The sequence below is a fragment of the Ranitomeya imitator genome, chromosome 4 (genome assembly GCF_032444005.1).
Source record: "Ranitomeya imitator isolate aRanImi1 chromosome 4, aRanImi1.pri, whole genome shotgun sequence".
Taxonomy (NCBI): Eukaryota; Metazoa; Chordata; class Amphibia; order Anura; family Dendrobatidae; genus Ranitomeya; species Ranitomeya imitator.
In genome coordinates, this window is record NC_091285.1 from 3,441,874 (window position 1) to 3,730,231 (window position 288,358).

General features: G+C 51.4%; 6 protein-coding genes across 9 annotated transcripts; 4 read left to right on the forward strand and 2 right to left on the reverse strand.

Annotated features, from left to right (window-relative positions):
• The first annotated feature begins 221 nt into the window (after positions 1-221).
• Positions 222-22,824, forward strand: PYROXD1 (pyridine nucleotide-disulphide oxidoreductase domain 1). 2 transcript variants are annotated; one of them, XM_069762774.1, is made up of 12 exons: positions 222-317; positions 11,294-11,374; positions 11,454-11,573; positions 11,653-11,781; positions 11,865-11,938; positions 17,164-17,333; positions 17,409-17,485; positions 17,553-17,688; positions 18,374-18,486; positions 18,555-18,677; positions 18,757-18,894; positions 21,755-22,824. In XM_069762774.1, the coding sequence occupies exons 1-12, from the start codon at positions 243-245 to the stop codon at positions 22,001-22,003; spliced, it is 1,485 nt and encodes a 494-aa protein (XP_069618875.1). In that variant the 5' UTR covers positions 222-242; the 3' UTR covers positions 22,004-22,824. The 2 variants fall into 2 exon arrangements, with proteins under 2 accessions (XP_069618875.1, XP_069618874.1); XM_069762773.1 differs by having other exon boundaries at positions 224-317; positions 17,394-17,485.
• RECQL (RecQ like helicase) lies at positions 22,255-40,117 on the reverse strand. Of its 2 annotated transcripts, none has more exons than XM_069762771.1 (15): positions 39,991-40,117; positions 32,423-32,460; positions 30,665-30,856; positions 30,285-30,464; positions 30,072-30,178; positions 29,794-29,992; positions 29,560-29,726; positions 28,132-28,213; positions 27,913-28,061; positions 27,714-27,831; positions 27,500-27,638; positions 27,341-27,432; positions 26,329-26,548; positions 26,014-26,137; positions 22,255-22,787 (listed from the first exon to the last, which is right to left on the reverse strand). In XM_069762771.1, exons 2-15 carry the CDS (start codon positions 32,442-32,444, stop codon positions 22,605-22,607), a joined length of 1,974 nt encoding a protein of 657 aa, XP_069618872.1. In that variant the 5' UTR covers positions 32,445-32,460; positions 39,991-40,117; the 3' UTR covers positions 22,255-22,604. The 2 variants fall into 2 exon arrangements, with proteins under 2 accessions (XP_069618872.1, XP_069618873.1); XM_069762772.1 differs by having other exon boundaries at positions 22,605-22,784.
• LOC138673821 (axoneme-associated protein mst101(2)-like) lies at positions 34,562-40,206 on the forward strand. The gene is made up of 5 exons (XM_069761857.1): positions 34,562-34,861; positions 34,936-35,632; positions 36,608-37,029; positions 37,074-37,791; positions 39,047-40,206. The coding sequence occupies exons 1-5, from the start codon at positions 34,562-34,564 to the stop codon at positions 40,204-40,206; spliced, it is 3,297 nt and encodes a 1,098-aa protein (XP_069617958.1).
• Positions 40,207-40,242: 36 nt separating this feature from the next.
• On the forward strand, positions 40,243-45,983 carry GOLT1B (golgi transport 1B). Its single transcript, XM_069762776.1, has 5 exons — positions 40,243-40,400; positions 42,438-42,529; positions 42,956-43,134; positions 43,205-43,286; positions 45,601-45,983. The coding sequence occupies exons 1-5, from the start codon at positions 40,376-40,378 to the stop codon at positions 45,637-45,639; spliced, it is 417 nt and encodes a 138-aa protein (XP_069618877.1). The 5' UTR covers positions 40,243-40,375; the 3' UTR covers positions 45,640-45,983.
• A 49,461-nt stretch (positions 45,984-95,444) lies between these two features.
• On the forward strand, positions 95,445-111,251 carry SPX (spexin hormone). Its single transcript, XM_069761876.1, has 6 exons — positions 95,445-95,484; positions 103,147-103,227; positions 103,312-103,369; positions 103,686-103,748; positions 103,865-103,951; positions 110,945-111,251. The coding sequence occupies exons 1-6, from the start codon at positions 95,479-95,481 to the stop codon at positions 111,001-111,003; spliced, it is 354 nt and encodes a 117-aa protein (XP_069617977.1). The 5' UTR covers positions 95,445-95,478; the 3' UTR covers positions 111,004-111,251.
• Positions 111,252-112,435: 1,184 nt separating this feature from the next.
• On the reverse strand, positions 112,436-236,192 carry GYS2 (glycogen synthase 2). Of its 2 annotated transcripts, XM_069762777.1 has the most exons (16): positions 235,840-236,192; positions 212,608-212,789; positions 210,468-210,659; positions 209,295-209,480; positions 206,697-206,841; positions 204,745-204,862; positions 202,110-202,230; positions 201,823-201,929; positions 201,685-201,744; positions 201,530-201,608; positions 185,891-186,004; positions 185,613-185,739; positions 153,852-153,947; positions 153,603-153,766; positions 149,497-149,577; positions 112,436-112,776 (listed from the first exon to the last, which is right to left on the reverse strand). In XM_069762777.1, the coding sequence occupies exons 1-16, from the start codon at positions 235,958-235,960 to the stop codon at positions 112,555-112,557; spliced, it is 2,115 nt and encodes a 704-aa protein (XP_069618878.1). In that variant the 5' UTR covers positions 235,961-236,192; the 3' UTR covers positions 112,436-112,554. The 2 variants fall into 2 exon arrangements, with proteins under 2 accessions (XP_069618878.1, XP_069618879.1); XM_069762778.1 differs by lacking the exon at positions 149,497-149,577 and having other exon boundaries at positions 112,437-112,776.
• Between the last annotated feature and the right edge of the window lie 52,166 nt (positions 236,193-288,358).

The following is a 288,358-nucleotide window of genomic DNA, read 5'->3' on the forward strand; positions in this document are numbered from 1 at the left end:
TACAGAGATCTATCACAGGACACGCGCTATAAGGCGGTAGTGAGATCTGGTTACCATAGCAGCCGACCACTCTGCAGCGCCTCCCCCACACACCGCCGCCGCCATCTTCCCGGAGACCACAGAATCTATGTCCTCTCTCTAGTAGCTGAAACGGGTTGCCTGGGCAACCAGCGATGGTATGTGAGCCAATCAGATAACAGGGCGTCACAAAGCCCGCCCACCGACGACTTGTACCCGGAAATATGGCGTCTGCAGCGGAGAAGGGGAAGATCGTGGTGGTCGGAGGGGGAATCGCTGGGGTCACGTGTGCAGAGCAGGTGAGACCCGGGGGGCTGTAATATTCAGAGCCATGACGTCACATCTGGCATTTCTCTGTCTGGAAGATCAGAAAGATATTCCACCGCTGCCACCGATCTATCAGGGAGCGGCACTATAATCCCACCGCTGCCACCGATCTATCAGGGAGCGGCACTATAATCCCACCGCTGCCACCGATCTATCAGGGATCGGCACTATAATCCCACCGCTGCCACCGATCTATCAGGGAGCGGCACTATAATCCCACCGCTGCCACCGATCTATCAGGGAGCGGCACTATAATCCCACCGCTGCCACCGATCTATCAGGGAGCGGCACTATAATTCCACCGCTGCCACCGATCTATCAGGGAGCGGCACTATAATTCCACCGCTGCCACCGATCTATCAGGGAGCGGCACTATAATCCCACCGCTGCCACCGATCTATCAGGGAGCGGCACTATAATCCCACCGCTGCCACCGATCTATCAGGGAGCGGCACTATAATTCCACCGCTGCCACCGATCTATCAGGGAGCGGCACTATAATTCCACCGCTGCCACCGATCTATCAGGGAGCGGCACTATAATTCCACCGCTGCCACCGATCTATCAGGGAGCGGCACTATAATCCCACCGCTGCCACCGATCTATCAGGGAGCGGCACTATAATTCCACCGCTGCCACCGATCTATCAGGGAGCGGCACTATAATCCCACCGCTGCCACCGATCTATCAGGGAGCGGCACTATAATCCCACCGCTGCCACCGATCTATCAGGGAGCGGCACTATAATCCCACCGCTGCCACCGATCTATCAGGGAGCGGCACTATAATTCCACCGCTGCCACCGATCTATCAGGGAGCGGCACTATAATCCCACCGCTGCCACCGATCTATCAGGGAGCGGCACTATAATTCCACCGCTGCCACCGATCTATCAGGGAGCGGCACTATAATCCCACCGCTGCCACCGATCTATCAGGGAGCGGCACTATAATCCCACCGCTGCCACCGATCTATCAGGGAGCGGCACTATAATCCCACCGCTGCCACCGATCTATCAGGGAGCGGCACTATAATCCCACCGCTGCCACCGATCTATCAGGGAGCGGCACTATAATCCCACCGCTGCCACCGATCTATCAGGGAGCGGCACTATAATCCCACCGCTGCCACCGATCTATCAGGGAGCGGCACTATAATCCCACCGCTGCCACCGATCTATCAGGGAGCGGCACTATAATCCCACCGCTGCCAACGATCTATCAGGGAGCGGCACTATAATCCCACCGCTGCCACCGATCTATCAGGGAGCGGCACTATAATTCCACCGCTGCCACCGATCTATCAGGGAGCGGCACTATAATCCCACCGCTGCCACCGATCTATCAGGGAGCGGCACTATAATCCCACCGCTGCCACCGATCTATCAGGGAGCGGCACTATAATCCCACCGCTGCCACCGATCTATCAGGGAGCGGCACTATAATCCCACCGCTGCCACCGATCTATCAGGGAGCGGCACTATAATCCCACCGCTGCCACCGATCTATCAGGGAGCGGCACTATAATCCCACCGCTGCCACCGATCTATCAGGGAGCGGCACTATAATCCCACCGCTGCCACCGATCTATCAGGGAGCGGCACTATAATCCCACCGCTGCCACCGATCTATCAGGGAGCGGCACTATAATCCCACCGCTGCCACCGATCTGTCAGGGAGCGGCACTATAATCCCACCGCTACCACCGATCTGTCAGGGAGCGGCACTATAATCCCACCGCTACCACCGATCTATCAGGGAGCGGCACTATAATCCCACCGCTGCCACCGATCTATCAGGGAGCGGCACTATAATCCCACCGCTGCCACCGATCTATCAGGGAGCGGCACTATAATCCCACCGCTGCCACCGATCTATCAGGGAGCGGCACTATAATCCCACCGCTGCCACCGATCTATCAGGGAGCGGCACTATAATCCCACCGCTGCCACCGATCTATCAAGGATCGGCACTATAATCCCACCGCTGCCACCGATCTATCAGGGAGCGGCACTATAATTCCACCGCTGCCACCGATCTATCAGGGATCGGCACTATAATCCCACCGCTACCACCGATCTATCAGGGATCGGCACTATAATCCCACCGCTACCACCGATCTATCAGGGAGCGGCACTATAATTCCACCGCTGCCACCGATCTATCAGGGAGCGGCACTATAATCCCACCACTGCCACCGATCTATCAGGGAGCAGCACTATAATCCCACCGCTGCCACCGATCTATCAGGGAGCGGCACTATAATCCCACCGCTACCACCGATCTATCAGGGAGCGGCACTATAATTCCACCGCTGCCACCGATCTATCAGGGAGCGGCACTATAATCCCACCACTGCCACCGATCTATCAGGGAGCAGCACTATAATCCCACCGCTGCCACCGATCTATCAGGGAGCGGCACTATAATCCCACCACTGCCACCGATCTATCAGGGAGCAGCACTATAATCTCACCGCTGCCACCGATCTATCAGGGAGCAGCACTATAATCCCACCGCTGCCACCGATCATCAGTACAGTCACACACATGGCTGACGATTGATGGACGGGGCCGCGCCTGCTCTCAGGTTATTGGGTGCTGCCCAGTGACTGTACAGTATATACACCTCCGATCCCAGCACACAAGTATATAGATATATACTAGATTGTGGCCCGATTCTAACGCATCGGGTATTCTAGAATATGCATGTCCCCATAGTATATGGACAATGATGATTCCAGAATTCGTGGTAGACTGTGCCCATCGCTGATTGGTCGAGGCAACCTTTATGACATCATCGTCGCCATGGCAACCATTATGTCATCTACGTCGATACTGTGCCCGTCGCTGAATCAGAAACGTGAGATGTCTACGTCCTTTATGACATCATCGTCGCTGTGCCCGTTGCTGACCAATCAGAGAGCCGGGATTTCCAGGACAGACAGACAGACAGACAGACGGAAAAACCCTTAGGCAATTATATATATAGACTAGATTGTGGCCCGATTCTAACGCATCGGGTATTCTAGAATATGCATATCCCCGTAGTATATGGACAATGATGATTCCAGAATTCGCGGCAGACTGTGCCCGTCGCTGATTGGTCGAGGCAACCTTTATGACATCATCGTCGCCATGGCAACCATTATGACATCATCGTCGCTGTGCCGGTTGCTGATTGGTCGAGGCCTGGCGGGCCTCGACCAATCAGAGACGCGGGATTTCTACGTCGATGCTGTGCCGGTCTCTGATTGGTCGAGGCCTGGCGGCCTCGACCAATCAGAGAGCCGGGATTTCCAGGACAGACAGACAGACAGACGGAAAAACCCTTAGACAATTATATATATAGATACCCTGGTACAGTCACCGCCAGTCTCCACAATAACCAGGGACAATCTAGCTGCCACCGATCGTTTATCACAGGCCCATTGGACGCCCGTACTGGTAACGTGGGGCCTCACGAGGCTTCAGGGTGCGGTTTATAGAGTAAGAGGAGTGAAGCTGTTACATTTCTATCATTAATCCCACAATTCGGCCGAAGTGATAAATACACAAGAGATGTTAGAGGGGACGACACAACACAGTGTGTACAGGCGCATAAATAACCGGGAGAAACACAAGAAAGGCGCTAGACCTGATGTCACAGGAATGGCGCAGATCTGCAGGAGGGGGGCGCTCTGATTCGGAAAGTCCTTACAGCAGCTGTATCTCCCAGCACTGATCATGGGTGTTGTGAATTCTGTGGTCAAGCTCCCTCCTGTGGTCATGAGTGGTACTTCAGCTGGTTCTGTCTATGAGCTTCCTCTGGTGGATGTGAGTGGGGCTGCGGCTTCTAAGTTTCCTTCCACAGGTGACGAGGTTAAGTCGTTAGGTGCTGCTCTATTTAACTCCACCTAGTTCTTTGTTCCTTGCCTCCAGTCAATGTTCCAGTATTGGTCTTGCTCTCTCCTGGATCGTTCTTGTGGCCTGTCTTCACTGCATAAGCTAAGTTCTGCTTGTGTTTCTTGGTTTGCTATTTTTTCTGTCCAGCTTGCTATTTTGGTTCGTCTTGCTTGCTGGAAGCTCTGGAACGCAGAGGAAGCACCTCCGTGCCGTTAGGCGTTGCGGAGGGTCTTTTTGCGCCCTCTGCGTGGTTGTTTGTAGGTTTTTGTGCGGACCGCAAAGCTATCTTTCCTATCCTCGGTCTATTCAGTAAGTCGGGCCTCACTTTGCTAAAATCTATTTCATCTCTGTGTTTGTATTTTCATCTTAACTCACAGTCATTATATGTGGGGGGCTGCCTTTTCCTTTAGGGAATTTCTCTGAGGCAAGGTAGGCTTATTTTTCTATCTTCAGGGCTAGCTAGTTTCTCAGGCTGTGCCGAGGAGCCTAGGTCTGGTCAGGAGCGCTCCACGGCTACCTCTAGTGTAACATAGTAACATAGTAACATAGTTAGTAAGGCCGAAAAAAGACATTTGTCCATCCAGTTCAGCCTATATTCCATCATAATAAATCCCCAGATCTACGTCCTTCTACAGAACCTAATAATTGTATGATACAATATTGTTCTGCTCCAGGAAGACATCCAGGCCTCTCTTGAACCCCTCGACTGAGTTCGCCATCACCACCTCCTCAGGCAAGCAATTCCAGATTCTCACTGCCCTAACAGTAAAGAATCCTCTTCTATGTTGGTGGAAAAACCTTCTCTCCTCCAGACGCAAAGAATGCCCCCTTGTGCCCGTCACCTTCCTTGGTATAAACAGATCCTCAGCGAGATATTTGTATTGTCCCCTTATATACTTATACATGGTTATTAGATCGCCCCTCAGTCGTCTTTTTTCTAGACTAAATAATCCTAATTTCGCTAATCTATCTGGGTATTGTAGTTCTCCCATCCCCTTTATTAATTTTGTTGCCCTCCTTTGTACTCTCTCTAGTTCCATTATATCCTTCCTGAGCACCGGTGCCCAAAACTGGACACAGTACTCCATGTGCGGTCTAACTAGGGATTTGTACAGAGGCAGTATAATGCTCTCATCATGTGTATCCAGACCTCTTTTAATGCACCCCATGATCCTGTTTGCCTTGGCAGCTGCTGCCTGGCACTGGCTGCTCCAGGTAAGTTTATCATTAACTAGGATCCCCAAGTCCTTCTCCCTGTCAGATTTACCCAGTGGTTTCCCGTTCAGTGTGTAATGGTGATATTGATTCCTTCTTCCCATGTGTATAACCTTACATTTATCATTGTTAAACCTCATCTGCCACCTTTCAGCCCAAGTTTCCAACTTATCCAGATCCATCTGTAGCAGAATACTATCTTCTCTTGTATTAACTGCTTTACATAGTTTTGTATCATCTGCAAATATCGATATTTTACTGTGTAAACCTTCTACCAGATCATTAATGAATATGTTGAAGAGAACAGGTCCCAATACTGACCCCTGCGGTACCCCACTGGTCACAGCGACCCAGTTAGAGACTATACCATTTATAACCACCCTCTGCTTTCTATCACTAAGCCAGTTACTAACCCATTTACACACATTTTCCCCCAGACCAAGCATTCTCATTTTGTGTACCAACCTCTTGTGCGGCACGGTATCAAACGCTTTGGAAAAATCGAGATATACCACGTCCAATGACTCACCGTGGTCCAGTCTATAGCTTACCTCTTCATAAAAACTGATTAGATTGGTTTGACAGGAGCGATTTCTCATAAACCCATGCTGATATGGAGTTACACAGTTATTCTCTGAGATAATCCAGAATAACATCCCTCAGAAACCCTTCAAATATTTTACCAACAATAGAGGTTAGACTTACTGGCCTATAATTTCCAGGTTCACTTTTAGAGCCCTTTTTGAATATTGGCACCACATTTGCTATGCGCCAGTCCTGCGGAACAGACCCTGTCGCTATAGAGTCACTAAAAATAAGAAATAATGGTTTATCTATTACATTACTTAGTTCTCTTAGTACTCGTGGGTGTATGCCATCCGGACCCGGAGATTTATCTATTTTAATCTTATTTAGCCGGTTTCGCACCTCTTCTTGGGTTAGATTGGTGACCCTTAATATAGGGTTTTCATTGTTTCTTGGGATTTCACCTAGCATTTCATTTTCCACCGTGAATACCGTGGAGAAGAAGGTGTTTAATATGTTAGCTTTTTCCTCGTCATCTACAACCATTCTTTCCTCACTATTTTTTAAGGGGCCTACATTTTCAGTTTTTATTCTTTTACTATTGATATAGTTGAAGAACAGTTTGGGATTAGTTTTACTCTCCTTAGCAATGTGCTTCTCTGTTTCCTTTTTGGCAGCTTTAATTAGTTTTTTAGATAAAGTATTTTTCTCCCTATAGTTTTTTAGAGCTTCAATGGTGCCATCCTGCTTTAGTAGTGCAAATGCTTTATTTTTACTGTTAATTGCCTGTCTTACTTCTTTGTTTAGCCACATTGGGTTTTTCCTATTTCTAGTCCTTTTATTCCCACAAGGTATAAACCGCTTACACTGCCTATTTAGGATGTTCTTAACATTTCCCATTTATTATCTGTATTCTCATTTCTGAGGATATTGTCCCAGTCTACCAGATTAAGGGCATCTCTAAGCTGGTCAAACTTTGCCTTCCTAAAGTTCAGTGTTTTTGTGACTCCCTGACAAGTCCCCCTAGTGAAAGACAGGTGAAACTGCACAATATTGTGGTCGCTATTTCCTAGATGCCCGACCACCTGCAGATTTGTTATTCTGTCAGGTCTATTAGATAGTATTAGGTCTAAAAGTGCTGCTCCTCTGGTTGGATTCTGCACCAATTGTGAAAGATAATTTTTCTTGGTTATTAGCAGAAACCTGTTGCCTTTATGGGTTTCACAGGTTTCTGTTTCCCAGTTAATATCCGGGTAGTTAAAGTCCCCCATAACCAGGACCTCATTATGGGTTGCAGCTTCATCTATCTGCTTTAGAAGTAGACTTTCCATGGTTTCTGTTATATTTGGGGGTTTGTAACAGACCCCAATGAGAATTTTGTTACCATTTTTCCCTCCATGAATTTCGACCCATATGGACTCGACATCCTCATTCCCTTCGCTAATATCCTCCCTTAAAGTGGACTTTAGACAAGACTTTACATAGAGACAAACCCCTCCTCCTCTCCGATTTTTACGATCCTTTCTAAACAGACTGTAACCCTGTAAGTTAACTGCCCAGTCATAGCTTTCATCTAACCATGTCTCGGTTATTCCCACTATGTCAAAGTTACCTGTAGATATTTCTGCTTCTAGTTCTTCCATCTTGTTTGTCAGGCTTCTGGCGTTTGCGAGCATGCAGTTTAGAGGATTTTGTTTTGTTCCAATCTCCTCGCTGTGGATTGTTTTAGAAATGTTCTTAGCTCCCTTCTGAGTATGTTTTCCTGGATCTTCTTTGTTCGAGTCTAATGTTTTTCTTCCCGTCCCCTCTTCTTCTAGTTTAACGCCCTCCTGATGAGTGTAGCGAGTCTTCTGGCGAATGTGTGTTTCCCAGGTTTGTTGAGGTGTAGTCCGTCTCTGGCGAGGAGTCCATCATACCAGTAATTCACACCGTGGTCCAGGAATCCAAATCCTTGTTGTCTGCACCATCGTCTTAGCCAGTTGTTTGCATCAAGGATCCTGTTCCATCTCCTGGTGCCATGCCCGTCTACTGGAAGGATAGAAGAAAAAACTACCTGTGCATCCAGTTCCTTTACTTACTTCCCCAACTCTTCAAAGTCCTTGCAGATTGTCGGTAGGTCCTTCCTTGCCGTGTCATTGGTGCCAACATGTATCAGAAGAAATGGGTGGACGTCCTTGGAGCTGAAGAGCTTTGGTATCCTATCGGTCACATCCTTGATCATTGCACCTGGAAGGCAGCATACTTCTCTTGCAGTTATGTCCGGTCTGCAGATGGCTGCTTCGGTGCCTCTCAGTAGTGAGTCTCCCACCACCACCACTCTTCGTTGCTTCTTGGCTGTACTTTTTGCTGTCACTTGTTGCTGTCTGCCCTTTTCTTTTTTGCTTGCTGGTATTGCTTCATTCTTAGGTGTGCCATCTTCATCCTCTACAAAGATTTGATATCGGTTCTTCAGTTGTGTGGTTGGTGATTTCTCCATGGTCTTCTTGCTTCTTTTGGTCACATGCTTCCACTCATCTGCTTTTGGAGGTTCTCTGACACTTTTTGCACCTTCTGTGACCAGTAGAGATGCTTCTGTTCTGTCTAGAAAGTCTTCATTCTCTTTGATGAGTTTCAAAGTTGCTATTCTTTCTTCCAGACCCCGCACCTTTTCTTCTAAAAGGGCCACTAGTCTACACTTCTGACAGGTGAAATTGGATTCTTCTTCTGGTCGATCTGTGAACATGTAGCACATGCTGCAGCTCACCATGTAGGTTGTCACATCTGCCATGTTGCTCCTAGATCCTGCTGACTTGCTGTGTGTTTTCCTTCTTGTGTAATCTACTCAGCCAAGCTCTCTTGCAATAATGTCCTACAGGCGCGCGGTTTGGTGATGCTTTCGAAGCAGCTGGTCCCGGCTGTACCCAACGATCTTCTAGCTTAGGGAGACTTCGCTTCTCCCAGAAGGCACCTGGAATATGCAAATTAGCCTCCTGAAGCTTGAATCCCTGGTTTTCAGATCCAGTGTGGTGTGATAGGACTAGGGATTGCGGTCAGCAGAGTTCCCACGTCTCAGAGCTCGTCCTATGTTATTAGTAACTATCAGGTCACTTTGTGTGCTATTAACCACCAGGTCCATTGTGTTTCTGAACCACCAGTTCATAACACATGGGGTCTTTTACCAGGTACCAGCCGCTCCCACCGACCTCCCCCCGGTGACCTCAGATGGGGGCCGGTAGATGAGATGGGGGCTCAGGTGCCAAAAGTGATGAGATCCCCGATGTTAAGGATATCTGCCCCCCCAGAGGTCCCAGGCGGGAGATATTAACCCCATATTTCTATCATTGTTAGCTTTCAATACGAAACATGACATATACAACGTTATCACCCGGCCGATATTAATTCTGGGCTAATGTGCAGACCGCAGAGCAATGCAAGTGAATGTACTGCGCTCCGCACTGCGCCACCATGCCGAAAATATGTCTCCTGTATCTATAGCGCCTACACCTGTCACTACTAACCAATATTCCTCTCTGGTACGTGGCCCCACAGAGTCTGGGACATCGGCCATGTGGCTCTGAAGTCAGGAAGACCCTAATTACACAGGGACAGAAAAGTGTCAGCACATAAAGCTGCTGCTTCCTATTCATACTGAGCACATCACAAGAGGGGCCGCATCACATCACAGGAGGGGCCGCATCACAGGAGGGGCCACATCACAGGAGGGGCCGCATCACAGGAGGGGCCGCATCACATCACAGGAGGGGCCGCATCACAGGAGGGGCCGCATCACAGGAGGAGCCGCATCACAGGAGGGGCCGCATCACAGGAGGGGTCGCATCACATCACAGGAGGGGCGGCATCACAGGAGGGGCGGCATCACAGGAGGGGCTACATCACAGGAGGGGCCGCATCACATCACAGGAGGGGCCGCATCACAGGAGGGGCCGCATCACAGGAGGGGCCGCATCACAGGAGGAGCGGCATCACAGGAGGGGCGGCATCACAGGAGGGGCCACATCACAGGAGGGGCCACATCACAGGAGGGGCCGCATCACATCACAGGAGGGGCCACATCACAGGAGGGGCCGCATCACATCACAGGAGGGGTCACATCACAGGAGGGAGTCCGCATCACAGGAGGGGCCACATCACAAGAGGAGCTGCATCACAGGAGGGAGTCCGCATCACAGGAGGGGCCGCATCACAGGAGGGGCCGCATCACAGGAGGGGCCGCATCACAGGAGGGGCCGCATCACAGGAGGAAGCCACATCACAGGAGGAAGCCACATCACAGGAGGAAGCCACATCACAGGAGGGGCCGCATCACAGGAGGGGCCGCATCACAGGAGGAAGCCACATCACAGGAGGGGCCACATCACAGGAGGGGCCACATCACAGGAGGAAGCCACATCATGGGGCCGCATCACAGGAGGGGCCACATCACAGGAGGGAGTCCGCATCACAGGAGGGGCCGCATCACAGGAGGGGCCGCATCACATCACAGAAGGGGCCGCATCACAAGAGGAGCCGCATCACAGGAGGGGCCGCATCACATCACAAGAGGGGCCACATCACAGGAGGAGCCGCATCACAGGAGGGGCCGCATCACAGGAGGAAGCCACATCACAGGAGGAAGCCACATCACAGGAGGGGCCGCATCACAGGAGGGGCCGCATCACAGGAGGAAGCCACATCACAGGAGGGGCCACATCACAGGAGGGGCCACATCACAGGAGGAAGCCACATCATGGGGCCGCATCACAGGAGGGGCCACATCACAGGAGGGAGTCCGCATCACAGGAGGGGCCGCATCACAGGAGGGGCCGCATCACATCACAGAAGGGGCCGCATCACAAGAGGAGCCGCATCACAGGAGGGAGTCCGTATCACAGGAGGGGCCGCATCACAGGAAGGGCCGCATCACAGGAGGGGCCGCATCACATGACAGGAGGAGCACTCATCACAGGAGGAGCCACATCACATCACAGGAGGGGCCGCATCACAGGAAGGGCCACATCACATGAGGGAGTCCGCATCACAGGAGGAGCCGCATCACATCACAGGAGGAGCCCTCATCACAGGAGGAGCCACATCACATGAGGGAGTCCGCATCACAGGAGGGGCCGCATCACAGGAGGAGCCCTTATCACAGGAGGAGCGCTCATCACAGGAGGAGCCACATCACATCACAGGAGGGGCCGCATCACAGGAGGAGGGGGTCGTAGAATAAATGGGAGGAGGAGCGTGTCTTCCCTTCTCTCCATCCATACTCCGCGCTTCTGCTACATATCAGGGGACAGATGAGGTCGCTGTGACGTCACTGATGTGTAATTCTGCATTTTTCAGCTTTCTCTGCAGTTTCCCACTGATCTCATTTATCTTCTGACCGCGGCGCCGCTGATTAAGGCTGTGACCAATATTAGGCAGGTAAGCGGCTGGCAGTGTGCGATGGCGCCACCCAGTGTAGATGTGCGCACTCCGCTCAGCGTCCTGGTGTCCTCCTCAGGTTTCACGGGCGCTGGAGGAGTTTGATGTGGAGGAGCAGAGCAGCGGAGCCCTGCAGGCCCAGTACCCCAATATCAGAGTGCTGCACACAGCAGTGAAGGGGTTAAAGGCAGATGAGCAGGTGAATTACCAGACGGCGGGACGACTCCTCGGGGGCGGTGACGGCAGGTGATGACGCTTTTTTGTGTGATCTTCTGCAGACGCTGATCACACAGGATGGCGCCTGCTACAGCTACGAGCAGCTCTGCGTGTGCACAGGAGCGCGGCCTCGGCTCATCACGGAGGGGAATCCGTATGTTCTGGGGATCCGTGATACAGACAGCGCCCAGGTACGTGTCCTCACCCCTCCCTCCCCCGTCATTCCAGAACGTTTTCCTGATAGTCACCCTGCTGTGTTATATAAATGTTACAGACGTTCCAGCATCATCTGAGGACGGCGCGGAGAGTGCTGGTCGTGGGGAACGGCGGGATCGCCCTGGAGCTGGTGTAAGCAGGAGCAAAGCCTGCTGATACATAGTGCCAGAAGTCAGCTGTGTGCACCACTTAATGGCCGCCTGCCTTCTCTCCTCCTTCCTGAACACCGTATTTGTCTTCTCTTTTTATCTTTCCTTTCCTCCTCCTTCGTTTTCCTTCCTTGCTCCCTCCCCCTCGCGCCCTCCTTTCCTCCATCCCCCTCGCTCTTTTCCTCCTTCCTTTCCTCGTTTCTTCCTCGCTCTCTCCTTTACTCCTTCCTTCCTCTTCCTCTCTCCTTTCCTCCCTCCCCCTCTCCTTTCCTCCTCCCACCCTCTCCTTTCCTCCTCCCACCCTCTCCTTTCCTCCTCCCACCCTCTCCTTTCCTCCTCCCACCCTCTCCTTTCCTCCTCCCACCCTCTCCTTTCCTCCTCCCACCCTCTCCTTTCCTCCTCCCACCCTCTCCTTTCCTCCTCCTTCCACCCTCTCCTTTCCTCCTCCCACCCTCTCCTTTCCTCCTCCTTCCACCTTCCCTCTCCTTTCCTCCTCCTTCCACCTTCCCTCTCCTTTCCTCCTCCTTCCACCTTCCCCCCTCTCCTTTCCTCCTCCTTCCACCTTCCCCCCTCTCCTTTCCTCCTCCTTCCACCCTCCCCCCTCTCCTTTCCTCCTCCTTCCACCCTCCCCCTCTCCTTTCCTCCTCCTTCCACCCTCCCCCCTCTCCTTTCCTCCTCCTTCCACCCTCCCCCTCTCCTTTCCTCCTCCTTCCACCCTCCCCCCTCTCCTTTCCTCCTCCTTCCACCCTCCCCCTCTCCTTCTCCTTCCACCCTCCCCCCTCTCCTTTCCTCCTCCTTCCACCCTCCCCCTCACCTTTCCTCCTCCTTCCACCCTCCCCCTCACCTTTCCTCCTCCTTCCACCCTCCCCCTCGCTCTCTCCTTTCCTCCTCCTTCCACCCTCCCCCTCTCCTTTCCTCCTTCTACCCTCCCCCTCGCTCTCTCCTTTCCTCCTTCCCCCTCGCTCTCTCCTTTCCTCCTTCCACCCTCCCCCTCGCTCTCTCCTTTCCTCCTTCCACCCTCCCCCTCGCTCTCTCCTTTCCTCCTTCCACCCTCCCCCTCGCTCTCTCCTTTCCTCCTTCCACCCTCCCCCTCGCTCTCTCCTTTCCTCCTTCCACCCTCCCCCTCGCTCTCTCCTTTCCTCCTTCCACCCTCCCCCTCGCTCTCTCCTTTCCTCCTTCCACCCTCGCTCTCTCCTTTCCTCCTCCTTCCACCCTCCCCCTCGCTCTCTCCTTTCCTCCTTCCTCCCTCCCCCTCGCTCTCTCCTTTCCTCCTTCCACCCTCCCCCTCGCTCTCTCCTTTCCTCCTTCCACCCTCGCTCTCTCCTTTCCTCCTTCCACCCTCGCTCTCTCCTTTCCTCCTTCCTTCCCCTCTCCTTTCCTCCTCCCTCCCTCCTTCCACCCTCCCCCTCGCTCTCTCCTTTCCTCCTTCCTCCCTCCCCCTCGCTCTCTCCTTTCCTCCTTCCACCCTCCCCCTCGCTCTCTCCTTTCCTCCCTCCCCCTCGCTCTCCTTTCCTCCTTCCACCCTCCCCCTCGCTCTCTCCTTTCCTCCTTCCACCCTCCCCCTCGCTCTCCTTTCCTCCCTCTCCCTCTCCTTTCCTCCTTCCTCCCTCCCCCTCGTTCTCTCCTTTCCTCCTTCCTTCCCCTCGCTCTCCTTTCCTCCCTCTCGCTCTCCTTTCCTCCCTCCCCCTCGCTCTCTCCTTTCCTCCTTCCTTCCTCCCGCTCGCTCTCTCCTTTCCTCCTTCCTTCCTCTCCCTCTCCTTTCCTCCCTCCCCCTCTCCTTTCCTCCTTCCTCCCTCCCCCTCGCTCTCTCCTTTCCTCCTTCCTCCCTCCCCCTCGCTCTCTCCTTTCCTCCTTCCTCCCTCCCCCTCTCCTTTCTTCCTTCCACCCTCCCCCTCTCCTTTCCTCCTTCCACCCTCCCCCTCGCTCTCTCCTTCCACCCTCCCCCTCTCCTTTCCTCCTTCCTCCCTCCCCCTCGCTCTCTCCTTTCCTCCTTCCACCCTCCCCCTCGCTCTCTCCTTTCCTCCTTCCACCCTCGCTCTCTCCTTTCCTCCTTCCACCCTCGCTCTCTCCTTTCCTCCTTCCACCCTCGCTCTCTTTCCTCCTTCTACCCTCCCCCTCGCTCTCTCCTTTCCTCCTTCCACCCTCCCCCTCGCTCTCTCCTTTCCTCCTTCCACCCTCCCCCTCGCTCTCCTTTCCTCCCTCTCCCTCTCCTTTCCTCCTTCCTCCCTCCCCCTCGTTCTCTCCTTTCCTCCTTCCTTCCCCTCGCTCTCCTTTCCTCCCTCTCGCTCTCCTTTCCTCCCTCCCCCTCGCTCTCTCCTTTCCTCCCGCTCGCTCTCTCCTTTCCTCCTTCCTTCCTCTCCCTCTCCTTTCCTCCCTCCCCCTCTCCTTTCCTCCTTCCTCCCTCCCCCTCGCTCTCTCCTTTCCTCCTTCCTCCCTCCCCCTCGCTCTCTCCTTTCCTCCTTCCTCCCTCCCCCTCTCCTTTCTTCCTTCCACCCTCCCCCTCTCCTTTCCTCCTTCCACCCTCCCCCTCGCTCTCTCCTTCCACCCTCCCCCTCTCCTTTCCTCCTTCCTCCCTCCCCCTCGCTCTCTCCTTTCCTCCTTCCACCCTCCCCTTCGCTCTCTCCTTTCCTCCTTCCACCCTCGCTCTCTCCTTTCCTCCTTCCACCCTCGCTCTCTCCTTTCCTCCTTCCACCCTCGCTCTTTCCTCCTTCTACCCTCCCCCTCGCTCTCTCCTTTCCTCCTTCTTCCCTCCCCCTCGCTCTCTCCTTTCCTCCTTCCACCCTCGCTCTCTCCTTTCCTCCTTCCACCCTCCCTCTCTCCTTTCTTCCTTCCCTCTCTCCTTTCCTCCTTCCACCCTCGCGCTCTCCTTTCCTCCTTCTACCCTCCCCCTCTCCTTTCCTCCTTCCTCCCTCCCCCTCGCTCTCTCCTTTCCTCCTTCCTCCCTCCCCCTCGCTCTCTCCTTTCCTCCTTCCACCCTCCCCCTCGCTCTCTCCTTTCCTCCTTCCACCCTCCCTCTCTTTCCTCCTTCCTCCCTCCCCCTCGCTCTCTCCTTTCCTCCTTCCACCCTCCCCCTCGCTCTCTCCTTTCCTCCTTCCACCCTCGCTCTCTCCTTTCCTCCTCCTTCCACCCTCCCCCTCGCTCTCTCCTTTCCTCCTTCCTCCCTCCCCCTCTCCTTTCCTCCTTCCACCCTCCCCCTCGCTCTCTCCTTTCCTCCCTCCCCCTCGCTCTCTCCTTTCCTCCCTCCCCCTCGCTCTCTCCTTTCCTCCTTCCACCCTCGCTCTCTCCTTTCCTCCTTCCACCCTCGCTCTCTCCTTTCTTCCTTCCTCCCCCTCTCCTTTCCTCCTCCCCCTCGCTCTCTCCTTTCCTCCTTCCACCCTCCTCCTCGCGCTCTCCTTTCCTTCTTCCACCCTCCCCCTCGCTCTCTCCTTTCCTCCTTCCTCCCTCGCTCTCTCCTTTCCTCCTCCTTCCTCCCTCCCCCTCGCTCTCTCCTTTCCTTCTTCCACCCTCCCCCTCGCTCTCTCCTTTCCTCCTTCCTCCCCTCCCCCTCTCCTTCCTCCTTCCACCCTCCCCCTCGCTCTCTCCTTTCCTCCTCCTTCCACCCTCCCCCTCGCTCTCTCCTTTCCTCCTTCCACCCTCCCCCTCGCTCTCTCCTTTCCTCCTCCTTCCACCCTCCCCCTCGCTCTCTCCTTTCCTCCCTCCTCCTCGCTCTCTCCTTTCCTCCCTCCCCCTCGCTCTCTCCTTTCCTCCTTCCACCCTCGCTCTCTCCTTTCCTCCTTCCACCCTCGCTCTCTCCTTTCTTCCTTCCTCCCCCTCTCCTTTCCTCCTCCCTCCTTCCACCCTCCCCCTCGCGCTCTCCTTTCCTTCTTCCACCCTCCCCCTCGCTCTCTCCTTTCCTCCTTCCTCCCTCCCCCTCGCTCTCTCCTTTCCTCCTTCCTCCCTCCCCCTCGCTCTCTCCTTTCCTCCTTCCACCCTCCCCCTCGCTCTCTCCTTTCCTCCTTCCACCCTCGCTCTCTCCTTTCCTCCTCCTTCCACCCTCCCCCTCGCGCTCTCCTTTCCTTCTTCCACCCTCCCCCTCGCTCTCTCCTTTCCTCCTTCCTCCCTCCCCCTCTCCTTTCCTCCTTCCACCCTCCCCCTCGCTCTCTCCTTTCCACCCTCCCCCTCGCTCTCTCCTTTCCTCCTTCCACCCTCGCTCTCTCCTTTCTTCCTTCCTCTCCTTTCCTCCCCCTCTCCTTTCCTCCTTCCACCCTCCCTCGCTCTCTCCTTTCCTCCCTCCCCCTCGCTCTCCTTTCCTCCTTCCTCCCTCCCCCTCTCCTTTCCTCCCCCTCTCCTTTCCTCCTTCCACCCTCCCCCTCGCTCTCTCCTTTCCTCCTCCTTCCACCCTCCCCCTCGCTCTCTCCTTTCCTCCTTCCTCCCTCCCCCTCTCCTTTCCTCCTTCCACCCTCCCCCTCGCTCTCTCCTTTCCTCCCTCCCCCTCGCTCTCTCCTTTCCTCCCTCCCCCTCGCTCTCTCCTTTCCTCCTTCCACCCTCGCTCTCTCCTTTCCTCCTTCCACCCTCGCTCTCTCCTTTCTTCCTTCCTCCCCCTCTCCTTTCCTCCTCCCTCCTTCCACCCTCCCCCTCGCTCTCTCCTTTCCTCCTTCCACCCTCCCCCTCGCGCTCTCCTTTCCTTCTTCCACCCTCCCCCTCGCTCTCTCCTTTCCTCCTTCCTCCCTCCCCCTCGCTCTCTCCTTTCCTCCTTCCACCCTCCCCCTCGCTCTCTCCTTTCCTCCTTCCACCCTCGCTCTCTCCTTTCTTCCTCCTTCCACCCTCCCCCTCGCGCTCTCCTTTCCTTCTTCCACCCTCCCCCTCGCTCTCTCCTTTCCTCCTTCCTCCCTCCCCCTCTCCTTTCCTCCTTCCACCCTCCCCCTCGCTCTCTCCTTTCCACCCTCCCCCTCGCTCTCTCCTTTCTTCCTTCCTCTCCTTTCCTCCCCCTCTCCTTTCCTCCTTCCACCCTCCCTCGCTCTCTCCTTTCCTCCCTCCCCCTCGCTCTCCTTTCCTCCTTCCACCCTCCCCCTCGCTCTCTCCTTTCCTTCTTCCACCCTCCCCCTCGTTCTCTCCTTTCCTCCTTCCTTCCTCTCCTTTCCTCCTCCTTCCTTCCTCTCTCTCCTTTCCTCCTCCTTCCTTCCTCGCTCTCTCCTTTCCTCCTCCTTCCTCTCCCTCGCTGTCTCGCAGGTATGAGATGGAAGGCTGTCAGGTCATTTGGGCCATTAAGGATAAATCCATTGGGAACACATTCTTTGATGCCGGAGCCGCAGAGTTTCTCATCCCGCAGCTAAAATCTGCGAAAGCTGAACCGCCCCTGACCTGCAAAAGGACAAAGTACAGCACCGAGGGGGGCGCCGGTGAGTGCAGGGGTCCGGCAGAATTTGGAAAAGGGAAAATATGTGGTATGTAAGTGGCAGTGCTGTTGATTTCAGGGAGGACGGACAGGCGGTTCGGCAGCGCTTTGGGCCCAGACTGGCATGACGGAGTGGATCTAAGAGCTGCACAAGAGGTCGGTACCTGCACGGGGGGACGACAACCCCCAATATTCTGTCCGGTCACTGCTCCTCTCCCCACAGATCTCCCGCTGCGTCCACATAGAGACAGGGTGTGAAGTGCAGACGGTCCTTCTCCACCAGGAATTCAAGGGGTTAAATATCCCAGCACTGTCTGTGCCAGGAGGAGAGACGGAGACGGGTGCCGCCTCCGACCCAGGTAACCTGATAAGAGACTAATAGAATGATCCCCCAGTAATGGCTGATAGCAGGGAGTAATAGATTGTGGGCCCCTGTCCTCCAGTCTCCTCCCCAGTAATGGCTGATAACAGGGAGTAATAGATTGTAGTCTCCTCCCCCAGTAATGGCTGATAACAGGGAGTAATAGATTGTAGTCTCCTCCCCAGTAATGGCTGATAACAGGGAGTAATAGATTGTAGTCTCCTCCCCCAGTAATGGCTGATAACAGGGAGTAATAGATTGTAGTCTCCTCCCCAGTAATGGCTGATAACAGGGAGTAATAGATTGTAGTCTCCTCCCCAGTAATGGCTGATAACAGGGAGTAATAGATTGTAGTCTCCTCCCCCAGTAATGGCTGATAACAGGGAGTAATAGACTGTAGTCTCCTCCCCAGTAATGGCTGATAACAGGGAGTAATAGATTGTGGGCCCCTGTCCTCCAGTAATGGCTGATAACAGGGAGTAATGGCGTGTAGTCTCTAGTGTTCACGGGCTGCATTCTCGTCTCTGGTGACACCTGGTGGTGAGTCCTGGCACTGCAGACTATCTCTTAGTTACTTTGTATCTGGTCTTTGCAGGAAGTTCCGGAATGTTCGGCGTTTGCTCCCTGTTGGGGGCGCTGTGTCAGTTTACACTGCTCCTGTCATTGTTGCCTCTTTTTTGCAGATGATTGGCCGGTCTACGCTGAACTGACAAATGGTAAAATCTATGGCTGTGACTTCATCGTTAGCGCCACCGGGGTGTTCCCGAACATTGAGCCGTTCATCAGCGGAAATGACGTAATACAATAAGCGGGGGATGGGGCGATGAGCGCGGGGGATGGGATAATAATCTTTCTGTTTTGCAGTTGGATGTTGGAGAGGACGGGGGGCTGAAGGTGGACGACCACATGCGGACGACGGCGAGGAACGTGTACGCTGCGGGGGACGTGTGCAGCGCCGGATGGACGCCCAGCCCCCACTGGCAGCAGGTACAGCACCGCTGAGCAGGTGGCCGATCGTGTGACCGGACCCAGCATCAGTGATGGCTCCTGTGATTGGTTCCTGCAGATGCGGCTGTGGACTCAGGCGCGACAGATGGGCTGGTACGCAGCAAAGTGCATGTCGGCCGACCGCCGCGGCGACACCATCGACATGGACTTCTGCTTCGAGCTCTTCGCCCACGTGACAAAGTTCTTCAATTATAAGGTGTGAACAGGGCAGCGCCTGCCAGACTGCAGAGGTGTCTGACCCCCCTCCCCCCCCGCTGTGTCTGATCCCCCTCCCCCCCCGCTGTGTCTGATCCCCCTCCCCCCCCCGCTGTCTGATCCCCCTCCCCCCCGCTGTGTCTGACCCCTCTCTCCCCCCCCCCCTCGCTGTGTCTGACCCCTCTCTCCCCCCCCCCCTCGCTGTGTCTGACCCCTCTCTCCCCCCCCCCCCCCCCGCCGCTGTGTCTGACCCCTCTCTCCTCGGCCCCCCGCTGTGTCTGACCGCTCTCTCCTCTCCCCCCCCCCCCCGTGTCTGACCCCTCTCTCCTCGGCCCCCCGCTGTGTCTGACCGCTCTCTCCTCTCCCCCCCCCCCGTGTCTGACCTCTCTCTCCTCCGCCCTCTTTCTCCCCCCCGCTGTGTCTGACCCCTCTCCCCCCCCACCGCTGTCTGACCCCTCGCTGTGTCTGACCCCTCTCTCCCCCCCCCCCTCGCTGTGTCTGACCCCTCTCTCCCCCCCCCCGCCGCTGTGTCTGACCGCTCTCTCCTCCCCCCCGTGTCTGACCTCTCTCTCCTCCGCCCTCTTTCTCCCCCCCCCGCTGTGTCTGACCCCTCTCCCCCCCCACCGCTGTCTGAACCCTCTCTCCTCCCCCCCGCTGTGTCTGACCCCTCTCTCCTCCCCCCTGCTGTCTGACCCCTCCTCCCCCCCCCCCCGCTGTGTCTGACCCCTCTCTCCTCCCCCCCGCTGTCTGACCCCTCCTCCCCCCCCCCCGCTGTGTCTGACCCCTCTGCTACCCCTGACCTTTCTATCCCCCCTTCTGACCTCTTCCTCCTTCCCCTCCCCCCGCTGCCGTCTCTGACCTCCCTCCCCCTTCCCCCCCCCACTGTCTGACCTCACTGCCCTCTCCCTTCCCGTCTCTGACCTCTTCCCCATCCTTCTACTGTCTCTGACCTCTTACCCCCCCCCCACCGTCTGACCTCCCCATCTGACCTCACTGCCCTCTTCCCTCTCCCCCCTTTCTGACCTCCCCCATCCTCCCCCCTTTCGGACCTCCCTTCCCGTCTCTGACCTCCCCCCCTTTCGGACCTCCCTTCCCGTCTCTGACCTCCCTTCCCGTCTCTGACCTCCCCCATCCTGCCCCCTTTCTGACCTCCCCCATCCTCCCCGTCTCTGACCTCCCCCCTTTCTGACCTCCCTTCCCGTCTCTGACCTCCCCCCTTTCTGACCTCCCTTCCCATCTCTGACCTCCCCATCTCTGACCTCCCCCATCCTCCCCCCTTTCTGACCTCCCTTCCCGTCTCTGACCTCCCCCGTCCTCTCCCCTTTCTGACCTCCCTTCCCGTCTCTGACCTCCCCCGTCCTCCCCCCTTTCTGACCTCCCTTCCCGTCTCTATCCTCCCCCATTTCTGACCTCCCCCATCCTCCCCCCTTTGACCTCCCTTCCCGTCTCTGACTACCCCCATCCTCCCCCCTTTCTGACCTCCCTTCCCGTCTCTGACCTCCCCCGTCCTCCCCCCTTTCTGACCTCCCTCATCCTCCCCCCTTTGACCTCCCTTCCCGTCTCTGACCTCCCTTCCCGTCTCTGACCTCCCCCGTCCTCCCCCCTTTCTGACCTCCCCCATTTGACCTCCCTTCCCGTCTGACCTCCCCATCCTCCCCCCTTTCTGACCTCCCTTCCCGTCTCTAACTTCCCCCGTCCTCCCCCCTTTCTGACCTCCCTTCCCGTCTCTGACCTCCCCCATCCTCCCCCCTTTGACCTCCCTTCCCGTCTCTGACCTCCCCCATCCTCCCCCCTTTCTGACCTTCGTTCCCGTCTCTGACCTCCCCCCTTTCGGACCTCCCTTCCCGTCTCTGACCTCCCCCATCCTCCCCCCTTTCTGACCTCCCTTCCCGTCTCTTACCTCCCCCATCCTCCCCCCTTTCTGACCTCCCTTCCCGTCTCTGACCTCCCCCCTTTCTGACCTCCCTTCCCATCTCTGACCTCCCCCATCCTCCCCCCTTTCTGACCTCCGTTTCCGTCTCTGACCTTCACCATCCTCCCCCCTTTCTGACCTCCCTTCACGTCTCTGACCTCCCCCGTCCTCCCCCCTTTCTGACCTCCCTTCCCGTCTCTATCCTCCCCCATTTCTGACCTCCCCCGTCCTCCCCCCTTTCTGACCTCCCCCATCCTCCCCCCTTTGACCTCCCTTCCCGTCTCTGACTACCCCCATCCTCCCCCCTTTCTGATCTCCCTTCCCGTCTCTGACCTCCCCCGTCCTCCCCCCTTTCTGACCTCCCCCATTTGACCTCCCTTCCCGTCTGACCTCCCCATCCTCCCCCCTTTCTGACCTCCCTTCCCGTCTCTGACTTCCCCCGTCCTCCCCTTTCTGACCTCCCTTCCCGTCTCTGACCTCCCCCATCCTCCCCCCTTTCTGACCTCCCTTCCCGTCTCTGACCTCCCCCATCCTCCCCCCTTTCTGACCTCGCTTCCCATCTCTGACCTCCCCATCTCTGACCTCCCCCATCCTCCCCCCTTTCTGACCTCCGTTCCCGTCTGTGACCTCCCCCATCCTCCCCCCTTTCTGACCTCCGTTTCCGTCTCTGACCTTCACCATCCTCCCCCCTTTCTGACCTCCCTTCACGTCTCTGACCTCCCCCCTTTCTGACCTCCCTTCCCGTCTCTATCCTCCCTCATTTCTGACCTCCCCCGTCCTCCCCCCTTTCTGACCTCCCCTGTCCTCCCCCCTTTCTGACCTCCCCCCCCCCTTTCTGACCTCCGTTTCCGTCTCTGCCCTCCCCCATCCTCCCCCCTTTCTGACCTCTTCCTCCTTCCCCCGCTGCCGTCTCTGACCTCCCCCATCCTCCCACTGTCTGTCCCCGCAGGTGGTCCTGTTGGGCAGGTACAATGCGCAGGGTCTTGGCGCGGATCATGAGCTGCTGCTGCGCTGCACCAAGGGCTGGGAGTACGTGAAGGTGGTGCTGCAGAGCGGGCGGATGATGGGGGCAGTGCTCATCGGAGACACCGACCTGGAGGAGACGTTCGAGAACCTGATCTTGAACCAGATGGATCTGTCGGGGTACGGAGCGGATCTGCTGGACCCCAACATCGACATCGAGGATTACTTCGACTGACAGAGACAACGCTGCAGCGCGGAGACTGCGTGACAGTGTGCGGCAGAACAATGCTGCTCCCCGGGGTGGGAGACTGTAGAGCTGGACCCCCGTGCTCTCATCTCGGGGGCTCCCCCTCATTACTAGATACTCACACCGCTGCCTTGTGCGGGGGATAATAAACCCCCACGATCCGGACCGGCGTTAGCTGCAGTTCTCCCCGTTTTGTGTACGCAGCTGCCCTGCAAAGAGACAACGCTGTGCACCTCGTCTTACAACAGAACCATTTACTGTAAAAAAAAAAAAAGTCTCCAGAAAGTAAGTGCACCCCAAATAATGATGTCCATAAACTGCAGCCCCCGGACGTGCGCCACTGACAACAAACCTCAACATCACTACAGCACATACGAATGATGGGAGTGATCAGAGCCCGGGGGTCTCCGCACATGTGACACCATGATTTCTGGCACCGCAGGACTATTCCCAGGTCTGCAAGGTAAGGAGCATCATGTACCCCAATAATGACTGCAAGCACCGACCAGTCCTCGCTGTTATCAGTCCTCGCTGTTATCAGTCCTCGCTGTTATCAGCCGCCGACCCTCAAAGGACGAGACAAGAAGCCTCAATCAATGACAATAGACACCTCACTGCTGCTGCTGCGGCTCTTCTTAGCCCGGGGGCTGCTGGACGGGGGAGGACACCTGTGGTCACCACTTCCCTTCCCCAACTGGGCCTTTGTTGTTTTTGCTGATTTCTGCTGGGAGTTGTAGTCCTGAGACGGAGGCGATTTGAGTAACTTTATCTTCTAGGGACACAAAATACAAAAGGAATCAAATCACAAATCCTACTCTCATCATTCCGGAGCTCACAATGTATCACTACTCCCATCATCCCCGACCACAGGAGCTCACAATGTATCACTACTCCCATCATCCCCGACCACAGGCGCTCACAATGTATCACTACTCCCATCATCCCCGACCACAGGAGCTCACAATGTATCACTACTCCCATCATCCCCGACCACAGGAGCTCACAATGTATCACTACTCCCATCATCCCCGACCACAGGAGCTCACAATGTATCACTACTCCCATCATCCCCGACCACAGGAGCTCACAATGTATCACTACTCCCATCATCCCCGACCACAGGAGCTCACAATGTATCACTACTCCCATCATCCCCGACCACAGGAGCTCACAATGTATCACTACTCCCATCATCCCCGACCACAGGCGCTCACAATGTATCACTACTCCCATCATCCCCGACCACAGGAGCTCACAATGTATCACTACTCCCATCATCCCCGACCACAGGAGCTCACAATGTATCACTACTCTCATCATCCCCGACCACAGGAGCTCACAATGTATCACTACTCCCATCATCCCCGACCACAGGAGCTCACAATGTATCACTACTCTCATCATCCCCGACCACAGGAGCTCACAATGTATCACTACTCCCATCATCCCCGACCACAGGAGCTCACAATGTATCACTACTCTCATCATCCCCGACCACAGGAGCTCACAATGTATCACTACTCTCATCATTCCGGAGCTCACAATGTATCACTACTCCCATCATCCCCGACCACAGGAGCTCACAATGTATCACTACTCTCATCATCCCCGACCACAGGAGCTCACAATGTATCACTACTCTCATCATCCCCGACCACAGGAGCTCACAATGTATCACTACTCCCATCATCCCCGACCACAGGAGCTCACAATGTATCACTACTCCCATCATCCCCGACCACAGGAGCTCACAATGTATCACTACTCTCATCATCCCCGACCACAGGAGCTCACAATGTATCACTACTCCCATCATCCCCGACCACAGGAGCTCACAATGTATCACTACTCCCATCATCCCCGACCACAGGAGCTCACAATGTATCACTACTCTCATCATCCCCGACCACAGGAGCTCACAATGTATCACTACTCTCATCATCCCCGACCACAGGAGCTCACAATGTATCACTACTCCCATCATCCCCGACCACAGGAGCTCACAATGTATCACTACTCCCATCATCCCCGACCACAGGAGCTCACAATGTATCACTACTCCCATCATCCCCGACCACAGGAGCTCACAATGTATCACTACTCCCATCATCCCCGACCACAGGAGCTCACAATGTATCACTACTCCCATCATCCCCGACCACAGGAGCTCACAATGTATCACTACTCCCATCATCCCCGACCACAGGAGCTCACAATGTATCACTACTCTCATCATCCCCGACCACAGGAGCTCACAATGTATCACTACTCCCATCATCCCCGACCACAGGAGCTCACAATGTATCACTACTCTCATCATTCCGGAGCTCACAATGTATCACTACTCCCATCATCCCCGACCACAGGAGCTCACAATGTATCACTACTCCCATCATTCCGGAGCTCACAATGTATCACTACTCTCATCATTCCGCAGCTCACAATGTATCACTACTCCCATCATTCTGCAGCTCACAATGTATCACTACTCCCATCATCCCCGATCACAGGAGCTCACAATGTATCACTACTCCCATCATTCCGCAGCTCACAATGTATCACTACTCCCATCATTCCGCAGCTCACAATGTATCACTACTCCCATCATCCCCGATCACAGGAGCTCACAATGTATCACTACTCCCATCATTCTGCAGCTCACAATGTATCACTACTCCCATCATCCCCGATCACAGGAGCTCACAATGTATCACTACTCCCATCATTCCGCAGCTCACAATGTATCACTACTCCCATCATTCCGCAGCTCACAATGTATCACTACTCCCATCATTCCGCAGCTCACAATGTATCACTACTCCCATCATTCCGGAGCTCACAATGTATCACTACTCCCATCATTCCGCAGCTCACAATGTATCACTACTCCCATCATTCTGCAGCTCACAATGTATCACTACTCCCATCATCCCTGACCCCAGAGCTCACAATGTATCACTACTCCCATCATTCCGCAGCTCACAATGTATCACTACTCCCATCATTCCGGAGCTCACAATGTATCACTACTCCCATCATTCCGCAGCTCACAATGTATCACTACTCCCATCATTCCGGAGCTCACAATGTATCACTACTCCCATCATTCCGGAGCTCACAATGTATCACTACTCCCATCATTCTGCAGCTCACAATGTATCACTACTCCCATCATTCTGCAGCTCACAATGTATCACTACTCCCATCATCCCCGATCACAGGAGCTCACAATGTATCACTACTCCCATCATTCTGCAGCTCACAATGCATCACTACTCCCATCATTCCGCAGCTCACAATGTATCACTACTCCCATCATTCCGCAGCTCACAATGCATCACTACTCCCATCATCCCTGACCCCGGAGCTCACAATCTTATCTCCTATCACACAGTGTATCACTACTCCCATCATCCCTGACCCCAGAGCTCACAATCTAATCTCCTATCACACAATGTATCACTACTCCCATCATCCCCGACCCCGGAGCTCACAATCTAATCTATCACACAATGTATCACTACTCCCATCATCCCCGATCACAGGAGCTCACAATGTATCACTACTCCCATCATTCTGCAGCTCACAATGTATCACTACTCCCATCATCCCCAACCACAGGAGCTCACAATGTAATCTCACACAATGTATCACTACTCCCATCATCCCCGACCCCAGAGCTCACAATCTAATCTCCTATCACACAGTGTATCACTACTCCCATCATCCCCGACCACGGAGCTCACAATCTAATCTATCACACAATGTATCACTACTCTCATCATTCCGCAGCTCACAATGTATCACTACTCCGGAATAATGGGAGCTCACAATGTATCACTACTCCCATCATCCCCGACCCCAGAGCTCACAATGTATCACTACTCCCATCATCCCCGACCCCGGAGCTCACAATCTAATCTCCTATCACACAGTGTATCACTACTCCCATCATCCCGGAGTTGTCCGTCTAATCTTCGGCCCCCTCAGACGCTCACCTTCCTGGCGGTGGCGCTCCGCCTGTGGAGGAGGACGGGGTGCTTCTCGCTCCGCAGGGCGGAGGCTTTGGACCCCTCTTTCATGTAGGAGATGGTGGCGTACGCCGTGAAGCTGAAATCCTCCCTGAGGAGACATGGAGGCATGACTTGTGACAGCACCGCCCTCAGGCTTCTGTCGGTGCAGGGCCACATTCATAGTTTACCTCTCAAAGCTGAGGGGGCGTTACAGTGTATCCGTGCATACATCCTCTGAGGTGAAGGTATCAGAGAAGGAACAGACTTACAGGGGAGGATGGGAGTGGTAGTGGTCCTCACCTGATGTACTGCTGCAGCAGCAGGTGGATGATGACCCTCTCCAGCTGGTCGCGGGGCAGACGCGGGGGCAGCACCTGGGCCACACGCAGCTTGGTGGCTCCTCTGCCGCTCCAGGCGTCCATCAGCTTCAGTGGCGTCAGCTTCTCGTCCATCTGCTCGGCCTGCTGCAGGATCTTCACCACGTCCCTGCCGAAATCTGCCACGTCCACCGCCTCAGTGTCTGGAGACAAGCGGACAGGGGGCGCCGTCAGATGCACCTTGTGGGCGACGGACCACTCGCCCCCCCACTGCTCGGCCCTGTGCAGGGGTCGGACCACTCGCCCCCCCACTGCTCGGCCCTGTGCAGGGGTCGGACCACCCCCCCCTGCTAGGCTCCATGTGGGGGTCGGACCACTCGCTCCTCTACTGCTCGGTTCCGTGCAGAGGTCAGACCACTCAGTCCACTCGCTCCTTTACTGCTCGGTTCTGTGCAGAGGTCAGACCACTCGCCCCCCCACCCCGCTAGGCTCCATGTGGGGGTCAGACCACTCGCCAACCAAGCCCCCCCCCCCCACCCGCCGGCCCTGTGCAGGGGTCAGACCACCCGCCTCCCCCTCACACTGCTCAGCCCTGTGCAGGGGTCGGACCACTCGCGCCCTCCCCTGCTAGGCTCCATATGGGGGTCAGACCACTCGCTCCCCCACTGTTTGGCCCTGTGCAGAGGTCAGACCACTCGCCCAAACTGCTTGGCTATGTGGAGGGGTCGGACCACTCGCCCCCTCCCCCTTCCCCACTGCTCGGCCCTGTGCAGGGGTCGGACCACTCGCCCCCTCCCCCTTCCCCACTGCTCGGCCCTGTGCAGGGGTCGGACCACTCGCCCCCCCACTGCTCGGCCCTGTGCAGGGGTCGGACCACTCGCCCCACCACTGCTCGGCTCTGTGCAGGGGTCGGACCACTCGCCCCACCACTGCTCGGCTCTGTGCAGGGGTCGGACCACTCGCCCCATCACTCGGGGAGGGCCCACATCACTCACCCCATTCGCTACAGCAGTTATCACACATTTGATTGCAGTGCGTCGAGTCCCACACCTCATCGAAATGCTGAGCGATCAGGACGCGTCTGCACCTGGGGGGAAACGTTATCAGCGCGGCGACCACCCTGCGGCCCTCCATCCTCGGCTGCAGTCACTCACTTGGTCACGTCCTGGCAGTATCCCACCATCTCATAAAGCTTCTGCTGCCCCACGTTCTCCATCACCACCATGGAGCTGATCCGGAAGATATCCCCGAACCCCGAGTACAGGATGCAGTCGGCCCTCCGGTCGTCCCGCCCTGACAATACAGCGGCCGCGTGATGTCACCACCAGGCTGACAACCCTCACACGGGCCGGTTGTCAGCTTCGGTACCTGCTCGGCCGCTCTCCTGGTAATAGTTCTCCAGCGATTTGCTCATTGTGTGATGGATCACAAACCTCACGTCCGATTTATCGATCCCCATCCCAAAAGCCACGGTGGCCACCACGACCTGCAGGACACACGACAGTGGCGAGTGATGGCAGCTGCACTACAACTCCCAGCGGTCACCCAGCTCCTGCGGACGACGCACCTGGATCTTGTTTTCGGTCCACAGCGTGTGCACTTTGGTCTTGTCCCGCGGCTCCATGTTGGCGTGGTAGGTCCCGGCCCGGACCCCGAGCTTCTGCAAATTCATCGTCACTTGTTCTGCATCTTTCTGAGAAAAGCAGTAAATGATTCCTGTAAGAAGAGAAAGGGTTAAGTGAGTGGGGGCCGCAGCACAAGGTTCCCAGGGGCCCGCGCACATCACCTGATTGGCCCTTGTACCGGCCATTAATCAGCTTCACAATCTCCTCAATGAAGTCGTTGGAAGAAGAGGGTTTGGGCCGAACCTGGAAGAGAAGACGTCAGAGTCAGGGCCGAGGTCTGAGTCTGCACCACCGAGTCAGAACCCAAGCACCAGGCCCTGCGGAGGTCTCAGAAGTGCAGCCCCCCGGCTCCTGCCGCCCCCAGATCCCGGCTGTGTACCTCGTACACTGCGGAGGTCTCAGTAGTGCAGCCCCCAGCTCCTGCCGCCCCCAGATCCCGGCTGTGTACCTCGTACACTGCGGAGGTCTCAATAGTGCAGCCCCCCAGCTCCCGCCGCCCCAGAGCCCGGCTGTGTACCTCGTACACTGCGGAGGTCTCAATAGTGCAGCCCCCCAACTCCCGCCGCCCCAGAGCCCGGCTGTGTACCTCGTACACTGCGGAGGTCTCAATAGTGCAGCCCCCCAGCTCCCGCCGCCCCAGAGCCCGGCTGTGTACCTCGTACACTGCGGAGGTCTCAATAGTGCAGCCCCCCAACTCCCGCCGCCCCAGAGCCCGGCTGTGTACCTCGTACACTGCGGAGGTCTCAGTAGTGCAGCCCCCCAGCTCCCGCCGCCCCAGAGCCCGGCTGTGTACCTCGTACACTGCGGAGGTCTCAGTAGTGCAGCCCCCCAGCTCCCGCCGCCCCAGAGCCCGGCTGTGTACCTCGTACACTGCGGAGGTCTCAGTAGTGCAGCCCCCCAACTCCCGCCGCCCCAGAGCCCGGCTGTGTACCTCGTACACTGCGGAGGTCTCAGTAGTGCAGCCCCACAACTCCCGCCGCCCCAGAGCCCGGCTGTGTACCTCGTACACTGTGGAGGTCTCAGTAGTGCAGCCCCCCAACTCCCGCCGCCCCAGAGCCCGGCTGTGTACCTCGTACACTGTGGAGGTCTCAGTAGTGCAGCCCCCCAAGTCCCGCCGCCCCAGAGCCCGGCTGTGTACCTCGTACACTGTGGAGGTCTCAGTAGTGCAGCCCCCCAACTCCCGCCGCCCCAGAGCCCGGCTGTGTACCTCGTACACTGTGGAGGTCTCAGTAGTGCAGCCCCCCAACTCCCGCCGCCCCAGAGCCCGGCTGTGTACCTCGTACACTGCGGAGGTCTCAGTAGTGCAGCCCCCCAACTCCCGCCGCCCCAGAGCCCGGCTGTGTACCTCGTACACTGCGGAGGTCTCAGTAGTGCAGCTCCCCGACTCCCGCCGCCCCAGAGACCGGCTATGTACCTCGTACACGGCAGAGGTCTCAGTAGTGCAGCCCCCACAGCTCAGCTCTGTACCTCGTACACTGTGGAGGTCTCAGTAGTGCAGCCCCCCGATCCCGGCTGTATACCTCGTACACTGCGGAGGTCTCAGTAGTGCAGCCCCCCGGCTCCCGCTGCCCCCAGAGACGGCTGTGTACCTCGTAGAACAGGTTGGGTCGGTTGAAGGAGGAGGTGAATGTCAGCGGCTTCTGCACACACAGGATTTTCTGGGCGTCCTTCAGAACGTGGCTGGTGGCCGTGGCAGTCAGTCCGATTATTGGGGCGTTGGGGAACTGGCGCTTCAGGATGCCCAGAGTCTTGTAGTCTGGAGGAAGACAACCACCATCATCATCAGCACCTCCCCAATCCCCGCCCCAGGCCCATCTGCTCACCGGGTCGGAAGTCGTGGCCCCACTGGCTGCAGCAGTGGACCTCGTCGATAGCGATCCGGGCCAGCCGCCCGCCCTGATACGCCTTCTCCAGCCGCGACATGAACAGCTTGCTCTTGGCGATCTTCTCCGGGGTGACGTACAGCAGGCGCAGCTGGGAGTTACGGTCTACCATCTCCCTGTGCACCCACTTCACGTGATCCTGTGCCGCGGAGAGCAGGGTGAGACAGGGCGAGATGGGGCGAGGCCTCCCGCCAACCCACATCACCCCAGGTACACACCTTACTGCTCGCGGAGTTCACGGAGGTGGACGAGACCCCCAGACGCTCCAGGACCATGAGCTGATCCTCCATCAAGGACACCAGCGGGCAGATCACCAGGGTGAACCCTGCAAGAAAACTGGGCGACATGAGCAGCACCCGGCTCCTCGCCCTGCATACAGCCTGGGAGGCGGCGGAGCTCTGACAACCCGGTGCCGACACCCGCAGTCTCACCTTTCGAGCACATCGCTGGCAGCTGGTAACACAGACTTTTCCCTCCGCCTGTCGGCATAATCAGGAAGACGTCTTTGCCGGCCATGGTGGCGTTGATGGTCTCCAGCTGTAAGGGTCGGAAGGAGTCCAGATGGAAGCAGGTCTGCAGCATCTCCGTCACAGTCTGAGACCACAAGAAATCTGCAAGACGGGCGAAACATGAGAACCACAGCTGCAGGAAGAACTGACAACCGAGCATAGGAGGAAAGCCCCCCGACAACCAACATGGCCACCACCACACAACCCTCATAGCTGTCAGTGAACAGTGCAGCCACACAGGAGTCTGGGAAAGCTGGGCGGCCCCCACTATGCACAACATAACAGCCCCTCCAACACCGCACCTTGCCGGTTCCAGTCCTCTTCAGGACCCTCATTCTCAGCGCTGGGCCCGGCCCCCTCGGACAGCCTCTGGATGCTCTTCTTCAGAGCGCTCTTCTTCTGCAGCAGCTCCTGTTGTCGCTCCAGCAGCTCCTGGATCTGCACCTCTATGGCCTGCAGCTCCGAGCTCACATCATCCAGCTGCTCCACCAGGGCTGGGAAGGGGAGGGTGAGGTCAGCGGGCATAATCCCGAGCCGGACTCCCCTCACACAGCCACCTCCCTCCAGCCCCTGGGATTCCCCTCACACATCCAACCCCCCGGGGCTCCCCTCACACATCCGCCAGCCACACACACCAGCCCCCGGGGCTCCCCTCACACAACCACCTCCCTCCAACCCCTGGCATTCCCCTCTCACATCCACCAGCCACACACACACACCGGCCCCCGGGGCTCCCCTCACACAACCACCTCCCTCCAACCCCTGGCATTCCCCTCTCACATCCACCAGCCACACACACCGGCCCCCGGGGCTCCCCTCACACAGCCACCTCCCTCGGCCCCTGGGATTCCCCTCACACATCCAACCCCCCAGGGCTCCCCACACACACACCCGCCAGCCACACACACACACCAGCCCCCGGGGCTCCCCTCACACAACCACCTCCCTCCAACCCTGGCATTCCCCTCTCACATCCACCAGCCACACACACACACACCGGCCGCCGGGGCTCCCCTCACACAACCACCTCCCTCCAACTCCCATCACATATCCGCCGGCCCCCACACACACTGGGCCCCAGGGCTCCCCTCACACACCAGCCCCAGTGTTCTCTTCACACAACCACCTCCATCCAACCCTTGGGATTCCCCTCACAAACACACACCGACTCCCCTCACACATCCGCCTCCCTCCGGCGCCTGGGATTCCCCTCACCCCCCCCCCCCAGGGCTCCCATCACATATCCGCCGACCCCCACACACACTGGGCCCCCGGGGCTCCCCTCACACATCCGTCAGCCACACACAAACCGGCCTCCGGGGGCTCTCCTCACACAACCACCTCCCTCCAAACCCTGGCATTCCCCTCTCACATCCGCGAGCCACACACACACCGGCCCCCGGGGCTCCCCTCACACAACCACCTCCCTCCAACCCCTGGGATTCCCCTCACACACTCGCTCCCCTCACATATCCGCTGCCCCCACACACCGGCCCCTGGGTCTCCCCTCACCCATCTGTCAGCCACACACAGGCCCCCGGGGCTCGCCTCACACAACCACCTCCCTCCAACCCCTGGGATTCCCCTCACACACTCGCCCCCCCCCACACACACCGGCCCCTGGGGCTCCCCTCACACAACCGACTCCCTCCGGCCCATGGGATTCCCATCACACACCCGCCCCCCCCCCCCCCCAGCGCTCCCCTCACACATCTGCCAGCCGGCCACACACACACCAGCCCCCGGGGCTCACCTCACACATCTGCCAGTTCCCCCCAGGCCTTTCCTCACACACCCACTGCCCCCCCCCACGGGGCTCTCCTCACACACCCACTGCCCCCCCCAGAGGCTCTCCTCACACACCCACTGCCCCCCAACCCCCCTCCCCCAGAGGCTCTCCTCACACACCCACTGACCCCCCTCCGGGGCTCTCCTCACTCATCCGCCAGTTCCCCCCGGGGCTCTCCTCACCGCTGCCCCATAAGTGATGCAAGTAGGAAGCTGCAGCTTTGGGTGTGAGCAGCGGATTAAAACCAGAAGGAAGACTGATGGCTACGTACCGGGGAGGTCGCTGCTCGCCATGTCCTGCAGCCAATCACTGTGGAGGAATCAAAGAGGTCAGCAAGATGGCGGCCGAGGTCACAGACGCTTCTGTCCCCCAGGAGAGGTTCACACTGCAGCCAGCAGCGGATTGTGCGAACCACAAACACTGAAAATGGCGCCTGCACAGGACGGCCTTATACTGCGGCTGTGATCGCAGTCAGTGCATCCGTCATCAGAATCGTCTCCTATCAGATAGCAGCAGATGTGACCCAGCGCGGGCCTGTCGTTCCCCGGAGCTGACCTGTCGTCCCCCCGGAGCGGACCTGTCATCCCCCCGGAGCGGACCTGTCGTCCCCCCGGAGCGGACCTGTCGTCCCCCGGCGCGGGCCTGTCGTCCCCCCGGAGCGGGCCTGTCGTCCCCCCGGAGCGGACCTGTCGTTCTCCGGAGCGGACCTGTCGTTCTCCGGAGCGGACCTGTCGTCCCCTGGAGCGGACCTGTCTCCCCCATCCCCTCGCTACACAATCCACAGTCAGAGCTCATCGTCTCTCTGTGTAGTTACATCTTTATTATTCGACTGTCAATAAATTACTGTTTTATGCACAAATTCCCTCATGTGACGTCTGTGCAGCGGCCGGCCATCACTGATCTGCAAACAGGTCTCCTGGGATCACCGGACACAGGAATTATTAGTAGTCTTACAACACAACGCAGTCGAAGGAAACGAAGCCACAGAAATCTGCAGAGGTCGCAGGAGAAGCCGCAGGGGAAGAAGCCACAGAAATCTGCAGAGGCCGCAGGAGAAGCTGCAGGGGAAGAAGCCACAGAAATCTGCAGAGGCCGCAGGAGAAGCCGCAGGGGAAGAAGCTACAGAAATCTGCAGAGGCCGCACGAGGAGCCGCAGGGGAAGAAGCCACAGAAATCTGCTGAGGTCGCACGAGAAGCCGCAGGGGAAGAAGCCGCAGAAATCTGCAGAGGCCGCACGAGAAGTCGCAGGGGAAGAAGCCACAGAATCTGCAGAGGTCGCACGAGAAGCCGCAGGGGAAGAAGCCACAGAATCTGCAGAGGCCGCACGAGAAGCCGCAGGGGAAGAAGCTACAGAAATCTGCAGAGGCCGCAGAAGAAGCCGCAGGGGAAGAAGCCACAGAAACTGCAGAGGCCGCAGGAGAAGCCACAGAATCTGCAGAGGCCGCACGAGAAGCCGCAGGGGAAGAAGCCACAGAAACTGCAGAGGCCGCAGGAGAAGCCACAGAAATCTGCAGAGGCCGCACGAGAAGCCGCAGGGGAAGAAGCCACAGAAACTGCAGAGGCCGCAGGAGAAGCCACAGAATCTGCAGAGGCCGCACGAGAAGCCGCAGGGGAAGAAGCCACAGAATCTGCAGAGGCCGCACGAGAAGCCGCAGGGGAAGAAGCCACAGAAATCTGCAGAGGCCGCAGGAGAAGCCGCAGGGGAAGAAGCCACAGAATCTGCAGAGGCCGCACGAGAAGCCGCAGGGGAAGAAGCCACAGAAATCTGCAGAGGCCGCAGGAGAAGCCGCAGGGGAAGAAGCCACAGAATCTGCAGAGGCCGCAGGAGAAGCCGCAGGGGAAGAAGCCACAGAAATCTGCAGAGGCCGCAGGAGAAGCCGCAGGGGAAGAAGCCACAGAAATCTGCAGAGGCCGCACGAGAAGCCGCAGGGGAAGAAGCCGCAGAAATCTGCAGAGGTCGCACGAGGAGCCGCAGGGGAAGAAGCCGCAGAAATCTGCAGAGGTCGCACGAGGAGCCGCAGGGGAAGAAGCCGCAGAAATCTGCAGAGGCCGCAGGAGAAGCCACAGGGGAAGAAGCCACAGAAACTGCAGAGGCCGCAGGAGAAGCCACAGAATCTGCAGAGGCCGCACGAGAAGCCGCAGGGGAAGAAGCTACAGAAATCTGCAGAGGCCGCAGGGGAAGAAGCCACAGAATCTGCAGAGGTCGCACGAGAAGCCGCAGGGGAAGAAGCTACAGAAATCTGCAGAGGTCGCACGAGGAGCCGCAGGGGAAGAAGCCACAGAAATCTGCAGAGGCCGCACGAGAAGAAGCCACAGAATCTGCAGAGGCCGCAGGAGAAGCCGCAGGGGAAGAAGCCACAGAATCTGCAGAGGCCGCAGGAGAAGCCGCAGGGGAAGAAGCCACAGAAATATGCAGAGGCCGCACGAGAAGCCGCAGGGGAAGAAGCCACAGAATCTGCAGAGGCCGCACGAGAAGCCGCAGGGGAAGAAGCCACAGAATCTGCAGAGGCCGCACGAGAAGCCGCAGGGTAAGAAGCTACAGAAATCTGCAGAGGCCGCAGGGGAAGAAGCCACAGAAATCTGCAGAGGTCGCAGGAGAAGCCGCAGGGGAAGAAGCCACAGAAATCTGCAGAGGCCGCAGGAGAAGCCGCAGGGAAAGAAGCCGCAGAAATCTGCAGAGGCCGCAGGAGAAGCCGCAGGGGAAGAAGCCGCAGAAATCTGCAGAGGCCGCAGGAGAAGCCGCAGGGGAAGAAGCCGCAGAATCTGCAGAGGCCGCACGAGAAGCCGCAGGGGAAGAAGCCACAGAAATCTGCAGAGGCCGCAGGAGAAGCCGCAGGGGAAGAAGCCACAGAAATCTGCAAAGGCCGCACGAGAAGCCGCAGGGGAAGAAGCCACAAAATCTGCAGAGGCCGCAGGAGAAGCCGCAGGGGAAGAAGCCGCAGAAATCTGCAGAGGCCGCAGGAGAAGCCGCAGGGGAAGAAGCAGCCACAGAAATCTGTAGAGGTCGCAGGAGAAGCCGCAGGGAAAGAAGCCGCAGAATCTGCAGAGGCCGCAGGAGAAGCCGCAGGGGAAGAAGCCGCAGAATCTGCAGAGGCCGCAGGAGAAGCCGCAGGGGAAGAAGCCGCAGAAATCTGCAGAGGCCGCAGGAGAACCCGCAGGGGAAGAAGAAGCCACAGAAATCTGCAGAGGCCGCACGAGAAGCCGCAGGGGAAGAAGCCGCAGAAATCTGCAGAGGCCGCACGAGAAGCCGCAGGGGAAGAAGCCGCAGAAATCTGCAGAGGTCGCACGAGGAGCCGCAGGGGAAGAAGCCGCAGAAATCTGCAGAGGCCGCAGGAGAAGCCACAGGGGAAGAAGCCACAGAAACTGCAGAGGCCGCAGGAGAAGCCACAGAATCTGCAGAGGCCGCACGAGAAGCCGCAGGGGAAGAAGCTACAGAAATTTGCAGAGGCCGCAGGGGAAGAAGCCACAGAAATCTGCAGAGGTCGCACGAGGAGCCGCAGGGGAAGAAGCCACAGAAATCTGCAGAGGCCGCACGAGAAGCCGCAGGGGAAGAAGCCACAGAATCTGCAGAGGCCGCAGGAGAAGCCACAGGGGAAGAAGCCACAGAATCTGCAGAGGCCGCAGGAGAAGCCGCAGGGGAAGAAGCCACAGAATCTGCAGAGGCCGCAGGAGAAGCCACAGGGGAAGAAGCCACAGAATCTGCAGAGGCCGCAGGAGAAGCCGCAGGGGAAGAAGCTACAGAAATCTGCAGAGGTCGCAGGAGAAGCCGCAGGGGAAGAAGCCACAGAATCTGCAGAGGCCGCACGAGAAGCCGCAGGGGAAGAAGCTACAGAAATCTGCAGAGGCCGCAGGGGAAGAAGCCACAGAAATCTGCAGAGGCCGCACGAGAAGCCGCAGGGGAAGAAGCCACAGAAATCTGCAGAGGCCGCAGGAGAAGAAGCCACAGAATCTGCAGAGGCCGCAGGGGAAGAAGCCACAGAATCTGCAGAGGCCGCAGGAGAAGCCGCAGGGGAAGAAGCCACAGAAATCTGCAGAGGCCGCAGGAGAAGCCGCAGGGGAAGAAGCTACAGAAATCTGCAGAGGTCGCAGGAGAAGCCGCAGGGGAAGAAGCCGCAGAAATCTGCATAGGTCGCAGGAGAAGCCGCAGGGGAAGAAGCCACGGAAATCTGCAGAGGCCGCACGAGAAGCCGCAGGGGAAGAAGCTACAGAAATCTGCAGAGGTCGCACGAGGAGCCGCAGGGGAAGAAGCCACAGAAATCTGCAGAGGCCGCACGAGAAGCCGCAGGGGAAGAAGCCACAGAAATCTGCAGAGGCCGCACGAGAAGCCGCAGGGGAAGAAGCTACAGAAATCTGCAGAGGTCGCACGAGGAGCCGCAGGGGAAGAAGCCACAGAATCTGCAGAGGCCGCACGAGAAGCCGCAGGGGAAGAAGCCACAGAAATCTGCAGAGGTCGCAGGAGAAGCCGCAGGGGAAGAAGCCGCAGAAATCTGCAGAGGCCGCAGGAGAAGCCGCAGGGGAAGAAGCTACAGAAATCTGCAGAGGTCGCACGAGGAGCCGCAGGGGAAGAAGCCACAGAAATCTGCAGAGGTCGCAGGAGAAGCCGCAGGGGAAGAAGCCGCAGAAATCTGCAGAGGCCGCACGAGAAGCCGCAGGGGAAGAAGCTACAGAAATCTGCAGAGGTCGCACGAGGAGCCGCAGGGGAAGAAGCCACAGAAATCTGCAGAGGCCGCACGAGAAGCCGCAGGGGAAGAAGCTACAGAAATCTGCAGAGGTCGCAGGAGAAGCCGCAGGGGAAGAAGCCGCAGAAATCTGCATAGATCGCAGGAGAAGCCGCAGGGGAAGAAGCCACGGAAATCTGCAGAGGCCGCAGGAGAAGCCGCAGGGGAAGAAGCCACAGAAATCTGCAGAGGCCGCACGAGAAGCCGCAGGGGAAGAAGCCACAGAAATCTGCAGAGGCCGCACGAGAAGCCGCAGGGGAAGAAGCCGCAGAAATCTGCAGAGGTCGCACGAGGAGCCGCAGGGGAAGAAGCCGCAGAAATCTGCAGAGGCCGCAGGAGAAGCCGCAGGGGAAGAAGCCACAGAATCTGCAGAGGCCGCAGGAGAAGCCGCAGGGGAAGAAGCCACGGAAATCTGCAGAGGTCGCAGGAGAAGCCGCAGGGGAAGAAGCCGCAGAAATCTGCAGAGGTCGCAGGAGAAGCCGCAGGGGAAGAAGCCGCAGAATCTGCAGAGGCCGCAGGAGAAGCTGCAGGGGAAGAAGCTACAGAAATCTGCAGAGGCCGCACGAGAAGCCGCAGGGGAAGAAGCCACAGAATCTGCAGAGGTCGCAGGAGAAGCTGCAGGGGAAGAAGCTACAGAAATCTGCAGAGGCCGCAGGAGAAGCCGCAGGGGAAGAAGCCACAGAATCTGCAGAGGCCGCAGGAGAAGCCACAGGGGAAGAAGCCGCAGAAATCTGCAGAGGTCGCATGAGAAGCCGCAGGGGAAGAAGCCACAGAAATCTGCAGAGGCCGCAGGAGAAGCCGCAGGGGAAGAAGCCACAGAAATCTGCAGAGGTCGCAGGAGAAGACGCAGGGGAAGAAGCCGCAGAATCTGCAGAGGCCGCAGGAGAAGCCGCAGGGGAAGAAGCTACAGAAATCTGCAGAGGTCGCAGGAGAAGCCGCAGGGGAAGAAGCCACAGAATCTGCAGAGGCCGCACGAGAAGCCGCAGGGGAAGAAGCTACAGAAATCTGCAGAGGCCGCAGGGGAAGAAGCCACAGAAATCTGCAGAGGCCGCACGAGAAGCCGCAGGGGAAGAAGCCACAGAAATCTGCAGAGGCCGCAGGAGAAGAAGCCACAGAATCTGCAGAGGCCGCAGGGGAAGAAGCCACAGAATCTGCAGAGGCCGCAGGAGAAGCCGCAGGGGAAGAAGCCACAGAAATCTGCAGAGGCCGCAGGAGAAGCCGCAGGGGAAGAAGCTACAGAAATCTGCAGAGGTCGCAGGAGAAGCCGCAGGGGAAGAAGCCGCAGAAATCTGCATAGGTCGCAGGAGAAGCCGCAGGGGAAGAAGCCACGGAAATCTGCAGAGGCCGCACGAGAAGCCGCAGGGGAAGAAGCTACAGAAATCTGCAGAGGTCGCACGAGGAGCCGCAGGGGAAGAAGCCACAGAAATCTGCAGAGGCCGCACGAGAAGCCGCAGGGGAAGAAGCCACAGAAATCTGCAGAGGCCGCACGAGAAGCCGCAGGGGAAGAAGCTACAGAAATCTGCAGAGGTCGCACGAGGAGCCGCAGGGGAAGAAGCCACAGAATCTGCAGAGGCCGCACGAGAAGCCGCAGGGGAAGAAGCCACAGAAATCTGCAGAGGTCGCAGGAGAAGCCGCAGGGGAAGAAGCCGCAGAAATCTGCAGAGGCCGCAGGAGAAGCCGCAGGGGAAGAAGCTACAGAAATCTGCAGAGGTCGCACGAGGAGCCGCAGGGGAAGAAGCCACAGAAATCTGCAGAGGTCGCAGGAGAAGCCGCAGGGGAAGAAGCCGCAGAAATCTGCAGAGGCCGCACGAGAAGCCGCAGGGGAAGAAGCTACAGAAATCTGCAGAGGTCGCACGAGAAGCCGCAGGGGAAGAAGCCACAGAAATCTGCAGAGGCCGCACGAGAAGCCGCAGGGGAAGAAGCTACAGAAATCTGCAGAGGTCGCAGGAGAAGCCGCAGGGGAAGAAGCCGCAGAAATCTGCATAGATCGCAGGAGAAGCCGCAGGGGAAGAAGCCACGGAAATCTGCAGAGGCCGCAGGAGAAGCCGCAGGGGAAGAAGCCGCAGAAATCTGCAGAGGCCGCACGAGAAGCCGCAGGGGAAGAAGCCGCAGAAATCTGCAGAGGCCGCACGAGGAGCCGCAGGGGAAGAAGCCGCAGAAATCTGCAGAGGCCGCAGGAGAAGCCGCAGGGGAAGAAGCCACAGAATCTGCAGAGGCCGCAGGAGAAGCCGCAGGGGAAGAAGCCACGGAAATCTGCAGAGGTCGCAGGAGAAGCCGCAGGGGAAGAAGCCGCAGAAATCTGCAGAGGTCGCAGGAGAAGCCGCAGGGGAAGAAGCCGCAGAATCTGCAGAGGCCGCAGGAGAAGCTGCAGGGGAAGAAGCTACAGAATCTGCAGAGGCCGCAGGAGAAGCCGCAGGGGAAGAAGCCACAGAATCTGCAGAGGCCGCAGGAGAAGCCGCAGGGGAAGAAGCCACAGAATCTGCAGAGGTCGCAGGAGAAGCTGCAGGGGAAGAAGCTACAGAATCTGCAGAGGCCGCACGAGAAGCCGCAGGGGAAGAAGCCACAGAAACTGCAGAGGCCGCAGGAGAAGACGCAGGGGAAGAAGCCGCAGAATCTGCAGAGGCCGCAGGAGAAGCCGCAGGGGAAGAAGCCACAGAAATCTGCAGAGGTCGCAGGAGAAGACGCAGGGGAAGAAGCCACAGAAACTGCAGAGGCCGCAGGAGAAGCCGCAGGGGAAGAAGCCGCAAAAATCTGGAGAAGCCGCAGGGGAAGAAGCCACAGAAATCTGCAGAGGCCGCAGGAGAAGCCGCAGGGGAAGAAGCCGCAGAATCTGCAGAGGCCGCAGGAGAAGCCGCAGGGGAAGAAGCCACAGAAATCTGCAGAGGTCGCAGGAGAAGACGCAGGGGAAGAAGCCGCAGAATCTGCAGAGGCCGCAGGAGAAGCCGCAGGGGAAGAAGCCGCAGAAATCTGCAGAGGCCGCAGGAGAAGCCGCCGCCCCCACGACCTGTCTTCTCCGCTGTCTCGTGGCTCCGGTGGTCGCCCGGTGCACACAGACCCTGGATACGTCACCGGGTCCCGGCTGCCTGGTGACGTCATGTCCGCCGCTCCCTGCATATTCTACCTCACGATATGTCCGGGATGCGGCAGCACCGGGAAGTTTCCCGCCCTCAGGCTGCACCGAGCGTTACCGGGATCCAAATCCCCACAATCTCAGGCGGCGACATTCCTCTCAGGAAACCGACCAATCACGGAGGGCGCCTACTTTTCACGTCACGCACGCCAGCGCTCTGGATTGGTGGATCGGGCAGAGCCGCTGAGCTGTGATTGGGCCCTGTGACGCGTTCTCTTTCCCACCAATAGGAGGGGCATGTGAGGGAGAGCTGTGATTGGCTGGCGGCTCTGCGGCGCGCTGCGTGTTTCCGGAAGACGTGGCCGTCGTTTGCAGCCGGTTTTCCCCAATTATCTGACACCGAGAGCCCGTCCCGTCTGCAGCCGGCGGCGCCACCATGATCTCCCTCACCGACACCCAGAGTAAGGGCGCAGCTCCGGTACAGCGTGTGTGCAGGGATGAGGCGGCTCCACAGCTGTGTCCGGCGACTGTGTGCTGCCAAGCGTCAGCTGCTGGGGGGGAGGAGGACGGGGCGTGATGTCACCGGGGGGGAGGACGGGGCGTGATGTCACCGGGGGGGGGAGGACGGGGCGTGATGTCACCGGGGGGGGGAGGACGGGGCGTGATGTCACCGGGGGGGGGAGGACGGGGCGTGATGTCACTGGGGGGGAGGGAGGACGGGGCGTGATGTCACCGGGGCGAGGAGGGAGGACGGGGCGTGATGTCACCGGGGCGAGGAGGGAGGACGGGGCGTGATGTCACTGGGGGGGAGGGAGGACGGGGCGTGATGTCACTGGGGGGGAGGGAGGACGGGGCGTGATGTCACTGGGGGGGAGGGAGGACGGGGCGTGATGTCACTGGGGGGGAGGGAGGACGGGGCGTGATGTCACTGGGGGGGGGGGAGGACGGGGCGTGATGTCACCGGGGAAAGGAGGACGGGGCGTGACGTCACCGGGGGGGGAGGACGGGGCGTGATGTCACCGGGGGGGGGAGGACGGGGCGTGATGTCACCGGGGGGGGGAGGACGGGGCGTGATGTCACCGGGGGGGGGAGGACGGGGCGTGATGTCACCGGGGGGGGGGAGGACGGGGCGTGATGTCACCGGGGGGGAGGGAGGACGGGGCGTGATGTCACCGGGGGGGGGAGGACGGGGCGTGATGTCACCGGGGGGGGGAGGACGGGGCGTGATGTCACCGGGGGGGGGAGGACGGGGCGTGATGTCACCGGGGGGGGGAGGACGGGGCGTGATGTCACTGGGGGGGAGGGAGGACGGGGCGCGATGTCACTGGGGGGGAGGGAGGACGGGGCGCGATGTCACTGGGGGGGAGGGAGGACGGGGCGTGATGTCACTGGGGGGGAGGGAGGACGGGGCGTGATGTCACTGGGGGGGAGGGAGGACGGGGCGTGATGTCACTGGGGGGGAGGGAGGACGGGGCGTGATGTCACTGGGGGGGAGGGAGGACGGGGCGTGATGTCACCGGGGGGGAGGGAGGACGGGGCGTGATGTCACCGGGGGGGAGGGAGGACGGGGCGTGATGTCACCGGGGGGGGGAGGACGGGGCGTGATGTCACCGGGGGGGGGAGGACGGGGCGTGATGTCACCGGGGGGAGGAGGGAGGACGGGGCGTGATGTCACCGGGGGGAGGAGGGAGGACGGGGCGTGATGTCACCGGGGGGAGGAGGGAGGACGGGGCGTGATGTCACCGGGGCGAGGAGGGAGGACGGGGCGTGATGTCACCGGGGCGAGGAGGGAGGACGGGGCGTGATGTCACCGGGGGGGGAGGGAGGACGGGGCGCGATGTCACTGGGGGGGAGGGAGGACGGGGCGTGATGTCACTGGGGGGAGGGAGGACGGGGCGTGATGTCACTGGGGGGGAGGGAGGACGGGGCGTGATGTCACTGGGGGGGAGGGAGGACGGGGCGTGATGTCACCGGGGCGAGGAGGGAGGACGGGGCGTGATGTCACCGGGGCGAGGAGGGAGGACGGGGCGTGATGTCACTGGGGGGGAGGGAGGACGGGGCGTGATTTCACCGGGGCGAGGAGGGAGGACGGGGTGTGATGTCACCGGGGCGAGGAGGGAGGACGGGGCGTGATGTCACCGGGGCGAGGAGGGAGGACGGGGCGTGATGTCACCGGGGCGAGGAGGGAGGACGGGGCGTGATGTCACCGGGGCGAGGAGGGAGGACGGGGCGTGATGTCACCGGGGCGAGGAGGGAGGACGGGGCGTGATGTCACCGGGGCGAGGAGGGAGGATGGGGCGTGACAGCTGAGGGCTTGTTACAGTTGTATCCAGACTGTGCTCTGATCTCCAGACTGATACATTGTAACAATACGTGTGACGATTGGACTGGCTCATTGGCTCCTCCGCCCCCCCCCCTTCGATTGTCTGCAGCTCCCCGTGTGATTGGCGGCAGCAGTGCCTCCTGGATCCGGCTCACGATTTCCCTTTTCTCTGCAGAGATCGGGATGGGACTCACCGGCTTCGGCGTCTTCTTCCTCTTCTTCGGGATGTTACTGTTCTTCGACAAGGCGCTGCTCGCCATTGGAAATGTGAGTGCGGGGGAAGGGAGGCGTCCACATCACATGGGGCAGTGCATTGTGGGAACGTCACCATCTGGACAGTGCTGACGGCAAGGCAGAAAGCAGCCGTGACCAGCATGGCAGTGAGTGCAGCTCTGGAGGTGACCGGAGGATAAGACAAGATGTAACAGCAGAATAGTGACCGCAGCTCTGGAGGTGACCGGAGGATAAGACATGATGTAACAGGAGAATAGTGACCGCAGCTCTGGAGGTGACCGGAGGATAAGACAAGATGTAACAGCAGAATATTGAGTGCAGCTCTGGAGGTGACTGGAGAATAGGACACGATGTAACAGCAGAATACTGAGTGCAGCTCCGGAGGTGACTGGAGGATAAGACGTGATCTTGGGACCATGCGGGGGCGGTGGTATTGGGGTCTCACGCCGTCTCTTGCAGGTCCTCTTTGTGGCGGGTCTGGCGTTCGTCATCGGGCTGGAGAGGACTTTCCGTTTCTTCTTCCAGAAGCATAAAGTGAAGGCCACGGCTTTCTTCCTCGGGGGGGTGCTTGTGGTCCTGGTTGGGTGGCCCCTCATCGGGATGGTCCTGGAGATCTACGGCTTCTTCTTACTCTTCAGGTAGCGCCATGGTCTGGTGGGGGAGGGGCGGCTCGGGGGCTTCTGGATATTTACTGCTGTTCTCTTACAGGGGCTTCTTCCCGGTGGTGATCGGTTTCATACGGAGAGTTCCCGTGTTGGGATCCATCCTGAATTTACCTGGGATCAGCTCGGTGAGATCACACTCCAATGGCTGCAGTCCGGGCTGATACCATGTTGCTGACAGGCCCAGTGGCTGATAACAGAGAGCGATAGATTGTATTTACTGCACAATACTTATGAGTAGGGAGATGGGCCTATCTCCTGCATTACGGGGGCTCATGGCTTTATGATACTTGTGTACATGGAGTCCAGCCCAAGGTGCGCCGCCCCTTTAACTTCAGAAAGTCTGCACTCAGGTTCTGGAGGTTGTTGGTATGAAAGACTCCAGCAGATGGCGCCACATCAAGTCTGTGACACCTGTCTCATAGAAGCTTGAGTACCCAACAGGGAGAGCGGAGCAAGCCTTCATCTTCTGGCCCCTTCTCAGGGCTCTTATGGCCTTTTTTCTCCTCCCCATTCTGGCTCTTCCTTCTCCCTCTTCTGACCTTTTCTTATTCTCCTTCCTCTTCTGGCCCTTCCTTCTCCTCCTCCTCCTCCCTCTTCTGGCCCTCTCTTCTTCTCCTCCTCCTCCTCCTCCCTCTTCTGGCCCTCTCTTCTTCTCCTCCTCCTCCTCCTCCCTCTTCTGGCCCTTTCTTATTCTTCTTCTCCCTCTTCTGGTCCTTTCTTCTCCTCTTCCCCCTTCTGATCCTTTTTCTCCACCTCCTCCCCCTTCTGGCCCTTTTTCTCCACCTCCTCCCCCTTCTGGCCCTTTTTCTCCTCCCCCCTCTTCTGACCTTTTCGTCTTTTGCTCCTCCCTCTTCTGGCCCTTTCTTCTCCTTCTGGCCCTTCTCTTCCCCCTACTGATCCTTTTTCTCCATCTCCTCCCCATTCTGGCCCTTTTTCTCCTCCCCATTCTGGCCATTTCTTCTCTTCCTCCTCCTCCTCTCTCTTCTGGCCCTTTCTTCTTCCTCCTCCCCCTTCTGGCCTCCCCATTCTGGCCCTTTTTCTCCTCCTCTTCCCCATTCTGGCCCTTTCTTCTCCTTCTGGCCCTTCCTTCTCCTCTTCCCCTTCTGATCCTTTTTCTCCACCTCCTACCCATTCTAGCCCTTCCTTTTCCTTCTCTTCCTCCCCCTTCTGGCCATTTCTTCTCCTCCTGCTCCCTCTTCTGGCCCTTTCTTCTTCTTCCTCCTCCTCCCCATTCCGGCCCTTTTTCTCCCCCCCCCCTTGCCCTTTTTTCCTCATCTCCTCCCTCTTTTCACCTTTTCTTCTCCTCCTCCCTCTGGTCGTTTTTTGTTCTTTTTTACCTCTGACATTGACAGCATAAAGAGGCAGGTTTTCTGGGTAAATGTTCCAGATTTCGTAGGTGTTTGTGACAATTTTTGACTTGTTGCGTTATGGTCATGGCTTGTGTTCGTGGCTTGAGTAGTGGGCGCGGCTTGTTTGTGGGGCTTGTTTCACTGTGGGTTCAACTTGTTGTGTTGTGGGCGTGGCTTGTTGCGGTGTGGGCTTTGCATGTTGCGTTGTGAGCGCGACTTGTTGCATTGTGGGTCCGTCTTGTTGCACCGTGGGCATGGCTTCTTGCACCATGGGAGAGGCTTGTGGGCGTGGCTTGTTGTGGGCATGGTTTGTTGCACCGTGGTCGCGGCTTGTTGCATTGTGGGTTCAACTTGTGGGCGTGGCTTTTTGTGGTGCGGCTTGTTGCACTGTGGGCATGGCTTGTTGTGTTGTGATCGTGGCTTGTTGTGGTGTGGCTTGCTGCACTGGACTTGGTTTGTTTCATTGTGGACGTGGCTTGACGTGCAGCTTGTTGCGTTGTGAGCATGGCTCGTGGTAGGTGTGGCTCGTGTTGTGGGCGCGGCTTGTTTCACTCTGGGTTCAGCTTGTTGCGTTGTGGACGTGACTCGTTGCACAGTGGACGTGGCTTGTTTAGTGGGCGTGGCTCGTTGCACTGTGGACGCACCATGTTGTGGGCGTGGCTTGAGAACATTTTTGCTGTCCTAGAATGACACTTCATTGGTTACTCCGCCCCTGTGTCTATTAGAATGTTGTAGGCCAATGTGTGGTGTGACAATGATGAGGGTAGTAGTCCCACAGCTTGGCTCCTCCCCCATGACTATCCAGACAGTTGGGAATATTGGGGTCCTCCAGAGACCATGGAATTTACAAAGAAACCTATTTTTTTTTCTCTCCGTTATTAAAGCCGCCATAGAGCGACGCGGAGCTGAGCGCTGGTCAGTACCCACTTCCGTCATTACTCTGCATGGGGGCTGCGTACCAGTCAATCACCAGCTGACCGAGGCTCCAGCGAGGAGGCGCCTGTCTCTGGCCGGGGCCAGGTCGCGCCAATTCCTAGCGCCGTTTCTAAATCCGCAGCCGCTCTGATCCGCTTCTTCTCTTTTGTTGCAGCTCGTGGATAAAGCCGGAGAGAGTAACAACATGGTGTAAGCGGGGGCGGAGCCTGGCTGGGGGCGGAGCCTGTTACGCTCACACTGAGCCTTGTCTGGACTTTTCCTCCTTGTGTCCAGTGGGCGGAGCCGCAAACCTCCTCGCACTTCACGGACAAAACTTTATTTACAAGACGCAGTTTTATTTCTGAGGTCGGCGGCTCCTTGAGCGGAGGACGGAAGGAGGAGGTTTTATTTATAGAGCGCGGAGACGCTGCGACACTCCGGAGACCGCTGCTGCCGAGACTTTCCGGGAAACGCCGCGCGGGACAAAGCGAACGCAGGATTTATACCGAACTCAGAAAAGGGTCATGACTGCGCGAATAAACCCACTTTGTAAATATGGCCCAACTTTGATGTGTGGGGGTGGGACGGCTCGGCTGAGGGTGGTAGTACAAGGCCGGAGCCAGGGGTCAGTACTGAACACAGCGCTCCGCAGACCCAGTGTTATGTTTCCACTGTCCGGATTCCTTCAGTATTTTCTGCAGATTAGACGCTGCGTACATCCGCAGCATCCAGATGTTACAGCATAGTGTAGGAGATTTTATGAAATCCCGTTGTCACGGTTCACAGGGAGGATATCTTTATCATCCCCACCACTCACACCAATATGTCATGAACCGGGGTTGTTTGGTTGCCCCAGTTCTTTCTGAAGGGGATTTATGTATATCCCAGTTCCGGTTTGTAACTTGCAGCTCTCTGGCGCCCCTCTTACCCTCAGGTCAGACAGGGTACTACACCTAGTATAATTAGTCACCAGAAAGGCTGTCTTACTATGTACTGGCTAATGGACACCCTGCAGCGAGGGCGATAAAACTACACCCACACAGGCGGGAACAATAATTATCAACGCCATCCGTCGCTACCAGTTTTCCCAACGGCTCAGGACACTTTTCGCTGCCACCAGCTCCGATTTCTTAATTATTAAAGGGTCCAGAGCCAACCCAATTAGTAGCGTAATTCACTTCAGAGGACGTGACCATACGTTACAGAGCAAGGAGAGACAAAGCTAGTAATTTTATATATTTTACTCCAAAATATGTAGGCAGTGTTTACACAAGGGTAAAAAGATATTATAAAAGAAAACAAGTATCGTATGTACAGACAATTACAAAAATAACAAGGATTAAAGGTGAAAATGAACTTACAGTTCTTTCATATCATTCAGTGGTTCGCCATGTGGTGGCGGGGGAGGGGACTTCCCCCGACCCAAATTAGTAGCGTAATGAAAGGGACTCTGTCACCTGAATTTGGAGGGAACAATCTTCAGCCATAGGGGCGGGGTTTGATTCACCCTTTCCTTACCCGCTGGCTGCATGCTGGCTGCAATATTGGATTGAAGTTCATTCTCTGTCCTCCGTAGTACATGCCTGCACAAGGCAATCTTGCCTTGCACAGGAGTGTACTATGGAGGACAGAGAATGAACTTCAATCCAATATTGCAGCCAGCGGGTAAGGAAAGGGTGAATCAAACACCCGAAAACCCCGCCCCTATGGCTGAAGATTGTTCCCTCCAAATTCAGGTGACAGGGTCCCTTTAACTTCAGAGAAATTAGGATTTTAGAACAAGGAAAACGTAGCTAGTAAATATATTTTACTCCAAAAAGAATTAGGCAGTGTTTATAAAAGGTATTAAAAAAAAAACGGACTAAAACAGAAATTAACACACATGTGGCTTAGTGTTATGTTTGCTAATGACAGGTGTTATGAAGGCAATCCAGAAACACAGTGTGCTTAGCGATCAGAGCGCACACAGTGATCTGACAAATACCCAAAAATACAAGAACGAGCTCTGAGACGTGGAAACTCTGTAGACTGCTCACCTGATCCTATCCTAAACACAACTAAAAGCGGCTGTGGATTGCGCCTAACAACTACCTAGGCAACTCGGCACAGCCTAAGAAACTAGCTAGCCTGAAGATAGAAAAATAGGCCTGACTTGCCCCAGAGAAATTCCCCAAAGGAAAAGGCAGCCCCCCACATATAATGACTGTGAGTAAGATGAAAAGACAAAACGTAGGGATGAAATAGATTCAGCAAAGTGGGGCCCGATATTCTAGGACAGAGCGAGGACAGTAAAGCGAACTTTGCAGTCTACAAAAAACCCTAAAGCAAAACCACGCAAAGGGGGCAAAAAAAAACCCACCGTGCCGAACTAACGGCACGGCGGTACACCCTTTGCGTCTCAGAGCTTCCAGCAAAACAAAAGACAAGCTGGACAGAAAAAAAGCAACAAAAAAGCAAAAAGCACTTAGCTATACAGAGCAGCAGGTCACAGGAACAATCAGGAGAAGCTCAGATCCAACACTGAAACATTGACAAGGAGCAAGGATAGCAGCATCAGGCGGAGTTAAGTAATGAAGCAGTTAACGAGCTCACCAGAACACCTGAGGGAGGAAGCTCAGAAGCTGCAGTACCACTTGTGACCACAGGAGTGAATTCAGCCACAGAATTCACAACAGTACCCCCCCCTTGAGGAGGGGTCACCGAACCCTCACCAGAGCCCCCAGGCCGACCAGGATGAGCCGCATGAAAGGCACGAACAAGATCGGAAGCATGAACATCAGAGTCAAAAACCCAGGAATTATCTTCCTGAGCATAACCCTTCCATTTAACCAGATACTGGAGTTTCCGTCTAGAAACACGAGAATCCAAAATCTTCTCCACAATATACTCCAATTCCCCCTCCACCAAAACCGGGGCAGGAGGCTCAACAGATGGAACCATAGGTGCCACGTATCTCCGCAACAACGACCTATGGAATACATTATGTATGGAAAAGGAGTCTGGGAGGGTCAAACGAAAAGACACAGGATTGAGAACCTCAGAAATCCTATACGGACCAATAAAACGAGGTTTAAATTTAGGAGAGGAAACCTTCATAGGAATATGATGAGAAGATAACCAAACCAGATCCCCAACACGAAGTCGGGGACCCACACGGCGTCTGAGATTAGCGAAAAGTTGAGCCTTCTCCTGGGACAAGGTCAAATTGTCCACTACCTGAGTCCAGATCTGCTGCAACCTATCCACCACAGAATCCACACCAGGACAGTCCGAAGACTCAACCTGTCCTGAAGAGAAACGAGGATGGAACCCAGAATTGCAAAAAAATGGAGAAACCAAGGTAGCCGAGCTGGCCCGATTATTAAGGGCGAACTCAGCCAACGGCAAAAAGGACACCCAATCATCCTGGTCTACAGAAACAAAACATCTCAGATATTTTTCCAAGGTCTGATTGGTTCGTTCGGTCTGGCCATTAGTCTGAGGATGGAAAGCCGAGGAAAAGGATAGGTCAATGCCCATCCTACCACAAAAGGCTCGCCAAAACCTTGAAACAAACTGGGAACCTCTGTCAGAAACAATATTCTCAGGAATGCCATGCAAACGAACCACATGCTGGAAGAACAAAGGCACCAAATCAGAGGAGGAAGGCAATTTAGCCAAGGGCACCAGATGGACCATTTTAGAAAAGCGATCACAGACCACCCAAATGACTGACATCTTTTGAGAAACGGGAAGGTCAGAAATGAAATCCATCGAAATATGTGTCCAAGGCCTCTTTGGGACCGGCAAGGGCAAAAGCAACCCACTGGCACGAGAACAGCAGGGCTTAGCCCTAGCACAAATCCCACAGGACTGCACAAAAGCACGTACATCCCGTGACAGAGATGGCCACCAGAAGGATCTAGCCACTAACTCTCTGGTACCAAAGATTCCAGGATGACCAGCCAACACCGAACAATGAAGTTCAGAGATAAGTTTATTAGTCCACCTATCAGAGACGAACAGTTTCTCTGCTGGACAACGATCAGGTTTATTCGCCTGAAATTTTTGCAGCACCCGCCGCAAATCAGGGGAGATGGCAGACACAATGACTCCTTCCTTGAGGATATCCGCCGGCTCAGATGAACCCGGAGAGTCGGGCACAAAACTCCTAGACAGAGCATCCGCCTTCACATTTTTAGAGCCCGGAAGGTACGAAATCACAAAGTCGAAGCGGGCAAAAAATAACGACCAACGGGCCTGTGTAGGATTCAAGCGCTTGGCAGACTCGAGATAAGTCAAGTTCTTATGATCAGTCAATACCACCACGCGATGCTTAGCTCCTTCAAGCCAATGACGCCACTCCTCGAATGCCCACTTCATGGCCAGCAACTCTCGATTGCCCACATCATAATTACGCTCAGCGGGCGAAAACTTCCTGGAAAAGAAAGCGCATGGTTTCATCACTGAGCAATCAGAACCTCTCTGCGACAAAACAGCCCCTGCTCCAATCTCAGAAGCATCAACCTCGACCTGGAACGGAAGAGAAACATCTGGCTGACACAACACAGGGGCAGAACAAAAACGACGCTTCAACTCCTGAAAAGCTTCCACAGCAGCAGAAGACCAATTAACCAAATCAGCACCCTTCTTGGTCAAATCGGTCAATGGTTTAGCAATACTAGAAAAATTGCAGATGAAGCGACGATAAAAATTAGCAAAGCCCAGGAACTTTTGCAGACTTTTCAGAGATGTCGGCTGAATCCAATCCTGGATGGCTTGGACCTTAACTGGATCCATCTCGATAGTAGAAGGGGAAAAGATGAACCCCAAAAATGAAACCTTCTGCACACCAAAGAGACACTTTGATCCCTTCACAAACAAAGAGTTAGCACGCAGGACCTGAAAAACCATTCTGACCTGCTTCACATGAGACTCCCAATCATCTGAGAAGATCAAAATGTCATCCAAGTAAACAATCAGGAATTTATCCAGATACTCACGGAAGATGTCATGCATAAAAGACTGAAACACAGATGGAGCATTGGCAAGTCCGAACGGCATCACCAGATACTCAAAATGACCCTCGGGCGTATTGAATGCAGTTTTCCATTCATCTCCTTGCCTGATTCTCACCAGATTATACGCACCACGAAGATCTATCTTAGTGAACCAACTAGCCCCCTTAATCCGAGCAAACAAGTCAGATAACAATGGCAAGGGATACTGAAATTTAACAGTGATCTTATTAAGAAGGCGGTAATCAATACACGGTCTCAGCGAACCATCCTTCTTGGCTACAAAGAAGAACCCTGCTCCCAGTGGTGATGACGATGGGCGAATATGTCCCTTCTCCAGGGATTCCTTCACATAACTGCGCATAGCGGCGTGCTCAGGTACGGACAAATTAAATAATCGACCTTTAGGGAATTTACTACCAGGAATCAAATTGATAGCACAATCACAATCCCTATGCGGAGGTAGAGCATCGGACTTGGGCTCTTCAAATACATCCTGATAATCAGACAAGAACTCTGGGACCTCAGAAGGGGTGGATGACGAAATCGACAAAAATGGAACATCACCATGTACCCCCTGACAACCCCAGCTGGATACCGACATGGAATTCCAATCCAATACTGGATTATGGGTTTGTAGCCATGGCAACCCCAACACGACCATATCATGCAAATTATGCAACACCAGAAAGCGAATAACCTCCTGATGTGCAGGAGCCATGCACATGGTCAGCTGGGCCCAGTATTGAGGTTTATTCTTGGCCAAAGGTGTAGCATCAATTCCTCTCAATGGAATAGGACACTGCAAGGGCTCCAAGAAAAACCCACAACGTTTAGCATATTCCAAATCCATCAGATTCAGGGCAGCGCCCGAATCCACAAACGCCATGACAGAAAACGACGACAAAGAGCATATCAAGGTAATGGACAGAAGGAATTTGGACTGTACAGTACCAATGACGGCAGACCTAGCGGACCGCTTAGTGCGCTTAGGACAATCAGAAATAGCATGAGTGGAATCACCACAGTAGAAACACAGCCCATTCAGACGTCTGTATTCCTGCCGTTCAACTCTAGTCATAGTCCTATCGCACTGCATAGGCTCAGGTTTAACCTCAGGCAGTACCGCCAAATGGTGCACAGATTTACGCTCGCGCAAGCGTCGACCGATCTGAATGGCCAAAGACAAAGACTCATTCAAACCAGCAGGCATAGGAAATCCCACCATGACATCCTTAAGAGCCTCAGAGAGACCCTTTCTGAACAAAGCTGCCAGCGCAGATTCATTCCACTGAGTGAGTACTGACCATTTCCTAAATTTCTGACAATATACTTCTATATCATCCTGACCCTGGCACAAAGCCAGCAAATTTTTCTCAGCCTGATCCACTGAATTAGGCTCATCATAGTAACATAGTAACATAGTTAGTAAGGCCGAAAAAAGACATTTGTCCATCCAGTTCAGCCTATATTCCATCATAATAAATACCCAGATCTACGTCCTTCTACAGAACCTAATAATTGTATGATACAATATTGTTCTGCTCCAGGAAGACATCCAGGCCTCTCTTGAACCCCTCGACTGAGTTCGCCATCACCACCTCCTCAGGCAAGCAATTCCAGATTCTCACTGCCCTAACAGTAAAGAATCCTCTTCTATGTTGGTGGAAAAACCTTCTCTCCTCCAGACGCAAAGAATGCCCCCTTGTGCCCGTCACCTTCCTTGGTATAAACAGATCCTCAGCGAGATATTTGTATTGTCCCCTTATATACTTATACATGGTTATTAGATCGCCCCTCAGTCGTCTTTTTTCTAGACTAAATAATCCTAATTTCGCTAATCTATCTGGGTATTGTAGTTCTCCCATCCCCTTTATTAATTTTGTTGCCCTCCTTTGTACTCTCTCTAGTTCCATTATATCCTTCCTGAGCACCGGTGCCCAAAACTGGACACAGTACTCCATGTGCGGTCTAACTAGGGATTTGTACAGAGGCAGTATAATGCTCTCATCATGTGTATCCAGACCTCTTTTAATGCACCCCATGATCCTGTTTGCCTTGGCAGCTGCTGCCTGGCACTGGCTGCTCCAGGTAAGTTTATCATTAACTAGGATCCCCAAGTCCTTCTCCCTGTCAGATTTACCCAGTGGTTTCCCATTCAGTGTGTAATGGTGATATTGATTCCTTCTTCCCATGTGTATAACCTTACATTTATCATTGTTAAACCTCATCTGCCACCTTTCAGCCCAAGTTTCCAACTTATCCAGATCCATCTGTAGCAGAATACTATCTTCTCTTGTATTAACTGCTTTACATAGTTTTGTATCATCTGCAAATATCGATATTTTACTGTGTAAACCTTCTACCAGATCATTAATGAATATGTTGAAGAGAACAGGTCCCAATACTGACCCCTGCGGTACCCCACTGGTCACAGCGACCCAGTTAGAGACTATACCATTTATAACCACCCTCTGCTTTCTATCACTAAGCCAGTTACTAACCCATTTACACACATTTTCCCCCAGACCAAGCATTCTCATTTTGTGTACCAACCTCTTGTGCGGCACGGTATCAAACGCTTTGGAAAAATCGAGATATACCACGTCCAATGACTCACCGTGGTCCAGTCTATAGCTTACCTCTTCATAAAAACTGATTAGATTGGTTTGACAGAAGCGATTTCTCATAAACCCATGCTGATATGGAGTTAAACAGTTATTCTCATTGAGATAATCCAGAATAACATCCCTCAGAAACCCTTCAAATATTTTACCAACAATAGAGGTTAGACTTACTGGCCTATAATTTCCAGGTTCACTTTTAGAGCCCTTTTTGAATATTGGCACCACATTTGCTATGCGCCAGTCCTGCGGAACAGACCCTGTCGCTATAGAGTCACTAAAAATAAGAAATAATGATTTATCTATTACATTACTTAGTTCTCTTAGTACTCGTGGGTGTATGCCATCCAGACCCGGAGATTTATCTATTTTAATCTTATTTAGCCGGTTTCGCACCTCTTCTTGGGTTAGATTGGTGACCCTTAATATAGGGTTTTCATTGTTTCTTGGGATTTCACCTAGCATTTCATTTTCCACCGTGAATACCGTGGAGAAGAAGGTGTTTAATATGTTAGCTTTTTCCTCGTCATCTACAACCATTCTTTCCTCACTATTTTTTAAGGGGCCTACATTTTCAGTTTTTATTCTTTTACTATTGATATAGTTGAAGAACAGTTTGGGATTAGTTTTACTCTCCTTAGCAATGTGCTTCTCTGTTTCCTTTTTGGCAGCTTTAATTAGTTTTTTAGATAAAGTATTTTTCTCCCTATAGTTTTTTAGAGCTTCAATGGTGCCATCCTGCTTTAGTAGTGCAAATGCTTTCTTTTTACTGTTAATTGCCTGTCTTACTTCTTTGTTTAGCCACATTGGGTTTTTCCTATTTCTAGTCCTTTTATTCCCACAAGGTATAAACCGCTTACACTGCCTATTTAGGATGTTCTTAAACATTTCCCATTTATTATCTGTATTCTCATTTCTGAGGATATTGTCCCAGTCTACCAGATTAAGGGCATCTCTAAGCTGTTCAAACTTTGCCTTCCTAAAGTTCAATGTTTTTGTGACTCCCTGACAAGTCCCCCTAGTGAAAGACAGGTGAAACTGCACAATATTGTGGTCGCTATTTCCTAAATGCCCGACCACCTGCAGATTTGTTATTCTGTCAGGTCTATTAGATAGTATTAGGTCTAAAAGTGCTGCTCCTCTGGTTGGATTCTGCACCAATTGTGAAAGATAATTTTTCTTGGTTATTAGCAGAAACCTGTTGCCTTTATGGGTTTCACAGGTTTCTGTTTCCCAGTTAATATCCGGGTAGTTAAAGTCCCCCATAACCAGGACCTCATTATGGGTTGCAGCTTCATCTATCTGCTTTAGAAGTAGACTTTCCATGGTTTCTGTTATATTTGGGGGTTTGTAACAGACCCCAATGAGAATTTTGTTACCATTTTTCCCTCCATGAATTTGGACCCATATGGACTCGACATCCTCATTTCCTTCGCTAATATCCTCCCTTAAAGTGGACTTTAGACAAGACTTTACATAGAGACAAACCCCTCCTCCTCTCCGATTTTTACGATCCTTTCTAAACAGACTGTAACCCTGTAAGTTAACTGCCCAGTCATAGCTTTCATCTAACCATGTCTCGGTTATTCCCACTATGTCAAAGTTACCTGTAGATATTTCTGCTTCTAGTTCTTCCATCTTGTTTGTCAGGCTTCTGGCGTTTGCGAGCATGCAGTTTAGAGGATTTTGTTTTGTTCCAATCTCCTCGCTGTGGATTGTTTTAGAAATGTTCTTACCTCCCTTCTGAGTATGTTTTCCTGGGTCGTCTTTGTTCGAGTCTAATGTTTTTCTTCCCATCCCCTCTTCTTCTAGTTTAACGCCCTCCTGATGAGTGTAGCGAGTCTTCTGGCGAATGTGTGTTTCCCAGGTTTGTTGAGGTGTAGTCCGTCTCTGGCGAGGAGTCCATCATACCAATAATTCACACCGTGGTCCAGGAATCCAAATCCTTGTTGTCTGCACCATCGTCTTAGCCAGTTGTTTGCATCAAGGATCCTGTTCCATCCACTGGTGCCATGCCCGTCTACTGGAAGGATAGAAGAAAAAACTACCTGTGCATCCAGTTCCTTTACTTTCTTCCCCAACTCTTCAAAGTCCTTGCAGATTGTCGGTAGGTCCTTCCTTGCCGTGTCATTGGTGCCAACATGTATCAGAAGAAATGGGTGGACGTCCTTGGAGCTGAAGAGCTTTGGTATCCTATCGGTCACATCCTTGATCATCGCACCTGGAAGGCAGCATACTTCTCTTGCAGTTATGTCCGGTCTGCAGATGGCTGCTTCGGTGCCTCTCAGTAGTGAGTCTCCCACCACCACCACTCTTCGTTGCTTCTTGGCTGTACTTTTTGCTGTCACTTGTTGCTGTGTGCCCTTTTCTTTTTTGCTTGCTGGTATTGCTTCATTCTTAGGTGTGCCATCTTCATCCTCTACAAAGATTTGATATCGGTTCTTCAGTTGTGTGGTTGGTGATTTCTCCATGGTCTTCTTGCTTCTTTTGGTCACATGCTTCCACTCATCTGCTTTTGGAGGTTCTCTGACACTTTTTGCACCTTCTGTGACCAGTAGAGATGCTTCTGTTCTGTCTAGAAAGTCTTCATTCTCTTTGATGAGTTTCAAAGTTGCTATTCTTTCTTCCAGACCCCGCACCTTTTCTTCTAAAAGGGCCACTAGTCTACACTTCTGACAGGTGAAATTGGATTCTTCTTCTGGTCGATCTGTGAACATGTAGCACATGCTGCAGCTCACCATGTAGGTTGTCACATCTGCCATGTTGCTCCTAGATCCTGCTGACTTGCTGTGTGTTTTCCTTCTTGTGTAATCTACTCAGCCAAGCTCTCTTGCAATAATGTCCTACAGGCGCGCGGTTTGGTGATGCTTTCGAAGCAGCTGGTCCCGGCTGTACCCAACGATCTTCTAGCTTAGGGAGACTTCGCTTCTCCCAGAAGGCACCTGGAATATGCAAATTAGCCTCCTGAAGCTTGAATCCCTGGTTTGGTGATGCTTTCGAAGCAGCTGGTCCCGGCTGTACCCAACGATCTTCTAGCTTAGGGAGACTTCGCTTCTCCCAGAAGGCACCTGGAATATGCAAATTAGCCTCCTGAAGCTTGAATCCCTGGTTTGGTGATGCTTTCCAAGCAGCTGGTCCCGGCTGTACCCAACGATCTTCTAGCTTAGGGAGACTTCGCTTCTCCCAGAAGGCACCTGGAATATGCAAATTAGCCTCCTGAAGCTTGAATCCCTGGTTTGGTGATGCTTTCGAAGCAGCTGGTCCCGGCTGTACCCAACGATCTTCTAGCTTAGGGAGACTTCGCTTCTCCCAGAAGGCACCTGGAATATGCAAATTAGCCTCCTGAAGCTTGAATCCCTGGTTTGGTGATGCTTTCGAAGCAGCTGGTCCCGGCTGTACCCAACGATCTTCTAGCTTAGGGAGACTTCGCTTCTCCCAGAAGGCACCTGGAATATGCAAATTAGCCTCCTGAAGCTTGAATCCCTGGTTTGGTGATGCTTTCGAAGCAGCTGGTCCCGGCTGTACCCAACGATCTTCTAGCTTAGGGAGACTTTGCTTCTCCCAGAAGGCACCTGGAATATGCAAATTAGCCTCCTGAAGCTTGAATCCCTGGTTTGGTGATGCTTTCGAAGCATCTGGTCCCGGCTGTACCCAACGATCTTCTAGCTTAGGGAGACTTCGCTTCTCCCAGAAGGCACCTGGAATATGCAAATTAGCCTCCTGAAGCTTGAATCCCTGGTTTGGTGATGCTTTCGAAGCAGCTGGTCCCGGCTGTACCCAACGATCTTCTAGCTTAGGGAGACTTCGCTTCTCCCAGAAGGCACCTGGAATATGCAAATTAGCCTCCTGAAGCTTGAATCCCTGGTTTGGTGATGCTTTCGAAGCAGCTGGTCCCGGCTGTACCCAACGATCTTCTAGCTTAGGGAGACTTTGCTTCTCCCAGAAGGCACCTGGAATATGCAAATTAGCCTCCTGAAGCTTGAATCCCTGGTTTGGTGATGCTTTCGAAGCAGCTGGTCCCGGCTGTACCCAACGATCTTCTAGCTTAGGGAGACTTCGCTTCTCCCAGAAGGCACCTGGAATATGCAAATTAGCCTCCTGAAGCTTGAATCCCTGGTTGAATCCCATCGTACAGCAATCCGAGCGCCAGGAAAAACGCATCGACACTACTCAATGCAGGGTCTCCTGGCGCAAGAGAAAATGCCCAGTCTTGAGGGTCGCCGCGCAAAAAAGAAATAATAATCAAAACCTGTTGAATAGGATTACCAGAAGAATGAGGTTTCAAGGCCAGAAATAGCTTACAATTATTTTTGAAACTTAGAAACTTAGTTCTATCTCCAAAAAACAAATCAGGAATAGGAATTCTTGGTTCTAACATAGATTTCTGATCAATAGTATCTTGAATTTTTTGTACATTTATAACGAGATTATCCATTGAAGAGCACAGACCCTGAATATCCATGTCCACACCTGTGTCCAGAATCACCCAAATGTCTAGGGGAAAAAAAAAAAGTGAACACAGAGCAGAAAAAAAAAAAATGATGTCAGAACTTTTTCTTTCCCTCTATTGAGAATCATTAGTTAGGCTCCTTGTACTGTTATGTTTGCTAATGACAGGTGTTATGAAGGCAATCCAGAAACACAGTGTGCTTAGCGATCAGAGCGCACACAGTGATCTGACAAATACCCAAAAATACAAGAACGAGCTCTGAGACGTGGAAACTCTGTACACTGCACACCTGATCCTATCCTAAACACAACTAAAAGCGGCTGTGGATTGCGCCTAACAACTACCTAGGCAACTCGGCACAGCCTAAGAAACTAGCTAGCCTGAAGATAGAAAAATAGGCCTGACTTGCCCCAGAGAAATTCCCCAAAGGAAAAGGCAGCCCCCCACATATAATGACTGTGAGTAAGATGAAAAGACAAAACGTAGGGATGAAATAGATTCAGCAAAGTGGGGCCCGATATTCTAGGACAGAGCGAGGACAGTAAAGCGAACTTTGCAGTCTACAAAAAACCCTAAAGCAAAACCACGCAAAGGGGGCAAAAAAAACCCACCGTGCCGAACTAACGGCACGGCGGTACACCCTTTGCGTCTCAGAGCTTCCAGCAAAACAAAAGACAAGCTGGACAGAAAAAAATCAACAAAAAAGCAAAAAGCACTTAGCTATACAGAGCAGCAGGTCACAGGAACAATCAGGAGAAGCTCAGATCCAACACTGAAACATTGACAAGGAGCAAGGATAGCAGCATCAGGCAGAGTTAAGTAATGAAGCAGTTAACGAGCTCACCAGAACACCTGAGGGAGGAAGCTCAGAAGCTGCAGTACCACTTGTGACCACAGGAGTGAATTCAGCCACAGAATTCACAACAGCTTAGATCCATATATCCCAATTCATCAGGGGGTCTTGAGGTAGTGATGTCCCAGGCAAGAGTGAAGGCTGGGTTCAGTACAGGAATTTATACTGCTGGGCTTGAGACATCCGTAAAGGGGCTGGTTTACCTCCCCTTCCCCCCCCCCCCCAGCTGCCAGGGTGCTCATTTTGGTAAGAGACTTCTAACACTCATAAATGGGCTCGATAACCTAGCAGAGTCCCAGCACACACATCATTCATCTTATGTTGAAACTAGCTTTCTAATGAATCTAGACTTGGGCTAGCTAGTCCACTCTGTTTAGGAGAAATCCATTTCTCTGGTTCTCTTGTTGGTGTGAGACTCCAGCAAGAGGCCCTGTTGTGAAGCTATATTAAATCACATTCTGAATATGCAAACGTCATTTTTCTATCATTGGTCCCGCGATATTCCCTTTTTACTATTTCCCATATCTACAAAGGAAAGCACATATTTCTTTTGGATGAGGTCAGCTCTGGGCTAATTAACATTCCGACGGGAGGGGGAAGAGAGCAGAGAGGTGTTTCAAGGCTCCCCGCTGGGTTTGTTACACAGGAATTGTGCCTAGGCAAGCAAATGCAATGGGAAGAGGAAAGGGGGTCGGAGCCCACAGCATGTGTGATAACGGGAAAATGAAAAATCCTACTCCATTTTATACATTCACGTGACACCTTTGCCCAAAACTAAGGGTCCCCCCCCCAGATGACATCATGGGTTTGGCAGAGCTATGGACTGCACTCCCCTTTTCACAAGGACTGAAACCTTATTAATTCCATTACTCTTGTTGGAAGCTTTGTCGAGTGACGGCGGGACCATCATCATTCTGGTTTTGAAATTCGTTGTCTATTAAGTCTAAACATGGAATGGAAGTATGACTTGGTTAAGCAGAAATCCATTTCTGTGATTGTGCTGGTTCTGGAACCTAGAAAACTCACTGGCTGGTAGTTCTACCGAGGCACATGCCAAAGATGTCTTTGTCCCACTTCTATCATTAATCGCTGCAATGATATTTGTTTGTAAGGACAAAGAAACCGTGGTTTTTCCATGTGCTTCTGCTTTGTACTTTCAGTTTAGGGCCATAAACTCAGAGAGGGCTGCTGGCATGCTGGTCTCACGTTACAGCTGTATAGCAGGGGAGAGTGAAATCGCACACAGGCACATGCAGGCAGAGGAAACTGCAGCTGAGAGCTCTGTGTGTGTAATTGAAATAATAAGAAATTCTTCATTTTTCCTGACACCCATCTCCACTTTGCGTGCAGGGACGCATCCGGTGGCCCTGCGTAACCGGACATGCGGCGTGTCTTTCCAGACTGCATCATGTCTATTTATTTTGCGGAGAATCTTCGTCTCCGCAAGATAAATAACACAGTCTATGAATACGATGCCGTGATTCTGCATGTGTTCTATGAACACATCTGTACAACAGGGGGCGGCGCTTTGGGCTGAGCGGGGTGTCAAGAAATAGGAAGAATTTCTTATTACTTTAAGTACACATACAGAGCTCTCAGCTGCAGTTTCCTCTGACTGCATGTGCCTGTATATGATTTCACCTTTCCCCCTACCTCCCCCCTGCTATACAGCTGTAATGTGAGACCAGCGTGCCAGCAACCTTCACTGAGCAGTTTATGGCTTTAAGCTGGGAACGGCAGCCATAGTACAATGTGCTCTTTTGTTCCTGTAGAGACTAGTAAGGCATAACTCAACACCAATTAGTGACAGAGATATGAAAGTTATATATTTCGTATGTGTGACAGTAGGGCTACATGCTGATGAGTTTTCTGAGCACAGCGCCTCGCAGGGACCGAGAGACGGATTGCAGTTTAAGAGGGTCATGTATCTACCTCGTGTTTACACTTAAAGGAACCCCCATGACGTGGGGAGCATCATGATCATTGTTGTCTTTCTACGAGGTTCATACGCCAAGATATACGGGATGATGGTTTTTCACATAACAAAGAGGAGTGCAGTCCATAGCTCTGCCAACCCCATGAGGTCATTCAGGGGGGGAGATCTCTAGTTTTGGGCAAAGGTATAAAACTCGGAGGCCCAGACAAGGGGGTGTCTTTTGCCGGGGAATTCAGCTACGACAGGCTGTGCAATCTGACCTGAAGATTTTTGGTAATGTCCCCTCCTCCGCTACCACACAGCGTACCATTGAATGATAAGAAAGAACCATAAGTCGATTTTCACCGTTAATTCTTTTTTTATTTGTAATTGTTTGTACATACGATACTTGTCTTCTTTTATAATATCTTTTTACCCTTTTTTAAACACTGCCTACCTTTTTGGAGTAAAATATATAAAATTACTAGCTTCGCTTTTCCTTGCTCCATAACGTACTGTCACGTCCTCTGAAGTGAATTACGCCACTAATCTGGGTTGGCTACGGACCTGTTATTTATTAAGGAATCGGAGCTGGTGGCAGCGGATTTGTCCTGTGCCTTCGGGAGACCTTGTAGCGATGGACTGTCTTGATAATTATTGTTCCTGCCTGAGTGGGAGTAGTTATATCGCTCTCGCTACAACGTGCCCAATAGCCAGTACATAGCAGGCAGCCTTTCTGACGTCAAATTATCCTAGGTGCAGTACCCTGACTGACCTGAGGGTACTGGGGGCGCCACAGAGCTGCAAGTTCCAAATCGGAAGTGGGATATAGATAAATCCACTTCAAAAAGAACCAGGGGCAACAAAACAACCCTGGATCATGACATATTAGTGTGAGCGGTGGGGATGATAAAGGTATCCTCCCTGTTATCCGTGACACCGGGTATCTGCTGTGTCCAAAGCAACGGGATTCCTGACGGTGGAGACATATCCTTAAGTGTCCTGAACATACCTCCAGTCACAGTCAGAGCTGCAGGCATAGCGCTGACTGCAGCTCTGGAGAAAACGTCTGGTGTAAGAGCAGAATAGTGACTTCAGCTCTGGAGGTGACTGGAGTATAAGACATGATGTAACAGCAGAATAGTGACTGCAGCTCTGGAGGATAAGACATGATGTAACAGCAGAATAGAGAGTGCTGCTCTGGAGGATAAGACACAATGTAACAGCAGAATTGAGAGTGCTGCTCTGGAGGATAAGACACAATGTAACAGCAGAATAGTGACTGCAGCTCTGGAGGATAAGACATGATGTAACAGCAGAATAGTGACTGCAGCTCTGGAGGATAAGACATGATGTAACAGCAGAATAGAGAGTGTAGCTCTGGAGGTGACTGGAGGATAAGACCTGATGTAACAGCAGAATAGAGAGTGCTGCTCTGGAGGATAAGACATGATGGATCTCAGGATCTGCATAAAAAAAAAATGTGAAGGAAGCCACTACAGCAAAAGATAAACTTTTCACAAATCATCCTATTGTCTGACTGCAGGGGGCGCTAATGCTGCACACATTATACTATGGACAGACACTTATGATGTGTAGCTCCGCTGATTCCTGGTTCTCCACATGAGAGAAGGCGACATATAAGATACACGTATAGGTTACAGTGACAGCTGGATACAGAGGGGCCCGACTGTCACGATATTGTATGAAATGTAATATGATTTTGTAGCTTTGCCTGTTAGCACCATACTGTGGTCTAAAAACTGTGGCACATGGACTGGGGACCCAGTTTGACCAGTGGACCCAAGGACTGTCAGTGACCACCGAAAGCAGCACAGATTGCCGATGCCTATGAGGCCAACCGTAGATCGGAAGTGCGGAAGCGTCACCACCAGCTGGAGAGGGGGTAAGCCTGCAACCAACGCCAGTACCCCTGCCAGCCAGCACACCAGAGGTCCTGTCCCTGTGGCCAACAGCACCAGACCTACCACCGAACCTCCCCAGTGTTACTTCTGCAATCGGCCTGGTCATATCAGTACCTACTGCCCAGCCAAGCAGAAGAACCCCCCAGCCAAGGCCCCAGGGCCTAATGCAGCAGTTCTTTTGGTGGGTGGTGTGGTTGGGAGGATGTGTGACAACGTACAGCACGTCACTGTGGGAGGCCATGTTGCTACAGGCCTCAAGGACACCGGGGCTGAACGAACCCTCATCCGACCCAAACTGGCGGCCCCTGAAGAAATCATTCCGGGGAAAACCCTAACTGTCACTGGGATTGGGGGCATCAGCTGTCCCTTACCGATGGCCCGGGTTTATATTGATTGGGGTGCCGGGAGCGGGGTGAAGGAAGTGGGGCTGTCTGATAATTTGCCCACTGATGTTTTGTTGGGGAACTGATTTGGGGAGGATGGTTGCATACTACGTCCCTGACACCCCTCCCCAATCTACTAATAAGGGTAAAGTTAACCCTGATGATGATGATGATGGGAAATCGCATGTGTTACCTGACCATGTTTTATCTTGTAATGATGCATCTATTAACCATTTTTTCCCTAGGATTGATGGTGAAAATGTTGTACCTGTGCCAGCTGAACCTGATAATGATTTTTCTGTGAAGGTTAATGTGTCCATAGGTACAGGCGTGCCCAGCCACGTCGCTCTGCGGAGTGAGACGGCTGAGGAACCCCTAACAGGGGCAAGTGTCGGTGCTACAGGAAATGGGGAGATGCATGGGAACCGTGAGGAAGGTGACGCCATGAAAGTGACCAGTGCCACCGAGGAAGGTAACTGGCCCATAAGTAGCACTGCCCCTGGAGTGTTGGGGGTGGATGGGGAGGTAGAGCCCATAGCAGCGCCGGCTGATGGGCCTGTAGAAACCCCCGGGGAGACAGCCTACGTAGCTGCTGTCACCCGCAGTCAGAGTGCCCGGAACGCAGATAACTGTCTGCCTTCCGGACCCTCCTCAGTCATCACTGTGACTGAACCAGAGGTGGACCCAGAGCAGGTCCAAGAGGGTTCCCGTGGGGAAGGGACCCTGACGTCGCTTCTGGCTTCCCCTAGCCAGGAGTTTCAGGCCGCTCTGCACACAGATGCGAGCCTGGAGAATTTGAGACAGCTCGCCGGGACGCGCTTCTCCGTGACTGATAAGGAGAAGGTGTTCTGGGAACGAGGAAGGTTGTACCGGGAGACAGTACCCGGAGAATCACAAAAGGAGTGGTTGAGGGAAAGACAGCTGGTCGTCCCGCAGCAATTCCGGGGTGAGTTGTTGCGGATTGCCCATGAGATCCCGCTAGCCGGAAACTTGGGGATCAACAAAACTAAGGCCCGGCTGTCTCAACACTTCTATTGGCCTAAGATGGGGACAGATGTGTCAAACTACTGCCGCTCCTGTATCACCTGTCAAAGAGTGGGGAAGGTGGGGCCTGCTCTTAAGGCTCCCCTGATCCCTTTGCCAGTGATAGAGGAGCCTTTCCAGAGGATCGCGGTGGACATTGTGGGCCCGCTGGCCGTCCCCAGCAGCTCTGGAAAGCAATATATCCTTACTGTGGTAGACTATGCTACCCGGTACCCAGAGGCAGTAGCTCTGTCGTCAACTAGGGCAGATAAGGTGGCGGATGCCCTGTTGGCCATCTTTTCACGTGTAGGGTTTCCCAGGGAGATGCTTACTGATCAAGGGACTCAATTTATGTCTCGCCTAATGGAGGCTCTCTGTAAGAGAATGCAGGTGAAGCACCTGGTATCGAGTGCGTATCACCCACAGACCAATGGCTTGTGTGAACGCTTCAATGGTACCCTCAAACAGATGCTACGCATGCTGATTGAGACCCAAGAGCGCGACTGGGAGCGGTACCTCCCACACCTGCTATTCGCTTACCGAGAGGTTCCGCAGGCCTCGACTGGGTTCTCCCCCTTGGGTTGGTAAGGGAATCCTGGGAAGAGGAACCGAACACTTCTGAAGTGTCCATAGTGGAGTATGTCATGCTCTTCCGTGACAAGATGCAGACCTTGACGCAGTTTGTGCATGACAACATGATGCAGAAGCACTGGTACGACCAGAACGCCCGGGAGCGGACCTACCACGTGGGTCAAAAGGTGTGGGTGCTGGTCCCCGTGCCAACGGATAAGTTTCAGGCAGCCTGGGAGGGCCCGTATGTCGTCCACCAACAGCTCAACCCGGTCACGTACGTGGTCACGCTTGACAACGCTCGGGGTAGACGAAAGGCCTTTCACGTCAACATGATGAAGGCTCATCACGAACGTGAACCTTTCGTCCTACCGGTCTGCCGCTTACCCGAAGACGGGGAGGAAGACACCCTCCTGGACATGCTGGCCCAAGCCAAGGCCGGTGGGTCCATCGAGGACGTGGAGGTAAGCGCCTCGTTAACTGAACCCCAGCGGTCGCAGTTGCGGACCAAGTTGGATCCCTACCGGGCCTTTTTCTCCAACCGACCTGGGAGGACTGAGTTAGCAGTCCACAAGGTGGACACCGGGAATCATGCCCCACTACGGCGAACACCTTATCAAATCTCCGACCAGATGCAGCAGATTATGCGCGAGGAGATCGCTGAGATGTTACAGCTGGGGGTGATTCGACGGTCAAAGAGTGCGTGGGCCGCACCTGTAGTTCTCGTGCCCAAGAAGGATCGGACCACCCGATTCTGCGTGGACTACAGGGGGCTCAACGCCTTCACAGCCTCTGACGCGCACCCAATGCTGCGCATCGAGGAGCTGCTTGAGAGGTTAGCTAGTGCAAACTACCTGACCATAATGGATCTGAGTCGAGGATGCTGGCAGATTCCCCTGAGTCCCGAGGCGCGGGAGAAGTCCACCTTTATCACACCCTTCGGACTTTACGAGTCCACAGTCATGCCCTGCGGCATGAAGAATTCCCCTGCCACTTTCCAGCGGATGGTCAACCACCTGCTTCAGGGACTGGAGAAGTACGCGGTGGCGTACTTGGATGACATTGCCATATTCAGTTCCACCTGGGAGGAACACCTGCAGCATCTCAAGGAGGTGCTCTGGCAAATTCACCGAGCCGGACTGACCATCAAGCCGGGAAAGTGCCAGATGGGCATGAGTGAGGTCCACTACCTGGGACACCGGGTAGGCAGGGGCACCCTAAAGCCAGAGCCTGAGAAAGTGGGAGCAATCGTGAACTGGCCCACCCCCAGGACCAAGAAACAGGTGATGTCCTTCCTGGGCACTGCAGGGTACTATAGGCGCTTCGTACAGCACTATAGTAGCCTGGCAAAACCTTTGACGGACCTCACCAGGAAGAAGCTACCCCAAATCGGCAACTGGACCGACGGCTGTGAGGGGGCCTTCCAGGCGTTGAAAACAGCACTGTGTAATGCCCCTGGGTTGAAAGCAGTCGACCGTTCTTGGTACAGACTGACGCCAGTGAGTTTGGCCTCGGTGCTGTGCTCAGCCAGGTTGACTCGGAGGACCAAGAGCACCCCATGTTATACCTGAGACAGAAACTTCTGCCGAGGGAAGTGGCCTACTCCACCGTCGAGAAGGAGTGCCTGGCCATAGTCTGGGCCCTGCAGCGCTTGCAGCCCTACTTGTACGGTTGCACCTTCACTGTGGTGACCGACCACAACCCTCTGCGCTGACTAAACGCCATGTGTGGAACCAACGGCAGGTTACTACGCTGGATCCTTGCTCTTCAACAGTTTGACTTCACCATTGAACACAAAACAGGCAGGGAGCATGGCAATGCAGATGGACTGTCCCGCCAGGGTGAACCTACTGAGGTGCACATGGAGGCATACCGAGGGGTTCTGCCTCCGTAGCGCAGACCAAAAGGAGGTGTCATGATATTGTATGAAATGTAATATGATTTTGTAGCTTTGTCTGTTAGCACCATACTGTGGGCTAAACCCCCCCCCCCTTCTCTGTGTGTTTCTGTTTGCAGAGATGTGTATGTGTAGATCCCAAACCCCTCATGCCCCTCCCAGAAGAATTTTTATTGCACTTGGAGCTGTAAGCCGATCTCCCTACACTGCTCACTCTCCCTCCTCCCACCTAGAATCAGCTAGAACTGGTATAGAATTCCTCTAAAGACAGGAAGTCCTTTGTTCTATTATCATAAGATATTGGGCCAATGATTTAGGCTAGGAAAATAATAAGTCCATTTTGCGGATCTCCATCGGCGGATCTGTCAGCCACTGTAAGCACGAGCCTCTAATTCCAACAGGTAAAAAGTACGGATTTCTCCAGAACTGTGTGTCCCAACTAGGACAAATTTGGTCTCATTAGAACGCCAATTTTAAAATAAGATGAATGCTGGGTATGTTATGATATTGACATGCTCTGGAGCGGAGATACGAGCATTATAAAAATTTGTGTTTAACTTGGTAAATCTGAGGAGAGAGGAGGGTCCGAGGAAACCAGCCCTGTTAGTAATGTCACAGGGCTGCAGGCTATAAGTTTCATGCAAGGCACCCAGCAGTGAGTCTTACCTGAGGAGCTGTTCCTATCCAGACCTCCTGATGCCCTGGGACATTTGGGGTTCCGCCTACCAGCATGATTTTGCCTGAAATGACCTGAGAACATGTGAGTTTTACCTTTTCTCATTTAATCCCGTTATTTTATAATTGCCTTTTACATATTTTCAGTTGTCTCTTATTGTAACATCCTTGTACTAATTTTGATAAAACTCTGCTTAATCTTTCGGAGTAAAATATTCATATTACTAGTTTTCGTTCTTCCTGCTCTAAAACGTACCCTAAGTCTTCTAAAGGGAAATACGCTACTGTTTTGGGTCAGCTTCGGACCTGTTTAATCGAAGCTGGTGGCAGCATACCTTGTTCTGTGCCTTTGGGAGTCATTGTAGCGACTGCGGCGTTGATAATTGTTGTTCCTGCCTGAGCGGGAGTAGTTATCGCCTCGCTGCAGCGTGCCCAATAGCCAGTACATAGCAAGCAGCCTTTCTGGCGACTAATTACCCAGGGTGCAGTACCTAATCTGACCTGAGGGTAAGGGGGGCGCCAGAGAGCTGCAAGTTCAAGCAGAACTGTAAAGCGGGATATACATAAATCCCTGCATTTCGTGTTATATTGCTGAGCAGTGGGATACCTAAAATAAGTCCCTGCTGTAAACTGATAGGCCAATAGCCTTGTGGTTGTTTTCATCACATTGCTAGCAGTGGAGGGATAACTAAGATAAGCCCCCCTGCACATGTGATAGCCGTCTGTTGGCCTAAAGTCACCCCGGTCCGTGACGTAGGGGTGACGGTCACGTTGTGAATCGTGACACTGACCCCTGCCAGATTACGGGGTAAAGGGGACAAAGGATGGGGAGCTGCTGCTGCTTCGGTGGTGAGGATACAGCTCTGATGGTGAGGATACAGCTCTGGTGATGGTGAGGATACAGCTCTGGTGATGGTGAGGATATAGCTCTGGTGGGGTGAGGATACAGCTCTGGTGATGGTGAGGATACAGCTGTGGTGGTGATGAGGATAGAGTTCTGGTGGTGATGAGGATAGAGTTCTGGTGGTGGTGAGGATACAGCTCTGGTGATGGTGATGATACAGCTCTGGTGATGGTGAGGATACAGCTCTGGTGGTGGTGAGGATACAGCTCTGGTGATGGTGATGATACAGCTCTGGTGATGGTGAGGATACAGCTCTGGTGGGGTGAGAATACAGCTCTGGTGATGGTGAGGATACAGCTCTGGTGGGGTGAGAATACAGCTCTGATGGGGTGAGAATACAGCTCTGGTGGTGGTGATACAGCTCTGGTGGGGTGAGGATACAGCTCTGGTGGTGGTGAGGATACAGCTCTGGTGGTGGTGAGAATACAGCTCTGGTGGTGGTGAGGATACAGCTCTGGTGATGATACAGCTCTGGTGGGGTGAGGATACAGCTCTGGTGGTGGTGAGGATACAGCTCTGGTGGTGGTGAGGATACAGCTCTGGTGGTGGTGAGAATACAGCTCTGGTGGGGTGAGGATACAGCTCTGGTGATGATACAGCTCTGGTGGGGTGAGGATACAGCTCTGGTGGTGGTGAGGATACAGCTCTGGTGGTGGTGAGGATACAGCTCTGGTGATGGTGAGGATACAGCTCTGGTGGTGGTGAGGATACAGCTCTGGTGATGGTGAGGATACAGCTCTGGTGATGGTGAGGATACAGCTCTGGTGATGGTGAGGATACAGCTCTGGTGGTGGTGAGAATACAGCTCTGGTGGTGGTGAGAATACAGCTCTGGTGGTGGTGAGGATACAGCTCTGGTGAGGATACAGCTCTGGTGGTAGTGAGGATACAGCTCTGGTGGTGGTGAGGATACAGCTCTGGTGAGGATACAGCTCTGGTGGTAGTGAGGATACAGCTCTGGTGGTGGTGAGAATACAGCTCTGGTGGTGGTGAGGATACAGCTCTGGTGAGGATACAGCTCTGGTGATGGTGGGGATACAGCTCTGGTGGGGTGAGGATACAGCTCTTGTGGTGGTGAGGATACAGCTCTGGTGGTGGTGAGAATACAGGTCTGGTGGTGGTGAGAATACAGCTCTGGTGGTGGTGAGAATACAGCTCTGGTGATGATACAGCTCTGGTGGTAGTGAGGATACAGCTCTGGTGATGGTGAGGATACAGCTCTGGTGGGGTGAGGATACAGCTCTGGTGGGGTGAGGATACAGCTCTGGTGGGGTGAGAATACAGCTCTGGTGGTAGTGAGGATACAGCTCTGGTGATGATACAGCTCTGGTGGTGGTGAGGCTACAGTTCTGGTGGGGTGAGGATACAGCTCTGGTGATGATACAGCTCTGGTGGGGTGAGGATACAGCTCTGGTGATGGTGAGGATACAGCTCTGGTGGGGTGAGAATACAGCTCTGATGGGGTGAGGATACAGCTCTGGTGGTGGTGAGAATACAGCTCTTGTGGGGTGAGGATACAGCTCTGGTGGTGGTGAGGATACAGCTCTGGTGGTGGTGAGAATACAGCTCTGGTGGTGGTGAGGATACAGCTCTGGTGATGATACAGCTCTGGTGGTAGTGAGGATACAGCTCTGGTGGGGTGAGGATACAGCTCTGGTGGTGGTGAGAATACAGCTCTGGTGGTAGTAAGGATACAGCTCTGGTGGTGGTGAGGATACAGCTCTGGTGATGATACAGCTCTGGTGGTAGTGAGGATACAGCTCTGGTGGTAGTGAGGATACAGCTCTGGTGGTGGTGAGAATACAGCTCTGGTGGGGTGAGGATACAGCTCTGGTGAGGATACAGCTCTGGTGATGGTGGGGATACAGCTCTGGTGGGGTGAGGATACAGCTCTTGTGGTGGTGAGAATACAGCTCTGGTGGTGGTGAGAATACAGCTCTGGTGGTGGTGAGAATACAGCTCTGGTGGGGTGAGGATACAGGTCTGGTGGTAGTGAGGATACAGCTCTGGTGAGGATACAGCTCTGGTGATGATACAGCTCTGGTGGTAGTGAGGATACAGCTCTGGTGGGGTGAGGATACAGCTCTTGTGGGGTGAGGATACAGCTCTGGTGGTAGTGAGGATACAGCTCTGGTGATGGTGATGATACAGCTCTGGTGATGATACAGCTCTGGTGGTAGTGAGGATACAGCTCTTGTGGGGTGAGGATACAGCTCTGGTGATGGTGAGGATACAGCTCTTGTGGTGGTGAGGATACAGCTCTGGTGGTGGTGAGAATACAGGTCTGGTGGTAGTGAGGATACAGCTCTGGTGATGATACAGCTCTGGTGATGATACAGCTCTGGTGATGATACAGCTCTGGTGGTAGTGAGGATACAGCTCTGGTGGTAGTGAGGATACAGCTCTTGTGGGGTGAGGATACAGCTCTGGTGGTGGTGAGAATACAGCTCTTGTGGGGTGAGGATACAGCTCTGGTGGTGGTGAGAATACAGCTCTGGTGATGATACAGCTCTGGTGGTAGTGAGGATACAGCTCTGGTGGTAGTGAAGATACAGCTCTGGTGATGGTGATGATACAGCTTTGGTGGGGTGAGAATACAGCTCTGGTGATGGTGAGGATACAGCTCTGGTGATGGTGAGGATACAGCTCTGGTGGGGTGAGGATACAGCTCTGGTGATGATACAGCTCTGGTGGTAGTGAGGATACAGCTCTGGTGATGGTGAGGATACAGCTCTGGTGGGGTGAGGATACAGCTCTGGTGGGGTGAGGATACAGCTCTGGTGGTGGTGAGGATACAGCTCTGGTGGTGGTGAGGATACAGCTCTGGTGGGGTGAGAATACAGCTCTGGTGGTAGTGAGGCTACAGCTCTGGTGGGATGAGGATACAGCTCTGGTGAGGATACAGCTCTGGTGGTGGTGAGAATACAGGTCTGGTGGTAGTGAGGATACAGCTCTGGTGATGATACAGCTCTGGTGGTAGTGAGGATACAGCTCTGGTGGGGTGAGGATACAGCTCTGGTGGTGGTGAGAATACAGCTCTGGTGGTGGTGAGGATACAGCTCTGGTGGGGTGATGATACAGCTCTGGTGGTAGTGAGGATACAGCTCTGGTGGGGTGAGGATACAGCTCTTGTGGGGTGAGGATACAGCTCTGGTGGTGGTGAGAATACAGCTCTGGTGGTAGTGAGGATACAGCTCTGGTGGGGTGAGGATACAGCTCTGGTGGTGGTGAGAATACAGGTCTGGTGGTAGTGAGGATACAGCTCTGGTGATGATACAGCTCTGGTGGTAGTGAGGATACAGCTCTGGTGGGGTGAGGATACAGCTCTGGTGGTGGTGAGAATACAGCTCTGGTGGTAGTGAGGATACAGCTCTGGTGGGGTGAGGATACAGCTCTGGTGGTGGTGAGAATACAGGTCTGGTGGTAGTGAGGATACAGCTCAGGTGATGATACAGCTCTGGTGGTAGTGAGGATACAGCTCTGGTGATGATACAGCTCTGGTGGTAGTGAGGATACAGCTCTGGTGGTAGTGAGGATACAGCTCTGGTGGGGTGAGGATACAGCTCTTGTGGGGTGAGGATACAGCTCTGGTGGTAGTGAGGATACAGCTCTGGTGGGGTGAGGATACAGCTCTGATGGGGTGAGGATACAGCTCTGGTGGTGGTGAGAATACAGCTCTGGTGGTAGTGAGGATACAGCTCTGGTGGGGTGAGGATACAGCTCTGGTGGCGGGGAGGCGGCTGCTCCAGTGGTGGGGAGGCTGCAGCTCTGGTGGTGGGGAAGCAGTAGCGGGATCATTGCAGGCTGTGGTTAGATGGCCACTCCGATGGTGGGCAGGCGGCAGTTTCGGTGGCGGGGAGGCAGCAGCGTCATTGTAGGCTGTTCTGAAGAGATGGGTTTTCAGGTTCAGTCTAAAGGTTCTGAGAGGTCGGGGGCTATTTGGGAGAAATCTTGGATGCCATTTGGTGAGGAATGTATGAGTGTGCAGGAGGGAAGGTGTTGGGTGGACCGGAGATTACGAGGTGAGAGATTGGTTCAGAGACATGAGGAGGAGACGGATTATGGACGGCTTTGTAGGTCGGTGTTAGTAGCTTGCGGTGGATACTTTGGGGCATTGGGAGACAATGAAGGGATTTACAGAGGAGGAGAAAGGTGGATTGGTCGGGCAGCAGAGTTAAAGACTAGTGATGAGCGAGTGTACTCGTTGCTTGGGTTTTCCCTGGCAAGATCGGGTGGTCTCCAAGTATTTGTGACAGCTCGGAGTTTTAGTTTTCCTTGCCGCAGCTGCATGATTTACAGCTGCTAGCCAGCCTGAGTACATGTGAGGGTTCCCTGGTTGCTAGGGAATCCCCACATGTAATCAAGCTGTCTAGTAGCTGCAAATCATGCAGCTGCGGCAAGGAAAACTAAAACTCCGAGCTGTCACAAATACTCTGAGACCACCCGAGCGTGCTCGGCGACCACCCGAGCAATGAGTATACTCGTTCATCACTATTAAGGATGCTTTGGAGAGGTGCGAGAGTTTAAGCAGTAAATCCACAAAGGCAGGAGTAGCAGTAGTCCAGACGGGAGATGATGAGGGCGCTAACATTTTAGTTTAGTGAGTGTTGAGGAAAGGACGGATTCTGGAAATATTTTTGAGTTAGAGGTGACACGAGGTGGTCAGGACTCAGATATGTGGTGTAAAGGACCAGGCAGAGTCCATGGTTACCCCGAGGCAGTGGACTTCTGGTACTGTGAAGAGTGTGGTGTCATTAATAGTTAGATCGGGTAGGGGAATTGGGTGAGATGGAGGAAAAATTAGGAGGTCCGTTTTGTCCACGTTGAGCTTTTGTAAGCGAGAGAAGAAGGAGGACATGATTGATGCAGTTCGGAATTCTGGACAGTAGAGAGGTGACGTCTGGGCCAGAGAGGTAGATCAGAATGTCATCAGCATAGAGATGGTACTGGAAGCCATTGGACTTTGAGTTGTCCCAGGGCAAGAGTTTAGATGGAGGAGAGTAGGGGTCCCAGGACAGAGCCTTGAGGGACACCAACAGAGAGCGGGATGAGGAGGTAGTGTGGGAGATGCTAAATGTGCCATTGGAGAGAGGTATGAGGAGACCCAGGAGAGGACGAGGTCTGTGATACCGAGGAGACAAAGGATCTGCACTAAGACAAGGAGCACAGGTCGGTCTAGAAGGAGGAGTATAGAGAATTGTCTGTTAGCTTTGACTGTAAATCGTTAGTAATTTTAATTGGGGAGTTTCGGTGGAGCGATGAGGACAGGAGCCGGACTGTAGATCGTCAAAGAGTGAGTTAGATGAGAGATAGAAGGAAAGTTCAGCATGGACACGCTGTTCCAGGAGTTAGGCCGGCATCACACTGGTGACTTAAACGGACGACTGCAATGCGATAAAAAATCGCATTGCACTCGGACCAATGTTAAACTAGGGCAGCTCCCAGCAGCCGATATTTTTTTTTTGTCGGCTGTTTTCCTCGGTCTGAGACAATCGTAGCATGCTCATTCGCACCCATATAAACCTATGAGTGCGAATGAGACAATGCACATCACTCAGATATCATCCGAGTACTGTGCCCTAAATGGAGGAGATGGAGAAATTAGTTTCTCCGCCGCCTCCGCAGCTGTGCTCCGATCCGCTCTGTGCGAGAGGCTCGGAGCACAGACGTATGACACTCGGCTCCCGCTCGCAGCAGAGCAGGTGTCAAGGGTCATTAGCATATCCCATCGGATGATCTCACATCGGATGCAACACGCTAGTGTGACGCCGGCCTTAGAAGGTGAGCGGGAGCAGTGATATTGGGTGATGGGTGGATGTAGAGGTCGAGGGATGGTTTCTTCAGGATAGTTGTGATCGTGGCAGTGTTACGCCTGAGACTTGCACGTTTTCTATGCGCCACCCCACTCACCACGTGTTTCGCTCGACTTCACCCAGCACCTGACCATGGCTCTGACCTGCTTTATGTGGTTTGAGAGTCATAGTGGAGCACGGCCGAACTCTGCAGGGATTTGTATCCATTTTGTGCTGCAGAGATCGGCTTCCCCAGCCTATCCTGTGCCAGCAGGTGATCTATCGGGCGACTCCACCCTCCATTCCTCGCCTGAACTTAGGTTCCTAGTAGCCCTGTCTCTAGCTCCTGTATTGGCGTATTCCTGCTTAGTCTCGCCTGTTTCTGCCTTCTTGTTTACCCTGATCCATCTGCTCCTGACCTCGGCTACTAACTCTGAACCTCTGCTGCCTGCCCCGACCTCAGAACATCTGACCTCGCTTTAGTTTTGCCCGTACCCGAGTTTCTGACCCGATCCTGAGTACTCCCTGGTGTCTATCGGCGGCCCAGTCTATCCTCATTATACAAGGCTTTAGTGAATAGCCGGTAGACACATAGTCACGCCCCTCTAGGGTTAGCCTGGCCCGTGGCACAGTGGGTCTACACCCACCAGTGTTACAGTAAGTTTAGGCCATGGACCCCACTGACAAATTGGGAACCAGAGACCCCCAGTACAAGTGCTGTTCGAGGAGCTCCGTTTTCGATGAGCACATCAAGACCAGTTGATGCAGACTATCAATGTGGTTGCAAGTCAGTTGCAGGATCTGACCGCTGTCACAATAATATAATTATGACCCTTCTGAGTATACTTCTAGAACGTTCCATGGCTTTACAGACACACGCTGTGGGCTTTCTGACACCCCCCTTCTCTTCCTCCCAACTGCCTGTGGGTGAATGCACTTCTCTGCCAGCCAGCTCTGTGTAATCATATACTCCTTCCCCCCTCCCTCAGGAATGTTACTTAGCAGAGCTCAGCTCTTTTTTTTTTTTTTTGCAGCCATGCGCTTTCTGATTTGTATGAGTTTTTCATGATGAATTCGACCCCAGGTGGTGATAGAGATATAAAAGTTACATATTCCGAATGTCCACCGTTAGATGTATGACCCACTGAAATCTCTCGGATCCAAACCCAAAAGAATTCAAGGAGCGGATTACTCCATAAGCAGGGCATGCATCCACTTCGTGTTTATACTTAAATGAACCCCCATGTCATGCTGAGCATTATGATTTCTTCTGTGAGGTTCACCCTAAGAGAAATGGGTAATAACAGGATTTCATATCTTTCAGAAAGGGGAGTATTTGGCCACCCAGTGAGGTCAGCACAGGAGGAGTGCCTTGGTTTTGGGCACAGGTATAAGATAGTGGAAGCTCATTTTGCACTAGTCTTTGTCCAGGGAGCTACCTGGGAGACGCTCCATGATGCATTTTGATGTATCGCCCCTCCCCGGTACCGCATGGTCTGTGTTGGTCTGCTATGAAATGACTTAAGCAACTGTGTTTTTCTTCTGGTAATCCCTTTCTATTTTGTAATTGTCTGTATACACAATGGTCTCATTTTATATACTTTTGTAAACACAGCCTAATATTTTTTGGAGTAAAAGTTATATTATTTGCTAGCGTTGTTTTCCTTGCTCTAAAACTTACCCTAAAGCCTCTGACCTAAGCCATTGCTACTAATTAGGTTGGCTCCTTACCTGTTATTAAATGAGAAACAGGAGCTGGTGGCAGCTGACGTGTCCTGACTGAGCTTTTGAGGGAAACGGGCAGCGACAGACGGCGATGATGATAATTTTTCCCGCCTGAGCGGGAGTAGTTATATCGCCCTTGCTGCCATGTGACCATTAGCCAGTACATAGCAGGCAGCCTTTCTGGTGACTAATTATCCTAGGTGCAGTTCCCTGTCTGACCTGAGGCTAAGGGGGCACCAGAGAACTGCAAGTTCCAAACCAGAAGTGGGATATAAATAAATCCCCTTCAGAAAAGAACCAGGGCAACCAAACAACCCCTGTTCATGACATATTGGTGTCAGCAATAGGATGATAAAATATCCCCCCCCGATTCATGACAACCACCATATTGTCCTTCATGTCCCCCAACCTCTGCTAGCACTGAACATCCTCCTACAGGACAGACTGCCTACGTGGGAACCGCCAGTGGCTCCAGTTTCTAGCGGAACAGCTAAGCTTCAACTTCCGCTGCCATTACAGTCTCCCTCACAATGGAAATCCTCTTTGCTGGGGTCTTTTGCTGGAAAAGAAGTTTGAATCTGGACCTTCATGCATTTTAATTATGGTTCCTCACTGCACCATATGTTATTTACCCACTTCACCATGTCCATTGTGCAGTTCTACGTATCAGAGACTTAGACTGTCAGCTCTTTTTCCTTTTGCTATTCTGTGAGAGGAGGGTGGGGGATGAATGCCACTCAATAGTGGCCGTAGGGATCTTAATATTTTATATGATAGTGAGGTTGGGGGTGGGGTCAAGTCGGATTTGGAGAGGAGATGCGGAAGCTCTCCAGTGATGGTGGGGATGAAGCTTATTATTATAGCGCCATTTATTCCATGGGGCTTTACATGTGAGGAGGGGTATGCATAATAAAAGTACAGTAATCCTAAACCATACAAGTCACGACTGGTAAAGGAGGAGAGAGGACCCTGCCTGTGAGGGCTCACAGTCTACAGGGGATGGGTGAGGATACAGGAGGAGAGAGGACCCTGCCTGTGAGGGCTCACAATCTACAAGGGATGGGTGAGGATACAGGAGGAGAGAGGACCCTGCCCGCGAGGGCTCACAATCTACAAGGGATGGGTGAGGACACAGGAGGAGAGAGGACCCTGCCTGTGAGGGCTCACAATCTACAAGGGATGGGTGAGGACACAGGAGGAGAGAGGACCCTGCCTGTGAGGGCTCACAATCTACAAGGGATGGGTGAGGATACAGGAGGAGAGAGGACCCTGCCCGCGAGGGCTCACAATCTACAAGGGATGGGTGAGGACACAGGAGGAGAGAGGACCCTGCCTGTGAGGGCTCACAATCTACAAGGGATGGGTGAGGATACAGGAGGAGAGAGGACCCTGCCTGTGAGGGCTCACAATCTACAAGGGATGGGTGAGGATACAGGAGGAGAGAGGACCCTGCCCGCGAGGGCTCACAATCTACAAGGGATGGGTGAGGACACAGGAGGAGAGAGGACCCTGCCTGTGAGGGCTCACAATCTACAAGGGATGGGTGAGGACACAGGAGGAGAGAGGACCCTGCCCGCGAGGGCTCACAATCCACAAGGGATGGGTGAGGACACAGGAGGAGAGAGGACCCTGCCCGCGAGGGCTCACAATCTACAGGGGATGGGTGAGGATACAGGAGGAGAGAGGACCCTGCCCACGAGGGCTCACAATCTACAGGGGATGGGTGAGGATACAGGAGGAGAGAGGACCCTGCCCGCGAGGGCTCACAATCTACAAGGGATGGGTAAGAATACAGTAGGAGAGAGGACCCTGCCCACGAGGGCTCACAATCTACAGGGGATGGGTGAGGACACAGGAGGAGAGAGGACCCTGCCCGCGAGGGCTCACAATCTACAAGGGATGGGTGAGGATACAGGAGGAGAGAGGACCCTGCCCGCGAGGGCTCACAATCTACAAGGGATGGTGAGGATACAGGAGGAGAGAGGACCCTGCCTGTGAGGGCTCACAATCTACAAGGGATGGGTGAGGATACAGGAGGAGAGAGGACGCTGCCCGCGAGGGCTCACAATCTACAAGGGATGGTGAGGACACAGGAGGAGAGAGGACCCTGCCCGCGAGGGCTCACAATCTACAGGGGATGGGTGAGGACACAGGAGGAGAGAGGACCCTGCCTGTGAGGGCTCACAATCTAAAAGAGATGGGTGAGGATACAGGAGGAGAGAGGACCCTGCCCGCGAGGGCTCACAATCTACAAGGGATGGGTGAGAATACAGGAGGAGAGAGGACCCTGCCCGCGAGGGCTCACAATCTACAGGGGATGGGTGAGGACACAGGAGGAGAGAGGACCCTGCCTGTGAGGGCTCACAATCTAAAAGAGATGGGTGAGGATACAGGAGGAGAGAGGACCCTGCCCGCGAGGGTCACAATCTACAAGGGATGGGTGAGGATACAGGAGGAAAGAGGACCCTGCCCGCGAGGGCTCACAATCTACAAGGGATGGGTGAGGATACAGGAGGAGAGAGGACCCTGCCCGCGAGGGCTCACAATCTACAAGGGATGGGTGAGGATACAGGAGGAGAGAGGACCCTGCCCGCGAGGGCTCACAATCTACAAGGGATGGGTGAGGATACAGGAGGAGAGAGGACCCTGCCCGTGAGGGCTCACAATCTACAAGGGATGGGTGAGGATACAGGAGGAGAGAGGACCCTGCCTGTGAGGGCTCACAGTCTACAGGGGATGGGTGAGGACACAGGAGGAGAGAGGACCCTGCCCGCGAGGGCTCACAATCTACAGGGGATGGGTGAGGATACAGGAGGAGAGAGGACCCTGCCCACGAGGGCTCACAATCTACAGGGGATGGGTGAGGATACAGGAGGAGAGAGGACCCTGCCCGCGAGGGCTCACAATCTACAAGGGATGGGTAAGAATACAGTAGGAGAGAGGACCCTGCCCACGAGGGCTCACAATCTACAGGGGATGGGTGAGGACACAGGAGGAGAGAGGACCCTGCCCGCGAGGGTCACAATCTACAAGGGATGGGTGAGGATACAGGAGGAAAGAGGACCCTGCCCGCGAGGGCTCACAATCTACAAGGGATGGGTGAGGATACAGGAGGAGAGAGGACCCTGCCCGCGAGGGCTCACAATCTACAAGGGATGGGTGAGGATACAGGAGGAGAGAGGACCCTGCCCGCGAGGGCTCACAATCTACAAGGGATGGGTGAGGATACAGGAGGAGAGAGGACCCTGCCCGTGAGGGCTCACAATCTACAAGGGATGGGTGAGGATACAGGAGGAGAGAGGACCCTGCCTTTGAGGGCTCACAGTCTACAGGGGATGGGTGAGGACACAGGAGGAGAGAGGACCCTGCCCGCGAGGGCTCACAATCTACAGGGGATGGGTGAGGATACAGGAGGAGAGAGGACCCTGCCCACGAGGGCTCACAATCTACAGGGGATGGGTGAGGATACAGGAGGAGAGAGGACCCTGCCCGCGAGGGCTCACAATCTACAAGGGATGGGTAAGAATACAGTAGGAGAGAGGACCCTGCCCACGAGGGCTCACAATCTACAGGGGATGGGTGAGGACACAGGAGGAGAGAGGACCCTGCCCGCGAGGGCTCACAATCTACAAGGGATAGGTGAGGATACAGGAGGAGAGAGGACCCTGCCTGTGAGGGCTCACAATCTACAAGGGATGGGTGAGGATACAGGAGGAGAGAGGACCCTGCCTGTGAGGGCTCACAATCTACAAGGGATGGGTGAGGACACAGGAGGAGAGAGGACTCTGCCCGCGAGGGCTCACAATCTACAAGGGATGGCTGAGGATACAGTAGGTGAGGGCAGAACTGGTCGTGTAGCGGTTTGGTGGATCGGGGGTTACTTCAAGTTATGGGGGATGGGCAGAGGTCTGTTATATGGGGGTTATGGTGGCCGGGCAGTAAAGATTTGTCTTGTTTGGTTGATCTTAATTTTTAAATGTGCGGTGTAGTCTTCTGCAGAGATGAGGGTGTTTGGAGGGGACAGTGAAGGGCAGAAGAGGAAGGTAAAAGTGTTGCATAACTGAGGCTGTGGCACAGAGAAGATGCGAGGGTTGTGCAGTAGACCTGTTAAGCAAAGGTGACAGACAACTTGAATGTGGAAGTTGCTTATTTGAATGTGGCGATGTCTTCTTGTGTGTTTTCTCTCAGTGCCGCTCCACAACCCTGAACTCTCGCCAAAGCTTTTTAGTGCAGTTACTGTGCCAGGGCTGTCTATTGTTTGGTCACACTCTGCCATGCACGAATGGGGCAACCTAGTCAATATCCGATGCCAGTGCAATGTTGTAGAAAATGGTGGCACTGTGTCATGGAGTCAAGATAAAGAGGACAGTGGTAGAAGTGTGTGTGTGTGTCTAGATGTGCGAGGTTTCTGCGGGGTCCGCTAGTTGCCAGACATGGGTGACAGGTGAGGAGGACAGGGATGGATGCAGGCGTTTAAAACAAGAAGACCCACTCCTCTTCTATGGGTGAGGACTGTGGGTGAAGGGAAGCCCACCGTAACAGCACAGCAGGTGAGGCCGTGTCAGAGGGCATTAGTCATATTTTGGTGAGACCCTGGAAGATAAAGCGGTCTTGGATGAGGTGGAGCTTAATAAAGATGCAACGGGAGTTCCAAAGCTCCAGAAAACTGAGCAGCCTAGTGGGATTTACAGTGCAAATAGTGTGGTATCTTCAAGTAGGTGGGCAGTGATAGGAAGGAGTAGTATTGGGGGTGTCAGCTGTGGAGAAAGTGGTAGAGGAGGTGATAAGAGAGAGGGGGAGAGGAAGTGAGGAGAGGAGAGGAGAAAAGAAAGGGAGAGGCGATGAGAAAAGAGAGGGAGAGGAAATGAGAAAAGAGAGGGAGGGGAGATGAGAAAAAAGAGGGAGAGGAAATGAGAAAAGAGAGGGAGGGGAGATGAGAAAAGAGGGAGGGGAGATGAGAAAAGGAGAGGGAGAGATGAGAAAAGGAGAGAGGGAGGGGAGAAGAGAAAAGGAGAGAGGGAGATGAGAAAAGGAGAGGGGGAGGGGAGAAGAGAAAAGGAGAGAGGGGGAGAGAAAAGGAGAGGGGGAGATGAGAAAAGGAGAGAGGGAGGGGAGAAGAGAAAAGGAGAGAGGGGGAGAGAAAAGGAGAGGGGGAGAAGAGAAAAGGAGAGAGGGGGAGAGAAAAGGAGAGAGGGGGAGAGAAAAGGAGAGAGGAAAGAGAGATGAGGAAAGAGGGAGGGGAGATGAGAAAAGGAGGGAGAAAGGAGGTATGAAAAGTAGATGAGGAGGTGTGAAAAAGGAGGGAGAGGAGACCTGAAAAGGAGGAAGAGGTGTGATAGAGATGGAGAGGAGATGTGAAAAGAGAGAGGGAGGGGCTTTGAGGAAAGAGAGGGAGAGGAGGTGTGAAAAGGAGAGAAGGAGGAGAGATGAAAAAAGAGGGAGAGGAGGTGAAAAGGGTTGAGAGGGAGGAGAGATGAGAGGGAGGAGAGATGAGAAAAAAGAGGGAGGGGAGATGAGGAAAGAGAGGGAGGAGAGACGAGAAAAGGAGAGAGTGAGGGGAGATGAGAAAAGGAGAGATGGCATGAAAACTAGAGGAGGAGATGAGAAAAGGTGGGAGAGATGTGAAAAAAGGGAGATGAGAAAAGGAGGAAGAAAGGGGAGGCGTGAAAAGAGGGGTGAGGAGGTGTGAAAAAGGTGGTAGTGGAGGCGCGAAAAAGGTGGTAGAGGAGGAGTAAAAAGGAAGGAGAAGTGTGATAGAGATGGAGGTGAGAAAAGAGAGGGGGATGAGAATAGTGCGAGGGAGGGGAGATGAGAAAAGAGAGGGAGAGGATGTGTGAAAAGGAGAGGAGGAGATGAGAAAAGGTGGGAGAGGTGTGGAAAAAGATAGGGAGGGGAGAGAGGAGGTGTCAAAAAGGAGGGATAGGAGTAATGAAAAAGGAGGGAGAGAAGGCGTGAAAAAGGAGGAAGAGGAGACGTGAAAAAGGAGGGAGAGAAGGCGTGAAAAAGGAAGTAGAGGAGACATGAAAAAAGGTGGTAGAGGAGGCATGAAAAAGGAAATAGAGGAGGTGTGAAAAGGAGTGAGAGGTGTGATAGAGATGGAGGGACGGTATGAAAAAAGAGGGAGAGGAGATGAGAAAAGAGAGAGAGGCATGAAATGGAGGGAGAGTTGTGATAGAGACAGAGGGTAGGTGTGAAAAGAGGGAGGGGAGATGAGAAAAGGTGGGAGAAAGAGGTGAAAAAGGAGAGAGGAAGAATTAAAAGAAGGTAGAAGAGGCGTGAAAAAGAGGGAGAGGTGTGATGGAGACAGAGGAGGTATGAAAGAGAGAGTAAGTTTGAGAGGGAGAGCAGGTAAAAAAAGGAGAGGGAGGTGTGGGAGAGTGGTGGTGTGAGAAGGAGAGAGGAGTGAAAAGGGGGGGAGTGAAAAGGAGGGAGAGGAGGCATAAAAAGGAGGTAGAGGAGGTGAGAAAAAGAGAGGGGGAGAGGAGGCGTGAAAAGGAGAGGGAGAGTGAAGGCGTGGAAAGGAGAGGGGTAGAAGACAGATTTTATCATGCATCTCTGTATACAGGGAGCTCCCCCTAGTGGTGACTGCAGACAGGATCTTATCATGTATCTCTGTATACAGGGAGCTCCCCCTAGTGGTGACTGCAGACAGGATCTTATCATGTATCTCTGTATACAGGGAGCTCCCCCTAGTGGTGGCTGCAGACAGGATCTTATCATGTATCTCTGTATACAGGGAGCTCCCCCTAGTGGTGACTGCAGACAGGATCTTATCATGTATCTCTGTATACAGGGAGCTCCCCCTAGTGGTGACTGCAGACAGGATTATATCATGTATCTCTGTATACAGGGAGCTCCCCCTAGTGGTGGCTGCAGACAGGATCTTATCATGTATCTCTGTATACAGGAAGCTCCCCCTAGTGGTGGCTGCAGACAGGATCTTATGAATCTCTGTATACAGGGAGCTCCCCCTAGTGGTGACTGCAGACAGAATCTTATCATGTATCTCTGTATACAGGGAGCTCCCCCTAGTGGTGGCTGCAGACAGGATCTTATCATGTATCTCTGTATACAGGGAGCTCCCCCTAGTGGTGGCTGCAGACAGAATCTTATCATGTATCTGTATACAGGGAGCTCCCCCTAGTGGTGACTGCAGACAGGATCTTATCATGTATCTCTGTATACAGGGAGCTCCCCCTAGTGGTGGCTGCAGACAGGATCTTATCATGTATCTCTGTATACAGGGAGCTCCCCCTAGTGGTGGCTGCAGACAGGATCTTATCATGTATCTCTGTATACAGGGAGCTCCCCCTAGTGGTGGCTGCAGACAGGATCTTATCATGTATCTCTGTATACAGGGAGCGTATCATGTATCTCTGTGTACAGGGAGCTCCCCCTAGTGGTGACTGCAGACAGGATCTTATCATGTGTCTCTGTATACAGGGAGCTCCCCCTAGGGAAAACTGCAGACAGGATCTTATCATGTATCTCTGTATACAGGGAGCTCCCCCTAGTGGTGACAGCAGACAGGATCTTATCATGTATCTCTGTATACAGGGAGCTCCCCCTAGTGGTGGCAGCAGACAGGATCTTATCATGTATCTCTGTATACAGGGAGCTCCCCCTAGTGGTGGCTGCAGACAGGATCTTATCATGTATCTCTGTATACAGGGAGCGTATCATGTATCTCTGTGTACAGGGAGCTCCCCCTAGTGGTGACTGCAGACAGGATCTTATCATGTGTCTCTGTATACAGGGAGCTCCCCCTAGGGAAAACTGCAGACAGGATCTTATCATGTATCTCTGTATACAGGGAGCTCCCCCTAGTGGTGACAGCAGACAGGATCTTATCATGTATCTCTGTATACAGGGAGCTCCCCCTAGTGGTGACTGCAGACAGAATGTTATAATGTATCTCTGTATACATGGAGCCCCCCCTAGTGGTGGCTGCAGACAGGATCTTATCATGTATCTCTGTATACAGGGAGCTCCCCCTCGTGGTGGCAGCAGACAGGATCTTATCATGTATCTCTGTATACAGGGAGCTCCCCCTAGTGGTGGCTGCAGACAGGATCTTATCATGTGTCTCTGTATACAGGGAGCTCCTTCTAGTGGTGGCTGCAGACAGGATCTTATCATGTATCTCTGGATACAGGGGGCTCCTCCTAGTGGTGGCTGCAGACAGGATCTTATCATGTGTCTCTGTATACAGGGAGCTCCCCCTAGTGGTGGCTGCAGACAGGATCTTATCATGTATCTCTGGATACAGGGGGCTCCTCCTAGTGGTGACTGCAGACAGGATCTTATCATGTATCTCTGTATACAGGGAGCTCCCCCTAGTGGTGTCTGCAGACAGGATCTTTTCATGTATCTCTGTATACAGGGAGCTCCCCCTAGTGGTGACTGCAGACAGGATCTTATCATGTGTCTCTGTATACAGGGAGCTCCTTCTAGTGGTGGCTGCAGACAGGATCTTATCATGTATCTCTGGATACAGGGGGCTCCTCCTAGTGGTGACTGCAGACAGGATCTTATCATGTATCTCTGTATACAGGGAGCTCCCCCTAGTGGTGACTGCAGACAGGATCTTATCATGTGTCTCTGTATACAGGGAGCTCCTTCTAGTGGTGGCTGCAGACAGGATCTTATCATGTGTCTCTGTATACAGGGAGCTCCTTCTAGTGGTGGCTGCAGACAGGATCTAATCATGTATCTCTGTATACAGGGAGCTCCCCCTAGTGGTGTCTGCAGACAGGATCTTATCATGTATCTCTGGATACAGGGGGCTCCTCCTAGTGGTGACTGCAGACAGGATCTTATCATGTATCTCTGTATACAGGGAGCTCCCCCTAGTGGTGTCTGCAGACAGGATCTTTTCATGTATCTCTGTATACAGGGAGCTCCCCCTAGTGGTGACTGCAGACAGGATCTTATCATGTGTCTCTGTATACAGGGAGCTCCTTCTAGTGGTGGCTGCAGACAGGATCTTATCATGTATCTCTGGATACAGGGGGCTCCTCCTAGTGGTGACTGCAGACAGGATCTTATCATGTATCTCTGTATACAGGGAGCTCCCCCTAGTGGTGTCTGCAGACAGGATCTTATCATGTATCTCTGTATACAGGGAGCTCCCCCTAGTGGTGACTGCAGACAGGATCTTATCATGTATCTCTGTATACAGGGAGCTCCCCCTAGTGGTGGCTGCAGACAGGATTATATCATGTATCTCTGTATACAGGGAGCTCCCCCTAGTGGTGGCTGCAGACAGGATCTTATCATGTATCTCTGTATACAGGGAGCTCCCCCTAGTGGTGGCTGCAGACAGTATCTTATGTATCTCTGTATACAGGGAGCTCCCCCTAGTGGTGACTGCAGACAGAATCTTATCATATATCTCTGTATACAGGGAGCTCCCCCTAGTGGTGACTGCAGACAGAATCTTATCATGTATCTCTGTATACAGGAAGCTCCCCCTAGTGGTGGCTGCAGACAGGATCTTATCATGTATCTCTGTATACAGGGAGCTCCCCCTAGTGGTGGCTGCAGACAGGATCTTATCATGTATCTGTATACAGGGAGCTCCCCCTAGTGATGGCTGCAGACAGGATCTTATCATGTATCTCTGTATACAGGGAGCTCCCCCTAGTGGTGACTGCAGACAGGATCTCATCATGTATCTGTATACAGGGAGCTCCCCCTAGTGGTGACTGCAGACAGGATCTTATCATGTATCTCTGTATACAGGGAGCTCCCCCTAGTGATGGCTGCAGACAGGATCTTATCATGTATCTCTGTATACAGGGAGCTCCCCCTAGTGGTGTCTGCAGACAGGATCTTATCATGTATCTCTGTATACAGGGAGCTCCCCCTAGTGGTGTCTGCAGACAGGATCTTATCATGTATCTCTGTATACAGGGAGCTCCCCCTAGTGATGGCTGCAGACAGGATCTTATCATGTATCTGTATACAGGGAGCTCCCCCTAGTGATGGCTGCAGACAGAATCTTATCATGTGTCTCTGTATACAGGGAGCTCCCTCTAGTGGTGGCTGCAGACAGGATCTTATCATGTATCTGTATACAGGGAGCTCCCCCTAGTGGTGGCAGCAGACAGGATCTTATCATGTATCTCTGGATACAGGGGGCTCCTCCTAGTGGTGACTGCAAACAGGATCTTATCATGTATCTCTGTATACAGGGAGCTCCCCCTAGTGGTGGCTGCAGACAGGATCTTATCATGTATCTCTGTATACAGGGAGCTCCTCCTAGTGGTGACTGCAGACAGGATCTTATCATGTATCTCTGTATACAGGGAGCTTCCCCTAGTGGTGACTGCAGACAGGACCTTATCATGTATCTCTGTATATAGGGAGCTCCCCCTAGTGGTGGCTGCAGACAGGATCTTATCATGTATCTCTGTATACAGGGAGCTTCCCCTAGTGGTGACTGCAGACAGGACCTTATCATGTATCTCTGTATACAGGGAGCTCCCCCTAGTGGTGGCTGCAGACAGGATATTATCATGTATCTCTGTATATAGGGAGCTCCCCCTAGTGGTGACTGCAGACAGGATCTTATCATGTATCTCTGTATACAGGGAGCTCCCCCTAGTGGTGGCTGCAGACAGGATCTTATGTATCTCTGTATACAGGGAGCTCCCCCTAGTGGTGACTGCAGACAGAATCTTATCATATATCTCTGTATACAGGGAGCTCCCTCTAGTGGTGGCTGCAGACAGGATCTTATCATGTATCTGTATACAGGGAGCTCCCCCTAGTGATGGCTGCAGACAGGATCTTATCATGTATCTCTGCATACAGGGAGCTCCCCCTAGTGGTGGCTGCAGACAGGATCTTATCATGTATCTCTGTATACAGGGAGCTCCCCCTAGTGGTGGCTGCAGACAGGATCTTATCATGTATCTGTATACAGGGAGCTCCCCCTAGTGATGGCTGCAGACAGGATCTTATCATGTATCTCTGTATACAGGGAGCTCCCCCTAGTGGTGGCTGCAGACAGGATCTTATCATGTATCTCTGTATACAGGGAGCTCCCCCTAGTGGTGTCTGCAGACAGGATCTTATCATGTATCTCTGTATACAGAGAGCTCCCCCTAGTGGTGACTGCAGACAGGATCTTATCATGTATCTCTGTATACAGGGAGCTCCCCCTAGTGGTGTCTGCAGACAGGATCTTATCATGTATCTCTGTATACAGGGAGCTCCCCCTAGTGGTGACTGCAGACAGGATCTTATCATGTATCTCTGTATACAGGGAGCTCCCCCTAGTGGTGGCTGCAGACAGGATCTTATCATGTATCTCTGTATACAGGGAGCTCCCCCTAGTGGTGGCTGCAGACAGGATCTTATCATGTATCTCTGTATACAGGGAGCTCCCCCTAGTGGTGGCTGCAGACAGGATCTTATCATGTATCTGTATACAGGGAGCTCCCCCTAGTGGTGGCTGGAGACAGGATCTTATCATGTATCTCTATATACAGGGAGCTCCCCCTAGTGGTGACTGCAGACAGGATCTTATCATGTATCTCTGTATACAGGGAGCTCCCCCTAGTGGTGACTGCAGACAGGATCTTATCATGTATCTCTGTATACAGGGAGCTCCCCCTAGTGGTGTCTGCAGACAGGATCTTATCATGTATCTCTGTATACAGGGAGCTCCCCATAGTGATGGCTGCAGACAGGATCTTATCATGTATCTCTGTATACAGGGAGCTCCCCCTAGTGGTGGCTGCAGACAGGATCTTATCATGTATCTCTGTATACAGGGAGCTCCCCCTAGTGGTGTCTGCAGACAGGATCTTATCATGTATCTCTGTATACAGGGAGCTCCCCCTAGTGATGGCTGCAGACAGAATCTTATCATGTGTCTCTGTATACAGGGAGCTCCCTCTAGTGGTGGCTGCAGACAGGATCTTATCATGTATCTGTATACAGGGAGCTCCCGCTAGTGGTGGCTGCAGACAGGATCTTATCATGTATCTCTGTATACAGGGAGCTCCCTCTAGTGGTGGCTGCAGACAGGATCTTATCATGTATCTCTGTATACAGGGAGCTCCCCCTAGTGGTGGCTGCAGACAGGATCTTATCATGTATCTCTGTATACAGGGAGCTCCCCCTAGTGATGGCTGCAGACAGGATCTTATCATGTATCTCTGTATACAGGGAGCTCCCCCTAGTGGTGGCTGCAGACAGGATCTTATCATGTATCTCTGTACACAGGGAGCTCCCCCTAGTGGTGACTGCAGACAGGATCTTATCATGTATCTCTGAATACAGGGAGCTCCCCCTAGTGGTGGCTGCAGACAGGATCTTATCATGTATCTCTGTATACAGGGAGCTCCCCCTAGTGGTGGCTGCAGACAGGATCTTATCATGTATCTCTGTATACAGGGAGCTCTCCCTAGTGGTGGCTGCAGACAGGATCTTATCATGTATCTCTGTATACAGGAAACTCCCCCTAGTGGTAACTGCAGACAAGTTGTTGTATCCCTGAGGTTTGGTGCTCTGTGTCAGATCCTCGTTGATCCGATATAATTATATATTAGTTTGGGATGTGTCACTTTATAATGACCGGATAATTGGACATTGATTTTTTTGCAGTTTTCTTTGCAGAGTAATAAATATCAGATATTTATAATTGATTGGACAGATGTGATCTTTTGTAGAGTCTGTCAGGATCTGTCAGCCTCAGGTTTTCTGTTAATTGTGTAGATGTGAACGTGACATAAATCCGTGTGTCCGTTGTTGCATGGAGGAGAAGCCATACGAGATTGCGATGCGGATATGGTGTGACTTGCGACCGTTACCTGGGACTTGAGGACTGTGTCACCGGTGACTATGGTACCTGGGCCTCGCAGTCTCTGTGTTGCCGGCGACTGTGGTACCTGGGACTTGTGGACTGTTGTGTCACCAGCCACCGTGGTACCTGGGACTCGCAGTCTGTATGTCCCCGGCGGCTGGGGTACCTGGGACTTGTGGTCTGTGTGTCAGCGGTGACTGTGGTACCAGGGACTTTTGGACTGTGTGTCACTGACGACCGTGTACCTGGGGCTCACGGTCTGTGTCACCTGTGACCGTGGTTCCTGGGACTTGTGGACTGTGTGTCACCGGTGACCATGGTACTTGGGACTTGTGGACTGTGTGTTACCGACCACCGTGTACCTTTGACTCGCGGTCTGTGTATCACTGCTGACCGTATACCTGGGACTTGTGGACTGTTTGTCACCGGTGACCGTGGTACCTGGGACTTGTGGACTGTTTGTCACCGGTGACCGTGGTACCTGGGACTTGTGGACTGTGTGTTACCGGTGATCGTGTATCTGGGACTCGCGGTCTGTCACTGGTGGCCATGGTACCTGTGACTCGCAGTCTGTGTATCACCGGTGACTGTGGGACCTGGGACTCACGGTCTGTGTCACTGTGAGGAAAATCTGTAATATAAGTTAGTTTCTCTGTCAGCACATATTTGGTGGGCGTTGACCCCCCTTCACTCTGTGTTTAGCTGAGGGATTTTTGCACTTCTAACCAAGGTCCTGAAAAACACATGGCAGCTGTAACAAACCAGCCCTATGGCAGACACTGGGTAACCTGAAGCTTGTGTGTGAGCAGGGTGTGGCTTTAAACTGCAGGTGACCAATCCTATAAAACAAAATCCCATATAAATATCAATGGGACCAAGAAGAGATCCCACAATAAAGGTATAAAATCATATTTTATTATAAATAAATATAAAAATAAAACAGTTGATGGATACAAAACAATACCGTACAAAGGGACGCCACAAAGACCAAAATGAGTATAGGTTTATATATGTGTTGATACACCAACCATCTGCAAATACCTGTCACTTGAAGGGACGCCTAGGAGAAGCTCTGTGGCAGGTAATGTATACCCGGTTTTTATCTTATCCCCACGTATTCATTGAGGCGGCTGTGACCTATGTATTGGCCCATTGTTTATGGCGTATATTAATTGGGGTGGTTACACATTGAGGTAGGATCCTTATCCTATAGGATTTTAGGTATTGATCCACACTTGTTGCCCATCTTCTTGAAACTGTGAGTAGGTTTTGTGTCAGCATTCCCTATTGACATAGGATTATTGTGTCAGCCACTAGCAGGTATTTGCAGATGGTTGGTGTATCAACACATATATAAACTGTCACGATTCCCCTGACCGCTGTCACCACTGGGTCAGGATTCACACCGTGACCGTCACCCCTACGTCACGGATCAGGGTGACTTTAGGCCAACAGACGGCTATCACATGTGCAGGGGGGCTTATCTTAGTTATCCCTCCACTGCTAACAATGTGATGAAAAACCACACACAAGGCTATTGACCTCTTAGTTTACAGCAGGGGCTTATTCTAGGTATCCCACTGCTTTTCTATATACCACGAACTGCAGGGATTTATGTATATCCCGCTTACAGTTCCACTTAACACTTGCAGCTCTCTGGCGCCCCCTTTCTCTCAGGTCAGATTAGGTACTGCACCCTGGGTAATTAGTCGCCAGAAAGGCTGCCTGCTATGTACTGGCTATTGGGCACGCTGCAGCGACGCGATAACTACTCCCACTCAGGCAGGAACAATAATTATTAAAGCCGCAGCCGCTACCACATAACCCAAAAGTCTGCACACTATCGGTATCACTGCCACCAGCTTCGATTAAACGGGTCCGAAGCTAACCCAACACAACAGTAACAGTAGCGTATTTCACTTCAGAAGACTGGGTAAGTGTAGAGCATGGAGAACTGAACTAACATATAATAGTATGTCCCCTTAAAAATAATTAGGCCGTGCTTTATCAAAAATAGTTTATAAAGATGTTACAAATGAGACAATTGCAAATATGTACATGGGTAATTATAACATAAAGGGAATAAATGAGAAAAGATAACACTCACATATTAAAAGCATTGCAGGCATCCAGGCTAGTGCAGTTTCCATACATCCCAGTCCATGGGATGTACTCAGCTCTTCCAGGACAATAGGACAAAGCCGTCCAGAAGGAGAAATCAGCAAAAAGTGACTCCTCAGAGCCTGCCAGACACTTAAAACATTAAGGCTGTGACATCACAGAAAGGCTGGCTTATCCAGACCCTCCTCTCTCTACATTCTGCCTAAACTTTAAACTATTCTCTCTAATTTCTATAACTTCACTACAAAACATGACAGAGTCATACCAAACCCATAATTCATCTCGGATTAACGTGAGCATTCTAATGAGATCAAATATGTCCTATCTGGGATACATATTTACAGAGAAAACCCTACTTCTTTACCAGATGGAGTTAGAAACCCGAGATTCATGGGATGTGTAAATACACCGAGTGAGAATAAAAATATATATTTTCGTATTTCTAGCTTAAATCGTTTGCCTAATATCTAACAAAAACTAAACAAAGAATCTTTCCTGAATCTTGGAGCCACTTTTCCAGTTTGAACTAGAGAATGTGGGAGGGGTGAGGGACTTTCCTCTGAGCCTGGAATTTACGACCCCAGAGCAATAAAACCTCTCTTCCCCCATACTCTCAGAGAAGGAAAGCCAGGAATTTGCAGCTACAAACTGTTGCTCCAAGAAGGGGGGCTTAGCCCACACAGGCTAGAGAACTACTTATGATATTTCATACCATATCGTGACACCTCCCCCTTTTGGTGTGCGCTAGGGAGGCAGTACCCCACGGTATGCCTCCATGGGCACCTCAGTAGGTTCACCCTGGCGGGAGAGTCCATCTGCATTCCCATGCTCTTTGCCCGTTTTATGTTCAATGGTGAAGTCAAACTGCTGACGGGCAAGGCTCCAGCGTAGCAACCTGCCGTTGGTTCCACACATGGCGTTTAGCCAGCGAAGAGGGTTGTGGTCGGTCACCACAGTGAAAGTGTGACCATACAAGTAGGGCTGCAAGCGCTGCAGGGCCCAGACTATGGCCAGGCACTCCTTCTCAATTGTGGAGTAGGCCACTTCCCTCGGCAAAAGTTTCCAGCTCAGGTATAACACGGGGTGCTCTTGGTCCTCCGAGTCAACCTGGCTGAGCACAGCACCAAGGCCAAACTCGCTGGCGTCGGTCTGCACCAAGAACGGTCGACTGCTGTCGACTGCTTTCAACACAGGGGCGTTGCACAGTGCGGTTTTCAACGCCTGGAAGGCCCCCTCACAGCCATCTGTCCAGTTGACAATGTGAGGTAGCTTCTTCCTGGTGAGGTCCGTCAAAGGTTTTGCCAGGCTACTATAGTGCTTTACGAAGCGCCTATAGTACCCTGCAGTGCCCAAGAAGGACATCACCTGTTTCTTGGTCACGGGAGTGGGCCAGTTCACGATCACTCCCACTTTGTCAGGCTCTGGCTTCAGGGTGTTCCCGCCTACCCGGTGCCCCAGGTAGTGAACCTCCCTCATGCCCATCTGACACTTTCCCGGCTTGATAGTCAGTCCTGCTTGGTGAATTCGCCTGAGCACCTCCTCGAGATGCTGCAGGTGTTCCTTCCAGGAGGGACTGAAGATGGCAATGTCATCCAAGTACGCCACGGCGTACGTCTCCAGTCCCTGAAGCAGGAGGTTGACCATCCGCTGGAAAGTGGCAGGGGCATTCTTCATGCCGAAGGGCATGACCGTGGACTCGTACAGTCCAAAGGGTGTGATAAAGGCGGACTTTTCCTGCGCCTCGGGGCTCAGGGGAATCTGCCAGTATCCTCGACTCAGATCCATTATTGTTAGGTAATCTGCGCCAGCTAACTTCTCAAGCAGCTCCTCCATGCGCGGCATTGGGTGCGCATCCGAGGCTGTGATGGCAGTCTTCTGAAGTGAAATACGCTACTGTTACTGTTGTGTTGGGTTAGCTTCGGACCCGTTTAATCGAAGCTGGTGGCAGTGATACCGATAGTGTGCAGACTTTTGGGTTATGTGGTAGCGGCTGCGGCTTTAATAATTATTGTTCCTGCCTGAGTGGGAGTAGTTATCGCGTCGCTGCAGCGTGCCCAATAGCCAGTACATAGCAGGCAGCCTTTCTGGCGACTAATTACCCAGGGTGCAGTACCTAATCTGACCTGAGACTAAGGGGGCGCCAGAGAGCTGCAAGTGTTAAGTGGAACTGTAAGCGGGATATACATAAATCCCTGCAGTTCGTGGTATATAGAAAAGCAGTGGGATACCTAGAATAAGCCCCTGCTGTAAACTAAGAGGTCAATAGCCTTGTGTGTGGTTTTTCATCACATTGTTAGCAGTGGAGGGATAACTAAGATAAGCCCCCCTGCACATGTGATAGCCGTCTGTTGGCCTAAAGTCACCCTGATCCGTGACGTAGGGGTGACGGTCACGGTGTGAATCCTGACCCAGTGGTGACAGCGGTCAGGGGAATCGTGACAATTGGTGGCAGCGGTGGGATAACTACTCCCACTCAGGCAGGAACAATAATTATTAAAGCCGCAGCCGCTACCACATAACCCAAAAGTCTGCACACTATCGGTATCACTGCCACCAGCTTCGATTAAACGGGTCCGAAGCTAACCCAACACAACAGTAACAGTAGCGTATTTCACTTCAGAAGACTGGGTAAGTGTAGAGCATGGAGAACTGAACTAACATATAATAGTATGTCCCCTTAAAAATAATTAGGCCGTGCTTTATCAAAAATAGTTTATAAAGATGTTACAAATGAGACAATTGCAAATATGTACATGGGTAATTATAACATAAAGGGAATAAATGAGAAAAGATAACACTCACATATTAAAAGCATTGCAGGCATCCAGGCTAGTGCAGTTTCCATACATCCCAGTCCATGGGATGTACTCAGCTCTTCCAGGACAATAGGACAAAGCCGTCCAGAAGGAGAAATCAGCAAAAAGTGACTCCTCAGAGCCTGCCAGACACTTAAAACATTAAGGCTGTGACATCACAGAAAGGCTGGCTTATCCAGACCCTCCTCTCTCTACATTCTGCCTACACTTTAAACTATTCTCTCTAATTTCTATAACTTCACTACAAAACATGACAGAGTCATACCAAACCCATAATTCATCTCGGATTAACGTGAGCATTCTAATGAGATCAAATATGTCCTATCTGGGATACATATTTACAGAGAAAACCCTACTTCTTTACCAGATGGAGTTAGAAACCCGAGATTCATGGGATGTGTAAATACACCGAGTGAGAATAAAAATATATATTTTCGTATTTCTAGCTTAAATCGTTTGCCTAATATCTAACAAAAACTAAACAAAGAATCTTTCCTGAATCTTGGAGCCACTTTTCCAGTTTGAACTAGAGAATGTGGGAGGGGTGAGGGACTTTCCTCTGAGCCTGGAATTTACGACCCCAGAGCAATAAAACCTCTCTTCCCCCATACTCTCAGAGAAGGAAAGCCAGGAATTTGCAGCTACAAACTGTTGCTCCAAGAAGGGGGGCTTAGCCCACACAGGCTAGAGAACTACTTATGATATTTCATACCATATCGTGACATAAACCTATACTCATTTTGGTCTTTGTGGCGTCCCTTTGTACGGTATTGTTTTGTATCCATCAACTGTTTTGTTTTTATATTTATTTATAATAAAATATGATTTTATACCTTTATTGTGGGATCTCTTCTTGGTCCCATTGATATTTATATGGGGTTTTGTGTTATAGCATTTGTGAAGTGCCCTATGCTCCTTCTGGACATTTAAGTGATTATCAGGTGACCAATCCTGCAAAGCCACCTGTGGTCCCTCCCTTCGCAGTCAGGAATTTATTTGTCCCCAGGGTCTGAGAACGTAAAGATCTCTGACCTCATTGAATATCATTAACCAGCCCTTTTGTGAGGTCACGAGGCTGGGGTTTAAAAGTCTCTACTCTCAACCCAGCCTTCAGTCCAAGTTTGGTCTGAGTTTTTTGCCTGAGGAGCTGTACTATGCATTGAGATATTTGCGAGCACTGCCTATCAGCATGGTTTTGCCTGAAATGACCTGAGAACATGTGAGTTTTACCTTTTCTCATTTAATCCCTTTATTTTATAATTACTTTGTACATATTTCAATTGTCTCATATTGTAACATCTTTTATACCTTTTTATAAACACTGCCTTAAATCTTTTATGGAGTATAATATTTAAAATACTAGATTCATTCTTCTGCCCTAAAACGTACCCTAAGTCTTCTGTTTTGGGTTAGCTTCGGACCCGTTTAAGCATACCGTGTGCTGTGCCTTTGGGAGTCGTTGTAGCGACTGTGGCGTTGATAATTATTGTTCCTGCCTGAGTGGGAGTAGTTATATCGCCTCGCTGCAGCGTGCCCAATAGTCAGTACATAGCAGGCAGCCTTTCTGGCGACCAATTACCCTAGGTGCAGTACCTAATCTGACCTGAGAGTAAGGGGGGCGCCAGAGAGCTGCAAGTTTTCAAGCGGAACTGTAAGCGGGATATACATAAATCCCTGCAGTTCGTGGTATATTGAAGAGCAGTGGGATACCTAGAATAAGCCCCTGCGGTAAACTAAGAGGTCAATAGCCTTGTGTGTATGTTTTCATCACATTGTGGAGTGGAGGGATAACTAAGATAAGCCCCCCTGCACATGTGATAGCCGTCTGTTGGCCTAAAGTCACCCCGATCCATGACGTAGGGGTGACGGTCATGGTGTGAATCGTGACAGTCACCGGTGACCGTGGTACCTGGGACTTGTGGACTGTGTCACCGGTGACCGTGGTACCTGGGAGTCGCGGTCTGTGTGTTGTCGGTGACTGTGATACCTGGGACTTGCGGTCTGTGTGTCACCGCTGATTGTACCTGGGACTCGCGGTCTGTGTGTCACCGCTGACCGTGGTACCTGGGACTCGCAGTCTGTGTGTCACCGCTGACTGTGTACCTGGGACTCGCGGTCTGTGTCACCGCTGACTGTGTACCTGGGACTCGCGGTCTGTGTCACCGCTGACTGTGTACCTGGGACTTGCGGTCCGTTGTCGGTGACAGGTGCCCGGCTTCTCGTCTGCTCGTCTGCTCGCGGGTGTGCACTGTGCAGTGTAGAGTTGTGCGGACTCCTCGTCTCTGCTCATCACCGTGACATCTTGATGGACAGCCGCTGACCACCTCCATTACCGCCATCACCTTTGCCTTCCAGCGGTGGATATTGATCCTGCGCTCGCTGACAGTTTGATCTCTTCAGAACATGAAGGTTTCTCCTGTTGCAGCGCGGTGTGATCCCCGGAGGAGGCGCCGTCCCTGCGTCCATCACTGGCACTGACCTGATCAGTCTTCGCCCCCTCCTTCATGGCATTTATAACCCCGACCCGGGAGCGGAGTCACCAGAACGAGCGGCCGCGGCCAGGAAGGATGAAGGTGAGTGTCACCCCAGAGTCCGCGCCACCTGCACACACGCACCGCCACCCATAGTCTTCTGAAACAGGGCGCAGAATGCAGAGGACAGACCCCCGGAGGAAAGACCCCCGGAGGACAGACCGCGGAGGACAGACCCCCGGAGAATGATTTATTGTGACCTTTTATTATTTCTCAGTTTCTCACTCACTCGGCAATGTCTCACTTAACAAAAGTTTTATCCAGACAGGAAAGAGAAGCAGAAGGAGAAATCATCATCATCATCCCCTTCATAATCATCCCCATCATCCTCCTCATGCCACATCATTCCCCATCATTCTCTTCATCCTGCATCATCATCCTCCATTATTCTGATCATCCCCATCATTCTAATCATCCCTATCACCATCCCCCATCATTCTCATCACCCCTCATCATCCTTCTCTTCCCCATCATGTAGGTGTCGTTGCTTTTCATGGTTGCAGTGACTTCATAGTTCTGCATGGGAACTGTATACAGAAAACGGGAGCACTTCTATCATTAGAGGTTTCTAAATTTGCTCCACATTTTCTGTTTGATAAATTGGGAAAATGCAGAAACCCGTGGAGGTGACCAGACCCTGCCGTGTGCTAGTCACCTACTGGGAGTGGTAGTTACTGGCCGGAGGGGAAATTATTATAGCGCCATTTATTCCATGTGAATAGGGGTGTAGATAATGAGACCCTGGTGCGGGAGGAGCGCGGACCCTGCCGGGGGCTCAGGCTGCAGGGAATGAGATTCATCTCCTGTCAATCACTAAGTAGATAGATTGGTTAACCCCTCGTCTTCTGTTCCTCCCTTTCACTATACTTCATAATTATGGAAAGAACCCAGACAAAAAGACATAGAGCAGACAGCCTGAGCTGACTGATAACAGAGAGCAGTAGACTCCTAGAATGTTAGAGTTGGAATAGACCCCCAGGGTCCTCGTGTCCAGCCCTCTGCTCAATGCAGGAGTCACTAAACCATCTCAGACAGATGTCTGTCCAGCCTCTGTGTGAAGACTTCCATTGACGGAGAACTCACCACCTCTCATGGCCGCCTGTTCTGATCACTGGCTCGCTCTTCTTACCTGCATCTCAAAAACATTTCTAGAATTCTCCATTTTCTTACTTTCGACTCTGCAGAACCTCTTACTGTTTCACTTATTCATTCTCGTCTGGACTATTGTATCTCTCTACTAATAGGCCTCCCTCTTACCAAACTCTCCCCGCTCCAATCTGTCATGAGTGCTGCAGCCAGGATCATATTCCATCCTCACCAATCGTTACACCGATGCCTCTACCCTGTGCCAGTCATTACACTGGTTACCCATCCACTACTGAATCCAGTACAAAACTACTACCCTCATCCAAAAAGCACTCCATGGCTCAGCACCACCCTACATCTACTCTCTGGTCTCAGCCTACCACCCTACCCGTGCTCTCCATGGCTCAGCACCACCGTACATCTCCTCCCTGGTCTCAGTCTACCACCCTACCTGTGCTCTCCATGGCTCAGCACCACCCTACATCTCCTCCCTGGTCTCAGTCTACCACCCTACCAGTGCTCTCCATGGCTCAGCACCACCCTACATCTACTCTCTGGTCTCAGTCTACCACCCTACCTGTGCTCTCCATGGCTCAGCACCACCCTACATCTACTCTCTGGTCTCAGTCTACCACCCTACCAGTGCTCTCCATCGCTAAGCACCACCCTACATCTCCCTGGTCTCAGTCTACCTCGCTACCCCTGCTCTCCATGGCTCAGCACCGCCCTACATCTCCTCCCTGGTCTCAGCCTACCACCCTACCCGTGCTATCCATGGCTCAGCACCACCCTACATCTCCTCCCTGGTCTCAGTCTACCACCCTACCCGTGCTCTCCATGGCTCAGCACCACCCTACATCTCCTCCCTGGTCTCAGCCTACCACCCTACCTGTGCTCTCCATGGCTCAGTACCACCCTACATCTCCTCCCTGGTCTCAGGCCTACCACCCTACCCGTGCTCTCCATCGCACAGCACAACCCTACATCTCCCTGGTCTCAGCCTACCACCCTACCCGTGCTCTCCATGGCTCAGCAACACCCTACATCTCCTCCCTGGTCTCAGTTTACCACCCTACCCGTGCCCTCCATGGCTCAGCACCACCCTACATCTCCACCCTGGTCTCAGTCTACCACCCTACCCGTGCTCTCCGTGGCTCAGCACCACCCTACATCTCCCTGGTCTCAGTCTACCACCCTACCCGTGCTCTCCCTGGCTCAGCACAACCCTACATCTCCCTGGTCTCAGCCTACCACCCTACCCGTGCTCTCCATGGCTCAGCAACACCCTACATCTCCTCCCTAGTCTCAGTTTACCACCCTACCCGTGCCCTCCATGGCTCAGCACCACCCTACATCTCCTCCCTGGTCTCAGTCTACCACCCTACCCGTGCCCTCCATGGCTCAGCACCACCATACATCTCCTCTCTGGTCTCAGGCCTACCACCCTACCCGTGCTCTCCATCGCACAGCACAACCCTACATCTCCTCCCTGGTCTCAGCCTACCACCCTACCCGTGCCCTCCATGGCTCAGCAACACCCTACATCTCCTCCCTGGTCTCAGTTTACCACCCTACCCGTGCCCTCCATGGCTCAGCACCACCCTACATCTCCTCCCTGGTCTCAGTCTACCACCCTACTCGTGCTCTCCATGGCTCAGCACCACCCTACATCTCCCTGGTCTCAGTTTACCACCCTACCCGTGCCCTCCATGGCTCAGCACCACCCTACTTCTCCTCCCTGGTCTCAGTTTACCACCCTACCCGTGCCCTCCATGGCTCAGCACCACCCTATATCTCCTCCCTGGTCTCAGTCTACCACCCTACCCGTGCTCTTAATGGCTCAGCACCACCCTACATCTCCCTGGTCTCAGCCTACCACCCTACCCATGCTCTCCATGGCTCAGCACCACCCTACATCTCCTCCCTGGTCTCAGCCTACCACCCTACCCGTGTTCTCCATCGCACAGCACAACCCTACATCTCCTCCCTGGTCTCAGCCTACCACCCTACCCGTGCTCTCCATGGCTCAGCAGCATCCTACATCTCCTCCCTGGTCTCAGTTTACCACCCTACCCGTGCCCTCCATGGCTCAGCACCACCCTACATCTCCTCCCTGGTCTCAGCCTACCACCCTACCCGTGCTCTCCATGGCTCAGCACCACCCTACATCTCCCTGGTCTCAGTCTACCACCCTACCCGTGCCCTCCATGGCTCAGCACCACCATACATCTCCTCTCTGGTCTCAGCCTACCACCCTACCTGTGCCCTCCATGGCTCAGCACCACCCTACATCTCCTCCCTGGTCTCAGCCTACCACCCTACCCGTGTTCTCCATTGCTCAGCACCACCCTACATCTCCTCCCTGGTCTGTCTACCACCCTACCCGTGCTCTCCATGGCTCAGCCCCACCCTACATCTCCTCCCTGGTCTCAGTCTACCACTCTACCCGTGCCCTCCATGGCTCAGCACCACCATACATCTCCTCTCTGGTCTCAGGCCTACCACCCTATCCGTGCTCTCCATGGCTCAGCACCACCCTACATCTCCTCCCTGGTCTCAGCCTACCACCCTACCCGTGCTCTCCATGGCTCAGCACCACCCTACATCTCCTCCCTGGTCTCAGCCTACCACCCTACCCGTGCTCTCCATGGCTCAGCACCACCCTACATCTCCTCCCTGGTCTCAGCCTACCACCCTACCCGTGCTCTCCATGGCTCAGCACCACCCTACATCTCCTCCCTGGTCTCAGCCTACCACCCTACCCGTGCTCTCCATGGCTCAGTACCACCCTACATCTCCTCCCTGGTCTCAGCCTACCACCCTACCCGTGCTCTCCATGGCTCAGTACCACCCTACATCTCCTCCCTGGTCTCAGTCTACCACCCTACCCGTGCCCTCCATGGCTCAGCACCACCATACATCTTTCTGGTCTCAGGCCTACCACCCTACCCGTGCTCTCCATGGCTCAGCACCACCCTACATCTCCTCCCTGGTCTCAGCCTACCACCCTACCCGTGCTCTCCATGGCTCAGCACCACCCTACATCTCCTCCCTGGTCTCAGTCTACCACCCTACCCGTGCTCTTAATGGCTCAGCACCACCCTACATCTCTCTGGTCTCAGCCTACCATCCTACCCATGCTCTCCATGGCTCAGCACCACCCTACATCTCCTCCCTGGTCTCAGTCTACCACCCTACCCGTGCTCTCCATGGCTCAGCAACACCCTACATCTCCTCCCTGGTCTCAGTTTACCACCCTACCCGTGCCCTCCATGGCTCAGCACCACCCTATATCTCCTCCCTGGTCTCAGTCTACCACCCTACCCGTGCTCTTAATGGCTCAGCACCACCCTACATCTCCCTGGTCTCAGCCTACCACCCTACCCATGCTCTCCATGGCTCAGCACCACCCTACATCTCCTCCCTGGTCTCAGCCTACCACCCTACCCGTGTTCTCCATCGCACAGCACAACCCTACATCTCCTCCCTGGTCTCAGCCTACCACCCTACCCGTGCTCTCCATGGCTCAGCAGCATCCTACATCTCCTCCCTGGTCTCAGTTTACCACCCTACCCGTGCCCTCCATGGCTCAGCACCACCCTACATCTCCTCCCTGGTCTCAGTCTACCACCCTACCCGTGCTCTCCATGGCTCAGCACCACCCTACATCTCCCTGGTCTCAGTTTACCACCCTACCCGTGCCCTCCATGGCTCAGCACCACCCTACATCTCCTCCCTGGTCTCAGCCTACCACCCTACCCGTGTTCTCCATGGCTCAGCACCACCCTACATCTCCACCCTGGTCTCAGTCTACCACCCTACCCGTGCTCTCCATGGCTCAGCACCACCCTACATCTCCTCCCTGGTCTCAGTTTACCACCCTACCCGTGCCCTCCATGGCTCAGCACCACCCTACATCTCCTCCCTGGTCTCAGTCTACCACTCTACCCGTGCTCTCCATGGCTCACCACCACCTTACATCTCCTCCCTGGTCTCAGCCTACCACCCTACCCGTGCTCTCCATGGCTCAGCACCACCCTACATCTCCCTGGTCTCAGTCTACCACCCTAACCGTGCTCTCCATGGCTCAGCACCACCCTACATCTCCTCCCTGGTCTCAGTCTACCACCCTACCCGTGCTCTCCATGGCTCAGCCCCACCCTACATATCCTCCCTGGTCTCAGTCTACCACCCTACCCGTGCTCTCCATGGCTCAGCACCACCCTACATCTCCTCCCTGTTCTCAGCCTACCACCCTACCCGTGCTCTCCATGGCTCAGCACCACCCTACATCTCCTCCCTGGTCTCAGTCTACCACCCTACCCGTGCCCTCCATGGCTCAGCACCACCATACATCTCCTCTCTGGTCTCAGCCTACCACCCTACCCCTGCTCTCCATGGCTCAGCACCACCCTACATCTCCCTGGTCTCAGTCTACCACCCTACCCGTGCCCTCCATGGCTCAGCACCACCATACATCTCCTCTCTGGTCTCAGGCCTACCACCCTACCCGTGCTCTCCATCGCACAGCACAACCCTACATCTCCCTGGTCTCAGCCTACCACCCTACCCGTGCTCTCCATGGCTCAGCACCACCCTACATCTCCACCCTGGTCTCAGTTTACCACCCTACCCGTGCTCTCCATGGCTCAGCACCACCCTACATCTCCTCCCTGGTCTCAGTTTACCACCCTACCCGTGCCCTCCATGGCTCAGCACCACCCTACATCTCCACCCTGGTCTCAGTCTACCACTCTACCCGTGCTCTCCGTGGCTCAGCACCACCCTACATCTCCCTGGTCTCAGCCTACCACCCTACCCGTGCCCTCCATGGCTCAGCACCACCCTACATCTCCTTCCTGGTCTCAATCTACCACCCTACCCGTGCCCTCCATGGCTCAGCACCACCATACATCTCCTCTCTGGTCTCAGGCTTACCACCCTACCCGTGCTCTCCATCGCACAGCACAACCCTACATCTCCTCCCTGGTCTCAGCCTACCACCCTACCCGTGCCCTCCATGGCTCAGCAACACCCTACATCTCCTCCCTGGTCTCAGTTTACCACCCTACCCGTGCCCTCCATGGCTCAGCACCACCCTACATCTCCCTGGTCTCAGTTTACCACCCTACCCGTGCCCTCCATGGCTCAGCACCACCCTACATCTCCTCCCTGGTCTCAGCCTACCACCCTACCCGTGTTCTCCATGGCTCAGCACCACCCTACATCTCCTACCTGGTCTGTCTACCACCTTACCCGTGCTCTCCATGGCTCAGCACCACCCTACATCTCCTCCCTGGTCTCAGTCTACCACCCTACCCGTGCTCTCCATGGCTCAGCACCACCCTACATCTCCTCCCTGGTCTCAGCCTACCACCCTACCCGTGCCCTCCATGGCTCAGCACCACCCTACATCTCCTCCCTGGTCTCAGCCTACCACCCTACCCGTGCTCTCCATGGCTCAGCCCCACCCTACATCTCCTCCCTGGTCTCAGTCTACCACTCTACCCGTGCTCTCCATGGCTCAGCACCACCCTACATACACTCTCTGGTCTCAGTTTACCACCCTACCCGTGCTCTCCATGGCTCAGCACCACCCTACATCTCCTCCCTGGTCTCAGCCTACCACCCTACCCGTGCTCTCCATGGCTCAGCCCCACCCTACATCTCCTACCTGGTCTGTCTACCACCCTACCCGTGCTCTCCATGGCTCAGCCCCACCCTACATCTCCTCCCTGGTCTCAGTATACCACCCTACCCGTGCCCTCCATGGCTCAGCACCACCCTACATCTCCTCCCTGGTCTCAGCCTACCAACCTACCCGTGCTCTCCATGGCTCAGCCCCACCCTACATCTCCTCCCTGGTCTCAGTCTACCACCCTACCCGTGCTCTCCATGGCTCAGCCCCACCCTACATCTCCTCCCTGGTCTCAGTATACCACCCTACCCGTGCCCTCCATGGCTCAGCACCACCCTACATCTCCTCCCTGGTCTCAGCCTATCACCCTACCCGTGTTTCCATGTGTAGTTGAGAATAATGATGCTCCCTCTGTGACAGACCCTCAGATATTTGTAGACAGCTATTAAGTCTCCTCTTCGTCTTCTTTTTTGCAACTATACATTCTCAGATCCTGTAACCGTTCCTTGTAGGACATACTGTGCAGTCCGCTCACCGTCCTGGTCGCTCCTCTCTGAACTTGCTCCAGATTCTCAATGTCTTTTTTTATAATGTGGAGCCCAGAACTGGACCCAGTATTACAGATGAGGCCTGACCAAGGAGGAGAATAACTGCACGTGATCTAGACTCTATGCTTCTCGTAATACATCCTACAACTGTATTTGCCTTTTTTGCTGCTGCATCACACTGCTGACTCCTGTGCAGTCTGTGATCTATTAGTATACCCAAGGCTTTTTCACACGTGCTGTTGCTTAGTTCTATTCCTCCCATTCTGGAGACTGTAGTTTCCACCAGTAATGGCTGATAGCAGGGAGTAATAGATTGTAGTGTCCCGTCCTACAGTCTCCTCCCCCAGTATTGGCCGATAACAGGGAGTAATAGAGATTAGCCTGTGAGTCCTGTGCTCAGGGATGATGGGAGTGATACTTCTTGTCTTCCAGGACTCTGCTCCGGTTGCCGCCTGCACTCTGATCTTGCTGATGAGCAGCTCCGTCTTCCCCGGCTCCGGGGGTATCCCGCAGGTAGGATGCCGCCACTCTCGTCCTCCGCTGCCCTCTCTCTGCTGCTTCTTAATCTCTTCTCATCTTTCTCTTTTCTGCGACAAGACTCATTTCCAGAGACGAAATTGGACCCCGCAGGCGATGCTGTACCTGAAGGGGGCACGTGAGTGACGCAGCCACCAATCACCAGCAGACAGGAGATAGATAACAGGGGCCCCGGGCCCCTCAGGGAGACAGTGATGTGTGGGGAGTAGAGCAGGTGCACGGATGGTATGCAGCCGTAATCATCACCACCATCCTGAACACCGCCATATAGCGTCACACAGATCCCCTTCCCCTAACACCGCCATATAGCGTCACACAGATGCCCTAACACCGCCATATAGCATCACACAGTGCTGGCTTATATCTATCTGTAATTGACCTATTTGCACTATATGGGTGCATTATTTTATCGTTCTCCTCTCTGTTTCCCGCAGAAGGTCGGCGCTTCATCTCGGATGAGAGTCAGAGGAAGGACCTGTACGATCGGCTGCAGCTCGGTAATGTCCACCCTCCTCTGATATTGGCGGATGTTCAGCATTAGATGGCGACATTCATGGATGATTTTTATTCCAGATTCTCAGCACATTTAATTCATATACTAAATTGTTTCCAGAGACCCGGAGCCAAAACACCAACCCCATCACCATCTCCGAGGCAGCCGCCATGTTCCTCAGCTCCCTGCAGAAAGCTCAGGAGGAAGGTATAGAGACCTCTGCCACCTGTCATATCATTACTAAAAGTGATGGGGCGGGGGTCCGATAGAAGGGGGATAGGGGGCAGGATGTCCACTATCACAGGACCCAGGTTTACACCCTCTGTTATACCCCAGAGCTGCACTCACTATTCTGCTGGTGCAGTCACTGTGCACATACATTACATTACTGATCCTGAGTTACATTCTGTATTATACTCCAGAGCTGCACTCACTATTCTGCTGGTGGAGTCACTGTGTACATACATTACTGATCCTGAGTTACCTCCTGTATTATACTCCAGAGCTGCACTCACTATTCTGCTGGTGCAGTCACTGTGTACATACATTACATTACTGATCCTGAGTTACCTCCTGTATTATACTCCAGAGCTGCACTCACTATTCTGCTGGTGCAATCACTGTGTACATACATTACATTACTGATCCTGAGTTACATCCTGTATTATACTCCAGAGCTGCACTCACTATTCTGCTGGTGCAGTCACTGTGTACATACATTACATTACTGATCCCGAGTTACATCCTCTATTATACTCCAGAGCTGCACTCACTATTCTGCTGGTGCAGTCACTGTGTACATACATTACATTACTGATACTGAGTTACATCCTGTATTATACTCCAGAGCTGCACTCACTATTCTGCTGGTGCAGTCACTGTGTACATACATTACTGATCCTGAGTTACATCCTGTATTATACCCCAGAGCTGCACTCACTATTCTGCTGGTGCAGTCACTGTGTACATACATTACTGATCCTGAGTTACATTCTGTATTATACCCCAGAGCTGCACTCACTATTCTGCTGGTGCAGTCACTGTGTACATACATTACATTACTGATCCTGAGTTACATCCTGAGTTATACTCCAGAGCTGCACTCACTATTCTGCTGGTGCAGTCACTGTGTACATATATTACATTACTGATCCTGAGTTACATCCTGTATTATACCCCAGAGCTGCACTCACTATTCTGCTGGTGCAGTCACTGTGTACATACATTACATTACTGATCCTGAGTTACATCCTGTTTTATACTCCAGAGCTGCACTCACTATTCTGCTGGTGGGATCACTGTGTACATACATTACATTACTGATCCTGAGTTACCTCCTGTATTATACCCCAGAGCTGCACTCACTATTCTGCTGGTGCAGTCACTGTTTACATACATTACATTACTGATCCTGAGTTACATCCTGTATTATACCCCAGAGCTGCACTCACTATTCTGCTGGTGCAGTCACTGTATACATGCATTACATTACTGATCCTGAGTTACCTCCTGTATTATACTCCAGAGCTGCACTCACTATTTTGCTGGTGCAGTCACTGTGTACATACATTACTGATCCTGAGTTACATCCTGTATTATACCCCAGAGCTGCACTCACTATTCTGCTGGTGCAGTCACTGTGTACATACATTACTGATCCTGAGTTACATCCTGTATTATACCCCAGAGCTGCACTCACTATTCTGCTGGTGCAGTCACTGTGTACATACATTACATTACTGATCCTGAGTTACATCCTGAATTATACTCCAGAGCTGCACTCACTATTCTGCTGGTGCAGTCACTGTGTACATATATTACATTACTGATCCTGAGTTACATCCTGTATTATACCCCAGAGCTGCACTCACTATTCTGCTGGTGCAGTCACTGTGTACATACATTACTGATCCTGAGTTACATCCTGTATTATACCCCAGAGCTGCACTCACTATTCTGCTGGTGCAGTCACTGTGTACATACATTACATTACTGATCCTGAGTTACATCCTGTATTATACCCCAGAGCTGCACTCACTATTCTGCTGGTGCAGTCACTGTGTACATATATTACATTACTGATCCTGAGTTACATCCTGTATTATACTCCAGAGCTGCACTCACTATTCTGCTGGTGGGATCACTGTGTACATACATTACTGATCCTGAGTTACCTCCTGTATTATACCCCAGAGCTGCACTCACTATTCTGCTGGTGCAGTCAATGTGTACATACATTACATTACTGATCCTGAGTTACATCCTGTATTATACCCCAGAGCTGCACTCACTATTCTGCTGGTGCAGTCACTGTGTACATACATTACATTACTGATCCTGAGTTACATCCTGTATTATACCCCAGAGCTGCACTCACTATTCTGCTGGTGCAGTCACTGTGTACATATATTACATTACTGATCCTGAGTTACATCCTGTATTATACTCCAGAGCTGCACTCACTATTCTGCTGGTGGGATCACTGTGTCCATACATTACATTACTGATCCTGAGTTACCTCCTGTATTATACTCCAGAGCTGCACTCACTATTCTGCTGGTGCAGTCACTGTTTACATACATTACATTACTGATCCTGAGTTACATCCTGTATTATACCCCAGAGCTGCACTCACTATTCTGCTGGTTCAGTCACTGTGTACATATATTACATTACTGATCCTGAGTTACATCCTGTATTATACTCCAGAGCTGCACTCACTATTCTGCTGGTGCAGTCACTGTTTACATACATTACATTACTGATCCTGAGTTACATCCTGTATTATACCCCAGAGCTGCACTCACTATTCTGCTGGTGCAGTCACTGTGTACATACATTACATTACTGATCCTAAGTTACATCCTGTATTATACCCCAGAGCTGCACTCACCATTCTGCTGGTGCAGTCAATGTGTACATACATTACATTACTGATCCTGAGTTACATCCTGTATTATACCCCAGAGCTGCACTCACTATTCTGCTGGTGCAGTCACTGTGTACATACATTACATTACTGATCCTGAGTTACATCCTGTATTATACCCCAGAGCTGCACTCACTATTCTGCTGGTGCAGTCACTGTGTACATATATTACATTACTGATCCTGAGTTACATCCTGTATTATACTCCAGAGCTGCACTCACTATTCTGCTGGTGGGATCACTGTGTACATACATTACATTACTGATCCTGAGTTACCTCCTGTATTATACTCCAGAGCTGCACTCACTATTCTGCTGGTGCAGTCACTGTTTACATACATTACATTACTGATCCTGAGTTACATCCTGTATTATACCCCAGAGCTGCACTCACTATTCTGCTGGTTCAGTCACTGTGTACATATATTACATTACTGATCCTGAGTTACATCCTGTATTATACTCCAGAGCTGCACTCACTATTCTGCTGGTGCAGTCACTGTTTACATACATTACATTACTGATCCTGAGTTACATCCTGTATTATACCCCAGAGCTGCACTCACTATTCTGCTGGTGCAGTCACTGTGTACATACATTACTGATCCTGAGTTACATCCTGTATTATACCCCAGAGCTGCACTCACTATTCTGCTGGTGCAGTCACTGTGTACATACATTACATTACTGATCCTGAGTTACATCCTGTATTATACCCCAAAGCTGCACTCACTATTCTGCTGGTGCAGTCACTGTGTACATACATTACTGATCCTGAGATACATCCTGTATTATACCCCAGAGCTGCACTCACTATTCTGCTGGTGCAGTCACTGTGTACATACATTACATTACTGATCCTGAGTTACATCCTGTATTACACTCCAGAGCTGCGCTCACTATTCTGCTGGTGCAATCACTGTGTACATACATTACATTACTGATCCTGAGATACATCCTGTATTATACCCCAGAGCTGCACTCACTATTCTGCTGGTGCAGTCACTGTGTACATACATTACTGATCCTGAGTTACATCCTGTATTATACTCCAGAGCTGCACTCACTATTCTGCTGGTGCAGTCACTGTGTACATACATTACATTACTGATCCTGAGTTACCTCCTGTATTATACCCCAGAGCTGCACTCACTATTCTGCTGGTGCAGTCACTGTTTACATACATTACATTACTGATCCTGAGTTACATCCTGTATTATACCCCAGAGCTGCACTCACTATTCTGCTGGTGCAGTCACTGTATACATGCATTACATTACTGATCCTGAGTTACCTCCTGTATTATACTCCAGAGCTGCACTCACTATTTTGCTGGTGCAGTCACTGTGTACATACATTACTGATCCTGAGTTACATCCTGTATTATACCCCAGAGCTGCACTCACTATTCTGCTGGTGCAGTCACTGTGTACATACATTACTGATCCTGAGTTACATCCTGTATTATACCCCAGAGCTGCACTCACTATTCTGCTGGTGCAGTCACTGTGTACATACATTACATTACTGATCCTGAGTTACATCCTGAATTATACTCCAGAGCTGCACTCACTATTCTGCTGGTGCAGTCACGTGTACATATATTACATTACTGATCCTGAGTTACATCCTGTATTATACCCCAGAGCTGCACTCACTATTCTGCTGGTGCAGTCACTGTGTACATACATTACTGATCCTGAGTTACATCCTGTATTATACCCCAGAGCTGCACTCACTATTCTGCTGGTGCAGTCACTGTGTACATACATTACATTACTGATCCTGAGTTACATCCTGTATTATACCCCAGAGCTGCACTCACTATTCTGCTGGTGCAGTCACTGTGTACATATATTACATTACTGATCCTGAGTTACATCCTGTATTATACTCCAGAGCTACACTCACTATTCTGCTGGTGGGATCACTGTGTACATACATTACTGATCCTGAGTTACCTCCTGTATTATACCCCAGAGCTGCACTCACTATTCTGCTGGTGCAGTCAATGTGTACATACATTACATTACTGATCCTGAGTTACATCCTGTATTATACCCCAGAGCTGCACTCACTATTCTGCTGGTGCAGTCACTGTGTACATACATTACATTACTGATCCTGAGTTACATCCTGTATTATACCCCAGAGCTGCACTCACTATTCTGCTGGTGCAGTCACTGTGTACATATATTACATTACTGATCCTGAGTTACATCCTGTATTATACTCCAGAGCTGCACTCACTATTCTGCTGGTGGGATCACTGTGTACATACATTACATTACTGATCCTGAGTTACCTCCTGTATTATACTCCAGAGCTGCACTCACTATTCTGCTGGTGCAGTCACTGTTTACATACATTACATTACTGATCCTGAGTTACATCCTGTATTATACCCCAGAGCTGCACTCACTATTCTGCTGGTTCAGTCACTGTGTACATATATTACATTACTGATCCTGAGTTACATCCTGTATTATACTCCAGAGCTGCACTCACTATTCTGCTGGTGCAGTCACTGTTTACATACATTACATTACTGATCCTGAGTTACATCCTGTATTATACCCCAGAGCTGCACTCACTATTCTGCTGGTGCAGTCACTGTGTACATACATTACATTACTGATCCTAAGTTACATCCTGTATTATACCCCAGAGCTGCACTCACCATTCTGCTGGTGCAGTCAATGTGTACATACATTACATTACTGATCCTGAGTTACATCCTGTATTATACCCCAGAGCTGCACTCACTATTCTGCTGGTGCAGTCACTGTGTACATACATTACATTACTGATCCTGAGTTACATCCTGTATTATACCCCAGAGCTGCACTCACTATTCTGCTGGTGCAGTCACTGTGTACATATATTACATTACTGATCCTGAGTTACATCCTGTATTATACTCCAGAGCTGCACTCACTATTCTGCTGGTGGGATCACTGTGTACATACATTACATTACTGATCCTGAGTTACCTCCTGTATTATACCCCAGAGCTGCACTCACTATTCTGCTGGTGCAGTCACTGTGTACATACATTACTGATCCTGAGTTACATCCTGTATTATACCCCAGAGCTGCACTCACTATTCTGCTGGTGCAGTCACTGTGTACATACATTACATTACTGATCCTGAGTTACATCCTGTATTATACCCCAAAGCTGCACTCACTATTCTGCTGGTGCAGTCACTGTGTACATACATTACTGATCCTGAGATACATCCTGTATTATACCCCAGAGCTGCACTCACTATTCTGCTGGTGCAGTCACTGTGTACATACATTACATTACTGATCCTGAGTTACATCCTGTATTACACTCCAGAGCTGCGCTCACTATTCTGCTGGTGCAATCACTGTGTACATACATTACTGATCCTGAGATACATCCTGTATTATACCCCAGAGCTGCACTCACTATTCTGCTGGTGCAGTCACTGTGTACATACATTACTGATCCTGAGTTACATCCTGTATTATACTCCAGAGCTGCACTCACTATTCTGCTGGTGCAGTCACTGTGTACATACATTACATTACTGATCCTGAGTTACCTCCTGTATTATACCCCAGAGCTGCACTCACTATTCTGCTGGTGCAGTCACTGTGTACATACATTACATTACTGATCCTGAGTTACCTCCTGTATTATACCCCAGAGCTGCACTCACTATTCTGCTGGTGCAGTCACTGTGTACATACATTACATTACTGATCCTGAGTTACCTCCTGTATTATACCCCAGAGCTGCACTCACTATTCTGCTGGTGCAGTCACTGTGTATATACATTACAGTGCTGATCCTGAGTTACATCCTGTATTATACTCCAGAGCTGCACTCACTATTCTGCTGGTGTAGTCACTGTGTACATACATTATATTAGTGATCCTGAGTTACATCCTGTATTATACTCCAGAGCTGCACTCAATATTCTGCTGGTGCAGTCACTGTGTACATACATTACTGATCCTGAGTTACCTCCTGTATTATACTCCAGAGCTGCACTCACTATTCTGCTGGTGCAGTCACTGTGTACATACATTACATTACTGATCCTGAGTTACATCCTGTATTATACCCCAGAGCTGCACTCACTATTCTGCTGGTGCAGTCACTGTGTACATACATTACTGAGCCTGTATTATACTGCAGAGCTGCGCTCACTATTCTGCCGCTTTTTGGACAGACTGAGTAATAACAGTTGAGGATTATGTATCTGGCAGTGATTCTTGCCCTTGCTTCTCTACAGCTGATGATGGCGCTATGGAGCAGGCGGGGTACCTTCCGGACCCGTTATTCAGCTGGTGATCCCTCCGGAGTTTCCGTGTTTTATCGGTTGGATCGTGGACCTCACACGCCGGGGGCGAGGCGACATTCCCGCTCCGCTGTGATCATGTGACCAGACTCTGCCGTGTGTCCTCCTGTCTCATTGATCCTTCGCTTCATTTGTTTCCGCTGATAATTAGTAACGAGCAACAATGTAACAAGAACAATGGACGAAGTGTCAGATTTTCTATCCACGGATCTCAGACAATAAAGTTTATGTGAAATATTCAGTGACGTCCGGGGGTCTCTGAGCGTTAGTGATGTGTGACCTGTACACAGAACCCCCTCCTCTCACTGGAGACCATATCCTCTCACCCAGGGGACAGGTCAGGACCCCCTCCTCTCACCCAGGGGACAGTTCAGGACCCCCTCCTCGCTCCAGGGGACAGGTCAGGACCCCCTCCTCGCTCCAGGGGACAGGTCAGGACCCCCTCCTCTCACTCAGGGGACAGGTCAGGACCCCCTCCTCTCACCCAGGGGACAGGTCAGGACCCCCTCCTCTCACCCAGGGGACAGGTCAGGACCCCCTCCTGTCACCCAGGGGACAGGTCAGGACCTCCTCCTCGCTCCAGGGGACAGGTCAGGACCCCCTCCTCTCACCCAGGGGACAGGTCAGGACCCCCTCCTCGCTCCAAGGGACAGGTCAGGACCCCCTCCTCTCACCCATGGGACAGGTCAGGACCCCCTCCTCGCTCCAGGGAACAGGTCAGGACCCCCTCCTCGCTCCAGGGGACAGGTCAGGACCCCCTCCTCGCTCCAGGGGACAGGTCAGGACCCCCTCTTCGCTCCAGGGGACAGGTGAGGACCCCCTCCTTGCTTCTGGGGATAGGTGAGGACCCCCTCCTTGCTCTTGGGGACAACTGAGGACCCCCTCCTCGCTTCTGGGGACGGGTGAGGACCCCCTCCTCGCTGTTGGGGACTGGTCAGGACCCCCTCCTCGCTCCTGGGGATGGGTCAGGACCCCCCTCCTCATTCCTGGGGACGGGTCAGGACCCCCCTCCTCGCTCCAGGGGATGGGTCAGGACCCCTTCTTTACTCCTGGGGACAGGTCAGGACTCCTCTCTTTACTACTTGGGATGGGTCAGGACTCCTCTCTTTACTCCTGGAGATGGGTCAGGACCCCTTCTTTACTCCTGGGGACAGGTCAGGACCCCCTCTTTGCTCCAGGGGACAAGTCAGGACTCCCCTCTTTGCTCCAGGGGACAGGTCAGGACCCCCTCTTTGCTCCTGGGGATGGGTCAGGACCCCCTCTTTGCTCCTGGGGATGGGTCAGGGCCCCCTCCTCTCACTTTATGACTTGGGATCTTTGTCACTGCAGCTTTGGATGTGACTGGAGCATACAATATGGAGTCCTGTTACTTTTCTCCCCTTTGTTCTGCCAGAGCTTCTTGTATCCAGAATAACAGACACAAGATGAAAGCGAAGGTTTAACTATTTCACTACCACATATACATCAGACATGATCTGTATCCTAGAAGAGACACTATCAGCCCTGCCACAGGGGGGCAGCCTCGCTCCACAACACGGAAGACGTCAGTTTCTATATTCGCCATGTTTCTTTTTTCCACGAGACACTGGACCAAGAGCAAATGTGGACTTGATGTTCTGGCGATCCCTCTCTGCCTCCTCGTCCTCATCGTAGCGCTCATTAGCCTCCTCCTCGTCTTCATCTTCACTTTCATGTGGGCTGGAAGGCTGCGACACCGATGGGGAAGGGGGCACCGAGGATGGCCGGGGGTACCGGAATCCATCTGTCTACAAGGGACAGACAACATATTAGTTACCGGGACAGTAACCATCATATACACTAGTAATGGCTGAAAACAGTAAGTAATAGATTGTAGTCTCCGATCCTACAGTCTCCTCCCCCAGTAATGGCTGATAACCGGGAGTAATAGACTGTAGTCTCCTGTCCAACAGTCACCTCCCCCAGTAATGGTAACACTGGGACCAGGACAGAGCTTTGTGGTCCCCACTTGTAACATTCTTCCAATTGGATAAACAACCATTTAGGAGTACGCTTTGAGTGCAATCACTGAGCCAGTTATGAATCCACCTAACCGTAGCCTTGTTATTCCTATAATTGGTCATTTTCTCAGTAAGTGTAAAATAATTTATCAAATGCTTTACCTATCACATTTCCCTGATCCACCCAGTCAGTGATTCCATCATAGAAGAGAATTAGATTAGTCTGGCATGACTTATTTGCTACAAACCCATGCTGGCTCTGGTTAATTACTGTATTCTTACCCATGTTCTTACATACATGCTGTTTAATAATTTGGTCACAGACCTTTCCTGGTATAGAAAGAAGTAAGACTCACTGGCCGGTAATTTCCTGGCTACATTTTCTTTCCTTTCTTGAAGATGAGGACAACATTTGCCTTTCTCCAGTCTTCTGGGACTTCTCCTTTTCTCCAGCATTTTTTAAAGATTCTGGCTAGTGGTTCTGCAATTTCCTCTGCTAACTCTTTCAGTTCCCTAGGATCCAAGAAGTATCGTTTCTCCTTGCGGAGCGTGACATGTTAAGCATGTCGAGATGAGGAGACTTAAAGCCGCAATGCTCCTCTGGGAAATATGCAAATTGTCTCTTCAGAGAGGAAGAGTACTAGTTCCCTAGAATGTAATTCATCTGGAGCAGGAGATGTAAATTCATGTAAATTAGCTCAGCGTTCCCGTACCATCTCTCTATTCATAGATAGTGTGGATTAATAATCTTTATTCCTTTCATGTCCCCCTGAAGATCAGTTGATGTTACATTTTCTTTCTTCGAGAACACAGATGCAACACGGGAATTTAAAAGTTCAGCTTCTCGACATCATTTCTGACCACTTCACCCTTTTCATCCTGTAGAAATCCTATAGCATATTTGAATTTTCTTTTGCTTTTGACATACCCCCTAAATCCTTTTTTGTTGCTTTTGGCCTCCCTTGTGAGCCTCACTTTATTACTGGCTTTAGCTCTCCTAACTCTTGCCCTGCATTCCCTGCAGACCGCATTATATTCTTTTATAGATATGCCCCAACTTTCCATTTAATATACATTTCTTTTCCTTTTTATCAAGTGATACGTTCTATGTTTATCCACTCTGGTCTCTTTAATGCTTCAAAATTCTTCCTTCCTTTCGGGATTGTTACCGATTGTGCCATGAAAATTTCATTTAGTATAATCTCCCATCCTTCTTGGACATTTCTGTCCTCTTGAACATCCAGCTATTGGACCTTTCCTTCCCTATTTCTGAGTCCTCTTCTGATCCCTTTTTATACCCACAGATGTTCTCAAGGCCATCATCCACAGGTCAGGGGGAAGGTTGGATGAGGGTAACTCTCATTGTTTGAGTATTTAATCAATCTGTATAGTTTGTCCTTCATTGTTTTGCAGGTCAACAAGCTACATGAACTTATGCAATGGGAATCAACATATTAGAAAATATTGATTGTTCAATACCCCTGTATCCTTGTCCTCCAAAGATAGCAGCGCAAACTGTAGGAGCTGATATAATAGGTAATCAGCTACCATTCAACAGTTCAAAAACATCAATTCAAGAGTCAACGTTCAGACTCATATGAACAATAGTCTGTCTGCTGGCCTACTGAAAATGTACGTCTAATTAAGATTAAATGTTATGTCATCACACCATGTGAGAATCCCACTGCACAAACGACAGCTCATAGGTACCCAATGAATGAGTAAAATGCTGCCTATTCATCGGGTGATTGGATTGTTTATGGTGCAACTTAAATTTTTGTACTCGGCAGCACATTGCCTGGTGTAACCTGCAGATGTGCTGCTGAAAACGTGATCATTACTACTAGTGATCATTCTGTGCCCGTCATTGTTCCTCAACCGGTGTAAAGAGGCCGGGAAACAAGTGTCGAATGACTTTAATATTGTCAATCACACTCGTTTAGCGGCCTAACGTCAGCGCATGTAAACACAACTGAAATGTCTCTGTGATGGGACAGTATGTGGTCTAAATCGTCCCGGCTTGTCTGATGTACAATGAACTGAAGGAGACAATTCACATGAAGTTTACACTCCGACGCTTCTCTTTCATCTGTGTTCTGGGCCAGACTTGGCATTATGGGCCAATGGGTGTGTGAAGAATGGGAGCAAGTGGGAGACACATGGAGGAAAGGAGGGGAACACATGGAGGAAAGGCGGTGGACACATGGAGGAAAGGCGGGGAACACATGGAAGAAAGAAGGGGCATATGGAGGAAAGGTGGGGAACACATGGAAGAAAGAAGGGGCATATGGAGGAAAGGCGGGGGACACATGGAGGAAAGGCGGGGGACACATGGAAGAAAGAAGGGGCATATGGAGGAAAGGCGGGGAACACATGGAGGAAAGGCGGGGACACACGGAAGAAAGAAGGGGCATATGGAGGAAAGGTGGGGGACACATGGAAGAAAGAAGGGGCATATGGAGGAAAGGTGGGGAAAACATGGAAGAAAAAAGGGGCATATGGAGGAAAGGTGGGGAACACATGGAGGAAAGGCGGGGGACACATGGAAGAAAGAAGGGGCATATGGAGGAAAGGTGGGGAACACATGGAGGAAAGGCGGGGGACACATGGAAGAAAGAAGGGGCATATGGAGGAAAGGTGGGGAACACATGGAGGAAAGGCGGGGGACACATGGAAGAAAGAAGGGGCATATGGAGGAAAGGCGGGGGACACATGGAAGAAAGAAGGGGCATATGGAGCAAAGGCGGGGGACACATGGAGGAAAGGTGGGGAACACATGGAAGAAAGAAGGGGCATATGGAGGAAAGGTGGGGAACACATGGAGGAAAGGCGGGGGACACATGGAAGAAAGAAGGGGCATATGGAGGAAAGGTGGGGGACACATGGAAGAAAGAAGGGGCATATGGAGCAAAGGAGGGGAACACATGGAAGAAAGAAGGGGCATATGGAGGAAAGGCGGGGGACACATGGAAGAAAGAAGGGGCATATGGAGCAAAGGCAGGGGACACATGGAGGAAAGGTGGGGGACACATGGAAGAAATGTGGGGAACACATGGAGGAAAGGCGGGGGACACATGGAAGAAAGAAGGGGCATGTGGAGGAAAGGTGGGGGACACATGGAAGAAAGAAGGGGCATGTGGAGGAAAGGTGGGGGACACATGGAAGAAAGAAGGGGCATGTGGAGGAAAGGTGGGGAACACATGGAGGAAAGGCGGGGGACACATGGAAGAAAGAAGGGGCATATGGAGGAAAGGTGGGGAACACATGGAAGAAAGAAGGGGCATATGGAGGAAAGGTGGGGAACACATGGAAGAAAGAAGGGGCATATGGAGGAAAGGCGGGGGACACATGGAAGAAAGAAGGGGCATATGGAGGAAAGGCGGGGGACACATGGAAGAAAGAAGGGGCATATGGAGCAAAGGCGGGGGACACATGGAGGAAAGGTGGGGAACACATGGAAGAAAGAAGGGGCATATGGAGGAAAGGTGGGGGACACATGGAAGAAATGTGGGGAACACATGGAGGAAAGGCGGGGGACACATGGAAGAAAGAAGGGGCATGTGGAGGAAAGGTGGGGGACACATGGAAGAAAGAAGGGGCATGTGGAGGAAAGGTGGGGGACACATGGAAGAAAGAAGGGGCATGTGGAGGAAAGGTGGGGGACACATGGAAGAAAGAAGGGACACATGGAGGAAAGGTGGGGAACACATGGAAGTAAGAAGGGGCATATGGAGCAAAGGCGGGGGACACATGGAAGAAAGAAGGGGCATATGGAGCAAAGGCGGTGGACACATGGAAGAAAGGCGGGGGACACATGGAGGAAAGGTGGGGAACACATGGAAGAAAGAAGGGGCATATGGAGCAAAGGCAGTGGACACATGGAGGAAAGGTGGGGAACACATGGAAAAAAGAAGGGTCATATGGAGGAAAGGCGGGGAACACATGGAGGAAAGGTGGGGAACACACGGAAGAAAGAAGGGGCATATGGAGGAAAGGCGGGGGACACATGGAGGAAAGGTGGGGAACACATGGAGGAAAGAAGGGGCATATGGAGGAAAGGCGAGGGACACATGGAGGAGGACACATGGAGGAAAGGTGGGGAACACATGGAAGAAAGAAGGGGCATATGGAGGAAAGGCGGGGGACACATGGAAGAAAGAAGGCATATGGAGCAAAGGCGGGGGACACATGGAAGAAAGGTGGGGAACACATGGAAGAAAGAAGGGGCATATGGAGCAAAGGCGGGGACACATGGAAGAAAGAAGAGGCATATGGAGGAAAGGCGGGGAACACATGGAAGAAAGAAGGGGCATATGGAGGAAAGGCGGGGGACACATGGAGGAAAGAAGGGGCACATGGAGGAAAGGCGGGGGACACATGGAGGAAAGGCGGGGAACACATGGAAGAAAGTTGGTGCATGCAACGAAAAGGTGGGTGACCTTTGGCCAGCTCACGGCTGTCACATGTGCAGGGGGCTTATCTTAGTTATCCCATCACTGCTACAATGTGATGAAACCACAAACAAGGCTATTGACCTATCAATTTACCCCAGGGGCTTATTTTAGTTATCCCACTGCTGCTACAATATGTCTCGAACTGCAGGGATTTATGTATATCCCGCTTTCCAGTTCCGCTTCAGAACTTGCAGCTCTCTGGCACCCCCTCACCCTCAAGTCAGTCAGGGAACTACACCTAGGATAATTAGTCGCCGGACGGGCCGCTTCACTGTGAACGGGCTAGCAGGCATGCTGCAGCAAGGGAATTATAAATGCTCAGGCCGCAACCAGACAATAGCTTATAAAACCCTGTTCCTTCGCTGCCAGCTTTACCCACCTAGCCCAGAACACACTTTGCTGCCACCAGCTCAGGGTTCGAGCCAACCCAAACTAGTAGCATAATTAACTTCAGGCACGTGAAAATTCGCTATAGAACATGGAGAAGACGAACTAATAAATGTTATATTTTACTCCGAAAAGGCAGGCAGTGTTTACAAAAAGTTTATAAAGATTTTGTAATATGAGACAATTCAGATATGCACAAGCAATTAAAAAAAACAAAAACAAGGATTAAAGAAGATAAACCCTCATATGTTGCTTAGATCATTCCACACCAACCATGCTGGTGGGAGGAGCCAGACATCCCAATGCATCGGAGGGTCTTGGTGCAACAGCTTCTCCGGCAAGACTGAAGGCTAGGCTGACTGGCAGTAACTTATACTTGCAGGTTGTGAAATCACTAAAGGGGTTTGAGTTGCCATCGCCCTCCCCTTTTCTCAGAGTTACAGATTTGCTAGCAACACTTATCCTTATCATAACTTGCCTGGAGAACCTAGCAGAGTCACGGCACACGCATCAATCATCTTATGTGGAAATTAGCTTTCTAATGATAACACACTCGGACTAGCTATCCCTCACGGTTCAGGAGAAATGCATTTCTCGGGTTCCTTGGGAGCTAGAATTTAACAAGAGGCGCTGTAGCAAAGCTCCATTGAAGCACGTTTCAAATATGAAATTGTCATATTTCTATCACACACTGGCGTCGCATTACGGCTTCTGTAATATCTCCCCCCCCACCCCATACAGCAAGCACATGGATTTCAGACAAGAGACTTGTACACACTCCTTGCTAATAAACATTCCTACAGGAGGGGGGAAGAAAGGAGTGAGGAGAGGGTGTAAGGTTACAGGCAAGCCAGGGAAGGTTCCAGGTGGTGTGTCTAGGACCATGGTCACATGTGCAAAAATCCCTCAGACCATGGTATTTTTACATTATCGTGACAGGGCATATGGAGGAAAGGCGGGGAACACATGAAAGAAAGATGGCGGCATATGGACCTGTCTCTAATCTTCCCTTCATCTCTAAACTCCTCGAACGCCTGGTCCACTCCCGTCTTACCCGCTATCTCTCAGATAACTCTCTTCTCGACCCTCTTCAATCTGGTTTCCGCTCTTTACACTCTACTGAAACTGCCCTCACTAAAGTCTCTAATGACCTACTAACAGCTAAATCTAATGGTCACTACTCCATGCTAATTCTCTTGGATCTCTCTGCAGCATTTGATACTGTGGATCATCAGCTCCTCCTCACTATGCTCCGCTCCATCGGCCTCAAGGACACCGTTCTCTCCTGGTTCTCCTCCTATCTCTCTGACCGATCCTTCACTGTATGTTTCGCTGGTTCCTCCTCCTCTCACCTTCCCCTTACTGTTGGGGTTCCTCAAGGATCAGTCCTAGGCCCCCTCCTCTTCTCTTTGTATACTGCCCCTATTGGACAAACAATCAGTAGATTTGGTTTCCAGTACCATCTCTATGCTGACGACACCCAACTATACACTTCTTCTCCTGATCTCACGCCTGCCTTATTAGAAAACACCAGTGATTGTCTTACCGCTGTCTCTAGCATCATGTCCTCCCTCTATCTGAAACTGAACCTGTCAAAAACTGAACTCCTCGTGTTTTCTCCCTCTACTAACCTACCTTTGCCTGACATTGCCATCTCCGTTTGCGGTTCCACCATTACTCCAAAGCAACATGCCCGCTGCCTTGGGGTCATCCTTGATTCTGACCTTTCATTCACCCCCCACATCCGATCACTGGCTCGCTCTTCTTACCTGCATCTCAAAAACATTTCTAGAATTCGCCCTTTTCTTACTTTCGACTCTGCAAAAACTCTTACTGTTTCACTTATTCATTCTCGTCTGGACTATTGTAACTCTCTACTAATCGGCCTCCCTCTTACCAAACTCTCCCCGCTCCAATCTGTCCTGAATGCTGCTGCCAGGATCATATTCCTCACCAACCGTTACACCGATGCCTCTACCTTGTGCCAGTCATTACACTGGTTACCCATCCACTCAAGAATCCAGTACAAAACTACTACCCTCATCCACAAAGCACTCCATGGCTCAGCACCACCCTACATCTCCTCCCTGGTATCAGTCTACCACCCTACCCGTGCTCTCCGCTCCGCTGATGACCTCAGATTAGCATCCTCAATAATCAGAACCTCCCACTCCCGTCTCCAAGACTTTACACGTGCTGCGCCGATTCTTTGGAATGCACTACCTAGGATAATACGATTAATCCCCAATCCCCACAGTTTTAAGCGTGCCCTAAAAACTCATTTGTTCAGACTGGCCTACCGCCTCAATGCATTAACCTAACGATCCCTGTGTGGCCTATATTAAAAAAAAAAAAAAAATTAATTAACTGGTTCATGCAGCTTTACATGAACACCCAAGCCTTACACTATGGCTGGTCCGAATAACTATAGCAATTGTTACCATCCACCTCTCGTGTCTCCCCTTTTCCTCATAGTTTGTAAGCTTACGAGCAGGGCCCTCACTCCTCTTGGTATCTGTTTTGAACTGTATTTCTGTTATGCTGTAATGTCTATTGTATGTACAAGTCCCCTCTATAATTTGTAAAGCGCTGCGGAATATGTTGGCGCTATATAAATAAAAATTATTATTATATTATTATTATATGGAAGAAAGGTAGGGGACACATGGAGGAAAGACAGGGCATATGGAGGAAAGGTAGGGGACACATGGAGGAAAGGTAGGGGACACATGGAGGAAAGACGGGGCATATGGAGGAAAGGCGTGGAACACATGAAAGAAAGATGGGGGCATATGGAGGAAAGGCGGGGTACACATGGAGGAAAGATGGGGCATATGGAGGAAAGGTAGGGGACACATGGAGGAAAGGTAGGGGACACATGGAGGAAAGGTAGGGGACACATGGAGGAAAGGCGGGGCATATGGAGGAAAGGCGGGGAACACATGGAGGAAAGGCGGGGAACACATGGAAGAAAGACGGGGCAAATTGAGGAAAGGCGGGGAACACATGGAAGAAAGACGGGGCAAATTGAGGAAAGGCGGGGGACATATGGAGGAAAGGTGGGAAACACATGGAGGAAAGACGGGGAATATGGAGGAAAGGCGGGGAGCACATGAAAGAAAGATGGGGGCATATAGAGGAAAGGCGGGGTACACATGGAGGAAAGACGGGGCATATGGAGGAAAGGTAGGGGACACATGGAGGAAAGGTAGGGGACACATGCAGGAAAGGTAAGGGACACATGGAGGAAAGGCGTGGAACACATGAAAGAAAGATGGCGGCATATGGAAGAAAGGTAGGGGAACATGTTATGACCTGGTGGTCAGGACAATAATGGACCTGGTGGTTAAGAGCACACGGAATGACCTGATAGTTACTGATGATAAAGGACGAGCTCTGGGACGTGGGAACTCTGCTGACCGCAATCCCTAATCCTATCAAACACACTAGAAATAGCCGTGGATTGCGCCTAACGCTCCCTATGCAACTCGGCACAGCCTGAGAAACTAACTAGCCCTAAAGATAGAAAAATAAAGCCTACCTTGCCTCAGAGAAATTCCCCAAAGGAAAAGGCAGCCCCCCACATATAATGACTGTGAGTAAAGATGAAAATACAAACACAGAGATGAAATAGATTTAGCAAAGTGAGGGCCGACTTACTGAACAGACCGAGGATAGGAAAGTTTACTTTGCGGTCAGCACAAAAACCTACAAAAAGACCACGCAGAGGGCGCAAAAAGACCCTCCGCACTGACTCACGGTGCGGAGGCGCTCCCTCTGCGTCCCAGAGCTTCCAGCAAGCAAGAGAACAATAAAAATAGCAAGCTGGACAGAAAAATAGCAAACAAAAGAAATACAAGCTGGAACTTAGCTTCTGCTGGGAAGACAGGTCACAAGAACGATCCAGGAGTGAAGAAGACCAATACTGGGACATTGACAGGTGGCATGGAGCAAAGATCTAAGTGGAGTTAAATAGATCAGCCAGCTAACGAATAAACCTCGTCACCTGTGGAAGGAAACTCAAACACCCACCAGAGGAAGTCCATGGACAGAACCAGCCGAAGTACCATTCATGACCACAGGAGGGAGCCCGACAACAGAATTCACAACAGGAACATGGAAGAAAGACAGGGCATATGGAGGAAAGGTAGGGGACACATGGAGGAAAGGTAGGGGAACATGGAGGAAAGACAGGGCATATGGAGGAAAGGTAGGGGACACATGGAGGAAAGGTAGGGGAACATGGAGGAAAGACAGGGCATATGGAGGAAAGGTAGGGGACACATGGAGGAAAGGTAGGGGACACATGGAGGAAAGACAGGGCATATGGAGGAAAGGTAGGGGACACATGGAGGAAAGGTAGGGGACACATGGAGGAAAGACAGGGCATATGGAGGAAAGGTAGTGGACACATGGAGGAAAGGTAGGGGAACATGGAGGAAAGACAGGGCATATGGAGGAAAGGTAGGGGACACATGGAGGAAAGGTAGGGGACACATGGAGGAAAGACAGGGCATATGGAGGAAAGGTAGGGGACACATGGAGGAAAGGTAGGGGACACATGGAGGAAAGACAGGGCATATGGAGGAAAGGTAGGGGACACATGGAGGAAAGGTAGGGGACACATGGAGGAAAGACAGGGCATATGGAGGAAAGGTAGTGGACACATGGAGGAAAGGTAGGGGAACATGGAGGAAAGACAGGGCATATGGAGGAAAGGCGTGGAACACATGAAAGAAAGATGGCGGCATATGGAAGAAAGGTAGGGGACACATGGAGGAAAGACAGGGCATATGGAGGAAAGGTAGTGGACACATGGAGGAAAGGTAGGGAAACATGGAGGAAAGACAGGGCATATGGAGGAAAGGTAGGGGACACATGGAGGAAAGGTAGGGGACACATGGAGGAAAGACAGGGCATATGGAGGAAAGGCGTGGAACACATGAAAGAAAGATGGCGGCATATGGAAGAAAGGTAGGGGACACATGGAGGAAAGGTAGGGGACACATGGAGGAAAGACAGGGCATATGGAGGAAAGGTAGTGGACACATGGAGGAAAGGTAGGGAAACATGGAGGAAAGACAGGGCATATGGAGGAAAGGTAGGGGACACATGGAGGAAAGGTAGGGGACACATGGAGGAAAGGTAGGGGACACATGGAGGAAAGGCAGCGGACACATGGAAGAAAGGTGGGAGACATATCAAGGAAAGGCCTGAGACATTTGGAGGGACATATGGGGGACATATAGGGCGACATATGGGCGGGACAAACAGGAGACATATGGGAATACAGGCGCATGCCATGTGACCTGCGGGGACCACCGCACGTCGTGCTAGTTTCCCAGGAATTGATTTCCTCTTGTTACTTATTAAACTCTTCACATGAATAGAGACTCGGATGAGAAATTGTCTTTTCCTTCCCATGACCCGGATGATGCCTCAGACCTTCGTGTGCCTCCGGCCTCATCCTCTTTTATACGCACCCATTAGGGGCGTTCGCTCTGGAGGGGGCTCCCGGCTGATGATGGGGCTTGTACTTGCTGTCGTTTTGGGCCGGGGGGGGGCCGGTGCTGCTTCATGATGCTGCAGTTAGTGATAAATCAATGCGGATGTGAGGGGTTGTAGTAGTGACTGGGAGGGGATGATGCTGCAGCCCGGACGCCTCGTCACGGCCGCTAACAACTTCTATCATTTATTGCCGGGTTTAGGGGTGAGTTATGGCCGGTGGTCCGTGCTGCACTCAGAGCAGAGTCTATTATATTATTGATCCGATGCTATAAAATGTTATTAACTGAGAGAAGAGAAATGTGAGCACCAGAGTGCGAAGGATCCCCCACAGGATCCCAAGAGGGAAGAATCCACCAGAGCATCCGAGTGCGAAGGATCCCCCACAGGATCCCAAGAGGGAGGAATCCACCAGAGCACCTAAGTGCGAGGGATCCCCCACAGGATCCCAAGAGGGAAGAATCCACCAGAGCACCCAAGTGCAAAGGATCCCCACAAGATCCCAAGAGGGAAGGATCCACCAGAGCACCCGAGTGCGAGGGATCCCCCACAGGATCCCAAGAGGGAGGAATCCACCAGGGCACCCGAGTGCGAGGGATCCCCCACAGGATCCCAAGAGGGAGGAATCTACCAGAGCACCCGAGTGTGAGGGATCCCCCACAGGATCCCAAGAGGGAGGAATCCACCAGAGCACCAGAGTGTGAGGGATCCCTCACAGGATCCCAAAAGGGAGGAATCCACCAGAGCACCCAAGTGCGAAGGATCCCCACAGGATCCCAAGAGGGAGGAATACACCAGAGCACCCAAGTGCGAGGGATCCCCACATCATACCGAGAGAAGAGACCCCACAAGATCTCAAGAGGGATGAATCCACCAGAGCACCCGAGTGCGAGGGATCCCCCACAAGATATCAAGAAGGAGGAATCCACCAGAGCACCTGAGTGCGAGGGATACCCCACAGGATCCCAAGAGGGAGGAATCCACCAGAGCACCCAAGTGCGAGGGATCCCCCACAGGATCCCAAGAGGGAGGAATCCACCAGAGCATGAAGGATCCCTCACAGGATCCCTAGAGGGAGGAATCCACCAGAGCACCCGAGTGCGAGGGATCTCCCACAGGATCCCAAGAGGGAGGAATCCAACAGAGCACCCGAGTGTGAGGGATCCCCACATCATACCGAGAGAAGAGACCCCACAAGATCTCAAGAGGGAGGAATCCACCAGAGCACCCGAGAGCGAAGGATCTTCCACATCATCCCGAGAGAAAAGAGACCCCTCAAGATCCCAAGAGGGAGGGAGTCCACCAGAGCACCCGAGTGCGAGGGATCCCCCACAAGATATCAAGAGGGAGGAATCCACCAGAGCACCTGAGTGCGAGGGATCCCCCACAAGATATCAAGAGGGAGGAATCAACCAGAGCACCCGAGTGCGAGGGATCCCCCACAAGATCCCAAGAGGGAGGAATCCACCAGAGCACCTGAGTGCGAGGGATCTCCCATTTTATCAGAGAGAGAAGAGACTCCCAGAAGACCCGAGATGGAAGAATCCAACAGAGCACCCGAGAGTGAAGGATTAGAGATGGAGGAACTCTGTGGAGGAGGAATCCACCAGAAGACCCTAAGAGGAAGCAAACCCCCTAGAGCACCCGGGAGAGAGGAATCCCCCAAAACACCATGAGACAGAGAAAATACTCCAAATCATTACTTAGTAGACCCAAAAGTGTGAAGAGTCTCTCAGAAGACTCTGTGAGCAAGAAAACCCAAGAGCATGGAATGCCGCAGAATCCTCTCCACACAAAGGCCACAAATATATACCGGTTTCCACCCAAAAGCCACAAGTATATACCGGTCTCCACCCAAGGCCACAAGTATACATACCGGCCTCCACCAAGGGGCACAAGTATATTTAACGGCCTCCACCCAAGGGCCACGAGTAGGGTTGAGCGACCTTGACCTTTTTAGAGTCGAGCCGTGTTTCGCGAAACCCGACTATCTTAGAAGTCGAGTCGAGTGGAATCGGCCGATTATCGCGAAAAGTCGGGTATCGCCCGAAACACGAAACCCAATGCAAGTCAATGGGGGAGCATAGTCGGCAGTGAGTGGAGGCCAGGAAAACACCTAGAGTGCCCATTTTAATGGCAAAAACATCCATTCTTGTTAAAGAAGCTTGTCAATCGTAATTTACCTTATAATAATTGGAAGGCATTTGAAATTGGGGGTCATTTGGCTAAAGTTGTGGGGGGTAGGGCTGGTTCAAGTAATTAGTGGGCCCAGTAAATCTGGACCACGTCACGGCAGTGGAGCAGGGAGAGGTAAGTATTTCAACTTTGCAAGTGCTGTGATCCTGAGCAAGCAGGGGGGGCCCACTCGTTGGCATTGGCACTGGCACAGGGCCCCTCAAAGTACAGCGGTGTGTTTGCATGGCGGGGGCGCCTCCCACCGGCAGCAACACTTTTGCGTACTATGAGAGGCCCTGTGCCAGTGACATCGCCAACTAGTATTCCTCCCCCCACCTGATGAAGGAACCTGCACTTTCATCTGCACCTTCCTCTTTGTCCCCGTGTAAGGTGGTATAGTATGCGGGAAGAGGAACCTGACTTTCAGCAGGGTCACAATCTTGCAGTGTAGCGTGCACGGGGAATGTTGCGTTATGGGTCAATGTACCAGCAGACTCATCTATCACTGGCTGGGCAATGGGCAGGATGAGGAGGAAACACAGATATAGGCCCAAAGAATAAAGTGGGCTAAATGCAGTTCAAAATTGGTAACACAGGAATAACCAGGGGGCATTGCAGTGGAGGACAAGTGGAATGAGAGGCTGACACAGAGAGTAGGCCCAAATCAGTAAGTAGTCGAAATGCAGTTCAAAATTGGCAACCGTAGTAAACAGGCGGCACAGCTTTGTTCAGTGGAGGAGAACAGCAAGGAGTGGCAGACACCGATAGTAGGCCCCAACCCAACTAGTAGGCCAAATGCAGTCTAACATTAACAACTACTTAACGAGAGCCTGAAAATGGAATTTCAGGACAGGAAACCAGGAGAACAGCAAGGAGTGGCAGACATTGATAGTAGGCCCCAAACCAACTAGTACGCCAAATGCAGTTGTTCCATTTAACCACTATTTAACAAGAGCCTGAAGATAGAAGCTCAGGAAAGGCAACCTGGAGAACACCTTGGAGTGGAACACACCATCTCTCTACACCCCATACCCAATTTGTAGGCCTAATGCAGTGTAGTTTCCAAGAACTACTAAACGAGAGCCGGAAGATCGGAGCTCAGGAAAGGCAACCTGGAGAACACCTTGGAGTGGAACACACCATCTCTCTACAGTGGAACACACCATCTCTCTACACCCCATACCCAATTTGTAGGCCTAATGCAGTGTAGTTTTCAACAACTACTAAACGAGAGCATGAAGATCGAAGCATTGGCGAGGAAACCTGGGGAACACCTTGAAGTGGAACACACCATCTCTCTACACCCCATACCCAATTTGTAGGCCTAATGCAGTGTAGTTTCCAAGAACTACTAAACGAGAGCCGGAAGATCGAAGCTCAGGAAAGGCAACCTGGAGAACACCTTGGAGTGGAACACACCATCTCTCTACACCCCATACCCAATTTGTAGGCCTACTGCAGTGTAGTTTCCAACAACTACTAATGAGAGCCGGAAGATCGAAGCTCAGGAAAGGCAACCTGGAGAACACCTTGGAGTGGAACACACCATCTCTCTACACCCCATACCCAATTTGTAGGCCTAATGCAGTGTAGTTTCCAAGAACTACTAAACGAGAGCCGGAAGATCGAAGCTCAGGAAAGGCAACCTGGAGAACACCTTGGAGTGGAACACACCATCTCTCTACACCCCATACCCAATTTGTAGGCCTAATGCAGTGTAGTTTCCAAGAACTACTAAACGAGAGCCGGAAGATCGAAGCTCAGGAAAGGCAACCTGGAGAACACCTTGGAGTGGAACACACCATCTCTCTACACCCCATACCCAATTTGTAGGCCTAATGCAGCGTAGTTTCCAACAACTACTAAACGAGAGCATGAAGATCGAAGCATTGGCGAGGAAACCTGGGGAACACCTTGGAGTGGAACACACCATCTCTCTACACCCCATACCCAATTTGTAGGCCTAATGCAGTGTAGTTTCCAAGAACTACTAAACGAGAGCCGGAAGATCGAAGCTCAGGAAAGGCAACCTGGAGAACACCTTGGAGTGGAACACACCATCTCTCTACACCCCATACCCAATTTGTAGGCCTAATGCAGTGTAGTTTCCAACAACTACTAAACGAGAGCATTAAGATCGAAGCATTGGCGAGGAAACCTGGGGAACACCTTGGAGTGGAACACACCATCTCTCTACACCCCATACCCAATTTGTAGGCCTAATGCAGCGTAGTTTCCAACAACTACTAAACGAGAGCATTAAGATCGAAGCAATGGCGAGGAAACCTGGGGCACACCTTGGGGAGGCAGACACCGTTAGTAGGCCCTACCAAAGTTGTACCCCCAATGCAGTTTTAAAATTCCTAGAGGCTGAAAACAAGACTATTGACGCTCAGCTTTTTTCAAAGGAACACAGCTGAATTGAGTGGCGCAGACAGACACAGGTAGTAGGACTTAACCCAAAAATGTGGCTCACTGCAGCTTAAAAAAGTTACAGGGGTACACAAGCAGCAGTGCTCTGGGCAGTGGAGGACAATTTCAATAGTGGACCGCAGACAGACTTTGTACGCCTACTATTAAAAAAAGGATGCTCAATGCAATTAAAAATAGGTTCCAGGGGTCCACGGGCAGCAGTGGTGTGGTCAGTGGAGGAGTATTGGAAGGATGGACCGCAGACAGGCGTAGTAGGCCTAACATAACAAAATTAGGCTGTAGACACTGTAAAATTGGTTCCAGGGGTACACGGGCAGCAGTGGTGTGGTCAGCGGAGGAAAATTGGAATTAGGGACTGCAGACAGACTTTGTAGGCTGTCCCCTGTGGACCATGCATCCAAGACATTAACCCAGTGCGCCGTAATGGACACGTAACTTTTTGTGGACATGCCTACTGGTCCATGCTTCTCTTGTCAGGTGCACCTTTCTACTGTTTGATTGCCTGAGTGCTATGACAATGCAGACTTTTTCATGCCGGTGGAGGGCTGGGATAGCTTTTCTCACAAAAGAAATGTCGACTGGGTAGCTTGAACCGTTGCACAGCGTAGTTCATCTGGGCTTTCTAAATATAAAACAAAGAAAAAAAGGAGGCTACATGCACTTTCAGCTGGGTTCCAGGGGTACACGGCCAGGAGTGACCGCAAACAGGCATCGAAGGCCTAACATAATAACACATTGCTGTTGGCAATTTTAAATTGGTTCCAGGGAAATACGGGCAGCAGTGGCCTGGTCAGTGTAGTAGTAGTAGAAAGAACGGACCGCAGACAGGCATCGAAGGCCTAAAATCAAAAAATTGGGCTGGCTGTAGGCAATTTTAAATTGGTTCCAGGGGTACAGGGGCAGCAGTGGTGTGGTCAGTGGAGGCCTAGTGGAAGGAGTGACCGCAGACAGGCATCGAAGGCCTAAAATAATAACACATGGCTGTAGGCAATTTTAAATTGGTTCCAGGGGTACACGGGCAGCAGTGGTGTGGTCAGTGGAGGCCTAGTGGAAGGAGTGACCGCAGACAGGCTTCGAAGGCCTAAAATAATAACACATGGCTGTAGGCAATTTTAAATTGGTTCCAGGGGTACACGGGCAGCAGTGGTGTGGTCAGTGGAGGCCTAGTGGAAGGAGTGACCACAGACAGGCATCGAAGGCCTAAAATAATAACACATGGCTGTAGGCAATTTTAAATTGGTTCCAGGGGTACACGGGCAGCAGTGGTGTGGTCAGTGGAGGCCTAGTGGAAGGAGTGACCACAGACAGGCATCGAAGGCCTAACATAACAAAAATGTCAATACAATGGTATTGTCAGTGGCAGGCATTGAAGGATGTCAGCGCATAGACTAAACATTGGTGGAGCTGTGAGATAATTTTGCAAGTGGTAGAGCACTGTTTGAGCTGGGGGGGGGGAACTGTCTTGTGGCCGGCGGTACAGGCCCAGGGCCCCTCATATTACAACGGTGTGTCTGACGTTGGGTGCGCACCACCACCGCCAGAGACACTTTATTGTACTAGGAGGGACCCAGTGGCAGTGCCGTCGACCAAAAGCGGGCACACCCACCTCTTCAGACAAACAGCACTCTCACGGGTGCTGTCGCCAAGTGACGATACCACGGCCCCGTGTGGGGAGTTTGGCCATTTAGTGAGGTGTAAACATGTCGTATGCTGGACAATCAGGTGCAGAAAATTACGAGATTGGAAAAGGCATTCAGAATAGTCCACAGGCAAGACCTTTTCATAGGAAAGCTAGGTGTCAGCCGGGCAAGGTGGGGCAAAAGATTTCGAAATCCAGTTGTGGTTAATTTTAATGAAGGTTAGATCATCTACATTTTGGGTAGCCAGACGAGTCCTTTTTTCTGTTAGTATTGAACCTGCAGCACTGAATAGTCTTTCTGATAGGACACTAGCTGCCGGGCAAGCAAGCTCCTGCAATGCATATTCTGCCAATTCTGGCCAGGTGTCTAATTTTGATGCCCAGTAATCAAATGGGAATGACGGTTGAGGGAGAACGTCGATAAGGGATGAAAAATAGTTTGTAACCATACTGGACAAATGTTGTCTCCTGTCACTTTGAATTGATGCTGCAGTACCTGTCCTGTCTGCGGTCATAGCAAAATCACTCCACAACCTGGTCAGAAAACCCCTCTGGCCAACGCCACTTCTGATTTCTGCCCCTCTAACTCCTCTGGTCTGCTGGCCCCTGCAGCTCGTGTGAGAACGATCACGGGCGCTGTGTGCTGGGAATGCCTGAAGCAAACGGTCAACAAGAGTTGATTGTTTTGTTGCTAATATTAGTTCCAAGTTCTCATGTGGCATTATATTTTGCAATTTGCCTTTATAGCGAGGATCAAGGAGGCAGGCCAACCAGTAATCGTCATCGTTCATCATTTTAGTTATGCGTGTGTCCCTTTTGAGGATACGCAAGGCATAATCCGCCATGTGGGCCAAAGTTCCAGTTCTCAAATCTGCGGTTGTGCTTGGTTGAGGGGCAGTTTCAGGCAAATCTACGTCACTTGTGTCCCTCCAAAAACCAGAACCCGGCCTTGCCGCGCCACCAATTTCCAGTGGCCCCGGAAAAGCTTCCTCATTAAAAATATAATCATCCCCATCATCCTCCTCGTCCTCCTCCTCCTCTTCGCACGCTACCTCGTCCTGTACACTGCCCTGACCAGACAATGGCTGACTGTCATCAAGGCTTTCCTCTTCCTCAGCTGCAGACGCCTGATCCTTTATGTGCGTCAAACTTTGCATCAGCAGACGCATTAGGGGATGCTCATGCTTATTATGGCGTTGTCTGCACTAACCAGCCGTGTGCATTCCTCAAAACACTGAAGGACTTGACACATGTCTTGAATCTTCGACCACTGCACACCTGACAACTCCATGTCTGCCATCCTACTGCCTGCCCGTGTATGTGTATCCTCCCACAAAAACATAACAGCCCGCCTCTGTTCGCACAGTCTCTGAAGCATGTGCAGTGTTGAGTTCCACCTTGTTGCAACGTCTATGATTAGGCGATGCTGGGGAAGGTTCAAAGAACGCTGATAGGTCTGCATACGGCTGGAGTGTACGGGCGAACGGCGGATATGTGAGCAAAGTCCACGCACTTTGAGGAGCAGGTCGGATAACCCCGGATAACTTTTCAGGAAGCACTGCACCACCAGGTTTAAGGTGTGAGCCAGGCAAGGAATGTGTTTCAGTTGGGAAAGGGAGATGGCAGCCATGAAATTCCTTCCGTTATCACTCACTACCTTGCCTGCCTCAAGATCTACAGTGCCCAGCCACGACTGCGTTTTTCTGCAAGAACTCGGACAGAACTTCCGCGGTGTGTCTGTTGTCGCCCAAACACTTCATAGGCAATACAGCCTGCTGACGTTTGCCAGTAGCTGCCCCATAATGGGAGACCTGGTGTGCAACAGTGGCAGCTGCGGATGGAGTGGTTGTGCGACTGCGGTCTGTGGACGAGCTCTCGCTTCTGCAGGAAGAGGAGGAGGAGGGGGTGCGAACGCCTACAGCCAACTGTTTCCTAGACCGTGGGCTAGGCAGAACTGTCCCAAACTTGCTGTCCCCTGTGGACCCTGCATCCACAACATTCACCCAGTGTGCCGTGATGGACACGTAACGTCCCTGGCCATGCCTACTGGTCCATGCATCTGTTGTCAGGTGCACCTTTGTGCTCACAGATTGCCTGAGTGCATGGACGATGCGCTCTTTAACATGCTGGTGGAGGGCTGGGATGGCTTTTCTGGAAAAAAAGTGTCGACTGGGTAGCTCGTAGCGTGGTACAGCGTAGTCCATCAGGGCTTTGAAAGCTTCGCTTTCAACTAACCGGTAGGGCATCATCTCTAACGAGATTAGTCTAGCTATGTGGGCGTTCAAACTCTGTGTACGCGGATGGGAGGCTAAGTACTTCCTTTTTCTGACCATAGTCTCATGTAGGGTGAGCTGGACTGGAGAGCTGGAGATCGTGGAACTAGCGGGGGTGCCGGTGGACATGGCAGACTGAGAGACGGTGGGAGATGGTATTGTTGCCACCGGTGCCCTAGATGCAGTGTTTCCTACTACGAAACTGGTGATTCCCTGACCCTGACGGCTTTGGCCTGGCAAAGAAACCTGCACAGATACTGCAGGTGGTGCGGAAAATGGTGGCCCTACACTGCCGGAAGGGATGTTGCGTTGCTGACTAGCTTCATTGGCCGAGGGTGCTACAACCTTAAGGGACGTTTGGTAGTTAGTCCAGGCTTGCAAATGCATGGTGGTTAAATGTCTATGCATGCAACTTGTATTGAGACTTTTCAGATTCTGCCCTCTGCTTAAGGTAGTTGAACATTTTTGACAGATGACTTTGCGCTGATCAATTGGATGTTGTTTAAAAAAATGCCAGACTGCACTCTTTCTAGCATCGGATACCTTTTCAGGCATTGCAGACTGAGCTTTAACCGGATGGCCACGCTGTCCTCCACCAGGTTTTGGCTTTGCCACGCGTTTTGGGCAAGATACGGGCCCGGCAGATGGAACCTGTTGCGATGTTGATGCCTGCTGCGGCCCCTCCTCCTCCGCTTCAGAACTGCTGCCGCCTGCACCCTGTTCCCCCAATGGCTGCCAATCGGGGTCAAGAACTGGGTCATCTATTACCTCTTCTTGTAGCTCGTGTGCAACTTCGTCTGTGTCACCGTGTCGGTCAGTGGTATAGCGTTCGTGATGGGGCAACATAGTCTCATCAGGGTCTGATTCTTGATCATTACCCTGCGAGGGCAATGTTGTGGTCTGAGTCAAAGGACCAGCATAGTAGTCTGGCTGTGGCTGTGCATCAGTGCACTCCATGTCAGATTCAACTTGTAATGGGCATGGACTGTTAACTGCTTCACTTTCTAAGCCAGGGACGGTATGTGTAAAGAGCTCCATGGAGTAACCCGTTGTGTCGCCTGCTGCATTCTTCTCTGTTGTTGTTTTTGCTGAAGAGGACAAGGAAGCGACTTGTCCCTGACCGTGAACATCCACTAACGACGCGCTGCTTTGACATTTACCAGTTTCACGAGAGGAGGCAAAAGAACTAGAGGCTGAGTCAGCAAGATAAGCCAAAACTTGCTCTTGCTGCTCCGGCTTTAAAAGCGGTTTTCCTACTCCCAGAAAAGGGAGCGTTCGAGGCCTTGTGTAGCCAGACGACGAACCTGGCTCCACAGCTCCAGACTTAGGTGCAATATTTTTTTTCCCACGACCAGCTGATGCTCCACCACTACCACTACCCTCATTACCAGCTGACAATGAACGCCCCTGGCCACGACCTCTTCCACCAGACTTCCTCATTGTTTTAAAAACGTAAACAAACTAACGGTATTTGTTGCTGTCACACAAATTACACGGTGAGCTATAACTTCAGTATGATTTAGCTACCCCTTTACAGGTGAGTGAGACCACAACGAAAATCAGGCACAATGTTACACACTCTGTTGTTGGTGGCAACAAATGAGAGAGATGCCACACACGCAGGACTGTCACTGAAGCACAAATGTAAATATTAATCTCCCACTGATTTTTTTTTTTTTTTTTTTTTTCAGGGAGACTTTAGGAAAAAAAAAAAATAGAATAAAATGATTTTTTCAGGAAGAATTTAGAAACCAAATAAAATAAAATGATTTTTTCAGGGAGAATTTAGAAAACACATAAAAGAAAAAAAGGCTTTCTATGGCCCACTGAGTGAGAGATGACGCACACAGGAGTCAGGAGTGGCACACAAGCCCAGAGGCCAATATTTATCTCCCACTGATTGATTTAGTGATTTTTTCAGGTAGAATTTAGAACCCAAATCAACCAAAAACATAAATAGGCTTTCTATGGCCCACTATTTGTGAGAGAGATGGCACGCTCAGGACTGGCACACAAGCCCAGAGGCCAATATTAATCTCCCACTTTTTTTTTTTTTTTCAGGGAAAATTTATAAACCCAATAAAAAAAAAAAAATAGGCTTTCTATGGCCCACTATCTGAGAGAGAGAGATGGCACGCTTAGGACTGGCACACAAGCCCAAAGGCCAATATTAATCTCCCTTTTTTTTTCAGGGAGAATTTATAAAACCAAAAAAAAAAAAATAAATAGGCTTTCTATGGCCCACTATTTGTGAGAGAGATGGCACGCTCAGGACTGGCACACAAGCCCAGAGGCCAATGTTAATCTCCAACTTTTTTTTTTTGTTCCAGGGAAAATTTATAAACCCAATAAAAAAAAATAATAAATAGGCTTTCTATGGCCCACTATCTGAGAGAGAGAGATGGCACGCTTAGGACTGGCACACAAGCCCAAAGGCCAATATTAATCTCCCTTTTTTTTTTCAGGGAGAATTTATAAAACCAAAAAAAATAAAAATAAATAGGCTTTCTATGGCCCACTATTTGTGAGAGAGATGGCACGCTCAGGACTGGCACACAAGCCCAAAGGCCAATATTAATCTCCCACTGATTGATTTATTGATTTTTTCAGGTAGAATTTAGAACCCAAATAAAGCAAAAAAAAAAAAAAAAGGGCTTTCTATGGCCCACTGAGTGAGTGATGATGCACACAGGAGTCAGGAGTGGCACACAAGCCCTGAGGTCATTATTTTTCTCCCACTGATTGATGTAGTGATTTTTTCAGGTAGATTTTAGAACCAAAATCAAGCAAAAAAATAAATAGGCTTTCTATGGCCCACTGAGTGAGAGATGGCACAGACAGGGATGGCACTCTAGCAGAAATGCCAATCTTAATCTCCCACAAAAAAAACAAAACAAAACAGGGAGTGTCCTTCAATTACTATCTCCCTGCAGTAATCTCAGCCAGGTATGGCAGGCAGCAATAAGGAGTGGACTGATGCACAAATTAAATAAAAAGTGTGGACAAACAAACAAGATAGCTGTGCAGAAAGGAAGGAACAAGAGGATTTGTGCTTTGAAAAAAGCAGTTGGTTTGCACAGCGGCGTACACACAGCAATGCAGCTATCAGGGAGCCTTCTAGGGCAGCCCAATGAGCTACAGCGCTGAGGAAAAAAAAAATGTAGCTTCCACTGTCCCTGCACACCGAAGGTGGTGTTGGACAGTGCAAATCGCTACAGCACAAGCGGTTTGGTGGTTAATGGACCCTGCCTAACGCTATCCCTGCTTCTGACGAAGCGGCAGCAACCTCTCCCTAAGCTCAGATCAGCAGCAGTAACATGGCGGTCGGCGGGAACGCCTCTTTATAGCCCCTGTGACGCCGCGGACAGCAAGCCAATCACTGCAATGCCCTTCTCTAAGATGGTGGGGACCAGGACCTATGTCATCACGCTGCCCACACTCTGCGTTTACCTTCATTGGCTGAGAAATGGCGCTTTTCGCGTCATTGAAACGCGACTTTGGCGCGAAAGTCACGTACCGCATGGCCGACCCCGCACAGGGGTCGGATCGGGTTTCATGAAACCCGATTTTGCCAAAAGTCGGCGACTTTTGAAAATGAACGACCCGTTTCGCTCAACCCTAGCCACGAGTATATGTACCGGCCTCCACCCGAGGATGAGTATATATACCGGCTTCCACCCGAGGGCCACGAGTATACATACCGGCCTCCACCCAAGGGCCACAAGTATATATAACGGCCTCCACTCAAGGATAACGGGTATATATACCAGCTTCCACCCAAGGGCCACGAGTATATATACCAGCTTCCACCCAAGGGCCACGAGTATATATATATATACTGGCTTCCACCCAAGGGCCACGAGTATATATACCGGCCTCCACCCAAGGGCCACAAGTATATATACCGGCCTCCACCCAAGGGCCACAAGTATATATACCGGTCTCCACCCAAGGGCCACAAGTATATATAACGGCCTCCACTCAAGGATAACGGGTATATATACCAGCTTCCACCCAAGGGCCACGAGTATATATACCAGCTTCCACCCAAGGGCCACGAGTATATATATATATACTGGCTTCCACCCAAGGGCCACGAGTATATATACCGGCCTCCACCCAAGGGCCACAAGTATATATACCGGCCTCCACCCAAGGGCCACAAGTATATATAATGGCCTCCACCCAAAGATAACGAGTATATATACCAGCTTCCACCCAAGGGCCACGAGTATATATACTGGCTTCCACCCAAGGGCCACGGGTATTTATACCGGCCTCTACCCAAGGGCCACAAGTATATACCGGCCTCCACCCAAGGGCCACGAGTATATATACCGGCCTCCACCCAAGGATGAGTATATACCGGCCTCCACCCAAGGACAACGAGTATATATACCGGCTGTCACGATAATGTAAAAAAATGCCATGTTCATAGTAATTTTCTGAAGGTGCCTTGGCTCCAGACACGCTGTGGGCTCTCTGACTCCCTCTCCTCTCTGCCTGCCAGAACAGTGAAATTGTAAGCCACTCTTTTCCCCCTCCCTCAGGAATGTCTTTGTTTGCAGCTGTGAAACTGAACGTAAAGAGTAGCAGCGCATCGCAATCCCTTTGTGTAGCTGCAGTGGTCCTTTAAAGGGAAGGTGCCACCAGTTTTCTTGTAGTTTTTTTTTTTGTGAAATTAAGCTTAAAATAGTAAATAAAATGCATTAATGCAATGTTTGCACTGTTTGCAAACATTTCTATATGAAAAATATTATATACTAGCTGAAGAGTATATATTATATATAATAAATACCTGTATGTCATCTCCTCCTGTATATAGTATATACCTGTGTGTCATCTCCTCCTGTATGTAGTATATACCTGTGTGTCATCTCCTCCTGTATATAGTATATAAATCTGTGTGTAATCTCCTCCTGTATATAGTATATATCTGTGTGTCATCTCCCCTGTATATAGTATGTACCTGTGTGTCATCTCTCCTGTATATAGTATATACCTGTGTGTCATCTCCTCCTGTATATAGTATATATCTGTGTTTCATCTCCCCTGTATATAGTATGTACCTGTGTCTCATCTCTCCTGTATATAGTATGTACCTGTGTGTCATCTCTCCTGTATATAGTATATATCTGTGTCATCTCCCCTGTATATAGTATGTACCTGTGTGTCATCTCCTCCTGTATATAGTGTATACCTGTGTGTCATCTCTCCTGTATATAGTATATATCTGTGTGTCATCTCCCCTGTATATAGTATATATCTGTGTGTCATCTCCTCCTGTATATAGTATATATCTGTGTGTCATCTCCCCTGTATATAGTATATACCTGTGTGTCATCTCCTCCTGTATATAGTATATATCTGTGTGTCATCTCCCCTGTATATAGTATATATCTGTTGTGAATTCTGTGGCAGAGTTCACTCCTGTGGTCACAAGTGGTACTTCGGCTGATTCTCTCTTGGATCTTCCGTTTGTGGAGGAAAGTGGTACTGCAGCTTCTGAGTTTCCTCCCTCAGGTGATCTGGTGAGCTCGTTAGCTTCTTCTCTACTTAACTCCACCTGATGCTTTGATCTATGCTTCCTGTCTATGTTTCAGTGTGAGTCTTGTTTTTTTCCTGGATCATTCCTGTGGCCTGCTGCTCTGCAAAGCTAAGTTTTGCTTATGTTATTTTGTTGCTATTTTTCTGTCCAGCTTGCTTTATTGGTTTTTCTCGCCTGCTGGAAGCTCTGAGACGCAGAGGGACCACCTCCGTACCGTTAGTCGGTGCGGAGGGTCTTTTTGTCCCCTCTGCGTGGTTTTTTGTAGGTTTTTGTGCTGACCGCAAAGTTATCTTCCCTACCCTCGTTCTGTTCAGCTAGTCGGGCCTCACTTTGCTAAATCTGTTTCATCTCTATGTTTGTGTTTTCATCTTACTCACAGTCATTATATGTGGGGGGCTGCCTTTTCCTTTGGGGAATTTCTCTGAGGCAAGGTACATAACAGTGTACTGTTATGAAAGGCAATTCACAATCACAATGGACATGGAGGTCAGAGCACATACAGTGAACTGACAATAACCCAAAATAATAGAACGAGCTCTGAGACGTGGGAACTCTGCAGACCGCAATCCCTAAGCCTATCTAACCACACTAAAGGTAGCCGTGGAGCGCTCCTGACCAGAACCTAGGCGCCTCGTCACAGCCTGAGAAACTAGCTAATCCTGAAGATAGAAAAATAAGCCTACCTTGCCTCAGAGAAATTCCCCAAAGGAAAAGGCAGCCCCCCACATATAATGACTGTGAGTAAGATGAAAACACAAACATAGAGATGAAACAGATTTAGCAAAGTGAGGCCCGACTAGCTGAACAGAACGAGGATAGGGAAGATAACTTTGCGGTCAGCACAAAAACCTACAAAAAACCACGCAGAGGGGACAAAAAGACCCTCCGCACCGACTAACGGTATGGAGGTGGTCCCTCTGCGTCTCAGAGCTTCCAGCAGGCGAGAAAAACCAATAAAGCAAGCTGGACAGAAAAATAGCAACAAAATAACATAAGCAAAACTTAGCTTTGCAGAGCAGCAGGCCACAGGAATGATCCAGAGAAAAAACAAGTCCCACACTGAAACATAGACAGGAAGCATAGATCAAAGCATCAGGTGGAGTTAAGTAGAGAAGAAGCTAACGAGCTCACCAGATCACCTGAGGGAGGAAACTCAGAAGCTGCAGTACCACTTTCCTCCACAAACGGAAGATCCCAGAGAGAATCAGCCGAAGTACCACTTGTGACCACAGGAGTGAACTCTGCCACAGAATTCACAACATATATCTGTATGTCATCTCCCCTGTATATAGTGTATACCTGTGTGTCATCTCTCCTGTATATAGTATGTACCTGTATGTCATCTCCCCTGTATATAGAATATACCTGTGTGTCATCTCCCCTGTATATAGTATATATGTGTGTGTCATCTCCTCCTGTATATAGTATATACCTGACCTTTGTGTCATCTCCCCTGTATATAGTATATACCTGTGTGTCATCTCCCCTGTATATAGAATATACCTGTGTGCCATCTCCTCCTGTATATAGTATATACCTGTGTGTAATCTCTCCTGTATATAATATATATCTGTGTCATCTCCCCTGTATATAGTATATATCTGTGTATCTATATCTGTGTATCATCTCTCCTGTATATAGTATATACCTGTGTGTCATCTCCCCTGTATATAGTATATACTGTATCTGTGTATCATCTCTCCTGCATATAGCATATACCTGTGTGTCATCTCTCCTGTATATAGTATATATCTGTGTCATCTCCCCTGTATATAGTATATACCTGTGTGTCATCTCCTCCTGTATATAGTATATATCAGTGTGTCATCTCCTCCTGTATATAGTATGTATGTAACTGTGTGTCATCTCTCCTGTATATAGTATATATCTGTGTCATCTCCTCTGTATATAGTATGTACCTGTATGTCATCTCCCCTGTATATAGTATATACCTGTGTGTCATCTTGTCCTGTATATAGTATATTCCTGTATGTCATCTCTCCTGTATATAGTATATACCTGTGTGTCATCTCCTCCTGTATATAGTATATATCTGTGTGTCATCTCCCCTGTATATAGTATATACCTTTGTGTCATCTCTCCTGTATATAGTATGTATCTGTGTCATCTCCCCTGTATATAGTATATACCTGTGTGTCATCTCCCCTGTATATAGTATATACCTGTATGTCATCTCCCCTGTATATAGTATATACCTGTGTGTCATCTCCTCCTGCATATAGTATATACATGTATGACATCTCCCCTGTATATAGTATGTACCTGTGTGTCATCTCCTCCTGTATATAGTGTATACCTGTGTGTCATCTCTCCTGTATATAATATATACCTGTGTGTCATCTCCCCTGTATATAGTATATGTGTGCGTCATCTCCTCCTGTATATAGTATATATGTGTGTGTCATCTCCTCCTGTATATAGTATATAACAGTGTGTCATCTCGTCCCGTATATAGTATATACCTGTATGTCATCTCCTCGTGTATATAGTATATACCTGTATGTCATCTCCTCCTGTATATAGTATATACCTGTATGTCATCTACTCCTGTATATAGTATATACCTGTGTCATCTCCCCTGTATATAGTATATGTGTGTGTGTGTGTGTCATCTCTCCTGTATATAGTATATACCTGTGTGTCATCTCCTCCTGTACTGTACATAGTATATACCTGTGTGTCATCTCCTCCTTTATATAGTATATACCAGTGTGTCATCTCCTCCTGTATATAGTATATACCTGTGTGTCATCTCCTCCTGTACTGTATATAGTATATACCGGTGTGTCATCTCCCCCTGTATATAGTATATACCTGTGTGTCATCTCCTCCTGTACTGTATATAGTATATACGTGTGTGTCATCTCTCCTGTATATAGTATATATCTGTGTGTCATCTCCCCTGTATATAGTATATAACTGTATGTCATCTCATCCTGTATATATTATATACCTGTGTGTCATCTCCTCCTGTATATAGTATATACCTGTGTCATCTCCTCCTGTATATATATATACCTGTGTGTCATCTCCTGTATATAGTATATACCTGTGTGTCATCTCCACCTGTATATAGTATATACCTGTGTCATCTCCTCCTGTATATAGTATATATCTGTGTGTCATCTCCTCCTGTATATAGTATATACCTGGGTGTCATCTCCCCTGTATATAGTATATTCCTGTGTGTCATCTCCCCTGTATATAGTATATATGTGTGTGTCATCGCCTTCTGTATATAGTATATATCTGTATGTCATCTCCCCTGTATATAGTATATACATGTGTGTCATCTCCTCCTGTATATAGTATATACCTGTGTGTCATCTCCCCTGTATATAGTATATATCTGTGTCATCTCCCCTGTATATAGTATATACCTGTGTGTCATCTTCTCCTGTATATAGTATATACCTGTGTGTCATCTCCTCCTGTATATAGTATATACCTGTGTCATCTCCCCTGTATATAGTATATATGTTTGTGTCATCTCCTCCTGTATATAGTGTATACCTGTATGTCATCTCCTCCTGTATATAGTATATACCTGTGTCATCTCCCCTGTATATAGTATATACCTGTGTGTCATCTCCTACTGTATTAGACCTCGTTCACACGTCATTTGCTCAGTATTTTTACCTCAGTATTTGTAAGATAAATTGGCAGCCTGATAAATCCCCAGCCAACAGGAAGCCCTCCCCCCTGGCAGTATATATTAGCTCACACATACACATAATAGACAGGTCATGTGACTGACAGCTGCCATATTTCCTATATGGTACATTTGTTGCTCTTGTAGTTTGTCTGCTTATTAATCAGATTTTTATTTTTGAAGGCTAATACCAGACTTGTGTGTGTTTTAGGGCGAGGTTCATGTGTCAAGTTGTGTGTATTGAGTTGCGTGTGGCGACATGCATGTAGCGACTTTTGTGAGATGAGTTTTGTGTGGCGACATGCGTGTAGCAACTTTGTGTGTCGAGTTGCATGTGACAGGTTAGTGTAGCAAGTTGTGTGCAGCAAGTTTTGCGCATGGCGAGTTTTGCGCATGGCGAGTTTTATGTGTGGTGCGTTTTGAGTATGTGAAAGTTTTGTGTGAGCCTAGTTTTGCATGTGTTGCAACTTTTGTGCATGTGGCAATTTTTCCGCGTGTGCAAGTTTTGCATGTGGCGACTTTTCCATGAGGTGAGTTTTGCACGTGTGGCGAGTTTTGCGCGAGCCTAGTTTTGCGCATGGCGAGTTTTGTGCGTGGCGAGTTTTGAGGGCCATCTTTTGTGTTTCGACTTTTATGTGGCGAGGTTGGTGTATGTGTGGTGAAATGTGTGCTGAGGGTGGTATATGTGTTCAAGCACGTGGTAGTGTGTGGCGCATTTTGTGTGTGTGTTCATATCCCCGTGTGTGGTGAGTTTCCCATGTCGGGGCCCCACCTTAGCGACTGTACGGTATATACTCTTTGGCGCCATCGCTCTCACTCTTTAAGTCCCCCTTGTTCACATCTGGCAGCTGTCAATTTGCCTCCAACACTTTTCCTTTTATTATTATTATTTATTGTTATAGCGCCATTTATTCCATGGCGCTTTACATGTGATTCCTTCACTTTTTCCCCATTATGTAGATAGGGGCAAAATTGTTTGGTGAATTGGAACGTGCGGGGTTAAAATTTTGCCTCACAACATAGCCTATGACGCTCTCGGGGTCCAGACGTGTGACTGTGCAAAATTTTGTGGCTGTAGCTGCGACGGTGCAGATGCCAATCCCGGACATACATACATACACAGAACACAGTGGGCTCAGCAGCATGGTGGACTGGAGAAGGGTGAGGACATGTGGTGTGTATGGAGCAGCATTGTCTGAGGGAGCTGTCTGTGACTCATCCATCAGTAAGATGAGAAGGAGCTCCAGGTCTGCAGTGATTGGCCAGGCATTGTGGAGGGAGGGGAGAAACATTGGTATGGCTGAGAGAGACTGATGGGAGAGAGCGAGACATGTAGAATGATGAGTGAGACACATGGAGCGTGATGGGGTGAGAGATACACATGGAATAGCAGGGGTGAGACACATGGAGCGTGATGGGGAGTGAGACGTAGTATGATGAGGGACATATGGAGTGTGATAGAGAGATACACATGGAATAGCAGGGGTGAGACACTTGTGCACACGTTGCGGATTTTGATGCTTTTCCGCAGCGTTTTTGGATGCGCGGAATTGCATCCAATCCGCAGTGTAGTGCACAACCAATGTTAGTCAATGGGAAATTGAGAATTGTTGTGCACATGCTGCAGAAAAATACGTGCGGATTTGCAGGGTTTTATGTTCCACAGCATGTCAATTCTTTTTGCGGATCAGCAGCGTTTCTGCACCCATTGACTTCCATTGAGTTAGGCAAATCCGCAGCAAAGCTGAAGGTGCAAAAATCTGCGGTTTTGCTGCGGAGTTGCGTGCGATAAACGCTGCAGATAGGGAGGAGGGAGAGCGTGTGCGGAGACTGTGAGCTGTGAATATGTGCGTGTCTGTGTGTATCTGCGTGTACGTGTGTGTGCGGGAACAGGGAGCACACTGCTGGTTTATTATTTTATTTTTGTTTAGAGGAGATTGAGGGCGTCACATGGATTAGCTGAATAATAAAGATGAGAAACTGTGTTGTGTGTTATTTCATTAAAATACTTTATTCTTGATGTGTCTTTATTTAACCCCTTAATAACTATAGGATTAGTAATGGATGGGTTCTTATTGACGCCTCTCCATTACTAAGCCGGCTTGATGTCACCTTACAATACAAAGCTGACATCAACCCCACAAATATTACCCATATGACATCACTACAGGGCAGTGGGAAGAGGGAGGCTAAGTGCCGGAATTGGCGCATCTTAGAAATGCGCCATTTCAGGGTGGCTTTGAGCTGGTGTTTGTAGCCAGGGAAGAGGGGTGGGCAATATCCATGGCCCCTTCTTAGGCTATTAATATCAGCCCGCAGCTGTCTGCATAGCCTTTCCTGGTTATTTATTATAGGGGAACCCCACATCGTTTTTTGGGGGTCCCCCTATGTTAGTAGCCAGTAAAGGCTAAATATACAGCTGCGGGCTGAGATTCATAGTCTGGGAAAATCCATGGGTATTAACCCCTTCCTAGGCTACATACATTATATAGTTCTCACATAATACTGCCATATAGATCACACATAATGGCGCCATATAGTTATCACATAATACCGTCATACAGATCACACATACCCCCATAGTGTTCTCATATAATGCCGCCATATACTTCTCACATAATACCGCATATAATCACACATAATACCGTCATATAGATCACACATACCCCCATAGTGTTCTCATATAATGCCGACATATACTTCTCACATAATACCGCATATAATCACACATAATACCGTCATATAGATCACACACATCACCATTTAGATCACACATAAAACCACCATATAATTCTCACATAATAATGCCACATAGATCACACATAATCCCACAATATGGTTATCATATAATACAGTCATATATTTTTTTAATTATTCCACCATACTGATCAAACATAATACCACCATACAGATCACATATAATACCATCATATAGATCACACATAATGCCATAATACAGATCACACATAATACTTGGCGGCATCAAGTGTGGTCTATATGGCAGTACTATGTAAAAAATATATATGGCGGCATCATGTGCGATCTATATGGCAGTATTATGTAATACATATGGCGATATGTGTGGTCTTTATGTGATAAATAGATATGGCGGCATTATGTATGATCCATATGGCAGTGTGCTGGTCTATGGGGGGTCACAGAGAGAGATATATGGTGGAGGGTGCAGGGTGACAGGAGCACAGAGTATTTCAGGAGAGCAGTGTGCTAGTCTATGGGGGGAGTGTGCTCACGTGCTGACACACACGCTCACAACTGTATACTTAGCCTTTACTGGCTATTAAAATGGGGGGCCCCAAACAAAAAAAATTACAGGGGGTCCAGCGACCCAAGGGGAGAGAGACATGCAGGGGGGAGAGGAGGGATAGCGACCCAGGGGGAGAGAGACATGCAGGGGAAGAGGAGGGAGAGCGACCCAGGGGAGAGAGACATGCAGGGGGGAGAGGAGGGAGAGCGACCCAGGGGGGAGAGACATGCAGGGGGAGAGGAGGGAGAGCGACCCAGTGGGAGAGAGACATGCAGGGGGGAGAGGAAAGAGAGCGACCCAGGGGGAGAGAGACATGCGGGGGGGAGAGGAGGGAGAGCGACCCAGGGGGAGAGAGACATGCGGGGGGAGGAGGGAGAGCGACCCAGGGTGAGAGAGACATGCAGAGGGGAGAGGAGGGAGAGCGACCCAGGGGGAGAGAGACATGCAGGGGGGAGAGGAGGGAGAGCGACCCAGGGGGAGAGAGTGCAGCTTACCGGAGATCACCGGAACTGTGTGTGAGGGGGGAGGCGGAGACAGAGCAGGAGAAGAACACAGGGCAGCGTGTGAGGAGCAGAGGATGTATGCTCAGGACGCACAGTGCAGGGCCTGGAGTACACACAGAGGAGCAGGGAGGTAAATCACCCGTACTCCCCACTCTCCATCCTCCGGCTCCAGTGAGCGCTTCTGTCCTGTGATAGAGAGTAAGTGGAGCTCGGCAGAGAGCACAGCAGTGAGTTGTGCAGCCCACAGAGGCTTGCCCAGCTTACTGCTAATGCTGCTGCAATGTTAAAGATAGGGTCCGCGGCGGTCTATTATCTCCTATGTTCATGGGCTGCCGTATTCTGACACTGACAGTGCTACTGCTGTGAACACAAGATGTCAGCCCCCAGTGCCTTCTTTCTACTCATATAACAAACGAAATCTGTTTCACATGCATTCAAATCTGGGTTATAACAGCATGTTATGCTACATTACATTGATTAATTAATGATCTACGAACGCGGTACCTTCCCTTTAAGACCAAATATATCCAAACAGGATATTCACAGAAATAGGCAGTTCATATTTCTGGGTACTGCCAGGACAGGGCTCCTAACTGGTGGGTTTGGAGAGCACAGCGCTTAGCGAAAGTGAGAAACGCATTACTGCTTAACTGGGGCCCCTAGCCAAGACATGTTTCCACTTAAATTAACCTTCAGGACTTGCTGAGCATAATGCAACTTTGTCTTTATGCTACGAGGTTCATACGCCAAGATATGTGTAAAAATGGCTTTTCATACGTTAAGAAAGGGGAGTATTCAGCCTCTGAGTGAGGTCACCCCAATTGGAGTGCCTTGATTTGGGCACAGAGATAAGTGACTGAGACATCAGTCTTCACTAGTCCTTTGTCCCGGGTCTAGCTGAGAGTCGCATCTGTCATGCACTGGGATATATGCCCTTCCCCATAGCCGCATGGTCAGCCATGATATGAAAGAACCGTAAGTCGATTTTCTTCTGTTAATCCCTTTTTATTTGTAATTGTTGTAGATACAATACTTGCCTACTTTTATAATATATTTTTATACTTTTGTAAACACTGCCTACCTTTTTGGAGTTAAATATATAAAATTACTTGCTTCTTTTCTCCTTGCTCTATAACGTACTGTCATGTCCCCTGAAGTGAATTACGCTACTAATATGGGTTGGCTCTGGACTCATTATTAATTAAGAAATCGGAGCAGGTGGCAGCGAATTTGTCCTGTGCGTTTGGGAAACCTGGTAGCGACGGACGGCGTTGATAATTATTGTTCCCGCCTGAGTGGGAGAAATTATATCGCCCTCGCTGCAGTGTGCCCATTACTCACTACAAAGTAAGGCAGCCTTTCTGGTGACTAATTATCCTAGGTGCAGTACCCTGTCTGACCTGAAGGTAAGGGGGTCGCCAGAGAGCTGCAAGTTCCAAACTGGAACTGGGAAGTGGGATATAGATAAATCCCCTTCAGAAAACAACTGGGCTATAAAGACCTCCACCTGAGGGTCATGAGTATATATACCGGCCTCCACCTGAGGACAACTAGTGTATATACCTGCCTCCAACCAAGGGCCACAAGTATATATACTGGCCTCCACCCAAGGGCCATGAGTATATGTACCGGCCTCCACCCAAGGGCCACGAGTATATATACCGGCCTCCACCAAAGGGCCACGAGTATATATACTGGCTTCCACTCGAGGGCCATGAGTATATATACTGGCCTCCACCCAAGGGCCACGAGTATATATACCGGTCTCTACCCAAGGGCCACGAGTATATATACCAGTCTCCACCCAAGGGCCACGAGTATATTCACCAGCCTCCACCCGAGGGCCACGAGTATATAAACCGGCATCCACCCAAGGGCCACGAATATATACACCGGCCTCCACCATAAAGCCACGAGTATATATACTGGCTTCCACCCGAGGGCCATGAGTATATATACTGGCCTTCACCCGAAGGCCACGAGTATATATACCGGCCTCCATCCGAGGGCCACGAGTATATATACCGGCCTCCACCTGAGAGCCACGAGTATATATACTGGCCTTCACCCGAGGGCTACAAGTATATACACCGGCCTCCACCGAGGGCCACGAGTATATATACCGGCCTCCAACTGAGGGCCACAAGTATATACACCGGCCTCCACTGAGAGCCACGAGTATATATACCGGCCTCCACCTGAGAGCCATGAGTATATATACCGGCCTCCACCTGAGAGCCACGAGTATATATACTGGCCTTCACCCAAGGGCCACGAGTATATACACTGGCCTCCACCTGAGGATCACGAGTATATATACTGACCTCCACCCGAGGATCACGAGTATATACTGACCTCCACCCAATGGCCACGAGTATATATACCGGCCTCCACCGACAGCCACGAGTATATACACCGGCCTCCACCCGAGGGCCACAAGTATATATACCGGCCTCCATCAGAGGGCCATGAATATATATACCGGCCTCCACCCGAGGGCCACGAGTAAATACACCGGCCTTGACCCAAGGGCCACGAGTATATACACTGGCCTCCACCTGAGGGTCATGAGTATATATACCGGCCTCCACCTGAGGACAACTAGTGTATATACCTGCCTCCAACCAAGGGCCACAAGTATATATACTGGCCTCCACCCAAGGGCCATGAGTATATATACCGGCCTCCACCAAAGGGCCACGAGTATATAAACCGGCATCCACCCAAGGGACACGAATATATACACCGGCCTCCACCAAAAGGCCACGAGTATATATACTGGCTTCCACCCGAGGGCCATGAGTATATATACTGGCCTTCACCCGAGGGCCACGAGTATATATACCGGCCTCCATCTGAGGGCCACGAGTATATATACCGGCCTCCACCTGAGAGCCACGAGTATATATCCTGGCCTTCACCCGAGGGCCACAAGTATATACACCGGCCTCCACCGAGGGCCACGAGTATATATACCGGCCTCCACCTGAGGGCCACAAGTATATACACCGGCCTCCACTGAGAGCCACGAGTATATATACCGGCCTCCACCTGAGAGCCATGAGTATATATACCGGCCTCCACCTGAGAGCCACGAGTATATATACTGGCCTTCACCCGAGGGCCACAAGTATATACACCGGCCACCACCGAGGGCCACGAGTATATATACCGGCCACCACCTGAAGGCCACAAGTATATACACCGGCCTCTACCGAGAGCCACGAGTACATATACTGGCCTCCACCTGAGAGCCACGAGTATATATACCGGCCTCCATCAGAGGGCCATGAGTATATATACCGGCCTCCACCCGAGGGCCATGAGTAAATACACCGGCCTTGACCCAAGGGCCACGAGTATATACACTGGCCTCCACCTGAGGATCACGAGTATATATACTGACCTCCACCCGAGGATCACGAGTATATACTGACCTCCACCCAATGGCCACGAGTATATATACCGGCCTCCACCTGAGAGCCATGAGTATATATACCGGCCTCCACCTGAGAGCCACGAGTATATATACTGGCCTTCACCCGAGGGCCACAAGTATATACACCGGCCTCCACCGAGGGCCACGAGTATATATACCGGCCACCACCTGAAGGCCACAAGTATATACACCGGCCTCCACCGAGAGCCACGAGTACATATACTGGCCTCCACCTGAGAGCCACGAGTATATATACCGGCCTCCATCAGAGGGCCATGAGTATATATACCGGCCTCCACCCGAGGGCCACGAGTAAATACACCGGCCTTGACCCAAGGGCCACGAGTATATACACTGGCCTCCACCTGAGGATCACGAGTATATATACTGACCTCCACCCGAGGATCACGAGTATATACTGACCTCCACCCAATGGCCACGAGTATATATACCGGCCTCCACCGACAGCCACGAGTATATACACCGGCCTCCACCCGAGGGCCGCAAGTATATATACCGGCCTCCACCCGAGAGTCACGAGTATATATACCGGCCTCCACCCGAGGGCCACCAGTATATATATACCGGCATCCGCCCGAGGATCACGAGTATATATACTGGCCTCCACCCGAGAGCTACGAGTATATATACCGGCCTCCACCCGAGGGCCACAAGTATATACACCGGCCTCCACCCGAGGGCCACAAGTATATACACCGGCCTCCACCCGAGGGCCATAAGTATATATACCGACCTCCACCCCATTGCCACAAGTATATACACCGGCCTCCACCCAAGGGACATAAGTATATATACCGACCTCCACCCCATTGCCACAAGTATATATACCGGCCTCCACCCGAGGGCCTCGTTAGATAATAGCCTTTTCTGGGTAATATGTCATCTGATTCATTTCATTTTTCTTTTATTAAAATTGTCAGTAAATTAACAAAAAAATGTCAGAAATGCTTTACTGAAGGGCCCCAAGATTCTAACTGCCGAGGGGCCACAACGTGGACTAATCAGCACCAGCGATCCCCAATAAGAGGGAGGAGACCCATCAGGTGATGAGGATCGGACCCTATAGCTAATGCCGGCCCAGCTGTCCCCCTAACACCCTGATGGCGGACCCCAGATGTATCACCCTGGAGGTACGGCAGGAACCCAAATCCTTGGGGGATCAATGGGCATCTACGGGGGCAGAGACTCTCACCTTCGGGGGGGCGCTCGGCTCCATCTCAAACTTCTCCGGAAACATTCTGCACAAAGCTAAATGTCTGCTGTGCATATAGAACTGCGGAGGAAAGGGAGACATGAGCGCAGGAAGAGTATATATATATATATATATATATATATATATATATATATACAGGGCAGGGGAGAGGGAAGTGTGCAGTGTATATATACAGGGCAGGAGAGGGGGAACTGTGCAGTGTATATATACAGGGGACAGGTGAGGGGGAACTGTGCAGTATATATATACAGGGCAGGAGAGGGGCAACTGTGCAGTGTATATATACAGGGCAGGAGAGGGGGAACTGTGCTGTGTATATATACAGAGGACAGGGGAGGGAGAACTGTGCAGTGTATATATACAGAGGACAGGGGAGGGGGAACTGTGCAGTGTATATATACAGGACAGGGGAGGGAGAACTGTGCAGTATACATATACAGGACAGGGGAGGGGGAACTGTGCGGTGTATATATACAGGAGGAGTGGTACTGTGCAGTGTACTGTATATATACAGGGGGGGAACTGTGCAATGTATATATACAGGACAGGGGAGGGGGAACTGTGCATGGTATATATACAGGGCAGGGGAGGGGGAACTGTGCAGTGTATATATACAGGGCAGGGAAGGGGGAACTGTGCTGTGTATATATACAGAGGACAGGGGAGGGAGAACTGTGCAGTGTATTGTTATGATCCGGTGACCTTGGAGCTGCATGAGAACTTTCACTGGAGAAAGTGGCCACTATACTGACCGCAAACCTGAACTAGAAGTAGCCGTGGAGTGTACCTAACACACCTAGACACCTCGTCACAGCCGGAGGACTAAATACCCCTATAGATGGAAATAGGAATACTATCTTGCCTCAGAGCAGATCCCCAAAGGATAGACAGCCCCCCACGAATATTGGCGGTGAGTCGGAGAGGAAAAAACATACACAGGCAGAAAAACAGGATTTAGCACAGGAGGCCACACTAGCTAGATAGGACAGGATAGGACAGAGTTCTGTGCGGTCAGTATTAAAACCCTTCAAAAACATCCACAGCAGAAAATACAAAAACTTCCTACATCTAACTAAAGATGTAGGAGCGTAAATCTGCAACTCCAGTGAATCCTACAATCAGAGCAGGAATAAAACTGAAACAAGCACACAGCAGTGTGCCACACATACAAAAAAAACAAACACTTATCTTTACTGAATTTGGCAGCAAGCAGGTGAAGCCAGAAAGTGATCCATCACTTCACAGGGAACATTGACAACTGACAAGGGCTAAAGGATCCTGCACACCTAAATATCCCAGTCAGAATTGTAATCATTAGATACACCTGGCCAGGACTGCGACTCAAAGACAACTGCATTCCCACTTACAACCACCGGAGGGAACCCAAGAGCAGAATTCACAACAGTGTATATATACAGGGCAGGGGAGGGGGAACTGTGCAGTGTATATATACAGGGCAGGGGAGGGAGAACTGTGCAGTATATATATACAGGACACGGGAGGGGGAACTGTGCAGTGTATATATACAGGAGGAGTGGTACTGCATATATACAGGGGAGGGGGAACTGTGCAGTGTATATATACAGGACAGGGGACGGGGAACTGTGCAGTGTATATATACAGGACAGGGGAGGGGGAACTGTGCAGTGTATATATATAAAGGACAGGAGGAGTGGTACTGTGCAGTATATATATACAGGAGGAGTGGTACTGTGCAGTGTATATATACAGGACAGGAGGAGCGGTACTGTGCAGTGTATATATACAGGACAGGAGGAGTGGTACTGTGCAGTGTATATATACAGGGCAGGGGAGGGGGAACTGTGCAGTGTATATATACAGGACAGGAGGAGTGGTACTGTGCAGTGTATATATACAGGACAGGAGGAGCAGTACTGTGCAGTGTATATATACAGGAGGAGGGTACTGTGCAGTGTATATATACAGGGCAGGGGAGGGGCAATTGTGCAGTGTATATATACAGGGCAAGGGAGGGGGAACTGTGCAGAGTATATATACAGGGCAGGGGAGGGGGAACTGTGCAGTGTATATATACAGGGCAGGGGAGGGGGAACTGTGCAGTGTATATATACAGGAGGAGTGGTACTGTGCAGTGTATATATACAGGACAGGAGGAGTGGTACTGTGCAGTGTATATATACAGGACAGGAGGAGTGGTACTGTGCAGTGTATATATACAGGAGGAGCGGTACTGTGCAGTGTATATATACAGGAGGAGTGGTACTGTGCAGTGTATATATACAGGAGGAGCGGTACTGTGCAGTGTATATATACAGGAGGAGTGGTACTGTGCAGTGTATATACAGGACAGGAGGAGTGGTACTGTGCAGTGTATATATACAGGAGGAGCGGAACTGTGCAGTGTATATATACAGGAGGAGTGGTACTGTGCAGTGTATATATACAGGACAGGAGGAGTGGTACTGTGCAGTGTATATATACAGGGCAGGGGAGGGGGAACTGTGCAGTGTATATATACAGGACAGGAGGAGTGGTACTGTGCAGTGTATATATACAGGACAGGAGGAGTGGTACTGTGCAGTGTATATATACAGGGCAGGGGAGGGGGAACTGTGCAGTGTATATATACAGGACAGGAGGAGTGGCACTGTGCGGTGTATATACAGGAGGAGCCGCACTGTGCGGTATATACAGGAGGAGCCGCACTGTGCAGTGTATATATACAGGAGGAGCGGCAGTGTGCGGTATATACAGGAGGAGTGGTACTGTGCGGTATATACAGGAGGAGCGGCAGTGTGTGGTATATATATAGGAGGTGCGGCACTGTGCGGTATATACAGGAGGAGCGGCACTCTGCGGTATATACAGGAGGAGCGGCACTGTGCGGTATATATACAGGAGGAGCGGCAGTGTGCGGTATATACAGGAGGAGAGGTACTGTGTGGTATATATACAGGAGGAGTGGCACTCTGCGGTATATATAGGAGGAGTGGCACTGTGCGGTATATACAGGAGGAGCGGCACTCTGCGGTATATATAGGAGGAGCGGCAGTGTGCGGTATATACAGGAGGAGCGGCACTGTGCGGTATATATACAGGAGGAGCGGCACGCTGCGGTATATATAGGAGGTGCAGCACTGTGCGGTATATACAGGAGGAGCGGCACTGTGCAGTATATATATATATATAGGAGGTGCGGCACTGTGCGGTATATACAGGAGGAGCGGCACTGTGCAGTATATATATATATATAGGAGGTGCGGCACTGTGCGGTATATACAGGAGGAGCGGCACTCTGCGGTATATATAGGAGGTGCGGCACTGTGCGGTATATACAGGAGGAGCGGCACTGTGCAGCATATATATATATATATAGGAGGTGCGGCACTGTGCGGTATATACAGGAGGAGCGGCACTGTGCGGTATATATATATATAGGAGGTGCGGCACTGTGCGGTATATACAGGAGGAGCGGCACTGTGCAGTATATATATATATATAGGAGGTGCGGCACTGTGCGGTATATACAGGAGGAGCAGCACTGTGCAGTATATATATATATATAGGAGGTGCGGCACTGTGCGGTATATACAGGAGGAGCGGCACTGTGCAGTATATATATATATATAGGAGGTGCGGCACTGTGCGGTATATACAGGAGGAGCAGCACTGTGCAGTATATATATATATATATAGGAGGTGCGGCACTGTGCGGTATATACAGGAGGAGCGGCACTGTGCAGTATATATATATATATAGGAGGTGCGGCACTGTGCGGTATATACAGGAGGAGCGGCACTGTGCGGTATATATATATATAGGAGGTGCGGCACTGTGCGGTATATACAGGAGGAGCGGCACTGTGCAGTATATATATATATATAGGAGGTGCGGCACTGTGCGGTATATACAGGAGGAGCAGCACTGTGCAGTATATATATATATATAGGAGGTGCGGCACTGTGCGGTATATACAGGAGGAGCGGCACTGTGCAGTATATATATATATATAGGAGGTGCGGCACTGTGCGGTATATACAGGAGGAGCGGCACTGTGCGGTATATATATATATAGGAGGTGCGGCACTGTGCGCTGTCTTACGCGGCCCAGGTATCTCCAGTCCAGCAGGTCTGACAGCCTTTCGGTTCGGTTCCGCTGGATGATTCTTTGGCGCCGCGACTGCTGGCAGAACGAGTACAGGTACTGCGTCAGTTGGGTACAGGACTCGTCCGGAGAGCGGAACCTGCGATCCAATATGTAAATCCCTACAATAGAGGAACAATTCCATAAACCCAGAAGACGTCTCAGCCGTTCACAGCAGCACAGAGGACAGAAGCCGCGGTCACTTACCATAAGCAGCCGGATCGGCCACATGTTCCTGCATGAAGCAGCCAAATCCAGAGAGGTTGGTGCTGACGCTGGGGATCCCCATCACTGTGCACTCCGCTGGAAGGAATCAATGCAAGTCATTAGCGGGCCCCGTAATAATAACAGCGCATCCTGCAGATTGATCAGCAGCAGATTAGCCGCCTATGTCAGTCCGTCATCCGGCACCAAACCTTCCCTTCTATACGTGACTAATGAGAGCGGCAGGAGAGATGATGTATAGTACTGTATATAGCACCGTGCGACAGAGAGAATAATGACCGCCCATCACCTCCATCATCAGTATCTGGTGACCTCCCGTCCTCTCCCTCATCAGTATCTGGTGACCGCCTGTCGCCTCTGTCACGATTCACACCGTGACTGTCACCCCTACGTCACGGACCGGGGTGACTTTAGGCCAAGAGACGGCTATCACATGTGCAGGGGGGCTTATCTTAGTTATCCCTCCACTGCTACAATGTGATGGAAACACACACAAGGCTATTGACCTCTTGTGTTACAGCAGGGGCTTATTTTAGTTATCCCACTGCTCTTCAATATACCACGAACTGCAGGGATTTATGTATATCCCGCTTTACAGTTCCGCTTGATAACTTGCAGCTCTCTGGCGCCCCCTTTACCCTCTGGTCAGATTAGGTACTGCACCTAGGGTAATTAGTCACCAGAAAGGCTGCCTGCTATGTACTGGCTATTGGGCACGCTGCAGCAAGGCGATATAACTACTCCCACTCAGGCAGGAACAATAATTATCAACGCCGCCATCGCTACAACGACTCCCAAAGGCACAGAACAAGGTATGCTGCCACCAGCTTCGATTAACGTGTCCGAAGCTAACCCAAAACAGTAGCGTAATTCACTTCAGAAACTTAGGGTATGTTTTAGAGCAGGATAACGAAAACTAGTAATTATATTTTACTCCGAAAGATTAAGGCAGTGTTTATAAAAAGGTATATAAAGATGTTACAATATGAGCCAAAGTATGTCAAAGCAATTATAAAATAACGGGATTAGATGAGAAAAGGTAAAACTCACATGTTCTCAGATCATTTCAGGCAAAACCATGCTGGCAGGCAGAGCCCAGATGTCTCAGTGCATAGTACAGCTCCTCAGGCAAAACTGAAGGCTGGGTAAAGTGTAGAGACTTATAAACTGCAGCCTCATGACATCACTAAAGGGCTGGTTAATGATATGTACTGAGGTCAGAGATATTTACATTCTTAGACTCTGGAGACAAAAGAAATTCCTGACTGAGAAGGGAGGGACAACAGATGCCTTTGCAGGATTGGTCAGGGGGGATAGAGAGGGGGGTCACAGCTGCCATGTGCTTTCAGGACCATGGTCACCTGTGCAAAAATCCCTCAGCTATGGTTTTTGTATTATCGTGACACTCCATCATCAGTATCTGGTGACCGCCCGTCCTCTCCATCATCAGTATCTGGTGACCGCCCGTCGCCTCCATCATCAGAATCTGGTGACCGCCCGTCACCTCCATCACCAGTATCTGGTGACCGCCCGTCACCTCCATCATCAGTATCTGGTAACCGCCCTGTTACAGAACCCCCAGCACCAAGAATATGTTATGCTATATATATATTATGTATAATAGGTTTCATGTGAAATGCATCAGTCCACAGGCTGCATCCCTGGGCAGAGGGGACAAGATATTCTCCTTCTGACCTCCCCCACCTTTGTAATTCCCACAGTAAATACCAGCAGGCTCCGGGCCCCTGCGGCTATTGTAATGTATGTCTGGCCTGTTTTTTCTATTGGCCTGCCCTGTGTATCTGTGTTATATATTCTGTGTGTTATAAATAAAGTGTGTTCTTTTAGACTGGAAATACCTGGAGGAGCAGTCAGCTTTTATATGCTCCCATGTAATCAAGAAATTCTAGCCAGCGTCCTTCATTCAGAATCCAGCAAAAGCAGAGTGGACCTCCTGAAACACGGGGGATGCTGAAAGAGGTACTACAGCACAGTAGACCCCGCTACACTGGTGGCAGACAGCGGGATGTGATACCCATTCTACAGGAGGAAAGGAATGAATGGAAGACAACTACCAGAAGTTAAAGAGGACTACACTAAAAGATCTGGTGGAAGCCCGAGGGTTAATCGCCAGCAACAAAACAAAAGCGGATTTGATAGCAGCCATCATGGAACACGACAGTGCAGCACCCCCCAAGGTGAACGTGGAGGAGACTGAATTCCAGAGGGAGGTAAAGAACAGACTGGCGTTCTATGGCCCAAACCCTGCAGTAGAGATCATACGAGAGGTGATGGCTGATGTGCGTACTGATCTGAAGGAAGAGATGGCCGAGCGGACCAGGATAGAGCTGGCCAAGATGGAGATGGCAGAGCGGACCAAAGTGGAGCTGGCCAAGATGGAAATGGCAGAGCGGAGAGAGGAGAGTCAGCGAGCAGGGGGAGCTCTGGCCTCCGCCAAGGTACCTTCAACCGTAAGCCACAAAAAGATCCAGTATAATGCCCTCCGACAGTTGGGGGAGGCAGAGGAAGACATTGATGGCTTTCTACGGGACTTTGAGCGGCAGTGTGCCCTTTATCAAGTGAAGCCGGAGGAACGGGTTCAGATTCTGGCCAGCAAGCTGACAGGCCGGGCAGCGGACGCCTATCGCACAGTACCTGATGAGGACTGTATGGACTATGAGTGGATCAAAGAAGTGATCTTGGCCCGGGATGCGCTGACACCAGAGGCATACCGCCAAAAGTTCCGCGGATTTATAAAACGAGTAACCGAATGGTTACTGAATGGGCCTGTAAATTACGGCGGTCACTGCTACAGTGGGTACAAGGGAGCCAAGCAACCACTAAGGAGGACGTCCTCCAGCTCTTCTTGTTAGAACGATTCTTTAATGGACTAACCCCCGAGACACAGGAATGGCTTCAGGACAGATGGCCAATGACTCTTGAGGAAGCCGCTCGTCTGGCTGATGAACATCATGACGCCAGGAGGCCTCAGTTGTCCGGATCAAAGATGGTCACTAGGGGTCCGCCCATGGACCTGGAGGGCCCCAAACCACCGAAAATAGTAGGGGCACCAGCTAGAAACCCGGCCTACCACAGTTCCCCTGGGGCGCGATGCCACACCTGCCGTCAGCTGGGCCACCTGCAAAGACAATGTCCCAACCGGACTCAGCATACCCAGTGGCCAAAGGCGGGAACAGCTACCTTCCGCCGGGCCGCTGTACACTGCTACCAAGGCGAAGCTGACCCAGCATTGGGGGCTACGACTAACCAAGGGGTGGAAGAGATGGAGGAAGTGCTGCATGAAGTAGACCCCGTGCAGACAGCCTGGGCAGATAATCGACAACAGCATCGACAGGTCGCGTGGGTTAATGGGAAACGCATGCAGGGACTAAGAGATTCCGGGGCAACTTTGACCCTTGTGAAGCCTCATATCGTCCGGGACCAAGAGAAGACGGACCGGACAGTGGCAGTCTGTGTAGCAGGGGGAGCCATACATCGACTGCCCACTGCCAGGATTCACCTGAACTGGGGAGTCGGGGATGGCCTTGTTGAGGTCGGCTTGATGGAGGATTTGCCTGCAGACATCTTGCTGGGAAATGACTTGGGGCCCATGTTGTCTGCCTTCTCGGTTGCCCCTCTGGCTGAGACATATCCTGTTACCACCCGGAGACAAGCTCGAGCTGCGGAGGCGGAATCACACTCAGAGGAGGCCCAGGTAAGACATCCCAGCTCTACACATATTCCCATAGCCAGACACATTTCTTGGGCCACCCCAGATGAATTTAAGAGGGAGTTACTTGAGGATCCTTCATTGGAGGGATATCGTGGGAAGGCACAGGAGGGGAGAGGGGTACTGGAAGGGGACCAGTTTATATGGAAGCAGGGACTCCTCTACCGGATCACAGAGCAGCACCACAGAGGGATGAGCCCCACTATAAAACGACAGCTGGTAGTTCCCAAGAAGTATAGGCAGGAGTTACTGCGAATCTCTCATGACATACCCTTGGCCGGGCACTTCGGCGTCAGTCACACCAGGCATCGTCTGACACAAAACTTCTTTTGGCCGGGGGTAACCTATGATGTCCGTCAATACTGCCAGACCTGTGACAGTTGCCAGAGCATTGGCAAGAGGGGAGATCGATGCACGGCCAAATTACTCCCCCTCCCCATTGTGGAGGAACCATTTAGCCGAGTAGCGGTCGATCTGATAGGGCCGTTAGCCAAACCCAGTCCGTCAGGGAAAAGGTATATATTGACAGTGGTAGATTATGCCACACGGTATCCAGAGGCGGTTGCGTTACCTAACATACTGGCAGAGACGGTGGCGGCTGCCCTGCTCCAGGTTTTCTCACGGGTTGGATTTCCCCGGGAGATTATCTCAGTCCAGGGTACACAGTTTACAGCAGAGGTGACCAACCAACTGTGGAAGCTGTGCGGCGTAAAGTCCATTAGAAGCGCCCCGTACCACCCGCAAACCAATGGGTTGTGTGAACGCTTTAACGGGACGTTAAAACAACTCATTGGGACTTTTACCAGGACCTACAGGGACTGGGAGAAATTCTTGCCTCACCTCCTGTTTGCCTATCGAGAGGTGCCCCAAGAATCCACGGGGTTCTCCCCATTCAAACTGGTATACGGGAGACGGGTAAGGGGACCCCTAGACTTAGTGCTAGAACACTGGGAAGGGGAGGGCATCATAGAAGGAGTACCTATTGTACCCTATGTGCTGGAATTCCGGGACCGCCTACAGGAGCTGACCCAGGCTGTACGTGGGAACATGCAGGTGGCCCAGCGACGCCAGCGCGTATGGTACGATCGGAGGGCCAGAGAGCGCACCTTGGAAATAGGGCAGAAGGTCCTGGTGTTAGAGCCCAATAAGCAGAACAAGTTCCAAGCTGCATGGCAGGGGCCCTACCAGGTAGTGGGGAAAATAGCCGACAACCTATAATGTCGCCGATTGTGACGACCCCAGGGTTATCTGCATGTTCCACGTGAATATGCTGAAGCCCTATCCGGAGCGCCCTGAAGAGGTAGTGGCCATCTGTGCACCTGAAGCAGAGGATTTAGCCGGACTTCCCCTGCCTGATGTCTTAGGGGAGAGGACTCAGTCTAAAACATGGGACCAGGTACACTTGGGTGAAGACTTAGGTCCCCGGGAGAGACAGCAGGCGGAGGAGTTGTTGAGGCAGCGACAGAGGATGTTTTCGGGGAAACCCGAGTACACTCACCTGGCACAACACAAGGTTGAGACCCAGGATCAGACCCCCCTGCGACAACCCCCCTTCCGCGTCCCTGAGTCTGTACGAGAAGGGATGCGACAAGAGATACAAGAGATGTTGCGTTTAGGGGTCATTGAAGAGTCAGATAGTCCCTGGGCATCCCCCGTAGTGTTAGTGCCCAAGAAGGATGGGACTACACGGTTTTGTGTAGTCTATCGTAAGCTCAATGAGAAAACAGTGACGGATGCGTATCCCATGCCGCGTGTGGATGACTTGTTAGACCGGCTGGCGGGGGCAAAGTATTTGACCACCATCGATGGATGATCTATGCAAAGGCTACTGGCAGATTCCCCTTAGTCCTGACACTATTCCCAAGTCGGCATTTGTCACCCCGTTTGGCTTATTCCAGTTTCGAGTTATGCCATTCGGGATGAAGACTGCCCCGGCGAACTTCCAGAGGCTGGCTGACCGGCTTCTGGATGGTCTCCAGGACTATGCGTGTGCCTACCTGGATGACATCGCTATCTACAGCGTGACATGGGAAGAGCATCTAAATCACCTAGAGACAATATTGGACAGGATCCACAAGGCCGGAATCACCCTGAACCCAAACAAGTGTCACGTGGGCAAAGCAGAGGTTCAGTATTTAGGGCATTGGGTGGGAAGTGGGAAACAGAGACCAGAACCAGCCAAGATTGAGGCCATAGCCAAATGGCCCACCCCACGCACTAAAACCCAGGTCATGGCGTTTCTAGGGACAGCGGGGTATTACAGGAAATTCGTTCCCAATTACAGCAACGTGGCCAAGCCCCTCACTGATCTGACCCGTAAGAACCAACCCCGCCAGGTAACCTGGACCCCAGAGTGTGAGGAAGCCTTCCGCAAGCTAAAGGACGCCCTCACCAATACCCCTGTATTGGCCACACCCGATCCAACTAAACGTTTCCTGGTTCACACAGACGCTTCTATGTTTGGATTGGGGGCAGTACTAAGCCAAGTCGGGCCGGACGGCCAAGAACACCCGGTAGCTTACCTGAGTCGGAAACTACTGCCCCGTGAAGTATGGCTATGCGGCCATCGAGAAGGAGTGCCTGGCGGTAGTATGGGCACTCAAAAAGTTACAACCATATGTGTATGGACGACAGTTTTCCCTCCTAACGAACCATAATCCCCTAGTCTGGCTTAATCGGGTCTCCAGAGACAACGCCAGATTACTGCGGTGGAGTTTAGCGCTACCTCTGGACTTCACCATCCGCTACAGACCCGGCAAACAAAACGGTAATGCCAATGGACTAAGTCGACAAACGGAACTTGTACCAACCCCATAAACTTCGGTCATCCCCAAACCGATCCGTTAAGGATCAGACGTGTATGCCGATCGCGTCGCTGAAAAGGGGCGCCGTGTTACAGAACCCCCAGCACCAAGAATATGTTATGCTATATATATATTATGTATAATAGGTTCCATGTGAAATGCATCAGTCCACAGGCTGCATCCCTGGGGAGAGGGGACAAGATATTCTCCTTCTGACCTCCCCCACCTTTGTAATTCCCACAGTAAATACCAGCAGGCTTCGGCCCCCTGCGGCTATTGTAATGTATGTCTGGCCTGTTTTTTCTATTGGCCTGCCCTGTGTATCTGTGTTATATATTCTGTGTGTTGTAAATTAATTGTGTTCTTTTAGACTGGAAATACCTTGAGTAGCAGTCAGCTTTTATATGCTCCCATGTAATCAAGAAATTCTAGCCAGCGTCCTTCATTCAGAATCCAGCAAAAGCAGAGTGGACCTCCTGAAACACGGGGGGTGCTGAAAGAGGTACTCCAGCACAGTAGACCCCGTTACACACCCGTCACCTCCATCATCAGTATCTGGTAACTGCCCTTCACCTCCATCATCAGTATCTGGTGACCGCCCGTCACCTCTGTTAAGGTCCACGGGGAGGATACCCTTATCACCCCCACCACTCACACCAGTTTGTCATAAACCATGGTTGTTTGGTTGCCCCTGGCTCTTTCTGAAGGGAATTTATCCTTATCCCACTTCCCAGTTCCGGTTTGGAACTTGCAGCTCTCTGGCGCCCCCCTTACCCTCAGGTTAGAAAGGGTACTGCACCTAGCATAATTAGTCGCCAGAAAGTTTGCCTTACTTTGTACTGGGTAATGGACACACTGCAGCGAGGGCGATATAACTACCCCCATTCAGGCGGGAACAATAATTATCAACGTCGCAGGTCGCTACAAAGCCTCCCAAACGCACAGGACAAATCACGCTGCCACCAGCTCCAATTTCTTAAGTATAAAAAGATCTTATAAAGAAGACAAGTATCGTATGTACAGTACAATTACAAATAAAATGGGTTTATAGTTGAAAAAAAACACATTTCGTTCAGATCATTTCATCTCCTGGCCGACCGTGTGCTCAGGGGACACATCTGTATAGAAGGGGGGCTGTAATGGGCGCAGCTGGATGAAAGCCCCCACATGACTGCGTTGCCAAGAAGGGAGTTTTAGAGTTTTGAATAAAAAAAGGGATCTTATAGGTGATTGGTGGAAATTTTTGAATAAGGGGTGGACCTAGTGGGGAAAGGAGGCAGGGGCTGGAGAAGTGCGGGAAGGATCACTTGTGAGGTGAATCATCAGGAGAGAAGAAGTGTGCAGCTACTCACCATGGCCTCCATAGACAGCCTCGTGGAGCAGCTGCGCAGGGAATCCAGGTCCAGGAGCGATGGATGGCTGGAAGAGCAGCTCACCAGGCTGCTGGGCGACTGCGGGAGCCGGGGCAGCAGGACCAGGAGAACCCGGCCCCCAGAAAGATTGTCCCCCGACATGTCACCGCGCGGCAGGCGCAGGCCGCGGAGCCCCTCCGGGGACCCTGCGGGGGCTGCGGGACGCGGCGCGACCATCCTGCCCGTCCCCCCCTCCGGCAGGAATCCACCCGGCGGCTCTGCCGGCGCGAGGCGGCGACGTGGAGCGGCGACCAGCCAGGCACGGCCCGATGCCAGGGCCGCAGCGGAAGCCAGGGCCGCAACGGAAGTGCGGCCTAGTCCGGGAGCGAGCGGCGGTGCGGCGCCCTCTAGCGGTGCCAGAAGCAGCCGGAGCACAGCGCGGGCAGCGGCGGCAGAGTCAGGAGGAGAAGGGAGCACAGCGACGTCAGCGGTGAGGGCCGCACAGGTAGTGCGGCCTAGTCCGGGATCGAGGGGAAGTGCGGCGCCCCCCAGCGGCGCCAGGTACAGCAGACTTACAGCACAGTCAGCGGCGGCGACAACAGGAGGAGCCAGGAGTCCAGCGACGGCAGCAGTGAGGGGGAGCTATGGAGCAGCGGTGACAGCGGCGGGCTCACCTCCCCTAGGTGGGCCTGGCAGCGGCACGAGACGACCGAGTAGGGCGACGGGCAGGCTGGCATCGGTGGTTCAGCTGGGCCCGGGACGCGTTGGTCGTGGGGCAGGTGCCGGTCGGGCAAGTAGGCCAGGAGGCCGAGGTGGATTGCAAACAGCCGTCAGGTCAAGATCCGCCAGGAGGTCCAGCGACAGGAGTGTATCGCCAGTCTCGGTCCCCCCTGGTGACGTGGAGGCCAGGGGCGCGGGCCTGGGGCAATTCAGCGGCAGCGACGACCCCGGATCTGAGAGCGAACATCCAGAAGATGGCGAACAGCGGGATTCCGGAGACACGGCTGGTGGGGACACAGCACCTGCGCAGCCTCGTGAGTACATGTCTATTCCTATTTCGGTGCCGGGTACGGTGGGGTTAGTGGAGGGGGTAGGGGACGCTGGTTCTGGGCTTCCTGGCGTTAGAGAGCTTTTGGCAGGTATGTCGCATATTTTGAGGCGATTGGACGCGGGGCCAGCAAGTAATATGGGAGGGTCACCTGCTGGGGCTTGGTTGGTGGATCCTGTTAGTACAGCCGGGGGAGGGGGCTCCGGTGAATTAGTGAGGTCTGGGGCGGCCGCGTCGGCCCAGGCAGCTGGGGTGTCAGTGTCGGTTCAAACGGAGACGGGTAAGAAGGATGAGATAAAGTTGGATGATCGGGCAAAAGGGGAGGTCTTTGTGTGCTTTGAGGGTCCCCTCGGTGCCCATTTAAAGAAGGAGGTGAAGGAGAAGATCTGGAAGGATGAATTTGTTGAGATTTTCTCCCTCCTCCCTTTGGAAAAATTTAATCTGGACAAAGGGAAAAAAGATGATAGCAAAAAGGAAGAGGAGGAAAAAAGGCGTTGGCGCCTGATTCCGCAAACGTTTGTTAATTGGCAACAGGCTTTTGCTATCTTGGCCAGTGTGATAGGAGAAAAATTCCCGGAAAATTGCTCGGGTCTTTTCTGTTACTTTGATTCTATTGGTGAGGCACATCGTACGTATGGGGGCCAGGCTTGGCAGCGTTACGATGAACAATTCAGGCAGCGGAAGGCGGTTAGGCCTGAGATAAAATGGGAGCATAAGGACATTGGATTGTGGCTGAAGGTGATGGCCCCTGTGAGGTACGGGCAGTCCTTTCAAGGGGGCGCGGGGAGTAGTAGTCAGCAATCAGGACAAGGGGGAGGAGGAGGACAGGGGTATCAAGGGGCGAAGGAAAAAACGGGAACGTGCTGGCAGTTCAATGACGGCCAGTGCAAGTATGGCAATACCTGCAGGTTTAAGCACGTGTGTTCCCATTGTAGCGGAGCTTCACACGGGGCTTCAAAATGTTTCAGAAAAGCAAGGGGCAAGCCAGCAGGGGGTAGCGGTCATGGGGGTGACGCCGGTGAGGCTTCAAAAGATGGCCCCTTATCTAAGTAGATATCCGGACCGGTTGAAGGCGGTGGTGATTAGGGACGGTTTTGCTGAAGGTTTTAGGATTCCTCACCCGAATCATACGGTCCCCTTTTCTACAAAAAATCTGAGGTCAGCAAGTTTACATGCGGATGTTGTTTCGAGTAAGTTAGCAAAAGAGGTGGAGTTAGGAAGAATGGCGGGCCCGTTTAGTTCGCTGCCTATGGAAGGGGTGATCGTTTCTCCATTGGGGGTGGTGCCCAAGAAGGAGCCAAATAAGTTTCGTTTAATCCAGCACCTATCGTACCCAAAAGGTTGTTCTGTTAACGATGGCATTGCGGAGGAATTATGCTCGGTTGTATACACGTCGTTCGATGCGGCAGTGCAATGGGTTCGTATGTACGGAGCGGGGGCCTTGATGGCGAAGACAGACATCGAGTCTGCCTTTCGGCTTCTGCCGGTACATCCGGAGAGCATTCCGTTACTAGGTTGTTTTTGGAATGGAGAATTTTATTTAGACAGGTGTTTGCCGATGGGCTGTTCCATTTCTTGCTCGTTGTTTGAAACTTTCAGTACTTTTTTGGAATGGGTTGTTAGAGACGTTTCTGATGTTGCTTCGGTCATTCATTATTTGGATGACTTCATGTTTGTGGGCCCCCCGGACTCTGCGGTTTGCGGTAATTTATTGGCCACCATGGAATGGGTGTCCGGGCATTTCGGGGTCCCTTTGGCGCAGGAGAAAACAGAGGGTCCCTGTACGGTCTTAAGTTTTCTCGGGATTCTTATCGATTCTAGAAAGATGGAATGCAGGTTGCCCGACGACAAATTGTTGTTGCTGAAGCAGGAGGTGTCCAGAATCGGAAAATTGAGGAAAGTGACGTTGAAGGAGTTACAGTCGTTGCTAGGGCGCTTAAATTTTGCGTGCCGGATCATGCCTATGGGCCGGATTTTTTGCCGAAGGTTGTCCAGAGCTACGGCGGGAGTCCGTGCAGCTCATCATTTCATACGTTTGAGCCGGGAGCACAAGGACGATCTGTTGGTTTGGCAGCGTTTCTTGGAAAATTATAATGGCAGATCATTGATTCAGCAGGAGGATTTGAACGCCTTTGATTGTGAAATTTATACGGACGCAGCAGGGGGAGCCGGTTATGGCGCCTACTGTGCAGGCAAATGGAGTGTCGGAGTGTGGCCGGAAGAATGGCGGCAAAACGGGCTAACCAAAAATTTGGCATTGTTGGAGTTGTTCCCAATTGTAGTGGCAGCGTTTATTTGGGGCGAGAATTTTAAGGATCGTCGGGTACGATTCCATTGTGATAACTTGAGTGTCGTGTCAGTTATCAACAGTTTATCTTCCTCTTCTCCCCCCGTGATTAGGTTGGTTAGGGAATTGGTGTTGAGGTGTTTGGAATTGAATTCGTGGATTTCGGCGGTGCATGTACCAGGTGTCCAAAACAATATAGCTGATGCTTTATCTCGTTTTCAGTGGGACCGATTCCGGGAACTGGCGCCAGATTCGGAACCTACAGGAGCGGGATGTCCTTCGCATCTGTGGCAGATTGTTGCGGAAGGGGAGGTCGCTTGATACAGGCCTCACTGTCGAGCAGGACATGGTCGGATTATGCAGCGGCGTGGGAGATGTGGGAAGGTTGGTTGGTCCAATGCGGCCCAGTGGAATCCGACGGCGATAAGATTATGGCTCTGCTGGCTTTGATGGGTAAGGCGGCCGAATGGGGATGGTCCGTTTCGAGGTTAAACAAAGTTGTTGCGGGTCTGGCCTTTGGTTTTCGGTTGCAAGGTTCAGCTGATCTGACAAAAGATTTTTTGATAAGGCAGGCTTTGAAGGGTTTTCGGAAGGGCAATGTGTCTTTTGATAAGCGTAGGCCGATTTCTTTTGGTATGCTGGAACGGCTTGGGGAGGCTTTGGGCGGTATTTGTAGTTCGCAGTTTGAGGTTGTATTGTTTAGGTTAGCCTTCTCTTTAGCGTTCTTTGGCGCTTTGCGCCTGGGGGAGCTGGTGTCCCCAAATAAAAATAAGGTGGGTGGTCTGTTAGCGGAAGATGTTGACTTTTGGGCAGGAGGTATTGTATTTTGGATCAGGCGTTCTAAGACTGATCAGCTTGGTAGGGGTAGGCGAGTGGTGCTGGGGAGAGTTGACGGTAGCGGGATGTGCCCGCAGCACTGTTTGGAATCTTATTGGCGTCTGTCGGCACTGAGGGCAGGCCCTTTGTTACGACATCAGAACGGGGAATTTTTGTCGCGCTACCAATTTACGGCGCTGTTGAAGAGGGGTTTGGGATCGTTGGGTGTTGACCCGAAGAATTTCGGGTCGCATTCATTTCGAATTGGTGCTGCGTCCGAGGCGGATGGTCTGGGCCTAGGCGTTGATGTTATCAAAAGAATAGGCAGATGGAGTTCGGATCGATATCTGTCTTATATTAGGAATTAGGTCTGTGGGGGAGAGAGCCTTGTTATGGTGTTAATCATTGTTGTGTTTTTTCAGGTCGAACCTCCCTCCTGGCATGGATTATCGGACATTCATTTGTTCATTGGGGTGCGCTTCGTGCGGATGTCAGGCGAAATGGTAGGCAATTAGGCTTTGTAAGGGATTCGGTGGTTATTAGATGGTTGGGATTCCGGGGTATGTTATGGCGGAGTTTGTTGCCGGCAGTTGCCAACGCCGTTAGATTGGATCGACCCCCGGACATTTTGGTGGTTCACCTTGGAGGAAATGATTTGGGAGTTAGGCCAGTGAGGGAGTTGATCAGAGACATTCGTTTTGATTTTTTACGGTTGTGGGTATCTTTCCCGGGTGTTGTGACGGTGTGGTCGGACATTGTACCAAGGCGGAAGTGGCGTGATGTACGGTCCCATAGAGGGATCAATAGAGCCCGGGTGAAGCTGAATAGGGCGGTGGCAGGATTTGTGTCTCGGAACGGGGGTATTGCCGTTAGACATTTGGAGCTGGAGGATGGGATTGGCAATTATTGGAGGGATGATGGAGTGCATCTTAATGATGTTGGTATGGATTTATGGGCACTCGGGCTACAGGAAGGAGTCGAGAGAGCTTTGGTGGCGGTGGGGCACTCACGAGCCTGAGGTGGTCAGGGCTGTTCGTGTGTGGCGGGGGGTGGGGTTCTTGGAGGTGGTGATGACGTTTTTACGGGGTTGATCTGGCTTTTGTTTACGGGCTCTGGACGGGGAATTTACCTCGGGAGCTTTGGGGTTTTGGTTTGCCCGAAATGGGTTACATGGTGCCCTTGAGCTGGTGGTCACGGCTGAGGGTAAAGAAGTGTTTGGTTTTAAAGTTGGTGGTGGCTTTATGCCTATTTTTGAGCCAGATTTCTTACCCCCAAGAACCCTCCCCTCCAGGTTTTTACATATGGTATATATGTTGTTATTTATGTTATTGTTTGTTTAATAAAATGGCCGCTGTGGCCAAAATTATCCAAAGAAATTTACGTGTTGGTGTTTAATTTAAATTTACAGGAGAAGGGGAGAATGGCCCCCTGGGGATGGGGTGGGGGTCAGGAAGATTGAGTACGGGAAAGACCCTGTTTTGGCGATGCGCAGTCAAGAAGGGGGGCTGTAATGGGCGCAGCTGGATGAAAGCCCCCACATGACTGCGTTGCCAAGAAGGGAGTTTTAGAGTTTTGAATAAAAAAAGGGATCTTATAGGTGATTGGTGGAAATTTTTGAATAAGGGGTGGACCTAGTGGGGAAAGGAGGCAGGGGCTGGAGAAGTGCGGGAAGGATCACTTGTGAGGTGAATCATCAGGAGAGAAGCCCACCCTCCCTCCCTTTATTGTGGATTAGTTTAAGTGAACAGTTTGATGGAGGGGTAGCCGGGGAGTTGGGTTTTTTCTCATCTCGGTTTTTTAATCAGTTATTGCCAGAGGGGAGTTTTCGTTATCATTGTCACAGTGGCAGTTTTGGCGGGGGGTGGGGTTCTTGGAGGTGGTGATGACGTTTTTACGGGGTTGATCTGGCTTTTGTTTACGGGCTCTGGACGGGGAATTTACCTCGGGAGCTTTGGGGTTTTGGTTTGCCCGAAATGGGTTACATGGTGCCCTTGAGCTGGTGGTCACGGCTGAGGGTAAAGAAGTGTTTGGTTTTAAAGTTGGTGGTGGCTTTATGCCTATTTTTGAGCCAGATTTCTTACCCCCAAGAACCCTCCCCTCCAGGTTTTTACATATGGTATATATGTTGTTATTTATGTTATTGTTTGTTTAATAAAATGGCCGCTGTGGCCAAAATTATCCAAAGAAATTTACGTGTTGGTGTTTAATTTAAATTTACAGGAGAAGGGGAGAATGGCCCCCTGGGGATGGGGTGGGGGTCAGGAAGATTGAGTACGGGAAAGACCCTGTTTTGGCGATGCGCAGTCATGTAGACCCCAGAGAAAAGACACACAGCTCAGCAGGGTTAAGATGCCCTCTGGTCGTGACATCACTGAGTGGGCTGAGTTATGAAATCCACTCCTCTTTTCTCCTCTTTTCTCAGAGTTATGACAATCATTTTTATACATAGTTCGCTGTACGAACCTCGTATACGGACGACACAATGATCAGGAGGTGCACCACGTCGAGGGGATTCTCTTAAGTGTAAACACGGCGTAGTTACATGACCCGCTTATGGAGAAACCCGCTCCTTGCACTCGGGTTTAGCTTCTAACGATTTCAGAGAGTTATAGATCTCTCGATGGACATCCGGAATGTATAACCCTTATATCTCTAGCCCGGATCGGTGCCAATATACATAACCTTAAATGAACAATAGAGTCCCATGCTTTCTGTACCAGTTTTAGCCAGTATCAGATGGGAGGGGGAAATGAGGAGGGTAGGGAAACTTGTTTTTCGCAGCACAGAGTCATAAAAATTCTTGAAGGAGGAAAATGAGGGGTTTAGGATTCCAGCCTTCTGCTGGCAGGCACAGGAAACTGCAGCTGAGAGCTCTGTATGTGTAATTGCAGTAATCAGAACTTCTTCCTATTTCCTGACACCCTCCATCATCAGTATCTGGTGATCGCCCGTCACCTCCATCATCAGTATCTGGTGATCGCCCGTCACCTCCATCATCAGTATCTGTAGAATAGTGAGTGCAGCTCTGGAGTATAATACAGGAGGTAACTCAGGATCAGTAATGTAATGTATGTACACAGTGACTGCACTAGCAGAATAGTGAGTGCAGCTCTGGAGTATAATACAGGATGTAACTCAGGATCAGTAATGTAACGTATGTACACAGTGACTGCACCAGCAGAATAGTGAGTACAGCTCTGGGGTATAATAGAGGATGTAACTCAGGATCAGTAATGTATGTACACAGTGAGTGCACCAGCAGAATAGTGAGTGCAGCTCTGGAGTATAATACAGAATGTAACTCAGGATCAGTAATGTAATGTATGTACACACAGGGCCGTATTTGCCACTAGGCACTTGAGGGCACGTGCCTAGGGCGGCGGGATGCGGGGGGGGCGCCCTTGAGCTAGGTTTTTTCTTTTTTTTTATTTTTTTTTTTTTATAAAACTCCGGGGTCAAGTTTCCGCCCCCCCTCCTCCCTCCCTCCTTCCCGCCCCCCCCCTCCTCCCTCCTTCCCGCCCCCCCTCCCTCCCTCCCTGAAGACGTAATACTCACCTTCCTCCAGCGGTGGCTGCAACTGCGTCTCAGCGCCTGCAGCGCGTCCTGTCTTCAGCGGTCACATGGTACCGATCATTAAGGGTGATGAATATGCGCAGGGCCGTATTTGCCACTAGGCACTTGAGGGCACGTGCCTAGGGCGGCGGGATGCGGGGGGGGCGCCCTTGAGCTAGGTTTTTTCTTTTTTTTTATTTTTTTTTTTTTATAAAACTCCGGGGTCAAGTTTCCGCCCCCCCTCCTCCCTCCCTCCTTCCCGCCCCCCCCTCCTCCCTCCTTCCCGCCCCCCTCCCTCCCTCCCTGAAGACGTAATACTCACCTTCCTCCAGCGGTGGCTGCAACTGCGTCTCAGCGCCTGCAGCGCGTCCTGTCTTCAGCGGTCACATGGTACCGAACATTAAGGGTGATGAATATGCGCATATTCATCACCCTTAATTAGCGCTACCATGTGACCGCTGAAGACAGGAAGGAAGACGCTGAGATGCCAGGAAGTTCTGTGCTGCGCGCCGGTGAGAGGTAAGTATGACAGGGAAAAAAAGTGGGGTGCCGTGCACACAGGGGGGAAGGATGGGGAGCCGTGCATACAGGGGAGAAGGATGGGGAGCCATGTACACAGGGGAGAAGGATGGGGAGCCGTGCACACAGGGGGGAAGGATGGGGAGCCGTGCATACAGGGGAGAAGGATGGGGAGCCGTGCATACAGGGGAGAAGGATGGGGAGCCGTGCATACAGGGGAGAAGGAAGGGGAGCCGTGCATACAGGGGAGAAGGATGGGGAGCCGTGCATACAGGGGAGAAGGATGGGGAGCCGTGCATACAGGGGAGAAGGAAGGGGAGCCGTGCATACAGGGGAGAAGGATGGGGAGCCGTGCATACAGGGGAGAAGGATGGGGAGCCGTGCATACAGGGGAGAAGGATGGGGAGCCGTGCATACAGGGGAGAAGGATGGGGAGCCGTGCATACAGGGGAGAAGGATGGGGAGCCGTGCATACAGGGGAGAAGGAAGGGGAGCCGTGCATACAGGGGAGAAGGATGGGGAGCCGTGCATACAGGGGAGAAGGATGGGGAGCCGTGCACACAGGGGAGAAGGATGGGGAGCCGTGCATACAGGGGAGAAGGATGGGGAGCCGTGCATACAGGGGAGAAGGATGGGGAGCCGTGCATACAGGGGAGAAGGAAGGGGAGCCGTGCATACAGGGGAGAAGGATGGGGAGCCGTGCATACAGGGGAGAAGGATGGGGAGCCGTGCACACAGGGGAGAAGGATGGGGAGCCGTGCACACAGGGGAGAAGGATGGGGAGCCGTGCACACAGGGGAGAAGGATGGGGAGCCGTGCACGCAGGGGAGAAGGATGGGGAGCCGTGCACGCAGGGGAGAAGGATGGGGAGCAGTGAACGCAGGGGAGAAGGATGGGGAGCCGTGCATACAGGGGAGAAGGATGGGGAGCCGTGCACGCAGGGGAGAAGGATGGGGAGCCGTGAACGCAGGGGAGAAGGATGGGGGAGCCGTGAACGCAGGGGAGAAGGATGGGGGAGCCATGAACGCAGGGTGGGAGGATGGGGGAGCCATGAACGCAGGGGAGAAGGATGGGGGAGCCATGAACGCAGGGGAGGATGGGGAGCCATGAACGCAGAGTGGGAGGATGGGGGAGCCATGAACGCAGAGTGGGAGGATGGGGGAGCCATGAACGCAGGGGAGAAGGATGGGGGAGCCATGAACGCAGGGGAGAAGGATGGGGAGCCATGAACGCAGGGTGGGAGGATGGGGGAGCCATGAACGCAGGGTGGGAGGATGGGGGAGCCATGAACGCAGGGGAGAAGGATGGGGGAGCCATGAACGCAGGGGAGAAGGATGGGGAGCCATGAACGCAGAGTGGGAGGATGGGGGAGCCATGAACGCATGGGAGAAGGATGGGGGAGCCATGAACGCAGGGGAGAAGGATGGGGAGCCATGAACGCAGAGTGGGAGGATGGGGGAGCCATGCTTGCAGGGGAGAAGGATGGGGGAGCCATGAACGCAGGGTGGGAGGATGGGGGAGGCATGAACGCAGTGTGGGAGGATGGAGTATAAATATGGAGTATAAATACTGGGCCCTATAAGGGGGACACAGTGTGAGAGGACAGTGTGAAGAGGGGACCGGTATAGAAAGGAGAGGTCAGTGTGAAGAGCATGTACCATAAGAGGGACAGTGTGGGGGTCATACTTTGTGCAGACAATATAGTGAGGGGCAATTTTTTATTTGGGAGCATTATAATGACACTTGTATCTTTAAGGGCGTCATGTGGAGACTTTCTGCAAAAGAGCGGCGAAGATGGAAGTCTGCAGAGACGGCTGTGGATGAGAAAACTCATCATGGGATCTGGACAAGATGAAGAAAAGGAGAACGGCTCCAGAGGCGACGTCATCTATCAGGTACCTGGATGTAAATGTTATTTGTGATGCTAACTCTCATGTTTTTATATATGCTAGGAGATTTAAAGGGACACTGTCACCTGAATTTGGAGGGAACAATTTTCAGCCATAGGGGTGGGGTTTTCGGGTGTTTGATTCACCCTTTCCATACCCGCTGGCTGCATGCTGGCTGCAATATTGGATTGAAGCTCATTCTCTGTCCTCCGTAGTACATACTGTACCTGCACAATCTGCAATCTTGCCTTGTGCAGGCGTGTACTATGGAGGACAGAGAATGAGCTTCAATCCAATATTGCAGCCAGCATGCAGCCAGCGGGTAAGGAAAGGGTGAATCAAACACCCGAAAACCCCGCCCCTATGGCTGAAAATTGTTCCCTCCAAATTCAGGTGACAGAGTCCCTTTTAAAGGGGATGTCCAGGCTTGTGATGAGTCTGCAGTCATTCTTTGTGACTGCAGACTTCTGAATTCTCACAGTGCACACTGCACGCTGTCAGGATTCTCTCATGCTGGGGATTTACATTAATGCGATCATGTGCTGACTAGACATGCGTGACCTCCGTCAATGAAAATGAACTAAGCGAGGCCGGGCACATCTAGTCAGAATGTGGTCAGAAGTCTACAAATCACATACTTGTGCTGACATGACCGTCCACCGGCAAGGGAGAATCCTAAAAGTGCAGTGCATGCGTTGTGAGAATTCAGAAGCTGCGATGTCAGGATTCAGCTCTGCAAGTTCCAGTAGTCGTCACATGGACACGTCACTCATATGCGATTTTCAGACTTAGAGTATGTGTCCACGTTCAGGATTGCATCAGGATTTGGTCAGTATTTTACATCAGTATTTGTAGCCAAAACCAGGAGTGGGTGATAAATACAGAAGTGGTGCATATGTTTCTATTATAGTTTTCCTCTAAGGCTATGTGTCCACTTTCAGGATGGCCGGCGGTATCGCCGGAGCGGCTTAGCCGCTCTGCGGTAAGCCCCGCCCCCTTTCTGGGACGCGATGATGCCGGATGTGTTCACAGCACACATCCGGCATCATCGCACCCCACCATAGCGCCCTGTGCTATATCTTGCGGCGACGCAGCGTCGCCGCAAGATATACGGACATGCTGCGATCTGAAAAGACGCGCAGCATGTCCGGAGTCGCAGGGCCACCGCGTGCGTGTTACCACGCATAGTGGAGACGGGATTTCATTAAATCCCCTCCACTATGCTGTAACATCTGGACGCTGCGTGTTTGACGTTGCGGCTCTATGCAGCGTCAGACATGCAGCGTTTCCTGCACGTGGAAACAGACCCTAATTGTTCCACTCCTGGTTTTGGCTACAAATACTGATGAAAAATCCTGACCAAATCCTGATGCAATCCTGAACGTGGACACATACTCTTATGGTCCTGCGACATCGAGCTTCTCTTCTGCTTCTCTTAGTTTTTCACTGAACATTGAGAGCATTAGGGAGAGGAGCTCGTGGGCACATGACTGAGTGTGCAAATCACATATGTCCTTGGCGGAGGGGGGGCACCAAAATGAATTCTTTCCCCGGGTGCCAGAAACCCTAGATACACCTCTGCTGGTATGCTACTGCGAGCGGCGATTACCGGGTGCGGTGGAGGGAGGTCTGTGCACAGGCAGTGAGGCAGGGACTGAGGGTGTGCACAGAGAGGATGGAGACCCGGACACTGCCCGTCCCAGTCTACGCCGTAGCCTAGAGCCCTCATTATCATAGGAATATGGCAGTTAATAAATTGCTTTTCTGAAGCTTTATAGTGTAGTTTTAGGTCAGGGAGGGTTGGATAGGGATGAGCTAGCAAGGTGCAGGGACAGGTAGTGATGGCTACTTGCGAACATGTGCGGCAATTGCGGTTTTGCACTTACGATGATACATAAAACACTGCTAGTAGTGTTTTTTCTCATTGCTGCAAGTACCGCATTTGCCGGATGGCGGCAAAACCGCAAGTGCCGCACATGTCTGTAAGTCCCATAGGGAATGAATGAGGCCGAACGCAGTGTTGCCCTAAGTGATCCGTTACGCGGCAGATGCGGAAAAACTGTCGGATCTGCTGCAAAAGGCGACTTTCACATCAGCGATTTTTGCCAAAGTCACTGCCGATAGTGTTATACTCACCAAAGGGGGAGGCAGCACTAAAAGTGCCTAGGGCAGCAGAAACTCTAAATACGGCCCTGTGTACACAGTGACTGCACCAGCAGAATAGTGAGTGCAGCTCTGAGGTATAATACAGGATGTAACTCAGGATCAGTAATGTAATGTATATACACAGTGACTGCACCAGCAGAATAGTGAGTGCAGCTCTGGGGTATAATACAGGATGTAACTCAGGATCAGTAATGTAATGTATGTACACAGTGACTGCACCAGCAGAATAGTGAGTGCAGCTCTGGAGTATAATACAGGATGTAACTCAGGATCAGTAATGTAATGTATGTACACAGTGGCTGCACCAGCAGAATAGTGAGTGCAGCTCTGGGGTATAATACAGGATGTAACTCAGGATCAGTAATGTAATGTATGTACACAGTGACTGCACCAGCAGAATAGTGAGTGCAGCTCTGGAGTATAATACAGGATGTAACTCAGGATCAGTAATGTAATGTATGTACACAGTGGCTGCACCAGCAGAATAGTGAGTGCAGCTCTGGGGTATAATACAGGATGTAACTCAGGATCAGTAATGTAATGTATGTACACAGTGACTGCACCAGCAGAATAGTGAGTGCAGCTCTGGGGTATAATACAGGATGTAACTCAGGATCAGTAATGTAATATATATACACAGTGACTGCACCAGCAGAATAGTGAGTGCAGCTCTGGGGTATAATACAGGATGTAACTCAGGATCAGTAATGTAATATATATACACAGTGACTGCACCAGCAGAATAGTGAGTGCAGCTCTGGAGTATAATACAGGATGTAACTCAGGATCAGTAATGTAATATATATACACAGTGACTGCACCAGCAGAATAGTGAGTGCAGCTCTGGGGTATAATACAGGATGTAACTCAGGATCAGTAATGTAATGTATGTACACAGTGACTGCACCAGCAGAATAGTGAGTGCAGCTCTGGGGTATAATACAGGATGTAACTCAGGATCAGTAATGTAATGTATGTACACAGTGACTGCACCAGCAGAATAGTGAGTGCAGCTCTGGAGTATAATACAGGATGTAACTCAGGATCAGTAATGTAATGTATGTACACAGTGACTGCACCAGCAGAATAGTGAGTGCAGCTCTGGGGTATAATACAGGATGTAACTCAGGATCAGTAATGTAATGTATGTACACAGTGACTGCACCAGCAGAATAGTGAGTGCAGCTCTGGAGTATAATACAGGATGTAACTCAGGATCAGTAATGTAATGTGTGTACACAGTGACTGCACCAGCAGAATAGTGAGTGCAGCTCTGGGGTATAATACAGGATGTAACTCAGGATCAGTAATGTAATGTATGTACACAGTGACTGCACCAGCAGAATAGTGAGTGCAGCTCTGGAGTATAATGCAGGATGTAACTCAGGATCAGTAATGTAATGTATGTACACAGTGACTGCACCAGCAGAATAGTGAGTGCAGCTCTGGGGTATAATACAGGATGTAACTCAGGATAAGTAATGTAATGATGTACACAGTGACTGCACCAGCAGAATAGTGAGTGCAGCTCTGGAGTATAATACAGGATGTAACTCAGGATCAGTAATGTAATGTATGTACACAGTGACTGCACCAGCAGAATAGTGAGTGCAGCTCTGAGATAACTCAGGATAAGTAATGTAATGATGTACACAGTGACTGCACCAGCAGAATAGTGAGTGCAGCTCTGGAGTATAATACAGGATGTAACTCAGGATCAGTAATGTAATGTATGTACACAGTGACTGCACCAGCAGAATAGTGAGTGCAGCTCTGAGATAACTCAGGATCAGTGCAGAATTAATGATATCTCTGATTCGGACACGAGCGCTGCTCTGTAGGATGAGGTGCTGCTATGATACTGATGATTGGGGTTATAGGGCAGACCAGTAACTTTTCCTTGTTTTTATTCATGTTGATTCTGAATAATAAAGTAATCTTATGTGCTACTCAATAAGCTGCGGAGATGCTGGTGGTTGTAGTTGTCTCTGGTTATACAGTGGGGTTCCCTTCGGTAGGTCACTCTTTATTATGTGGGGTCTACGCTGCGCTCCCAGCTCCGCTCCTGCTCACTGGACATTTCTCACCGGTGACGTCTTTGATTATCATGTGGGTGTATATTAATGTCTCCGGTGAGAATGATGAGACATCGACAAAGCGATTGATCCACCCAGGTGTGACGGAACCACAGATATGAGAAGTGGCACTCGGGACCCCCACCAGCAGGATGAATATCCCCCGAACCACTACTAAAGAGGTGTATATACCCCGGACCACCGCTATCGAAGAGTATATACCCCAGACCACCGCTATCGAAGAGTATATACCCCGGACCACCGCTACCGAAGAGTATATACCCCAGACGACCGCTATCGAAGAGTACAGTATATACCCCGGACCGCCACTATAGAAGAGTATATACCCCGGACCACCGCTATCGAAGAGTATATATTAAGGACCGCCGCTATCGATGAGTATATACCCCAAACCACCACTATCGAAGAGTATATACCCCGGACCACCGCTATCGATGAGTATATACCCCAAACCACCACTATCGAAGAGTATATACCCCGGACTGCCACCATCGAAGAGTATATACCCCGGACCACCGCTATCGATGAGTATATATCCCAAACCACCACTATCAAAGAGTATATACCCCGGACCACCACTATCAAAGAGTATATACCCCGGACAGCCACTATCGAAGAGTATATATCAAGGACCGCCACTATCGATGAGTATATACCCTGGACGACCATTATCGAAGAGTATATACCCCAGATGACCACTATCGATGAGTATATACCCCAGATGACCACTATCGTTGAGTATATACCCCGGACCACCGCTATCAAAGAGTATATACCCCGGACAGCCACTATCGAAGAGTATATATCAAGGACCGCCACTATCGATGAGTATATACCCTGGACGACCATTATCGAAGAGTATATACCCCAGATGACCACTATCGATGAGTATATACCCCAGATGACCACTATCGTTGAGTATATACCCCGGACCACCGCTATCAAAGAGTATATACCCCGGACAGCCACTGTCAATGAGTATATACCCCAGGCCGCCTCTATCGAAGAGTATATACACCGGACAGCCACTATCAAAGAGTATATATCAAGGACCACCGCTATCGATGAGTATATATCAAGGACCACCACTATAGATGAGTATATATCCCGGACAGCCACTATCGATGAGTATATACCCTGGACGACCATTATCGAAGAGTATATACCCCAGATGACCACTATCGATGAGTATATACCCCAGATGACCACTATCGTTGAGTATATACCCCGGACCACCGCTATCAAAGAGTATATACCCCGGACAGCCACTGTCAATGAGTATATACCCCAGGACGCCTCTATCGAAGAGTATATACACCGGACAGCCACTATCAAAGAGTATATATCAAGGACCACCGCTATCGATGAGTATATATCAAGGACCACCACTATAGATGAGTATATATCCCGGACAGCCACTATTGATGAGTATATACCCTGGACAACCATTATCGAAGAGTATATACCCCGGACAGCCACTATCAAAGAGTATATATCAAGGACCGCCGCTATTGATGAGTATATACTCCGAACCACTGCTATCAAAGAGTATATACCCCGGACCACCACTATCGAAGAGTATACATCAAGGACCGCCGCTATCGATGAGTATATACCCCAGATGACCACTATCGTTGAGTATATATCCCGGACCACCACTGTCGATGAGTATATACCCCAGACCGCCACTATCGAAGAGTATATACCCCGGACCGCCACTATCGAAGAGTATATACCCCGGACCGCCACTATCGAAGAGTATATACCCCAGACCGCCACTATCGAAGAGTATATACCCCGGACCGCCACTATCGAAGAGTATATACCCCGGACCGCCACTATCGAAGAGTATATACCCCGGACAGCCACTATCGATTAGTATATATCAAGGACCACCGCTATCGATTAGTATATACCCCGGACCGCCACTATCGAAGAGTATATATCAAGGACCACCACTATCGTTGAGTATATATCCCGGATCGCCACTATCACAGAGTATATACTCCGGACCACCACTATTGAAGAGTATATACCCCGGACCACTGCTATCGAAGAGTATATATCAAGGACCACCACTATCGATGAGTATATACCCTGGACGACCACTATCGATGAGTATCTATCCCGGACCACCACTATCGATGAGTATATACCCCGGACCGCCATTATTGATGAGTATATACCCCAAACCACCACTATCGAAGAGTATATACCCCAGACTGCCACTATCGAAGAGTATATACCCCGGACCACCGCTATCGATGAGTATATATCCCAAACCACCACTATCGAAGAGTATATACCCCAGACTGCCACTATCGAAGAGTATATACCCCGGACCACCACTATCAAAGAGGTTTTCGGACAAGATGGAACAGGTGGCCTGCTGGCTGGAGATCACAGTAGTGATATAATATTTGAATCTGTGAAAAAAATGCTACTAAAACGTACAAAGCTCTGGTGGAACAGATTGTTCTTGGAAAAATATCTCCTGAAAAATATGATTCCCAGGGGCCTTCGTGTTCGAGTGGTGCCTACATTCCCCGTTGAGGACGGTGATTTTGTGACGAGATGGGAGGAGGCCTGTGGGGCCTGTTCAGGAACTTTTATGAAACTGCTGAACATTAAAACTATTGAGGGACTTGATAAAGAGATCGATTTGACACTATCGGAGTTACGTGGGAAATGCTCGGAGGAGCAATTCAAAAATTATGATGCACAGATTGATAAAATCATGGAGTCAACTGTTAAGAAAATTAGTGATACACAGTCTTCCAAATTTAGTCGTGATTTGAAAGACTATCAGTCCCAGAAGGTATACATGTGGAGGAAAACATCGTTACAACATCATCAGTTGTTGAGGAGTGGGTCAAATACATCTCTTTCATCATATAGCTCTCAGTCGGATAGCTCAATATCATCCGCGGTCACACGCTCGGGTACGAGCTACAATCGTACGAGGAGACAAAATTTCCACCCCTATAGGAGGTATAAGATACGGGACTTAGAAACCCCCAAGGAGGATAATAAGGTAATAAATCTGAGTAAATATCCTCTATCCCGGGCCGATTGTTCGCTTTTATGTAAGGGGCTGTCCTTTTCACCCACGGCAGGTTTAGACCGGTTTACGGTGATTAAGGATTTACATCTATTTGCCCGGTCTTTACTATTCAAACGGCACTTTTATGATAATAACATTCATGAATTGTTCCCTACAGAAAGCGAACGGTCGGCCCTGAGAATCCTGGAGGAGCTGTCTAGGGAAGAAGAAATAGAGGAAGGAGGTAGGATTCCACCAGCGATTCGCGTGCGATCCAAAAAGTTTCCCCCTCTGGCAAGTTGTAGCGCCATTGAAACTTTTGTGAAAGTGGCGAGTGAGGAATTAGTTAAGATTCCTCATACCATTAAAAACGACAACCTGACTAAACAAGAGAGACGACGGCTCAAAGAGCTTCGAGATCTCCCTGATGTTGTGATTAAGTCGGCGGACAAGGGGGGTAATATAGTGCTATGGCCTAAGACCATGTATGTTAAAGAGGCCATGCGTCAGTTACTGAATCCTATTTGCTATAAAAAACTGACCTATAACCCCTTGTCCGCCTACTGTTCGCAACTCAGGGGGATTCTCGAAAAGGGCGTGGAGGATAGAGTCATCTCTAGGGAACTGTATACAGCACTTGTGGTGGTTGAACCAACAGTGCCAACATTCTACTTACTTCCCAAGATGCATAAAGACATGGCTATACCACCGGGACGCCCTATTGTATCGGGGAATGGTAGTTATCTTGAACGATTAAATAAATGGATCGATTCGATCCTGCAACCGCTGGTGGAAGAGCTCCCCTCTTTTTTGAAAGACACGAACCAACTACTACGTAGGGTGGACGATTTATATCTGGGGGTAGGCACAGTTATGGGGACTATGGATGTGGAGTCTCTTTACACGAGTATCCGCCACTGTGATGGTTTGGCTGCAACTCGTTTCTTTTTATCCACATCCAGTTTGTCCCCTAAATTTGTTGCCTTTTTTCTGGAGGTTTTGAATTTTGCCCTGACTCATAATTTCTTTACTTTCAGGGGGTCCTTTTTCCTGCAGCTCCAGGGAACAGCCATGGGAGCGGCCTTTGCGCCCTCCTATGCTAACCTGTTCCTGGGGCTGTGGGAAAGGGACCTCCTGCAGTCAGAGGGTCTGTCATCTATGGAGCGCGTCCTCTTTTGGACGCGCTACATAGATGACATTCTTATCATCTGGCAGGGGGACAGCGAGTCTTTCTCGGAATTTGTGACCACTTTAAATAAAAACTCCTTTAACATAAGGCTGACAGCGACATGTAATAGATCAAGTATTGAGTTCCTTGATGTGACATTGCAGCGAGATGGTTCTGATACAGTGCAAACTACAATTTATCGTAAGCCATCGGCCACGAATATGCTACTTCATGCGGCCTCCTCTCATCCCGTTCATATGGTGCGTGCTGTCCCCATTGGGCAGTTTTTACGCCTACGCCGCTTATGTTCCACTGACTCCGACTTTGAGTTACAAGCGAGGGACCTCTGGACCCGGTTTAGAGAAAGGGGATATAGCAATCGGGCTATCAAAAGAGCATATTTAAGGGCAAAGCATAGCAAAAGAAATACATTGCTCTATGGTAGCCAGATTGGTGGTAGTGAATCTGAGGTGGTGAGGTTTGTGACCAACTACAACTCGAGGGCAGGCGCCATTAGATATGCACTAGAACGGGCCTGGCCGATCCTCAGAACGGATGCAACGTTGGCAAAGTTTTTGCCTACTCGACCATCCATTACATTTAGGAGGTCAAAGAACATGCGTGACCACTTAGTGCGCAGCCACTTCGTTGAAAATCCTCCTAGGACATTTCTGAATGATCCACGCTACCTACCTAGAGGCGGCTGTCGCACTTGTGGTCAATGTGTGGCATGCCGTAACATTTCCAGAGATGATACGTTTACGGACTCGTCAGGACAAAAGCATTTTAAAATCACTAAGTCTATCACTTGCACTTCTAAGAATGTGATTTATTGTGCGGTTTGCCCTTGCCCCCTAATTTATGTGGGGCTAACAACTCGACAGTTGAAAATTAGGGTGCGAGAACATGTGCTTGGAATTGAAGCAGCGGCCGGTGTGCTTGATTCAAGCACATTAAAAACGATACCTAGGCACTTTAAGTTCCATCACGGCTGCAACAGCACGGGTCTACGGGTCAAAGGGATAGACATGATTGAACCGGGAATAAGGGGGGGTAACATCTCCCAACGTTTGGCACAACTTGAGACACGTTGGATGTGGACCCTTAACACGGTCCACCCCCACGGATTAAATGAAACTATGAGTTTTGCATCTTTTCTGTGATCTCCAGCCTGGCAGGGTTTTGGGTGGTGGTGTTGCCCCGTCTCGTTGCTACTATGTTTGTTTTTAACTTTTTATTCTTTTATTTTAGATACATTAGCATCTTGGTGATGCGGCATGACTCTGTTATGGTGTCCAGTCCTCTAGGCTCTCGGTTCAGACTCTGGTAGCATCAATGAAGACTGTGATCCTATTGAAGTTGTTGCTGCACAGAAGATTGCGCAGTATCTTCTACATGTTAACATTTATGATGTCGTTTAACTCCGTGATGAAGTCATGTTTCCTCGACTCTCGTTGGATGCATATCTACGACGTATGAAGATGCTGATGTGATGGGAATCACTGTATATATATGATTATTTCAGTATCTTCGTTGTTTGGAATATGTGACATTTATGTGGTGGGGTATCTCTTTGGGGATGGTGTTTTGGGATCCTGGTAATACCCTTCTGTATTATGTATTTATAGTGTTTGGTATAGCCGGGACCCCTCTTGTCTGTATATATATATATTCCCGTTTTTCTCCTTGTATTCCCCTTTGTTCTATCTTGGGGTCTTATCTATATGCCCACCGGTAGTTATTTCGTAGATATTTCCACTAACCGCACTTTATTTCTATCAATGTTCCATTGATTGCCCTGGCGCTGCCTGTACGCATGCGCGTCATGTCCCGGCTGCCCTGGGCGGCTTGCGGCGTCTATATGCAGTGGAGGTTGCCATGGTTCTGGCGGCTCTCCTGCATGACGCCGCCGCCGCCCGGCGTCGCCGATGTCATGGCGACGCCTGCGTCACTTCCGGGCCTCGTCCCGGCAATCAAGGATTCACTGTTATTTAAACCCCATTTCCGGAGCTAGCCGACACGCCCCCTGACGAAGGAGCCTCCGCTCCGAAACGCGCGTCGGGTGCACGTGTGGGACCGGACCAGGCTGCCAATCAGTACCCCCCTTGTCACAGGTAATAGCTCCAGCCGCATAGCGGTAACTAGCCCCGGTATTTACCGGGCATCCATATGGAGAGTTCGCACGGTCTTAGGGGAGGGACATAGTTAGGTGCTACAGCCTCTATGTATATCTGGAGTGGTGTGCTTGGCTGCATACGGGTTTATCACCATTGACATTCCTGGTTGCACTGCATAGTGGCATTTATTTGTATTTAGTTATATCATGGTTGTCATCCCGTTAGGCATAGTATATCTGCATGTAGTATTATTCATGGTTATGCATGGGCACAATTTGTATCCTTAAGTAGTGTCCTCTTTGGCAGCCTTAGGTTTCTGGTCCGCATGTTTTCTAGACATAGTGGCGACTTTTTGGGGTTATCGCCACCAGTACTTCACCTGGTTCTGTTTTCTGTCCTAAGCCTATTGAGGCTTTTTTATAATTGTAATTCTGTTTGATAATAAAGATGTGTATGTATTAAATATCTCATTTTGGTCGTTTTTCATGTGGTTTCCACACTCCCTTTCTATGATATGGTATACGACTGGGTTATCTATTTATCCATTATAGGGCAATATCAATATTTATATGGACTTTAGGTCATGTTGCCATTTAATACCTTTATTTCTTCACTATCAAAGAGTATATACCCCGGACAGCCACTATCGAAGAGTATATATCAAGGACCGCCACTATCGATGAGTATATACCCTGGACGACCATTATCGAAGAGTATATACCCCAGATGACCACTATCGTTGAGTATATACCCCGGACCACCGCTATCAAAGAGTATATACCCCGGACAGCCACTGTCAATGAGTATATACCCCAGGCCGCCTCTATCGAAGAGTATATACACCGGACAGCCACTATCAAAGAGTATATATCAAGGACCGCCGCTATTGATGAGTATATACTCCGAACCGCTGCTATCGAAGAGTATATACCCCGGACCACCACTATTGAAGAGTATATATCAAGGACCGCCGCTATCGAAGAGTATATACCCCGGACCGCCACTATCGAAGAGTATATATCAAGGACCACCGCTATCGATGAGTATATACCCCGGACCGCCACTATCGAAGAGTATATATCAAGGACCACCACTATAGATGAGTATATATCCCGGATCGCCACTATCACAGAGTATATACTCCGGACCACCGCTATCAAAGAGTATATATCAAGGACCACCACTATCGATGAGTATATACCCTGGACGACCACTATAGATGAGTATATATCCCGGACCACCACTATCGAAGAGTATATACCCCGGACCACCGCTATCGATGAGTATATACCACGGACTGCCACTATAGATGAGTATATATCCCGGACCACCACTATCGATGAGTATATATCCCGGACCACCACTATCGATGAGTATATATCCCGGACCACCACTATCACAGTATATACTCCAGACCACCGCTATCGATGAGTATATATCCCGGACCACCACTATCGATGAGTATATATCCCGGACCGCCACTATCGATGAGTATATATCCCGGACCACCACTATCACAGTATATACTCCAGACCACCGCTATCGATGAGTATATATCCTGGACCACCACTATCGATGAGTATATATCCCGGACCGCCACTATCGATGAGTATATATCCCGGACCACCGCTATCGATGAGTATATATCCCGGACCACCACTATCGATGAGTATATATCCCGGACCACCACTATCGATGAGTATATATCCTGGACCACCACTATCGATGAGTAAATATCCCGGACCACCACTATCGATGAGTAAATATCCCGGACCGCCACTATCGATGAGTATATATCCCGGATCGCCACTATCACAGTATATACTCCGGACCACCACTATCGATGAGTATATATCCCGGACCGCCACTATCGATGAGTATATATCCCGGACCACCACTATCGATGAGTATATATCCCGGACCACCGCTATCGATGAGTATATACAACGGACTGCCACTATAGATGAGTATATATCCCGGACCGCCACTATCGATGAGTATATATCCCGGACCACCACTATAGATGAGTATATATCCCGGACCACCACTATCGATGAGTATATACCCCGGACCGCCATTATTGATGAGTATATACCCCGGACCACCACTATCGATGAGTATATACCACGGACCACCACTATCGATGAGTATATATCCCGGACCACCACTATCGATGAGTATATATCCCGGACCACCACTATCGATGAGTATATATCCCGGACCACCACTATCGATGAGTATATATCCCGGACCACCATTATTGATGAGTATATACCCCGGACCACCATTATTGATGAGTAAATATCCCGGATCGCCACTATCACAGTATATACCACGGACCACCACTATCGATGAGTATATATCCCGGACCACCACTATCGATGAGTATATATCCCGGACCACCACTATCGATGAGTATATATCCCGGACCACCACTATCGATGAGTATATATCCCGGACCACCACTATCGATGAGTATATATCCCGGACCACCACTATCGATGAGTATATATCCCGGACCACCATTATTGATGAGTAAATATCCCGGATCGCCACTATCACAGTATATACTCCGGACCACCACTATCGATGAGTATATATCCCGGACCACCGCTATCGATGAGTATATATCCCGGACCACCACTATCGATGAGTATATATCCCGGACCACCGCTATCGATGAGTATATATCCCGGACCACCACTATCGATGAGTATATACCCTGGACCGCCATTATTGATGAGTATATACCCCGGACCACCACTATCGATGAGTATATACCACGGACCACCACTATCGATGAGTATATATCCCGGACCACCACTATCGATGAGTATATATCCCGGACCACCAATATCGATGAGTATATACCCCGGACCGCCATTATTGATGAGTATATACCCTGGACCGCCATTATTGATGAGTATATACCCCGGACCACCACTATCGATGAGTATATACCACGGACCACCACTATCGATGAGTATATATCCCGGACCACCACTATCGATGAGTATATATCCCGGACCACCACTATCGATGAGTATATATCCCGGACCACCACTATCGATGAGTATATATCCCGGACCACCATTATTGATGAGTAAATATCCCGGTTCGCCACTATCACAGTATATACTCCGGACCACCACTCACCGGGTGTGTAGCCCCAGGGCTCATAGTATGATGGGAAGACCCCCAGGTGACAGCCTCGTACAAACTCCTCATAGTCGAGTGGAAGAAGGGGGCTGGTGGAGGACAGGAACTCTGGGTGCACGATCACCTGTGAGACATGACAGAAATCACTGCAGTGGACCCTCACGGACCCCCATCATCACACATAGGTCATGTGATCAGGAATATCAGTGTTCCAGGAGCCCCATATGAGGAGAGGATGAAACAAGTTGGGGGTCCGGCTAGATCGAGTCACCGACTTTCACTCTGTCCGTGCGGCTGTTGAAGAGGCCGATGCGTCTGACGGTGTTGAGGATGGGATCCGCGGAGTCGTCCATCATGTTGTGTGTGGTGATTGGCGGCAGAGACTGGCGCTAAACAGGGAGAAAAAGGCAAGTGTGAACGAGCGCCAAAAATACTGCAATATGGAGTGCGAGAAACCGCGAACACGTGCTGCGCTACACTGCTCTGCAGGATATGTATATCACTACTAAACACAGCGCCGCGAAAAAGTCTTCACACCCCGTGAACTTTTCCACATTTTTCACGTTACAGCCACAGAGTTCTATGTATTTTATTGGGATTTTCTGTGGCACAAAGTAACAAGTATCAGTGAAGGAAATGATGCGGGGTGTACTAACTATTGTACAAATACGAATCTGAGCAAAACTACCAAGACAACACTTTGGTTTTTCTCCCATTTTTCGTGAGCTGAACTCAATGATCCAATATGATCACAATGTGTCCAGATCTGTGAGAGTGAGATCTCCTCTGCCGAGATCATCCGTCCACCTCACAGTGCGGCAGATCCAGATGCTGATCACACATGATTATTGCACAGGTGCGGCAGATGCTGATCACACACATGATTATTGCACAGGTGCGGCAGATGCTGATCACACATGATTATTGCACAGGTGTGGCAGATCCAGATGCTGATCACATATGATTATTGCACAGGTGTGGCAGATCCAGATGCTGATCACACATGATTATTGCACAGGTGTGGCAGATCCAGATGCTGATCACACATGATTATTGCACAGGTGTGGCAGATCCAGATGCTGATCAGACATGATTATTACACAGGTGCGGCAGATCCAGATGCTGATCATACACATGATTATTGCACAGGTGCGGCAGATGCTGATCACACACATGATTATTGCACAGGTGCGGCAGATGCTGATCACACATGATTATTGCACAGGTGTGGCAGATCCAGATGCTGATCACATATGATTATTGCACAGGTGTGGCAGATCCAGATGCTGATCACACACATGATTATTGCACAGGTGTGGCAGATCCAGATGCCGATTACACACATGATTATTACACAGGTGTGGCAGATCCAGATGCCGATTACACACATTATTATTGCACAGGTGTGGCAGATCCAGATGCTGATCACACACATGATTATTGCACAGGTGCGGCAGATCCAGATGCCGATTACACATGAATATTGCACAGGTGCAGCAGATCCAGATGCCGATCACACACATGATTATTGGGCAGCACGGTGGCGCAGTGGTTAGCACTACAGCCTTGCAGCGCTGGGGTCCTGGGTTCTAATCCCACCCAGGACAACATCTGCAAAGAGTTTGTATGTTCTCTCCGTGTTTGCGTGGGTTTCCTCCGGGCACTCCGGTTTCCTCCCACATTCCAAAGACATACTGATAGGAATTCTAGATTGTGAGCCCAATCGGGGACAGTGATGATAATGTGTGCAAACTGTAAAGCGCTGCGGAATATGTTAGCGCTATATAAAAATAAAGATTTATTATTATTTATTATTGCACAGGTGAGGCAGATCCAGATGCCGATTACACACGATTATTGCACAGGTGAGGCAGATCCAGATGCTGATCACACACGATTATTGCACAGGTGTGGCAGATCCAGATGCTGATCACACATGATTATTGCCCAGGTGTGGCAGATCCAGATGCCGATCACACATGATTATTACACAGGTGTGGCAGATCCAGATGCTGATCACACATGATTATTGCCCAGGTGTGGCAGATCCAGATGCTGATCACACACATGATTATTACACAGGTGAGGCAGATCCCGATGCCGATCACACACATGATTATTACACAGGTGAGGCAGATCCAGATGCTGATCACACACATGATTATTACACAGGTGCAGCAGATCCAGATGCCGATCACACACATGATTATTGCCCAGGTGTGGCAGATCCAGATGCTGATCACACACATGATTATTACACAGGTGTGGCAGATCCCGATGCCGATTACACACATGATTATTACACAGGTGTGGCAGATCCCGATGCCAATTACACACATAATTATTGCACAGGTGCGGCAGATCCAGATGCCGATCCCACACATGAATATTGCACAGGTGTGGCAGATCCAGATGCCGATTACACACATTATTATTGCACAGGTGTGGCAGATTGAGATGCCGATCACAAACATGAATATTGCACAGGTGTGGCAGATCCAGACGCCGATTGCACACATTATTATCGCACAGGTGTGGCAGATCCAGATGCCGATCACACACATGATTATTGCACAGGTGAGGCAGATCCAGATGCCGATTACACACATGATTATTGCACAGGTGTGGCAGATCCAGATGCTGATCACACACATGATTATTGCACAGGTGTGGCAGATCCAGATGCTGATCACACACACATGATTATTGCACAGGTGCAGCAGATCCAGATGACAATTACACACATGATTATTGCACAGGTGCAGCAGATCCAGATGCTGATTGCACACATGAATATTGCACAGGTGCGGCAAATCCAGATGCCAATCACACACATGATTATTGCACAGGTGAGGCAGATCCAGATGCCAATCACACACATGATTATTGCACAGGTGAGGCAGATCCAGATGCTGATCACACACATGATTATTACACAGGTGCAGCAGACCCAGATACCGATTACACACATGATTATTACACAGGTGCGGCACATCCAGATGCCGATTACACACAATTATTACACAGGTGTGGCAGATCCAGATGCCGATTGCACACATGATTATTACACAGGTGCGGCAGATCCAGATGCCGATCACACACATGATTATTGCACAGGTGCAGCAGATCCAGATGACAATTACACACATGATTATTGCACAGGTGCGGCAGATCCAGATGCCGATTACACACATGAATATTACACAGGTGTGGCAGATCCAGATGCTGATCACACACATGATTATTACACAGGTGTGGCAGATCCAGATGCCGATTACACACATGATTATTACACAGGTGTGGCAGATCCAGATGCTGATCACACACATGATTATTGCACAGGTGTGGCAGATCCAGATGCTGATCACACACATGATTATTATACAGGTGCAGCAGACCCAGATACCGATTACACACAATTATTACACAGGTGTGGCAGATCTAGATGCCGATTACACACATGATTATTGCACAGGTGTGGCAGATCCAGATGCTGATCACACACATGATTATTACGCAGGTGCGGCAGATCCAGATGCTGATTACACACGATTATTGCAGTGGTGTGGACCACACCATTGAAAACGCAGGATATGCCATCCTTCCTTAATACGAAGCCCTTAAGGGGACCATATACAATTATTTTTACACCTTCCTCTCTAAATTCTCACGACTGTCACGGTTCATGGGGAGGATACCTTTATCATCCCCACCACTCACACCAATTTGTCATGAAACAGGGTTGTTTGGTTGGCCCTGGTTCTCTCTGAAGGGGATATACCTATATCCCACTTTCCAGTTCCGGTTTAGAACTTGCAGCTCTCTGGTGCCCCCCTTACCCTCAGGTCAGACTGGGTACTGCACCTAGGATAATTAGTCGCCAGAAAGGCTGCCAACTTCGTACTGGCTAATGGGCACACTGCAGCGAGGGCGATATAATTACTCCAGCTCAAGCGGGAACAATAATTATCAACGCTGCTGTTGCTACAAAGCCTCCCAAACGTACAGGATAAATTCCACTGCCACCAGCTCCAATTTCTTAATTAGCAATGGGTCTGGAGCCCACACAAATTAGCAGCTTAATTCACTTTCAGAGGACGTGACCGTAAGTTAGAGAGCAAGGAGAGACAAAGCTAGAAATTTTATATTTTACTCCAAAAAAGGTAGGCAGTGTTTACAAAAGTATAAAAAGATATTATAAAGAAGACAAATTCAGCACAATTACAAATAAAATGGGATTAAAGTTGAAAAAACACATTTCGTTCTGATCAGTTCATCTCCTGGCTAACCATGTGCTCAGGAGACACATCTAGATGCATATCACACATTTCTAGCAGATAGACCCTGGACAAAAGACACTAGAAGACTGCTGCTTCACTCACTTATTTCCCAGCCTAAAACCAAGGTGACCTCCCTCAGGGGCTGAATCATCCCTTTTCTTAGAGTTGTGACCAACCATTTCTATACATAGCTTGCTGTATGAACCTCGTATACGAACTACACAATGAACAGGATGGGCACCACGTTGGGGAGATTATTTTAAGTGTAAACATGGCATAGTTACATGACCTGCATACAGAGAAACCCGCTCATTGCATTCATTGGGTTTAGCTCCTAGCGATTTCCGTGAGCTATAGATCTCTCGATGGATATCTGGAATATATAATCCTTATATCTCTAGCCCAGATCAGTGCCAATATACCTAGCTTTACCAGAACAAAGAATCCCATGCTTGCTGTACCAGCTTCAGCCAGTATCAGGTGGGAGGGAGGAGTGAGGAGTTTTACACAGAGTCTGATTTTCGAAGCACCAAGCCATAAACATTCCTGAAAGAGGAGGAAATGAGTTTAGAATTACACACACAGGCACAGGAAACTGCAGCTGAGAGCTCTGTGTGTGTCATTGAAGGAATCACAACTTTCCTATATCCTGACACCTCCCCCTTTTGGACTGTGCTACGGAGGCAGAGCCTTGCGGTACTTCTCCATGTGCTCTTTGGCAGGTTCGCCTCGGCAGGACAACCCATCAGCATTGCCTTGCTCTGACTTTATTGAGTTCCCGCCTAACCGGTGCCCCAGGTAGTGGACCTCTCTCATGCCCATTTGGCACTTTCCCGGCTTGATGGTCAGACCAGCTTGGTGAATTCGCTTGAGCACCTCCTGAAGATGCTGCAGGTGTTCATCCCAGGAGGAACTGAAGATGGCAATGTCATCCAAGTACGTCTCATGTCTTCTGCAGCCTCTAACAGGTTTTCCTTCAAGTTTGCCCTGTCTTTAGCTCCAACCCACTTCCCATCACCTGTGACCAGCTTCCCTGCCACTGCTAAAGAAAAGTCTCCCCACAGTATGATGCTGTTGCTACCACCATGCGTGACGGTGGGGATGGTGTTTTCAGGGTGATGTGCAGTGTTAGTTTTCCAAGACACATAGTGCCTTATATTTATCCCCAAATGTTCTCCTTCTGTCTCCTCTGAGAAGAGCCCCTTCCTCCACATACTTGCTGTGTCCCTTACATAAGACTTCTTATGGCTTCCACAATGCCTTTCTACTTGCTTCTCTTCCATGAAGGCCAGAATTGTGGAGCACACGACTAATAGTTGTCCCGTGGACAGATTCTCCCCCTGAGCTGTGGATCTCAGCAGCTCCTCCAGTGACCTTGGGCCGCTTGGCTGCTTCTCTAATTAGTGCTCTCTTTGCTTAGGATCTCAGATCAGCTGGACGGCCATGTCTTGGTAGGTTTGCAGTTGGCCATTCTCCCTCCATGTTTGGATGATGGATTGATGCTCTGTGAGATGTTCAGATCTTAGGCTATTTTCTAAAACCTAACCCTGCTTTCCTGCTCTTGCCCACTTTATCATCAACTGTTTGGTGGGTTCCTTGGTTTCCATGATGCTCTTTGATCCCTGATGTTCTCACACAAACCTTTGAGGCTTTCACAGAACAGCTGTCATTATACTGAGCAGAAATTATACCAAGGGGGACGCAGTGTACTAATGTTGTGACTTCTGGGGGTGATTGGTCACTCAGGATGTTTTTTAGGGGCATCAGACTACAGGGGACTGAATACTAATGCACCTGACAATTGTCAGATGTATATTGTTAAGTATTAAAAAATATTTAATGAAAGATTATATATACCATAAATATTTCATAGACATAACTTTATTGTTAACATATAAAAACATTTATCATGATCTCTTAAATTGTCAAAGAAATGAGTGATTCTCCTTACATTAATTCAATGATTCAAAATATATCTAAAAATGGCTCTGTGGGGAAACGGGGAGGGTTGGCGGGCGCCCCAGTCCGCTAGCTGGAACCACATGCACCAGAGATTATCACACCTAACACCCGCTCTCCCGTTAAACGTGGGCATAACACTACTCAGACAACACAGGGTGAAGGTAAAACAGTGCGGCAATACTTTATTGAACCACAAAACAGGCAGGTAACACGTAGAACAGTCCCAGCAGAGTTCCCAAGAAGGTGCACATTACAGAGTCTCACCCTTCCGCTGTCTCTCGGGATAATGGCAGATGTTATGACAAGTCTTCCAAGGTCGGCTACCTCACCTGTGAAACACACACACAGAGAGGAGGTAACGACAAGTGTAGGAAAATGACAGTCCATAGAGTCCATACAAGGTCCAATGCCAGTTGACACGAGAGTCACCACCTGGCTTATCCGAACATCTCCATGGAGCCAAGCGACCAGCAGGTCCAAAACATGGCTTTCTCCAAATGTATCCACAGTTCAGCGATGGTCAGTGGAGCAGAGCTGTATCAGTCCAACCAGAGCCGAAAACCCCTAGGTTGTTTGGAAGAGAATCATAGATCCGAGTCCCTCATGATGGTGCCATGATGAATTGGCTGCAGTACTGTACCATTGGGTGGTTTGCAGAATGTCCGACTGTGTCACTCTCTGTCCTCGTCTCGCTGTCACTGAGTCTCTTCATATCCAATGTATGTTCCATAGCAAGTATACTTTCAGTCCCACATCACAGATAAGGGAAAACAATGATGATGAGATCAAGTAGCATTGCTTGACCATTCAATCTATTTGAATAGTCTTTCCCTGTCTGCTTTCAAAGTCAACAAACTGGCTCCATAATACAATGCACAATTAGCATATCAGCAAACATCAATAGTCAAAGATAAGCACACACTATGTTATATGAAATATCAGATTACAAGTCACTATTACAGACTTACACAAACAAAAGTCTGTTTTGACCCACCAGAAATCAACACTTTAATCCAAAAGCCAACCTACAGATAAAAAGTAAATTCTTCTTGGTTTGCAAAACATAGTCGTCTGGGTAATTACGATATAATCTGGTTTCTACACATTGCTCCCCCATCTTAATTTGCCAGATGTGATAGGATTCCAATCAACCTTCTCCACTTATGGGAGCAGACCACAACATATTTTTGAGCACAGTCACAAATGTGAGAGGTCTCACCTTTGTGACACAAAACATTCTATCATCCAGTTTCCTCAGAGCTTAAATAAACTCCACACACAATTGAAGAGTAATAACTGGTATCCATTGGGTCCACGCACAGCTTCCTTTGCATTCCGTACCTCCTGGATTAAATTCCATTCAATCCATTGAAGCTGGCACATCTCCAGTAGTTTCCATTTCTTGTTGAGGTCATATATCCACTCTGGACTTCTTCCCACAGCCGAGTTGGTGGGGTTGGACATAGTAGCGTCCAAAACCTGCTGTGCATGCCTCAAAGTCACGAATCACAGGAAGGTTAACTTTATGACCCCTACCGCTCACACCAATATGTCCTGAAGCGGGGATATTTGGTTGCCCCGAATCTTTTCTGAAGGGGATTTATCTATATCCCACTTCCCAGTTCCAGTTAGGATTTTCAGCTCTCTGGCACCACCCTTACCCTCAGGTCAGTCAGGGTACTGCACATAGGATAATTAGTCGCCAAAAAGGCTGCCTGCTATGTACTGGCTAATGGGCACACTGCAGCGAGGGCGATATAACTATTCCCAGTCAGGCGGGAGCAATAATCAACGCCGTCCGTCGCTGCCTGGTTTACCAAACGCCAGGACAAATTTGCTGCCACCAGCTCCGCTTTCTTAATAATGGGTCCAGAGCCAACCCACTTAGTAGCGTAATTCACTTCAGAGGATGTGAAAGTGCGTTATAGAGCAAGGAGAAACTAAGCTACTAATTTTATATATTTTAATCCAAAAAGGAAGGCAGAGTTTACAAAAGTATAGAAAATATATTATAAAAGAAGTATCATATGTACAAACAATTACAAATAAAAAGGGATTAATGGTGAAAATCAACTTACGGTTCTTTCATATCATGGATGACCATGCGGCTCAGGGGAAGGGCATATATCCTACCTAGTGCATGACAGATGTGACTCTCAGCTAGACCCGGGACAAAAAACTCGAGAAGAGGGAGGTCTCACTCACTTACCCTTGTGCCCAGAACCCAGGTACTCCCCCTGTGATGACCTCACTCAGAGGCTGAATACTCCCCTTTCTTAAAATTATGAAAAGCCATCTATACACATTTCTCGCCATATGAACCTCATAGAAGAACGACACAATGATCATGATGCTCACCACGTCATGGGGGTTCATACACACAAGGTAGATATATGACCCACTTAAGCAGTAATGCGTTTCTCGGTCCCTGCTAGGTGCTGCGCTCAGAAAATTCCCCAGCATGTAGCCCTATTGTCACACAACCCAAATACAGGTCCTTCTCAAAAAATTAGCATATAGTGTTAAATTTCATTATTTACCATAATGTAATGATTACAATTAAACTTTCATATATTATAGATTCATTATCCACCAACTGAAATTTGTCAGGTCTTTTATTGTTTTAATACTGATGATTTTGGCATACAACTCCTGATAACCCAAAAAACCTGTCTCAATAAATTAGCATATCAAGAAAAGGTTCTCTAAACGACCTATTACCCTAATCTTCTGAATCAACTAATTAACTCTAAACACATGCAAAAGATACCTGAGGCTTTTATAAACTCCCTGCCTGGTTCATTACTCAAAACCCCCATCATGGGTAAGACTAGCGACCTGACAGATGTCAAGAAGGCCATCATTGACACCCTCAAGCAAGAGGGTAAGACCCAGAAAGAAATTTCTCAACAAATAGGCTGTTCCCAGAGTGCTGTATCAAGGCACCTCAATGGTAAGTCTGTTGGAAGGAAACAATGTGGCAGAAAACGCTGTACAACGAGAAGAGGAGACCGGACCCTGAGGAAGATTGTGGAGAAGGACCGATTCCAGACCTTGGGGAACCTGAGGAAGCAGTGGACTGAGTCTGGTGTGGAAACATCCAGAGCCACCGTGCACAGGCGTGTGCAGGAAATGGGCTACAGGTGCCGCATTCCCCAGGTAAAGCCACTTTTGAACCATAAACAGCGGCAGAGGCGCCTGACCTGGGCTACAGAGAAGCAGCACTGGACTGTTGCTAAGTGGTCCCAAGTACTTTTTTCTGATGAAAGCAAATTTTGCATGTCATTCGGAAATCAAGGTGCCAGAGTCTGGAGGAAGACTGGGGAGAAGGAAATGCCAAAATGCCTGAAGTCCAGTGTCAAGTACCCACAGTCAGTGATGGTGTGGGGTGCCATGTCAGCTGCTGGTGTTGGTCCACTGTGTTTCATCAAGGGCAGGGTCAATGCAGCTAGCTATCAGGAGATTTTGGAGCACTTCATGCTTCCATCGGCTGAAATGCTTTATGGAGATGAAGATTTCATTTTTCAGCACGACCTGGCACCTGCTCACAGAGCCAAAACCACTGGTAAATGGTTTACTGACCATGGTATTACTGTGCTCAATTGGCCGGCCAACTCTCCTGACCTGAACCCCATAGAGAATCTGTGGGATATTGTGAAGAGAAAGTTGAGAGACGCAAGACCCAACACTCTGGATGAGCTTAAGGCCGCTATTGAAGCATCCTGGGCCTCCATAACATCTCAGCAGTGTCACAGGCTGATTGCCTCCATGCCACGCCGCATTGAAGCAGTCATTTCTGCCAAAGGATTCCCGACCAAGTATTGAGGGCATAACTGAACATTATTATTTGATGGTTTTTTTGTTTGTTATTAAAAAACACTTTTATTTGATTGGATGGGTGAAATATGCTAATTTATTGAGACAGGTTTTTTGGGTTATCAGGAGTTGTATGCCAAAATCATCAGTATTAAAACAATAAAAGACCTGACACATTTCAGTTGGTGGATAATGAATCTATAATATATGAAAGTTTAATTGTAATCATTACATTATGGGAAATAATGAAATTTAACACTATATGCTAATTTTTTGAGAAGGACCTGTATATAACTTTCATATCTCTGTCACCTGAGGTAAAATTATTCCTTACTATTAAGTTTCTACCTGAACAAAAGAGCACAAGGTACTATGGCTGCCTTTCCCAGCTGAAAGCCATAAACTACTCAGTGGGGGCTGCTGCACATTGGTACAGAGTGTGTAGTGAGAAGAGTTTCCTATGCAGCTGAAGAGGGGAGTCGGAGAGCCCACAGCAGGTCGAATTTGCAGCGTGTGTCTGGAATTATGGAACCTCCTAGAAAATTACTCAGAACATGGCATTTTTTACATTATCGTGACACTCATCAATGGTCTGCTGGTCTGTCTGTATGCCTCCCTGTTTGTGGAGCCCTGGACAGAGTGTGAGTACACCAGCCCCCTGCAGCTACCCCAGTTCGGCCGGGCTGAGTAGTATCCAACTGCTGCCACCAAGTGTGGAGAAATGGGGGGGTTGGCGGGCACCCCAGTCCGCTAGTCGGAAACGCATGGACCAGAGATCGTCCCACCTAATGCCCGCTCTCCCATTAACGTGGGTATAACGCTATTCAGACAACGCAGAGTAAGGGTAAAACAATGCGGCAATACTTTATTGAACAACAAAACAGGCAGATAACATAGAACAGTCCCAGCAAAATTTCCCAAGATGGTGAAAATTACAGAATCTCACCCTTCTGCTGACTTGCCGGGATAATGGCAGATGTTACGTCAGAGCTCCCAGGGTCAGCTACCCCACCTGTGGCATGCAGAGAGAGGAGGTAACAACAAGCATAGGGAGATGACAGTCCATAGAGTCCATACAAGGTCCAAGGCCAGTTGACACGAGAATCACCCCCTGGCTTATCCAAACATCTCCATGGAGACAGGCGACCAGCGGGTCCCAATCCTGGATTTCTCCAAACATATCCATAGTTCAGTGATGGTCAGTGGAGCAGATCTGTATCCTTCCAACCGGAGCCAAAAACCCCTAGGTTGTTTCCTGTAGCATGAAAGATACGTGTCCCTCGTGATGGTGCCGTGATGAATTGGCTGCAGTCCTTTCTCTCGTCCATTAAGTGTTTTGCAGAATGCCGCTGTGTCACTCTGTGTCCTTGTCTCGCTGTCTGAGTACCCTTATACCCGAGTCATGTACCCTAGCAAGTGCCCTTTCAGTCCCGCATCACAGATAAGGGAAAATAATAGTGATGACAGAGATCAAGTAGCATTGCTTGACCAATCTATTTGCACAGTTTTTCCCTCTGCTTTTGAAGTCAACAAACTGGCTCCATAATACAATGCACAATTAGCATATCAGCAAACATCAATAGTCAAAGATAAGTGCACACTATGTTATATGAAATATCAGCTTACAAGTCACTATTAAAGACTTACACAAACAAAAGTCTGTTTTCTTGACCCACCAGAAATCAACAGTTAAATCCAAAAGCCAACCTACAGATAAAAAGTCAGTTCTTCTTAGTTTGCAAAACATAGTCATTTGGGTAATTAAGATATAATCTGGTTTCTTCACAGGCTCCAAGATGCAATAATTAATATATTGTTATAGGGGAACTTAAATCGCTGAATAGGAGGATTTGTGGGTTATGATCCACGCTGCCAGTTGAGCGCCCCCAGTAGGGCAGTAGGGTACTCGGAGCCGGGCCCTTCGGTTCTCAAGGGGGATGTCACGGTGGCTGACCCGGTCCGTGGCCCTAGGGGCGTCCATTAATAAATGGGGGGATAGGTCTTTAAAGGGATAAATGTTCGTGACGTGGTATTCGGTCAGGGTGACCGACGCTGCTTAGGGGTCCGCTGGGGTGATGTTATGGCAGCTAGATGGTATACCTTCCCACAGGTGAAGTATGTCCCCAGGGCTTCCAGAAGTGTAGATGATGGATGGGTGCAGTATGTGTTTTATGCAGTAAAACCTTTTTACTGAAGGTTCAGCATCCACAGTCCAGAGCACCAGATCACAGGGCAGGCAGAGTCCGGCCGGTCTGAAGGCAAATCCAGAGTCCCCTTATCCAGGTGGAAATCAGTAGCCTTCCTCTAGCGCCTGAGTGTTGCAGTACCTTACTGCTGAGCTTCTCGGTAAGGTCCTCACAACTGTTGTAGATGTTCTAGATGTTATGTCTCTTTCTCTCTGTCACCCTGATGGTAAGGATAGGACAAACCCGTATGACTGATGGCCTGAGGCTTTTTACAGGGACACTATCACATCCCGGCCCCCACAAGTTGCCACCGTGCCTCCTGGGTGTAGGGTCGGGCAACTAATATGGAACTAGCTGTCCTGCCAGTCTCTGGAGCCAGGCTTGGAGACGATGACTCCCTCGGTGTTCTGGCTACCGGCTTCTGCACCTCAGAAGGAGGCAGCCTTTGCAGGGCAGAACTCCTTCTGGTTTCCTCTCCTTTTGCTATGACTTCATTTCTCACTCTCAGCAACGCAATTCACTTCAATGTCTCTTTCTTTGGATGCTGCTGCATTGGTAAGCAGGCGCAGCTCCGTGGCCCTCTGTCTAGGCCTCTGACAGGATCCCACCCCTGTCAGGGACCCTCCTGTCTGCAGCTGCTAGATGTTCCTTCTTTCCCCACTGGCTGCCTGACAGGTGCTGCCTGGGTCAAGCCCAGTCAGCTTCTGACCCACTTCCTATCCAGACCACCAGTTTTACCTAATTGTGAGGAGTGCCCTACTAAATAGGAGCATGGCTCCCCCTGGTGGACTGGAGTGTGAAGTGTGGTGTATGGTTTGTGATACCTGGTAAAGTGATCTCCTTTATTGCCTTCAGACGTAATATCACTCCCCCTGGTGGAAGAATGACATTACTGCAACGACCAGGACCCTGGGGAGCTGTATCAGCTCATCCAAAACACACAAAATATACAATTGAACAGTGGTTTATTCTACGCATTTCGAGTGCTTATGACTCCTTCTTCACCAGGTGGTATTTTCCTGAAGGAGTCATATGCACTCCAAAACGCGTGGAATAAACCACTGTTCAATTGTACATTTTGTCTGTTTTGGATGAGCTGGCAGCGTGGATCATAACCCACAAATCGTCCTATTCAGAGATTTAGCTACGGTCGCGTGTCGACCGGTGGATCTGCGGCAGCCGGCACTATATGCTAATGAATCTTTTACATCAGGTGAGCAGTTACATTACTAACAAATCTTCTCTTACATTGTGAGATAAGACACTATCTGCGCTTTTTCTTTCCTACAAGGTATATTACTATAGGGGAACTTAGATATATGATAGTAGAATAGAGGGAATAGGACTTCCCTAAATACTGTAAACGCTCCCAATATTTAGATGCGGTATCACAGGGTCACCACTAATAGAGGTAGATATGTAGGAAAAAAGTGCTTAGTGCGGAAAATAGTAATTCATAAAAAGTTATTTAGATTAATAATGAAAACTATATATAACACTGTTACGTGTTACGGGACCACTCAGCACTCAGAATATGTTGAGTTATATGTATGTATAATAGGTTCCATGTGAGATGCATCAGTCCACAGGCTGCGCCCCTGGGCAGAGGGGACACAATATTCCCCTTCTGACCTCCCCCACCTTTGTAATTCCCACAGTAAATATCGGCAGGCTCCGGCCACCTGCGGCTATTGTAATGTATGTCTGGCCTGCCGCTTTTCTATTGGCCTGCCCGCTGTATCTGTGTGATATATTCTGTGTGCTGTACATAAAGGGTGTTCTTAGACTGGAAATACGTGGAGAAGCAGTGATCTTTTATATGCGCCCATGTAACCAAGCAATTCCAGCCAGCGTCCTTCATTCAGACTCCAGCCAAAGCAGAGTGGACCTCCTGAAACACGGGGTGGTACTGAAAGAGGTACCCCAGCTTGGTAGACCCCGTTACAAACACTATATGCAAGAATCCAATAAAGTGCAATAATAAGAATTAAAAAAATGACTGCAAAGTGCAAAAGGTTTGCTAGATATAATATGCTGCAAACTATGGCCTAGATAACGGTTTCCCTCATAAGCATATAATGCATGGGCCCTTCCTGATGAGTACACATAAGAGACTGTGGTTGCTAAAGATGATTCTAGTGATGTATTAATGCACTGATGGTAGATCTGCTGCTGTATTCATGTACCTGATGGTAGTTCTGGAGACGTATTCATGTACTGATGGTAGTTCTGGTGCTGTAATTATGTGCTGATGGCGCTTCTGGTGATGTATTCATGTACTGATGGTTGCTCTGGTGACCTATTCATGTACTGATGGTGGTTCTGGTGCTGTAATCATGTGCTGATGGCGCTTCTGGTGATGTATTCATGTACTGATGGTGGCTCTGGTGACCTATTCATGTACTGATGGTGATTCTGGTGCTGTAATTATGTGCTGATGATGCTTCAGGTGATGTATTCATGTACTGATGCTGCTTAAGGTGATTTATGCATGTACTTATGGAGCTTTTGCTAATGTACTCCTGTACTGATGGTGGTTCTGATGATATATTAATGTACTGATGGTGGTTCTGGTGCTGTTTTCATGTACTGATGCTGCTTCTGCTGCTGCATTTATGTACTGATAGCGGTGCAGATGATTTATTCATGTACTGATAGTGGTTCTCGTGATGTAGTCATATCCTGATGGCTGTTCTTGCTATGTATTAATATACAGATGATGGTTTTGCTGTTGTGTTCATGTAGTGATGTTTCTGGTTCTGCATTTCTGTACTGTTAGTGGGTCTGGGGATGTATTCATGTATCGATGTGGGCTCTAATGATTTACCTCGGGATAGCTGGGGCTTCTGGGGTTGTATTCATGTACTAATGGTGGTTGTGGTAATGTAATCATGTACTAAATTGTTAATTCTGGTGTAATATTCATGCACTGATGGTAGTTCTGTATTCATGTACTGATGACGGTTCCGGTGCTGTTTTCCTGTATTGATGGGGGTTCTGGTAATGCATTCATGTACTCATGGTGGTTCTGGTGTTGTATTCATGTACTATTGGAGGTTCTGGTGCTGGATTCATGTACTGATGATGGTTCTGGTGAAATATTAATGCACTAGTGGTGGTTCTGGTGTTGTATTTATGTACTGACGGTGGATCCGGAGCAATATTCATGTAATGATGGTGGTTCTGGTGATGTATTTATTTACTGATAGTGGTTCTAGTAATGTACTAATGTACAACAGATGGCGTATTCATGATGATGGTGATTCTGCTGCTATGTTAATGTACTAATAGTAATTATGGTGATTCATTTATGTACTGATTCTGGTTCTGGCAATGTATTCATGTATTGATGGTTCTGGTGTTGTATTCATGCACTAATGGGGGTTCTGGTGGTGTATCACATACTGATGTTGGTTCTGGTGAAGTATTCATGAATTGATGTTCTGGTGATGCATTGATTTAGTAATAGTGGTTCTAGTGCTGTATTCCTGTACTAATAGTGGTTCTATACACATGTGGTATAGAACTATTTTACCAGTACTATATGGCACTTTTATATGGAGTCTATTACACACATGCTGTATAGAACCATTATACGAACACTATATGGGACTTTTATTTGGTATCATCAGTAGCACCGCATTGAGCATTATACACTCCCGCCATATACCTGTGTGGAGAATATCGCCCTCTTCATGATGGTCAGATCGTCGCGGTCCAGGATCTTGCTCATGTCGGGTATTTCGCCCCTGATTAGAGAGGTAGTATAAGATAGTACGTAACACCCCGACGGGACACTCATCAGCTGGAGTTGGTGGCTCGTACCTCAGCAGCGCTTCATACAGCTTCTTCCCAAACTTCTCCTTTATGGTGTGAGCGGTGTCCCTGAAACCAACACACGGCTTATACTACGAAATAACGTACCACCCCCAACCCCGGGCCGCCGAGCAGAGACGGACTCACCACAGCTGCTTCCTCACCGCCTGACCCTTCAGCGTCTCCACATTGAAGTTATTCGTCTTAGTCGGCATAATGAAGAAGACCACGACCGTGACATCACTGCGGTGCACCTGAGCCGAGAGGAGGGTGACAATGGACAGGTGGTAGTAACCCACGCCGGGGGAGTAATCATGGGAAATGCCCATACCACAGGACTACTGCCGACAACCCGCCTGTACGAGGGCGGATAGGTTGTCAGCCCCGCCCCCTAATGTTCTCACGACGCAGTGACCATTATAAGACCCTCGTACCCGGAGCAGGAAGTTCAGTCTGGACAGAGACTCCAGGAAAATGTCGGCTCCTTTATTGGAATATTCGTAGCGTCCAGCAATGAAGAAGAACAGCGTCTTCTCCAGACTGAAGTCCAGGTGTCTGCGGGGAGACACGAAGGGTTAAAGGGAAGAAAAATCCACAACCACCATAGATCACACAGGAGAGATCCATCCGGAGAGATCCACCCAGGGCTCACGAATGCTCCTCTACACTGGAAACAAATGTGCTAAAACCTCAGCTGTGACAAGTAACCGATCAAAAGAGGAATGTCCACTTTCACTGACAGCAAGCAGACATCATTACAGAGAAGGAGTGACCGCAGCTCTGGGGGTGACTGGAGGATAAAACATGATGTAACAGCTGAATAGTGAGTGCAGCTCTGGAGGTGACTGGAGGATAAGACATTGTGTACTCGCGGGCAGGGTCCTCTCTCCTCCTGTATCCTCACCCATCCCTTGTAGATTGTGAACCTCGCAGGCAGGGTCCTCTCTCCTCCTGTATCGTCACCCATCCCTTGTAGATTGTGAGCCCTCGCGGGCAGGGTCCTCACTCCTCCTGTATCCTCACCCATCCCTTGTAGATTGTGAGCCCTCGTGGGCAGGGTCCTCTCTCCTCCTGTATCCTCACCCATCCCTTGTAGATTGTGAACCTCGCGGGCAGGGTCCTCTCTCCTCCTGTATAGTCACCCATCCCTTGTAGATTGTGAGCCCTCGTGGGCAGGGTCCTCTCTCCTCCTGTATCCTCACCCATCCCTTGTAGATTGTGAACCTCGCGGGCAGGGTCCTCTCTCCTCCTGTATCCTCACCCATCCCTTGTAGATTGTGAGCCCTCGCGGGCAGGGTCCTCTCTCCTCCTGTGTCCTCACCCATCCCTTGTAGATTGTGAGCCCTCGCGGGCAGGGTCCTCTCTCCTCCTGTATCGTCACCCATCCCTTGTAGATTGTGAGCCCTCACAGGCAGGGTCCTCTCCTCCTGTATCCTCACCCATCCCTTGTAGATTGTGAGCCCTCACAGGCAGGGTCCTCTCTCCTCCTGTATCCTCACCCATCCCTTGTAGATTGTGAGCCCTCACAGGCAGGGTCCTCTCCTCCTGTATTCTCACCCATCCCTTCTAGATTGTGAGCCCTCGCGGGCAGGGTCCTCTCTCCTCCTGTATTCTCACCCATCCTGTTATGAAAGGCAATTCAGTATCACAATGGACATGGAGGTCAGAGCACATACAGTGATCTGACAATAACCCAAAATAATAGAACGAGCTCTGAGACGTGGGAACTCTGCAGACCGCAATCCCTGATCCTCTCCAACACAACTAGAGGCAGCCGTGGATTGCGCCTAACGCTCCCTATGCAACTCGGCACAGCCTGAGAAACTAACTAGCCTGAAGATAGAAAAAATAAGCCTACCTTGCCTCAGAGAAATACCCCAAAGGAAAAGGCAGCCCCCCACATATAATGACTGTGAGTAAGATGAAAAGACAAACGTAGGGATGAAATAGATTCAGCAAAGTGAGGCCCGATATTCTAGACAGAACGAGGATAGGAAAGATAACTTTGCGGTCTACACAAAACCCTAAAGAAAACCACGCAAAGGGGCAAAAAGACCCTCCGTACCGAACTAACGGCACGGAGGTACACCCTTTGCGTCCCAGAGCTTCCAGCAAAACAAATAGACAAGCTGGACAGAAAAAATAGCAACAAATAGCAAAGAAGCACTTAGCTATGCAGAGCAGCAGGCCACAGGAATGATCCAGAGAAACACAAGTCCAACACTGGAACATTGACAGGAAGCATGAATCAAAGCATTAGGTGGGGTTAAGTAGAGAAGCACCTAACGACCTCACCAGATCACCTGAGGGAGGAAACTCAGAAGCAGCAGTACCAGTTTCCTCCACAAACGGAAGCTCCCAGAGAGAATCAGCCGAAGTACCACTTGTGACCACAGGAGGGAGCTCTGCCACAGAATTCACAACACCATCCCTTCTAGATTGTGAGCCCTCGCGGGCAGGGTCCTCTCTCCTCCTGTATCCTCACCCATCCCTTGTAGATTGTGAGCCCTCACAGGCAGGGTCCTCTCCTCCTGTATCCTCACCCATCCCTTGTAGATTGTGAGCCCTCGCGGGCAGGGTCCTCTCTCCTACTGTATCCTCTCCCATCCCTTGTAGATTGTGAGCCCTCGCGGGCAGGGTCCTCTCTCCTCCTGTATCCTCACCCATCCCTTGTAGATTGTGTGCCCTCGCGGGCAGGGTCCTCTCTCCTCCTGTATCCTCACCCATCCCTTGTAGATTGTGAGCCCTCGCGGGCAGGGTCCTCTCTCCTACTGTATCCTCTCCCATCCCTTGTAGATTGTGAGCCCTCGCGGGCAGGGTCCTCTCTCCTCCTGTATCCTCACCCATCCCTTGTAGATTGTGAGCCCTCGCGGGCAGGGTCCTCTCTCCAGTTATGACTTGTAGTGTCTAAGATTATTGTACTTGTTTTTATTATGTATACCCCTCCTCACATGTAAAGCGCCATGGAATAAATGGCGCTATAATAAATAATAATAATAACAGCAGAATAGTGAGTGCAGCTCTGGGGGTGACTGGAGCACAGCTGACTGTTCCATTCGGACCCCATACCCGTAGAAGTGTCCACGGATGAACTCCTGGATCCGGGCCTTGTACAGGGAGTGCAGGTTCTGGAATTCGTGCGTGGCGGAGAACTTCTTGATGTTGAGGCCGTTGGGGGTGATGACATCTGTGGGTGCAGAGCAGGCGGACATTGCTGCTGGCGGACATTGCTGCTGGCAGACATTGCTGCAGGCGCACATTGCTGCTGGCGCACGTTGCTGCTGGCGCACGTTGCTGCTGGCGGACATTGCTGCTGGCGGACATTGCTGCTGGCGCACATTGCTGCGGGCGAACATTGCTGCTGGCGGACATTGCTGCTGGCAGACATTGCTGCTGGCAGACATTGCTGCTGGCGCACGTAGCTGCTGGCGGACATTGCTGCTGGCGCACATTGCTGCTGGCGGACATTGCTGCTGGCGCACATTGCTTCTGGCGGATATTGCTGCTGGCGAACATTGCTGCTGGCGCACATTGCTGCTGGCGGACATTGCTGCAGGCGGACATTGCTGCAGGCGGACATTGCTGCTGGCGAACATTGCTGCTGGCGGACATTGCTGCTGGCGGACATTGCTGCTGGCGGACATTGCTGCAGGCGGACATTGCTGCAGGCGGACATTGCTGCTGGCGTACATTGCTGCTGGCGGACATTGCTGCTGGCGCACATTGCTGCTGGCGGACATTGCTGCTGGCGAACATTGCTGCTGGCGGACATTGCTGCTGGCGGACATTGCTGCTGGAGGACATTGCTGCTGGCGCACATTGCTGCTGGCGGACATTGCTGCTGGCGCACATTGCTGCTGGCGAACATTGCTGCTGGCGGACATTGCTGCTGGCAGACATTGCTGCTGGCGAACATTGCTGCTGGCGAACATTGCTGCTGGCGGACATTGCTGCTGGCGGACATTGCTGCTGGCGGACATTGCTGCTGGCGAACATTGCTGCTGCTGGCGGACATTGCTGCTGGCGCACATTGCGGCTGGCGAACATTGCGGCTGGCGGACATTGCTGCTGGCGGACATTGCTGCTGGCGCACATTGCTGCTGGCGGACATTGCTGCTGGCGCATGCTGCTGCTGGCGGACATTGCGGCTGGCGGACATTGCTGCTGGCGAACATTGCTGCTGGCGCACATTGCTGCTGGCGAACATTGCTGCTGGCGAACATTGCTGCTGGCGCATGCTGCTGCTGGCGGACATTGCTGCTGGCGCATGTTGCTGCTGGCGAACATTGCTGCTGCTGGCGAACATTGCTGCTGGCGGACATTGCTGCTGGCGCACATTGCTGCTGGCGAACATTGCTGCTGGCGAACATTGCTGCTGGGGGACATTGCTGCTGGCGCACATTGCTGCTGGCGGACATTGCTGCTGGCGCATGCTGCTGCTGGCGGACATTGCGGCTGGCGGACATTGCTGCTGGCGAACATTGCTGCTGGCGAACATTGCTGCTGGCGAACATTGCTGCTGGTGCATGCTGCTGCTGGCGAACATTGCTGCTGCTGGCGGACATTGCTGCTGGCTAACATTGCTGCTGGCGAACATTGCTGCTGGCGCATGTTGCTGCTGGCGGACATTGCTGCTGGCGCATGTTGCTGCTGGCGGACATTGCGGCTGGCGGACATTGCTGCTGGCGGACATTGCTGCTGGCGCATGCTGCTGCTGGCGAACATTGCTGCTGCTGGCGAACATTGCTGCTGCTGGCGAACATTGCTGCTGGCGGACATTGCTGCTGGCGGACATTGCTGCTGGCGAACATTGCTGCTGCTGGCGAACATTGCTGCTGCTGGCGAACATTGCTGCTGGCGGACATTGCTGCTGGCGGACATTGCTGCTGGCGGACATTGCTGCTGGCGCATGCTGCTGCTGGCGAACATTGCTGCTGCTGGCGGACATTGCTGCTGGCGGACATTGCTGCTGGCAGTGGGTGGCGCTTTGCCGTGTCACCCCCTCGCTCGCCGCCCGTTACCTGCTTTCCTCTTCAGCATGTGCTCGGCCTCGATGCCGGTGATCTGGGACACGGTGGTGAAGACGTGGGCGCAGTGTGCGGCGGCGCGCTCCATGCAGTATCGGTGGTAGATCTGTCGCTCTCCGGCTTCTTTATCGATATCAAACTAAGAGACAGAAAATGAGGCGCGAGGCAGCAGAGACTCCGACTGTCAATCACCCCGGGCTCGGGGCCGCAGCTCTCGGTTTTCTCCGCGCCGCTGACATTTGCGCTGCAGTGAGTCGCGCGCGGCTCGGATGCTCCGCTCTGCAGCCATTAGTCAGGTGACTTTCTGACAGACGGTAACATTTCTATGTTATCCGACTCCTAACGAGAGACGTCCGCAGCCGAGGAAAGGTCAGCGAGGCCCAAAGGCCATGGAGGAGGCGAGCGCTGCGGCCGGAGCTGCCCCGCCACCTGCGAAGGTCAGACGCGTCATCCCCGTACAGCCGCGCTCCGCCACACTGAGGGCAGAGCACCTAACCTTTACAGGCTGAGATCCTACAAAGGCAGCCCCTTGCCTCCGATCCTGCTCATCACCCCCGCATCCGATCCCCCACATCGTCCCCTGCCTCCGATCCCGCTCATCGCCCCCGCCTCCGATCCCCCACATCGTCCCCCGCCTCCGATCCCGCTCATCGCCTCCCACATCCGATCCCTCACATCGTCCCCCGCCTCCGATCCCGCTCATCGCCCCCACCTCCGATCCCGCTCATCGCCCCCGCCTCCGATCCTCCACATCGTCCCCCGTCTCCGATCCCACTCATCACCCTGCATCTGATCGCAATCATCGCCCACCGCATCCGGTCCCCCACATCATCCACCTCCTCCGATCCCGCTCATCGCCACCGCCTCCGATCCCCCACATCGTCCCCCGCCTCCGATCCCACTCATCACCCTGCATCCGATCCCACCCCTGCCTCCGTTCCCGCTCATCGCCCCCCGCATCCGATCCCACTCATCTTCACCCGCATCCGATCGCGCTCATCGCTCCCTGCATCCAATCCCGCTCATCGCCCCCCATGTCCAATCCCACTCATTGCCCCCCACAACCAATCCCGCTCATCCCCCCCGCATCCGATCCCACTCATCTCCCCCCGCATCCGATCCCGCTCATCACCCCCGCTTCCGATCCCACTCATATTCCCCCGCAACCAATCCCGCTCATCGCCCCCCGCATCCAATCCCGCTCATCGCACCCCGAATCCAATCGCGCTCATCACCCCCCGCATCCAATCGCGCTCATCGCCCCGCATCCGATCCCACTCATCGTCCTCCGCATCCAATCCCGCTCATCGCCCCCCGCATCCGATCCCGCTCATCGCCCCTGCATCCGATCCCGCTCATCGCCCCCCACAACCAATCCCGCTCATCACCCCCCGCATCCGATCCCGCTCATCGCCCCCCGCATCCGATCCCGCTCATCGCCCCCGCATCCAATCCCGCTCATCGCCCCCCGCATCCGATCCCGCTCATCGCCCCCCTGCATCCGATCCCGCTCATCGCCCCCCACAACCAATCCCGCTCATCGCCCCCTGCATCCGATCCCGCTCATCGCCCCCCGCATCCGATCCCGCTCATCGCCCCCCACAACCAATCCCGCTCATCGCCTCCTGCATCCGATCCCGCTCATCGCCCCCTGCATCCGATCCCGCTCATCGCCCCCTGCATCCGATCCCACTCATATTCCCCCGCAACCAATCCCGCTCATCGCCCCCCGCATCCGATCCCGCTCATCGCCCCCCGCATCCGATCCCGCTCATCGTCCCCCGCATCCGATCCCGCTCATCACCTCCCATGTCCAATCCAACTCATCACCCCCCGCATCCGATCCCACTCATCGCCCCCCGCATCCGATCCCGCTCATCACCCCCGCTTCCGATCCCACTCATATTCCCCTGCAACCAATCCCGCTCATCGCCCCCCGCATCCAAATCCCGCTCATCGCCCCCCACGTCTGATCCCTCTCATCGCCCCCCACGTCCGATCCCACTCATCGCCCCCCGCGTCCGATCCCACTCATTGCCCCCCGCGTCCGATCCCACTCATTGCCCCCCGCGTCCGATCCCACTCATTGCCCCCCGCGTCCGATCCCACTCATTGCCCCCCGCGTCCGATCCCACTCATTGCCCCCCGCGTCCGATCCCACTCATTGCCCCCCGCGTCCGATCCCACTCATTGCCCCCCGCGTCCGATCCCACTCATTGCCCCCCGCGTCCGATCCCACTCATTGCCCCCCGCGTCCGATCCCACTCATCACCGCCCGCCTCCGATCCCACTCATTGCCCCCCGCGTCCGATCCCACTCATCACCCCCATGTCTGATCCCACTCATTGCCTCTCGCATCCGATCCCTTTCATTACCCCCCGAGTCCGATCCTATGCATAGCTGGTCTGTGGTGACCCCCGTCTGAGATGAGTGGCTGCATTTGCCTTGGGTCTGTGAGGACCCCATTAGCCATCTGTCTGAGCATGCTCCGTACAGGCCCTGACACTCTGCTGCTCTCTGTTAGCTCTCAGGTTGCGCACCGAGGCCGCATCGCGGGGGCCGGAGCTGTGTCTCCCAGCATCGCCCCCTCACCTGGTCCAGTCTGTTGTAGAAGTCCACGTTGGCGGCGCACAGGTATCGCCCCAGCAGGGTGGCGTGGGTGGTGAAGATTGTAGCCACGGGCAGCTTGTGGAATCGGCATAGGATGAGCCCAGCGCCGGCCTGCCACTCGTGGAAGTGAGCGATGACGTTCGGCCGGTCCTGGAGCTGCTCGGTCAGCTGTAAGAAACAGCGCAGACGTGACCCTGGAGTGGTGGTACAGGGATGGTGGGGGTGGGGTACTGGGATGGTGGTGGTGATGGTACTGGGATGGTGGGGGTAGTGGATGGTGGGGGTGGTGGTACAATGATGGTGGTGGTACTGGAATATTGGAGGTGGTGGTACTGGTATGGTGGTGGTAGTGGATGGTGGGGGGGTGGTACAATGATGGTGGTGGTACTGGAATATTGGAGGTGGTGGTACTGGTATGGTGGGGGTAGTGGATGGTGGGGGTGGTGGTACAATGATGGTGGTGGTACTGGAATATTGGAGGTGGTGGTACTGGTATGGTGGTGGTAGTGGATGGTGGGGGGGTGGTACAATGATGGTGATGGTACTTGCATATTGGAGGTGGCGGTACTGGGATAGTGGGAGTACTGGGATGTTGGTGGTACTGGGATGTTGAGAGTGGGGGTACTGGGATGGTGGTGGTACTTGGCTATTGGAGGTGGTGGTACTGGGATGGCGGGAGTACTGGGATGTTGGTGGTACTGGGATGGTGAGAGTGGGGGTACTGGGATGGTGGTGGTACTTGGATATTGGAGGTGGTGATACTGGGATGGTGGTGGTACTTGGCTATTGGAGGTGGTGGTACTGGGATGGCGGGAGTACTGGGATGTTGGTGGTACTGGGATGGTGAGAGTGGGGGTACTGGGATGGTGGTGGTACTTGGATATTGGAGGTGGTGGTACTGGGATGGTGGTGGTACTTGGATATTGGAGGTGGTGGTACTGGGATGGTGGGAGTACTGGGATGTTGGTGGTACTGGGACATTGGAGGTGGTAGCACTGGGATGTTTCGGTGGTAGCACTGGGATCGTGGGAGTGGTAGTGCTGGGACGTTAGGGATGGTAGCACTGGGATGTTGGAGGTGGTAGCACTGGGATGTTGGGGGTAATAGCACTGGGATATTGGGGATGGTAGTACTGGAGCTGACGTCAGGACTCGCCTCTTTCAGGAACCATGCTGACAGTGACCCAAGCAGCAGCGCATCGTTGGCCTCTCGGTCGTGGTAGGGGATCCCCACGCTGCAGGCCTCCCAGAATTCTCCCTTCCACCTGTCCAGGTTCCAGGCCGCGGAGCCGATGTCAAACAGCAGGACGTACGGACTGCCCTCGATGAGCCAGCGGCCGAAGTACAGCTGCGGAGCCAATCACAGCGCGCGTCACTCTCCCAGTGCAGGGGCGTGGCTGCGGAGCTCTGCCCCCACGGGGTGACGGGGTAACTGTGGCTGCCCCCACGGGGTGACGGGGTAACTGTGGCTGCCTCCACGGGGTGACGGGGTAACTGTGGCTACCCCCACGGGGTGACGGGGTAAATAATGGCTGCCCCTGAGGGGTAATGAGGTAATTGACGGCTGCTTCCGGGGGGTGATGGGCTAACTGACTACTGCACCTGAGGGGTGATGGGGTATCTGAAGGTTGCACCTGGGGGTGATGGGGTAACTGTGCCTGCCCCGCGGGATGATGTTGTAACTGTGGCTGCCCCCAGGGTGATGGGGTAACTGACGTCTGCCCCCGCGGGCGTTGTCCTGAACGTGGGTGACACGGCGTCGTCCTGAACGTGGGTGACACGGCGTCGTCCTGAACGTGGGTGACACGGCGTCGTCCTGATCGTGGGTGACACGGCGTCGTCCTGAACGTGGGTGACACAGTGTTGTCCTGAACGTGGGTGACACGGCGTCAACCTGAACGTGGGTGACACGACGATGTCCTGAACGTGGGTGACACGGCGATGTCCTGAACGTGGGTGACACGGTGTAGTCCTGAACGTGGGTGACACGTCGTCGTCCTGAACATGGGTGACACGGCGTCGTCCTGAACGTGGGTGACACGGCAGCGTCCTGAATGTGGGTGACACGGCAGCGTCCTGAATGTGGGTGACACGGCGTCAACCTGAACGTGGGTGACACGACGATGTCCTGAACGTGGGTGACACGGCAGCGTCCTGAATGTGGGTGACACGGCGTCGTCCTGAACGTCGGTGACACGGCAGCGTCCTGAATGTGGGTGACACGGCGTCGTCCTGAACGTCGGTGACACGGCAGCGTCCTGAATGTGGGTGACACGGCGTCGTCCTGAACGTGGGTGACACGGCAGCGTCCCGAATGTGGGTGACACGACGTCGTCCTGAATGTGGGTCACACGGCGTCGTCCTGAACGTGGGTGACACGGCAGCGTCCTGAATGTGGGTGACACGGCGTCGTCCTGAACGTCGGTGACACGGCAGCGTCCTGAATGTGGGTGACACGGCAGCGTCCTGAATGTGGGTGACACGGCAGCGTCCTGAACGTCGGTGACACGACGTCGCCTTGAACGTCGGTGACACGGCAGTGTCCTGAATGTGGGTGACACGACGTCGTCTTGAACGTCGGTGACACGGCAGCGTCCTGAATGTGGGTGACACGGCAGCGTCCCGAATGTGGGTGACACGACGTCGTCCTGAATGTGGGTCACACGGCGTCGTCCTGAACGTGGGTGACACGACGATGTCCTGAACGTGGGTGACACGGCGTTGTCCTGAACGTGGGTGACACGGGAGCGTCCTGAATGTGGGTGACACGGCGTCAACCTGAACGTGGGTGACACGACGATGTCCTGAACGTGGGTGACACGGCGTTGTCCTGAACGTGGGTGACACGGGAGCGTCCTGAATGTGGGTGACACGGCGTCAACCTGAATGTGGGTGACACGATGATGTCCTGAACGTGGGTGACACGGCAGCGTCCTGAACGTGGGTGACACGGGAGCGTCCTGAATGTGGGTGACACGGCATCAACCTGAATGTGGGTGACACGATGATGTCCTGAACGTGGGTGACACGGCAGCGTCCTGAACGTGGGTGACACGGGAGCGTCCTGAATGTGGGTGACACGGCATCAACCTGAATGTGGGTGACACGACGATGTCCTGAACGTGGGTGACACGGCAGCGTCCTGAACGTCGGTGACACGGCGTCGCCCCCCACAGAGCGCACGTCTCGGCTGCGGGGGTAATTGGACGCCTGTCATCAGTAATGGGATCTGCAGCCACTAATTGATCTCCTGTAATATAAAGGTCGCGGTGTCGGTAGTAATCGCCGTGGATTACCTGACAGCCCTGAGCCTGCAGCGCGTCCACCGCCCTCCTGATAGCCGGCAGCGGGGGGTCGCAGATCTCCACCTGCGTCCTGACGTTCTGCTCGTAGTACGGACCCATCAAGAAGTAGTTGTCTCCCCACTCGTCCGCCGTGATCTTCGCCTTCGTCTGGATGACGGTGAATATTCCTCCAACTGCAAGAAAAGGAGAACAAAGAAAATGATGAGGACAAAGCAGAAAAACAGCAGCAAAAGCCCGAGGCAGCGGAAGACAACGTCCACACATGGAAGGGTTAATAGATTATCCAAGAGAGGATTCGGTGACCGCCCCTCGCCTCCATCATCAGTGTCTGGTGACCGTCCGTCCCCTCCATCGTCAGTATCTGGTGACCGCCCGTCCCCTCCATCGTCAGTATCCGGTGACCGCCCCTCGCCTCCATCATCAGAATCTGGTGACCGCCCCTCGCCTCCATCATCAGTATCTGGTAACCGCCCATCACCTCCATCATCAGTATCTGGTGACCGCCCGTCCCCTCCATCATCAGAATCTGGTGACCGCCCCTCGCCTCCATCATCAGTATCTGGTGACCGCCCGTCTCCTCCATCATCAGTGTCTGGTGACCGCCCGTCACCTCCATCATCAGTATCTGGTGACCGCCCGTCTCCTCCATCATCAGTATCTGGTGACCGCCCGTCTCCTCCATCATCAGTATCTGGTGACCGCCCGTCTCCTCCATCATCAGTATCTGGTGACCGCCCGTCACCTCCATCATCAGTATCTGGTGACCACCCCTCGCCTCCATCATCAGTATCTGGTGACCGCCCGTCTCCTCCATCATCAGTATCCGGTGACCGCCCCTCGCCTCCATCATCAGAATCTGGTGACCGCCCCTCGCCTCCATCATCAGTATCTGGTGACCGCCCGTCGCCTCCATCGTCAGTATCTGGTGACCGCCCGTCACCTCCATCATCAGTATCTGGTGACCGCCCGTCTCCTCCATCATCAGTATCTGATGACCGCCCGTCGCCTCCATCGTCAGTATCTGGTGACCGCCCGTCACCTCCATCATCAGTATCTGGTGACCGCCCGTCTCCTCCATCATCAGTATCTGGTGACCGCCCGTCACCTCCATCGTCAGTATCTGGTGACCGCCCGTCTCCTCCATCATCAGTATCTGGTGACCGCCCGTCTCCTCCATCATCAGTATCTGGTGACCGCCCCTCGCCTCCCTTGTCAGTGTCTGATTATCGCCCTTCGCCTCCATCATCAGTATCTGGTGACCGCCCCTCGCCTCCCTTGTCAGTGTCTGATTATCGCCCGTCACCTCCATCATCAGTATATGCTGAGTGCCCGTTGCCTCCATCACTTCTTCTCGTCACTTGCACAGTCAGGGATAGAGCAGGATCACCGTCGTGAGTATGAGAAGCCATTTATACCAGACAGGAGATCACGATCATCTTCATATGGAGGTGAAAACTCAATCATTAACAGAAACAGCCATGTAATTAACTGGGAGAGGAGCAGCCAAATTCCGTAAACTCTCATTAACACATTCTTTCATGGCGGCCCGCTCAGGCCTTGACCAATTGTAAAGACAAGCTTTAGGCAACTTGGCACTAGGAATAAGATCAATAGCACAATGATAGGGACGATGGGGAGGTAGTATCGCCGCCTCTTTCTCCGAGAACACATCAGTCCTTCAGGTTCCCCGAAGACCCTCCAGACTAGTGGAGCATATTTATACATTTTTTTTAGACTTTTCTTGGAACAGTTGGGACTCCATTTCACAATCTCCTTCAGACACCAAACAATAACTGGATTGTGATCTACAACCATGGAAAGCCCAACACCAATCCAGCAGGCAAATTATCCAACACAAAGCAGGAGATGGATTCAGAGTGGAGTGCCCCCACTTGAGAGTGAAATCCACCATTGCTCTATTGACCAAATTGTGAGCTAACGGTGTCTTGTCGAGAGCGATGATTTGAATGGGTCTTTCTAAACCTACTGTCCTGAGCCCTAACTTCAGAACCAGTCCCGAATCAAAGCAGCAGACCCACAGTCAATGAACGCTATTTTGATAACACTTGGTTCTCAAAGTAAATCATCATTTTTAACAGTACTTTATCAGAGGGAGGAAAATGTACCTGAGAGTCTGGGTGACCTCCTCGGTCATTACCCAGACTCGGGACGTTCTCCCGATGGTTTGATAGCTTGGAGACGAGTTGGGCAATTCTTAAGAAAATGTCCAGAGAGACCACAGTGTAGACAGAGTCTGAGATCTTGTCTACATCTTCTCTCTCATGAAGACTGGCAACTCTAACCTCCAATAGTTCCACCTCCAGTAAATGGACCTGACCTGCTAAAACTCATCCCCTGACGACCAGAGGCGCAAGGTAAAATATACCCTACATTCTTCCCTGAATAGCCTTTCTTTCCAGAAAACCTATCATTGAGGGCCATTACAGATTCAACTGTACATCTGAGGGTACTGACGTCACAGCACTGCCAGCAGTGGGGTGCTATAAGGGAGACTTCATTAATTTATTTATCTGACCCTCCAACTGATATTGTGATTACTACAGACTCTGGCAATCCTTAGCCAGATCCTGAGTCATCTGCATCAAATTTGCCACCTGGTCACAAAGCTTGTCAACATGGTCCAAACTGACGAAAAAAAAAATGTATAGACCAGACGTAATGTGACAATGAGTCACTTCTCATGGCCAAGCCGTTAGGATAGTCAGGGTGTCTGAAGTCAAAAGCCAAGCATGTACATCATAAAACAGAGAGACGAGACAAAGGTATAGTTAGGTAACAGTCCAAGGTCAAAATACAAGTAAGAGAGCGGATTAAAGCAGAAGGGGTTAAACAGACGGTCAAAACGCGGTCCAAGGTCAGGCAATGAAAGATCTATAAAAAGAACGCAAGGCACAGAGAGACAAACCACACAGTAGCTGAATGTACGTCTGGCAGAGGTCTGGGAGTAACAGCCCAGTTAAATAGCCTGGCAATCACCTGGGACAATGAACACCTGGAGACAGCCGATGCCTCCCGGTCTCAGATTGGACAGCTGAACTGTCAAAGTACTGACACCTTTAGCACATCTCTGTACCAGACTGGACGGCTGAGCTGTCAATAACTGCATCCCAGACACATTGAGGGGTGAACTGTGACAGCAAGACACAGAAGCACCGGGAGATAAGTAGTCAGAGAAACAGCCAAGGTGAGGAGGCTGAATCCAAGCACCACTGAGCAAGTCTGAGAAGTACAAGGTGTTCAGTGCTAAGAGACAAGTCCGACCACCACTGAGCAAGTCACAGAAGTACAAGGAGTCCAGTGCTAAGAGAGACGTCTGAGGTGAGGAGGACGAGCCCAACCACCACTGAGCAAGACATAGAAGTACAAGGTGTTCAGTGCTCAGGTACATGACCAAGGTGAGGAGGACGAGCCCAACCACCACTGAGCAAGACATAGAAGTACAAAGTGTTTAGTGCTCAGAGATGCTGCTGAAGTGAGGAGGTTAAGCAGGACCACTACTGAGCAAGACACAGAAGTACAAGGTGTTCAGTGCTCAGAGATACAGCTGAGGTGAGGAGGTTAAGCAGGACCACTACTGAGCAAGACACAGAAGTACAAGGTGTTCAGTGCTCAGAGATACAGCTGAGGTGAGGAGGTTGAGCCCGACCACCACTGAGCAAGACACAGAAGTACAAGGTGTTCAGGTCTCAGAGAAATGGCGAGGTGAGGAAGCTGAGCCCGACTACCACTGAGGAAGACACATAAGTACAAGGTATTTTGTGCTCAAAGACTTGGCCAATGTGAATAGGCTGAGACGGACCGCCACTGAGCAAGACACAGAAGTACAAGGTGCTTAGTGCTCACAGACATGGCTGCTGATAATCCTGCACATGGGGTGTACATATGTCATAGAAAATATTAATATCTCTAAGCCCCTGGTGAAGGGGACACTCACCTTCCTCCTCCCTCTCTTAGAATCAGATTAGTACAATGGGCATAAAGGAGCAAAAAATCTTAGTTAACATGCAAGGCTCCTTTTAGGACAAAAGACCCCAGTAGTACCAATGAGGATGTCTCTTGTGGTAGACAAAGAGTTATAGTTTGGACAGGTAATTGAGACAGGAGAGCTCTTTTCAGAGTGCTGGACAACAGTAGAGTACCTGTGTTTACACATGAATAGCAAGGTGGAAGGGTTTTTGTCTCCAGGAAATGTATTTTGAATTCAAATGACACTGTGGTTTACTGCAAGGCAAATGCTACTATAGCAAGCCCAGATGCATGTGTCCGAAAAAAATATGAATACTGGAGTTTTGCATAAATATAATAGTGATAGTACATACATTTTTAGCTTCAGGGTGAATAGGTGAAGAATATGCATATTTCTTTATAAATGCGATACCTGTTTATAAGCCCCAAATCAATATTCGCCAAATAACAAGCCCTGACTTCTGCGATCCTCTAGAGAGAAGTTATCGTATAAGTTGAGAATTTCATAAAATCCTGAGGGGCTGAGAACAGCCTGGCCCACCTGAGGTCATCAAGGTTGGGGTATGTGGGTGTAACTCAGGTGCAGATAAAAGGTCAATCCGAATTATGATCTTGGTTCATGTAGAGAGATACCCATCATAAATGCCTGAATCCCGTTTGCTGAACGTCCCCTAGCATAGTGCTTTCCTTCGGCTAAGCTGACTCATGTCTGTGAGTGACGTAGTAAGTTTCTTCTTGTTTTTTGTACTGTATAGTCTGTATTGTTTTGTCCCCTTTGTAACATCTTCTGTATATTTTTCATAAACACTGCCTCATTTTGGATAAAATATAAAATGTAATAGTTCTGTTCCTTTTGTTCTGTAACCCTGCCCCCCTGAAGCCATATCTTACCAGAACCAGGCCTCCAGTCCACCTTTATAAAACGACTGGTGATGCCAGCGAGAAGTCTTGGGTTATCGTGGAGTTTGCAGTATCCGTATCGGGGGTATATACATATATTCTCGGAGGTGTATATACCATACGCTCACTGTTAGTTTCCCGATAACCGGCCTGTTAGTGGAAACAGCTTCCATTGATCGTCTGTCAATCACGTAATCAAGGAGATCACCAAACACCACCATGAAGACCAAGGAGATCACTAAACACCACCATGAAGACCAAGGAGATCTCCAAACAACATCATAAGAACAAAGAGATCTCCAAACACCACCATGAAGATCAAGGAGATCTTCAAACAACACCATGAAGATCAAGGAGATCTCCAAACAACACCATGGAGACCAAGGAGATCTCCAAACAACACCATGAAGACCAAGGAGATCACCAAACAACACCATGAAGACCAAGGAGATCACCAAACAACACCATAAGAACAAAGATCTCCAAACACCACCATGAAGATCAAGGAGATCTCCAAACAACACCATGGAGACCAATGAGATCTCCAAACAACACCATGAAGATCAAGGAGATCTCCAAACAACACCATGGAGACCAAGGAGATCTCCAAACAACACCATGAAAACAAAGGAGATCTCCAAACACCATGAAGACCAAGGAGATCACCAAACAACACCATGAAGACTAAGGAGATCACCAAACACCACCATGAAGACCAAGGAGATCTCCAAACAACACCATAAGAACAAGGAGATCTCCAAACAACATAATGAAGGCCAAGGAGATGTCCAAACAACATAATGAAGATGAAGGAGATCTCCAAACAACACCATGAAGACCAAAAAGATCTCCAAACAACACCATGAATAGCAAGGAAATCTCCAAACAACACCGCAAGACCAAGGAGATCTCCAAACAACACCATGAGGTCTACAAACAGGAACAAGGTGGTTGAGAAGTACACGTCAAGGTTGCGTCATAAAAAAAAATCTCTGAAGATCCCCATCAAATCCATTATCATCACATGGAAAGAACATGGTACCACAACAAACCTGCCAAGAAAAGGCACCCCCCCTCCTAAACTCTCAGCTCGGGCAAGGAGGGCATTAATCAGAATGGCAGCACAAAGACCAGAGGTGACCCTGAAGGAGCTACCGAGGTCCCAAGCAGAGACTAGAGCATCTATCCATACGACCACAATAAGCCGTACACTCCATAGAGGTGGCCATTATGAAGATTGGGCAGAAAAAAAACCTTTACTTACACACAAATATTGTAAGACTCATTTTGAGTTTGCCATAAGACATGTGGGAGACTCCCCAAATATATGGAGGAAGGTGCTGCGGTCAGAGGAGCCCAACATTGAACTTTTTGGCCACCAATGTAATCGCTATGTCTTATGCCAAACCAACACAGCTCATCACCCCAAAAACAAATCCTCACTGTGAAGCATGGTGGTGGCAGCATCATGTTGTGGGGATCTTTTTCGGCAGCAGGGAGAGGTGAAATCAGTGGTGTATCTAGGGGTTGGCAGCCGGGGCATGTGCCCCGGGCGCAGCTGGCAGGGGGGCGCAGTCGGGCCGCCTAATTCGGCGGTCCGCAGTGTCTCCCCCGGCCAGGGCCGCCATCAGGGCATGACAGCCGTGACTGGCGTATGGGGCCCGGTGAGCAGAGGGGGCCCGCATCGGGCCCCGTCTCATCTGGTCACCGGGCCCCCCTGCAGGCGCTGCGGCAGCTGCACACTATTGACGTGCAGGCCCGCGCCCGCACGTCAATAGTTAACAGCCACCAGCCAGTCTGAGGCTGGCAGCTGAATCGGGCCGCAGTGCGCACTCGCCGGCGTCTGACGTCATTGTCAGCCGCCGGGCCCGGCGAGTGCGTCTGTGTGGAGCCTGGGGGGATCTTCGCCCGGCGCAGGAGCATGGCCAGGTAAGAAGTCGTGGTTTTTTTTTTTCTTTGAGAGCTGCGATCCAGGGGGGCCCGGGGGGCAGAAATGCTGGACACAGTGGGGCAGAATGCTGGACACACAGTGGGGCAGAATGCTGGACACACAGTGGGGCAGAATGCTGGACACACAGTGGGGCAGAATGCTGGACACACAGTGGGGCAGAATGCTGGACACACAGTGGGGCAGAATGCTGGACACACAGTGGGGCAGAAATGCTGGACATTGGGGCAGAATGCTGGACACAGTGACAGGGGCAGAAATGCTGGACACAGTGGGGCAGAATGCTGGACACAGTGACAGGGGCAGAATGCTGGACACAGGGGCAGAATGCTGGACACAGGGGCAGAATGCTGGACACAGTGGGGCAGAATGCTGGACACAGTGGGGCAGAAATGCTGGACACAGTGACAGGGGCAGAATGCTGGACACAGGGGCAGAATGCTGGACACAGTGGGGCAGAAATGCTGGACACAGTGGGGCAGAAATGCTGGACACAGGGGCAGACTGTGAGACCCAGGGGCAGAATGCTGGACATTGGGGCAGAATGCGAGACACGGGGCAGAATGGAGATACGGGGCATGATTGGAGACACGGGGCAGGATGAAAGACATGGGGGCATGACTGGAGACAGATGGGGCAGAATGGAGACACGGGGCATGATTGGAGACAAGTGTCAGGATTGCAGACATGGGGGCATGGTTGGAGACATAGGGGGCAGAATGGAGACATGGGGCATGATTGGAGACACTGGGGGCAGAATTGGAGACAGGATGGAGAGATCACATGGGGCGATCATATGGGGCAGGATGGGGAGATCATATGGGGCAGAATGGATACTCATGAGGGCAGGATGGGAGAACATCTGGCTGACGCCAGGAATGAGACACACGGGGCCAGGCTGGGGGATATTATTAATATCATAGGGGCTAATTTAGGGATATTATTACTGCAGTGATGTATTTATTTTATTTTTTGAGTATACTGTTTTAAATGGGGGGCGGTCCTGTTACTGTATAGAGTGATACTATGTCGCCTTCTTCATGTGGTGTAATGTAGAAGTTGTGAAAAATTAAGTAATGTGTTCTGCAAGCGGAGCTCGAGATAACTGTGTTATTTCCTGCAGAGAGAAGTCCTGGCTGGATGAAATGATGGCGGTCTGTGCTGGATGAAAGATGAAGGACTTCACCTAGAGACGTCACTGGTGAGTCAGTGTGTTACCTATACACTGACACTATACACTGTATACAGAGCTCCTGTGTATAATTTCACTAGTGATCTCTGTATTATCTGTACACAGACACTGCATACTAAGTACAGATCTCCTGTGCATAATGGGACTGATGGTGATAGTATTGTGGGTTGTTTTTTTTATTACTGATCAGTATTGTAGTATTCAGTCACTATGTGGTGGTAATATGTGGTCTGGTTATGGTGTTGTGGTATTTGTTCCTTGTATGTGATATTATTCGATCACTGTGGTGGTAATATGTGGTCTGGTCATGGTGTTGTGGTATTTGTTCCTTGTATGTGATATTATTCGATCACTGTGGTGGTAATATGTCATCTGGTCATGGTGTTGTGGTATTTGTTCCTTCTATGTGATATTATTGGTCATTTTAAAAATTGAAAAATAAATAAAAATATACCTAAATTGTATTGCATATTTTAACAAATATTTAATAGGTTACAGTAGAGTAGGGCCCGGCCAAAAGTGTCTACCGTGTTATGGTGGCGGCTTAAAAAATCTTTTGGCCAAAACAAAAGCTGCCGGCTATATGTGTGATCTGGTGATGGGAACTGTCAATGTGTGATTGGTGAGAAGTGGAGTTTTTCCAAGAGAGAGCGGTGGGACTGTGGACAGTTCGAGGGGTGGAGGCGGGGCTGGGGTGGAGCCTGGGCGGAGTCTCAAGGGGGCCCCGAAAATTTTGCCAGTATGGGGCCCCAAAATTTCTAGTGGCAGCCCTGCCCCCGGCGGCAGCATTCTGCCGCCCCCGGTCTGGGAGTCGGCTGTTCTCTGTGCCAACTGTCAAGCTGACAGCCGGCACAGAGAAGCTGCAGAGCGCCGACTCCCAACGTGTGCAGAGGTGGAGGGGGGGCCCTACAGAGTGGCTGCGGCGGGCAGGGAGAAATCCCTGCAGTTCTGCTGCCCAGCGATCGGTCTTCCTGCTTCCTCTCACAGAGACGCGCCGCTGGACGACGTCATCATTCAGCGGCCGGCTGTGTCAGAGGAAGGCGATGAGATGCTGCGGCAGAGAGCGCGAGGAGAGGTGAGAGGTGTATGTGAATGTGTGTATGTGAATGTGTGTATGTATGTGAATGTGTGTGTATGTGAATGTGTGTGTATGTTAATGTGTGTGTGTGTATGTGAATATGTGTGTGTGTGTGGGGGGGGGGGGAGGAGAGGGCAATAATGGGGCTGACGGGGAGAGCAATGATGGGGATGTGGGGGACGAGAGGGCAATGATGGGGCTGATGGAGAGAGCAATGATGGGGATGGTGGGGGAGGAGAGGGCAATGATGGGGCTGACGGGGAGAGCAATGATGGGGATGGTGGGGGAGGAGAGGGCAATGATGGGGCTGACGGGGAGAGCAATGATGGGGATGGTGGGGGAGGAGATGGCAATCATGGGACTGACGGGGAGAGCAATGATGGGGATGGTGGGGGACGAGAGGGCAATGATGGGGCTGACGGGGAGAGCAATGATGGGGATGGTGGGGGAGGAGAGGGCAATGATGGGGCTGACGGGGAGAGCAATGATGGGGATGGTGGGGGAGGAGATGGCAATCATGGGACTGACGGGGGCATATGTCCTTGGGGGGGGGGCGCCGAAATGAATTTTTGCCCCGGGTGCCAGAAACCGTAGATACACCTCTGGATAAAATGGTTCGAGATGGATGGTGGGAAATACAGGGATATTCTTGAGCAAAACCTGTCTCAGTCTGTCAGTGATTTCAGACTGGGACGGAGGTTCACCTTCCAACAAGACAACGACCCAAAGACTACTGCTAAAGCAGCACTGAGTGGTGTAAGGGGAAACATGGAAATGTTCTTGAGCGGCCGAGTCACAGCCCAGACCTTCATTCACTGGATGAAGATTGCAGTTCACCAGAGGAAATATCTAACCTGAAGGAGCTGGAGTTTTGACTTGAGGAATGAGAAAATATCCCCAGTGGTCAGATGTGGAAAAGCTCACAGAGACTTTTGAAAAGAGACTGCAGCTATAATTGCTGCAAAAGGAGACTCTACAAAGTACTGACTTTATGGGTGTGAATAGTTATGCACACTGAAGGTTTCAGTTATTTTGTCCTGTTTTTTGCTTTCTTTACAATAAAAAGACAAATGTTTTCGGTTGTCTGCATGTCCTGTACATGAACTGATGGAAACCCTGAAAACAACGGGAAAATTTCAGGCTGTGAAATATCAAAACACAAAAAATATCAAGGGGTGAATACTTTCTCAAGCCCCATACATGATCCTGCACACGGGGAGGAGGTCGGCTCATGTCGCTGGTCGTATAGATAGGGGTCCGCTGTGATTGGTGGGACGTATTATTTATAAAGGTCGCGGTGATTTTCTTTCCTCGGTGCTCCAGCAGTTGTAGGTTGTCAGACCTGATCTTCCTCAGGTTGTCAGGTGCTGAGTGGTGTACGGTGTTCATTTTAGGACATGGACACAAATCAAAGTCAAACATCAGAAATACTCTGTCTGATACCTCATTGTGATACTTGAGTCTGATACCTGACTTTCACACATGGTCACAAATCAAAGTCAAACATCAGAAGTAATATCAGAAATACTCTGTCTGATACCTCATTCTGATACTTGATTCTGATACCTGACTTTCACATATCAAAGTCACAAATCAAAGTCAAACATCAGAAATACTCTGTCTGATACCTCATTCTGATACTTGGCTCTGATACTTGACTCTGATACTTGACTTTGATACCTGACTGATACTTGACTCTGATACTTGACTTTGATACCTGACTCTGATACTTGACTTTGATACCTGACTCTGATACTTGACTTTGATACCTGACTGATACTTGACTCTGATACTTGACTTTGATACCTGACTCTGATACTTGACTCCGATACCTGAGTCTGATACTTGATTCTGATACATGAAATTAGTAAAATTTGTAAAATTAGCTAAAATTAGTACCTGGGATCACTTGAGCTTGTGGTGCAATGGTAATGCCGACGGCTGTAGCCTCTAGACGCAGGATCCATTTTTTTTTCCGCTGATCCTTTTTTTTTTCTGCCGGATCGGTTTTATTTTTCTGCCGGCTCCGTTTTTGTCGGCCGGATCCGTTTTTTTTCCGCCAGATCCGTTTTCTTCTGCAGGATCCGTTTTTTTTCCTCAGGATCCGTTTTTTTTCCGGATCCGTTTTTGTCCTCCGGATCAGTTTTTGTCTGCCGGCTCCGTTTTTTTTCTGCCTGATCCGTTTTTTTACGCCGGATCCTTTTTTTTACGCCGGATCCGTGTTTTTTTTACACCGGATCCGTTTTTTTTTACACCGGATCCATTTTTTTTTGCCAGATCCGTTTTTTTTTTGCCGGATCCGTTTTTTTTACGCCAGATCCGATTTTTTCTGCCGTATCCGATTTTTTTCGCCGGATCCATTTTTTTTTTACGCCGGATTCGTTTTTTTGCCGGATCCGTTTTTTTTACGCCGGATCCGTTTTTCTTCCGCCGGATCCGTTTTTTTCGCCGGATCCGGGTTTTTTACGCCGAATCTCTTTTTTTTGCGCCGGATCCGTTTTTTTCTGCCGGATCTGTTTTTTAACGCCATATCCATTTTTTTACGCCGGATCCGTTTTTTTAACGCCGGATCCGTTTTTTTTACACCGGATCCATATTTTTTCACCAGATCCGGTCTTTTTTGCCGGATCCGTTTTTTTTAGCCGGATTCGTTTTTTTTACGCCGAATCCGTTTTTTCGCCGGATCCGGGTTTTTTTTACGCCGAATTTTTTTTTTTTCCGGATCCGTTTTTTTTTTTTTTACGCCTGATCCGTTTATTTTTACGCCGGATCCATTTTTTTTTTCACCGGATCCGTTTTTCTTCTGCCGGCGGAAAAAACGGATCCGGCGTAAAAAAAAATTTTTTTTTACGCCGGATCCGTTTTTTTCACGCCGGATCCGTTTTTTTTACGCCGGCAAAAGAAAAACGGATCCGGCGTAAAAAAACGGATCCGGCGCAAAAATGAACTGATCAGGCGTAAACAAAAACCGATCCGGAAGAAAAAAAATGGATCAGGCGAAAAAAACGGATTCGGCGTAAAAAAAATGGATCAGGCGAAAAAACGGATCCAGCGAAAAAAAAAATCCGGTGAAAACAAACGGATCCGGCGTAAAAAAAAAAAACGGATCCGGCGTAAAAAAATGGATATGGCGTAAAAAAACAGATCCGGCAGAAAAAAAGGATCCGGCGAAAAAAAACGGATTTGGTGTAAAAAAAAAAAAAAAACGGATCCAGCATAAAAAAATGGATATGGCGTAAAAAAACAGATCCGGCAGAAAAAAAGGATCCGGCGAAAAAAAACGGATTCGGCGTAAAAAAACGGATCCGGCGAAGAAAACGGATCCGGCGGAAGAAAAACGGATCCGGCAAAGAAAACGGATTAGGCGGAAGAAAAACAGATCCGGCAGAAAAAAACGAATCAGGCAAAAAAAGCGGATCCGGCGTAAAAAAAAAAACGGATCCTGCCAAAAAAAACAACGAATCCGGCGTAAAAAAACAGATCCGACGTAAAAAAAAATTGGATCCGGCATAAAAAAACGGATTCGGCAGAAAAATAAAACCGATCCGGCGGAAAAAAAATGGATCCTGCGTCTAGATACTACAGCCGTCGGCCTTACCATTGCACCACAAGCTCAAGTGATCCCAGGTAGTAATTTTAGCTAATTTTACTAATTTTACTAATTTCATGTATCAGGGTCAAGTATCAGAGTCAGGTATCAGAGTCAGGTATCAGAGTCAGGTATCAGAGTCAGGTATCAGAGTCAGGTATCAGAGTCAGGTATCAGAGTCAGGTATCAGAGTCAGGTATCAGAGTCAGGTATCAGAGTCAGGTATCAGAGTCAGGTATCAGAGTCAAGTATCAGACTCAGGTATCAGACTCAGGTATCAGACTCAAGTATCACAATGAGGTATCAGACAGAGTATTTCTGATGTTTGACTTTGATTTGTGACCATGTCCTAAAATGAACACCGTACAGGTGCTGAGTGGTGACTTAATCTTGGGATTTACGTAGAAGCTTCCTCAGCATTTGTCTCCGTACAGAGAAGAAACCATGAGAGGATTTACAGTTCCTAGAAGAGCGGGGGGAGGGCAGGGACCGCCATGGAGAAAAGGCAATACTTCCATGATACAAAGTAACAAGTAACACTGACATGTAAAGGAAATGATACGGGGTGCACTAATTATTTTACATAAACCTTTTTCAGTGCTAGAAAATGTCCTGAAAAAAATGAAGAGATCCATAAGAATGTAAGAGTATATCATCTTTATTCAAAACTAGCCGAAGAGCCCGGCGTTGCCTGAGCAGTAAATATCTTCCCATCACACCTCTCATTTTCTCCCTCACACCTCTCATTTTCCCCCTCACTCTCATTTTCTCCCTCACACCTCTCATTTTCCCCCTCACACCTCTCATTTTCCCCCTCACACCTCTCAGTTTCCCCCTCACACCTCTCATTTTCCCCCTCACACCTCTCATTTTCCCCCTCACTTCTCTCATTTTCCCCCTCACACCTCTCATTCCCCCCTAACACTTGTCATTTCGACCTCACATCTGTCATTTTCCGATGACTGCACTATTTTCCCTCACTCCTCTCATTTTCACCTCACACCCCTCATTTTCACCTCACACCTCATTTTCCCCTCAGTATATACAGGTTTGTCATCTCCCTTATTTATAGTATACACCTGTATGTCATCTCCTGTATATAGTATATTCCTGTGTGTCATCTCCCCTGTACATAGTATATACCTGTATGTCATCTCCTCCTGTATATTGTATATACATTTGTGTCATCTCCTCCTGTATATAGTATATATCTGTGTGTCATCTCCTCCTGTATATAGTATATGTGTGTCATCTCCCCTGTATATAGTATGTACCTGTGTGTCATCTCCTCCTGTATATAGTATATATCTGTGTGTCATCTCCTCCTGTATATAGTATGTGTGTGTCATCTCCCCTGTATATAGTATATACCTGTGTGTCATCTCCTCCTGTATATAGTATATATCTGTGTGTTATCTAGTCCTGTATATAGTATATACGTGTGTCATCTCCTCCTGTATATAGTATATATCTGTGTGTCATCTCCTCCTGTATATAGTATATATGTGTGTGTCATCTCCCCTGTATATAGTATATACCTGTGTGTCATCTCCTCCTGTACATAGCATACTGGGAAGTGGGATATAGATAAATCCCCTTCAGAAGGAACCAGAGGCAACCAAACAACCCCGGTTTGTGACAAATTGGTGTGAGTAGTGGGGATGATAAAGGTATCCTCCCCATGATCCGTGACAGATTGGTGGGATCCCGGTGGGATCCGTGACACATGGGCAGAATTGAGAGACCATGCGGCAGTATGGAGAGATTGCGGCGAGCATAGCAGGAAGGCACAGAACCACAGGTTGTGGTGAGCAGAGCAGAGAGGCACAGAGCCACAGGTTGCATCAGGCAGAGCCAAGCAGCAAAGTGAGCTTCAGAGCAGAACAGAGCAGAGCTGCGGGATAGAGGCGAGCAGAGCAGGAAGGCACAGAACCACAGGTTGTGGTGAGAAGAGCAGAATGGAATGGACACAAGGGTACGCACAGCTGAGAGCGAAAGACAAACAGACAAGGAGACAACAGGGACAGATATAGATCAGAGTACATACAGGATCAGGAACGGGCCACTGGGTGGCGAAACAAGAGACACCAGTTTAGGCCAGGGTACAAAGCCCCACTGGGTGGCTGAGACAGAACAGGACCTGGCAGCTCGGTAGCAAGACACTAACTGAGGGAGAAAGTTGCTCAGGCCTCCTCCAATGGATGGGGATGCCTTAAGAATCAGAGGCCCCTTGACAATTGGCCGGGGACACCTTAAGAAGGTGCACAGTCTCAATAAGAATCAGGAATTGCCAGTGCCGCCCCCCCCTATGCACACAGCCAGGAAGCTTGCACAGAGCAGGCACAAGACATGAGGCACACAGAATGGAATTGGCAGAAGAAAGAACTCACAGCATGGCCCGGAGTAGTGAGTAAGTTGATGTGTAAGGCAGGTGGGGACAGGAGGTCAGGCAGTGATGCCAGCAGGGTTGTAACATAAAGTCACTGGTAGTGTTGAGCGATACCGTCCGATATTTGAAAGTATCGGTATCGGATGGTATCGGCCGATATCCGAAAAATATCGGATATCGCCGATACCGATATCCGATACCAATACAAGTCAATGGGACACAAATATCGGAAGGTATCCGTAATGGTTCCCAGGGTCTGAAGGAGAGGAAACTCTCCTTCAGGCCCTGGGATCCATATTAATGTGTAAAATAAAGAATAAAAATAAAAAATATTGATATACTTACCTGTTGTGAATTCTGTTGTCGGGTTCCCTCCTGTGGTCATGAATGGTACTTCGGCTGGTTCTGTCCATGGACTTCCTCTGGTGGGTGTTTCTGAGTTTCCTTTCACAGGTGACGAGGTTAATTCGTTAGCTGGCTGCTCTATTTAACTCCACTTAGATCTTTGCTCCATGCCACCTGTCAATGTTCCAGTATTGGTCTAGTTCACTCCTGGATCGTTCTTGTGACCTGTCTTCCCAGCAGAAGCTAAGTTCCAGCTTGTATTTCTTTGGTTTGCTATTTTTCTGTCCAGCTTGCTATTTAATTTGTTGTCTTGCTTGCTGGAAGCTCTGGGACGCAGAGGGAGCGCCTCCGCACCGTGAGTCGGTGCGGAGGGTCTTTTTGCGCCCTCTGCGTGGTCTTTTTGTAGGTTTTTGTGCTGACCGCAAAGTAACCTTTCCTATCCTCGGTCTGTTCAGTAAGTCGGGCCTCACTTTGCTTAATCTATTTAATCTCTGTGTTTGTATTTTCATCTTTACTCACAGTCATTATATGTGGGGGGCTGCCTTTTCCTTTGGGGAATTTCTCTGAGGCAAGGTAGGCTTTATTTTTCTATCTTCAGGGCTAGCTAGTTTCTTAGGCTGTGCCGAGTTGCATAGGGAGCGTTAGGCGCAATCCACGGCTATTTCTAGTGTGGTTGATAGGTTTAGGGATTGCGGTCAGCAGAGTTCCCACGTCCCAGAGCTCGTCCTTTATTATCAGTAACTATCAGGTCATTCCGTGTGCTCTTAACCACCAGGTCCATTATTGTCCTGACCACCAGGTCATAACACTTACCCTCGGACGGGCCCTGGTTGTCACCGCTGCAATCGCCATGCTTTTCTTCCTAAGAATGAGCGCTTTAATGACCTTCGATGATGTCGCAGCTTGTGATTGGTCGCTGAGCGGTCATGTGACCGCTCACGCGACCAATCACAAGCCGCGACGTCATCGAAGGTCCTTAACGCGCTCATTCATAGGAAGGATAATATGGCGATTGCAGCGGTGACAACCAGGGCCCGTCCGAGGGTAAGTATATCAATATTTTTTATTTTTATTCTTTATTTTACACATTAATCTAAATCCTGATACCGATTCCCGATATCACAAAAATATTGGAACTCGGTATCAGAATTCCGATACCGCAAATATCGGCCGATACCCGATACTTGCGGTATCGGAATGCTCAACACTAGTCACTGGTGATCACTGTATTACCTGTACCCTATGCACTGTATGCAGCGCTCCTGTGTACAATGTCACTGGTGATCACTGTATTACCTGTACACTGACACTATATACAGAGCTCCTGTGTATAATGTCACTGGTGATCGCTGTACTACCTGTACATTATACACTATATACAGAGCTCCTGTATATAATGTCACTGGTGATCACTGTATTACATGGACACTGACTATAAACAGAGCTCCTGTGTATAATGTCACCGGTGATCACTGTATTATCTGTAAACTGACACTATATACAGAGCTCCTGTGTATAATGTCATTGGTGATCACTGTATTACCTTTACACAGACACTATATAAAGAGCTCCTGTGTATAATGTCACTGGTGATCGCTGTATTACCTGTACACTGACACTATATACAGAGCTCCTGTGCATAATGTCAGCGGTGATCACTGTATTACCTGTACACTGACACTATATACAGAGCTCCTGTGTATAATGTCACTGGTGATCACTGTATTACATGGACACTGACACTATAAACAGAGCTCCTGTGTATAATGTCACTGGTGATTCCTGCATTACCTGTACACTGACACTATATAAAGAGCTCCTGTGTATAATGTCACTGGTGATCACTGTATTACCTTTACACAGACACTATATAAAGAGCTCCTGTGTATAATGTCGCTGGTGATCACTGTATTACCTTTACACAGACACTATACACAGAGCTCCCTGTCCACTGAGAGATCTATACTCCACTAAAATATCTAGGATTAAAACCCAACAAAATTCAAGGAACGGATTTCTCTGTAAGCAGGTCATGTATCCACTTCGTGTTTATACTTAAATGAACCCCTCATGTCATGCTTAGCATAATGATAATGGTGTCATTCTTCTATGAGGTTCATACGCTGAGATATGTTTACAGATGGTTTTTCATATCTTTCAGAAAGGGTCAGAAAGGGGAGTATTCAGCCACCCAGTGAGGTAACCACAGGGGGGAGTGCCTTGTTTTTGGGCACAGGTATAAGACAGGGAGACCTCATTTTGCACTATTCTTTGTCCAGGGAACTAGCTGAGAGACGCTGTGTGATGCATTTTGATGTATTGCCCCTCCCTCGCACCGCATGGTCTACTATAAAAGGACATAAGCAACTGTAAGTTTATTTTCATCTTTAATCCCTTTTATTTTGTAATTGTCTGTACATACGATACTTGTATCCTTTTCTAATATCTTTTTATACTTTTGTAAACACTGCCTACCTTTTGGAGTAAAATATATACTCGCTTCGTTTCTCCTTGCCCTATAACGTACTTTCACGTCCTCTGAAGTAAATTACGCTATTAATTGGGTTGGCTTCTGACCCGTTATTAATTAAGAAATAGGAGCTGGTGGCAGCGAAAGTGTCCTGAACCTTTGGGAAAACTGGTAGCAACGAATAGCGTTGATAATTATTGTTCCTGCCTGAGTGGGAGTATTTATATCGCCCTCGCTGCAGCGTGCCCATTACCCAGTACATAACAAGGCAGCCTTTCTGGCGACTAATTCTTAAGTGCAGTTCCCTGTCTGACCTGAGGGTAAGGGGGGCGCCAGAGAGCTGAAAGTTCCAAACCCGAACTGGGAAGTGGGATATAAATAAATCTCCTTCAGAAAACAACCGGGGGCAACCAAAAAACCCCGGTTCATGACAAAGATGTGAACCTTCTTCAAGCAATTAATGTGCATGTGACAAGTTTATAAAGGGTGTACATGATTACAGTATGTAACAATAATTACAGAAGAAAGAGCATGTTTGTCTATAAAAAATGAGAATAGGATCCCTGTATTAGTGTTGTACCCTAGGATATTTGGGATTCAGATACATGCCTGTTGCGGGGTTTGTGTCTCCCCCATTTTCATGTGGTGAGTCGCGAGCCCCAGCTAATGGGGGTGTTCTCACTTCTATTGGGTTATATCCTCAGCCATGTACATAGTTAATAAATGCGCGATCCGATATTTGCACGGAGCTTTCTGACTCTGTGACATGCGCACGTCACCCTAATCCTTGGCCCACTGCTAAGATGGCGGAGTGGTTGTAGAGGTGTCATCTGCGCAGGCGTGGGATGACATATTCGCCCAGTTCTCAGATCCTTCTTCCTGCGCACTGAGTAGTACAGGCGCCGATCGGCTCGGGGGTCCTCATGTAGTGAATGGGGTCAGCCATGGAGATGATTAATACAGAATCCAGCTGATATCTGCACCGTATGAGATGTCGTCTGTGTGGATTACATCTTTCATGTCAGTTTTTATGAATAGACTTGTTCTTATGTAATTATTGTTATACTGTAATCATGTGCACCCTTTATATGTATACACATCTTTATGTGCCCACTCTTCCCAGTCCCACAAGCCCGCTGTCTTGGGGTAATCCTTGACACTGATCTCTCCTCCAAACCGCATATCCAAGCCCTTTCCACTTCCTGTCGACTTCAACTCAAAAATATTTCACGAATCCGTTCATTCCTCAACCAAGAATCTGCAAAAACCCTAGTCCATTCCCCCATCACCTCCCGCCTCGACTACTGTAACCTCCTGCTCTGTGGCCTCCCCTCGAACACTCTGGCACCCCTCCAATCTATTCTAAACTCTGCTGCCCGACTAATCCACCTGTCCCCCCGCTATTCCCCGGCCTCTTCCCTCTGTCAATCCCTTCACTGGCTCCCCATTGCCCAGAGACTCCAGTACAAAACCCTTACCATGACGTACAAAGCCATCCACAACCTGTCTCCTCCATACATCTGTGACCTCGTCTCCCGGTACTTACCTACCCGCAACCTCCGATCCTCACAAGATCTCCTTCTCTACTCCCCTCTTATCTCCTCTTCCCACAACCGCATCCAAGACTTCTCTCATGTATCACCCCTACTCTGGAATTCTCTACCACAACACATCAGACTCTCACCTACCATCGAAACCTTCAAAAAGAACCTGAAGACCCACCTCTTCCGACAAGCCTACAACCTGCAGTAACCACCGATCGACCAAACCGCTGCACGACCAGCTGTACCCTCACCTACTGTATCCTCGCCCATCCCTTGTAGATTGTGAGCCTTCACGGGCAGGGTCCTCTCTCCTCCTGTATCCTCACCCATCCCTTGTAGATTGTGAGCCCTCGCGGGCAGGGTCCTCTCTCCTCCTGTGTCCTCACCCATCCCTTGTAGATTGTGAGCCTCGCGGGCAGGGTCCTCTCTCCTCCTGTATCCTCACCCATCCCTTGTAGATTGTCAGCCCTCGCGGGCAGGGTCCTCTCTCCTCCTGTATCCTCACCCATCCCTTGTAGATTGTGAGCCCTCGCGGGCAGGGTCCTCTCTCCTCCTGTATTCTCATCCATCCCTTGTAGATTGTGAGCCCTCGCGGGCAGGGTCCTCTCTCCCCCTGTATCCTCACCCATCCCTTGTAGATTGTGAGCCCTCGCGGGCAGGGTCCTCTCTCCTCCTGTATTCTCACCCATCCCTTGTAGATTGTGAGCCCTCGCGGGCAGGGACCTCTCTCCTCCTGTATTCTCACCCATCCCTTGTAGATTGTGAGCCCTCGCGGGCAGGGTCCTCTCTCCTCCTGTATCCTCACCCATCCCTTGTAGATTGTGAGCCCTCGCGGGCAGGGTCCTCTCTCCTCCTGTATCCTCACCCATCCCTTGTAGACTGTGAGCCCTCGCGGGCAGGGTCCTCTCTCCTCCTGTATCCTCACCCATCCCTTGTAGACTGTGAGCCCTCGCGGCAGGGTCCTCTCTCCTCCTGTAACCTCACCCATCCCTTGTAGATTGTGTGAGCCTTCGCGGGCAGGGTCCTCTCTCCTCCTGTACCCTCACCCATCCTTTGTAGATTGTGAGCCCTCACGGGCAGGGTCCTCTCTCCTCCTGTATCCTCACCCATCCTTTGTAGATTGTGAGCCCTCGCGGGCAGGGTCCTCTCTCCTCCTGTATCCTCACCCATCCCTTGTAGACTGTGAGCCCTCGCGGGCAGGGTCCTCTCTCCTCCTGTATCCTCACCCATCCCTTGTAGACTGTGAGCCCTCGCGGGCAGGGTCCTCTCTCCTCCTGTATCCTCACCCATCCCTTGTAGACTGTGAGCCCTCGCAGGCAGGGTCCTCTCTCCTCCTGTAACCTCACCCATCCCTTGTAGATTGTGTGAGCCTTCGCGGGCAGGGTCCTCTCTCCTCCTGTACCCTCACCCATCTTTGTAGATTGTGAGCCCTCACGGGCAGGGTCCTCTCTCCTCCTGTATCCTCACCCATCCTTTGTAGATTGTGAGCCCTCACGGGCAGGGTCCTCTCTCCTCCTGTATCCTCACCCATCCCCTGTAGATTGTGAGCCCTCACGGGCAGGGTCCTCTCTCCTCCTGTATCCTCACCCATCCCTTGTAGATTGTGAGCCCTCGCGGGCAGGGTCCTCTCTCCTCCTGTATTCTCACCCATCCCTTGTAGATTGTGAGTCCTCGCGGGCAGGGTCCTCTCTCCTCCTGTATCCTCACCCATCCCTTGTAGACTGTGAGCCCTCGTGGGCAGGGTCCTCTCTCCTCCTGTATCCTCACCCATCCCTTGTAGATTGTGAGCCCTCGCGGGCAGGGTCCTCTCTCCTCCTGTATCCTCACCCATCCCTTGTAGATTGTGAGCCCTCGCGGGCAGGGTCCTCTCTCCTCCTGTATCCTCACCCATCCCTTGTAGACTGTGAGCCCTCGCGGGCAGGGTCCTCTCTCCTCCTGTATCCTCACCCATCCTTTGTAGATTGTGAGCCCTCACGGGCAGGGTCCTCTCTCCTCCTGTATCCTCACCCATCCCTTGTAGGCTGTGAGCCCTCGCGGGCAGGGTCCTCTCTCCTCCTGTATCCTCACCCATCCTTTGTAGATTGTGAGCCCTCACGGGCAGGGTCCTCTCTCCTCCTGTATCCTCACCCATCCCTTGTAGGCTGTGAGCCCTCGCGGGCAGGGTCCTCTCTCCTCCTGTATCCTCACCCATCCTTTGTAGATTGTGAGCCCTCGTGGGCAGGGTCCTCTCTCCTCCTGTATCCTCACCCATCCCTTGTAGATTGTGAGCCCTCGCGGGCAGGGTCCTCTCTCCTCCTGTATCCTCACCCATCCCTTGTAGATTGTGAGCCCTCGCGGGCAGGGTCCTCTCTCCTCCTGTATCCTCACCCATCCCTTGTAGACTGTGAGCCCTCGCGGGCAGGGTCCTCTCTCCTCCTGTATCCTCACCCATCCTTTGTAGATTGTGAGCCCTCACGGGCAGGGTCCTCTCTCCTCCTGTATCCTCACCCAGCCCTTGTAGACTGTGAGCCCTCGCGGGCAGGGTCCTCTCTCCTCCTGTATTCTCACCCATCCCTTGTAGATTGTGAGTCCTCGCGGGCAGGGTCCTCTCTCCTCCTGTATCCTCACCCATCCCTTGTAGACTGTGAGCCCTCGTGGGCAGGGTCCTCTCTCCTCCTGTATCCTCACCCATCCCTTGTAGACTGTGAGCCCTCGCGGGCAGGGTCCTCTCTCCTCCTGTACCAGTTGTGACTTGTATTGTTCAAGATTATTGTACCTGTTTTTATTATGTATACCCCTCCTCACATGTAAAGCATCATGGAATAAATGGCGCTATAACAATAAATAATAATAATAGATAATAGATAGACGATAGATAGATAAATGATAGATAATAGATACATGATACATAGATAATAGATAAATAATAGATAATAGATAGATAATTCACTGATAATAGATAATAGATAGATAATAAATAAATAATAGATAATAAATACTAGATAGATATTAGATAATAAATACTAGATAATCTATTGATCGCCCCAATTAGTAAAGGTCTTGTATTTTCCTCACCCCCTCCTGTGTATTGAGGCTGTAGCACAGAGACCCCATTATTGTCCGTGGCCCACCCCGATACGTCCGGTGTGGCGGCTGATTTATACTTGGTGCTCAATCGCCCTCTTGTGTCAGCGAGCAGACATGACACTGGTGTTCGGACAATATTTGCATTGTATTTCTGGGAGCTTTCATGAGCCGCAGATACGATACGTGACGTCGCTCCGCCGCTCTCTGCTCCATCAGGCCGGTGACGTCAGCAGTCTGAGCACCGCTCTGTGACGTCATCAATACCAGATCATTATTGTGCTTCTCCCTGAGAACAATCAGTCGTTTATATCTGGAACCGAAGCTATTTGTTCTTCTCAGTAAGTAGATGTGGTGAGCGGCCCCATCGGCCCCCGGCCCCCTCGGCCCGGGCCCCTCTGTCGCCTCCTCTGCTTTTATCTATCATGTCAATATCACATTGATCAATCATTAACAGGAGGAGACAGCGCAGCCATCACAGGAGGAGGATGAGGGTTGTAATCCAGACTGCGCCATCCTATAGCGTGATGACCCTCAGACGGCCGGACCCCGGAGCTGACAATCCAACGTGCGGCGTCTATGTCCAACCATGTCTACTCCCCAACAATGCAGGGAGGATGAAGGCTATTACTCCCTGTTATCATCCATTACTGTGCAGCACAGGTGTAGAGTCCCCCTCCCTGACCCCCATCATCGCTCCTTTGTTGGGGTCACTTACCTTTGTTGGTGACCTCCCAGGAAATCTCGAAGAGCAAGAGGTCATCTATGGGGAGATCCTCCTCGTCCCACTGAGGGAGACCATTGAGGGAGGTGACGGACAGGGACCTGCTGAGCGGCATGGCGGCCTGGAGGTGCAGAGCAGACGGAGCCGGGTCCTCGGACTCTCTAAGACATAAGAGATTGAGGAGACTTTCCTTCCAGGATAATCCGAAGCTTAGAGCTGACACCAAGCATTACACACACGAGCAAATCCCCCATAGACCTGTAAGTGGACAGATCCCCCCGCAAGCTGATCAGAGGTCGCTGCGCAGTCAGCAGCCAAATCCTCCCCTGGACCCCGGCCAAGCACACAAACCTTGAAATGTATGAACCCGACCAGCGTCCGATGACCTGGGGCCATCAGTAACCAAAGGCAAAAACCAGCGGTCAGGTACTAGCAATACTAAGTAACAGAGTATAAAGTGCCAAAGTACAGAAGCCGGGCAATAATAGAGGGAAAGGAAAAATAATATTATACAGAGCCTGTCTGCAGCCACCACTAGGGGGAGCTCCCTGTATACAGAGATACATGATAAGATTCTGTCTGCAGCCACCACTAGGGGGAGCTCCCTGTATACAGAGATACATGATAAGATCCTGTCTGCAGTCACCACTAGGGGGAGCTCCCTGTATACAGAGATACATGATAAGATCCTGTCTGCAGTCACCACTAGGGGGAGCTCCCTGTATACAGAGATACATGATAAGATCATGTCTGCAGTCACCACTAGAGGGAGCTCCCTGTATACAGAAATACATGATAAGATCCTGTCTGCAGCCACCACTAGGGGGAGCTCACTGTATACAGAGATACATGATAAGATCCTGTCTGCAGTCACCACTAGGGGGAGCTCCCTGTATACAGAGATACATGATAAGATTCTGTCTGCAGCCACCACTAGGGGGAGCTCCCTGTATACAGAGATACATGATAAGATCCTGTCTGCAGTCACCACTAGGGGGAGCTCCCTGTATACAGAGATACATGATAAGATCCTGTCTGCAGTCACCACTAGGGGGAGCTCCCTGTATACAGAGATACATGATAAGATCATGTCTGCAGTCACCACTAGAGGGAGCTCCCTGTATACAGAGATACATGATAAGATCCTGTCTGCAGCCACCACTAGGGGGAGCTCCCTGTATACAGAGATACATGATAAGATCCTGTCTGCAGCCACCACTAGGGGGAGCTCCCTGTATACAGAGATACATGATAAGATCCTGTCTGCAGCCACCACTAGGGGGAGCTCCCTGTATACAGAGATACATGATAAGATCCTGTCTGCAGCCACCACTAGGGGGAGCTCCCTATATACAGAGATACATGATAAGATCCTGTCTGCAGTCACCACTAGGGGGAGCTCCCTGTATACAGAGATACATGATAAGATCCTGTCTGCAGTCACCACTAGGGGGAGATCCCTGTATACAGAGATACATGATAAGATCCTGTCTGCAGCCACCACTAGGGGGAGCTCCCTGTATACAGAGATACATGATAATATCCTGTCTGCAGCCACCACTAGGGGGAGCTCCTTGTATACAGAGATACATGATAAGATCCTGTCTGCAGCCACCACTAGGGGGAGCTCCCTGTATACAGAGATACATGATAAGATCCTGTCTGCAGCCACCACTAGGGGGAGCTCCCTATATACAGAGATATATGATAAGATCCTGTCTGCAGCCACCACTAGGGGGAGCTCCCTGTATCCAGAGATACATGATAAGATCCTGTCTGCAGCCACCACTAGGGGGAGCTCCCTGTATACAGAGATACATGATAAGATCCTGTCTGCAGCCACCACTAGGGGGAGCTCCCTATATACAGAGATATATGATAAGATCCTGTCTGCAGTCACCACTAGGGGGAGCTCCCTGTATGCAGAGATACATGATAATATCCTGTCTGCAGCCACCACTAGGGGGAGCTCCCTGTATACAGAGATACATGATAAGATCCTGTCTGCAGCCACCACTAGGGGGAGCTCCCTATATACAGAGATATATGATAAGATCCTGTCTGCAGTCACCACTAGGGGGAGCTCCCTGTATGCAGAGATACATGATAATATCCTGTCTGCAGTCACCACTAGGGGGAGCTCCCTGTATACAGAGATACATGATAATATCCTGTCTGCAGCCACCACTAGGGGGAGCTCCTTGTATACAGAGATACATGATAAGATCCTGTCTGCAGCCACCACTAGGGGGAGCTCCCTGTATACAGAGATACATGATAAGATCCTGTCTGCAGCCACCACTAGGGGGAGCTCCCTATATACAGAGATATATGATAAGATCCTGTCTGCAGCCACCACTAGGGGGAGCCCCCTGTATCCAGAGATACATGATAAGATCCTGTCTGCAGCCACCACTAGGGGGAGCTCCCTGTATACAGAGATACATGATAAGATCCTGTCTGCAGCCACCACTAGGGGGAGCTCCCTATATACAGAGATATATGATAAGATCCTGTCTGCAGTCACCACTAGGGGGAGCTCCCTGTATGCAGAGATACATGATAAGATCCTGTCTGCAGTCACCACTAGGGGGAGCTCCCTGTATACAGAGATACATGATAAGATCCTGTCTGCAGTCTCCACTAGGGGGAGCTCCCTGTATACAGAGATACATGATAAGATCCTGTCTGCAGTCACCACTAGGGGGAGCTCCCTGTATACAGATACATGATAAGATCCTGTCTGCAGCCACCACTAGGGGGAGCTCCCTGTATAGAGAGATACATGCGCAGGATTGGCGCATAGCAAATGTGGTGCCAATATTCAAAAAGGGCTCTAAAAGTGAACCTGGAAATTATAGGCCAGTAAGTCTAACCTCTATTGTTGGTAAAATATTTGAAGGGTTTCTGAGGGATGTTATTCTGGATTATCTCAATGAGAATAACTGTTTAACTCCATATCAGCATGGGTTTATGAGAAATCGCTCCTGTCAAACCAATCTAATCAGTTTTTATGAAGAGGTAAGCTATAGGCTGGACCACGGTGAGTCATTGGACGTGGTATATCTCGATTTTTCCAAAGCGTTTGATACCGTGCCGCACAAGAGGTTGGTACACAAAATGAGAATGCTTGGTCTGGGGGAAAATGTGTGTAAATGGGTTAGTAACTGGCTTAGTGATAGAAAGCAGAGGGTGGTTATAAATGGTAAAGTCTCTAACTGGGTCGCTGTGACCAGTGGGGTACCGCAGGGGTCAGTATTGGGACCTGTTCTCTTCAACATATTCATTAATGATCTGGTAGAAGGTTTACACAGTAAAATATCGATATTTGCAGATGATACAAAACTATGTAAAGCAGTTAATACAAGAGAAGATAGTATTCTGCTACAGATGGATCTGGATAAGTTGGAAACTTGGGCTGAAAGGTGGCAGATGAGGTTTAACAATGATAAATGTAAGGTTATACACATGGGAAGAAGGAATCAATATCACCATTACACACTGAACGGGAAACCACTGGGTAAATCTGACAGGGAGAAGGACTTGGGGATCCTAGTTAATGATAAACTTACCTGGAGCAGCCAGTGCCAGGCAGCAGCTGCCAAGGCAAACAGGATCATGGGGTGCATTAAAAGAGGTCTGGATACACATGATGAGAGCATTATACTGCCTCTGTACAAATCCCTAGTTAGACCGCACATGGAGTACTGTGTCCAGTTTTGGGCACCGGTGCTCAGGAAGGATATAATGGAACTAGAGAGAGTACAAAGGAGGGCAACAAAATTAATAAAGGGGATGGGAGAACTACAATACCCAGATAGATTAGCGAAATTAGGATTATTTAGTCTAGAAAAAAGACGACTGAGGGGCGATTTAATAACCATGTATAAGTATATAAGGGGACAATACAAATATCTCGCTGAGGATCTGTTTATACCAAGGAAGGTGACGGGCACAAGGGGGCATTCTTTGCGTCTGGAGGAGAGAAGGTTTTTCCACCAACATAGAAGAGGATTCTTTACTGTTAGGGCAGTGAGAATCTGGAATTGCTTGCCTGAGGAGGTGGTGATGGCGAACTCAGTCGAGGGGTTCAAGAGAGGCCTGGATGTCTTCCTGGAGCAGAACAATATTGTATCATACAATTATTAGGTTCTGTAGAAGGACCTAGATCTGGGTATTTATTATGATGGAATATAGGCTGAACTGGATGGACAAATGTCTTTTTTCGGCCTTACTAACTATGTTACTATGTATGATAAGATCCTGTCTGCAGCCACCACTAGGGGGAGCTCCCTGTACACAGAGATACATGATAATATCCTGTCTGCAGTCACCACTAGGGGGAGCTCCCTGTATACAGAGATACATGATAAGATCCTGTCTGCAGCCACCACTAGGGGGAGCTCCCTGTATACAGAGATACATGATAAGATCTTGTCTGCAGCCACCACTAGGGGGAGCTCCCTGTATACAGAGATACATGATAAGATCCTGTCTGCAGCCACCACTAGGGGGAGCTCCCTGTATACAGAGATACATGATAAGATCCTGTCTGCAGCCACCACTAGGGGGAGCTCACTGTATACAGAGATACATGATAAGATCCTGTCTGCAGCCACCACTAGGGGGAGCTCCCTGTACACAGAGATACATGATAACATCCTGTCTGCAGCCACCACTAGGGGGAGCTCCCTGTATACAGAGATACATGATAATATCCTGTCTGCAGCCACCACTAGGGGGAGCTCCCTGTACACAGAGATACATGATAACATCCTGTCTGCAGTCACCACTAGGGGGAGCTCCCTGTACACAGAGATACATGATAACATCCTGTCTGCAGCCACCACTAGGGGGAGCTCCCTGTATACAGAGATACATGATAAGATCCTGTCTGCAGCCACCACTAGGGGAAGCTCCCTGTACACAGAGATACATGATAACATCCTGTCTGCAGTCACCACTAGGGGGAGCTCTCTGTATACAGAGATACATGATAAGATCCTGTCTGCAGCCACCACTAGGGGGAGCTCCCTGTATACAGAGATACATGATAAGATCCTGTCTGCAGCCACCACTAGGGGGAGCTCCCTGTATACAGAGATACATGATAAGATCCTGTCTGCAGCCACCACTAGGGGGAGCTCCCTGTACACTGAGATACATGATAATATACTGTCTGCAGTCACCACTAAGGGGAGCTCCCTGTATACAGAGATACATGATAAGATCCTGTCTGCAGCCACCACTAGGGGGAGCTCCATGTATACAGATACATGATAAGATCCTGTCTGCAGCCACCACTAGGGGGAGCTCCCTGTACACTGAGATACATGATAATATCCTGTCTGCAGTCACCACTAGGGGGAGCTCCCTGTATACAGAGATACATGATAAGATCCTGTCTGCAGACACCACTAGGGGGAGCTCCCTGTATACAGAGATACATGATAAGATCCTGTCTGCAGACACCACTAGGGGGAGCTCCCAGCATACAGAGATACATAAGATCCTGTCTGCAGCCACCACTAGGGGGAGCTCCATGTATACAGATACATGATAAGATCCTGTCTGCAGACACCACTAGGGGGAGCTCCCTGTACACTGAGATACATGATAATATCCTGTCTGCAGTCACCACTAGGGGGAGCCCCCTGTATACAGAGATAAATGATAAGATCCTGTCTGCAGACACCACTAGGGGGAGCTCCCTGTATACAGAGATACATGATAAGATCCTGTCTGCAGCCACCACTAGTGGGAGCTCCATGTATACAGATACATGATAAGATCCTGTCTGCAGCCACCACTAGGGGGAGCTCCCTGTACACTGAGATACATGATAATATCCTGTCTGCAGTCACCACTAGGGGGAGCTCCCTGTATACAGAGATACATGATAAGATCCTGTCTGCAGACACCACTAGGGGGAGCTCCCTGTATACAGAGATACATGATAAGATCCTGTATGCAGCCACCACTAGGAGGAGCTCCCTGTATACAGAGATACATGATAAGATCCTGTCTGCAGTCACCACTAGGGGGAGCTCCCTGTACACAGAGATACATGATAAGATCCTGTCTGCAGTCACCACTAGGGGGAGCTCCCTGTATACAGAGATACATGATAAGATCCTGTCTGCAGTCACCACTAGGGGGAGCTCCCTGTATACAGAGATACATGATAAGATCCTGTCTGCAGCCACCACTAGGGGAGCTCCCTGAATACAGAGATACATGATAAGATCCTGTCTGCTGCCACCACTAGGGGGAGCTCCCTGTATACAGAGATACATGATAAGATCCTGTCTGCAGCCACCACTAGGGGGAGCTCCATGTATACAGATACATGATAAGATCCTGTCTGCAGACACCACTAGGGGGAGCTCCCTGTATACAGAGATACATGATAAGATCCTGTCTGCAGCCACCACTAGGGGGAGCTCCCTGTATACAGAGATACAGGATAAGATCCTGTCTGCAGCCACCACTAGGGGGAGCTCCCTGTATACAGAGATACATGATAAGATCCTGTCTGCAGTCACCACTAGGGGGAGCTCCCTGTATACAGAGATACATGATAAGATCCTGTCTGCAGCCACCACTAGGGGGAGCTTCCTGTATACAGAGATACAGGATAAGATCCTGTCTGCAGCCACCACTAGGGGGAGCTCCCTGTATACAGAGATACAGGATAAGATCCTGTCTGCAGCCACCACTAGGGGGAGCTCCCTGTATACAGAGATACATGATAAGATCCTGTCTGCAGCCACCACTAGGGGGAGCTCCCTGTATACAGAGATACATGATAAGATCCTGTCTGCAGTCACCACTAGGGGAAGCTCCCTGTATACAGAGATACATGATAAGATCCTGTCTGCAGACACCACTAGGGGGAGCTCCCTGTATACAGAGATACATGATAAGATCCTGTCTGCAGCCACCACTAGGGGGAGCTCCCTGTATACAGAGATACAGGATAAGATCCTGTCTGCAGCCACCACTAGGGGGAGCTCCCTGTATACAGAGATACATGATAAGATCCTGTCTGCAGTCACCACTAGGGGGAGCTCCCTGTATACAGAGATACATGATAAGATCCTGTCTGCAGCCACCACTAGGGGGAGCTCCCTGTATACAGAGATACATGATAAGATCCTGTCTGCTGCCACCACTAGGGGGAGCTCCCTGTATACAGAGATACATGATAAGATCCTGTCTGCAGCCACCACTAGGGGGAGCTCCCTGTACACTGAGATACATGATAATATACTGTCTGCAGCCACCACTAGGGGGAGCTCCCTGTATACAGAGATACATGATAACATCCTGTCTGCAGTCACCACTAGGGGGAGTTCTCTGTATACAGAGATACATGATAAGATCCTGTCTGCAGCCACCACTAGGGGGAGCTCCATGTATACAGAGATACATGATAAGATCCTGTCTGCAGCCACCACTAGGGGGAGCTCCCTCTATACAGAGATACATGATAAGATCCTGTCTGCAGCCACCACTAGTGGGAGCTCCATGTATACAGATACATGATAAGATCCTGTCTGCAGACACCACTAGGGGGAGCTCCCTGTATACAGAGATACATGATAAGATCCTGTCTGCAGCCACCACTAGGGGGAGCTCCCTGTACACAGAGATACATGATAAGATCCTGTCTGCAGTCACCACTAGGGGGAGCTCCCTGTATACAGAGATACATGATAACATCCTGTCTGCAGACACCACTAGGGGGAGCTCTCTGTATACAGAGATACATGATAAGATCCTGTCTGCAGCCACCACTAGGGGGAGCTCCATGTATACAGATACATGATAAGATCCTGTCTGCAGACACCGCTAGGGGGAGCTCCCTGTATACAGAGATACATGATAAGATCCTGTCTGCAGCCACCACTAGGGGGAGCTCCATGTATACAGATACATGATAAGATCCTGTCTGCAGTCACCACTAGGGGGAGCTCCCTGTATACAAAGATACATGATAAGATCCTGTCTGCAGCCACCACTAGGGGGAGCTCTCTGTATACAGAGATACATGATAAGATCCTGTCTGCAGCCACCACTAGGGGGAGCTCCCTGTGTACAGAGATACATGATAAGATCCTGTCTGCAGCCACCACTAGGGGGAGCTCCCTGTGTACAGAGATACATGATAAGATCCTGTCTCCAGCCACCACTAGGGGGAGCTCCCTGTATACAGAGATACATGATAAGATCCTGTCTGTAGTCACCACTAGGGGGAGCTCCCTGTATACAGAGATACATGATAAGATCCTGTCTGCAGCCACCACTAGGGGGAGCTCCCTGTATACAGAGATACATGATAAGATCCTGTCTGCAGCCACCACTACGGGGAGCTCCCTGTATGCAGAGATACAGTACATGATAAGAACCTGTCTGCAGCCACCACTAGGGGGAGCTCCCTGTATACAGAGATAGATGATAAGATCCTGTCTGCAGCCACCACTAGGGGGAGCTCCCTGTATGCAGAGATACATGATAAGATCCTGTCTGCAGCCACCACTAGGGGGAGCTCCCTGTATACAGAGATACATGATAAGATCCTGTCTGTAGTCACCACTAGGGGGAGCTCCCTGTATACAGAGATACATGATAAGATCCTGTCTGCAGTCACCACTAGGGGGAGCTCCCTGTATACAGAGATACATGATAAGATCCTGTCTGCAGCCACCACTAGGGGGAGCTCCCTGTATGCAGAGATACATGATAAGATCCTGTCTGCAGCCACCACTAGGGGGAGCTCCCTGTATGCAGAGGTACATGATAAGATCCTGTCTGCAGCCACCACTAGGGGGAGCTCCCTGTATACAGAGATACATGATAAGACCCTGTCTGCAGTCACCACTAGGGGGAGCTCCCTGTATACACAGATACATGATAAGACCCTGTCTGCAGTCACCACTAGGGGGAGCTCCCTGTATACACAGATACATGATAAGATCCTGTCTGCAGCCACCACTAGGGGGAGCTCCCTGTATGCAGAGATACAGTACATGATAAGAACCTGTCTGCAGCCACCACTAGGGGGAGCTCCCTGTATGCAAAGATACATGATAAGATCCTGTCTGCAGCCACCACTAGGGGGAGCTCCCTGTATACAGAGAAACATGATAAGATCCTGTCTGCAGCCACCACTAGGGGGAGCTCCCTGTACAGAGATACATGATAAGATCCTGTCTGCAGTCACCACTAGGGGGAGCTCCCTGTATACAGAGATACATGATAAGATCCTGTCTGCAGTCACCACTAGGGGGAGCTCCCTATATACAGAGATACATGATAAGATCCTGTCTGCAGCCACCACTAGGGGGAGTTCCCTATATACAGAGATACATGATAAGATCCTGTCTGCAGCCACCACTAGGGGGAGCTCCCTGTATACAGAGATACATGATAAGATCCTGCCTGCAGCCACCACTAGGGGGAGCTCCCTGTATACAGAGATACATGATAAGATCCTGTCTGCAGCCACCACTAGGGGGAGTTCCCTATATACAGAGATACATGATAAGATCCTGTCTGCAGCCACCACTAGGGGGAGTTCCCTATATACAGAGATACATGATAAGATCCTGTCTGCAGCCACCACTAGGGGGAGCTCCCTGTATACAGAGATACATGATAAGATCCTGTCTGCAGCCACCACTAGGGGGAGTTCCCTATATACAGAGATACATGATAAGATCCTGTCTGCAGCCACCACTAGGGGGAGTTCCCTATATACAGAGATACATGATAAGATCCTGTCTGCAGCCACCACTAGGGGGAGCTCCCTGTATACAGAGATACATGATAAGATCCTGTCTGCAGCCACCACTAGGGGGAGCTCCATGTATACAGAGATACATGATAAGATCCTGCCTGCAGCCACCACTAGGGGGAGCTCCCTGTATACAGAGATACATGATAAGATCCTGTCTGCAGCCACCACTAAGGGGGAGCTCCCTGTATACAGAGATACATGATAAGATCCTGTCTGCAGTCACCACTAGGGGGAGCTCCCTTTATACAGAGATACATGATAAGATCCTGTCTGCAGTCACCACTAGGGGGAGCTCCCTGTATACAGAGATACATGATAAGATCCTGTCTGCAGTCACCACTAGGGGGAGCTCCCTGTGTACAGAGATACATGATAAGATCCTGTCTGCAGTCACCACTAGGGGGAGCTCCCTGTATACAGAGATACATGATAAGATCCTGTCTGCAGTTACCACTAGGGGGAGCTTCCTGTATACAGAGATACATGATAAGATCCTGTCTGCAGCCACCACTAGGGGGAGCTTCCTGTATACAGAGATACATGATAAGATTCTGTCTGCAGCCACCACTAGGGGGAGCTCCCTGTATACAGAGATGCATGATAAGATCCTGTCTGCAGTCACCACTAGGGGGAGCTCCCTGTATGCAGAAATACATGATAAGATCCTGTCTGCAGCCACCACTAGGGGGAGCTCCCTGTATGCAGAGATACATGATAAGATCCTGTCTGCAGCCACCACTAGGGGGAGCTCCCTGTATACAGAGATACATGATAAGATCCTGCCTGCAGCCACCACTAGGGGGAGCTCCTTGTATACAGAGATACATGATAAGATCCTGTCTGCAGTCACCACTAGGGGGAGCTCCCTGTATATAGAGATACATGATAAGATCCTGCCTGCAGCCACCACTAGGGGGAGCTCCCTGTATGCAGAGATACATGATAAGATCCTGTCTGCAGCCACCACTAGGGGGAGCTCCCTGTATACAGAGATACATGATAAGATCCTGCCTGCAGCCACCACTAGGGGGAGCTCCCTGTATACAGAGATACATGATAAGATCCTGTCTGCAGTCACCACTAGGGGGAGCTCCCTGTATACAGAGATACATGATAAGATCCTGTCTGCAGTCACCACTAGGGGGAGCTCCCTGTATACGGAGATACATGATAAGATCCTGTCTGCAGCCACCACTAGGGGAGCTCCCTGTATACAGAGACACATGATAAGTTCCTGTCTGCAGTCACCACTAGGGGGAGCTCCCTGTGTACAGAGATACATGATAAGATCCTGTCTGCAGTCACCACTAGGGGGAGCTCCCTGTATACAGAGATACATGATAAGATCCTGTCTGCAGTTACCACTAGGGGGAGCTCCCTGTATACAGATACATGATAAGATCCTGTCTGCAGCCACAACTAGGGGGAGCTCCCTGTATACAGATACATGATAAGATCCTGTCTGCAGTCACCACTAGGTGGAGCTCCCTGTATACAGAGATACATGATAAGATCCTGTCTGCAGCCACCACTAGGGGGAGCTCCCTGTATACAGAGATACATGATAAGATCCTGTCTGCAGCCACCACTAGGGGGAGCTCCCTGTATACAGAGATACATGATAAGATCCTGCCTGCAGCCACCACTAGGGGGAGCTCCCTGTATACAGAGATATATGATAAGATCCTGTCTGCAGTTACCACTAGGGGGAGCTCCCTGTATACAGAGATACATGATAAGATCCTGTCTGCAGTCACCACTAGGGGGAGCTTCCTGTGTACAGAGATACATGATAAGATCCTGTCTGCAGTCACCACTAGGGGGAGCTCCCTGTATACAGAGATACATGATAAGATCCTGTCTGCAGTTACCACTAGGGGGAGCTTCCTGTATACAGAGATACATAATAAGATCCTGTCTGCAGCCACCACTAGGGGGAGCTTCCTGTATACAGAGATACATGATAAGATCCTGTCTACAGTCACCACTAGGGGGAGCTCCCTGTATACAGAGATACATGATAAGATCCTGTCTGCAGTCACCACTAGGGGGAGCTCCCTGTATACAGAGATACATGATAAGATCCTGTCTGCAGTCACCACTAGGGGGAGCTCCCTGTGTACAGAGATACATGATAAGATCCTGTCTGCAGTCACCACTAGGGGGAGCTCCCTGTATACAGAGATACATGATAAGATCCTGTCTGCAGTTACCACTAGGGGGAGCTTCCTGTATACAGAGATACATAATAAGATCCTGTCTGCAGCCACCACTAGGGGGAGCTTCCTGTATACAGAGATACATGATAAGATTCTGTCTGCAGCCACCACTAGGGGGAGCTCCCTGTATACAGAGATGCATGATAAGATCCTGTCTGCAGTCACCACTAGGGGGAGCTCCCTGTATGCAGAAATACATGATAAGATCCTGTCTGCAGCCACCACTAGGGGGAGCTCCCTGTATGCAGAGATACATGATAAGATCCTGTCTGCAGCCACCACTAGAGGGAGCTCCCTGTATACAGAGATACATGATAAGATCCTGTCTGCAGTCACCACTAGGGGGAGCTCCCTGTATACAGAGATACATGATAAGATCCTGTCTGCAGTCACCACTAGGGGGAGCTCTCTGTATACGGAGATACATGATAAGATCCTGTCTGCAGCCACCACTAGGGGAGCTCCCTGTATACAGAGATACATGATAAGTTCCTGTCTGCAGTCACCACTAGGGGGAGCTCCCTGTATACAGAGATACATGATAAGATCCTGTCTGCAGTCACCACTAGGGGGAGCTCCCTGTGTACAGAGATACATGATAAGATCCTGTCTGCAGTCACCACTAGGGGGAGCTCCCTGTATACAGAGATACATGATAAGATCCTGTCTGCAGTTACCACTAGGGGGAGCTTCCTGTATACAGAGATACATAATAAGATCCTGTCTGCAGCCACTACTAGGTGGAGCTCCCTGTATACAGATACATGATAAGATCCTGTCTGCAGCCACCACTAGGGGGAGCTCCCTGTATACAGATACATGATAAGATCCTGTCTGCAGTCACCACTAGGGGGAGCTCCCTGTATACAGAGATACATGATAAGATCCTGTCTGCAGTCACCACTAGGGGGAGCTCCCTGTATACAGAGATACATGATAAGATCCTGTCTGCAGTCACCACTAGGGGGAGCTCCCTGTGTACAGAGATACATGATAAGATCCTGTCTGCAGTCACCACTAGGGGGAGCTCCCTGTATACAGAGATACATGATAAGATCCTGTCTGCAGTTACCACTAGGGGGAGCTTCCTGTATACAGAGATACATAATAAGATCCTGTCTGCAGCCACCACTAGGGGGAGCTCCCTGTATACAGAGATACATGATAAGATTCTGTCTGCAGCCACCACTAGGGGGAGCTCCCTGTATACAGAGATGCATGATAAGATCCTGTCTGCAGTCACCACTAGGGGGAGCTCCCTGTATGCAGAAATACATGATAAGATCCTGTCTGCAGCCACCACTAGGGGGAGCTCCCTGTATGCAGAGATACATGATATGATCCTGTCTGCAGCCACCACTAGGGGGAGCTCCCTGTATACAGAGATACATGATAAGATCCTGTCTGCAGTCACCACTAGGGGGAGCTCCCTGTATACAGAGATACATGATAAGATCCTGTCTGCAGTCACCACTAGGGGGAGCTCTCTGTATACGGAGATACATGATAAGATCCTGTCTGCAGCCACCACTAGGGGAGCTCCCTGTATACAGAGATACATGATAAGTTCCTGTCTGCAGTCACCACTAGGGGGAGCTCCCTGTATACAGAGATACATGATAAGATCCTGTCTGCAGTCACCACTAGGGGGAGCTCCCTGTGTACAGAGATACATGATAAGATCCTGTCTGCAGTCACCACTAGGGGGAGCTCCCTGTATACAGAGATACATGATAAGATCCTGTCTGCAGTTACCACTAGGGGGAGCTTCCTGTATACAGAGATACATAATAAGATCCTGTCTGCAGCCACCACTAGGTGGAGCTCCCTGTATACAGATACATGATAAGATCCTGTCTGCAGCCACCACTAGGGGGAGCTCCCTGTATACAGATACATGATAAGATCCTGTCTGCAGTCACCACTAGGGGGAGCTCCCTGTATACAGAGATACATGATAAGATCCTGTCTGCAGTTACCACTAGGGGGAGCTTCCTGTATACAGAGATACATAATAAGATCCTGTCTGCAGCCACCACTAGGGGGAGCTCCCTGTATACAGAGATACATGATAAGATCCTGTCTGCAGCCACCACTAGGGGGAGCTCTCTGTATACAGAGACACATGATAAGATCCTGTCGCAGCCACCACTAGGGGGAGCTCTCTGTATACAGAGATACATGATAAGATCCTGTCTGCAGCCACCACTAGGGGGAGCTCCCTGTATACAGAGATACATGATAAGATCCTGTCTGCAGCCACCACTAGGGGGAGCTCCCTGTATACAGAGATACATGATAAGATCCTGTCTGCAGTTACCACTAGGGGGAGCTCCCTGTATACAGAGATATATGATAAGATCCTGTCTGCAGTTACCACTAGGGGGAGCTCCCTGTATACAGAGATACATGATAAGATCCTGTCTGCAGTCACCACTAGGGGGAGCTCCCTGTGTACAGAGATACATGATAAGATCCTGTCTGCAGTCACCACTAGGGGGAGCTCCCTGTATACAGAGATACATGATAAGATCCTGTCTGCAGTTACCACTAGGGGGAGCTTCCTGTATACAGAGATACATAATAAGATCCTGTCTGCAGCCACCACTAGGGGGAGCTTCCTGTATACAGAGATACATGATAAGATCCTGTCTGCAGTCACCACTAGGGGGAGCTCCCTGTATACAGAGATACATGATAAGATCCTGTCTGCAGTCACCACTAGGGGGAGCTCCCTGTATACAGAGATACATGATAAGATCCTGTCTGCAGTCACCACTAGGGGGAGCTCCCTGTGTACAGAGATACATGATAAGATCCTGTCTGCAGTCACCACTAGGGGGAGCTCCCTGTATACAGAGATACATGATAAGATCCTGTCTGCAGTTACCACTAGGGGGAGCTTCCTGTATACAGAGATACATAATAAGATCCTGTCTGCAGCCACCACTAGGGGGAGCTTCCTGTATACAGAGATACATGATAAGATTCTGTCTGCAGCCACCACTAGGGGGAGCTCCCTGTATACAGAGATGCATGATAAGATCCTGTCTGCAGTCACCACTAGGGGGAGCTCCCTGTATGCAGAAATACATGATAAGATCCTGTCTGCAGCCACCACTAGGGGGAGCTCCCTGTATGCAGAGATACATGATAAGATCCTGTCTGCAGCCACCACTAGGGGGAGCTCCCTGTATACAGAGATACATGATAAGATCCTGTCTGCAGTCACCACTAGGGGGAGCTCCCTGTATACAGAGATACATGATAAGATCCTGTCTGCAGTCACCACTAGGGGGAGCTCTCTGTATACGGAGATACATGATAAGATCCTGTCTGCAGCCACCACTAGGGGAGCTCCCTGTATACAGAGATACATGATAAGTTCCTGTCTGCAGTCACCACTAGGGGGAGCTCCCTGTATACAGAGATACATGATAAGATCCTGTCTGCAGTCACCACTAGGGGGAGCTCCCTGTGTACAGAGATACATGATAAGATCCTGTCTGCAGTCACCACTAGGGGGAGCTCCCTGTATACAGAGATACATGATAAGATCCTGTCTGCAGTTACCACTAGGGGGAGCTTCCTGTATACAGAGATACATAATAAGATCCTGTCTGCAGCCACCACTAGGTGGAGCTCCCTGTATACAGATACATGATAAGATCCTGTCTGCAGCCACCACTAGGGGGAGCTCCCTGTATACAGAGATACATGATAAGATCCTGTCTGCAGTCACCACTAGGGGGAGCTCCCTGTATACAGAGATACATGATAAGATCCTGTCTGCAGCCACCACTAGGGGGAGCTCCCTGTATACAGAGATACATGATAAGATCCTGTCTGCAGCCACCACTAGGGGGAGCTCCCTGTATACAGAGATACATGATAAGATCCTGTCTGCAGTTACCACTAGGGGGAGCTTCCTGTATACAGAGATACATAATAAGATCCTGTCTGCAGCCACCACTAGGTGGAGCTCCCTGTATACAGATACATGATAAGATCCTGTCTGCAGTCACCACTAGGGGGAGCTCCCTGTATACAGAGATACATGATAAGATCCTGTCTGCAGTCACCACTAGGGGGAGCTCCCTGTATACAGAGATACATGATAAGATCCTGTCTGCAGTCACCACTAGGGGGAGCTCCCTGTGTACAGAGATACATGATAAGATCCTGTCTGCAGTCACCACTAGGGGGAGCTCCCTGTATACAGAGATACATGATAAGATCCTGTCTGCAGCCACCACTAGGGGGAGCTTCCTGTATACAGAGATACATGATAAGATCCTGTCTGCAGTCACCACTAGGGGGAGCTCTCTGTATACGGAGATACATGATAAGATCCTGTCTGCAGCCACCACTAGGGGAGCTCCCTGTATACAGAGATACATGATAAGTTCCTGTCTGCAGTCACCACTAGGGGGAGCTCCCTGTATACAGAGATACATGATAAGATCCTGTCTGCAGTCACCACTAGGGGGAGCTCCCTGTATACAGAGATACATGATAAGATCCTGTCTGCAGTTACCACTAGGGGGAGCTTCCTGTATACAGAGATACATAATAAGATCCTGTCTGCAGCCACCACTAGGTGGAGCTCCCTGTATACAGATACATGATAAGATCCTGTCTGCAGCCACCACTAGGGGGAGCTCCCTGTATACAGATACATGATAAGATCCTGTCTGCAGTCACCACTAGGGGGAGCTCCCTGTATACAGAGATACATGATAAGATCCTGTCTGCAGTTACCACTAGGGGGAGCTTCCTGTATACAGAGATACATAATAAGATCCTGTCTGCAGCCACCACTAGGGGGAGCTCCCTGTATACAGAGATACATGATAAGATCCTGTCTGCAGCCACCACTAGGGGGAGCTCCCTGTATACAGAGATACAGGATAAGATCCTGTCTGCAGCCACCACTAGGGGGAGCTCCCTGTATACAGAGATACAGGATAAGATCCTGTCTGCAGCCACCACTAGGTGGAGCTTCCTGTATACAGAGATACATAATAAGATCCTGTCTGCAGCCACCACTAGGGGGAGCTCTCTGTATACAGAGACACATGATAAGATCCTGTCGCAGCCACCACTAGGGGGAGCTCTCTGTATACAGAGATACATGATAAGATCCTGTCTGCAGCCACCACTAGGGGGAGCTCCCTGTATACAGAGATACATGATAAGATCCTGTCTGCAGCCACCACTAGGGGGAGCTCCCTGTATACAGAGATACATGATAAGATCCTGTCTGCAGCCACCACTAGGGGAAGCTCCCTGTATACAGATACATGATAAGATCCTGTCTGCAGCCACCACTAGGGGGAGCTCCCTGTATACAGATACATGATAAGATCCTGTCTGCAGTCACCACTAGGGGGAGCTCCCTGTATGCAGAAATACATGATAAGATCCTGTCTGCAGCCACCACTAGGGGGAGCTCCCTGTATACAGATACATGATAAGATCCTGTCTGCAGCCACCACTAGGGGGAGCTCCCTGTATACAGATACATGATAAGATCCTGTCTGCAGTCACCACTAGGGGGAGCTCCCTGTATGCAGAAATACATGATAAGATCCTGTCTGCAGCCACCACTAGGGGGAGCTCCCTGTATGCAGAGATACATGATAAGATTCTGTCTGCAGCCACCACTAGGGGGAGCTCCCTGTATACAGAGATGCATGATAAGATCCTGTCTGCAGTCACCACTAGGGGGAGCTCCCTGTATGCAGAAATACATGATAAGATCCTGTCTGCAGCCACCACTAGGGGGAGCTCCCTGTATACAGAGATACATGATAAGATCCTGTCTGCAGCCACCACTAGGGGGAGCTCTCTGTATACAGAGACACATGATAAGATCCTGTCGCAGCCACCACTAGGGGGAGCTCTCTGTATACAGAGATACATGATAAGATCCTGTCTGCAGCCACCACTAGGGGGAGCTCCCTGTATACAGAGATACATGATAAGATCCTGTCTGCAGCCACCACTAGGGGGAGCTCCCTGTATACAGAGATACATGATAAGATCCTGTCTGCAGCCACCACTAGGGGAAGCTCCCTGTATACAGAGATACATGATAAGATCCTGTCTGCAGTCACCACTAGGGGGAGCTCCCTGTATACAGAGATACATGATAAGATCCTGTCTGCAGTTACCACTAGGGGGAGCTTCCTGTATACAGAGATACATAATAAGATCCTGTCTGCAGCCACCACTAGGGGGAGCTCCCTGTATACAGAGATACATGATAAGATCCTGTCTGCAGCCACCACTAGGGGGAGCTCCCTGCACACAGAGATACATGATAAGATCCTGTCTGCAGCCACCACTAGGGGGAGCTCTCTGTATACAGAGACACATGATAAGATCCTGTCTGCAGCCACCACTAGGGGGAGCTCTCTGTATACAGAGATACATGATAAGATTCTGTCTGCAGCCACCACTAGGGGGAGCTCCCTGTATACAGAGATACATGATAAGATCCTGTCTGCAGCCACCACTAGGGGGAGCTCCCTGTATACAGAGATACATGATAAGATTCTGTCTGCAGCCACCACTAGGGGGAGCTCCCTGTGTACAGAGATACATGATAAGATCCTGTCTGCAGCCACCACTAGGGGGAGCTCCCTGTATACAGAGATACATGATAAGATCCTGTCTGCAGTTACCACTAGGGGGAGCTTCCTGTATACAGAGATACATGATAAGATCCTGTCTGCAGCCACCACTAGGGGGAGCTCCCTGTATACAGAGACACATGATAAGATCCTGTCAGCAGCCACCACTAGGGGGAGCTCTCTGTATACAGAGATACATGATAAGATTCTGTCTGCAGCCACCACTAGGGGGAGCTCCCTGTATACAGAGATACATGATAAGATCCTGTCTGCAGCCACCACTAGGGGGAGCTCCCTGTATACAGATACATGATAAGATCCTGTCTGCAGCCACCACTAGGGGGAGCTCCCTGTATACAGATACATGATAAGATCCTGTCTGCAGCCACCACTAGGGGGAGCTCCCTGTATACAGAGATATATGATAAGATCCTGTCTGCAGCCACCACTAGGGGGAGCTCCCTGTATACAGAGATACATGATAAGATCCTGTCTGCAGCCACCACTAGGGGGAGCTCCCTGTATACAGAGATACATGATAAGACCCTGTCTTCAGTCACCACTAGGGGGAGCTCCCTGTATACAGAGATACATGATAAGATCCTGTCTGCAGTCTCTACTAGGGGGAGCTCCCTGTATACAGAGATACATGATAAGATCCTGTCTGCAGCCACCACTAGGGGGAGCTCACTGTATAGAGAGATACATGATAAGATCCTGTCTGCAGTCTCTACTAGGGGGAGCTCCCTGTATACAGAGATACATGATAAGATCCTGTCTGCAGCCACCACTAGGGGGAGCTCACTGTATAGAGAGATACATGATAAGATCCTGTCTCCAGCCACCACTAGGGGGAGCTTCTTGTGTACAGAGATACATGATAAGATCCTGTCTCCAGCCACCACTAGGGGGAGCTCCCTGTATACAGAGATACATGATAAGATCCTGTCTGCAGCCACCACTAGGGGGAGCTCCCTGTATAGAGAGATACATGATAAGATCCTGTCTCCAGCCACCACTAGGGGGAGCTCCCTGTATACAGAGATACATGATAAGATCCTGTCTGCAGCCACCACTAGGGGGAGCTCCCTGTATACAGAGATACATGATAAGATCCTGTCTGCAGTCACCACTAGGGGGAGCTCCCTGTATACAGAGATACATGATAAGATCCTGTCTCCAGCCACCACTAGGGGGAGCTCCCTGTATACAGAGATACATGATAAGATCCTGTCTGCAGCCACCACTAGGGGGAGCTCCCTGTATACAGAGATACATGATAATATCCTGTCTGCAGCCACAACTAGGGGGAGCTCCCTGTATACAGAGATACATGATAAGATCCTGTCTGCAGTCACCACTAGGGGGAGCTCCTTGTATACAGAGATACATGATAAGATCCTGTCTGCAGCCACCACTAGGGGGAGCTCACTGTATACAGAGATACATGATAATATCCTGTCTGCAGCCACAACTAGGGGGAGCTCCCTGTATACAGAGATACATGATAAGATCCTGTCTGCAGTCACCACTAGGGGGAGCTCCCTGTATACAGAGATACATGATAATATCCTGTCTGCAGCCACCACTAGAGGGAGCTCCCTGTATACAGAGATACATGATAAGATCCTGTCTGCAGTCACCACTAGGGGGAGCTCCTTGTATACAGAGATACATGATAAGATCCTGTCTGCAGTCACCACTAGGGGGAGCTTCTTGTGTACAGATATATGTATTGTTACAACTGCGGTGATGAAATCCTGTCCTTGTTGCTGTTAAAAGTTTTAGCAGAATCTTTTGGGTTTTGGATACAAGCAAATTTTATATTGTGGAATAATCATAACATGAGTTCTTTAATCAATACTGTTTGGAAGTCTTTTTAATTTTGTAGAAGATAAGCAAGAAACACAGAATTCCACTCATAAAACAATGGCAGTAAATAACAGAAGGTAATCACACATTAACACAACAGAATGAGACAGAAATAAAACTCATTCAACCATATAACCGGGTACAGAACCAGAAACACATGGGCTACTTGCACATTGAACAAGGCTGTAGGAACCTGTTCACACCACCAAAAACCCTGAAGACACAAAAGAGCACAGTGAGTTAAAGAATACTCTGTTGTAAAGAAAATCACAGTACTAAGCAAGTGCTTGTCAAAAGATGGAAAAAATACAGGGTATTTAGTTGATATGTTTTTTTGCAAAAAAATGTATACTAAGCTGCTCCACCAATCGTCAGGGTATACCCATATAATCGGGTATGAATGAATGAAAAATGTAATGTACAATAAATTAAAATAAATGTAAAACAAATAGAAACAAAACATAACGGTATAAAAATCCTGACCTCCCCAGAAAAAAAAATTAAAGAAACAAAATAATAAAGAAAACAAAATGAAGAAACCAAATAACAAAAAAATGAAAATAAAAATAAGCAGATACACTTTAAATCATAAAACAATACATCAAAGAGAAAGATACAAAAGCGTCAGCTCAGCAGTGCTTCATTCATACAACAAACACAACTCACATTACCCTAAATATAATCCTAAACCGGAACCCTGGAGTCTAATAATGATCCAATAAAGTCTAGCACCAGGGATGATGGGAGTAGTTATACATTGTGTGATAGGAGATTAGATTTATCTGCCGCCTCTAATCCTGCACCTTCCCCTTTAATGTGCCTGTTGAATGTATGCTAAATGCATTTGTTGCTTTGTATTACTAAAGGCCCCTTCACATTTAGCGACGCTGCAGCGATACCGACAACGATCCGGATCGCTGCAGCGTCGCTGTTTGGTCGCTGGAGAGCTGTCACACAGACCGCTCTCCAGCGACCAACGATGCCGGTAACCAGGGTAAACATCGGGTAACTAAGCGCAGGGCCGCGCTTAGTAACCCGATGTTTACCCTGGTTACCAGTGAAGACATCGCTGGATCGGTGTCACACACGCCGATCCAGCGATGTCTCCAGGGAGTCCAGCGACGAAATAAAGTTCTGGACTTTCCTCAGCGACCAACGATCTCCCAGCAGGGGCCTGATCGTTGGTCGCTGTCACACATAACGATTTCATTAACGATATCGTTGCTTCGTCACAAATAGCAACGATATCGTTAACAATATCGTTATGTGTGAAGGTACCTTTACTGCTGTCCATCCATGCTGGAGTCACAGGAGACATTATTGTGTTCAAGGTGTTAGAGCATATGTTTGCAGCCAGGTCTAGTGCCTTTGATCTTGTAACCTCCCCCGGGGTGTTGGCCAATTGCTAATTTATCCCAAATAAGGACCCACAATCCCTCTCACCTGATCCTTTAGTCAGTCCTATAAATTTAGTAGCATCTTAAGGGGTGCACGCGTGTGGGGTCAGGCACGCGCATCCCTGCAGCAAAGCATTGCGCAGCTAAGCATACAGACGCCGCAGTTATTTCAACGGCAGTTAGTCACGGCAGGAGTCAGGACCCCACTCTATGTTCTGTTTCTTCCGGGTACGTCTTCTGAGTAAACACTTCTTATTACTTGGATCTAGCTTTTTTATTAACCCATCTTACTTCTTCGCCATGTTTACCTGTGCCCCTACATTGTTTGCTCCACTAGTCCTCTCTCTCCTTCGCTATCACAAATCCCAGCACTCTCTAACCTAATAATCATCTCCTCTTCCCTCTTACCTCCCCACCTGTCCTCCCCTGCTGACCTGCTCCTCAACCTCAAATCTGTCCAACAAACACATAAAACAAGTCGCCCACTCTCTTTCTCCCACCTGCTCTCTCTCTCTCTCTCCTTCTCCTCACTGCTGGAGACATATCTCCCATCCCTGGACCCCCACATCTCATACCTCCCATTACTACTCCCTCCTATCACTCCCTATCCAACATGAACTTCCGCAATCTTTCCAACATAAAACCTGGGCCCTGACGCCCACCCCCCTGCTCCCTCTCTCTGGAGCACTCTGGAATGCCCGCTCAATCTGCAATAAGCTTCATGTGATTCACGACCTTTTTCTCTCCCGCAATCTTGCCTTCCTTGGCCTCACAGAAACATGGCTAACACCCTCTGACACCGCCTCCCCTGCTGCGCTATGTTACGGCGGCCTCCACTTCACCCACACCCCTCGACCCGGCAACAAACATGGTGGAGGAGTGGGTCTTCTCCTTTCTTCAAACTGCACCTTTAACCCAATCCCACCTCTTCCCTCCCTTATCCTCCCCTCTTTTGAAGTCCATTCTGTCCACATCTACTCTCCCTCCAACCTCCAAGTGGCCGTCATATACCGACCTCCGGGCCCGGCCACTGCCTTTATTGACCAATTCTCCACCTGGCTTCTTCACTTTCTCTCTGCTGACACTCCCACCATCATCATGGGTGACTTCAACATCCCCATTGATACCCTTCAGTCAACAGCCTCCAAACTTCTGTCCCTTACCTCATCCTTTGGACTTACTCAGTGGTCCTCCGCAGCCACCCACACGGATGGGCATACACTAGACCTGGTATTCACCCGTCTCTGCTCTCTATCTATCTTCACCACCTCCCCTCTCCCTCTATCCGACCACCATCTGCTCACCTTCTCATCCCTGTCCTCCTCACCAATCATCCATGTCCAGCAACATGCGCACCCACGCAGAAACCTTGCACACCTAGACACCCACACACTCTCTGACTCCATCCTACCACTGGCATCCATATCCTCACTCCACGACACAGACAGTGCCGCTGCTTTCTACAATGCCACTCTCGCATCAGCTATTGACACGGTTGCCCCTCTCGTCCATGGCAGAGCGCGACGTATCAATAGACATCCTTGGCACAATAACACCACCAAAAAGCTAAGGCAAGTGTCCAGGGTTGCGGAGCGGCGTTGGAAGAAAACACACTCGCAAGACGACTTCACTGTATTCAAACAGGCAACACTCGCTTTTAAATCTGCACTCACCTCTGCTAAACAGGCGACTTCACAACCCTCGTATCTTCCCTATCCCACAACCCCAAACAGTTATTCAAAACATTTAACTCCCTCCTCCGCCCCCCACTGCCCCCTCCAACCTCCCTCATCTCTGCTGAGGACTTTGCCACACACTTTAAAAATAAGATCGACCAGACAAGGCAAGTCTTTATTGTTCAACCACCACAACCCCTTTGTATACCAGACCAATGCCCAAACCCCATAACCTCCCTATCCAACATCACTGAAGGGGGACTTAATTGTCTCCTCTCCAAATCGCACCTCACCACCTGTGCGCTCGACCCCATCCCATCCCACCTCCTCCCGAACCTCACCACCACACTTATCCCATCCCTAACCCACCTCTTCAACCTATCACTAACTTCTGGTACCTTCCCCTCTGCGTTCAAACATGCTACAATCACGCCTATCCTTAAAAAGCCAACCCTCGATCCAACTGCTATGTCCAGCTATCGCCCAATATCGCTGCTCCCATTTGCTTCCAAACTCCTGGAGCAGCACGTCCATGCTGAACTCTCCTCCCACCTCTCATCTAAGTTGTTGTACGACAATCTACAATCTGGTTTCCGCCCCATCACTCAACTGAGACTGCCCTGACCAAAATCATTAACGACCTACTTACCGCCAAAGCTACTGGACAATACTCTGTACTCCTCCTTCTAGACCTGTCCTCTGCTTTCGACACAGTTGACCACTGCCTCCTACTACAGATGCTCTCCTACATTGGCATCAAAGACCTCGCCCTATCCTGGATCGCCTCGTACCTTTCCAACCGCACATTCAGCGTCTCCCACTCCCACACTACCTCCTCATCCCACCCTCTCTGTTGGAGTCCCCCAAGGCTCTGTTCTAGGACCCCTACTCTTCTCAATCTATACACTTGGCTTGGGACAACTCATAAAGTCCCATGGATTCCAGTACCACCTCTATGCTGATGACACTCAGATCTACCTCTCTGGCCCAGACGTCACCGCTCTGCTGTCCAGAATCCCAGAGTGTCTATCAGCCATATCCTCCTTCTTCTCCTCTCGCTTCCTCAAACTCAATGTGGACAAATCTGAACTCATCATCTTGCCTCCATCCCACAAATCTTCCTTACCTGACCTATCTATCGCAGTCAATGACATCATGCTTTCCCCCGTAACCGAAGTCCGCTGCCTCGGAGTAACCTTCGACTCTGCCCTGTCCTTCAAACCGCACATCCAAGCTCTGTCCACCTCCTGTCGCCTCCAGCTCAAAAATATCTCCAGGATCCGTCCTTTCCTCAACCCCCAATCTACTAAAATGCTTGTGCATGCCCTCATCATTTCCCGCCTTGACTACTGCAACATCCTTTTCTGTGGCCTCCCTGCTAACACCCTCGCACCTCTCCAGTCCATCCTTAACTCTGCTGCCCGACTAATCCATCTCTCTCCTCGCTACTCCTCCGCTTCCCCCCTCTGCAAATCTCTTCACTGGCTCCCATTCCCTCAGCGTATCCAGTTCAAATTGCTAATACTGACCTACGAAGCCATCCACAACCTGTCTCCTCCATATATCTCTGAACTAATCTCCCGATATCTTCCCTCACGTGACCTCCGGTCCTCCCAAGACCTCCTTCTCTCCTCCACACTTATTCGCTCCTCATCCAACCGCCTCCAAGACTTCTCCCGAATATCCCCCATCCTCTGGAACTCTCTGCCCCAACACGTCCGACTATCAAACACATTCGGATCCTTCAGACGGAACCTGAAAACCCATCTCTTCAGGAAAGCCTACAGCCTGTACTGACCCCGCTGCCTCCTCATCACTACGGAAGCTACCGCCTCACCAACACCGGAGTTACCGCCTCACCAACACTGGAGCTACCGCCTCACCATCACCGGAGCTACCGCCTCACCAACACCGGAGCTACCGCCTCACCAACACCGGAGCTACCACCTCACCACCACCGGAGCTACCGCCTCACCACCACCGGAGCTACCGCCTCACCAACACCAAAGCTCCCGCCTCACCAACACCGGAGCTATCGCCTCCCCAACACCGGAGCTACCGCCTCACCAACACCGGAGCTACCGCCTCACCAACACCAGAGCTACCGCCTCCCCAACACCGGAGCTACCGCCTCACCAACACCGGAGCTACCGCCTCACCAACACCGGAGCTACCGCCTCACCAACACCAAAGCTCCCGCCTCACCAACACCGGAGCTATCGCCTCCCCAACACCGGAGCTACCGCCTCACCAACACCGGAGCTACCGTCTCACCAACACCAGAGCTACCGCCTCCCCAACACCGGAGCTACCGCCTCACCAACACCGGAGCTACCGCCTCACCAACACCGGAGCTCCTGCAACCCTCAACCTCCTGTCTCCTTCCCCATAATCCTGTAGAATGTAAGCCCGCAAGGGCAGGGTCCTCGCCCCTCTGTATCAGTGCGTCATTGTTAGTTTGTTTACTGTATGTGATATTTGTAACTTGTATGTAATCCCTTCTCATGTACCGCACCATGGAACCAATGGTGCTATAGAAATAAATAATAATAATTGTGAGCTCTGGGATCAGGGATGATGGGAGTAGTGATACATTCTGTGATAGGAGATTAGATTGTGAGCTCCGGGGTCGGGGATGATGGGAGTAGTGATACACTGTGTTATAGGAGGTTAGATTGTGAGCTCTGGGGTCGGGGATGATGGGAGTAGTGATACACTGTGTGATAGGAGATTAGATTGTGAGCTCTGGGGTCAGGGATGATGGGAGTAGTGATACACTGTGTGACACATCGGGGGCCATGTTACGGATCTGCCCTTCCCCCAGTGACTGACACCTTCCTGCGGTGACAGGTAAATGACGCTCGCTGCAGAGCAGAAATAATGACACTTAATAGACTTGTAATTATTTGTTTCTTTAAAAGCCTCAGGAAGAACAAATATGAAAAAATAAAATCAGAAATGACAAATCATTGAGCTCCGTTGGTCACAAACCGTGATCTCTGCTCCAGGGAAAGCTGGGTGCCTGCATCCGCCATTATCACTGGACTCAGGGGAGAAGTCTCCAGGATTCGGGGTGAAATCCTCTGCGCTGCTGTGGGTCGCAAACACCGTCATGGCCGAAAGTCTTGGCACCGTGTTCCAGAACATTATCACCATCCTCTCAATCTTATACAGAACTGCGACTGATTGCAGATATTTATCCCACAGGGCGTGAGCAAATATGAAAGAGGGCGCCAACAACTCTGAGAATAAGAAACGTGGAAAATGTGAGAATGTTCTGGGGAAAAGACTTCATGTTCTGGAACAATATCAGGGTGTCAACATATTCAGCCATGATGGTATTGGCTGTCACCCAGCTTTCCCAGGACCAGATAAACCAGCGAGCTGCAGCAGATTATGGGGGAGGCACTGTGCGGGTGACGGACGCTGTGTGGATGACAGGTGCTGTGTCTGACGGGCGCTGTGCGGGTGACGGGCGCTGTGGAGGTGACAAGTGCTGTGCGGGTGATGGGCACTGTCCGGGTGACAAGTGCTGTGTGGGTTAAGAGCGCTGTGCGGGTGACAGGCGCTGTGCAGGTGACGAGCACTGTATGGGTGACAGGAGCTGTGTGGGTGACAAGTGCTGTGCGGGTGATGGGCACTGTCCGGGTGACAAGAGCTGTGTGGGTGACAAGTGCTTTGCGGGTGACAAGTGCTGTCCGGGTGACAAGTGCTGTGCGGGTGACGAGCGCTGTCTGGGTGACAAGTGCTGTGCGGATGACAAGCGCTGTGCAGGTGACGGGCGTTGTCCGGGTAACAAGTGCTGTGCAGGTGACAAGTGCTGTGAGGGTGATGGGCACTGTCCGGGTGACAAGTGCTGTGCAGGTGACGAGCACTGTGTGGGTGACAAGTGCTGTGCGGGTGACGAGTGCTGTGTGGGTGACAAGTACTGTACGGGTGATGAGCGCTGTCCAGGTGACAAGTGCTGTGCGAGTGACGAGCGCTGTGCGGGTGATGGGCGCTGTCAAGGATAACAAGTGCTCTGCAGGTGACGGGCACCGTGCGGGTGACGGGCGCTGTCTGGGTGACAAGTGCTGTCCGGGTGACAAGTGCTGTGCGGGTGAAAAGTGCTGTGTGGATGACGGTCGCTGTCTGGGTGACAAATACTGTGCGGGTGACGAGCGCTGTGTGGGTGACCAGTACTGTGCAAGTGACGAGCACTGTATGGGTAACAGGAGCTGTGTGGGTGATGGGCGCTGTCCGGGTGACAAGTGCTGTGTGGGTGACAAGTGCTGTGCCGGTGACGGGGGCTGTCAAGGATGACAAGTGCTGTGTGGATGACGGGTGCTGTCTGGGTGACAAGTGCTGTGCTGGTGACGAGAGCTGACCAGGTGACAAGTGCTGTGTGGATGACAGGTGCTGTCCGGGTGACAAGTGCTGTGTGGGTGACGAGCGCTGTGCGGTTGATAAGTACTGTGCAGGTGAAAAGTGCTGTGCGGGTGACGGGCGCTGTCTGAGTGACAAGTGCTGTGCGGGTGACAAGTGCTGTCCGGGTGATGGGCGCTGTCCGGGTGACAAGTGCAGTGCTGGTGACGAGCGCTCTCCGGGTGACAAGTGCTGTGCGGGTGACAAGCGCTGTGTGGGTGACGGGCGTTGTCTGGGTAACAAGTGCTGTTCGGGTGACAAGTGCTGTGCGGGTGACAAGTGCTGTGAGGGTGATGGGCACTGTCCGGGTGACAAGTGCTGTGCAGGTGACGAGCGCTGTGTGGGTGACAAGTACTGTGCGGGTGACGAGCGCTGTCTGGATGACAAGTGCTGTGCAGGTGACGGGCGATGCCCGGGTGACAAGTGCTGTGAGGGTGACGAGCACTGTGTGGGTGACAAGTGCTGTGCGGGTGACGAGCACTGTGTAGGTGACAAATACTGTACGGGTGATGAGCGCTGTCCGGGTGACAAGTGCTGTGCAAGTGACGGGCGCTGTCTGGGTGACAAGTGCTGTGCGAGTGACAAATGCTGTGTGGGTGACAAGTGCTGTGTGGGTGACAAGTGCTGTCCGGGTGACAAGTGCTGTGCGGGTGACGAGTGCTGTGCGGATGACGAGTGCTGTGCGGGTGGTGGGCACTGTGCGGGTGACAAGTGCTGTGCGGGTGATGGGCGCTGTGCAGGTGACAAGTGCTGTGCGGGTGATGGGCGCTGTGCGGGTGACAAGTGCTGTGCGGGTGACGAGCGCTGTGTGGGTGACAAGTACTGTAGGGGTGACAAGCGCTGTCCGGGTGACAAGTGCTGTGCAAGTGACGGGCGCTGTCCGGGTGACAAGTGCTGTGCAAGTGACGGGCGCTGTCCGGGTGACAAGTGCTGTGTGGGTGACAAGTGCTGTCCGGGTGACAAGTGCTGTGTGGGTAACGGGCGCTGTGCGGGTGACAAGTGTGGTGTGGGTGACAAGTGCTGTGAGGGTGATGGGTGCTGTGCGGGTGACAAATGCTGGGCGGGTGACGAGTGCTGTGTGGGTGACAAGTGCTGTGCGGGTGACAAGTGCTGTTCCGGTGACAAGTGCTGTGCGGGTAACAAGTGCTGTGTGGGTGATGGGCGCTGTGCGGGTGACAAGTGCTGTGCGGGTGACAAGTGCTGTGCGGGTGACAAATGCTGTGCGGGTGACAAGTGCGGTGCGGGTGACGAGTGATGTGTGGGTGACAAGTGCGGTGTGGGTAATGGGCGCTGTCCGGGTGACAAGTGCTGTGTGGGTGACAAGTGCTGTGTGGGTGACGAGTGCTGTGCGGGTGACAAGCGCTGTGCAGGTGACGTGCGTTGTCCGGGTAACAAGTGCTGTGCGGGTGACAAGTGCTGTGAGGGTGATGGGCACTGTCCGGGTGACAAGTGCTGTGTGGGTGACAAGCGCTGTGTGGGTGACAAGTACTGTGAAGGTGACGAGCGCTGTCTGGATGACAAGTGCTGTGCGGGTGACGGGCGATGTCTGGGTAACAAGTGCTGTGCGGCTGACGAACACTGTGTGGGTGACAAGTGCTGTGCGGGTGACGAGCGCTGTGTGGGTGACAAGTACTGTACGGGTGACGAGCGCTGTCTGGGTGACAAGTGCTGTGCGAGTGACGAGCGCTGTGCAGTTGATGGGCGCTGTCAAGGATGACAAGTGCTCTGCAGGTGACGGGCACCGTGCGGGTGACGGGCGCTGTCCGGGTGACAAGTGCTGTGCGGGTGACGAGTGCTGTCCGGGTGAAAAGAGCTGTGCGGGTGACGGTCGCTGTCTGGGTGACAAATACTGTGTGGGTGACGAGCGCTGTGTGGGTGACCAGAACTGTGCGGGTGACGAGCGCTGTCTGGATGACAAGTGCTGTGCAGGTTAAGAGTGCTGTGTTGGTAACAGGCGCTGTGTGGGTGACAGGTGCTGTGCAGGTGACGAGCACTGTATGGGTGACAGGAGCTGTGTGGGTGATGGGCGCTGTCCGGGTGACAAGTGCTGTGCGGGTGGCAAGTGCTGTGCCGGTGACGGGGGCTGTCAAGGATGACAAGTGCTGTGTGGATGACGGGTGCTGTCTGGGTGACAAGTGCTGTGCTGGTGACGAGAGCTGACCAGGTGACAAGTGCTGTGTGGATGACAGGTGCTGTCCGGGTGACAAGTGCTGTGTGGGTGACGAGCGCTGTGCGGTTGATAAGTACTGTGCAGGTGAAAAGTGCTGTGCGGGTGACGGGCGCTGTCTGAGTGACAAGTGCTGTGCGGGTGACAAGTGCTGTCCGGGTGACGGGCGCTGTCCGGGTGACAAGTGCTGTGCTGGTGACGAGCGCTCTCCGGGTGACAAGTGCTGTGCGGGTGACAAGCGCTGTGTGGGTGACGGGCGTTGTCTGGGTAACAAGTGCTGTGCGGGTGACAAGTGCTGTGCGGGTGACAAGTGCTGTGAGGGTGATGGGCACTGTCCGGGTGACAAGTGCTGTGCAGGTGACGAGCGCTGTGTGGGTGACAAGTACTGTGCGGGTGACGAGCGCTGTCTGGATGACAAGTGCTGTGCGGTTGACGGGCGATGCCCGGGTGACAAGTGCTGTGAGGGTGACGAGCACTGTGTGGGTGACAAGTGCTGTGCGGGTGACGAGCATTGTGTAGGTGACAAATACTGTACGGGTGACGAGCGCTGTCCGGGTGACAAGTGCTGTGCAAGTGACGGGCGCTGTCTGGGTGACAAGTGCTGTGCGAGTGACAAATGCTGTGTGGGTGACAAGTGCTGTGTGGGTGACAAGTGCTGTCCGGGTGACAAGTGCTGTGCGGGTGACGAGTGCTGTGCGGATGACGAGTGCTGTGCGGGTGGTGGGCACTGTGCGGGTGACAAGTGCTGTGCGGGTGATGGGCGCTGTGCGGGTGACAAGTGCTGTGCGGGTGATGGGCGCTGTGCGGGTGACAAGTGCTGTGCGGGTGACGAGCGCTGTGTGAGTGACAAGTACTGTACGGGTGACAAGCGCTGTCCGGGTGACAAGTGCTGTGCAAGTGACGGGCGCTGTCCGGGTGACAAGTGCTGTGCAAGTGACGGGCGCTGTCCGGGTGACAAGTGCTGTGTGGGTGACAAGTGCTGTCCGGGTGACAAGTGCTGTGTGGGTGACGGGCGCTGTGCAGGTGACAAGTGTGGTGTGGGTGACAAGTGCTGTGAGGGTGATGGGTGCTGTGCGGGTGACAAATGCTGGGCGGGTGACGAGTGCTGTGTGGGTGACAAGTGCTGTGCGGGTGACAAGTGCTGTTCCGGTGACAAGTGCTGTGCGGGTGACAAGTGCTGTGTGGGTGATGGGCGCTGTGCGGGTGACAAGTGCTGTGCGGGTGACAAGTGCTGTGCGGGTGACAAATGCTGTGCGGGTGACAAGTGCGGTGCGGGTGACGAGTGATGTGTGGGTGACAAGTGCGGTGTGGGTAATGGGCGCTGTCCGGGTGACAAGTGCTGTGTGGGTGACAAGTGCTGTGTGGGTGACGAGTGCTGTGCGGGTGACGAGTGCTGTGCGGGTGACGAGTGCTGTGCGGGTGACAAGCGCTGTGCAGGTGACGTGCGTTGTCCGGGTAACAAGTGCTGTGCGGGTGACAAGTGCTGTGAGGGTGATGGGCACTGTCCGGGTGACAAGCGCTGTGTGGGTGACAAGTACTGTGCAGGTGACGAGCGCTGTCTGGATGACAAGTGCTGTGCGGGTGACGGGCGATGTCTGGGTAACAAGTGCTGTGCGGCTGACGAACACTGTGTGGGTGACAAGTGCTGTGCGGGTGACGAGCGCTGTGTGGGTGACAAGTACTGTACGGGTGACGAGCGCTGTCTGGGTGACAAGTGCTGTGCGAGTGACGAGCGCTGTGCAGTTGATGGGCGCTGTCAAGGATGACAAGTGCTCTGCAGGTGACGGGCACCGTGCGGGTGACGGGCGCTGTCCAGGTGACAAGTGCTGTGCGGGTGACGAGTGCTGTCCAGGTGAAAAGAGCTGTGCGGGTGACGGTCGCTGTCTGGGTGACAAATACTGTGTGGGTGACGAGCGCTGTGTGGGTGACCAGAACTGTGCGGGTGACGAGCGCTGTCTGGATGACAAGTGCTGTGCAGGTTAAGAGTGCTGTGTTGGTAACAGGCGCTGTGTGGGTGACAGGTGCTGTGCAAGTGACAAGCACTGTATGGGTGACAGGAGCTGTGTGGGTGATGGGCGCTGTCCGGGTGACAAGTGCTGTGCGGGTGACAAGTGCTGTGCGGGTGACAAGTGCTGTGCCGGTGACGGGGGCTGTCAAGGATGACAAGTGCTGTGTGGATGACGGGTGCTGTCTGGGTGACAAGTGCTGTGCTGGTGACGAGAGCTGACCAGGTGACAAGTGCTGTGTGGATGACAGGTGCTGTCCGGGTGACAAGTGCTGTGTGGGTGACGAGCGCTGTGCGGTTGATAAGTACTGTGCAGGTGAAAAGTGCTGTGCGGGTGACGGGCGCTGTCTGAGTGACAAGTGCTGTGCGGGTGACAAGTGCTGTCCGGGTGACGGGCGCTGTCCGGGTGACAAGTGCTGTGCTGGTGACGAGCGCTCTCCGGGTGACAAGTGCTGTGCGGGTGACAAGCGCTGTGTGGGTGACGGGCGTTGTCCGGGTAACAAGTGCTGTGCGGGTGACAAGTGCTGTGCGGGTGACAAGTGCTGTGAGGGTGATGGGCACTGTCCGGGTGACAAGTGCTGTGCAGGTGACGAGCGCTGTGTGGGTGACAAGTACTGTGCGGGTGACGAGCGCTGTCTGGATGACAAGTGCTGTGAGGGTGACGAGCACTGTGTGGGTGACAAGTGCTGTGCGGGTGACGAGCACTGTGTAGGTGACAAATACTGTACGGGTGACGAGCGCTGTCCGGGTGACAAGTGCTGTGCAAGTGACGGGCGCTGTCTGGGTGACAAGTGCTGTGCGAGTGACAAATGCTGTGTGGGTGACAAGTGCTGTGTGGGTGACAAGTGCTGTCCGGGTGACAAGTGCTGTGCGGGTGACGAGTGCTGTGCGGATGACGAGTGCTGTGCGGGTGGTGGTCACTGTGCGGGTGACAAGTGCTGTGCGGGTGATGGGCGCTGTACGGGTGACAAGTGCTGTGCGGGTGATGGGCGCTGTGCGGGTGACAAGTGCTGTGCGGGTGACGAGCGCTGTGTGGGTGACAAGTACTGTACGGGTGACAAGCGCTGTCCGGGTGACAAGTGCTGTGCAAGTGACGGGCGCTGTCCGGGTGACAAGTGCTGTGTGGGTGACAAGTGCTGTCCGGGTGACAAGTGCTGTGTGGGTGACGGGCGCTGTGCGGGTGACAAGTGTGGTGTGGGTGACAAGTGCTGTGAGGGTGATGGGTGCTGTGCGGGTGACAAATGCTGGGCGGGTGATGAGTGCTGTGTGGGTGACAAGTGCTGTGCGGGTGACAAGTGCTGTTCCGGTGACAAGTGCTGTGCGGGTGACAAGTGCTGTGTGGGTGATGGGCGCTGTGCGGGTGACAAGTGCTGTGCGGGTGACAAGTGCTGTGCGGGTGACAAATGCTGTGTGGGTGACAACTGCGGTGCGGGTGACGAGTGATGTGTGGGTGACAAGTGCGGTGTGGGTAATGGGCGCTGTCCGGGTGACAAGTGCTGTGTGGGTGACAAGTGCTGTGCGGGTGACAAGCGCTGTGCAGGTGACGTGCGTTGTCCGGGTAACAAGTGCTGTGCGGGTGACAAGTGCTGTGAGGGTGATGGGCACTGTCCGGGTGACAAGTGCTGTGTGGGTGACAAGCGCTGTGTGGGTGACAAGTACTGTGCAGGTGACGAGCGCTGTCTGGATGACAAGTGCTGTGCGGGTGACGGGCGATGTCTGGGTAACAAGTGCTGTGCGGCTGACGAACACTGTGTGGGTGACAAGTGCTGTGCGGGTGACGAGCGCTGTGTGGGTGACAAGTACTGTACGGGTGACGAGCGCTGTCTGAGTGACAAGTGCTGTGCGAGTGACGAGCGCTGTGCAGTTGATGTGCGCTGTCAAGGATGACAAGTGCTCTGCAGGTGACGGGCACCGTGCGGGTGACGGGCGCTGTCCGGGTGACAAGTGCTGTGCGGGTGACGAGTGCTGTCCGGGTGAAAAGAGCTGTGCGGGTGACGGTCGCTGTCTGGGTGACAAATACTGTGTGGGTGACGAGCGCTGTGTGGGTGACCAGAACTGTGCGGGTGACGAGCGCTGTCTGGATGACAAGTGCTGTGCAGGTTAAGAGTGCTGTGTTGGTAACAGGCGCAGTGTGGGTGACAGGTGCTGTGCAGGTGACGAGCACTGTATGGGTGACAGGAGCTGTGTGGGTGATGGGCGCTGTCCGGGTGACAAGTGCTGTGCGGGTGACAAGTGCTGTGCCGGTGACGGGGGCTGTCAAGGATGACAAGTGCTGTGTGGATGACGGGTGCTGTCTGGGTGACAAGTGCTGGGCTGGTGACGAGAGCTGACCAGGTGACAAGTGCTGTGTGGATGACAGGTGCTGTCCGGGTGACAAGTGCTGTGTGGGTGACGAGCGCTGTGCGGTTGATAAGTACTGTGCAGGTGAAAAGTGCTGTGCGGGTGACGGGCGCTGTCTGAGTGACAAGTGCTGTGCGGGTGACAAGTGCTGTCCGGGTGACGGGCGCTGTCCGGGTGACAAGTGCAGTGCTGGTGACGAGCGCTCTCCAGGTGACAAGTGCTGTGCGGGTGACAAGCGCTGTGTGGGTGACGGGCGTTGTCCGGGTAACAAGTGCTGTGCGGGTGACAAGTGCTGTGCGGGTGACAAGTGCTGTGAGGGTGATGGGCACTGTCCGGGTGACAAGTGCTGTGCAGGTCACGAGCGCTGTGTGGGTGACAAGTACTGTGCGGGTGACGAGAGCTGTCTGGATGACAAGTGCTGTGCGGGTGACGGGCGATGTCCGGGTGACAAGTGCTGTGAGGGTGACGAGCACTGTGTGGGTGACAAGTGCTGTGCGGGTGACGAGCACTGTGTAGGTGACAAATACTGTACGCGTGACGAGCGCTGTCTGGGTGACAAGTGCTGTGCAAGTGACGGGCGCTGTCTGGGTGACAAGTGCTGTGCGAGTGACAAATGCTGTGTGGGTGACAAATGCTGTGCGGGTGACGGGCACTGTCAAGGATGACAAGTGCTCTGCAGGTGACGGGCACGTGCGGGTGGCGGGCGCTGTCTGGGTGACAAGTGCTGTGCGGGTGACGAGTGCTGTCCGGGTGACAAGAGCTGTGCAGGTGAAAAGTGCTGTGCGGGTGACGGGTGCTGTCTGGGTGACAAGTGCTGTGCGGGTGACGAGCGCTGTGTGGGTGACAAGTACTGTACGGGTGACGAGCGCTGTCCGGGTGACAAGTGCTGTGCAAGTGACAGGCGCTGTCTGGGTGACAAGTGCTGTGCAAGTGACGGGCGCTGTCCGGGTGACAAGTGCTGTGTGGGTGACAAGTGCTGTCCGGGTGACGAGTGCTCTGCGGGTGATGGGCGCTCTGCGGGTGACAAGTACGGTGTGGGTGACGGGCGCTGTGCGGGTGACAAGTGATGTGCGGGTGACAAGTGCTGTGCGGGTGATGGGCGCTGTGCGGGTGACAAGTGCTGTGCGAGTCATGAGTGCTGTGTGGGTGACAAGTGCTGTGCAAGTGATGGGCGGTGTCCGGGTGACAAGTGCTGTCCGGGTGACAAGTGCTGTGCAGGTGACGGGCGCTGTGCAGGTGACAAGTGCGGTGTGGGTGACAAGTGTTGTGTGGGTGATGGGTGCTGTGCGGGTGACAAATGCTGGGCAGGTGACGAGTGCTGTGTGGGTGACAAGGGCTTTGCGGGTGACAAGTGCTGTTCCGGTGACAAGTGCTGTGTGGGTGACAAGTGCTGTGTGGGTGATGGGCGCTGTGCGGGTGACAAGTGCTGTGCGGGTGACAAGTGCTGTGCGGGTGACAAGTGCTGTGTGGGTGACGAGTGCTGTGTGGGTGACGAGTGCTGTGTGGGTGACGAGTGCTGTGCGGGTGACAAGCGCTGTGCGGGTGACGTGCGTTGTCCGGGTAACAAGTGCTGTGCGGGTGACAAGTGCTGTGAGGGTGATGGGCACTGTTCGCGTGACAAGTGCTGTGTGGGTGACAAGTGCTGTGCGGGTGACGAGCGCTGTGTGGGTGACAAGTACTGTACGGGTGACGAGCACTGTCCGGGTGACAAGTGCTGTGCAAGTGACGGGCGCTGTCTAGGTGACAAGTGCAAGTGACGGGCGCTGTCTGTGTGACAAGTGCTGTGTGGGTGACAAGTGCTGTGTGGGTGACAAGTGCTGTCCGGGTGACAAGTGCTGTGCGGGTGACGAGTGCTGTGCGGATGACGAGTGCTGTGCGGGTGGTGGGCGCTGTGCGGCTGACAAGTGCTGTGCGGGTGATGGGCGCTGTGCGGGTGATGGGCGCTGTGCGGGTGACAAGTGCTGTGCGGGTGACGAGCGCTGTGTGGGTGACAAGTACTGTACGGGTGACAAGCGCTGTCCGGGTGACAAGTGCTGTGCAAGTGACGGGCACTGTCCGGGTGACAAGTGCTGTGCAAGTGACGGGCGCTGTCCGGGTGACAAGTGCTGTGCAAGTGACGGGCGCTGTCCGGGTGACAAGTGCTGTGTGGGTGACAAGTGCTGTCCGGGTGACAAGTGCTGTGTGGGTGACGGGCGCTGTGCGGGTGACAAGTGTGGTGTGGGTGACAAGTGCTGTGTGGGTGATGGGTGCTGTGCGGGTGACAAATGCTGGGCGGGTGACGAGTGCTGTGTGGGTGACAAGTGCTGTGCGGGTGACAAGTGCTGTTCCGGTGACAAGTGCTGTGCGGGTGACAAGTGATGTGTGGGTGATGGGCGCTGTGCCGGTGACAAGTGCTGTGCGGGTGACAAGTGCTGTGCGGGTGACAAATGCTGTGCGGGTGACAAGTGCGGTGCGGGTGACGAGTGATGTGCGGGTGACAAGTGCGGTGTGGGTAAGGGGCGCTGTCCGGGTGACAAGTGCTGTGTGGGTGACAAGTGCTGTGTGGGTGACGAGTGCTGTGCGGGTGACGAGTGCTGTGCGGGTGACGAGTGCTGTGCGGGTGACAAACGCTGTGCGGGTGAAGTGCGTTGTCCGGGTAACAAGTGCTGTGCGGGTGACAAGTGCTGTGAGGGTGATGGGCACTGTCCGAGTGACAAGTGCTGTGTGGGTGACAAGCGCTGTGTGGGTGACAAGTACTGTGCAGGTGACGAGCGCTGTCTGGATGACAAGTGCTGTGCGGGTGACGGGCGATGTCTGGGTAACAAGTGCTGTGTGGCTGACGAACACTGTGTGGGTGACAAGTGCTGTGCGGGTGACGAGCGCTGTGTGGGTGACAAGTACTGTACGGGTGACGAGCGCTGTCTGGGTGACAAGTGCTGTGCGAGTGACGAGCGCTGTGCAGTTGATGGGCGCTGTCAAGGATGACAAGTGCTCTGCAGGTGACGGGCACCGTGCGTGTGACGGTCGCTGTCCGGGTGACAAGTGCTGTGCAGGTCACGAGCGCTGTGTGGGTGACAAGTACTGTGCGGGTGACGAGAGCTGTCTGGATGACAAGTGCTGTGCGGGTGACGGGCGATGTCCGGGTGACAAGTGCTGTGAGGGTGACGAGCACTGTGTGGGTGACAAGTGCTGTGCGGGTGACGAGCACTGTGTAGGTGACAAATACTGTACGCGTGACGAGCGCTGTCTGGGTGACAAGTGCTGTGCAAGTGACGGGCGCTGTCTGGGTGACAAGTGCTGTGCGAGTGACAAATGCTGTGTGGGTGACAAATGCTGTGCGGGTGACGGGCGCTGTCAAGGATGACAAGTGCTCTGCAGGTGACGGGCACGTGCGGGTGGCGGGCGCTGTCTGGGTGACAAGTGCTGTGCGGGTGACGAGTGCTGTCCGGGTGACAAGAGCTGTGCAGGTGAAAAGTGCTGTGCGGGTGACGGGTGCTGTCTGGGTGACAAGTGCTGTGCGGGTGACGAGCGCTGTGTGGGTGACAAGTACTGTACGAGTGACGAGCGCTGTCCGGGTGACAAGTGCTGTGCAAGTGACAGGCGCTGTCTGGGTGACAAGTGCTGTGCAAGTGACGGGCGCTGTCCGGGTGACAAGTGCTGTGTGGGTGACAAGTGCTGTCCGGGTGACGAGTGCTCTGCGGGTGATGGGCGCTCTGCGGGTGACAAGTACGGTGTGGGTGACGGGCGCTGTGCGGGTGACAAGTGATGTGCGGGTGACAAGTGCTGTGCGGGTGATGGGCGCTGTGCGGGTGACAAGTGCTGTGCGAGTCATGAGTGCTGTGTGGGTGACAAGTGCTGTGCAAGTGATGGGCGGTGTCCGGGTGACAAGTGCTGTCCGGGTGACAAGTGCTGTGCAGGTGACGGGCGCTGTGCAGGTGACAAGTGCGGTGTGGGTGACAAGTGTTGTGTGGGTGATGGGTGCTGTGCGGGTGACAAATGCTGGGCAGGTGACGAGTGCTGTGTGGGTGACAAGGGCTTTGCGGGTGACAAGTGCTGTTCCGGTGACAAGTGCTGTGTGGGTGACAAGTGCTGTGTGGGTGATGGGCGCTGTGCGGGTGACAAGTGCTGTGCGGGTGACAAGTGCTGTGCGGGTGACAAGTGCTGTGTGGGTGACGAGTGCTGTGCGGGTGACGAGTGCTGTGTGGGTGACGAGTGCTGTGCGGGTGACAAGCGCTGTGCGGGTGACGTGCGTTGTCCGGGTAACAAGTGCTGTGCGGGTGACAAGTGCTGTGAGGGTGATGGGCACTGTTCGCGTGACAAGTGCTGTGTGGGTGACAAGTGCTGTGCGGGTGACGAGCGCTGTGTGGGTGACAAGTACTGTACGGGTGACGAGCACTGTCCGGGTGACAAGTGCTGTGCAAGTGACGGGCGCTGTCTAGGTGACAAGTGCAAGTGACGGGCGCTGTCTGTGTGACAAGTGCTGTGTGGGTGACAAGTGCTGTGTGGGTGACAAGTGCTGTCCGGGTGACAAGTGCTGTGCGGGTGACGAGTGCTGTGCGGATGACGAGTGCTGTGCGGGTGGTGGGCGCTGTGCGGCTGACAAGTGCTGTGCGGGTGATGGGCGCTGTGCGGGTGATGGGCGCTGTGCGGGTGACAAGTGCTGTGCGGGTGACGAGCGCTGTGTGGGTGACAAGTACTGTACGGGTGACAAGCGCTGTCCGGGTGACAAGTGCTGTGCAAGTGACGGGCACTGTCCGGGTGACAAGTGCTGTGCAAGTGACGGGCGCTGTCCGGGTGACAAGTGCTGTGCAAGTGACGGGCGCTGTCCGGGTGACAAGTGCTGTGTGGGTGACAAGTGCTGTCCGGGTGACAAGTGCTGTGTGGGTGACGGGCGCTGTGCGGGTGACAAGTGTGGTGTGGGTGACAAGTGCTGTGTGGGTGATGGGTGCTGTGCGGGTGACAAATGCTGGGCGGGTGACGAGTGCTGTGTGGGTGACAAGTGCTGTGCGGGTGACAAGTGCTGTTCCGGTGACAAGTGCTGTGCGGGTGACAAGTGATGTGTGGGTGATGGGCGCTGTGCCGGTGACAAGTGCTGTGCGGGTGACAAGTGCTGTGCGGGTGACAAATGCTGTGCGGGTGACAAGTGCGGTGCGGGTGACGAGTGATGTGCGGGTGACAAGTGCGGTGTGGGTAAGGGGCGCTGTCCGGGTGACAAGTGCTGTGTGGGTGACAAGTGCTGTGTGGGTGACGAGTGCTGTGCGGGTGACGAGTGCTGTGCGGGTGACGAGTGCTGTGCGGGTGACAAACGCTGTGCGGGTGAAGTGCGTTGTCCGGGTAACAAGTGCTGTGCGGGTGACAAGTGCTGTGAGGGTGATGGGCACTGTCCGAGTGACAAGTGCTGTGTGGGTGACAAGTGCTGTGTGGGTGACAAGTACTGTGCAGGTGACGAGCGCTGTCTGGATGACAAGTGCTGTGCGGGTGACGGGCGATGTCTGGGTAACAAGTGCTGTGTGGCTGACGAACACTGTGTGGGTGACAAGTGCTGTGCGGGTGACGAGCGCTGTGTGGGTGACAAGTACTGTACGGGTGACGAGCGCTGTCTGGGTGACAAGTGCTGTGCGAGTGACGAGCGCTGTGCAGTTGATGGGCGCTGTCAAGGATGACAAGTGCTCTGCAGGTGACGGGCACCGTGCGTGTGACGGTCGCTGTCCGGGTGACAAGTGCTGTGCGGGTGACGAGTGCTGTCTGGGTGAAAAGTGCTGTGCGGGTGACGGTCGCTGTCTGGGTGACAAATACTGTGTGGGTGACGAGCGCTGTGTGGGTGACCAGAACTGAGCGGGTGACGAGCGCTGTCTGGATGACAAGTGCTGTGCGGGTTAAGAGCGCTGTGTGGGTAACAGGCGCTGTGCGGGTGACAGGTGCTGTGCAGGTGACGAGCACTGTATGGGTGACAGGAGCTGTGTGGGTGATGGGTGCTGTGTGGGTGACAAGTGCTGTGCGGGTGACAAGTGCTGTTCCGGTGACAAGTGCTTTGTGGGTGACAAGTGCTGTGTGGGTGATGGGCGCTGTGCGGGTGACAAGTGCTGTGCTGGTGACAAGTGCTGTGCGGGTGACAAGTGATGTGTGGGTGACGAGTGCTGTGCGGGTGACGAGTGCTGTGCGGGTGACGAGTGCTATGCGGGTGACAAGCGCTGTGCGGGTGACGTGCGTTGTCCGGGTAACAAGTGCTGTGAGGGTGATGGGCACTGTCCGCGTGACAAGTGCTGTGTGGGTGACGAGCGCTGTGTGGGTGACAAGTGCTGTGCGGGTGACGAGCGCTGTGTGGGTGACAAGTACTGTACGGGTGACGAGCACTGTCCGGGTGACAAGTGCTGTGCAAGTGACGGGCGCTGTCCAGGTGACAAGTGCAAGTGACGGGCGCTGTCCGGGTGACAAGTGCTGTGTGGGTGACAAGTGCTGTGTGGGTGACAAGTGCTGTCTGGGTGACAAGTGCTGTGCAGGTGATGAGTGCTGTGCGGATGACGAGTGCTGTGCGGGTGGTGGGCGCTGTGCGGTCGACAAGTGATGTGCGGGTGATGGGCGCTGTGCGGGTGACAAGTGCTGTGCGGGTGATGGGCGCTGTGCGGGTGACAAGTGCTGTGCGGGTGACGAGCGCTGTGTGGGTGACAAGTACTGTACGGGTGACAAGCGCTGTCCGGGTGACAAGTGCTGTGCAAGTGACGGGCGCTGTCCGGGTGACAAATGCTGTGCAAGTGACGGGCGCTGTCCGGGTGACAAGTGCTGTGCAAGTGACGGGCGCTGTCCGTGTGACAAGTGCTGTGTGGGTGACAAGTGCTGTCCGGGTGACAAGTGCTGTGTGTGTGACGGGCGCTGTGCGGGTGACAAGTGTGGTGTGGGTGACAAGTGCTGTGTGGGTGATGGGTGCTGTGCGGGTGACAAATGCTGGGCGGGTGACGAGTGCTGTATGGGTGACAAGTGCTGTGCGGGTGACAAGTGCTGTTCCGGTGACAAGTGCTGTGCGGGTGACAAGTGCTGTGTGGGTGATGGGCGCTGTGCGGGTGACAAGTGCTGTGCAGGTGACAAGTGCTGTGCGGGTGACAAATGCTGTGCGGGTGACAAGTGCGGTGCGGGTGACGAGTGATGTGTGGGTGACAAGTGCTGTGTGTGTGACGGGCGCTGTGCGGGTGACAAGTGTGGTGTGGGTGACAAGTGCTGTGTGGGTGATGGGTGCTGTGCGGGTGACAAATGCTGGGCGGGTGACGAGTGCTGTATGGGTGACAAGTGCTGTGCGGGTGACAAGTGCTGTTCCGGTGACAAGTGCTGTGCGGGTGACAAGTGCTGTGTGGGTGATGGGCGCTGTGCGGGTGACAAGTGTTGTGCAGGTGACAAGTGCTGTGCGGGTGACAAATGCTGTGCGGGTGACAAGTGCGGTGCGGGTGACAAGTGATGTGTGGGTGACAAGTGTGGGTGACGAGTGCTGTGCGGGTGACAAGTGCTGTGCGGGTGACGAGTGCTATGCGGGTGACAAGCGCTGTGCGGGTGACGTGCGTTGTCCGGGTAACAAGTGCTGTGAGGGTGATGGGCACTGTCCGCGTGACAAGTGCTGTGTGGGTGACGAGCGCTGTGTGGGTGACAAGTGCTGTGCGGGTGACGAGCGCTGTGTGGGTGACAAGTACTGTACGGGTGACGAGCACTGTCCGGGTGACAAGTGCTGTGCAAGTGACGGGCGCTGTCCAGGTGACAAGTGCAAGTGACGGGCGCTGTCCGGGTGACAAGTGCTGTGTGGGTGACAAGTGCTGTGTGGGTGACAAGTGCTGTCTGGGTGACAAGTGCTGTGCAGGTGATGAGTGCTGTGCGGATGACGAGTGCTGTGCGGGTGGTGGGCGCTGTGCGGGTGACAAGTGATGTGCGGGTGATGGGCGCTGTGCGGGTGACAAGTGCTGTGCGGGTGATGGGCGCTGTGCGGGTGACAAGTGCTGTGCGAGTGACGAGCGCTGTGTGGGTGACAAGTACTGTACGGGTGACAAGCGCTGTCCGGGTGACAAGTGCTGTGCAAGTGACGGGCGCTGTCCGGGTGACAAATGCTGTGCAAGTGACGGGCGCTGTCCGGGTGACAAGTGCTGTGCAAGTGACGGGCGCTGTCCGTGTGACAAGTGCTGTGTGGGTGACAAGTGCTGTCCGGGTGACAAGTGCTGTGTGTGTGACGGGCGCTGTGCGGGTGACAAGTGTGGTGTGGGTGACAAGTGCTGTGTGGGTGATGGGTGCTGTGCGGGTGACAAATGCTGGGCGGGTGACGAGTGCTGTATGGGTGACAAGTGCTGTGCGGGTGACAAGTGCTGTTCCGGTGACAAGTGCTGTGCGGGTGACAAGTGCTGTGTGGGTGATGGGCGCTGTGCGGGTGACAAGTGCTGTGCAGGTGACAAGTGCTGTGCGGGTGACAAATGCTGTGCGGGTGACAAGTGCGGTGCGGGTGACGAGTGATGTGTGGGTGACAAGTGTGGGTGACGAGTGCTGTGCGGGTGACAAGTGCTGTGTGGGTGACAAGTGCTGTGTGGGTGACGAGTGCTGTGCGGGTGACGAGTGCTGTGCGGGTGACGAGTGCTGTGCGGGTGACAAGCGCTGTGCGGGTGACGTGCGTTGTCCAGGTAACAAGTGCTGTGCGGGTGACAAGTGCTGTGAGGGTGATGGGCACTGTCCAGGTTACAAGTGCTGTGTGGGTGACGAGCGCTGTGTGGGTGACAAGTACTGTGCAGGTGACGAGCGCTGTCTGGATGACAAGTGCTGTGCGGGTGACGGGCGATGTCTGGGTAACAAGTGCTGTGCGGCTGACGAACACTGTGTGGGTGACAAGTGCTGTGTGGGTGACGAGTGCTGTGCGGGTGACAAGTGCTGTGTGGGTGACTAGTACTGTACGGGTGACGAGCGCTGTCTGGGTGACAAGTGCTGTGCGAGTGACGAGCGCTGTGCAGTTGACGGGCGCTGTCAAGGATGACAAGTGCTCTGCAGGTGACGGGCACCGTGCGGGTGACGGGCGCTGTCCGGGTGACAAGTGCTGTGCAGGTGACGAGTGCTGTCCGGGTGAAAAGTGCTGTGTGGGTGACGGTCGCTGTCTGAGTGACAAATACTGTGTGGGTGACGAGCGCTGTGTGGGTGACCAGAACTGTGCGGGTGACGAGCGCTATCTGGATGACAAGTGCTGTGCGGGTTAAGAGCGCTGTGTGGGTAACAGGCGCTGTGCGGGTGACAGGTGCTGTGCAGGTGACGAGCACTGTATGGGTGACAGGAGCTGTGTGGGTGATGGGTGCTGTCTGGGTGACAAGTTCTGTGCGGGTGACAAATGCTGTGCAGGTGATGGGGGCTGTCAAGGATGACAAGTGCTGTATGGATGACGGGTGCTGTCCGGATGACAAGTGCTGTGCGGGTGACGAGCACTGTGAGGGTGACAACTGCTGTGCTGGTGACGAGAGCTGACCAGGTGACAAGTGCTGTGTGGATGACGGGTGCTGTCCGGGTGACAAGTGCTGTGTGGGTGACGAGCGCTGTGCGGGTGATAAGTGCTGTGCAGGTGAAAAGTGTTGTGCAAGTGACGGGCACTGTCCGGGTGACAAGTGCTGTACGAGTGACGAGTGCTGTGCGAGTGGTGGGCGCTGTGCGGGTGACAAGTGCTGTGCGGGTGATGGGCGCTGTGCGGGTGACAAGTGCTGTGCGGGTGATGGGCGCTGTGCGGGTGACAAGTGCTGTGCGGGTGACGAGCGCTGTGTGGGTGACAAGTACTGTACGGGTGACAAGCGCTGTCCGGGTGACAAGTGCTGTGCAAGTGACGGGCGCTGTCCGGGTGACAAGTGCTGTGCAAGTGACGGGCGCTGTCCGGGTGACAAGTGCTGTGTGGGTGACAAGTGCTGTCCGGGAGACAAGTGCTGTGCGGTTGACGGGCGCTGTGCGGGTTACAAGTGCGGTGTGGGTGACAAGTGCTGTGTGGGTGATGGGTGCTGTGCGGGTGACAAATGCTGGGCGGGTGACGAGTGCTGTGTGGGTGACAAGTGCTGTGCGGGTGACAAGTGCTGTTTCGGTGACAAGTGCTGTGCGGGTGACAAGTGCTGTGTGGGTGATGGGCGCTGTGCGGGTGACAAGTGCTGTACGGGTGACAAATGCTGTGCGGGTGACAAGTGTGGTGCGGGTGATGAGTGATGTGTGGTTGACAAGTGCGGTGTGGGTAATGGGCGCTGTCCGGGTGACAAGTGCTGTGTGGGTGACAAGTGCTGTGTGGGTGACGAGTGCTGTCCGGGAGACAAGTGCTGTGCGGTTGACGGGCGCTGTGCGGGTGACAAGTGCTGTGTGGGTGACAAGTGCTGTCCGGGAGACAAGTGCTGTGCAGTTGACGGTCGCTGTGCGGGTGACAAGTGCGGTGTGGGTGACAAGTGCTGTGTGGGTGATGGTTGCTGTGCGGGTGACAAATGCTGGGCGGGTGACGAGTGCTGTGTGGGTGACAAGTGCTGTGCGGGTGACAAGTGCTGTTTCGGTGACAAGTGCTGTGCGGGTGACAAGTGCTGTGTGGGTGATGGGCGCTGTGCGGGTGACAAGTGCTGTACGGGTGACAAATGCTGTGCGGGTGACAAGTGTGGTGCGGGTGATGAGTGATGTTTGGTTGACAAGTGCGGTGTGGGTAATGGGCGCTGTCCGGGTGACAAGTACTGTGTGGGTGACAAGTGCTGTGTGGGTGACGAGTGCTGTGCGGGTGACGAGTGCTGTGCGGGTGACGAGTGCTGTGCAGGTGACAAGCGCTGTGCAGGTGACGTGCGTTGTCCGGGTAACAAGTGCTGTGCGGGTGACAAGTGCTGTGAGGGTGATGGGCACTGTCCAGGTGACAAGTGCTCTGTGGGTGACGAGCGCTGTGTGGGTGACAAGTACTGTGCAGGTGACGAGCGCTGTCTGGATGACAAGTGCTATGCGGGTGACGGGCGATGTCTGGGTAACAAGTGCTGTGCGGCTGACGAACACTGTGTGGGTGACAAGTACTGTACGGGTGACGAGCGCTGTCTGGGTGACAAGTGCTGTGCGAGTGAGGAGCGCTGTGCGGTTGATGGGCGCTGTCAAGGATGACAAGTGCTCTGCAGGTGACGGGCACCGTGCGGGTGACGGGCGCTGTCCGGGTGACAAGTGCTGTGCGGGTGACGAGTGCTGTCCGGGTGAAAAGTGCTGTGCGGGTGACGGTCGCTGTCTGGGTGACAAATACTGTGCGGGTGACGAGCGCTGTGTGGGTGACCAGTACTGTGCGGGTGACGAGCGCTGTGCGGGTGACGAGCGCTGTGAGGGTGACAAGTGCTGTGCTGGTGACGAGAGCTGACCAGGTGACAAGTGCTGTGTGGATGACGGGTGCTGACCGGGTGACAAGTGCTGTGTGGGTGATGAGCGCTGTGCGGGTGATAAGTGCTGTGCAGGTGAAAAGTGTTGTGCGAGTGATGGGCGCTGTCTGAGTGACAAGTGCTGTCCGAGTGATGGGCGCTGTCCGGGTGACAAGTGCTGTGCGGGTGACAAGTGCTGTCCAGGTGACGGGTGCTGTCCGGGTGACAAGTGCTGTGCGGGTGACATGCGCTGTGTGTGTGAAAAGTGCTGTGCGGATGACAAGCGCTGTGCGGGTGATGGGCGTTGTCCGGGTAACAAGTGCTGTGCGGGTGACAAGTGCTGTGAGGGTGATGGGCACTGTCCAGGTGACAAGTGCTGTGCGGGTGACGGGCGATGTACGGGTGACAAGTGCTGTGCAGGTGACGATCACTGTGTGCGTGACAAGTGCTGTGCGGGTGACGAGCACTTTGTGGGTGACTAGTACTGTACGGGTGACGAGAGCTGTCCGGGTGAAAGTGCTGTGCGAGTGACGGGCGCTGTCTGGGTGACAAGTGCTGTGCGAGTGACGAGCGCTGTGCGGGTGACGGGCGCTGTCAAAGATGACAAGTGCTCTGCAGGTGATGGGTGCTGTACGGGTGACAAGTGCTGTGCGGGTGACGAGTGCTGTCCGAGTGACAAGTGCTGTGCAGGTGAAAAGTGCTGTGTGGGTGACGGGCGCTGTCTGGGTGACAAATACTGTGTGGGTGACGAGCGCTGTGTGGGTATCAAGTGCTGTGCAAGTGACGGGCGCAGTCCGGGTGACAAGTGCTGTGTGGGTGACAAGTGCTGTCCGGGTGACAAATGCTGTGCGGGTGACGAGTAATGTGCGGGTGACGAGTGCTGTGCAGATGATGGGCGCTGTGCGGGTGACAAGTGCTGTGTGGGTGACGAATGCTGTGCGGGTGACAAGTGCTGTGCGGGTGATGGGCGCTGTGTGGGTGACAAGTGCTGTGCGGGTGACGAGTGCTGTGCGGGTGACAAGTGCTGTGCGGGTGACAAGTGTGGTGCGGGTGACAAGTGCTGTGTGGGTGATGGGCGCTGACCGAGTGACAAGTGCGGTGCGGGTGACAAGTGCTGTGCCGGTGACAAGTGCTGTGCGGATGACAAGTGCTGTGCGGGTGACAGGTGCTGTGTGGGTGATGGGCGCTGTGCGGGTGACAAGTGCTGTGCCGGTGACAAGTGCTGTGCGGATGACAAGTGCTGTGCGGGTGATGGGCGCTGTGTGGGTGACAAGTGCTGTGCGGGTGACAAGTGCTGTGTGGGTGACAAGTGCTGTGTGGGTGATGGGCGCTGTGCGGGTGTCAAGTGCCGTGCGAGTGACGATTGCTGCTGTGCGGGTGACAAGTGCTGTGTGGGTGACAAGTGCTGTGCTGGTGACAAGTGCTGTGCAGGTGACAAGTGCTGTGTCGTTGTGCGGGTGACAAGTGCTGTGTGGGTGACAAGTGCTCTGCAGGTGACAAATGCTGTGCCGTTGTGTGGGTGACAAGTGCTGTGTGGGTGACAAGTGCTGTGTGGGTGACAAGTGCGGTGTGGGTGACGGGCGCTGACCGGGTGACAAGTGCGGTGCGGGTGTCAAGTGCTGTCCGGGTGACGAGTGCTGTGCGAGTGACGGGCGCTGACCGGGTGACAAATGCTGTGCGGGTGACAAGTGCTGTGTGGGTGACGGGCGCTGTGTGGGTGACAAATGCTGTGCGGGTGACAAGTGCTGTGTGGGTGACGGGCGCTGCTGCTTGTGACTTTTGTTTTAATGTCCCTGTCACTGCGGCTCTGGAGCGTTATCTGCACACCACAGGCGGCGGGGGCCACACATGTCCCAGCTGCCATGTTTGTTGTGGCCTCATTATCAGTAACATTCCCCCCGTGATCACTTCCAGGCTCAAATCCAACTGCGCAGTTTTCATTAAAAAGTTTTACAAAGTTTAATTATTTTGGTGTCGGCTCGAAACGCGAGAAGCCGAAAACGTCATCTGGAGGGTCTGAGATTAGGAAATGCCGAAGACGAGTGATCAGAAGCTGCAGATGGCCGCCCCCCGAGCACGGAGCATACAGCATCTGTGACACCTCCATAGTGAGACCCCGCAGTCACTGCCCCACACGTCCCAGCACTAAACGGTTAAGTAGCTGGTAACAGAAGCAAAGGGTTAATCTCATTATATCTCATCACAAAAGGTTGATACATAAAATGAGAATAATGGGGATAGGGGAAAATATGTGCAAGTGGGTTGAGAGCTGGCTCAGGGATAGGAAACAAAGGGTGGTTATTAATGGAGCACACTCGGACTGGGTAGCGGTTAGCAGTGGGGTACCACAGGGGTCAGTATTGGGCCCTCTTCTTTTTAACATATTTATTAATGACCTTGTAGGGGGCATTCAGAGTAGAATTTCAATATTTGCAGATGACACTAAACTCTGCAGGGTAATCAATACAGAGGAGGACAATTTTATATTACAGGATGATTTATGTAAACTAGAAGCTTGGGCTGATAAATGGCAAATGAGCTTTAATGGGGATAAATGTAAGGTCATGCACTTGGGTAGAAGTAATAAGATGTATAATTATGTGCTTAATTCTAAAACTCTGGGCAAAACCGTCAATGAAAAAGACCTGGGTGTATGGGTGGATGACAAACTTAAATTCAGTGGCCAGTGTCAGGCACCTGCTACAAAGGCAAATAAAATAATGGGATGCAGTAAAAGAGGCATAGATGCTCATGAGGAGAACATAATTTTACCTCTATACAAGTCACTAGTTCGACCACACTTAGAATACTGTGCACAGTTCTGGTCTCCGGTGTATAAGAAAGACATAGCTGAACTGGAGCGGGTGCAGAGAAGAGCGACCAAGGTTATTAGAGGACTGGGGGGTCTGCAATACCAAGATAGGTTATTACACTTGGGGCTATTTAGTTTGGAAAAACGAAGACTAAGGGGTGATCTTATTTTAATGTATAAATATATGAGGGGACAGTACAAAGACCTTTCTGATGATCTTTTAATCATAGACCTGAAACAGGGACAAGGGGGCATCCTCTGCGGTTGGAGGAAAAAAGGTTTAAGCATAATAACAGACGCGGATTCTTTACTGTAAGAGCAGTGAGACTATGGAACTCTCTGCCGTATGATGTTGTAATGAGTGATTCATTACTTAAATTTAAGAGGGGACTGGATACCTTTCTGGAAAAGTATAATGTTACAGGGTATATACACTAAATTCCTTGATAGGGCGTTGATCCAGGGAACTAGTCTGATTGCCGTATGTGGAGTCGGGAAGGAATTTTTTTCCCCAATGTGGAGCTTACTCTTTGCACATGGGGTTTTTTTGCCTTCCTCTGGATCAACATGTTAGGTTAGGCTATGGGTTGAACTAGATGGACATATAGTCTTCCTTCAACCTTAATAACTATGTAACTATGTAACTATATTACGTGGGATCGAAGGGGTTAATGTCAGGGACTCATGTTGTCTAAGAGGGTAAGGAGCGCAATAACTGCACAGACCCCCAGCATTCCCTCTGTGATGGAGCAGAGCGTCCTACCAGCACTCAGCCCCATCATTAAGGGAGAATTCAGAGAGGAGGCAAATCTTATCCTCCAGGTCTTTTATTAAATAAAATAAAAACACTTTACATGACAATAACTGTGATACATTACAAATAAAACACAACAGAACAGAACATAAGAACAAAGCTCCAATCAGACGACAACAAACGACAAAAGCCACAAAGTAATAAACCGAAAATGGAACAAAAATGGAGAAAGTTCATGACCTACAAATCAGGGACGTGAAAGAAAAATTCCAATAACATAAAAAAAAGCAAAACTAAAAGACAACAAACAAAATACTCATAACTTACGTGAATACCTGTAAAAAATTATAAATAATAAATAGTATAACATCATGTAAGACCCCGGCCCAGCTTCATTCATACTACTATATACAACCCCAACTACATTCACACCGTCCTATATACAATATTATATACAATATATACACTATAAACACATTACACTAAACCAAACACTATACAACACCGCAAACACAACAAAACCCTGCTGGTCCCACTGCCGAACCTTACAGCCCCCCTTACACCACAACATTCACCCTACAACAAACCTAAACACAACACAGTGTACAACATTAACATTTGCTTTTTTTTTATATTTATTTATTTATTTATTTTTAAATATATATACACACTACTACTCTAACTATCCCGCCACCCCTGATCCAGCTCTGGCCACAAAGTTCAGGAATCATCCGAGCTAGGATCAGGCCCCAAAGTTTTTCCCCAGGCGGGGCCTGGGCCAGGCCAGATCAGTCTCTTATCACCGCCGTTGAACCCCCCAATCCCCCCACCCAACCTAACTAAGACCCTCTATTATACACACTATATACAATATATACAATACACTATATACAATATATACATAAACCAACATCACAGAACACAACCTACATTCTCACCACCCGAGGCTCAAGTTCGATGCCTGCAAACCTTCTATTCAGGGAACAGAAATACAAAACAAAAATCTAGGGTGTAAAGACATCACCACCAGGATATAGGAGCGCTAACGGACTAAGGCACCCTGAAGGAGAAACCCCTCCAGAGATGGGCCGCCCTCCGGGCACCCAGACCCCCACACTCCAGAAAACGCACCTTCACCAGGGCACCTAGGATGCTGCTACAAACTTCATCTACTCGGAGGATTTTACTCTGCGTCGAAACTAAAACTCGTGCGTTCCACGTGAAATACCTGACCACTGCGCTGACTAAGAATAAAGTGGCTCGGTCCCTTCTCCCAAGGTCTCTGAACGCTCCATAGGCCCACTCGGCATAGGACAGAGTGGCCAGCCGCGGCCAACCAATGGAAGCACCCACCCTGTTGTACATCTCTGTATTAAAGGGACAATGAAGCAGGAAGTGCTCCATGCTTTCCAGCAAGGTAGCGCAAGCCTCACGGGGACAATTCCTGTCCACGGAGCTCCTGTGCTTCAAATTGTCCCTCACATACAACTTACCTTGGAAGCAGCGCCAAGTCAAGTCCCAATATTTCTTGGGGATCCTGCTAGAATTTAGCAAACTCAACCCAACCTCTAGATCCCGACTCGTGCAGTCCTTGAGGATCAATGGTCTCTAAAAATGCGAAAGCAAGACCCGCATGTCGAGGAGTTTCCTCGGGAGGGACCTCACTTCCCACATTCCCAGACCCCACCGGCGCATCATTTTCAGAACCGGGGTAACATAAGCCGGGAGATGCCCGTGGGGTGTGCGAAGATCCTTCAATCTTCCCCCTGTCTCCCATTCCTGGAAGAAAGGCTGAAACCATCCTTTGCAGGAGAATACCCACGGAGGAGCCCTCTCTTTCCAGAGGTTTGCCACGTTAACTTTCAAAAAGGTGTTCACTAGAAACACCACGGGGTTCACCATATTCAACCCCCCTAGTCTCCTCGTGCGATAAGTGACCTCCCATTTGACTAGGTTTAGTCTATTCCCCCATAACATCTGGAAGAACAGACTGTAGACCCTTGTCCAGAGAGGCTCCGGCAAGACACAGACGCTGCCCAGGTAGATTAGCAAGGGGAGCAGGAAAGCTTTGCACAGGTCAACCCTTTCCCTCAGGGTCAAAGACCAACCCTTCCATTGGTCCACTCTTTGGGCGACACCTTTGATTCTGCCTTTCCAGTTTTTCGTGGGGTAATCACCCTGGCCAAATTCGATGCCTAGGACTTTGGCATGTTCTTGTGGTTCGGGGAGGGTGTCCGGAAGATCAAACGTGGGATCCCCGCCTCCCAGCCAGAGACTCTCACACTTGTCCTGGTTGACCTTGGACCCGGATTCCTCCGAGTAGCTCTCCACTTCTGACATCACCACCATCGCCTCATCTTGTGAAGAAAGAAAGACGGTGACGTCATCCGCGTAGGCCACTACCCTCTGGATAGCCTCTGGCACCAACCCGCCCATCCCCACCCCCGCCATCGGCCCACAATCAACCCTTCTGAGGAAGGGATCGATCGCAAATGCGTAAAGCAAAGGGCTAAAAGGGCAGCCCTGGCGGACACCAGATCCCACCCCGAAAGGTTGTCCAATCCACCCGTTTACCAGAGGGAAAGTCTCAGCCCCTGCTTACAAGGTCTTAAGCCAGTCCACAAACCATCCATGCAGACCATACCTCAAAAGAGTGGACCAGAGGTACTCGTGGTCGACCCGATCAAAGGCTTTTGCCTGATCCAGGGTCAGCAAGAACCCCTTCCAAAGGCCTGCCCTGCCCCGCTCCACGGCCTCTCGGACACCCAGAACAGCACTGTAAGTGCTACGGCCAGGAACGCAACAGTACTGGGCCTCCGAAAGGAGCCGTGGCGCAAACTTCACCAGCCTGTTGAAGAGTATCTTAGCCAAAACCTTCCTGTCCACATTGAGAAGTGATATGGGACGCCAATTCTCAATGCGTGACGGATCCTTACCCTTTGACAAAATGATCAAAGCCGACCTCCTTAATGATCTCAGCAGAGTGCCCGAGGAGAGACACTCATTAAACACCTGAGTCAAGAGGGGGACCAAGGAGTCCCTAAAGGTCTTAAAGAACTCGGATGTTAAGCCATCCGGACCTGGCGATTTTTTGGGCCGGAGCCCA

Coding starts and splice junctions, on each gene's coding strand:
- PYROXD1 (XM_069762773.1), top strand. CDS start 243: ATGGCGTCTGCAGCGGAGAAGGGGAAGATCGTGGTGGTCGGAGGGGGA. Junction 11,939..17,163: donor GGGATCGCCCTGGAGCTGGT/GTAAGCAGGAGC, acceptor GCTGTCTCGCAG/GTATGAGATGGAAGGCTGTC. Junction 18,895..21,754: donor CAAAGTTCTTCAATTATAAG/GTGTGAACAGGG, acceptor CTGTCCCCGCAG/GTGGTCCTGTTGGGCAGGTA.
- RECQL (XM_069762771.1), bottom strand. CDS start 32,444: ATGGCGAGCAGCGACCTCCCCG. Junction 30,179..30,284: donor GCCAGCGATGTGCTCGAAAG/GTGAGACTGCGG, acceptor GTTTTCTTGCAG/GGTTCACCCTGGTGATCTGC. Junction 28,214..29,559: donor GACCCAACCTGTTCTACGAG/GTACACAGCCGT, acceptor CTTCTCTTCCAG/GTTCGGCCCAAACCCTCTTC.
- GYS2 (XM_069762777.1), bottom strand. CDS start 235,960: ATGCCGCTCAGCAGGTCCCTGTCCGTCACCTCCCTCAATGGTCTCCCT. Junction 201,745..201,822: donor GCGGTGAGGAAGCAGCTGTG/GTGAGTCCGTCT, acceptor TGTTGGTTTCAG/GGACACCGCTCACACCATAA. Junction 149,578..153,602: donor ACTGGAGATACCTGGGCCGC/GTAAGACAGCGC, acceptor TTTCCTCCGCAG/TTCTATATGCACAGCAGACA.
- SPX (XM_069761876.1), top strand. Junction 103,749..103,864: donor GTACGATCGGCTGCAGCTCG/GTAATGTCCACC, acceptor AATTGTTTCCAG/AGACCCGGAGCCAAAACACC. Junction 103,952..110,944: donor GCAGAAAGCTCAGGAGGAAG/GTATAGAGACCT, acceptor GCTTCTCTACAG/CTGATGATGGCGCTATGGAG.
- LOC138673821 (XM_069761857.1), top strand. CDS start 34,562: ATGCAGAGGCCGCACGAGAAGCCGCAGGGGAAGAAGCCACAGAATCTG. Junction 34,862..34,935: donor AAGCCGCAGGGGAAGAAGCC/GCAGAAATCTGC, acceptor CCGCACGAGAAG/CCGCAGGGGAAGAAGCCACA. Junction 37,030..37,073: donor CAGAGGCCGCAGGAGAAGCC/GCAGGGGAAGAA, acceptor CCGCACGAGAAG/CCGCAGGGGAAGAAGCCACA.
- GOLT1B (XM_069762776.1), top strand. CDS start 40,376: ATGATCTCCCTCACCGACACCCAGA. Junction 40,401..42,437: donor CTCCCTCACCGACACCCAGA/GTAAGGGCGCAG, acceptor TTTTCTCTGCAG/AGATCGGGATGGGACTCACC. Junction 43,287..45,600: donor ATTTACCTGGGATCAGCTCG/GTGAGATCACAC, acceptor CTTTTGTTGCAG/CTCGTGGATAAAGCCGGAGA.